This window comes from Macaca fascicularis, chromosome 11 (assembly GCF_037993035.2).
Source record: "Macaca fascicularis isolate 582-1 chromosome 11, T2T-MFA8v1.1".
NCBI lineage: Eukaryota > Metazoa > Chordata > Mammalia > Primates > Cercopithecidae > Macaca > Macaca fascicularis.
In genome coordinates, this window is record NC_088385.1 from 24,972,819 (window position 1) to 25,261,176 (window position 288,358).

The 288,358-nt window shown below is 37.7% G+C and overlaps 2 protein-coding genes and 1 long non-coding RNA gene across 44 annotated transcripts in view; all 3 read right to left on the reverse strand.

Moving 5' to 3' along the window:
• Positions 1–5,304: 5,304 nt before the first annotated feature.
• Positions 5,305–140,866, reverse strand: ST8SIA1 (ST8 alpha-N-acetyl-neuraminide alpha-2,8-sialyltransferase 1). Of its 5 annotated transcripts, none has more exons than XM_005570352.5 (5): positions 140,009–140,866; positions 92,902–93,046; positions 60,304–60,413; positions 54,380–54,472; positions 5,305–6,333 (listed from the first exon to the last, which is right to left on the reverse strand). In XM_005570352.5, the coding sequence occupies exons 1-5, from the start codon at positions 140,242–140,244 to the stop codon at positions 5,859–5,861; spliced, it is 1,059 nt and encodes a 352-aa protein (XP_005570409.2). In that variant the 5' UTR covers positions 140,245–140,866; the 3' UTR covers positions 5,305–5,858. The 5 variants fall into 5 exon arrangements, with proteins under 5 accessions (XP_005570409.2, XP_073862475.1, XP_073862478.1 ...); XM_074006374.1 differs by lacking the exon at positions 140,009–140,866 and adding an exon at positions 102,116–102,579; XM_074006377.1 differs by lacking the exon at positions 92,902–93,046.
• Positions 140,867–199,585: 58,719 nt separating this feature from the next.
• On the reverse strand, positions 199,586–225,674 carry LOC102119458 (uncharacterized). Its single transcript, XR_010579318.1, has 3 exons — positions 225,640–225,674; positions 212,461–212,535; positions 199,586–205,957 (listed from the first exon to the last, which is right to left on the reverse strand). It is a non-coding gene; the product is annotated as an uncharacterized lncRNA (long non-coding RNA).
• A 9,357-nt stretch (positions 225,675–235,031) lies between these two features.
• Positions 235,032–288,358, reverse strand: part of C2CD5 (C2 calcium dependent domain containing 5) — a 95,687-nt gene continuing 42,360 nt past the window's right edge. For 8 of the 38 annotated variants that reach the window (XM_015430481.3, XM_005570360.4, XM_005570355.4 and 5 more), the window contains 18 exons: positions 288,180–288,245; positions 278,712–278,826; positions 275,645–275,740; positions 271,840–272,031; positions 269,694–269,880; positions 265,504–265,668; positions 261,709–261,849; positions 259,692–259,755; positions 259,256–259,317; positions 258,933–259,031; positions 258,353–258,442; positions 257,777–257,864; positions 256,656–256,742; positions 245,936–245,986; positions 244,927–245,028; positions 243,389–243,579; positions 240,321–240,467; positions 235,032–236,332 (listed from right to left, as the gene is read on the reverse strand). In XM_015430481.3, the coding sequence (XP_015285967.1) occupies positions 236,201–236,332; positions 240,321–240,467; positions 243,389–243,579; positions 244,927–245,028; positions 245,936–245,986; positions 256,656–256,742; positions 257,777–257,864; positions 258,353–258,442; positions 258,933–259,031; positions 259,256–259,317; positions 259,692–259,755; positions 261,709–261,849; positions 265,504–265,668; positions 269,694–269,880; positions 271,840–272,031; positions 275,645–275,740; positions 278,712–278,826; positions 288,180–288,245 (2,075 nt within the window). In that variant the 3' untranslated portion in view covers positions 235,032–236,200. Of the gene's footprint in view, positions 236,333–240,320; positions 240,468–243,388; positions 243,580–244,926; positions 245,029–245,935; positions 245,987–256,655; positions 256,743–257,776; positions 257,865–258,352; positions 258,443–258,932; positions 259,032–259,255; positions 259,318–259,691; positions 259,756–261,708; positions 261,850–265,503; positions 265,669–269,693; positions 269,881–271,839; positions 272,032–275,644; positions 275,741–278,711; positions 278,827–279,263; positions 279,436–288,179; positions 288,246–288,358 lie in introns of those variants that run through there. The other 30 variants (XM_074006391.1, XM_005570363.4, XM_045364850.2 and 27 more) reach the window with 14 other exon arrangements.

Here is a 288,358-nt window from a genome sequence, read left to right on the forward strand (position 1 = left end):
CTCTTTCTTGCTTCCTGCTGAACTCTCTTCTGAGATCACTCTCAATCATCCTTTCAAATTAAAACAAGATCTTCTCTCTCTTTTTTTTTCAGTTTGGTTAAACCTTTTTTTATTACAATTTTCTGTTTTTCTTACTCTGCAGATAAAATAGACATTAACTGATTCTTAGTTTTCTCTGCCTTGGATTAAATCACATCTCTTAGATGTTTATCAGTATTGTGCGAAGCATATATTTTAAAAATAAACATTAAGAGAAAGTTTAATTACATAGAAGCAGAAAGAGGCAGGACCAATATATTTGGATATTATTCTATAAAATTCTCAGACAGCTTGGCATCATTGCTTATATCCCACAGCTTCAACAAGAAAAAAATTATGTGAAAGAATTTTAGCACAATATAGAGATCAATAGAAACACAGAAGAGTGACCATAAAATATAATTCCTCTTCTGTGCTTTAAAAAGTTATAGTCATGGGCTTTGACTGTCTGGCAAATGCTCACAGATATGTCAATTTATAATAAGGTAAGTCAATTTATAATATGGTAGTTATTCCTTACATTTTAGAGACAGAAGAAATCAGAAATGTTGGCACCAGAGAAAGCAAATTAGAGGGAAACAGAAACATGTATTTTCCCTTATTGAAATGGTGAGCAGAGGCTGTGTTATGCTTGAATAAGCTTTTCATTCATGCTCTTACTTCAATCTCTCACCCCTAAGATGTATGTAAAAAATTCAAAAGACAAGTCTGGGCTGAGGGTAAAGCAGATGGTATCCATTTTCTTATGATAGAAGGAAAAAAACCTACAACAATTATAGATTCAAGTCTCCTTCCACTTGCAAAATAGAAATTTTGTAGTGCTCAATCTAAATATTGTGGCCTCATATTTAGGAGTTTATAAACAGATGCTCTGGGCTTCAGACTTCCTGTGAGTTAGTCTCTAGGACTTTTAAAGAAGCTATGTAGAAACTGGTGGAATATTTGATATCTCCCTAGCTTCAAGGACCCAGACTATCCATATGAATGAGGGGGAAAAGCTCCACTTTAGAATTGCTGGCAGGCCTGGCAGGGCTATAACTAGGTCGGGGTGATCAGACTCTGCCACAAGACACCCAAATTTAGACAGCACGAGTTTAAGCAAAAACAAAACAGTTTAAGGCAGTGTAAAATTTTGAGGTCCTCAGCGAATTTCCACACTACCTCTCTAGTCACAATGCTACTAGCTCAACTTTGGAGCCAAGGCAGCTCTCCTGGGAAAGGACAGAGACTGATTATGCTAAAAAGCCAAGGTTAAGGGTAGAGACCACTCTGCCCTTTTACATCCTGAGAGCATGGGGCGAGGGTCATCTCCTCCTTTCAACTTGCCTTACCCTCCTCCTAGCACATAGTGGAATGAAGTTGCTAGTTATATGTACTGCTGACTTTATTAGAGGCTTTGACCTAGGTTGCAAGTACCTTGAAATTGTTAACCCACTTCTACCACTTCCAGCCCTGATGTGTGCCCAACAAAATTCATATAACCTGAGAGTCGACCTATATGATGGGAAGATAAAGAAAGAAAAAGCATAATATTAGTCTCAGTCCTTATTCCTCCACAAGCTTGTCCTCAAGTTCATATAAACATCCTTAACAGCTCTTGATCTTTGGAATTCTACAAATATAGAGCATATATTACCTGGTGCTGGTGGGAAAGTATTTACACAACACACTGAACATTTCCTAAAGTTTTCAGCGGACTGGTAACATTCCCCTCCCCCTTAGGTCCCTCCCGACAAGGATTTGTCAGTGAAAAAATTTCAAAGTCGATATTTCAAACAAAGAAATTAAAACTCTGGATGGCTGACTTTCTATTAATAAAGAAATCAAAAACTGTATATAATAAAGTTATAAAACTGGAATATATAACTGCTGACGAAAAGAAATGGTATCAATATTGTTTCCATTTTGAATCATCTATAACACTCTTGTAAAGCCCTTGACTAATCCAAGGATATTTTTGGCAAATTTAAAATCCCAGGATTTTTTCAGTTATTTTCCATTTCAAGCCATGTTATCCAGATTGCTTCAGGTACAAGTTATATATAGCCTAAGCAATTTTTTTAGCCAAGAGAAAGACATGAGACATCACAAAGCCAAACACAGTATTGTCTGAACATGTGCCATTTGGGATCATTTACTTCCTACCCTTGTGAAGACAGATAAAAGTGAATTGTACAGAAGCAAAATCCAGTGAGCACTTCCTTAACTTCTTACATGAGAATTATGCAGTTTAGATGCACAATTTTGTATAAACTTTTGGCAAAATACTCTACACAAAGCGTATGTGTCTGTGAGTCATTGTCCATATAAAAATCTTTCATATAAACATTACTTTTCTTAATTATGGAATGACTTAATCTTTCACCTATCTTAATTTTACTGAAGTGTGATTAAAATTAAAGAGGCCATCCTTAGTCATGATCTTTGGAATCAATGCAATTCTCAAATCAAGGCTAACAAAAACTAAAATCCTATCAGGATACTAGTTTTTAGCCTCTTCACCCTTCCTTTTGCCCCCATGGAGCAGCCAAATTTTTATGACCACACGACTATTTTTTAAATTAGTCTGATGGTACAAAGAGATGCCCCTTCTTGGCAGGTGCATCATCAAAAGTGATTAAAGATTTTCTCATTGAGTGTCTTCTGAGCTGAATTTTAAGGGTCAGTGATTTCAAAATGTAATTGATCAAATCTGGAAAAGTACCAGGCCCAATTCTGAAGGTCTTAATTTCAGATAAACAAAGAAAGATAGTGGGAGCTTAGAATTGAAGATCTTAATAATAATAGAGTATTCCAGAGCACTCTACAGGATGATTCTAGCAAGGTCCTTACTTAGGAACACATAACACAGTAAGGATAGAGATGCCTAACTTCATGACACAAGCACACACACACATACACACACACACACACACTTCTATCTAACCTATTATGGCCAAAAGGCATATGTATGGCATATCTAGTGAGTTGTAATCTACAGTAAGAAAATATTTCCATTAAATTGTAGTCATAGTTTGAATGCTGTGAGGGTGTATGTCTATCTTTAAGTGAAGACAAAGTGGAACAACCAAAATTTCATTTTGGTCTAATCCAGGGTGTCTCAACCTTGGTACTACTGACATCTCAGCCTGGATAATTATTTTGTTGTGAGAGGCTGACTTGTGCATTGTAAGATCTTTAGCAGAATCCTTAACTTCTACTAATTACATGCTATCAGCACCCTCGAGTCATGAAAACAAAAAATGTCTCTGGTCTCCAGACATTGCCAAATGTCACCAGAGAGGGATAAGGAATCATCCCAGCTGAGAAGAACTGGTCTAATCAAACATCACCAGCACTGGCCATTTCTGTTTTGCCCTTCAGAACCCACATGAAATAGTTTCACAAGTTTGTAAACTAAAAATTTTATATAAATCTACTGCATAAATCTATTCCAGGCATCATAACAAGATGAAAAATTTTCACATAATATTTTTTCTCTTCCTTCCTTCCTTCCTTCCTTCCTTCTCCTTTTTTTTTTTTTTTTTTTTTTTTTTTTTTTTTTTTTTGAGATGAGATCTTGCCCTGTCACCCAGGCTGGAGTGCAGTGGCATGATCTTGGCTCACTGCAACCTCCACTTCCCGAGTTTAAGATATTCTAGTCCAGATAATATTTTCAGTGGAACTGTGATGTATGGGCTTTATGGAGCTCATTAATTACATTTTAACAATTAAAGTACTAATCTGAGTAACACATACTTTATTAACTTTTATATGTGTTTTTGTTAAGGCTTTTACATTTTTAATGGTATACTAGTGAAAATGTGTTCTTTTTTAGGTAACTACTAAATAATAATAGCTCAAAAGAGGGAACATATTCAAAGTTTCACTCAAAGTGAATATTTAACACAGTTTCCTCATGGTACATTCTCACGTTTTTGTTGCTGTATAGCAAACCAGTTCTCCAATAGAATCAATACTCTCAAATTCTTAACTTTCTAAGTAACAATATAATCTGCACTATCAATAAGTCATATTTTAAATGCTAATTTTTATAATAACTTCAATATTTAATTGCATTTAGAAATGGTCTACTTCAATGATGTAGAATTTTGCCAAGGGCTTTCTTACATTGATGTCATGTTAAATTAACCCATCAAAAAATACCAGCCATTATTGTTTACATAGTAACATGGTATGCCAAGTTTTTACTGTTAAAATTAAACTAGAACTTTTTGGTACAATTTACCTAAATTTTGGTGACATTTAAAATAATAAAGAGATTGAGTTCCAGTGTCTCATTTTAGCTTAAGACATTCCAAAGTATGAAGACGAGAGGTTTCCTTTACCCTTCTCTGAAATGTAAACACTTTTGGATGCTTGTAATCTGTCAGTAGAGTTTTCTTGCTGTGTATCAAAGCTCGTGTAAAAAGCTAAGTAGTCCTACCTGCTACTAAGGAAATAAATAGCTACTAATTCACATATTTTTACTTGTACAAACTATACCTTGTGTGACCATGCTCAACACCAAGCCCATTCATGAGATTTTGGGTAAAATCAGGATGAGTAAGATAATTCTGCTCATTCCGGGTAAGCATTTGGGGGTAAGACTTGCATCTCGTGCTGCTGTGGGTATTATGTGCAGTAACCAGTGAGCTTGGTTGTCTTATATCAACATGTAATAGTGCATAACACATTTGTGATTCTCCAACACTGGTTACAAATTTTTGCCATAGCGGGTCATATGAGTTCAGCTTTCATAGTTGCACAGAAATGAGCTTTAACTTTGTGTGTATGTATGTGTGTGTCTACATGTTTGTATATATGCATTCTTGCATGTATGCACACATGTCCTTTATCTTGCAGTGAATATGCCACAGTAGATAGAAAAGGGATTTGTCTTCTGGTCTGTCTTCCACAGAGACTAAGCTTTCCATCATTGTGCTTTACTGTATTTCTGAATATTGAATTATGAAGACAATTATGCCAATTTACAAATAAATAATGCACTCATATTGGTAGTCTTTTGCACTAAAATAAAAATGACAATGCAAACAGGCTTACATAATGCAGACCTAAAATTGGGTTTATGTCCTAAATTCTGAGGAAGGAAAGTGGCTCCTGTTATCCAGACTATGAATCAACACAGTCTAAATTCAATAATGCTTCACATTGTCTCTGTAGAGTTGACAAAAGAGGAAGAAGCAATTCTTATGTAAAATTTTAAAAACAGAGGGGAGCTATAGTTAATATAGACGTGGCTCAACAAATCACAATTATCAGCAGTAACATTTTGTATCTTTATTACTCAGGAAGGGATTTTTTAAATCTACCCACCCACTTCCCCTAAAGAGGGCAAAAATAAATAATAATTTTTTTAAAAACCTACAGTTCTAAAGCCAGTCTTAATAAGACAGGTTCTTATTAATATTATTAAGCCAGTTTGTGTTGACAATCAGCAACACTTTTACCCCAACATTTTCTTTATTCTATATTGATTGGTTCCTCAGCCCTAACAACTCAAGTCTGTCTTGTTTTTGAACTGCATCTTCTAGATTTGAACCATGTGCTTTACCAACAGCATTTCACCAGCATTTTACTAGTTGCAAATCTGCCATGTGCTATAAAGTATTTCACAGGATGTTTCATTTCTTATTTGTCCTCCAAGCCAACACTGAAAGTAAGTTTTGCTTGGATCTTCATCGTTCCTTTCCTGTTTTTCCAAGGGCCCATGCAAACCCATGAAACAACTTAACCATTCCCTCTTGGAGTCATGTAGAAAACCTAACAAAAATACCCTGGTTCAGTCCTTTCTTCTTCCATTGTCCCTAGGAAGTGGGCTAGAGTGAGGTATCTTCACATGGGTCCAACTGCATTCTCAGTGCGCCGATTTTATGAAGATACCAGAGTTGGAGAAATTCCTCGGGCATGGCATGGAAGCCAGAAAAGGGTAAGACGTTATCATAGTAGTGGTGGCTGATGGGCTGCTCATGCATATTCACAGAGAAGGGCCAGAAGCCATAGATGGCCACCTCTTCACAGAGACCCAGAGCTGCGCTCACCAGAAAAAGTCCTGTGGACAGGCGCTTGGCATGGATTCCTCTACTTTTCCAGAACTTTCCAATGCTACGCAGAAAGTTGGGGTTGGCAAACAGCACTGTTTGATTGGCACCAACATCTGACAGTGTATAATAAACCCGCAAAGATGGCTCTGTTCCTGTCTTCATAGAAAAGGCAGGCATGTAGATGTAACTGTGGTTATAGATTTTCATGTTGTCCACAAATGTCTTTCTGGACCACAGAAGGTTCTGAAACCTATTAAAGAAAAAAAAATGGTTCAATTAAACCTAGAGAAAAAGAAACTCACTAAAACCCACTCTGCTGTCTTCTGGTGACCGTGATACCTCAAATCATCTCAATGAAACACATAAAAAACACTTTATTCGTATTTAAAATCCTCCTTGAACTTATCAATTATCTCTCATCAAATAGCCTGGCTTTTCCCCTGACCCCAACTTCTTAAACACAGTTAACATTCGTTAATGGGGCTCCCTCTGAACTCAAATGCATTACACATTTGTTCTCTTCCAGAATGTTTCTGCCTGAAATGTAAAATGGTTTAATTCTCATAAATTCCTAAAGGTTGTTGGCTGGAATTTTGATGAAAGGTACTTAGGTGGTCTAACATAAGCACAGGAGTGGTTTCTTCATCTGCATATCAAAGGAATCACTTCTAAGATGCCTCTTCCCACTGAAATTCTATGATTCTATAAATATTCAGATTCATCAATGCTACAACTATAGTATTACATGGAAAAAGAAAAGCTTGTTACTATTACAAAATAATGCAGGGAGTTGCCCATATTGCTTGCTCCAAAGAACTCTACTTTCCTATGTTCTTTCAGTTTGGATTACATGAAATTCTAATGCAGTTGTAGAAACAAAGATACAAATAAGTACAATATAATGTTCTAAATACAATGTTCATATTTGTATAAAGTATTATGGAATACAGATGAAAAAAATAACTCTGACTTGAAAGAGGGAGTGTGGCCCAAGAAAGCTACAGAGCCGGAATAACATTTAAATACACTTCTTATAAGGAAGCAATAGATAGAACAGCAACTGAACTCGAAGAGACACTTTGGTTATAGGCAAGAGTGCACAATATACTGAGGCAATGACAAGGATTCCCTGTCCCTAGAATGGGGGAGTTGCTAATGGCAGGGGCACTGGCTGAAGACAATGCACTCTTCGAAAAACCTCTTATGTCTGTTTTGTTTGCTTGAACGTCACATGTGGTGATGGGAAATCTTCACAGCAGTTACTGCTTACAGCACTTATGACAACTGTCAGTCTGTGTAAAAAAAAGGTACTCTAATAGACTAGAAGATTACCTTGGAAGGAAGTGGCTGGTAGCCTGGAGACCAGGTAAGAGGTTGCTAATATACTCAAGTTAAAAAAAAAGAAAGAAAGAAAGAGAGAGAGAGAAAGAGAGGGAGTGCGAAGGGTAGAGGGAGAGAAAAGCAACAAACTAGACTAGGGCCTTGCAACTTTTAATTCCTTTGACCACGGGAGCTGCCCATCTTGGGTTATGTGCAGGTGGAGCAGCAACATCAAAGAATGAACTGAGCCACAACTAGCAGAGGAAAGTCTGGCCTGACATGTTGGCAGGCTCATCATAATTAGGTGAAATTAAAGTTCTGAATACACAAATCCACAGGATTGTATGTAGAAATCAATGTTATTTACTCTGCCTGCCCAGAAAGGTATGGTTCTCAAGGCCAGAAGGAAGGGAAATCTCTCAAGTTGTCTTCATATCCTTGATCCAGTAGCCTGCTTTCTTGATCCAGTAGCCTGCTTTATCAATTTTCCCTGGGCCCTGATACAGAAGTAATAACAGGATCTTTAGTTAGATTCACTTTAACTTAGAAGGAGCCATGGAAGCACATTCAACCATATCTGGAGCTGGGCCAGCCTCTCTCCCAGGAATACAAATTCCTGCTTCCCAACTTCCAGATGGGCTCTGCTCAGCAATTCTTTTCTCCCTTCCATTGCCCACTAATGTCTTCCACTCTCTTCCTGAAATACCAGTGCTTTCCCAATCATGTAGACACACCATACAGATAACCTCCTACTCCTTTTGAGCCATTGGTTCTCACACTTTAGTTAGAATATCCCAGAGAGTTCACTAATATCACAGCTTCCTGGGTTCTGATGAGAGTGATCCAGGGGCTGAATTTTTGCCCAGTACTCCTGGGTAATCTGACACAGGTGGGACATACTTATTTAGAAGATCAAAGCATCAGTGTAAGCTGTCTGGCTTTCTGCATCCATCCGTCACCACCTTTTTCTTTATATCTTCTAATGACATCCTTACTGCCATTCTAAGAAGTGCTCCATCTTCCCCTCTGTATCTTGAGACAAGCTGTTTAACATATCCTGAAGAACTCATGTTCCAAAGTGGGTCTCTCCTCTTTAAAAAAAAATTCAATCTCTCCATCTCGACTGAATTATTTCCTCTGTCTTCTACATATGGTTAGAACTTTCCCCTTCAACTTTACTAAGGTATATTTTACAAATAAAAATCGTGTATATTTAAGGTGTGCAATGTGGTGTTTTGATATACACATACACTGTGAAATGATTACAAAAGCAGGTTAGAACTTAAAAACACTCTTCTTAATATGCTCACACTGTTCCCAGTGCTACATTCTCGTTCTGTCATTTCACCATCAACCTTCTAGAGCAGTTAGGATACCTCTATTGCTTTCCTTGCTTGCTTCCATTCCCTCCTTATTCCTGTACAGAACGGCTCCCATTTCACAGGGCCCTGCTGGCTGATGGAACTGATCCCCGTCTCTGTAGTGGACTACATACTAGTGGAGAATTACATGCTGCTTCAATAAAGTCAGGATGATTGATTTTCTGTTTCCTGTCTTAAAGCCAACTGATTAGTCTTGAAGGAAGGAGCTTTCCCTCTCTGAGTTTTCACTTTGAAAATGAACACACAGCTTGAATTTACTACAGTCCTAATTTTATTGACACTGTTATTATTTTTACCTCTCCCATTCTGTGACAAATGACATTATTATTTAAGAATTCAATTCAATTCAATAATTGTTATGGTACACTGAATATGTTTAATAATATCCTGATCAAGAGTTTAATGGGGCTGGTATTGAATTTTATTACATTATCGCAAAATTCAGCTGGAATAAGAAAAGAGGGGTGCTCCAGTTTGTCTCTCCAGCCTCATACTCAGCTACTCCTCATGTCCTCACCCTATGCCTCAGCCATCCCTGTGTGTGTACCTGTCCACAACTTTTATTGCATATATAGATTCATTTTTGCTGATCTAGTCACTGCCCTGGTGAAGCTGTGTCTATAAATCAAGACCCAACTTAAGATTTCCTTTATTAGGCTTATTCCTTCCTTCCAACTTAAGCTTTCAAAAGTCTTCTTTGAATTCCTGAATAATAATTGCTCATACTCTTTAAGACTATGTACTCCTTGAAAACAAAGGATGAGTCCTATTCATCCTTTAATTTTTATAACCTAGCTCAGAATATTTGTGTACTATATGAATAGAAAACTACTAAACAATAATTTTTAAACATAAAAAAGAAATCAGACCAGCCTATGAATTAAGAATAAAAATGAAGTAAGATCAGCCCATATATTATTAAAATAGAAATGATTAATTTATAATCAATATGAGCATAAAAGGAAAAACAAAAACAGAGTAGAAAGCACAAAAGTGTACCACATTTTACAAAGGAATTGAATATGTGATAATGGGGGAAAAACCAATAAGATTTTTCTAATTACTTAATAAACAATATTGAGATAGTTAGCTAACAATTTGGAAATCTGAGAGGGAACAGATTCATACTTCACAAGACAATTACTAAATAATTTTAAGATAAGTAAGATAGATATTTAAAATCTAGCCGGCAAAGCGACTCAGGTCTACAATCCTAGCACTTTAGGCAGCTGAGGTGGGAGGATCACTTGAGGCCAGGAATTCGAGACCAGCCTGGGCAACCATCTCAATAAATTATGAGTAAATATTCAGTAAAATCTATGCTACAAAAAAACTAAAAAAAAATCGAACTTATCAGACATTTGCAAAATATATTTCAACAAAGGAAAATATTGACAACATTGATTATGTCATGATGTGAAATTTCATTACCATGAAGAATAAGATAACTAAAGTAAAAAGGGAATTACTCCAAGAAATATTTACAGCAAATATGACAAACATAAATCGGTATCAATAAACTGTAGTGTCTGAATATATTGATACATTGATATGAAAATAGACAATTAATCTAGAAGGAATTTCAATTAAAAATGTTAAAGCATTTGGTTACAGTTACAAGATGCAAACTGAATACAAAAGGGAATATTAACAGAATAGAAAGAAACACAATAAAGAGTGAGGGTCCAGCTCTCACCTCCTATGACAAATCTCTAGAAATAGGGGAAAATCATTTTTGAAAAGTCCACCTCCATTCTGAAAATAAGAAAGAAAGCAAACCTCAGTGGATCCTGAATCTAGGTTACCTCAAAAAAACAGACAGCTTACCAAAGGAAACCAGAGCATGAAGTAACTTGTTGAGCATTCCTCTAAAAGGCAGCAGTAGCAGTGCCCTATGCCTGAAGGCAGGAGATACTAGCGAAAGTGGTGTCTAACAGCAATCAGCAAGGTTATTGTTCGGATTATGGGGTAGCAGAGACACCCAGGTGGGCTGAACTCTAAAATCCTGCACTGATCAATTATCACCGTGTATATGGAAGGAGGTGTCAGTTTCCAGGCAGGAAAAGTGGGTATGTGTCCAGAAAGCTGGCTCATCCCAGGGAAATGGAATTCTCAACTCATACAATATCAGCAGTCAGGCCTATAGTTCCCAAGTGGAATACTGACACTGAGTAGCCCAAGGAGAAGACCTACAAGCAGTAACATTTGGGAACCGCCCAAGAGAAAGCAACATTGCCACCTTCTCAACCCAGAGTAAAACCCACCTGTTGGTAGGTACAGTCTCTGCATAGAGCTTCCAGTCACCAAACAAGAACACACAGGCAAGCTCAGAAGACACTGATGGATAGTGTCCAACACAAGAGTCAGAGCAGAGGGACTCACATTCAAGGGGCAGAGGAAAACTCTTAAACATCTATAATTAGTTTGTTTACTCATGCTCATGGCTACCACATCTGGACTAGGATGATATAAAAAGAAAAAGCATTTAGGTAATAAGAAAGTGCTGCTGGCAATTTAAAAAATATAACAAAAGGTGGATTTGGGTAAAGGAAAGCTCCAGAAATATAGCTATACAGTAGGCCTAGAAAGCCATCAATCAGGTTCAAGTAAGAGAAAAATACAGCTCCAGATGAACGTCTCAACAGAAACAAACAGTGCCCCAGATAAACCAATGTGCAGCAGAGATGGAAGAGCTGCACTTTCAAAGGATTCTAGAGATGGATTCACGACCGCTGCATGGAAGGGCTTTATGTGCTCTGGGAGAAAATTTAAATGTGGACAGGCTGTCAATTCCTGCAATAAACTTTTTATCTCAGATGTGAACTACACTTAGGTAGACACTGACTATTGATTTGATTGTGATATATCTGGATTGAGAGGTCAAGAAAGTATAAGTGTATAAGGTAGTCAGCCGTGCTGTGAGGAGCACATGAAGAGAACTCAGTCTATTTTTCCATAAGAGATCAACAGACAAGCTGAAATTTTAAGAATTGTAATTAAACATGTTGTTTTCACATGTGACAAGAAAAAAAACAGCTGAAGAAGTTGAAAGGTATAGATTCTTGGAACATAACTTGGAGAAGTGGGGGGGGGGTCTGAGACAGGAGATTGCTGGTTTTCATTTTGAACTTTGTCATATGAGTTAATTTTTCCACGTATGTGTATTATTTTGGTAAAAACAGAAATTTAATGTTTAAAATTATAAAAAAGATAAGACAATTTTTGTTGACCAAGTTCACAAGACTACCAAAATAATAATAGTCAAGAAACTTTAAATACCTAGCATGATAGCTTTTAAAAATATATATAGTTAAACCAATAAAAACTACAGATAGAAATTCACAAGTCCACAATCATAGTGAGTTTTCAATTTTAAAATATATTATTTAAAACACATAAAATAGAAAATTTCTAGCCAGGCACAGTGCCTCATGCCTACAATCCCAGCACTTTGAGAGGCCAATGTGGGCAGATCATGAGGTCAGGAGTTCGAGACCAGCCTGGCCAATATGGTGAAATCCCATCTTTACTAAAAATACAAAAATTAGCCGGGTGTGGTGGCAGGTGCCTGTAGTCCCAGCTCAGGAGACTCTGAGGCAGAAGAATCGCTTGAACCCAGAAGGGGGAGGTTGCAGTGAGCCAAGATCGTGCCACTGCACTCCAGCTTTGGCGACAGACCAAGGCTCTGTCTCAAAAAAAAAAACAAAAACCAAACATCATGTTACAAAAGAAAAAGCAATAATAAAACAATTATCATCATATGGGTCACACTGATCAAAAATGTAAAAAAAAAATGAGAAGTCTGCTGGGCACAGTGGCTCACACCTGTAATCCCAGCACTTTGGGAGGCCGAGGTGGGCAGATCACAAGGTCAAGAGATCGAGACCACAGTGAAACCCTCTCTCTACTAAAAATACCAAAAAAAAAAAAAAAAAAAAATTGGCCGGGCATGCTGGTGGGTGCCTGTAGTCCCAGCTACTCGGGAGACTGAAGCAGGAGAATGGCGTGAACCCGGGAGGCGGAGTTTGCAGTGAGCCGAGATTGCTCCACTACACTCCAGCCTGGGCGACAGAGTGAGACTCCGTTTCAAAAAAAAAAAAAAAAAAACAGAAGTCAACGACATAAAAATACACACACACACTGCACTAGAAAAAATTTTTAAAAACATATTTCAATTATGTATATAAGGGGAAATCTGTCACTAGTTGAAGATGCTATAATTACCTATCTAGAATATACAAAAGAATCAACTGAAAAAAATATTTATTGGAATCAATAGAGTCTTAGCTTCCCTATACAGCAGGAATCATATATTAAAATAATACAACAAAACAAAAATTTCATTGTTAATAGCAACAAAGCCCCCAAACACTTTGAAACAAGGCTAAAAATAAATACAACATTTTTATGGGGACAATAATGAACATTGAAAGATGTCTCCCCGTATAAATTTGTAGGTTCAAACGCAATCTCTACAAAAATCCCAACATTATTTTGAAGTAAAATTTGATTTTACTTCAGATTTAACTTATCATTAAGATAATTCTAAACATCATATGGGAGGTATAAATTAGTATGTATACTGACAATAATTTTGGACAAAAGAATAACAGAAAACTTAACTTACCAATGTCAAAACTGATTATAAAACTATAATAATAAAAACACTATGGAACTCACGCAAAAATAAACCAGGTATGATGAAACAGGAGAATGAGTCTTAAAATGTACCTAAGCATTTTTGGAGATTTCCTTTATGCTAAAAGTAACATTTCAAACCAATTCATAAAAATCTACTATTCCATACATTGTACTGGGTCTACTGGCTAGCCAATAATAGAAAATAAGATAAATTCCTACCTCACACTGTCCCAAAAATTAAGCTCCAGATGGAATAATCATATACCATAAAATTAGAAGAAAATATAAGAAAATGTCTTTAAGACCTTTAGGACACAAAAGACAATGTAAACATGAGGCAATTCCTTAGCAAAAATCCATAAAAGATTGTTAAACATGACAGCTTTATAATGAAAGTCTTCCACAAACATATTTTTAAAGAGACAAGCAGCAGATTGGGTTGAAAATATTTACAACATACATGACAAGGGATTAGTATCCAGGATACAAATGATAAAAATCAGTAACAAATACGGCAAATAGCACCATATAACAAGACAGTAGTATCCAGAACACAAACCATAAAAAGTAATAACAAACTTGCAAATATCACAATGGATAAATGAACAACGATGTAGAACTGCCAAGTCCGAGATGAGGAAATTCAAAGGGCCAATATGCATATTAAAATAAGCACAACCTCACTAGCATTCAAGTTATGACAAAACTATATAGGAAATTAACAGTTTTCCACACATCTGACTGGTACAAATTAAGGAAATTGATAATAACAAAGAAACCTGTGAGACACAGTACACTTTTATGCTTCAAATGGGAGTATGAGTTGCTACTGACAGCTGGGAAAGTGATTTTGCATTTCAAATATGCACACCTACTGACCCTGCATTTCCAGTTCTCAGCTGGTGCCTTTCATATTTGCAGGGCACCATCCATCACTTCTTTCAGGTCTTGGCTCAAATGAAAGCTCTTCATAGAAGCCTTTACTGACACCTACTCTCTCATCTTTGTTTTCTTTCTCTATGTTTTTTACAACATCTTTATTGTATTTTTTGTATTTTCTTTCTAAGATGTATTTTACATATACAACTTCACCGTCTCTGTTGTATTTCTTTTATCATACATAATGTTTTATTACATATACATGTCTTCATTTATGTTTGTCTCCTCTTACATGTTCACAAGAAGGATTATTTTGTTTACTATTAAATCCTCTCAACCAAGAAAGGTGCCTGGCACATGGCACTAAGTAAATATCCATGAATGTTTGCTGGAGGATGAAGATTAGGAATCACCTAAATGCCATCACTAGTAGAATGCCAAATAAATTACATTATATCCATATTATGATACATGGCAATTTTTTTAAATGACACAACTCTAATTTACATTGAAATGGAAATATTTCCAAGACAAATGTTATATAGAAACATGAAGAAGTTGCAGAATTACTACTGCAATTTGTATAGTGGATTATCATATATACATATCATAAAAGATAAAGATAAAAATTTTCTATAGTTACATATACATATGTAAGTGCATGGGAGAATGTTGGAGATACACATAAAACTGAAAACAATGGTTACCTCCAGGGAGAGCAGTGGTATGGAGGTAGTGCTAAGGGTCTCTGTGTAGAAAAAACAAATTCAAAGTGATTTTTCTGTTCTATCACTCAACACCAATCAACACAGAAAACTTCTGTGACCTATGTGTGGGTTTCTTCCCCCACACATCGAACAAGCAATTTACAGCGGACACCAGCTGGGGGTCCTCCAATTCAATTCCAACATTATCTACCTAGAGATAGAGTCAGATCCCACAAGACACCCCTCAACCCCTTGGACGTCAGTTGCAAGTCTGGGCCTCCAGAACTTCTGACCAGCCGGCTTCACATTGAGGTTCCTTCAATCTCTTCTTTACTTTGGATTAATTTGCTAAAGTAACTCACAAATCTCAGGCAAACATTCACATTTACTGGTTTATTATAAAGAGTATTACTGCTAAATGAAGTTTAGTCTAAAGCTGCCTCTTTACATATTTTAGGTTCAGCCTAAAGATTTCTGTATACACAGTGAACTGTAACTTAACAGGATGTGTAAACAGACCATAACCTACTCTTGTACCAATCACCAAGTTTCAGCCAAAGGTGGCCAACCGTTCCAGCTGTGTTCGAGCAAGACAAACACCAAGCCGTAACCAATCATGCCGTTTCTGTACCTCAGCTCAACTTTCTGCATGTCACTTTCCTTTTTCTGACCATAAATTCTCTCAGAAAACACAGCAGCATGGAGTTGCTCTGAACCATTTCTGATTCTAGGGGCTGCCTGATTCATGAGTCTTTACTCAATTACACTCGGTTAAATTTAATTTGTCTAAAGTTTTCCTTTTAACATTACAAAGGATACAGAGGGAGAGAGATGCACAGGGCAATGTATCGAGGAAGGAGTGTGCAACCCCTCCAGGAACTTTCACATGTTCAGCTATCCAGAAGCTCTTCAAACCCTGTCCCATTAGGTTTTTATGGAGGCTTCATTACATAGCCACGATTGATTGAACCACTGGCCATTGGTGATCACCTCAACCTTCGGCCTCTCTCTCCTCCCTAGAGACTGGGGAATGGGCTAAAAGTCTCAATCCTCTAATCATACCTTGGTCTTTCCTGTGATCAGCTCCCAGCCTGAAGCTACCTAGGGGCTGTCAACCATGATTGCATGCTAATAATTGGCTAATCATTAGCATACAAAATACATCACCTTGTGGAGATTCTAAGGATTTTAGGGGTTGTATGTGATGAAATAGGTTGAAGATCAAATACGTATTTCACAGGGCCAAAGCCTTATCTGTAATGATTTTAATTTTTTAGAAGGTGAATATATGTATGTTACTTGTGTTATTAAATACGTCCTTTTAAAAGCTTAGGCTCTTTAGTAATCCTATAAATGCAAAGTAAACCAATTGTGATTTTCTAATTTACTTTTTTGTTTTTTTTGAGATGGTGTCTTGCTCGCTCTGTCACCCAGACTGGAGTGCAGTGGTGCGATCTTGGTTCACTGCAACCTCCACCTCCCGGGTCCAAGTGCTTCTCCTGCATCAGCCTCCCGAGTAGCTGGGACTTCAGGCGCCTGCCACCATGCCCAGCTAATTTTGTATTTTTAGTAGAGACGGGGTTTCGCCAAGTTGGCCAGGCTGATCTTGAACTCCTGACCGCAGGTGATCCACACACCTCGGCCTCCCAAAGTGCTGGGATTACAGGCATGAGCCACTGCACCTGGCCCTAATTTACTATTTTTAACACAATGATAAATGAGGATAATTGAGTACTTTTTTCTTTTGATTTTTAAATATTATTATAATGTCTGTGCAGTATAAAACACATTTATAAAAAATAAGTCACATAAATTTTCAAGTTAATTATCTACTAAGCATATTGCATTTTAAAAGTCCACTTTTTTTACACAGAATATTTATTCTACTTTTTTCTGTATAATAACTTTAATTTGAACACTTCCTTTATTTACTTCTAATTCAAATGCTTCAGCAATTTTCCAATGGGTTAATTCATTTCCTCATATTATTTACTTGCTTTTCTAATATTTGGGGACCATTTTCCATGTTCACGGCTGCTTACTGTCATTTTTCTGTCTCTTTGAGCAGCTGTTTGTTTACCCAGCTGTTACTTCCTTTCCTTCTGTCAATGAATGTTAATTTTATGTTGATTTACAATACTTTCCTCCTCCGTACCTTCTCATTTTATGGGTGTGTTTCTTCCACAGGAAAGTATTTTACCAGATTGCAATGAACATTCTATGTCAAGCTATTCCATTGATAGACAAGACACGAACTGCCTTTAAAAAAATTTGTAACAGTGAGAGAAATCTAACATAAACTGGCTCCATCTTGCTCTTCACCTCACAAGCTAACTGCCCTTGCTCATGCCTGAGCACAGGTTAAACTAACTATAGGAAGAATTTAGCTTATAGTTTAACTTTGAAGCAAGGATGATCATAGTCCCTTTCCCAAACTGATCCCTGGGGACTGACACCATCTTTGTAAGACTGTAGTGGGGCCTGATTCTGCTAAGAGGTAGGCATAGTTAAACAATAACCAGCCATTGTTCCCTAGATTGGTTTTCTATAACTGCTCAGTGCTCAGGAATCATATAGCCAGAAGGCAAAAGATTTGTAACTTTCCCAATTGCTCCTGTATATTCATCTCTATTGTAAAACCTAAGACTGGTCTTTGAGATCGTTTTCAGACTCTTACATTCTGGCAGACCAACTCTTGCCACCTGAATCCATGACCTACACCAAAGAACTGACTCGACAGGTCCACAGGTCCTGTTGCCCACCCCTGTCGGCCAGAAACTGACTCAGGACATGAAGATAGTCTCAACATCCCTATGAGTTCATTCCCAACCAATCAGCCATTCCCTAGTCCCCTGCCCACCAAATTATCCTTAAAAACCCTAGCCTCTGAGTTCTCAAGGAGGTGAATTTGAGAAATATCTCCCATCCTATTTGCTTGACACCCTATAATGATTACATTCTTTCTCTACTATAATACCTGATGTTTCTGTGTATTTGCTTTTTCTGTGCAGCAGGCAAGAATAATTTGTTGGGCTATAACAATAATAAAATATGACTTACAAATGCAAACTTTTAAAATACTTGCAGCATGGGGGTTCCAAACCTAGACTGGGGATGTTGGTTGCTAAGATAGAAGAAAGTTAGGGCAGGCCTTTCAGATATGCATATATCTGAAATGAATTTTGAAGAATGAGTAAAAGGTAGCTATGCAAACGGAGTTGAAGGAGAAGAGCACTCTGCTGAAAGACCAGCATGGGCAAGGGCATGTGGTAAGAGTAGGTAGTACCTGGGGAAATGCAAACAATTTAATATGGTAAAGTTTAGAGCCTTGGGAGCAGTTACAGATGTAGCTAGCTGGATGCACAGGACAGAATAAATGAAGGATCTCTGCCACTCAAGGTTGAGATTTTACCTACAAGGAAAATGAAAACACATTAGAATGGGAATAGTCCATGGTAAAATGATGTTACCACAGGGGCAGTAGGAGCTGGCTTTGGTAACTGAGTGTAGAGAGCTGATCTTTAGCTGGGAAGCAACAGTGAGGTATACAGGGCACTGTCCAGTCTTATTTAATGCCTGTACTGTGCCAGTTATTGAATATTTATTATTTTTAGATGTGAAAGTGGTTTCGGTTTGGGGGATTGAATGGCTTGGATTTCCAGTGACTGCTTTCATTGTGATATGTAACACAATAGAAGAAAATGGTTTGAAGAGAAAGACTATTATATAAATTTGGACATGTTGAGCCACAGACATGAGCCAACCAGAAGAACAGTGAGTTAAAATAAAAACACTGACAAATTATCGCATTGAAATGGTGGGCAAAGGAGGCAGAGCTGCTGCAAAGAGTAGACAAAAAAGGAAGGTGACAGGAAATAGAGGAAAAAAGGAGTTTCAAAAGTTTATCAACAGTGGCAAATGCTGAGAGACAGAAAATGGTCTGTGGGGATTTTGCAACACGAGAGTTATTAAAGGTATGAGATATTTTATAGTAGAAATCAATAGTAGAAATTACTATAAAATTCATTTCATAGTAGAAATCAGTCTAGATCATGGGTCATCTACAAGGGCCAAGCAGATTAGGAAAATATGTGAAGAGATGAGGCAAAAGACAAGAGGGAGTAGACTTGGAAATGGAATATTGCATGTCCCATTTAAGGATTTCAGGTTAAAAAGAAAAAAGAAAAGTTAGAGCCAAGTGAAATAATTCTGCAGGCCAGATTTGGCCTGTTGGCAACAAGTTTGATGTCAACCCTCAAAACTTATTCAGATTTCCAAAGGACATGAAACCATGAAATCCCAAATCCCTTCAGAGCAATTAAAACAAAAAAAACATATAATAGGGTCTCTTGTTTATTTATGACACCAGTGATAATTAAAAATCTGTAATTAAATTAGAGAAATAATCAACAAATTCCATCACAAGATTCTTGCTTAATGCATGTTATGTCATTTAAGCCTTACAGTAACTCTATGAGGAAAGCATTATCGCTTTTCTGCTGTTGAGAAAATTAAGGATCAGGGCAGTTAAGTATTCTAGCAAAATTTCATAACAAGAATGTAGTAGACTCTGGCTTCCAACTCGGATCAGCCTGACACTTGGTTCAATGCTCTGAATTATACTGTGTAGCTTTTCCCTGAGTAGAAGACACATCTCTCCTGTCCTATGAGTTCATTCCCCGGTAGTCTGGGTTCCTTCTCACCTTCTACAGGACCTGGTCCACATCGTTTTCTTTGCCTACTCCATGTCATTGGCCCCTTCCTCCATGTAGGCTCTTTCCCAAGTCTCCCCAGACTGAAAACTAACACAACAAACAAAAATGTGCTCAAAAGTACATCTTTCTCTAGTTACTTCCCAATCTCTTTCCTTCTTTCAATGACTGATTTCTTCTCTCGTGTCACCCATACTCTCTGGAAAGCCTCATTCCACCGACCATTTCCATATGGATTCATTCGCACTCTTCGCAATTATTTATTAAGTACCTATCATGTACAAGATGCTGTTCTATGCACTGAGGGATGTAGCAATGAACAATACTGACAAAGTCTCTGCTGTCATGGAGCTTTCATTCAAGTAAGAAGAGACAACCAGTAAACCAAAAAATGAAGAACGTGTGGGAAGTGCTATGAAGAGAATAAAGTGGGATAATAAGAAAAGAGAGAGCGAGAGTGTTGCTATTTTGTTTAGGCTGACATTTTAACACAGGTTCAAAGAAAGTTAGGGAGTCAGCCCTGTGGAGATCTGTGGGAAGCATCTCAAACTCACATCTTTCCCCCAGTATCCATTGGGACAACCATATTGCTTGCATGAAAAGATTGCACAACCATCCACCAGTGACTCAACCAAAGTAAAAACATATATTCTTCCCTTTTCTGCAACTTCTACATCCAGTTGGTCACTACGTTCCATTTTCATAGCATCTCTTAAGTTTACCTTTCTTTCTCTCTACCTATTACAGTGTTACAGACTGAGCCACATGAAATGGTCATTATGCAAGTCAAAGACAGTTGTTTCCTCTGTCAGCAACAACAGAATCCTTTCAGCAACAACAGGATCTATTCAAGGACTCTGTAGCCCTAAGGGAATGGTGGAACCAGAGATGGAAGAATTTGGGGTCCATAAATGACAGTGTAGAATAGAATCATTCTCCTTTTCTGTGCACCTTCAAATTGTATCTCGATGAGAAAGAATGCTTTACTGCATTAAGTCATGAAGGTTTGGGGTAGTTTATCATGGCAGTTGGCCAACCCCAACTAATGCATATCTTCAGTACCATGATTTAATTTCAGGTTCCTTCAAGCCTCCTTCATATTATTTTAACAGCTCAGTCTCCAACACATAATTCTCAATGCTCCCCAAGTAATTGTCCCAAGTCCCAATTTGACCATGTCACTTCCTGTCAAGGGGGCATTCTTCAAAGGCTTCTCCTCATCTTCAGATTAAGTCCAAGCAATCTGGATATTGAAAGGGCTTTGGTGATATAATCCCTGCCTACACCTTCAGCCTCTTTTCTTGCCGCTGCTCATCAGCACTCCCTACCCTTACCCTGCCCAATTACTTTGTGTTCATCAAAAGGGTCATGCTCACTGAAGCCTCTAAGCTGTTGCACATGCTACTCGTTCTGTTTAAAGTGAATGCCCCCTTTGCCCGGCTAATTCCTACTAATCTTTCAGGACTCAAATCATGGCAACTACTATAAAAAGTTTTCCATGACCCTGAGCCTGGATTAGGTATCTAACTTTGTGTTCTCTTAGCACTTTATTTTTATCAAGGTACTTGTCACCTTGCCATGTCTTAATTTTTAGATCTCCTTTACTGAATTCCTTCAGAAAAGACTAATGTCCTTTATCTTGGTGTCCCCTAAGGCCAATGCTATGTCTGACATGCAGCATCTAATAAATATTTGTTGAACAAATAAATGCATAACGAAATGAGTGAATTTCTAAGCACTTTTGTATCTTTGTCACAAAGTGCATTTAATTCTTACCAAAATATGCTATAGGAAAAGCAAAATATGCTATTTCTTTTTTAAGGAATACCAAGATAACATAAGAGATACTTTGATTGCCTTCACATTTGTCATGCAACATTTTCTATCACTGGCTTTTATGCAAGCTATTTTCCTGACTGAAGCCAGAAAATGGGTAATTAGCAACTGAATAGCACCCTTAAATACAAATCTCTCATTAGACACTAGTTCATTTTCTTGTAAACAGAATATGGTAATTTCTGAGAAACATTAAACTTTCCACAAATCACACCACTATTTTTAATATTAGAAATCATTTAGAAAAATCTCATTTTTTTCCAGGACAAATAAAATTGTACTTGCTGTTGTTTTGACCATAGGTGTTCATCTCTTATGGTCTCTCCCTTTTGAAGTTCTCAGAATAGCAATTTATTTGTTTAAGTTCCTTTATATGAAATTAAGGCCATACTAAACTTTAAAAACAGATATTAATGTATTTCAAGACATAAAATTAAGTGAAGTATATTCTAATCTATAGACTGTCCCCCTTTAAGTAAAAAAATGGAGATGATGGCATAAAGCAACACTTATATTTTAAAAATAGGCTGTATCTTGGAAAACCCATTGATTTTTGCCATGTTCGTATCTGTGTCTAATATAGATGATGGTTTCAAATGTGGTTTCAAATTTTAAGGAAGGTATTTTGACAAGCCTGTATGTTCTGCCTTTTCCACAGGCAAACTGCGCAACCTTAAGCTGGTTACTTCATTTCTTTATGCCTCAATTTTCTCATCTGAAAAAAAAAAATAATAGCATGTAGTTCACAGGGCTGTTGTGAGGACTACATGAGTTCATATGTATAACACACTTAGAATAGTGCCTGGCACATAAGTCTTACACTACTAGCTTTCATCATCATCATCACATCATCATTATCATCATCATTGTTAATCTCCTCTTTGCAAGAGCAAGATATGAAAATTTGAATCTTAAAAGAACTCTTCCAAAGAAATAATCATTATCTCCAGGGACACAAGTTATAAATAGGAAACCACTTCCTAGTCTTGGTATGGCTGTGCATTTGTTTATAAAGGCATTATCAGAATAGTGAGATGAATGTAAATAACTGTTCATTTCTCACTGTTTTGTGAAATAAAATTTAAACATGTGACTGACATTCCAAACTGTCAGTGAATACTTAGAAATAACAAGAAATAGGCCCAGTGACTCATGCCTATAATCCCAGGACTTTGGAAGTCTGAGGCAGGAGGATCACTTGAGGCCAGGAGGTTGAGACCAGCCTTACCAACATGGCAAAACCCCGTCTCTACAAAAAATATAAAAATTAGCCAGGCTTGGTGGCGAGCGCCCATAATCCCAGCTACTTGGGAGGCTGAGACACAAGAATCACTTGGACCTGGGAGGCAGAGGTTGCAGTGGGCTGAGATCATGCCATTGCACCCCAGTCTGGGCGACAGAGTGAGACTCTCTCAAAAAAATAAAATAGACTAGGCATGATGGCTTACGCCTGTAAACCCAGCACTTTGGGAGGCCAAGATGGGAGGATCCCTTGAGGTCAGGAGTTCCCGACCAGCCTGACCAACATGGCAAAACCCCATCTCTACAAAAAATACAAAAATTAGCCAGGTGTGGTGGCAGGCGCCCATAATCCCAGCTACTCGGGAGGCTGAGACACAAGAATCACTTGAACCTGGGAGGCAGAGGTTGCAGTAGGCTGAGATCATGCCATTGCACTCCAGTCTGGGCAACAGAGCAATACTCAGTTTCAAAAAAATGAATAAATAAATAAATACAAAAAGTAGCCAGGCGTGGTAGCAGATGCCTGTAATCCCAGCTAGGAGGCCGAGGCAGGAGAATCACTTGAACCTGGGAGGCAGAGGTTGCAGTGAGCTGAGATTGAGCCACTGCACTCTAGCCTGGGCAACAGAGTGAGACTCGGTCTCAAAAAAAAAAAAAAATAAGTAAAATAAAATAAAAAAGAAATAACAAGGAATAATAAGTGCAGGGATCAGTGAAAATGGTGAATTTCATGTTCTTTGTCAGAGACTCAGCACAGAAAGGGAATATCAAAGAATCTCTTTTCCATAATCCAAAAGAAACAAGCTAAATGTAAGCAAAGTTTTATAAGAGAATGGAATCCCACCAAAATATTATAAAATGTATCATCTTTATTTTATGACAAAGACCTTAGCTATGCCCTCTCTATACTCTAATTTAAAACAACTGACAGAACTATTTGCATTAGCATTGAAAGTTTTAATATATTGCACATTTATTATAGGTATCACATTTATTTAATTAATGATGAATTTCATTATTCAATTATTATTTTATTAAAAGTTCTTGCCAATAACATACCACAAATGTAAATTATATTGTGTTTTAATTTTATTATATTTCTATAGCTATATGGATAGGATATCGCTATGATCTCTTTGATTATCCTTCAATTGAAAAGTTCAGAAGTAATCTGGAATTTTTCTTTGTGCCATAAACTCAAATTGAAAATCTGGGAAGGGTGTGAAGATAGGGATCCTTCTCTTGGGATGCAGCAGTGGAAGGGAGCATCAGCTGCACTTCAGAGCCCAGACAGGGTGGAGGCAAGAGCACTGGAAACCATTTCCCAGGCCTCAGACTACATCTGAAGAAACAAGAGAGGACTTAATATTCCACTCACCTTGCCTTTGGTTAGGTGACCTGGCAGGTTGATTGTTGTCTACTGCAAGCCACAAGATAATTAATGTGGGGAACCCTGTTGTGGAGGATTTTTTTAAAATGAAATTATCATGAACTAATCATTTACAAGATCTTTATAGCTGGTAGAGAGTGTATTTGCTAGTTCTGGGAAAGCAAAAGGAAATTTCTCAGTGGTACGTGCCTGCCATCTATAGCTGGGATGACTACATTAGGAGGCTGCTATAAGACATCATGCCAGGGTGCCTATGACTCATCTGCAATGAATTTCCATTGTATTTGATGTGATAAAAATTTGACCCACATAGAGAAATCATTTTATTTGAAAAAGAAACAACTACCAGATTTGACTTTGACTTTCACGTGAACTTTTCTAATCTATTTTCAGTATGATCACTTGAGTACCAGAGTATCATAACACTCTACAAACATCCTCCACTACTGAAGATCAAAACAGAGTTCTAGTTTATATGTAACCACAACATAGCCTAAAATAGTGAATGAAAAGGCTTGCATGGGAATTAAGCTCTATATAAGCCCAGCAAAATGATTCCTGAAAACCTTGGAACTTATATTTAACTAACCTCAAAAACCTATACTGAGGAACAGAAGAGTCAACTCCAAGGCCTTGTTTTCAATTCACATCGTGAGACATGGTCACTCAAATACTACAGTGAGTGAATAGGATAGATTTATTTTTAAATAACAGTGAATTATGTCTTCCTCTTCACAAAAGTAAAACAGAAATATTTTATTTGTAGAGAAATTTAGAAATAAAGATAAGCACAAAGAAGTATGTTTGGCAGAGGGACAGTGTTTAATAAATGTATATTGAATAAGAGAGAGAGAGAGAAGGAAAAGTAAAACAATAACCAACTGACAGTTCTACCATTCAGAGTTGACCTCAATTAACATACCGATTTTTGTCTTTCATATACACACCCCAATAGCAGAATTGAAAATTTACACACAACTCGCATGTGCAAAAGTCTAACTTCTTCCCCCCTGCAATTGCCTTCATCTTACTCTGATGTTCCCATCTTCACCGATGGCAGAAGAAAAACCCTTAAATTTGCCAATTAAAAGCAATTAAGTATCTTTCAAAGTAAAAATAGTGTTGGGGGCAAACATTTCATTCATTTGAAATGCAAAACTCCTTCAGAGCTGGTTTTTCCCTCCCAGGTGGTCTCTCCGGGTCCTCTCCCTTCAGGATCCTCATGCTGTCTCCAGTGTGGTGAAGTTGATCTGAGCTTGTCCTTGGGACCTAGCACTGGTGGTGTCTGCATGGCTGGTACGTCTGGTTTTTCTGGACACCAAGTTGACAATCAGAACTCAAGTCTGTAACCTTCTCTGTCGTCCCAGTAATCCGTGCCTGCCTTTTCTCTGCCTTGGGCCCTTTTTGTTCTATCAGTACTTTTAGTGCTTTTCTACATATTGGAAGTGTGGAAATGTCATGATTCCCAAAATATCACATGCATGCTATGGAGAACTGGAGGTAGCATCTCAAATCCATCCCTGGGCATTCCCTTCAGCCATTTTTCATTCTCTCCTAGCACCAAGATGGCTCCCTCCTAGGCCGCCAGTCTCCTTGGAGAAGCATGTAGTTATTTCAGACACCCACAATGCCCCCCAAAAATACCACTACCCTAACTTTCCAATTTACACCATCACCTGGAAAGAAAAAAAATGATGAGTGAAGACAGATGGAGAAGAAAGGGAAAAAAAAGAGAACAGAAGAATGTGAAGCAAAAGGACAAGAGGAAGAGGAGGTAAATAAAAAGGTATTACCAAAAACAATAGCAAAGATAAAATAGGCAATCAAAAACTTGTATGATAAAGAGGCTGAAATGCAAAAAGAGAAAAAGAACAAAAATCATTTTCCTTCCTATCACTCATCCCATTATTTATCTGCCACAATGAACAAAGATGAAGAGAGAAATATCAAAGTGCAGAAAATAACAAAGAAGAGGAGGTGAGACGAAATGTCTCACTTGCTCTCTTCAATTTCAAGGCCTAAATTATACACTCATTTCACTTCACCTCCAATTCTTTAAATCACGTGCTGCAAACAGCCCCAAACAAACCACAGTAGGCTGCAAAACAGTTGATTCAGTGGCTAAGCAAAAACAGAGCCTGAGAGTTAATTATATTACAGTTGTTGAAAACAGAACATCTATTTTCATTTCACATTGTGATTGAAGTCGTAGTGGATGACATCAGCTTTTAAAGTAAACCTTTTCCTTGCTTATACCTATATTAGATGTGGGGCAAATAGTAATTTCCTCCATTTCTACATGTCCTCAGTTACTGTCTGCCTAGCCTAAGAAGTATTTTGAATACTGAATTTCATATGTTACATGTATATACAGCAATCATTCTCCTATCTCTCTAAAATATGGCTAATACCACCATTCTTCATCTATTTTCAAAAATGGAAAAGAAAGTTAAAAAAAACCCTGCACAATGCAGTGCACATTGGAATCTTCTTAATAGTATGTCCTATAATTGCAATAGGATAAGAAACGAAATATATTTACATTTTTCAATTTTTCAATTTGAAATTTGAATAAATTTCAAAAAAAGTTTATTAACATTTAACAAACGTAAGTAAACAAACTTATTTAACTTGTTTTATGATTGGGTTAATTTTAACACATTAGTTCACACCTTCACCCTGAAGGAATTTCTTGTAATGAGGTAGGGCAGTTGAATCATCCCTCAGAATCTCCAAGGGACTTGTTGTGCTACATCATATGCTAAGTTGGAAAGCTTGGTCCAAACATGTTCAGCGAGAGAAGCTGCCTCACGAGGGAAAAATTGTAGACAGTAACTTTTTGCTCTGCTTGAGTATTTTTATTTTGGTAATGGATTTACATTAGAAAATCTCTAATTTTCCAAAAAGAAAATCTCTAATACTTAAACAAGTGAGAGAAAAGACGTTGAAGAACTTATTTTTATCACTGTTAACAAGCAGTATAAAGTATTCATTCAAAATATCAATAATATTTTAATTAAAAGTAGCACTCTATGTGAAAGAAGTGTAAATAATCTTACTGACAGTTAACTAGAAAAAGATCATATATATATGTATACACATGTATATATACTGTATCTCTGGGTTTTTGTTTTCTTTGGAAGCAATCACTGTACTCATTGATTTATGATTGATAAATAAAATTAGTTTCTTTACATTTTAATATTAAATAAGATTCTAAATAGTCATATACTTTAACCCAAATATTAAATATACACACATATATATTATATATTACCCAAGAGAAACCCATACATATACAAATACCCCTAAATTGAAGTCTAAATGATTAGCCTGTGCTAACTCTAGTATTTCATCAGCAGCTACAACTCATGCCTGATGTGAAAAAGTCAGATTTTGAGGGAAATTAACAAGCCTTTTTGGGATCTCTTCAAACCCTAAAACAGCAAAAGAAACAGTCATGGATACATTTATTTTCTTTTCATTCATGTCCTCAATACTTCCTTCATTTATTTAACAAACATATGTTTGCTTGTTTTGATGGGAAATGAGAATTATAAAATTAATTTATGTTCATTTCAGGAAACAGAAAAGGTATAATTAAGAAAAAGAACAACTCCTATAGTTTCATGCAAGTGTTTAATGTACTGACATATTTCTCAGGTGTTTTGTCTTCTATATTTTACATAGATGAGATCATGCATTATATATGCTTCTATTTCATGCTTTTAAAAAAATGTTTAATCAAAAGTATTTCAGAGTCATTTAAAGCCATTGAATACATTTCTTATAATTTGAATGTTTAGAGTATGGTGCATATATGGACTAGATCACAAAATAATCATTTCAACCTCCTTCTGTATCTTCCTGTAGTCCAAAGTGGGAAAGCTAAGAACTGCCTTTCTCTTTTTTTTTTTTTTTTTTTTTTGAGACGGAGTCTCGCTCTGTCGCCCAGGCTGGAGTGCAGTGGCCAGATCTCGGCTCACTGCAAGCTCCGCCTCCCGGGTTCCCGCCATTCTCCTGCCTCAGCCTCCCGAGTAGCTGGGACCACAGGCGCCGCCACCTCGCCCGGCTAATTTTTTGTGTTTTTATTAGAGACAGGGTTTCGCCGTGTTAGCCAGGATGGTCTCGATCTCCTGACCTTGTGATCCGCCCATCTTGGCCTCCCAAAGTGCTGGGATTACAGGCTTGAGCCACCGCGCCCGGCCAGAACTGCCTTTCTCAGACTTCTTTATAGCTGGGATTCCAACTGTGATGCTGGCTCAGCCAATGTGATGTACCTGTGTGAGTCCTGACTTCTGAACTGGGTTAAATGAGGAGACAGGGACCCATTTTTCAAGCCAGATTCTGATTCAAGCAGCATGAGTTTGGAGTGAGCAGCTGAAGTTGTGGCTTCCCAGCATGGCAGGGATTCTGATTCTGACTGATTCTGCAGATTATTGATTGCTGGGGACGTTCTGTCGTTTGGCTTTTGGAGCTGTTTTCCATTTCCTTAATCAAGAATCTATTTCTTCACCCTCTCGACAGCTGTAAAATCCCTTTAAATAAATCCCTTTATGCTTAGGCTAGTTAGAATGAATTACATTCTCTGCAATATCCTTAACAATAGAATGTTTCTAATTGTGCAAAATAATACTTAATTCTGTTATATCTTCTTTTGCTTTGTACATCTTTATCCTTTATACATTGCTAGATTATTACTTTCTGACTTTTTTAGAAGTGTTATTATGAATTCAAAAGGTAGGAACATTTTCAAGATTCTTGATACATGTCAATTCTTTTGTTTTCCTAAAAGAAAGTTTGTATCCTCCTCTAGATCCTTTATACTCCCTTTAGCAGTGCATGAGAATATACAGCAGCTTTGTTATCATTTCTCTTTATTTTTGCCATTTTGGTAGTTAAAAATAGATAATTTGCTTCCAGTTCTAATGTGAGTATATTTAATTATTAATATGACTGAATACTTATTTTACAAGCCATCTGTATTTACTCCTTTGTGACTTTTCCCCCTCTACATCCAATTATCTCCTAAGACTACAATATTTTTCATACCTGTTTACATATCATCTTTATAAATATATAAAAATATATGTATAGTTTTTTTGAGATGCAGTCTTACTCTGTCACCCAGGCTGGATTGTGCAATGGCACAATCTCGGCTCACTGCAACTTCCTCCTCCTGGGTTCAAGCGATTCTCCTGCCTCAGCCTCCTGAGTAGCTGGGATTATAGATGCACACCACCACTCCTAGCTAATTTTTGTATTTTTTAGTAGAGACAGGGTTTCGCCCACCTTGGCCTCCCAAAGTGCTGGGATTACAAGCATGAGCCACCATGCCTGGCCTATTTATACTTTATCTTGGTATCTCTGATGCAATTTTTTCCCAAATAATTGTTGGCTTTTAGATTTCGTTGATGTTTTAGAGACAAGAACAAATTTTAAATTTTTGGAGTCAAATGTGTAAATCATTTTTCTTTGATTTCTGCCAGCAGAAAGTACTCTATCCTCGAGACAAGTATTCACACTAATGCTTTTAATTTTTGTAGTCTGTTCCTTACATTTAATGTGTGAATCCTTCTCCTGGGTCAAATGCTTGTACTGATCCCCACAAAGTTCACATCCACTCAGAACTTCAGAATGTGACTTTATTTAGAAACAGGATCTTTGTAGATGTAATAGTTAAGTCAAAATGAGGCCACAGCACATTAGGGTGAGCCCTGATCCAATGACTGGCAGCCTTATAAAAAGGAAAAACAGCGACACAGATCATACATAGGAAGAATGCTCTGTGAGGACAGAGGCAGAGATGGAGTGCTGAGTCTATCAGCCAGGAAAGCTATAGATTGTTAGACACCACCAGAAGCTAGGATGATGTAAGGAAGGATCCTCCTCTAGAGCCCTGGAAACTTCACAGAGAGCCTGACCTTGCTGACACCTTGATTTCAAAATTCTAGCCTCCAAAATTCTGAGAAAATAAATTTCCGTTGAGTCACACAGTTTGTGGTCACTTGTGGTAGCAGCCCTAAGAAACTAATAAAATGATTATACAGTTAATTTTGATATATGGCCTGAGATGAAGATTTAAGTTATTTTGTGCTCAAAGAGTGAACTAATAGGTCCAGATTCTAATTATTAGGATCTGGATCCTACTAATAGCTGGATCCTAGTAGGCATGTGAGGACCAATTGCTCACATTTCTCCTGTTAAATTAAAATGGAGACCAGGGCTGAGGAATTCCTGAGCAGACAAAGACAGTCAGAGCTCATAAGTGGCCTTAACCTTGCTTGATTTGCAAACATAAGTGAAACAAAACTTGAGTTATTAATATTTCTTGTAAACGCCTATTTGAAAAAAAATGAAACTGGCTTGATAACATAAATGAAACAAAACTTGAGCTATTAATATTCCTTGTAAACACCTACATTAAAGAAAAATGAAACTTTTAAGTTCAGTTTATCAGAAGCCACCAATTAACAAACTTATGGTTATGTAACTAAATACTTTTCTGCAGGACAGACCAAATAAGGCAACTCTATAACCGTTACCAATCAAATGTTTTCTTGCTTTCTTTCAGCGTTCACCCCATAAAAAAGTCTTCTCCTTGCATTCCCTCTGCAGAGCCTGAAACCACCTTTGGTTTGGTGCTTTGTGAAACAAGAACCACTGTTTGCTCAAATAAACTCTTTAAAATGTTAGTGTACCTCAGTTTACTTTTTATCACTCCCCAACTCCACATTACCATCACAACATAGCTTGAATTGGCCGTGGGGGCAGTACTTAAACCATGCATATCAGCAAACACTAAAAATGAAGGCTTTCCTCCCCACCCCAGAGCTGGTTTTGAAACATTTACCAGCACACTGTTTCAATCGGTATACTTTTAATTGCTTTTGAATTACTATCAGTATCTTATACTGCAAATTTCTTATTCTTGAATATTTGGCTCTCAGCTGTAGTGCGTATTCATAATACATATGCATATAGTACATATTTTATATTCAAAAAATTCAAGAAGAATATGCAAGAAATAACCTTTCTGAGTTCTTGTATTTTATATATATATGACAACTTGGCTAGACTTTTTGAAGAATCATACTTTTCACATCTTGGTACTTACCATGACATCTATCCTGAAATTTAGTGATAGGGAAAAGTCTGAAGCTACCTTGATCCTTACTCCATTGTAGGTAAATCACGTTTTTCTGATTGGATGCTTGTAGAGTTTTTCTCTTTATCTTTGAAGTGTAAAAATTCATCACAATATGTCTAAATGTGAATCTTTTTGCATTAATTTTATCTGGAATGTAACTAAGTACTTCCGTCTGTGGACCCAGTCCTGTCTCAGCTCTGGAAAGCCTTTAGGCTATTAAAACTTTTTTTTTTTTTCTTATTGGGACTAATGATTACTTTTTAAAATTCTTTCTTGATTCTTCTTCAGAAAACTTGTCATCTTTAGGATGAATCTCCTTTCCTTTTCCTTCATCTGTTTTTTCTCATTATATTCATCTCTCTGAGTTTTTTTCCTCAACATTCTTAAAATGGAAATATTATGAAGTTTACTTTCTGCACTATAGCTCTGCTCTTTGCAACACCCAACATGAACTTTATTGCTTTCTTTGCAATTCTGCCTGCTCTCAGCCATCTCTCTTTTCATCTCAACTTTCAGCTCATCCTTTGTTCTCCTAACCACTCTGTGCACCTAAGGGGTCAATTCTTATTACGTCATCAAGCGAAGGCTTTGAAATTTTTTCTATTCCCTCTGCAAAAGCATGTTTATATGCGTGTTTTTCCTCTGTGTCTTTTTTGTTTGTTTGTTTGTTTGTTTGTTTTTGTTTTTTGAGATGGAGTCTCGCTTTGTTTCCAGGCTGGAATGCAGTGGCGTGATCTTGGCTCACTGCAACCTCCACCTCCCAGGTTCAATGATTCTCCTGCCTCAGCCTCCCGAGTTGCTGGGATTACAGGCACCCACCACCACAGCTGGCTAATTTTTGTATTTTTAGTAGAGAGGGGGTTTCACCATGTTGGCCAGAATGGTCTCGATCTCTTGACCTCATGATGCACCCACCTCAGCCTCTCAGAGTGCTGGGATTACTGGTGTGAGCCACTGCACCTGACCTTTCCTCTAAGTCTTTAAGTCACTTTTTCTGTATCACAAAATGTTTTGAGGCCAGGCGCAGTGGCTCACACCTGTAATCCCAGCACTATTGGGAGGCCAAGGCAGGCAGATCACAAGGTCAGCAGTTCGAGACCAGCCTGGCCAACATGGTGAAATCCCGTCTCTACTAAAAATATAAAAATCAGCCAGGCATGGTGGTGGGTGCCTGCAATCCCAGCTACTCGGGAGGCTGAGGCAGCAGAATCACTGAACCTGGGAGGCAGAGGTTGCAGTGAGCCGAGATTGTGTCACTGCACTCCAGCCTTGGCGACAGAGCAAGACTCCATCTCAAAAAAACAAAAACAAAAACAAAAAAAAATGTTTTAAGGTGTTCTATACCAAATATTTTTTTCTATTATTTATCTTAAATAGTAGAAAAACAAACATAAAGCAAGAAACTTGTTCCAGAACCATATTTGGCTTCAAAAAGGTGTATATAGTATCCTTTTATCTTCAGGCACTAATCATTTGAGTATTCGTGCATTTTCTTTCTTAGACCTAGACTTACAAAGAATGCCACAGTGCAAAGACCTGAGCCTGGTTTCTCATGTCTAGCAAACGGTCATCTAAAATTTTTGCTCAACTGAGGGAAGATCTTCTACTCCAACTGACAGGTTGTCTGATGATGGTGAGGGAGTCACACGCAGAATTTAATTCTTCCTTTAGTGATAGAGATAAAAATTGCACCTCCAGCTGCACTGTTCTAAGGGCTCTTCTTCTCATCTTCCCTCCTTGAATGGTTTCCTAAAATCTTTACACAGCTCAGCCTGCAAAGTGATACTGCCTCTACTCTTCACTCTCTACCCATGGCAGTTTTGTGTATCGTGAAGTATGGCTGTCAAGTGGATGACGAAAGAGAAGAACTGATTAAGAGAAGAAAGGGCATGGCCCTAGCCAGCTAAGAAAAGAATTCACACAGCTTTGGGATTTTCTGTGTTTCTTTGCCAGTGGATAGAGTGGGGTTGAGTCACAGTCTTTTCCCATCTTCTTCCCAGATTTCTGTGCTATTCTGGTTCAGCAGGCTTAGTTTAGGATTATGACTCTCAACCCAACCCCCTCCTTGCTGCAGTTAGTGGAAATTCCCTGCAGAGTCTAGCATTTTATTTTTCTCTTGTCCCTATTTTTCAGTTCTCTTGTAGATTTTTTTTTTTGTCTATGTGTTTATTTATGATAATTTAATTTAAAAGTTGGAATATAACATTTCACCAGAATGGCACATACTAACCCAGATACTTGCTAATGACTCACTGTGTTAAACACTCTGCTAGATACTGAGAATAAAAAGATAAAAAGAGACAGAGCATTGCCATTGGAGAGCTAATCCTTCTAAGGGACAATACAAAGAAAGACTGTCTAGGCAGAGGACATTGCATGTGTGCAGAGCTACTGGTGAGTGTGGTCCCTGGAGAGTGACAAGCAATACCGGTATCTGAGGAAAGCAGGAGACAGTGGTGGGGATGATGACCTGAGATTCCATTTAAAAAGTAATGGGGACTGGGCGCGGTGGCTCACGCCTGTAATCCTGGCACTTTGGGAGGCCAAGGCAGGTGGATAATGAGGTCAGGAGTTCAAGACCAGCCTGGCCAACATGGTGAAACGCTGTCTTATCTAAAAATACAAAAATTAGCTGGGCACAGTGGTGGGCGTTTGTAATTCCAGCTACTGGAGAGGCTGCGGCAGCTTGAACCCAGGAGGCGGAGGTTGCAGTAAGCTAAGATCACACCACTACACTCCAGCCTGGGCCACAGAGCAAGACTCCATCTCCAAAAAAAAAAGTAATGGGGAGCCAGTGAAGAATATTGACTCTGGATTTTAAAAGACAAATCTATACTGTGAAAAAAACGGGGAGGGGTGTTGAAGGAAGATCTTAGGACACTATTTTCAGCAAGGGATTAGAATTGCCTGAACAAAGACAATGGCAGTGGAAATACTGAGACAGTAACAGAGTTCATGGATGATGTAAAAGTGATATTAACAGTGTTTTGTAGATTAATATAGGGATGATGACAGCGAGGATGTACAAGAATGACTTCAAGGGCTCAGCATGGTGGCTCATGCCTGTAATCCCAATACTTTGGGAGGCTGAGGTGGGAGGATTGCTCCAGGCCAGGGATTTGAGACCACAATGGGCAACATAGGGAGAACTTGTCTCTAGAAAAATTAAAAAATCAGCTGGACATGGTGGCATGCTCCTGTTTTCTCAGCTACTTGAGAGGCTGAAGTGGGAGGATTGCTTGAGTCCAGGCAGTCAAGTCTACAGTGAGCTGTGATGGCACCACTGCACTCCAGTCTGAGAGACAGAGCAAGACAGGGTCTCAAAAAAAAAAAAAAAAAAAAAAGAATAACTTCAAAGTTATTCACCATGGTGGCTTGGCTTGACAGATGGTGCCAATAACTGTGATGAGGACTACAGGAGCAAGGACAGTTAGATGGGAGAAAAATTATTCACCTTAAGGACATATGAAACATGAGGTACCTGAGGATTTCTAAGTGGAGTTGGCCAGTAGACACATAGCTGTCTGAAGCACAGAAGAGAATCAGGGCCTGGGACAGGTCTGAACTAGTGGTAGTTTAACACTAGGGAACACCAACATTAAGGTAGCAGATGAAGGGAAAACCAACAAAGGAAGCTAACAAGAAACAGTAAAGAGAGCCGTATTGGGACATAGGGTGAAAAGAATATCAAGAATGCAGAAACATGTGTTAAGTGCGGCAGAGATGAAGTAATGTAAGTACCGGTAACCACTAGTTTCACTCGTCCAGGACTTTAAATCTCTGTTTCAAAATATTTATTTAACAACTGTTCAAACAAATAATGTCAAGCTCTTACAAAATAATGCTCTTACACAAAAATCAGAAAACTTTTCCGTCTAATGAGAATCTGTGTTATGAAACCGTTGCCTTCTGGGGTTTTAGCGACATCAGGCACATGTTATGATCTAGCATATATTTGAGAAATGAAATCTCTTTTTTCACAGAATTTGTTGCTGTGAGATGTAAACCATGAAAAAGGCAACCTTCTAAGAGCCTCTAGTCTTAGAGGACAGCTATAAACTCTCTGAATCCTGCCCTCTCTGGGGCTTTGCAATACAAAAGAGTAGAGTCTGTTTCCCATTAGTTCTCCAAAAGCCATCATTAATCTTGCAGTAGCGAGGTCAGCCCTAGGAATAACTAGCTGTATAAATGGAATGATGTAAAGAACATGAAGGATTGCTTTCCAATCCCCCGCCTAAAATCCCCTGCCCAGCCCCCACTCCCAAGACAGTCAAAGTGTCTGCAGTTTCTCCAGTTAAAGAATTATTCCATTTTTTAAAAGCATTCTGTTTCCTTGAGGTGGCTCCAGTTAAAATGTAAAACCACAGAGAGAAGTAAAACATTACCCTTTATAAACTACTAACAGTTCAACAAAGATATGTTTATCAAATGACTCACTATCATGTTGAATAGAGTAGAGACTAGACACTGAGTTTAGAAGATCTGAACCACAGGGCCTTGCTAGGGGACAGGGCTCTTGGAACCAAGGAACACCACGTCACTGGGACTGGGAGCAAGGATACCACAACTGGGGAGGGGGTAATGGAAAGCAGCATTCCCCAGACTGTTGTTTTTAACACATATTTGTCTTTAATAAACGTTAAGATCTCTTGGGCCACGCTTCTGCCGATTCTGATCCACTTCCCAGGGAAGGTATGGCCTCTTCTAAGAATCACATCTCCGCATATTCCAAACAATTAAAAATATGTTGGTGAACTTGATGTTTTGTAAGTTGAGTTGTGAAAATAGGTGAGTATGGGTATTTAAATATATAATTATATACTTTGTAGATATAATTATACTTAATTATATATAAATATGTAATAGACATAATAATATGTACATAAGATTATATATTTAAATACTAATATTTGGAAAATTTAATGAATTTCCAAATGAATTAAACGAATAATGTTGCATGTGATTTTCCAAAGACCCGTGCCCTGCTGGAAATCCTGACGTGACATTCCAGTTGTTCCACGATCACCACCCTATCACTAACATCTTCACTCCAAAACAAGTAAGAGACGAATAATTTTGTCAAATTAATTAGAATAAGCTTTTTTTCCTGAGCTGAAGAGTACCACATGAGACAACTGTAAGATGAAATGATCATTTAAAGCAGAAAAACCAGCCCATGTGGGAAGAAAATACTTGGCTAGAATAAAGAAGCATAAGAGTTTGGGATGGCCAAGGATAAACTAAATCTTCTACTTTGCGCTAATGCAATAAGCTTTATTCTATTTTTTTTTTTTTTTTTTTTTTTTGAGATGGAGTCTTGCTCTGTCACCCAGGCTAGAGTGCAGTTGTAGGATCTCAGCTCACTGCAAGCTCCGCCTCCCAGGTTCATGCCATTCTCCTGCCTCAGTCTCTCGAGTAGCTGGGACTACAGGCATCTGCCACCACGCCCGTCGAATTTTTTGTATATTTTATTAGAGGTGGGGTTTCACCATGTTAGCCAGGATGGTCTCAATCTCCTGGCCTCATGATCCGCCTGCCTCGACCTCCCAAAGTATTAGGTTTATTCTTAGACTGGGTTGTTGTGGTTTTACAAATGTCAAAGTTTGAAAGACAAGAATAAGAATCTCTTACATGTGTGTTGACTAGGTTTAAAGTGCTGAGAAATACTGCCAATTGAATTTAGCTACTGCTATGGAAAGGAATGGTTGCTAGGGTTATTCTCATAGGAACCACAAGGAGACAGGAGACCCACAGGACACCAGCAGGAAGGAATAAATCCCTTTCCCCTTTCAGCCTCCCATAGTGTCCCTCTAGTGCCCCCAGTTGGAAACTAGCTGGCAAGGGGGAAACATGATTTGTAAAATCATGGTTTCAGCAACACAAACCAGGGTACATGGAAGTGGTTTTGCAGCTGAGAGGCAATAAGCTACTAAATAGCACAGTGGTAAGGCTGGAAGCATAAAAACTTGTTGGAGGATGACTGCAATTATTCAGGAGACACATGGACCAAGGTGACCAGTGGAGGAGGTGAATAATGCTCATAAAACATGAAAGTAGAACCACCATAATTTAGCAGTGGATTTAATAAAATCAGCCAAGGGGGACTCCAATTCAAGGTTTTTGAGCTGAGCAAATGAAAAATGGAGTTTCCACTTCTTTGAGATGGGGGAAATGACAGAATACACAGGTTCACAGAAAAGGGGGAATTAGGAGTTCTGTACTGGGTATTTTAAGTTTGATATTCGTATTATATATCCAAGTAGATGAGCCAAGCTGGGAGTTAGGTATATGAGTCTGGAGATAAAAGATAGGTCTCAGAGTACAAATTTAAGAGTCATCAGAGGATATACATATAGTATTTAAGCCCTGAGACTGGATAAAATCCTGTAGAAAGTGAATAAAATAGGCCGGGCGTGGTGGTGCATGCCTGGAATCCCAGCCGCTCAGGAGGCTGAGGCAGGAGAATGGTTTGAACCTGGGAGGTGGCGGTTGCGGTGAGCCAAGATCGCGCCACTGCACTCCAGCCACGTGACAGAGAGAAACTCTGCCTCAAAAATAAAATACTAAAATAAAAATAAATAAAAAATAAAATAACAAGAGAATCTAAAGAGCATTGACTTGGAAACTAAGTGAAGTAAGTGGTTTAAGGAGAGAAAAATCAATGTGTCACATGTTCCGGGTAGGTCAAATCAGAGAACTGAAAACTGACTACTCCAATCAGCAAAGCAGAATTAAGGAAATAACTCAAGAAAAATTTCCAAAATGAAAGGACATAACTTTGCAGATTTGAAAAGCTCCACTGCATGCCAGCACAATGAATGAAATTAAGCCAATCACTGGGCGTATCACTGTGAAATTTCAAAATATGAGGCGAGGAAGAAGACCAGATTAGAATGCAGGAGTAAGCAGACATACAGGTCACACACAAAAGATCAGGAATCACAATGACATCAGTTTTCTCAGAAGCAACACTGACTCTAGGAAGAAACATTGGAGGAACATCTTCAAAATGCTAAAAGGATTTCCAAAGTAGAAATAAAATCCCAGCAAAAATATCAATCAAGTGTAAGAGTAGAGTACTGTGGTGGTGTTTTTTTTTTTTTTTTTTTTTTTTTTTTTTTTAACATTTACTGAGCATGCATTCTTTCACCCTTTCATATATTCTGTTACTGTCAGAATCTTTGAAATACAGAGCACAGAGTCATAAATCACCCTTTTTTGTCTCCCCAGGAGTTTCACTTAAGTATCTCAAGTCAATAAATCCTCCCTTTCTCTTTTAAATGGTAAACTCATTATTGAGCTCTTGGAATTCTCTTGTTTTCTCTTCTCTCCCAGTAAAACACGACTAAGCTGTGATCCCAACCATAAACCCCTCCACAATATCTCTGGAACTACTTCTCAAAAAAAAACAAAGGGTCCAAAGACCTAGGTTCAAGTGCCTAATCTGCCACTTAATAGCTGATTGAAGCAATTCACCTCACTTGTCCGTCACAAAAGTTTTCACTGAAAAATCAGGATAATGCTAATACATACATTACTCACCTCTCAACATATCAGTTCTATGTGCCTCATGGTTGTGCAGTGCTTAGTATTTTCTTTTATATGCCATGCTTCCTCCAAATATTCCCTGTTTTATTTTCTATCTAATCATTTGTATTTCAGAGGAATTGGCAGATATTGTTTATTTAAAACAAATTATATTTTATCAAATATAATATATTATTTGGCTGGGTGCAGTGGCTCACACCTGTAATCTTAACACTTTGAGAGGCCAAGGTGGGCGGATCACTTGAGGTCAGGAGTTTGAGACCAGCCTGGCCAACATGGTGAAACCCCGTCTCTACTAAAAATACAAAAATTAGCTGGGTGTGGTGGTGGGTGCCTGTAATTCCAGCTACTTGGGAGGCTGAGGCAGGAGAATCACTTGAACTCGGGAGGCGGAGGTTACAGTGAGCTGGGATCGCACCACTGTACTCCAACCTGAGCAATAGATCAAGACTCTGTCTAAAAAAAAAAAAAAAAAAAAAAGATATTATTTACTAACTATAAAGAAAAAAGCACTGCCAATAAAACCATGCCTCAGTGTTTTTATAATAGTATTGTGAATAGTCTTGTACTGGTCTCTTCTTGTTTTGGCATTTTTCATCCATTCTAAGGAACACAACAATTTTTCCTACTTTCATCTGCATTGTCTAGACAATCATTTTGCACAGAACTTAGTAACTACTTAACATAAACCATCATTTGCTGGTGGTTATTTTCTTCTTCCTTTTTTATGTTGCTTTGCAAGAAAATATAAAATTGCTTCCATTATTTCTCTGAAGTAATTTGCTTACAAATCAAATTTACATCCTAGGCTTTGTTTCTATCTTTATACACAATAGATATTCTATGTTTTTGGAGATATTTTAAATGCCAGTCAAACTCAACATGCGCAGTACCAACAGTGTGCATAATTTAATCAGGAGGACAGCACAGGAGCAGCTATGAGCAAGGTGACAACTATGTACTCCCAGTGCCAACTATGCCTCAGCTTCCAACTGGACATCACAGGTTGTACGCAGCAGCTGTTTCACAGATGTTAAAATATTAAAAACTGTGCAGCTCACAATCAATAAAATGTGTCAATTTAATCATGCGGGTAGCGCTTCCTTTTTCTGCCTTTCCTTTCATTTGTATTTGCAATAATATTTATCAAATATGATATCTGTTCCACTAATTTATATTCTGCCCTTGTCAATAATTTGCATGGTGATTCTGATTCTCTTTGTCTCATTACCGGGTGTATGTGCATGTGTGTGAGCACGTGTATTGTGTGTGTGTCCACAGAGATTCAGATATAAAAGCTACAGTAGAAACTTCGGTTAAAAATGCGTATCATGATTTATAAATCCAATAACACCAAAGTTCTAAAGCTCTGATTTTTAAAATTCTATTAAATGAATTAAAGCAACTTAGGAACAGAAACTTACAGAGATATGTTCTTATAATTCCAGTTGGAAAGAAAACTTTTTTAAAAGAAAAATATTGTTTTAAACAATATATAATCCAATGCAATACAATTAGTAATCATTGAGACTATATTCTATTTAATCTACATGGTTTCTAGTCTCCAGTAAAATGAATTACAAATATAAATTTAGCAATAAAGTCATTTTAATTTTAATAAAGTAATAGAAATATTCACCTACTAATAAATATTACTGTCTTATCCGTTTTCATGAGGATAATGAAGAAAGTTCATAGCTGAACAATCTGAAATCACTGAATACGAAATCAACTCTGTGCAATGAATTGTTCACAGATGGACCCCTACCATTTTGCTCAAAGAGGCTCTTGGCATATATGGAGATAAGATAATTAGCCAGTTCACACTTCACACTTAAGTTTGCCTCCCACAGTTCAGCAGGGGCACAAATGCCTTGGCTGTAACGAAATAGCTACAAAGCTATTTTGTAAATCAAAAGGTTGACTCTACATTCCAAAAGGGGCATGCAGTCAACTACTAAAGTGGCGTTTCCCAGGATTTGCATCTGAACATCCCTAGGAGGGTTACATTTTCCAGGTCCTCTCTGTCTCCTCAGTGCCATTATCCAGGAGAACAAACCATGTTGATGCCAGACGAATGAAGCACATTCCCTTCACCACACACACACACACACACACACACACACACACACACACACACACACATATACACATGCTAATATCATATACAAAACTGACAAAAATGCATAGCTACATTAGAAATCTGAAGAGTCATAGCAGTTAAGAGAGAATTAAGGGAAAATCATCTCAGGACACACACTTTCTGAAAAACAACTTACAATTGATTTCAGACATTTCAGTTTGTTTCTAGTCAACATGCCTAAGTTTCCCAAAGATTTCTCTCCTGCTCCTTCACCACGTCTCCCTTCTCTAGACCTTCTTTCTTCCCCAACCCCTCTCTTTTGCTCATCCCAACAATTCCACACTCACCTATTACTCAGATTCAACTCCCGAACCAACACAGGCCCTTGAGTTTCTCCCTGATCCCTAGAAGTCAGCAAGAAATAGTTCCATATACAGACAGCACACCTTCAAAACAAAATTCTGGTGCTGACTGTTAAACGTTTTCTGCCTCATTCCGTGCAGAGAGTGGTTGAACAACTCATCTTTGATCACACAGGCAAGGCTGTCCCATTAGCTGACAGAAACCCCTCCGCACATTTTCTTTCACTGAAATTGCAACTCACTGACATTTTACTGATTCAAAAAAAGATTCAACTGAAGCACACATTAAAAAGAGGGCTGAGGAGGGGTGGATGAGAGAAAGCGGGTACAAACTGTTGGCCCAGTGGCATATCAATATAAATCCTGGGTAAAGATTCTCCACCTGGTACCCTTGCTGGGTCCTCCCCTAATGTTTTTCCACGGGGTACAACCCACTCTCAGTGGGCCTGCATGAAAGCGCCACGAGAACTTGGGCTATTCTAATATTTATTTACTAATTCTGTACTAATTTTGCTTTTAGAGTAATGTTTGATCTTATCTGCTATTTAACACTGAAGACTAGAGCTTCACAGAGGGAAAGAAAGGAAGAAGATAAACGGACATTTACGCAGTAACTCCTGTGTGTCAGGTCCTGGGTTCTTGGTTCTATGCTCACCTCTGCTGCTCTCAGGACAAGGTTACTGGAAAGATGTGGAGAATGTTCTGACTCTGAATTAAGTGCATAAAATTTGGAGTTCAAGTTAATCTCATTTAAATCTGGAAGGGCAGGAACCCACACACAAAATCAGGGCTTTATTCAAACTGTTTGCCCCTCCAACTCACAGGGCTGTGGTATTGTCAAAATGAGTTAATATTAGGAGAAATTATAAAATAACAAGGCCCTTTTTTAGAGAGATGGGGCCTCACTCTGTCTTCCAGGCTGCAGTACAGTGGCATGATCACAGCTCACTGCAGCCTTGAACTCCTAGGTTCAAGTAATCCTCCTATCTCAGCTTTCTAAGCAACTAGGACTATAGGCACCATGTCTGGCTAATTTTTTATTTTTTATTTTTGTAGTGATAAGGTCTCACTGTATGGCCCAGGCTGTTCTCAAAGCCCTGGCCTCAAGCAATCCTCCCACCTCAGCCTCCTACCTCCCAAAGAGTTGGGATTACAGGTGTGAGCCACTGCGCCCAGCCAAGGTCTGCTTTTTAAATATTTTTTTTCCCCATTATAAAGTTTTGCAACTTTGGAAAATGTTGATCTTTTTTTCCTTAGAGATTTTCTCTTAATATAACTACATAAATATAATTTTATATATTTACACATTTATATATTTATTTTTTCACTTAATATTAGAACATGAGCATTTCACCATTTATTAAAACCACTTATGTACATTAATCCATAATATATTTGCATAATATACCATCAATATGGATATATCATAAGTTACAAAATCACTGGTTTTTTTTTAGGTTTGGAGATACTATTTTGTTCTCATTAGCCATTTATGATGTACATAATACGTTTGTGTACAGTAGAGTTTTTTCTTGTTTTTTAGGATGGATTTGTAGAAAAATCATGAAAAGTCTATTTTAAAATAATAATTATTTATTTATCTGTCAACTTTACTAAACGTTTGTTAATTGTGGTAGACTTTTCAAAGTATCAACTTTGGCTTTTTGGACCCACTCTGTTGTATTTTTGTTTTCAGTTTATTCTTTTCTGGTTTTTGTTGTTGTTGCTGTCTGTTCCTCTTTCAACCTTTTGGAGATCCTGGATTTTAAACTGATGCTGTAATGGAATAGGTCTTGAGGGTCTTCAGGAAGGCAATGAGTTTATTTTGAATATGTGAGGGATATACATTGTTGTCACTCAAGGGCAGACTGTGGCAGATTATAGTTTCCAGAGATGGACACAAAAAATCTCCTACCATGCATACTCTTCTAATAATGTTACTTGAAAACTTCCCCCAACAAGAGGTGGATCTGTGCTAGAACTCTTCTCTCTTGTACCTGGGTGGGACTTTGTGATTGCTTCAACCAATAGAGTATGATGAAAGTGATGCTAGCGCACTTCCCATGTAAGGCTATTGAAACGTCATGCACTTCAAATTGTTCTGTATGGACACTAGCTTTGGGGGAAGCCGGCTGCCATGTAAACAGTCTAACTTCCTGTATTCGATCATGCTGAGGGTGCCCACACTAATTCACAAGGAGAAACCACACGGAAAGCCCTGAGACTACAGGAAGGGAGATGCTTGACCAGCCCCGGCTACTCCAAGCCTTTGCCATTTCAACTCCAGCCACCATGTGAGAGATCATGAGACAGATCTGTTCAGCCTAGTTCTTCCTGAATTCCTGACCCACAGAAACAGTGAAAGATACTAAAATTATTGCTGTTGCTGCTTAGGACAAAAGGATGACTTGTCACTAAGAAGTAAAAAACTGAAAGAAGAGCTAATAACATTTCGATCTCCCCCTCCCAACTTATGCAATGTCATTTTCCAGTATTTTAGTTGTCTTTTGTTTTGATCACACAAATCTGCAAAAATAATGTCTGAAAATAATTATTATTTTATACAGATAAAATGGTTTGGATTTATTGATATGCTTAGCAACTCATTTGCATCCCAGATTTTTTTCTGGAGTAACATACTGTTTTTCTGAGATATATTCTTCAGATTTCCTCTCAGTGAAGGATCTTTGGAGGTAAAAAATCTGTGTCTGTTTTTCAGAAAACATTTTCTATTGAAACAACTATTGAAGAAATAGATTGCTGAATATGCATTTCGATGTTGGTAGTTTCTCTCTCAGCACTTTGAAGATACTCTTCCACTGTTTCCTGATGTCCATTTTTACTGTTAGAAGTTTGTTTTTAGTATAATTATTCTTTTGCAGGTGATCTGTCTTTTTTTTCTGGCTGCTTTTATAAGCTTCTTATTATCTTTAGTTCTGTTTCACTAAAGTTGTCTGTTTGCATTTAAAAAAATTTTAATTGATCTGCTTGATACTTTGTGTTTTCTTTACTTATGGATCACATTAATCATGAATTCTGAAAAAGAATTCTTATCTCTATTTTATAGTTCCACAATTCCACTTTAGCATATTCTTTCTCATTCTATCCTCCATGTTTCTTTGTCTTGCCTTTATATTTTCCATAGCCTCATTATCTGGAAAATTATTTGCTTTATCTTCCAGTTCACCAATTCTCTCTTCAGTTATGTCTAATTTGATGTCTTTCCATTTCAACAATTATAGTTTTCATTTCTAAAAGTTCAATTTAGTTCTTTTTCAAGTCTACCTACTTAATTTGGATATTCTCTTAATGACTTCTCATTCTTTTTATTTTCTATAAAGATTACATATTTAGTAATCTACTGCATCTGAAAATTCCAATATGTTCTCAGGCATTAAATTCATCTGTTACTTTTTGTTTGATTTTTGTCTCTGAGAATTTACACTATTGATGGCTTGTGTGCATTTTGAGTGTTTGCTTATGAGCTATCATTTGTTTGAACATAGCATATAAGAATTCCATGAGCTTTCTTCCAGAAGAAATTTGTTTGCTTCTGTTGGAAGCCAAGGGCTGCTACTGACCTGGAACCACAATAGGCTCCTTCTCAGGGCTTAATATGGGACACCCATTAACATGGTGAGTCCAGAGATTGGTCTCTTTTCTAAGTTTTGATATCTGACTTTTATAATTCTCAGCATTTGGTCTGGTTTTTGTTCCCTCGTTTTCTGTTTTTGTTTTTTTTTGGTGGGAAGGTGGGCATGCAGATATGGTTGGAGATTTCTCTAAATCTGATGAGTACAAAAATGTATTGAATAATATGTTTTATCCAAGAACAAAATGTATTGCAACAGGAGAGTCCTCTTGAGTAGCTAATTTGGATATCAGTCAGAATAGCTTCTACTAGATGCAGTTACATTATCTTGTTTATATCTCTCAGCGGTCCCCAAGGTAAATAATTTTATACTCAATTGACATATGATACATTAAGTAACTAAGGTTACATAGCTAGTAGGTAGGAGCACTTACTAGCACTAGCAGTAGAATTTGAAAACAAATCCGTTCTAATCAAAACTTGTGTTCTTCACCGCTATGTAATATTGCCTCTCAGACACCACCTCCATGTATTCATATTTTTAGGGGCTTTTTCTTTTCTATCTCCTACTTGCTATCTCTAGTCTCAGTTTTATTATCTGCCTTCTAATTCCCTTATTTCAGAACAGATGTTAGAATAAATAGCTATCAATGACTCCGAAGCCTTGATACAAACACTGATAAGCTGCTCTGAGTTTGAAGAAAAAAAAAAAAAAAGAAGTCAAACAGCAAAACAGATATGGAAGTTTTAGGAAGGCAGTTTGAAACATGCATGTATATTATGTGTACATTGGGTTGTACGCAATTTTAAAGATAAATTGCTATAACCTTCTTGGACCCAAGTTATTTTCCTCAAAGCTCAAGTTATTATTTAAAAAGCACATAAATAACATAAGCAATTGTTCCCCCTGTGATTATCTCTATGTTCTCAATTCCCTTTATTCAACTTAGAGGCACTAACCATTGGATAAAATCTCTTCCACTTGTATGCAGATTATACCTCAAAATAAATATTGAGGTCTCATATCAAGTCCCCTTATTGAATTAAAAGTAATGCATTTACAAATTTTAAAAGTTTAACTCCACCATGATTTTTACTACGTTTGTTCTAAACACTTTTCTGTTTCCTAGTTCATGCCAACTCTTTTTTTTTTGAGACAGGGTCTTGTTCTGCTGCCCAGGCTAGAGTGCAATTATGGCTAACCTAACCCTAACCCTAACCCAGCTTTCTGGACTCAAGCAATCCTCTCACCTCAGCCTCCTGAGTAGCTGGCACTACAAGAACATGCCTCCCTACCCAGCCAGGTTTTTATTATTTTTTGTAGAGAACATTTTTTTATAATTTCAGAAGGTAATATGTTTTGTATCTGTGTCCACACCCACATCTCATATTGAATTGTAATCCCCAGTGTTGGAGGTGGGGCCTGATGGTAGGTGATTGGATTATGGCGACAATTTCTCATCAATGGCTTAGTACTATCCCCTTGGTGCTGTCCTTGCAATAGTAAGTGACTTATCATAAGACCTGACTGTTTAAAAGTGTGGCAGCTCGCTCACTCCCTCTTGCTCCTGCTCCGGCCATGTGACATGCCTGATCCCCCTTTGCCTTCTGCCATGATTGTGAGTTTACGAGGCCTCCCCAGATGCTGAGCAGATGCCAACATCATGCTTCCTGTAAAGTCTGCCGAACCATGAGCCAACTGAACCTCTTTTCTTTACGAATTACCCAGTCTCCGGCATTTCTTTTTTGAGACGGAGTCTCGCTCTGCCACCCAGGCTGGAGTGCAGCGGCGTGATCTCTGCTCACTGCAAGCAATGTGGGAATGGACTAATACAGAAGGGTCCCCTCAAATTTATAAAATCCCTTCAGTGGACACTACAACCATGGGCATATCTGCTTCCGTGAGCAACTTCAGGGTTTGAGGTCATCTCATTCAACTTTGTATGTCACGTCCCAGAGTAGATTTCAAGAAATATTTGTTGGCTCTCCTTTTACTCCTCCATCTCCCCGTAAATTTCCAGACCTTCAAATTCCATATGTACACTTTTCTAAAATATATTTGCTCAAGACCAATCTGACAGTCTAAAGAACTCTCTTTTCCAAATTCTATTTCCATAATTTTTCTTTTCCTACTTCATAAAAGAAAGTCATGCCTCCTATTATCCCAAATACTATAATGATGCATTGCCCCAAAGGATAAAAGCCACTAGGCCACCAAACAAAGAAACATTTCCAAAATACACAGCTTCTGAAAGAATATCCCCTGAACAAAAGCAAACATTTATTTAGAAGAAATAGAGAGGAGCTGTGCCTTATTTTGTCCAAGGGACAAACTCTTGATAGTTCCCTGTACTGTATATGTTGAATAATTAAACCTCAGAAGTGAGATGATTATAGTGGGTAACATTATAGTGTAACACTTATTTGAATTAAAAAGGTAGTCCATCTTTTCTGACAAAAAGTTAACTTAATAAATTAATTTGACAAAGAGACTGACTTTGCCATGAGGACATGTAACATCGGAAGAACTGGATCCGCACTTCTGAAATTCTGACAATACATATTTAAAGCATATGTATGTAATGCCCTCAAAAGTCCATACTTGGCAACAATTTAACCTATGCCACAAAAATTAGGTTAATTAAAATAATCAAGGGAATCATGGATTTTAAAAATATTTTAAAGGATATTTGGACACTAACTTGATCACTACACAATATAACCACGTAACAAAATGGCAGTATATCCTTGAAATTCATACAAATAAAATAAAGAGTATTTGAACAAAAATGTTTTAAGACGAAAGGCTACAGACGGTGCATTGATGAAGGGTAATGATAGGTATGAATCCTCTGCCTTCCACCTGTAAGGGCCAGCAAAGGAAGAAAAAGGATAATAGTAAGGAGTTTAAAGATCTAGCTGCCAGATTAAAACCACCTCTCTCCTCTCTTCGCCCATAGAAATTCAATCAGAGGATGAATGTGACTGCAAAGCCCTTCCTAATCTTATGTCTCAGGCACCCTAACTAATCTTTTTGTTCTGGGTACTGTCAAGAAGAATGCACTCCAAACAAGATATCCTAACAAAGGCTGTAGCAAAGCTCCTTCTTACTGTAGCAAATCTCCTTCTTACCGAGAATTTCTTTCAGATACAGCAATAAGTATTACCTTCTCTAACTTTCTTTTTGTCACTATAATTCTGTGTGCCTCTCATATATGTGTATTTAATTTTTCTAAAACCTGTTTTATCTTGTTACTGATATTTTCTAACAGAATTTTGTAGTGAAAACTCTTAATGCTTATAACTTCTGATAGAATATTTTTTAGCAGAATCAAGGTTTTGGAGACAGCTGTGAAAATTAGCATTTCCACTGCACATCTCTGCCCAATGAGTTTAATTTTTCATCACATGAAAGTACAAGGTAACCACTGATGTCTTGGATTTGCACAGCTTTGAGGGAAGACTACGAGATAGGAATAAAATATCTAATATAAATAGGATAATCTAATATAGAAATAGATACTGCCTTTCTCACTTTAATATCATTTCTTCCATTTTACTGGGCCATGATAGTATAGCATCATCTATATTTTAATCCCTACATACAAGTGTTTGCACTTTGTATACCGCCCTGTTTGCATATACTGCTGGCCACGTGAAGAAGATGCTATGAATGCAGTCTCAGACGTATTTAACCAAAAGTTTCCAGCACTTGCTACCTGTTTGATCCCTTCTAGACAATGAAAAGTTGATAAGTGATGACTTAAAACATTGTATTCCAATTTGAGCACAGAGCTTCACAACACTGACAGTGGTGCTGATTAGGCTTTAACTATATTTCTATTCACATATTTTTATTGGCCAGGTGCGGTGGCTCATGCCTGGAATGCCAGTACTTCAGGAGAAAAGGCAGGTGGATCACCTGATGTCAGGAGTTCAAGACCAGCCTGGCCAACATGGTGAAACCCTGTCTCTACAAAAAATACAAAATTAGCTGGGCATGGTGGCGCATGACTGTAATCCCAGCTACTTGGGAGGTTGAAGCAGAAGAATCTTTTGAACCGGGGAGGCAGAGGTTGCAATGAGCCAAGATCGCTCCACTGCCCTCCAGCCTGGGCAACAAGAGTGAAAAACTGTCTCAAAAAAAAAAAAAATGTTTTTATCAATCCTTATGTTCAAGACACTGAGATCCCTTTTATATAGAACTTACACTCTAGTATACTTCTCTGGAACTCAATTTTGTCAAAAAAGCAAACCGAGAACCTTTAAAATTAACTATAAGTTGTATAGTCCTCCATCACCTAGCATACCTTTTTCTTACGTTTTTAGTAAAGTATATGTACTGAAGAGTGCATCTAACATACACGTGCAGCCTAAGGAATCATTATGAAGTTTATATCCATGTTACACCAGCCTGGCCAAGAAAAAGAACACTTCTAGCAATCCAGAAGTCCCATTATTCCACACCTGAACCCAATACTCTTCCTACCCTGATAAGTGATTACTTACTATTCCTTATAGTTTTACTTGCTACATCTTTGTTCCTAGCTGTATTGTTAGTTGCTTTTATTTTTATTTTAAATTTTCTTCTACTTCTTCTTCTTCTTCTTCTTCTTCTTCTTCTTCTTCTTCTTCTTATTATTATTATTATTATTATTATTATTATTTTAGAGACAAGGTCTCACTCGACAGACTTTGGTGCAGTGGCACAAACTTGGCTCACTGCAGCCTTGACCTCCTGGACTCAAGCAATTCTGCTGCCTCAGCCTCCCAAGTAGCTAGGACTACAGCTGCATGCCACCATACCCGGCTAACTTTTGTATTTTTTGGTAGAGATGAGGTTTTGCCATGTTGCCCAGACTGGTCTCAACTCCTCAGCCAGTCCACCAGCCTCGGCCTCCCAAAGTGCTAAGATTACAGGCGTGAGCCACTGGGCCCAGCAGCTTTATTTTTAAGTCTTAACCACTTGAAAATAATTTTTGGTATAAGTTATGATGAGGTAGAGGTTTAATTTACTTTATTTTTTTCCCATATGTAATCTAATTATCCCAACATCATTTTGAAAAATTTATACTTCTTCGCTATTCTCGACTCTTCATATTTATATCACTGATATAATCAGTGATATATCAGTGATATAAATATGACATCTGTCATATATATGGTTTATATCTATGTGGAAATATTTGGGAGTATCCTATTCTGTTTCACTGCTCAGTTGGTTTATCCCTGCAACAGAGCCACATTGTCTTAATTATAATAGCTTTTTAACAAGTCTTAACATCTTATAAAGTAACGCTGCCAATCATTTTTTCTTCAAGAGCTTCTTTGTTATTCTCGGCTCTTCATATTTCTACATAACTTTTGAAGTTTAGCACACATATACACATGCATGCATCATGAAGATTTCCATTGGAATTTCAATGAATCTGTAGATAGATTTGGGTAGACCTGGTGCCTTTACAATACTGAGTCTTTCAATCATGCACATGGTATTATCAGTACATCTAATCAGGTTGTCTAAAGTGTCTCTCAATAAAATTTCATATTTTTTCCAAAGAGGACTTGCTTTCTTGTTTAATTAAATGTATCATATTATTTGATGCTATTGTAAATGCAATTTTTTCTTATGTTACAAAATGGAATTGGTGTATGCATGTTGATTTGAACAGAAATGTTGTTACATTGAATACTTTTTTTTTTTTTTTTTTTGAGACAGAGTCTCGCTCTGTCGCCCAGGCTGTAGTGCAGTGGCCGCATCTCAGCTCACTGCAAGCTCTGCCTCCCAGGTTCATGCCATTCTCCTGCCTCAGCCTCCCGAGTAGCTGGGACTACAGGCGCCTGCCACTACGCCTGGCTAGTTTTTTGTATTTTTTAGTAGAGACGGGGTTTCACCGTGTTAGCCAGGATGGTCTCGATCTCCTGACCTCGTGATCCACCCGTCTCGGCCTCCCAAAGTGCTGGGATTACAGGCTTGGGCCACCGCGCCCGGCCTGAATACATTTTTTAAAGTAAAGAAACTTTCACTTTTACAAAATTATGTATAACCTGTGAAAATGCTACTGTCCCCTTGTGCAACACATGAATCACAGAGAAAGATCAGAGGGTGTGATGGTGTAATGTTATGAAATATATATTTGATCTTTGACCTTGTAACTCCTAAAATCTTTAGCAACTCCACATTGATACCTCTTTGCATCTTAATGAGTTGACTGACAGCTGACCAGCCCTTCCAGGTGGGGGCTGTTCACTGGAAAGAATCAAGGCAGGATTCTAGGGTTGGGATTTTCAGGCCCACTCCGTGACCTCTGGGGAGGAGAAAAGGGTTACAGGTTAAGTTGATCACCAGTGGCTAATGGTTTCATCATGCCTGCTAATGAAGCCTCCATAAAACTCCAAAAGGACAGGGCTTGGAGAGCTTCCAGATAAGAAGGTGGGGGTTTCTGGAGGGTGATGTGCCCACGGAGGGCACAGAAGCTCCGCGTCCCTTCCCCCATACCTCATCCTATGCACTCCTTCATCTGAATCCTTTGTAACATAATAAACCAGTAAACGTAAGTAAGTGTTTCCTTGAGTTCTGTGAGCTGCCCTAGCAAATTAATCAAACTCAAAAAGAGAGTTGGGGGAACCCCAACTTGAAGCCAGTCAGTCAAAAGTTCCAGAGGCCTAGATTTGTGACTGGTAGGGGTTGGGGGAAGTCTTGTAGGACTGAGCCCTCAGTCTGTGGGATCTGACACTATCTGTAGATAGTGCTGGAATTGAATTGGAGATACCCCGCTGGTGTCTGCTGCAGAACTGCTTGCTTGCTTGGTGTGTGGGGGAAAAACACAAACACATTTGGTGGCAGAAGTTTTCTATGTTGATTATTCTGGGAAAACTCTATTGTCTCCTTGGGCAACATATGGATTTCGGAAAAAGATGAGAGGGTGTGATGGTGTAATATTCTGAAATATATATTTGAGATCTTTGATCTCATTTCGTGGCATACAACACCTAAAATCTTTAGAAACCACGGTGTTATCTTTTTGCATGTTAATGAGTTGACTGAGGCCCTATGCAGCTTCAGGGTGGGGGCTGGTCCCTGGAAACAGCCAGACACCCCCCAACCTTGGTTCTTTTCACAGTCTTCTGTGTTGTAGTGTGAGAACAGAGAAAAAGCAGTTGGTCAGCAGTGACCAGAGATGGTCCCTGGTTGAGAGCATGGGCTTTGGAATAAGAGAGGCCTGGGTGAAGTCCCAGGCGATTATTAGCAGCTGTGTGTATGAACAGATTCCTAGATTCACCACATCACAGGATTCTTCTGTCAAATGCATAAATTAAAATAGCTCCTGTCTATTAGGATTGTTTTAAGGATGAAGTGAGGCACTACCTATAAAGAGCACAGAACCTGGCACACAGAAATGTGAACTAAATACTTACCAACGTTAGTGATAATGATTCTTGCTTGTCCATGCATGTTTTCTTCACAGTAAGCTTAAGTCTTAAAAAACAGTTCTACTTTCCTCTTCAAAATTTAATTTTTGACTGTCCTTCCTCCATTTGTATTTATATTTTTCCCCAAAAAACAATCTCTCCCTCTCCCTCCCTCCCTCGTTTCCTCCCTTCCTCTCTCCCTCAGCTTGTTCTAAATCTTGCTCTGAACATTCTTTTTCACATTCCTTTTTAAATCTTACAACAACTCCACATATTCAGGTAGAAAAACAGAATCTTCTGGTCTTGGATACAATATATTAAATGTTTCATTTCCCTCCAAAGGAACATGTGTTCCTGCTTAAAAGTTATTTTATTCCCAAATCAAAATAATAGTCAAAGATGTCACCTTTGGGGGAAACTGGGTAAAGACTATGTAGAACCTTCTTGTAAATTGTTTTTTGCAATTTTCTGTGAATCTATAGGTATATAAAAATAAATTGTTTTAATAAAAAAATTTCTTGTAAGTGTTCTCATTTCTTCTTTGTACTTTTCTGTTTGATTTCTTATAATGAATATATATTTGCATTGAAAAACAATAAAATTACTCTTACAAGAATAAAAATAAATACATTTATATGGATTACATTTCTAAATATAAACTATAAATGCATTAGAAAAATTCAGGATTTTTTTTCGTGGCAGGGAGGAGCATCAGAGTAAGAAAGATCATCCAAAGAAAGATTGTTTTTTTAAAAGAAACCATAAAGGAAAATACTAAAAAGTCTCATTGCATAAAAATTTTTAAATTGCAATAGAATATAAATTAAAATATATGTAACAGGCTAGAATAAAATATTTGATACAAAGACTTAATATACATAATATAGAGTTCCTATAAATCAATAGAAAAATATTTTTAAAAGCAAGTCGAAAGTAGGCAAAAAATACAAAGAAACAGAAGAAAAAATACTAATAGTCAATACCCACTCAGCTCTTCTTATATTCAGAAAAATGCAAATTAAGTCAAATATAATGTATCCTTTTTTTCCACAAATAGTATTGTTTTTCCATATGGGTAACAATCAGTCTTATCCATTATTGAAGATAAATGGTACATTTTGGGGAGGGTAATTTAACAATATCTCCCAAAATTAAAAGCTGATTGCATTTCTAGATACGTATTTTATGGGAATACTTATGAACCAAAACAAGTAGTGCCACACTGTGAAAAAGTGAACACACATGCCGTTCACTTGGATGGGACTTATTTAGATGACAAGCGCCTGGGCCCAGAACATCTGGATATTTCACTCCTAATTGCTAGGGACACAGAAGGACCTAAAGCAATGCTTGATTCCTCCTTCTCTACAATGAACAGTCCTTGGAGAAACGGCTGATAGCTCGCTGATGCACTTCATCAATTAGAGACTGACCCCGCCCCCGCCGAAGCTCCCACAGCAGCTTCCCAGATTGCAGGGAATTTCAAGATTTCTGGAATTGATACTAGAACAAGAATTTTACAACTGCTCTCCCAAATATGATTGAATATAATATAATGTAATGTGATATAGTATACTATAACCACATATTCTTGTACATTCTGACAATATTGCTATTTTAAAGCATGCATGGATTGGCCAAAGCAATGTAATGGATTAGCCATTGCTTTGTTTTTATTCTTGATATTAATTCAGTTCACAGTTGCCAATCAATAAATTGGGACCGAAGTCAACAAATTGAAAAGTAGCAGTAATGAGTAAGCAGAATATTGTGCTGTTCTTTGAGCAAAACAATTGATCTTCTTGTTATTTCTACCATCTCTAAAGGCAAGAAACAGAATCCCAGAGGAAGCATAAAATACTGTTTGGATTCCCATAATCCTGCTTTCCTTATTTACAATTCCCTTCATCCTTGCCTGCCTGTCCAGATGGTTTTCCTCTTGATTTCCCAAACTGAACTATGCTCACTGCCTTTGAGATGCTAAGTACTTGAGAAGACTTCATCTTCATTCGTCACAAACAGAAGTCATAAACTCTTACCTTTGCCGAATTATGCTGGGGTTAGCTGTCACTAAATGACTTTTGGATCCAACATCTTTAGTGTATTCACTTGACAAAGGAGGGAGATTGCATCTAGAGAAACAAGAACAAACATTTTGGAATGATTCGCATATTTTAAATCATCAGTGAGAATAATACAAATAGAAATTTTATTAATTCTAGCTCAATTCACAAGTAACTGTTTCTTTTTTTAACCACCTCTCCCTTTTAATAGACATTAGATGAATAATTAACTATCAGCATCTTCCAAATGCTGTCATAAAAACCACTCCTGTTTAGGAAGAAAGATAATGTCAGTCAAAGGGGTAAATGATCTACAAAAAGAAAGAGACAGTAACTAGGAGGTATTTATTCCATTCAAAATATTTTTGAGAGGGTAGGACAGACATTCTTAGACCTGAATTAGAGCTCAGGACAGTATGGTACACTAGAGGACATGGGACCTACAGTACCTCTGCACACCCATAAACCTCAAAAGACAGGGAAGAATTAATATATTTTCTGGTGTTTTTCTTTCTTTTTCCAAAATCTAAATTATAAGAGTGCATTCAGGGCCATGTGCTATTCACTTAAATCACAGCATGTCTGACTTGTGTGTGTGTGGCCAATGCACAGGCTGATTACTGGTGAAGGCATAATGGCTCATCATCCAAATAAATGCAGTGATCCACCATCCCAGTTCAGCCAAAGGAAAGAGTACAGGTGATGTTTCCCTGGTGATGGGAATAGCCACTCCACTCCCATTCCCAAAACACCACCCTGCCCTAGTTGCTTTCCTTGGCCGCCATGTCTTATAAATGCTTACAATAGGAAATATGACCACCCCAAATTCAAATCCCATGGCTTTCTGCCTGTGGAACATTAGGCAAGTTAGTTTATTTGCCTGACTTCAGTTTTGCCATTACACAAAATGAGGATGATGATTTTTCCTCTTTTATTGAATTGTTGTAAGGATTAAAAATGGTATGTAATAAAAAAATTCCCTAACCTTGATGTGTACACTTAGTAAATATTAAAAAACATCACAAATCAGATATAGCATACAAAAATAATTAAATATACATTTATTATCTATGAAAATGCCAATTGGGCCTATAGTTTCCATTAAGCTTTCTTTTATTACCGAGTCCTCATTTCTCCTCTCCAACCATATGTCTAACTTGATTCCTACCACATTAGGGCATCTGTAACTTTTTATCACTTCAGTAAACCAAAGCATCACTTACTTGTAGGTAAAGATATCTTACAAATATTGCAGTCTCTGCTAGTTCCCCAACAACTAAATTTTCCCTACAAATTACCCCCAGTATCCAGGCACCCACTCAGCTGATCAGCTCAGGTTCTCTGATTTTGTCTCTTATTTACCCTGTGAGCGTCACCACATCAAAGCATCCTAGGCAGAAACTTGTCTCAGTTGATTTAGAAGCTTCTTTTTATCTGCTCTTTGGTGATAAGATACTGGTTTTTCTGGTAGCTGCCAACAGGTCAGTTAACCAGTCAGTGGCTTTTGCTGAGTGCCCACTGAAAGCACACAGTGCTTGGGGCTGGAGCCCAAGTCAGAGAACCTACTCTTGAGGTATGTACAAGAGTAGATAGAGTGGTTGCCCCATATCCCATGTGGTGTTTCCTGAGGATTCTCATGAGGGAGTGAGTTTATGCATCAACAGCCAGGCTCATCCGGTTGTGGTAACGGATTGTGGTCTTGTGATTTAATTGATCTTTGCAAAGAGGAAGATGACTTCCAGGATAAAACACAGACTAAAATTTGGATACTTGTCTCTTAAAGCAGCTTTGATCTTAATTGCCCTTGAAAGCATGTGAGAATCAGCTATGTTATGCTAAAACTGTAAATTCTGAGTATTGCTGGAGAGTGCTGTCAACGTGTTTTGTCATTATTAAACAAACTGGTTTTCATGAGTAAACACTTTGTTTTCCTGTGTGTTCCATGGCTCATGTGTCTGGGTCTTTTCATATCTACTGCCACAGAGTAATAGCTCAAGAAAAACTTGCAGTTATTTATTATCATCTAGAACAGAGGGATTCATGCTTAAAATCATAAAGATAACATTTTATATGAATTTTGATGTATTTCCAGAAAATAACGACAATACATTTTGGTGTAAGTTCTGGGTAAACTTTTTCTTTAAGTGCAAATATCTGTGACACTTTCCTGTCTGTCTTCTCTCAGGAAAAGCACACCATAATTTTCGTTCCTCAACTCAGAAATTGATAATTACAAAGATGTACACAAAAGGCACATTTAATAAAGTCAAATTGTTTTAATAAGGCATATTTGTGGTGTAAAATGTTTCAAAGTTTGCATTATCGCTGTTGGCACAATTAACAAATATTAATGACTGAAGTGTCTTAGCAACTGTACTCATGATCTTAAAAGAGATCTGATCAGAGAATTAACAAGAAATGAATATTCTTTGAATTGGGATGTGGAAGTAAGTGGGAAATGGGCTTGATAGAAAGAAATCTTAAGGTAGAAAAATCACAAAATCCCTTTACATTTTTTATATATATGTGAGTATACAAAACATACATTTGGGCATAATTCAAAAGGCACCAAAATTATGTTCTCTCATTCATGTCCCCAAGTTAACCAGTTCCTTTTGAGGATGCAATCCCTGTTAACTTTTGTCTGGTAAACCTTCCCAATAAATTGAATTCAACAATATTATTTTTTAAAGTATTGCTTTTGGCTACAGAGCAAATGCTTACTTTGAGAAATGGGAAATTGATTTTCAGCACTAGAAGATGTGTTTGAAAACATTTAAGCAGAGAAAATTATGAAATTGTTGTATCCTACTCCTAGAAGACACTTTGAACTGTAATCTGGTACATCACTGTGTACAGGCAGCACTACTTTTTGATGTTGTCTCTCGGTACATCTGTCCATCACACACCCTACAGTCTAGGACCAGACATACGACATGCTTTCTAATCTACATTTATTCATTAAATGTTACATTTTGAATATATAATATCTCGATATATTAAGCATGCCCCAAAATGCATATTAAGCAATGATTTATTAATAGATCTGCAAATGGTCAAATAATTTTAAAATAATTTATCAACTTTTATTACTCCTATAATTTAAACTATACATAAGGCTTTTAAAAATTAAAATGTGTCATAAAACAGCACTATTCTTGAAATTAAATCAAAGGCATATGCATACATAGTTCTTGTTATGGTGCTACCTTCTTTGAATTCTTTCAACCCTCATCTCCTCATATTTTAGAAATATTATGCTCAATATTGTGCCAGGCACTCTAATCAGAAGCACCCTTTAATTCTGAACTTGAATATATCAACATCAGATTGCATATAAAGCCAACAAAGTCTTGTTTACTTGTGATAAATATGGCCCACTGGAAATAATAGATAACACTCTATGGTGCCTAAGCCTAGTCTTCTACATGTTAGTACATGTCCATCTTCACAAATGTATGACACACACACATACACACTCATGAATAATACAAAAATACATTTATTATACTGCACGAAGTGTATTTACACTTCCACGTGTATCAAGGCCACTTGAAATCACTTAACTTCTTTGAATCCGTGAGTTGAATACTATGTATTCCTTCTTTCTTACATAATTTTTGGAAAGAGCACATAAACTAATAATACTCAAGAGCAATTTGAAAATATAAACTAAACTACATAAACGGTGTTACAATTATACGGTATTCATACAGTCATAGATAGAGTAAGAGTTGCCATAGTGGGAAGGGCCTGAGGAACTGACTACTCTGCTTCCTCCTACAAATTAGAAAGCCGGGCCCCAGCAAGGGTAAAATAATGCACTGTAGGTCACAGACCTAGTTAACAACAGCAAGGACTTGTCTCCTACCTCTCTGTGTTCTTTGCTGGCTCCTCAGCCTCACCTAATGCCAAAATACTGAAGAGGGTGCCTGAAGGTGGCTCAGGGCTCTGCTCTCACCTATTCATGCTCTCTAGGTGATTTTCTCCACTCCAATACCTTAAATACCTCTCTGGCTCCATCTCAAGCCACTCTCCCCACTGTTCATGACACTGCAACAGCACTTGCTGTCGTTCCCACCTTGGACCCTTGGGTTGTTTCTCTGCTTAGGGTGAAATGAAGAGAAGACTTAGCTCAGACACCACTTCTCTTGAGAAGCTCCTGTGTGTCTGAACTCCCCCACGGTAGCAAGCACATCTCTAGGACATAAATTCATTACAGGATTGTTCAGCACACCATTCCCAGAGCCAGCTCAAGGCCCATAGGTTATGGGTGCTCAGTGAGCAGGTGTTGCATTGACTGGAACTAAAAGAACTACATTTGTACTTTTTCCATTTTTCTATTATTTGTATATATTGAAAAGAAAAACTGCAATATAGAGGAAAAACTATGCTGGGGGTACCTGTACGAAGGAAAGGTGGGTAGACAAGGATCTAGACTCTCCTGCAGGCTTCAACAAGTGAGAAAAAATGTCTTTCAAGGAGACTAACTCCGAGAGAGAACTTAGCCCCCACAAGTACACGGCTTCTCTTAAAAACCCTCTCAAATAAAGTCTTTGCTCTTCCCTCTCCCACTTAGCTCAGGGCTCAGAGGTGGCTTAGCATTCTCTCGGCTACCTTTTTTCCACTCCTAGACTGTTATTCGTTTATACTTAAACATAAACAGGAATACAAAATCTCGCTCAGCTTTCTGTCCTTGATGTTGCTGCGGTCTTCATCCTTCCTGGCCACAGAGTCTGCTGGCACTTGGTTCATAGTCATTTCTACCTCAATGAGACTTGAGGGTCCACCTGAAAGGCCTCTCAGAGTCTATCCTCAAGGTTCCTTTATTTTCTCAATAACAAATGTTTTCTTTTTCTACAACATGTCCACTCATCCCCCAGATACCCTGAGCTCTGAAATCTTGCCCTCCAGAAAGCCATTCTTTGACTTTAGCTGCTGCTTCTTATTCCACGTCTCCTTCATTCACAGCCAGGAGCCACAACTTACCTCACCCCTGCTCTGAATGACCCCATCATTTTTCCCTTTCCTTTCTCTTTCACTCATCTCAGAGCTCTCTTCCTGCCCAGCCCAGATTTCAAGGTGTGTTACTTTACACTCTCTCTAGCCAGAGCCCTCCAAGTTGTCACTCCCTGTCCTTCTTCCCTCTCACCCAGATAATCCCAAACCTGTCTTTATCGAATCACTTGCTGTCTTTCCTTCTATGCCTGGCTGGTAAGCATGTCTGGGCAGAATCACCCAGCAGTGCAGGCTGCTGCCACTACAGTTTGGCAGTCTCTGCCCCTGGCTGAATATGTCTCAGCAATTCCTTTTCATCTCCTGCAGGGGCCTCCTGTTTTTCCTGGAACAGATGTGCACATCACCAATCTGCTCAGTCCCTTTACCAAGCATCCTCCTTGTTTGAAATTTACCCCTGTTTCTTTGTTCCAGTTTTCCCACTCACTCAAAGATTTAATCTGTCTTCAAATCCCACTTGCTACTTACACATGCTTTGGTGACAAACTAAGAATATGGTATAGAATAAAATGAATCCATTAAAACATTTATTCACAGAGAGTTGCCCTTAAGGAAAAGAACAATTTAAAAAGTCAGAATCACCTGGCTGTACAATCTAAAATGAGATGTGAGATTTTCCACTTTCCCCTGTTCCCTTTATTCACAGCAGAGTGGGTATCTCTGTTCCGCCTGAGCCTTCTCGGCTTTGTACTTTCTCGGGGCATGTTCCCTCATTCCCCTTACCTCTCTCCTAAACTCACTTGTCTATGAGTTGGAAGTGAAGCTAAGGAGCGTGCTACAACTGATTAATCACAAGTGACTAGTTTTGAAAAGCCCCAGGGCTTATGGGAGGGGTGGGGAAAAGGAGAGAAGGCAGAGGCCGCGCTGTGGGTGCTCTCTCTTACCGCATGACAAAATTTGCTTCATCTATTTGACGGCCACAGCCACTCTTCTTCAGAATCCCACCATTTCCCACCACCGCGCATTTCTTCAATGGCAGCTGGAATGGGGTTGCCTAGCAACAGAAAACAAGGCGGGTTTTCACTGCAAAGAACACACAACTGCTCACAAAATCATTGTTTACAGCAGACCCTTTGGAGGAATTTGACTGAAGACTGGGTCGAGCAAAAAAGAGCATGTGAAAAGAAAGATGCCAAGAAGTTTGTAAGGAACAAACTCGTCTGTTGCCTTGGAATTTAAAAAGCAAAATTTTAAAAAGCCTCCCTGAAGTGTATTTAAATATAACAACATTTTTTTTTCATCTCCCATTGGCCATGCACATAGTAGAACGTGTTTGCTAGGGAAAATTTAAAAAAAAAAAAAAATACAAACTAAACACAGGATTATTTTTAAAGCCATTAAGCTGGAATCAAATGAGCTCCTTTCTCCTCTGTGATTGCAAACTCATTCATTCATACAATCGGCCATTCACTCAACAAATGTTTCTGAATATTTCCTTTGCTAACTGTTGGGGAGAGATACATGCGACAGAAGTCACAGGCCTGAGGGTTCACAGTTCGGGATGTGAGGAGAGAAAGGGATGATGAGAGTGTGAAAATATATACCTAGGTAACAAACTCTATTATAATGCTGAAGTTGCTGCCAAAGAGATACCGACCGAATGTTATGGGGCAATCCACAAGGAAGAAGAAGGTGTTTCTGCTGAGCCAACTCAGGGAAAGCTTTTTCACCTGAGCTGAACCTTAAAGAATATGTAGGATGATGGTTTCCAGCTGCATCCATGTCCCTACAAAGGAAATGAACTCATCCTTTTTTATGGCTGCATAGTATTCCATGGTGTATATGTGCCACATTTTCTTAATCCAGTCTGTCACTGATGGACATTTGGGTTGATTCCAAGTCTTTGCTATTGTGAATAGTGCTGCAATAAACATACGTGTGGCTGTGTCTTTATAGCAGCATGATTTACCTGGACACAGGAAGGGGAACATCACACACTGGGGCCTATTGGGGGGAGGGGGAAGTAGGGAGGAATAGCATTAGGAGATATACCTAACGTAAATGACGAGTTAATGGGTGCAGCACACCAACATGGCACATGTATACATATGTAACAAACCTGCACATTGTGCATATGTACCCTAGAACTTAAAGTATCATAATAATAATAATAAGGAATACGTAGGATTCCTCCAGGCACGGAACGCAGCACAAACAATGGCACAGAAGTATTTGCTGAGAGTAATGCTGTGTTTATGAGCTAATGAACACTCTGGGTGGGTCTGTCTAGAACTTAGGATCCACTAAGGGGCAAGTGGCTTGTGCAGAACCAGATAGCATGTGACCTTCCTTCTGCCAGCACTGAACTGGACTGCAAAGAAAATGTTCAGTGTATCTGAGTGTTCCCTGAAGTGCTATTTATAGAATGAATATGAAAACCCAGCAATAGCCCCTGAAAGTGAAATGCGTCATTCGGTCACTTCTAGCTGGGTCAGCAAGAACTGCCAGGTACAGAATTTCCTGCTTGCTGAAACAACGCAGAGCAGCTGGAGTTCTTTAGGGAAAGACCTTACATATATACAGCTGGCATCAAAAATAACCACCCTAGATGAATCTCAGGCAAATAATATGGGTTATTCCAAAAGAATAAATTCCATAAGTATATGAATATACACTGTAAGGGCCTCATATAGGCAGGAAGTAGTTAAACCAAAAATAAAATTCCAGGTGTTTCTGTATTCATTGGTAGCTGAGGTGGCAACTTAATGCAGCACAAGAAGAGGATTTTAATCCTCTGATTTCTAGTTGTCAAAGGAACAGCCAGAGCTATGGAAATATTGTTGATAAAAATACAGTACTTAAAGTGTAATGTCTAAGCATTTGCCAGCAGAGTTAAGAATTTCCTGCATTACTACACCAGAGACCAGCCCAACAAACATCAGAGCAGATCCAGAGTGGAGGGACGGGCAAGAAATAGAGGAGGGCTTGGAATCAACACTAGAAAAACATCAGTTAAAGCTATAATTTGTTAGGTGAAGATTTAAATGCTTATATTCAAAGTAGCTGTTTGTTTATTCCACAGGTATTTACAAAGTGCCTACTATGCATCAGGCACTGCCCTGGGTGACAGAGACATAAGTAAAAATTCCTGTTCCCACAGAGGTTATATTCTACTGTGGAAAACAGACGATAAGTAAAGATAAATGAGTAAAGTGAACAGTGGGTCAGATGGTGACATAAGCTTTGGAAAGGAAGAAAGCATTGCCATGAAAGGATTAGGAGATGCTTTCGGAGAGCAACTGCAATTATTATTATTATTATTATTATTATTATTATTATTTTCTTTTGAGACAGACTGTCACCCAGGCTGGAGTACAGTGGCACGATCTCGGCTCATTACAACCCACACCTCCGGGGTTCAAGTGATTCTCCTGCCTCGGCCTCTTGAGTAGCTAGGATTACGGGCACACGTCACCATGCCCAGCTAATTTTTGTATTTTTTATTTTTATTTTTTAGTAGAAATGGGGTTTCACCAGGTTGGCCAGGCTAATCTCAAATTCCTGACCTCAGGTGATCGGCTCACCTCTTCCTCCCAAAGTGCTGGGATTACAGGAGTGAGCCACCACACCTGGCCCCAGGAACGACAATTTTAATAGGGTGATCAGTGAGCAAATTCCTGTAGGAGATGAGGTAGGTGAGCCTCACAGATCTCTGTGGGAACCCCTGGGGCAGAAACCCTAAGGAGAAAACATTCCTGGGATGGGACAGGGGGAGCAAAGAGCCTGTTGTGTCTGGAGATGAAGAAGCGAGGGAGGGAGAAGTAGGAAGGATATCGGAGAGTAGACTAGTAGAGAGGTTGGGGAATACATTCTGAAGGGCCTTGTAGGGTATTGTAAAGACGTAGGTTTTTATTCTAAGATGAGAATCAAGTCAACGTTGGGTGTGCAAAGGAGTGACATTATGACATATTTTGGAGCAATCACTATACTGCTATGCGAACAGGCTGTAGAATGTCATGGGCAGAAAGAGAGAGACCAGATAGGATTCTTTTGTAAGAGATTTTGGTAACTGTTGAACCAGAATATGTCCAGAATCTGGCTGCTTCTCACACTACCCTATCACTGTCACTAGGAATAGTGAGAAGTAGCTAGGTTCTGGACATATTCTGGAGACAGCTAACTGGATTTGCTGATACAATGGAAACAGGGCAAGAGAAAAAGAGAGAAATCAAGGATGATGCCAAGAGTTCTGGCTTGAACAACTGTAAAGATAGACTTGCAATTTACCAACATATGGAAGATTACAGGAGGATCAGGTTTCTGGGGAATGATTTGGAGTTCAGTCTTAAATATGTCAAGTGCATGATGTCCTTTAGATACCCAGGTGGCAATGTCAAGTAGGCAAGTGAATATATGACTATGCAGTCAGGGAGTTGGTCTTTCCTGGAGATAGAAAATAGAGAGTGATCAGCATGGGTATTTAAAGTCAGGAGACTGGATGGCGAATGAGTGCAGATGGAAAAGAGAAGAGGTCTAAGAATTGTCCAAGTTAAAAAAAAAGTGTCTCAAGAAGAAAGGAAAAAAAAAATACATCAAATGCTACTGATAGATTAAGTAAGACAAGAGCTGAAAATTGCCACTGGACTTAGCAACAGGAAGGTCACTGGTGACCTTGAAAAATGTAAATTTAGTTCAGTGATAAGAACAAAAACCTGATCTGAGTAAGCTATACATGTACATTTGCATATTTATTTTCATATAGCTTATTTGAAAAATCTGGGTTCACTCATCCTTAACTAATATTTAGTTTGCTTTAGAAAAGCCAACTAAAAATCCCTTTAATTGTTAAAGAGTGGTTCTTGCCTGAACCTATTAGACCGGGAATTCCAGGTTTTCTGTCAGGAATCTGGCCCCAAAACAAACGGGCTTGAAAGCAGCAACATAGTCCTAGATATAAACATTACCTCCTAACTTCCATACTGTGGAACTATGGAATTGGAAGATAGGCTGTCAAACCCCTCTGTATTCTGCTTCCTGTCCTAGAAGGGATCTAACCTCACACAGGTTTTCATGAAATTATATGAGTTTGTGGATGTCAAGCATCTAACCAAGCCAGTGGCATGGAAGTCCACTCATCTTCCTTCCCTTTTTCATTTCTTTCCTCCTTCTAGCAGATTCTCCCTGGCTTGCTCAAGCCATGAAGTGCCTAGATTTCATGGTTTCTGTAGAACATGGTAAAATAGTAATTTATCACACTACCTTAAAAATTAGTAATAATTTTATTAACAGAAAACTTAGCTATTATATCCATGCACTAGTAAAATACCATCCCCCTAAAGCCCTCAAACAGAAGTCCAGGGGTTTAAAAACAAAGCCATTTTGACTTTTTATTGACAAGCAATTTCATTTCATTTCAATAAATATTTCTTGAGTGCCTGAGTGCACTCTCTGGGCACTTACAATACATCAGTGAACAATAACAGCACACCAAAGCCCATTTACAGACAAAAAACTTAACTGAGAAAATACTACGGATTTTTTAAAAGTAATTGAGATAATACTCTCATTAACACTCACAGAATACCTCCTTAATTTCTCAGCTTAGCAATGGTCCATGTTTTCCAGAACGATGTATGAACAAGACGTTTTCCTTTTTGAGTCTACTTATATAGAAAGAAGTTTGGTCATCCATTGCCACATGAATATTATTATTTTAACAGAGAATATTTTTATTAAGGCATTGCATGCTGTCTTTTCAAATGTGTCTCCTTGTACCTATGCAAGAAAATAATCTACTGGATTTGAGAATATAATATACTATAACACTCTTGCTAACTTTAAAAAATCTATTCTAAATGCAAGGATAAATTAGACAGATTAACTATAGTAATGAGCTCAAGCGTTTTTTTTCTTTTTTCTTTTCTTTCTTTTTTCTTCCTTTTTTTTTTTATTTTTTAGACACCGGATCTAGTTCTGTGTCACCCATGCTAGAATACAACGGTGCCATCACTGCTCACTGAAGCCTTGATCTCCCAGGCCCAAGTAATCCTCCTGCCTCAGCCTCCCAAGTAGCTGGAACTATAGGTGCGTGCCACCACACACGGCTATTTTTGTATTTTTTGTAGAGACAAGATTTCACCATGCTGCCCAGGCTGGTCTCGAACTCAGGTTGAAGCAATCTGCTCGTCTCAGTCTCTCTAAGTATTGAGATAAGGCATGAGCAACTGTGCCCAGCCTCAAAGATTTCCTATTCTTTCTCAGCCACTAACCATCCTATGGATCTTTGTCCAAAGTTTTTTTTATCTGTAACGGTTCCATCTGTTAATGGCCATCTTATTAGTGACCATATTATATTAATCATCTGGATTGAGATTCAGATTTGTCAGGCCCCTCAACCCCTCAGTGCCTCATTGGAAACAAGGCATGATAAAAAACCATCTGTTCCATCTTCCAGGACTATTATGAGACTTAAAATAAGGTGAGGCATTGACCATTACCAGGAACCTTTGAAGTCCCATATAAATATATTATATTAATTCATTATTATATACTAACAAAATTGCATTCCTTAGGGGAAAGTTAGTATTTCGGTAGAGCACTGTGATATTTAGTCTATATTTGTGTGAGATATTTTCAATTTCAAATTTATTTTCAATTTTATATAGTTGTTGTCTGTTTTGTTTGTTTGTTTGTTTGTTTGTTGTTTGTTTTGAGACAGGGTTTCACTCTGTCCCCAAGGCTGGAGTGCAGTGGTCCAATCACGGCTCACAGCAGCTTCAGCCTCCTGGGTTCAAGCAATCCTCCTGCCTCAGCCACCAGAATAGCTGGGGCTATAGGCGCATACCACCATGCCTGGCTAATTTTTATTTTTTGTTTTTTGGTGTTTTTTTGGTAGACACGAGGTTTCACCACGTTACCCAAGCTAATTTATATAGATTTTGAACAAATCAATCTTTTTGGTCATTGGTCCTTTGAGGGTGTATTTGTTTGTTTGTTTATTTGTTTGTTTTGAGACAGAGTCTCATTCTGTCACCCAGGCTGGAGTGCAGTGGTGCAATCTTGGCTCACGGCAACCTCGGCCTCCTGGGTTCAAGCAATTCTCCTGCCTCAGCCTCCTTAGTAGCTGGGATTGCAGGTGCACACCACCACACTCGGGTCTTTATTTTTGTATTTTTAGTAAAGATGGGGTTTCACCATGTTGGCCAGACCTCAGGTGATCTGCCTGCCTCAGCCTCCCAAAGTGCTGAGACTACAGGCGTGAGCTACCGTGCTCAGCCAAGGGTATATTTATTAATACAACTTATTTTCTTTTTTTTTGTTTTTGTTTTTTTTTTTGGTTTTTTTTGAGACGGAGTCTCGCTCTGTCGCCCAGGCTGGAGTGCAGTGGCGGGATCTCAGCTCACTGCAAGCTCCGCCTCCCGGGTTTACGCCATTCTCCTGCCTCAGCCTCCCGAGTAGCTGGGACTACAGGCGCCCGCCACCTCGCCCGGCTAGTTTTTCGTATTTTTTAGTAGAGACGGTGTTTCACCGTGTTAGCCAGGATGGTCTCGATCTCCTGACCTCGTGATCCGCCCGTCTTGGCCTCCCAAAGTGCTGGGATTACAGGCTTGAGCCACCGCGCCCGGCCTATTAATACAACTTCTATCAAGTCATGACTTTTAATGACATATATGTTTGTAGAAATCATTGCAGGTATCATACCTTTTTTCAACACGTCATATCTGGGCTAAGTACAGATGAGATGATCAACAAATTGAATTGTTCAATAATTAGTTATTTAATCACAAAATTTTCCTGGAGCATCTAATCCATTCTCAGCAGTTTCTGGACCTAAAGTGGCATTTCCTTATGTTGTAATGAATATATAAATAAATCTCCAAATTTGAAGAACAAGTGTGAGCCCCATCACTCTAAATATGAACCCATCAGTAAGGCCATTCAGTGCGTTGCTTCTGAGATATGCCTTATCCTCATTTTCCACAGTCTGCATCACTCGTGCCTCTTCTCAAATAGCCCTAATACCTAACTTCCCTGTTCATTCATCACCTTTTCATTGAGCACCTAGTATGGGCCAGGAGCTGTTATGGATGCTGAAAATGTGATGGTGAACAAAATAGACACATACCCCGCTCATGCAGCTTACACGCTAAATAGAAAAACAGAATTTAACAAACATGACAGCAAAGTGCAGAGTGCTATAAGATTAGGAAAAATTTCTCTGAGGAATTAACATTTAAGCTGAGATCTATAGCTTTAGGCATATGAAAGTAGTTGAGATTTCTGGTCTATTAGATAATATTAGGAAGGTGAAAAAAAAGACAAACAAAAATTAGGATCTTTGGTGTTTTGTAGTATGCATGAGAGTGAAAAGACTTGTTAACTGCCAGCTGCAAACATATTCCTGGCTCACAATATCAATTCTGGAAAAATGCTATTCAAATCTGAAGAATTTAAACCCTGTTTTTTGTGCCTTATGTAAATAGTACTGGAGCATCTCAGAATGGTTTTTATAATTAAGTAAACAAAGCATCATTTACCAGAATCATTTCCAAAGCCCGAATCCCACCTCTTCCTCCTCTCCTTGTGCAATCCACACAAAGCAACAAAGAGCTGGCGAGCTGGGACTCCACCCCCAACCCCAAACAGCAGAGCCAGCACTGACCTCGTCCACTGGCACAAGGAGACTTTACACCTACTCATCTTCCAACCCACAGACATAACTAGATGTCTTGAAAGATAATTGTGTGACCTCTCGAAGCACATGAGTTAACCACCATAAATCATTAATTGTTGCAGAGTCTGAGCTGGTCTGGGAGGCAGGGCAAAAAGTAGCAAGTGCATGGAGAAAAAGAAAATGTAAACCACTTAGTGGATAGAGAATTGGATGCAACAGTAATTTTCACAGGAATGCACAACATTTTACTAAGAGCACTTCCCATTACAAATTAAGTAACAAGAGCCTTTGCGAGAGGCTGCTTTTGAGGCATGTCTGTAATTTTAAAAATCAGCATCATGCATTGATGTGAAATCAACATCTAAGAATTAAAAAGAAGTTCTTTAAAATCACTAAAGGGCAGAACAAGAGATGGCGGGCAGGCTGCAATGCCCTTACATCCACGTTATAAAAAATAACTAACCTTAAATATAGATTTCTTGAATCCTTTTTGGAGTCTTTTTGAATCTAAAAACTTCAGAATCCCTGAAACAACCAGCTCACCAGTATTCTACCAATAGTGGTGTTCTGTCAGAACTGACCTAAGGCCTGAGCAGATATGAGGAGGCTCCGAGGCTCTGCGGTTTATGAAAATTGAGTGTTAGATTGAATCAGTTTAAGCAGACTAGTGGTCAATTAAATATCTTTAATTTCCTTTTTTTTTTGAGACGGAATCTCGCTCTGTTGCCCAGGCTGGAGTGCAGGGGCGGGATCTCAGCTCACTGCAAGCTCCACCTCCCGGGTTTACACCATTCTCCTGCCTCAGCCTCCCGAGTAGCTGGGAATACAGACGCCCGTCACCACGCCCGGCTAGTTTTTTTTTTTTTTTTTTTGTATTTTTTAGTAGAGACGGAATTTCACCGTGTTAGCCAGGATGGTCTCGATCTCCTGACCTCGTGATCCGCCCGTCTCGGCCTCCCAAAGTGCTGGGATTACAGGCTTGAGCCACTGCGCCCGGCCAAATATCTTTAATTTCAACAATTATCTAAGCAACGAACAAATACTCGAAATGTTCTCTAGCTTTTAAAGATGACAACAGGAGTCTCCATGTTTTAAGTTTAATATAGGATATATCAGATTATTATGATCACTCTTACCATACTCCACTGCTTCAATGTAAGTTTCTGAGATGCCCTGAGTAATTTTTCACCTATTTCCTTGTGATCATTCTTCCCCTGGCTTCCTTCTGCCACTCCCTAGTTCCTCTTTTATCTGCAGCCTACATTTGTTGCTTTGTTGCTTTTATATGTTGGGAGGATGCTAAAATTATTGACGAAAACATATTGTTTTAGAAATTTAAAATAATGATACTACCATAACTAAGTTTTGTTGATTTTGTTACACATTTATGTTTATGTGATACCCTTTTAGCTAAAAGAGTGATGCTTACTTTCACATTTGGCAATATAAAGAAAAATCGGTTTTTTGGTTGTTGGTGGTAAGAGAGTTTTGTTGTTCTTGTTTGTGTGTTTATTTGCCATAGTAATCCCCGCCAAACTTTTCTCTTTGACAGGAAGGGGGAGCAGGTATTCCTTGTCATGTAATTGTGTTTTAAAGCTAGAAAAATTATCCAGCCACTCAGTATTTAGAATTGTGGCACCGAGTGCCACAATTAAGAAGAATCAACAGCAGTGTTACCTGCAGGTCTCAAACCGTATTGGAAAAGCACAGAGTTTGCTTTGCAAGCCTTCAGAGTGGTCTGAAAGGCTGTCACTACATGCCACCTGCTATCAATCATGATGTCAAAACATATGTTTGCCCTTCTTAATGAAAATCTCAAGTTTTCGACCATAAGAACATCAACTCACACATCTAGTTGCACTCCGACCCATTTCTTTCTATATACCCTCACCCACGTATCCTCCTGAACTCCCACACATAATTATTCTTCACCCACACACATAATTTAATTTCTTGCCCATATGTTAATTATATCCTCAACTTAGGCATCTAAATACACACCCCTGCCTCACATTTAATTATAGCCCCCCTCTTATAAATGTAATTACATCATTCGGCCTCCCACCTAATTATCCCTCCTTAACATATTTAATTGCACTGCCCTGCTTCAGGACCTAATTGCATTCTAACCAGTGCACCAGTCAAGTCCCCAACTCTCCAACAATATTCCTCATACGAACATCTCTTTATTCCTGTACCCCAGTCACTTTATTACCTCAACTAAGGACTGGCAACTTCCCACAAGCGAATTCCTAGTGAGCATGGTGCCCAGCTAAACAAACAAAATAATAACAAGATGCAGCCGAATCAAAAGCAGCTTTGGTTCTTTCCAGCAAGTAAATGAACACATATTGGCTTTTTCAGTCATTTAACTAGCCCCTTGGAAGTCCAAATTAAAATTTCAGCTGTTTTCTTACTTTGCATACGTAAGCATTTTATGATGAAAATATCTGGAAATTATTTCACTTATTTCAGAGAAAAAAAAATACGTCTCATTATAGATATTTAATTATTAAACCCTTTAAAAAATTACACAAAATTTTCCCTGAAGGTATATATTTGTACATGCTAGTTATAGAATATTTGCAGTTGCCCTACCACTCAAGGACTTTTAACAGTTCTATGAAAACAAATTTCCAGAAAGCTGCTGCTAAGATTTGTATTCCCCATTCTATTAATAAAGTTTTGATTTTGTTTATTTTTTTTGAGACGGAGTCTCGCTCTGTCGCCCAGGCTGGAGTGCAATGGCCAGATCTCAGCTCATTGCAAGCTCCGCCTCCCGGGTTCATGCCATTCTCCTGCCTCAGCCTCCCGAGTAGCCTCCCGAGTAGCTGCGACTACAGGTGCCCGCCTCCGCGCCCGGCTAGTTTTTCGTATTTTTTAGTAGAGACGGGGTTTCACCATGTTAGCCAGGATGGTCTCGATCTCCTGACCTCGGGATCCGCCCGTCTCGGCCTCCCAAAGTGCTGGGATTACAGGCTTGAGCCACCGCGCCCGGCCAAAATTGTGATTTCAAAAGGATAACTTCAGTGTTATGCTCTCTACACAGGATGCGTCTTTGGAAATTGAATGATGTGAATATTTATGTAGTGGGTGTTATTTGCCTATTCAAATTTCTTACTCAATCCGTTATAAAAAAATAACATGAAAGCATTCCAAAAAGTGTTTTGTATGTTTCACATATGATCTGTTATTCTGGATACAACTCGTATGGCATCAGTTCATGTGCCCATGCAGCAGATTTATTAAACATTTCATAGTCAAGTCCCAATGAATTGAAATTTCTTACTGATGTTGTTTCTGGAACCATAAGGTGATAAAGACTGTGCCTACACTTTAGGGCAGAGGTTGACCACATTTTGAAAGTCCTCAAAACTGTTTTCTTTTCATGATGGAAAGGGAAGGAAATAACGAAGGGCATGCCCAACATTTCAAAGGTAGTGCCAATCATCTTAGTAGTGGAGCAGAAAATGGAAGCAGCAGCAGCAGGAAGAACAGCCTCATGCCATTGCTAGACGTCATATTTGCAATCCCCTCATTGGAAATACCACAGAAAGATTCATTTTCTCCAAATACAGAAAGCACATCTTCATGTTGATGAACATCATCTTGTAGCCTGCCTGCCTGCATCCAGTCCCTGGCTTTAATGTTCCTCTATGACCACTGGCAAGTTATTTAAACGTAGTGCCTTCGTTGTCTCACTTGTAATAATTGTACTGACTTCTTACAGTTGTTGTGAGGATTAAATGACTTATGTCTGGCACAAGGTAAATGATCAATAATTGTTATTTTTATCTTTAAGAGATCAACATTTTCTCAGCAACACAGGCTAGAAATCTCAGAGGCATTTTTGCTCACCTCTCTCTTGATATCTACCTAACACCTCCCTCCGCAGAGGCCCTTCTGTTCTTCTCTTTCCACCCTCATTGTAACTATTGTTTAAAATGGCTTAATGCTATCAATCGGCCTCTAATTCTTGCCTATCATCAGTCCTTCATTCTCATATCCTAATTCTTCTAAAACAAAAGCTAGTGCAAATCACTTTTCTAATTAAAAAAAAAAAATGTACGTTTTCCCTTGCTCACAGACAAAAACATTTGGGATCTTCATTGAAGCAACCATCCAGGACCTCTCAACACCCTAAACTTCCTGTTCATTCTTTTCTACCACCTCGTTATCTATGCATACACCCAGTATTCCCTCCACACCATTTTACGCACCTGTGTTTCCTCAGACACAGCCTGAATTTCCTGTCTCCCTACCTCTCTTAAAGCTGCTTCAATGGCTCGCCCTCACCCCTTCTCCTTACTTTCTCTACTCTATTACTTGCCTTCCAAATTATTTTTCAACCTTAAGACCTATGAAGGGACTGCAAGTATAGGGTCCAATAAAATTCCCTGCAAGTGCAAGGAATGCTAAATAAACTCAAGCAGACAAGAGGCACACTGGAATTCATTTATGCGCCGTGAGTCATGAGATTATGTATTAAAGCTGTGCACGGTGGCCGGCAAATACACATGGAATTGAAACAAATCATTTATTCAATACTTCAGAGACTTCCAAACTTATTACTGTTGCTACGGTTATTTTCTTTGCTTCAAAATGGAAGCCTTTATTGTTTCTCAGACAAGGTTATACCAGAAAACCCCTATTAAAAAAAAAAAAAAAAGAACAAAATATAGGCTAGGCACGGCGGCTCACATCTGTAATTCCAGAACTTCAGAAGGCTGAGGCATGAGGATTGCTTGAGCCAGGAGTTTGAGACCAGCCTGGGCAACATAGTGAGACTCTGTCTCTACTAAAAAATAATATATTTTTTAATTAGCCCAGCATCGTGGCATGGACATGTAGTCCCAGCTACTTGGGAGGCTGAGGCGGGAGGATCTCTTGAACCTGGGAGTTGAAGGCTGCAGTGAGCTATGATTGTGTCACTGCATTCCAGCCTGAGTGACAGAGTCAGACCCTGTCTCTTGAAAAAATGTGTGCACACATATGCACACCCACACACACACAAAAGTGTATATATATACACACACACACACTCACACACACACACATATACACAAAAGAGAAGATGAGGTAAAGTGGGCACTCTTCTCTAATTTCTTGGTCTCTCTATTTCTGGAAGTGACACTTAGACACCCCAAGGAATTTGATGGTGTAGAAAACCATGAGTACAATCCAACTCCATTTTTTCAGAAATGAAGAACTACAAATACCAAGCAAGTTTCAGTTAAGAACCTTTGGCAAGTATTTATTGAGTGCCAGCTAACCATATACCAGTCACTGTGTGAGATGCTGGGTCAGCAACTGTGAGCTTCAGTTCAGTATTTGCTACACTAAAAGGTGGTATAAATTAGGGCATCCATGTTGTTTTCAACTATAAATAGTGTGCAGTTACTCAGTAATGCAGCCGACTGCTAAACTGTTAATCCAATTTAACTGATTAGGCACCTGAACTAGCAGGACCAGGATCAATTTGCCTGCTAATTAACTATTATTTGCATTTTTTGAAAAAAGCATGTCCATGATTGATTGTCTCATATATAACTATTTTATTCCATTAAAAGATAAATAAACCAAGCAGAGAATATTCTTTTTGGGAATAACTGGCTGCTGCTGATGTTTTATTTCCCCAATTTAATAAAATGTATCTGCCATCCTTTCTTACTGGTAAAAAGGAAAAGAAGTGATTTCCAGACCATCCCTCTCTTCCCAGTATTCCTCCCTTAATTATCTCGCAGGACTGTGCATACAAGCATCCAATCAGCTGAGTTGTGCAGCCTCTAAATTGCCTTCCCACATTCCTACCTTTTCTTATTTCTCCTGACTTGCTTGGCTTATCTTCCACCCCTTTTTCTCAGTGTAATTCGCATATTTCAGAGTCACATGGAATTCATATTATAGATGCATGTTCTCGGTCCACTTCAGCCCTCTAGAAATAGGATCTCTGGGTACAGCTTAGGAATCTGAAGTTGCCCTACACGATACAATTCACATGCATAGTGATGTTTGTGACCCACCGGATCTGCCAACTCTCAGATATGACCTGAGGTCTTCCTTCCCTAAAACCTTCCCTGACCTATGTCATCTTCTAGGATTGGCATGCACATCCTGCCCACTCCCATAGAAACACCTACTGCACTTACCGTCAGTCTCACTAAGCAGACATTCTAGGCCCTTGGCACTGGGTAACACTTGACTAGCTACCGTTGTGTACAACCATCTTCCACAACAGAGAATAAGCCCCTCAAGGACATAAACCACAACTTTGTAACTCTTAGTGTCTGCAGAGCCTACCACATAAGTATACAGATGTTATCATTGATTAATTGATTTAATCCAGCCCCAGACTTTCTGGAGAAATGCCAAGAATCTAAGCAAATTGAGCAAATTTGTTCCCCTTTTCAGACCACTGACAGAAAGGTTAAGGAAATTGCTAAATGATACACAGATGAGATTTTTAGATTATTTTAAAGTCTAGCACACCAGAGATGCAAAATGAAATGCCTACACAATTCAAGCAGGTGACATAAACGAGTGGAAAGAAGGCAGTAGGAAGTGCTAGAGACTGTGGCAAACAAAGGGCACATGGCCAAATGTATTAGTCTGTTTTCACACTACCAATAAAGACATACCTGAGAGTGGGTAATTTATAAAGAAAGAGGTTTAATTGACTAACTGTTCAGCATGGCCGGGGAAGCCTTAGGAAATAATCGTGGCAGAAGGGGAAGCAAACACATCCTTTCTCATGTGGCAGCAGCAAGGAGAAGTGCAGAGCGAAGTCAAGGGGAGGGGGGAAGCCCGTCATAAACTCATCAAATCTCGTGAGAACTCACTATGATGAGAACAGCATGAGGGTAACCACCCCCATGATTAAATTACATCCCACCTGCTCCCTCCCTTACATGTGGGGATTATGGGAACTACAGTTGAAGATGGGAGTTGGGTGGGGACACAGCCGACCCAAAACCACATCACCAAAGCAACAGGATAAGGAGCTGCTCATTCCCTACTCATGGACTTGGGAGCCAGGACTGCCAGATATTCTGATTTTTTTCCAAGTGATACTAAAAATCCAGGTGTTAATGTAAAAGCTCCTAGTTTTTAAAAGTTGGCATATAGTTCAAATGAGTTTTTTTAAAGTAAAGCCAAAATTTGAAGGCCAGATTTGTCTTAACTGGTAGCCAATTTTCATATCCTACTATAGACCCAGGCAGGGCCCTAGCATACTTAATAAATATATTTATTCCAAGAGTAGGCAGTTAGAGAAGAGTGCATATCTTAAATTATTTCAAAAGATGCAGTAGGAAAATACATGCTTTAGGGAAATTTAGCCAAAGATTGGGAAAGACTCCTTTCTCCGTGCCAGATTTAAATGAAACACAGGGTTTTTTTTTTTTTTTTATAAGGCAGTTACTGAAAAATTCAGGATTCTAACTGACAAAGAGAAGTCCAAAAGTTTCTAAAAGTCTCCCTTGCTTCTTTTCAAAATAACATTAAGTAATATTTTTATATTACCTGCAGTGATTTCTCAGCTCTCTGTTGCTTGGATTTCCCATCCTTTTTTTTTTTTTTTTTTTTTTTTAAATGGAGTCTCGCTCTGTTGCCCAGGCTGGAGTGCAGTGGCGCGATCTTGGCTCACTGCAAGCTCCGCCTCCTGGGTTCACGCCATTCTCCTGCCTCAGCCTCCCGAGTAGCTGGGACTACAGGCGCCCGCCACCATGCCCCGCTAATTTTTTGTATTTTTATAGAGACGGGTCACCATGTTAGCCAGGATGGTCTCGATCTCCTGACCTCGTGATCTGCCCGTCTCGGCCTCCCAAAGTGCTGGGATTACAGGCATGAGCCATCACGCCCAGCCTGGACTTCCCATCCTAAATGGCTTATTTTCTAACCAAAAGGGGATCAGATGATCCCATATGAATACTATTGTAATGTGTATGTTTATTTAACAAGATATTATGGATAACTTTCCATCATGATTTTAATATCAACAGGGTATTTAACTGTAGAGGTGGTCCATACTTTAACTGATTCCTTAATGTTGAAAATTTAGGTCTTTCCCAATTTTTCACTGTGGTAAACAATACTGTTATAAACATCTTTGAATTGTGGCAGAGCTAAGAAGCTAGCTGAGAAAGGGGAGTATCAGCCCACTGTATTCTCTTCTTTCATATGGACAATAAAGTTTGCTTAATTGTATGTAAAACACCTCACATGGAGTCTTGAAGAGACAGAACCCCCTTTCAACATGTTCACCATCACTAACCCATTCCACACAGAGGTCCTCCTGCTGTTACTTATCTGATATGTACAGCCTGGAGCAGTTATACAGTTAATTCTTTAAGATAAATGCTTAAATATGGAATTGCTAGGTTTAAACAATTTGGACTGCATTACAGAAATTAGCAACTGAGTAAGTGTCCATCTGTTTCCATAAGAAAAACAAAATGGGAATCTCCTTATACACTATTATAGGTATTTCAGACGTATCAGGAGAGAGACTTCATTAGGTTGTAATCATTTTGTAGCATATTACTTAACTTGAAAGGAAATGCGGTGCAATTTAAACAGCTAAATTTGCAGATGTTAGCTTAACTTCAACAGGCCTCAGTTTGAATCTTGACTTGAAATCACAGCATGGAACCAGTGTCTAGCTGGGAAATCCCAGGCAGGACACTTTTGGCTCAGCCTCAATTTCTGCATGTAAAATGGAGACAATAATATCAGCATCATATGTTGGGATTATCAGATAATGCGTGGAAAACATTTAGCAAAGAGACTAGCACATAGTTAATCTTCAACAAACTACAGTTGTAGAGTGTATCCACAAAATTGAATCAAATTGTGAAACTATAACCAACCTACTCTTAGGTAGGTTTTCTCTAATACATTTGAGTTTTATTAATGTTTCCTATGCACTTTCCTTAAGGTGTCACATTTTGGGGAATTGAGTTAATTTGTTTAAATTAACTTACTTATTATTTCCAATTTAAAATTAAATACTGAATTAAAACAAAAATATGTTCAATATAATTTTTTCCTCTAAATAGATATAATCTATTTCAAATAAGCAACTTTTACGTGGACCTAGAGTGTGGAATGATAGACAATGGAGACTCAGAAAGGTAAAGGGGTGAGAGGGGCCTGGATAATGAGAAATTATTTAATGAAGACCCTGTATGTGATTCTGGTGATGGATACACTAAAAGCTCTGACTTCACCGCTACGCAATATATCCATGAAACAAAATCATACTTGTACCCCTAAATGTACACAAATTTTAAAAATAGGAACAAAAAGAAAATTGAAATTTGAAAAGAAGAATTTTTGTAGGAGTCGTAAACAGTTGACATTAATTGCTTTATTTGTACAGGTGGTCACAGATTCATAATTAGTAAATGCAAATATACTAAAAGTTCATCAAAATATGCCTTTTTTCCCCTATGTATTTGGCCATGCTTGCATCTACCGTGTCACTTTCAATCGTGGCAGCCTTTTACATGAGGTAGGTAGTTTATGTCTACAGTTCCCACAGGCACACAGATTTCCTTTTTCTTTCCAATAGGAGCCTCAAGAAAATGAAGCTTTGGTTGTTTCATCAGCAGTGGCTTTGATGAAACTTTTGGCTCACATATCCATTAACTGACTCAGTAAGAAAACATCTGCATTAACAGGATGATTTTCAAGGCTGGAATGACTTTCTTGTAAGTGTACTAAACAGAATGCCAAGCCCACAGGAAGCACTGGCAATAAAAAGTTCGGGGTTGGCCAATTTAATCCTCGATGCTTCTCAAGCACAACTTAATTGAGGAAAACTTCACAGACAGATGGAACAACAGCATATATAAACTCTATATGAATATACATAACATATCTAAATCATTCCTCAGTCATCTTCTAACTGTCCAGGTCATGGAGAATAAAATGGTTATATACACAATTACAGCATCAGAGGATTCTTCCACTTCCAATGTACTTTGTGATGGGTACTGAACCTTTCTTAGCCTCAGCTTCCTCATCTATAAAATGGGGTGAAGGGAATCGTAAGAAATTACCTCTTTATTGAAAGAATTAAATAAAATGATAATTATAAAAAGTGCCAGGTCTGGAACTTAGAAATCATTCAGTCAACATGCGCTATTAACAGCTGTAAAATATGAGAGCGCCAATCATTACATTGCTCTGTGGCTTCCCTGCTCCACGTAATTATTCTGATGTTCTGTGCCCTACACCAGCCCTTCCTGTCCCCTTGTTCTCTGCATCTCTCCACTGTTCTTAGATCTCTCAATCATGTGCAAAAGTGAAAGGAAATTTCTATATATCAAGATCCCCATGGTATGACATAACCTAAAATATGAAATTTATATTTCCTTCAAGTATTCTCTTTTTAAAGACATGACATAATCTATGACATTTTATTACCATTATTTTTATTCATATGATAACACTTTGCCTTTTCCCCCAAAGGTTTCCTGGACCTTACTTCATCTATCTTACATCTTATAAATCCTTACCACTGAATGCTTATTTTCCTAAGCCCAAATCTTTATCTTCTAAGTCCTTTCTTGCCCCTATTTGTTCATGATGCAATAAAAGGTCAGCAATGAAATTATAAAATGCCTTAAGTGAATGTTTTAAGTGAATGACTATAATTTACTTTTTAATTTTTGACCTGTTATGGTCTCACTTTCGAATATTGCAGAGAGCACTTTGCTGCTTGTTTTACAGGGCCATTTCCTTGAAATGTGATTACAAGCTGAAAGAGAAGTCCTAGGGGATTACTTAATGTATGTCCTTTACTAATTCCAAGGACAGTCAAAAAGTTTTCAACTCAAAGGATGATTGTTCAAACTGCCCACACCAACCAAGGTTTAGTGTTCATAATCTGGATGAAACCATTTTCTTGTTTAGAGTTCAAGGGATTAAAAAATTATTACTGTCTCTGGCAAGAGGTTGTTTGGGAGCTATATCGACTGGCTTGTTTCCTAAACATATTGGCTCCACAGTGCTACCAAGACTAAAAAGTGTTTTCCTCCAGCAGCTGGGCCAAGAAAAATTGAAAACCAACAGGGAGACAGTATGTCAGTTTCAAAGATACAGGTATTATAATAGCTGTGGTTTTAAAACACAACTCCCACTCATTCGCTTTGTGGGAAAATTGGTACAAGCATATTTGATGGCTAAAAGACTGAAGAGCACCAAGGCCCCAACATAGGAGCCGAGAGTCTGGAGATGCCAGCTCCTGGCAGGGAAGAGACCTTGGAGCCAGTTCAGCTTTTAGCTCTGTCACTGCACTCTGCCATTTAGTTCTGGTTGGGGAGAAGGCAGAGACTGGCTGAGCTGACATCTCTCACTGTGATTTTCACATCTTCAAAAAGAACAGCAATTTCTCCATTATGGTGTCCTTTAAGATTGATGTCATTGCAACACCTGAGACTTGTATTATCTAATGACACAAGGGTGACATGGTAACAAAAGGGCTCGCAGACACGCTGTTTAACTATCTTCACAGTTAGCCCTAAAGGCTTCAGTCTGGGACAGTTATTCTGAGTTTCTTACTGATAGTGACAGGAGGCAGACAAATGCCTAGATAGATAGTGGCAGGTCCTGGCGAAACCCCACCTCCAAGTTGCAGACAGTTTAAACCCTGAAAGCCAAGCCTCAAGTTAAATCTTCAGACTGGATTGAGACCCCACCTGCCCGTTTGGCACATTTGCCTCTGATTGGTCCCCACCCTTCACCTATTTTTCATATACCTGCCTTTTCCTAAATGGCTTTCTACACTGCCATGTCCACCTTTGAGTGGCATCTTTGCTTTGACCTTTTTGCATACTCACAAACCAATCAACACAAACTACCTCTTCTGAGCCCACAAAGAGCCCCAGACTCAGCCATATTGAGAACTTTACTGCCTTTGAGTAGAGGGATAACCCCTGCTAAAAGCTGTTTCATCATTCAGTGAAACTCCCCACCTTGCTCACTCTTCGAATGTCTGTGTGCCTACTTCTTCCTGGTCCTGAGACAAGAACCCAGACCTAGTTGACCTAACAAGCAAAAAATCCCTCATCATTATGCTGACTGCTTCCGATGTGAGGATTTTCCCCTCCACTCTCTATTAATGAACTCCAAGTCTATTTATATTTATACCAAAGCATAGGCTCTAGGTACACCAGGATATACTTGGTGATTGTATCCACCAAAACCAAGCAGCTGAACTCATTCATTCATTCATTCATTCCACTAAAATTTATTGAATCTCTACCATGTCCCAAGCACTATGCTACAAACTGAGATGCACAACTCCCTGTGGTCCAGAGTTAAACACTCTCTGTGGAGAGGTTCCCAGCTGGTGAGAGAAGGCAACTTGAATCAAATACTTATACAACTGAATATGAAGCTGCAAATGAAAGGTACCAGGTGCTCTGGGAACCAGCCCCGTTCTCCCCAGGAAATGGTTCTCAAACAAGATGTAAGGGATCAATGTAAGTTAATTAGGTAAGAGGAGGCAACAGTCTTCCAGGAAAATGGATAGTGTGTTGAAAACCTCTACAGAAGAAGAAAGCACAGTGTTTGTGAGGATATGAAAGAAGGCCAGTAAAGCAAGGTATGAGGGTGAGAGGGAACATTGTGGAAATTGATGCTGGAGTCACAGGCAGAGATCAAGCCTTAAGGAGTTTATCTTTATCCTAAAAAATCAATGGGAAGACAATCAAGGGTTTTAAGCAAAATGATGGCATGATCTGATTTGCATTTTAAAAAGCTAACTCAGACTACAGTTTGGTAATGGACAGGAGAAGAGGTCAGATTAGATACAAAAATCCCAAAGATAACTTTTGTAGAATTCTAGGCAAGAGGCCATTATCATTTGAAATAAGATGGTAAAGACAATGGGAGAAAATAACAGGTGAATGTGAGAAAAAGAAATTATCTTCACAAGTATCAAAATATCCTTCAGCTCCATCCAATAACAATTTCTTAACAATAATGTATGTTAATAATGAGGAGCTGGAGGAAGCAGATGGATGTCAATTGGTAAGCCTATATTCGCTGACATTCTCAGAGAAGACCTTGGGTGCCACTCTAAGGGGTTTGAACTTTATCATACAGGTTGTAACCAGGAAGGATGAACCTGCTCAAGACTGATCCACTGTCGACAGGAAAAAGAAGTGGCCTCCTATAGAGCTGCTTGGAAACCAGATGGGGCTCAGCACCCAAGGCCCTCAATCCTGGTCAGTAGCAAGGCTTGGATTCTCACTATTCTCAGCAAGCCATGGAAGAGACTAGCTCTTCTGCAACCATAAGCTGATGAAATAATTCCCGTTTGTGTTCCCCACCCCTCACCGGCTGCCTGAGCTCTTCTGTAGCTGGGGTGAGGTGCTGGCAGTGCTCTGGGAACTGGCCTGCAGCCTTCCTCTTCCAGTACTGCTGTGAGTCAGGGAAATGATATGGAGGGAGGATCTGGTGCAGCAGCCTCCAGGCAGGATTCAGCACAACACTGGGGAGTGATCCTAGCCTCGGGCCTCGGGCCTCTGCCTACCAACAACTGGGCTTGTTACTGGGAAAACACAAAACATCGCACAACCCAGCAACAACAATAAAACTGGTCCTCTTAGAATTTCATGCGCTTTGATTTTTTTAGGGCTTGTGCCCTGTTTCTCTTGTAGAGTCTAGAGTGCTTGTGTTGAGTAAAAAGGAGATGCTCCAATACTCAAAGCAGCTAAATGTCCTCTTTGCCATAAAGACTCCATGTAACTGTGTGAATACTCGGGATTTTTCTCCTTTGTCCCAAGGTAGTTGTCTGCTTTCTTTTTTGGGTTTCTTTCTAGAAGATGGAGAAGTGCATGTGACAGGGGCTGAGAGCACCCACCAGACACACAAGCTCTCAGCCACGAGCAGCGTCTCCACAGCCCCAGCTGAGCGCAAGCTCCTGGAGGGCTGCCTGGGGGAGGCAGTCGTGGAAGTGCCAAGGTGACCAGATGGTTCCAGGATCACAATGTCTTTATTTTTAACTGTTTGCCACCGCTGTCCCCACCCCTGCCCAGCTCTGGAGTACTGTCTGCCCCAGACAAGCAGGAGAGAAGTGGAGGGGGGCAAGCACTGATTTCCAGTTGGGGTGTTCCTAACTGAGCAGTAGGGATAGAAGGTGTGAGCCTGGGAGTGCTTTTATAAGTTATTTTCCTTGTAGATTTTATTTTTAATTTATGTCTGTGACCTGCCAGGGAGAGGGGAGAGAGAGAGAAAGAGAGATGCTGTTGAGCTCATGACAAAATAAAATAAAATGAAAAAAAAAAAAAAAGCAAAACCCACCGTTTCTGGCCATCTATGTTGTTCAACTGTATCTGCAAGACTTGTACCTGAGTCACCCATCATAGCTACACTGGCTTTCCATTCCCTATAAACACTAAGTTGATAAAGCAGGCCAAAGCCACAGTTCTGCCCTATCTTAGTAAGTCTGTGATATCTCAGTCTCTGAATCGCCCCCGGGGAAGGATTGGTGCATCCCTAATTACAGAACTACAAAGCCCAGTGTAGTTTCAGGTTCCCTTTCTTAGAGGGTAGAATTTCCTTATTTTTAATAATAAAATGCAACAGCATATCTACTAGCTGCTCCTTGTCCTTCAGGAGTTGTCTCTGTGAATGCTGCTCCAGCCGACTTGGCGACTGTGCCATTTAGCCACTTGCTCATCTGCATGGCAAGTAGTGAAGAGTGACTTAAGAAATGTCACACACACCAGTTTATACTTTATAACCACAAAATTGGCAGAGGGTGGAGGATGTCATAGGAAGGCAAATTCATAATAGTGACCTTTTTTTTTTTTTTTTTTTTTTTTTTGAGACGGAGCCTCACTCTATTGCCCAGGCTGGAGTGCAGTGGTGTGATTTTGGCTCACTGCAACCTCTGCCTCCTGGGTTCAAGCAATTCTCCTGCTCCAGCCTCCTGAATAGCAGGGATTACAGGTGCCTGCCACCACGCCCAGCTAATTTTTGTATTTTTAGTAGAGACATGGTTTCATCCTGTTGGCCAGGCTAGTCTCAGACTCCTGACATCAAACGATCTGCCCGCCTCAGTCTCCTAAAGTGCTGGGATTACAGGCATGAGCCACCATGCCAGTCTGTGAGACATTTTTGAAAGTTCTTGAATTAGTCTAGATAACAGATGATAAACCTTGACCTAACCTAGTGGCAGTGAGGTAAGAAAAGAGGGGATTGATTCAGGAGATATTTAAGAAATAAACTTGGATTTGGACAGTGAAATTCAAACATAAGACCCTAGCGTCCAGCTCAAGTGACTGAGTAGACAATAGTGTCATTACCTGAGATCAGGAATAGAGGAAAAGAAGCAGGAGAGAGGGACAGAACTGTGGGCATGTAAAAGGTAAGGTGCCTATGGAACACTGAGGACAGTATTCAATAGGTACAGCATCAGATCTATTTTTACTCACTATTATTTCCCCAGGAACTAGCACAGTCCCTACCACACAGTAGTAGTTGCTCAATAAGTACTTCTTGAATGAGTGGTTGAACACTTATTTTACTTACATAGAATCATGAAAATTTCAGGAAAGTATAGTTGTGCCGGTAGCAGGGCATATTTATTTAGGTGACAAGTCCAATCAATGTGTAAAGCAATTTTCAATGCATCAAATCCTTGCTTTCAATTTAATTCTAACCCTGATTTTATTTTGTAGATTTTTGATTTACACTAAATTTTATAGTTCATCTAGAAATATTGTGTTTTTTCTTGAGTCCAGAAATATTACTGAACTTTGGATTTTAAAATATCCTCAAACAATCTCCATGTCAGGCATCTCGAAGCACCTACAAACTGTAGCAATTTCAGTTCTTACTGACGTTGGGTGTTATAGTCAAAGACTATGTAAGACTATAACAAGAAAAGGCAATTGGAAATTTATAAATTATGGCTCCAGAACTAACCAGACTTTGTGAATACACTATCCTCTGAATAGTATATTAGACCCAAGACATATATAAAATCAGAGTGGATTGAACTCTAGAAACAGAAAAATGTAAGCAAAATAATCAGATGATACATATTATATATGGGGCTGTTAGCCAGTGCTTCATTAACTGCAGACTACCCCAGGTGAAGTGATTATCAAATTAATTTAATTTATAATCGCATTTCTCTCAGCACTTATTTTCTTTTTCTTTGTATAGAGTTAAAATTCTGAAATCTCAGGAATAGAGTCTGAATAGACAGGAAAAATAAAACTTAGCAAGAAAAAAACCTATGCATAATAATTTTCAGAGTATAAAATGTTGTCTTACCCTCAGAAAGCACTTTTGTTTCCTTTACAATCAGCAGATGTTGACCCACGCCCATCTATCCTAAATTTTCTCACCACACTTATCCACTTACCTATTTTTCTGACAAGTTGCTAGTGTAATTTCTTAGTTAACTAACAATTTTCCCAAATCCTCTGCTTACACTTAGTTTTTGCTCTCTCTGTACTGTCAGCCTCCACAGAGCTACACATTGAAGACAGTAAGAATCTAACGTCTTTGTCTGAAAAATTCTACTCATTTATCCAGAATACTTCTCAACCTCTATATACACCTGAACCTACAGCTGAGGTCACTACAGATTCAGACTGAGCCCTGAGCAACGTGGGTGAATCCTGGCCTTTAGGGGAATGAATGGGGATGGTCACCTGAAGCTATGGGAATCACTATCAAGTTACACTTGTGTTCTGGCCCTGGCTTTGAGGTATGGCTCTAGTAACTTGATTTATGACTTAATTTCAAAACATAACCCAGGTCCCTGCCTCCCAGCTCATACCAAGTTCCAGTAACTGAGCTTCAGCCTTGCTTACAAAAACAGTCCCTAATTTTGGCCCCAATGCTGGGACCCTCACCTTGTTCACTTGTGTTTCTGCTGTGATAAATGGCCAGTTCCCAAACCTCTAGAAGTCAGAGGCTCTGCCTTCTTCTGACCAGTACCCTTGGAAGCTGCCAGTTGCCAAAACCTCCAGCGTAGAGACTGGGAACTTGAAGTCAATTGCTTTAACCGGATCTCTGGATATAGCTCCATCCACACCCATTTTCATCTCTGCATCCCACATACTAGCAGCACATCATGTTACTCCTTATTATCTTCTGGTTATTGCCAACAGTGTCCCACATTAAGAACTGCAATACCCCTTTCTGGCTACTGGCTGGACTTCCTTTTAGCCCCCAAAGCTATGTTCACTCCCTATCCTATCCCTAGCTAACCCCTTTCCCCATTGTGTTGGGCAAGTCTAGCTTTAGGGTCAGTCTCTTCAATGTACTCAGAAGTTCTGAACCCTGAAGATAACACAGTAGAGCTAGTCAGGCCATGAGTGATTAAAAAAATGTTCTGCTAGCTCACCTGTGATCTAAGAATTTTTAACCATCAATGGAAGGAAGACAATGAATTAGAAGGAAGATAGTGAATTGATCTGAACATAGACAAACACTCTGAAAACGTTCTCTGTACCTATTCATACATCTTGAATATTTGACTGAATTAATTAAGCCAGACATGGAGATTGTTTGAGGATATTTTAAAATCCAAAGTTCAGAGAAAATTCAGGGTTGAAATGATACCTCTCTGTAAGTTAATCAAATATGTTTATGCATTTAAGCGACTCCTAATAGAGTTTAAAAGTACAAGTGAGCATATTAATAGAAATGAAACAGAGGCTTCCTAGTATCCAAACAAATGCTCAAAACTAAATTAAAATAGGATGCAAATTCCTTTCTACACTTGGACCTTTGTCTGTAAGAGCAACCAAGATTAAGCAACTAATCAAATAAAAAAAAATAAAGGTATACTAGGTTTTTCTGCAGGGAAACACCCTGTCATGTCAGCAAACCTAACAAGAAAATGTTACGTGGAACAGTAACACCTCCTAAGAAAAGCTATCACTCCCATCAGGCCTACAGGATGAGATGTGACTCAGTGGTAATTGATGTCACGAATTCTTTTCAATTATTCCCAGGAAGCTAGAATCCTGAGCCATAATCAGCCTTTGTACGAAATTTTACACACTGTCAAGTAATTTAGAAAGATCTACACCATGGCAAGATAGAGCATTCCTTTATTTTCCATTTTGTTCTCAACCACAGACAACCTGCAAATTTTCATTAAAGAAATGTCTTAATTTTTAATTATTTCTAAATTTGAAAAACAAGACATCTTAAAGTTCCTGTCAGCTATTCTTCTGAGCAACTCCATTGCACACCTCACTTCTAATCAATTGTTTTCCTTTCCCTGTGAAGATAACAGATATTTGGACATCCAGTGATGATCCATTTTCCTGCTCTTCTCAGTTACAGAGTCATTTGAAGAACAGTGGATATCAATTCATTGTTCAGATCACAATCTTAATTCACTGGAAGTTAATGACTTATTTCACCTTGCTCTTTTACTTTACTGCAATTATTATCCAAATATAATGAAACAAAGACTATAGCATTCTCCATTACTACTTTATGTTTTCCAAAATCCCAGCTTCAACATCTTTATTTCTTTTCACTGTCCTGGAAAATGGATTTCACCCCTTTTTTAGTGGTGTTCTAGTTTTCGTTTTGCTCCATGGGTTCCTGGCATCACCCAAATGCCAAAGCAATGCTAAAGTCCATAAACACTTTAAGAGAAAATAACAGTACCACATTTTCTTAATCCAGTCTGTCATTGACGGACATTTGGGTTGGTTCCAAGTCTTTGCTATTGTGAATAGTGCCGCAATAAACATACGTGTGCGTGTGTCTTTATAGCAGCATGATTGTACCCTATAACATACAGTATAATAATTAAAAAAATAAAATAAAAAGCAAAAAGAAAACTAGACTTGGAATCAGAAAAAAAATAACAGTAATAATATTATCATATGTTTTTACAGTGCATTCATTACGAAGCACTTTTAAACCCATTATCTCATTTTAACTTTGTTACTCATGATAATAATACTGAAATATAAAGGCCAGGTATTGTTTGTCCCAATGTGCAAATTATAAAATTCAGGCTGAGAATGGTTCCACAACTTGTCTAGGATCATAAGCGTCATCATAGAAAGGCCAGGCTTAGGATCCAGATTTTAAGACTGCAAGCCCTAAATAGTACTCTAGTGTTAGCATTAGGCCAAGAGAATGGCAGGGTGAATTACCTTAATTATTCAGTAGTAGTGGAACCATGTTCTAGATTCCTTTAACAAAGCAGCAATGCAAGATTTCCCCTTTATAAAACTCAAAATAATGTAAATGCTCTTATTTCTCCTTTCAACAGGGGATACTGGGGAGCTCAAAGCCAAACAGAGACGATTGTATGGGAAACTATGTTATTGTATAGGATTCCACATCCTGTATATCTACACTCTATTTTTTTCTCCCAAAAAGCTGCAAAAGAAATTTCTTGGCCAGGTGTAGTGGTTCACGCCTGCAATTCCAGCATTTGGGGAGGCCAAGATGGGTGGATTACTTGAACCCAGCAGTCCTAGACCAGCCTGGTCAACGTAACAAAACCTTGTCTCTACAAAAAAAAAAAAAATACAAAAATACAAAAATCAGCCAGGTGTGGTAGCACATGCCTGTTATCCCAGCTACCTGGGAGATGGAGGTGGGAGGATCACTTGAGCCCAGGAGGTGGAGGCTTGCAGTGAGCCATGATCATGCCACTGTGCTTTTAGTTTATCAAACAGAGCAAAACCCTGTCTCAAAATAAAATAAAATAAAAATAAATTTAAAAAATGAAACTTCTCCATTTCTTATAAGGATATTCTTATAAAAGAAGTGAAAAACCTTAAAATGGTTTCAAGATGACTGAGTGATAAGAATGAACTAATCCACTAGAACCCACATCTTCTAAGGAAATAAACCAGAGAGTAAACACTAAAACCTTTGAAATCAGACAGGCCAGGTTTCACATCCCAGCCCTTCCACCTACCAGCTCCGGGACCCTAAATAAGGTATTTAACCCCTCTCAGTCTTAACTTCATCCATGAAATGGAGACAATAATAACAGCCACACAGAGTCACTGTAAGGGCTGAGAGAACATGTGAAGAAACTGACGCAGCCCGTACAGTTGACAAATGCAAGGCATTTGCCTAAAACTGGAACACTGAACTTCCCAGGCTTTCTTGCAGTTAGACACGTCCATGTGACTCAGTCCTGATTAATGATATGTGAGCAGGAATCTGTCCAACTTTCCTCTTCTGCTTACTCCTTCTTTTTGCTGGGATCCTGAACCAAAACTGTGAAGTTCCTTGGCCATCAGCTAAGGAGGTTTGAATAGCAAGACAGGGATCTGGGAGCTTGATGGCACACTATGTAGCCATCACTGAGCCTTAAACTACCCACCCTCTAATTCCTTATTGCTTGAGATAAATAAGCGCCTATTTGGTTCTGCCCCCAATCAGGTTTCTGTTATAAAGCAGCCAGATGCAAGCCTAACAACAGAGCCTAACAAAAGTCCAGCAAAGATCAATCCTCACCAGACATTAGATCCCTTAGTTTCCTTCCAGCCAAAAAGATATATATCAGGGGAAATGATTACAATAATACGAATAAGTCGAAAAAAAAAACTACCAAATTCTGTAGATTATATAGTATGATCCAAATTTTATCAAAAGAAAAAAAATTGCTGTGAGACTCAGGGATATCCAGGAGCTCAGAGAATTCTATTAAGCACATTACTGTGAAGGAAAAAAAAAAAAGTATATTTTCATTTTAACAAGGCTATTTTGACAAAGTACTCCAAAATGTCCTGCTGGGTTTCCCACAGGCCAAGGACGCTGCAGGTCCAGGCTCAGTGGAACATGACAGGAGCCTACGGTCAATCTAGGAAGCTGGAAATGAGGGGTGCATTAATGATGTTTTGTGATGCTTTACATATGGCCTTGGGTGAACATGCTGATGAGAAATGAATAGTCGTTTGTAATTTATATCACAATGTAAGAGAATGGAGAGCCAACCGTGTTTTTATAACACCAAAAGGAAATATTTTTCAGATGGTATCAGCACAGTTGTGGTTTCTAACATTCCTGCTACTCCCTCACTCATTTCCATGGAAATTTGTGTTCTTCCTGGGCAATATATCTTAGGCCAAAATAAGGTTCATTCAATAATTCCTGCAAACACTGGACCATGCAGGCTTAAAAGGGGCAGTTCCTGGCTAAGCAGAAAAGAGCTGGTCTCAACACAGGGGACTGGGAGCAGCTATTCTCAAAGTGGGAATGCTAATACCATCGCACTGTCCTCCCCAAATACAAACACACACACATACATCACGTGTTTTAAAAATCCTCTGTGAAGGTTAAAAATTCTGCCCTTCATGCCTAATAATCTTCAACAAATATCTCACCAAAATACACTTACAGAGCCCTTTGGAAACAGCTACCTCTGAATGCCCTGCTTAGTTTCCTACAGTTCAAGCAAGGGCACTGCAGGGGTCCAGCCCAAGTGAGACACAGACAGGAAAGCCCTTGACAGACATGAGTGGTTGGAAATGAATATTTATACTGAGTGGGAAGCAATGCAGTGGGCACAAAAGGGAAAACCCTCTTGTTCTCAAGAGCTCACAAGATGCTACTGAGATAGCAGATAAAGACTTTTAGAACACAAAACACTGTCATATGGAGGTATGAACTTATATACGCAGCATTATGTGGCAGAATTGAACAAATCTGAACACAAAGTTACAGAAAGTTGTGGAAGGTTCAAATAACAAAGAACTAACTAACTAAAAGGAGTTTGATGTGGAATCTCAATGTACAGACATTTCAATAGTTACCTCCTGCGGATTCACTGCCCCAGCCCCTACAGGACCTGTTGATATTCCCTAATGTACCAGAGCATCTCCCTTCTTACATTGCATCTTGGTACCAACAACAAAAAAACAATAGTTAAAAGTAGGCAAACAAATAACATTGATAATGATGGCTAACATATACAGAGCATTTAAGGGCAAGTGTAAAGGTACAGATGTAGAATCGAGGTTAGAAATGAGTGACTTAGCATTATTTCACTGAAACTCAGGGAAAGGAGTGAAGCTTTGTTCATGCTGAAAACACTGAGTCTGGCCCACTCACCTGCATTTCTACCTCATCTGCACACACTATTATCTTCCTACCGGGAACATGAATGAAGCATATCAATTAACTGGCAACCTTGTTGGCTAATAACAAACTAGAAACATTTTGCTAGGAAATAATGGGTGAGAGCAGAGGGAAAATACCATTTTTCCAGTGATACAAACTGGTTTACCAAGATTTCTATGAATTAATTAGTCATTTCAGATTCTTAGCAGGAAAATACATACATATGCAATTAAAAAAAAAATCTACTCATTGAATTGGTTCTGCCTTTTGCGATGGTTGTGCCCATACACAATGATGTAATGACTTCCAATTCCCAAGAAAAGAGCATTCTTCCTTTATTACTCAAGGATGTTTCCTTGGTCTTGCAACTGGCACAAAGAGGCACAGAATTCATTTGCACACACTTTACAAAGTAAATGTTTCTTACAACCCTATTACTGCAACCGACAGCTAACATAGGAAGCTAGTTTATATTTTTTAATCGTCCTTTTAAATGTATTTTCTAATACAAAGTTAGAATTCAGTTGGTATAACTAAAAGTCCTCATCTATAAAAAAAGCTACTTTGGATTTCATTTAAAATGTTTCTGCCTGAGGAACTGTTAAAGGAGATTGCTTCCTTATCTTTTCCTCATGCCACAACTAGTTGGTAGCAGTTTTCGTACATAGAATATCCTGTGGATTGGCTTGCTTAACCTCTATACCACTCTCTTTCCAGTTTCCTGATGAAGCGTGATAGTTAAAAATTGCCTTTCCTGGACTTCTTCATAACTAGTATTCTGGATGCAAATCATTTCTCCATTAGAAGCATTTGAAGAAGATTTGAAACGATGAGGAGAGTTGAAACTCATCTTCTTTCCCTATTTCTAATGGAAGCAGTTGTGGCCATGCTAACAGCAATGCAAGTTAGGGCTTCCCAGTCCCTAGACCACAGTTATAGCAGTAGGCTCTTGAACTCAGTAATTCTAGGAACCACCTTTGGCTCCCATTTCTCCAATCTTTCAATGATTTTTTTAAATGGCATATTCCCTATATGAAATATCTTTCTGCTGAAATATCTTTCTGCTAAAAGTACCTACAGAGATTGCTGTACCTTACCAAAACCCTCACCAATACAATTCTATTCTTCATGACTCAGCCTCAAGATACTAAGTATGAATCAGCACATTAACACCAAACATATAATGCTTTGTAGTTTATAAAGTATATTTATTATGCATTACAGTCGGGCGCGATGGCTCACGCCTGTAATCCTACCACTTTGGGAGGCCAAGATGGGCAGGTCACTTGAGGTCAGGAGTTCGAGACCAGCTTGGCCAGCATGGCGAAACATGGTCTCTACTAAAAATACAAAACTTCGCTGGGTTTGGTGGTACATGTCTGTGATCCCAGCTACTCAGGAGGCTGAGGCAGGAGGATTGCTTGAACCTGAAAGGTGGAGGTTGCAGTGAGCCGAGATCATGCTACTGCACTCAAGCCCAGGCAACACAGTGAGTGGGACTCTGTCAAAAAAAAAAAAAAAAAAAAAAGAGGATATTTCCACGCATTATCTAAGTTGATCTTTTCCACAGCTCTGTAAGGTAAATAGGACAAGTGCTGCTCTAGCCATCATAGAGACAAGACAGCTGAATCTCAGACGACTTAGGTAATTACCCAAGGAATTTAGTTAGTGAGAGATGGAGACAAAATTCAGTTCCGTATATTATGACTCTTAGTTATTTCCTTTGACACTTCGAAGCCTCCCAAGGGCAGATGAAGAAGAGAGAGAAAACACGTAGATACTGGCAATAAACTAAAGCTTCTATTTCCTATTTCAAAAATTAAAAGAAAAACCTTATCACTACATTTTAAAACCATTAAACTAGACTAAAATAGCTAAGGATGAGCTAGTCAGCATGGCTATTTCATAGAGAGTGTGACTTTGGATCTGGCAGAACCTGTGTCTCAACTTTGTGGGATTCCTCCTTTAAAGTCTCATGGACTATTAACAGAGATGCATGAAAGGTTCAGTCCCACCTTCCAAGGCTCAAAATTTTCTTTCTGTACAATCATCTGAGCAAACCAAGGGAGGCTAAAAGAGGTCTTGGGGAGGCCACAATTCATTTCTGAATTTTTCCCTAATTGCAATTTTGCCTAAGATCTCCCCTCCCCACAGCTAGAGTTCCCTAAAATAAAATTTCCCTTTTCCCCCCACTTGCTGCCTACATGTATGTTATAAAAACATTTTATTTCAATGCTCAGAAAACCAAGAAGAGATATTAAGTAAGCAAAGCTTGATTTAGACCACTTCAAAAGTGGTCAAGTTGAATTATTCCTCTCCGTATCCACCACTCCTCCATTTCACAGCAGTAATCTAACCACATTCAAGAGCTCTAAGAAGCAAACTTCTCATCATATGGTCCCCACTCCTTGAGCAACATCAGTCCTGAGAAAACATTCCAGTATCACACAAATTCTTACGGGCATTCCACAGCCAACCTCAGAACACTAGAATTCCACAAGTCCCTGATCATTCATTTCTTGCTACCTTCAGTCTCAGGGCTCAAATCAGAAAGGCTAGGAAAACTGTAACTCTATAATATCCTGCTTCCACCCTTGCATCAAAAGACTATGTGATTTATTCACACACACAAATGACAGATATAAAGAAAAGCATTTAAAGTTAAGAGAGAAGAAAGAAAACAAAAAGTCTATCTGATGAGTTAGGCAAACTCACTTATCCCTTTTCTATGATACCAAGAAATTTAAGAAACTATATTGAAGGCAACCAACTCTATACTAACCTGAGGGAAGAGAGAATAAGTTGAATTGTCAATGGTGAAAGAGTATAAAAACTCCCCATCATACCACATGCTCTTCCCCATAGGGGAATTCATTTTAGTCATAGCAAAGAGATGGGCAGGGTCGCAGCAGTCTTCCATTTGTTTCCTAGGAGAGAAAACAGAGAGAGAGAAAAGAACAGCCAGTTAAATGAGGGGCAGATTCATTCACTTGTCATTTCCACAGAGATGTGCCGCCTTACCTCAGTGCCAGCTCACAGAAGCATAGCATCTCCAGGGTGATTAGACTACTATTAATTCACTCTTCTAGCCACCAAAGTGCGTGACTAGAGTATTTCACAGTAAAAGAAAAAAAATGTTTAAGAACAATACATCAGCTCTCAGATTCAGGTGAGATATGTCAAAAGACAAAAATAATCATTACAGTTGCAGATGTACTGATCAATTCCAACATCCAGGTCCAGAAAAGACTTGGATAGCTAACTTTGGAGACTGTTGGGCTATTCAGCTACAGCAGAGCTATTCAGCTACCAGCATCACTGGGATAAACTCACCCTTCTGGACTGGCTTGCAGGCTACTCCCCAGGTAGCCCCTCAAGTCTAAGCCATGTTTGTTCTATGGGGAAATCTTTATATGACCCTCCACTTAATAATCTACCAGAAATAAATTCCACTTAGTCATGAGTAAAAGAGCTTATTCACCACTTCCACCTCTAGGAAGATGAATAAAATTGCTGGCATAAACCATTTCTGAATGACCTCACGCAGAAATGCTCGCTCGACCTCCTTAGCTGAAAGGGGACGGTGGAGTGGGGGACCTGACTTCAAGTCCTGCCTCTGCAGCTTACTAACTCCATGACTGGGCAAAGAGACAGGGCTGCAGAATTGCCCTATGAGACTTTCATTGAGAGTCCACTGAGAAGGTACTGGTAGAGCACACAGTGAAAGTTCAATACGTGGCAGGTGTTCTCCTTCTTATTGTTACACTGTCCCAGCCTCATTGTTGCCAGGAATCAGCCTAGTCAGTAAGGTTGCCCCTGCAGCGGGCCCTGCGGTGTGGGCAGGCTTCCTCAGCCTGCCGGGGAGGTGCTCTTCCCGCCACACTTTGTCTCCCCTTGCACTCTCGAGATCTTCGTTGGCTTTGCCTTCACGAAGGTTTCAATGGAAAGAAGGACAGGAGAGAAGGGCTCAAGGCAGACAAGGGGAGAAGAGCTCAGGAAGAAAGCTTTCATCTTATCAAAGTTGCTAGACCGAGTGTCTCTTCTTGCTCCTACACTAGCCCTCCGTTTCTCATCAGCTGCCTCTCTCTTTCCTCTTCTTCTCCACCTTCATTCATTTTTATTGGTGTTTTGCCACTCAAAAGGTGGCTTCCAGAGATGGTAAAGGTTTTTTGTTGTTGTTCTTTGTTGTTGTTGTCGTCCTCGTTTTTTGAAACAGGGTCTCACTCTGTTGCGCAGGCTGGAGTGCCGTCACTGCAACCTCAAACTCCTGGGCTCAAGCGATCCTCCTGCCTCAGTCTCCCAAATGACTGGCACAACAGGCACGTGCCACCACGCCTGGCTAAGGTAAAGTTTTATACTGGACTGCAAACATTTTGTCAAAAGTGCATCCTAGGCTCTTCTTGAATCAACAGAAAACACCTGGACATGGTTTAAGACTATCTTTAAAAATAAGGAGAATTATCATGAGCATGATGCTAAACTTTGGGGGAGGATAGGCTAAATGTTTAGTTCCTATCCCAGGTCTGCTGATATCTTATATTTTTTAGTCCTCAGAGCAACCCTAAGAGATAATTAAGGAAATGCTTTTTTATTATTATTATCATCATTATTCCTCCCAATTCTCATCTGAGGAAACAGGCTTAGAGCGGTTCTAGGACTTGCTCAGGTCATACAGGGCAGAGTAGGAAGCCAGGTCTGCAGCGTCCAAGCTTTCTCCTCTTTGCAGGTTACCTACTCCAAACCATTTTGATTCATTTGTATCTTTCTCTGCCCTAAAAGAAATGCTGTGTAAACACTGGCCAACTGCCTGCAGTACACCGGGTGCCTGCACAGATATTTTTCTACTTAATTCTCACAGTAACCCACGAGCGGGATGACTTTAAGATTCTTTTCTCAAGTAATTTATCTCAGGTCACATAACTAGTGAAACGGTGGGGCAGAGCTTTGCTCCCAGGTCTTTGTACCTCATATCAGGTACTTATTTCCAACAAGACCATGGCTCTGGCCTCCAACCAGCTGAACGTGCCATTCAGTACAAAGTGCTACAGGAGGTTCAGAAGGAAAATTTGTCACAGCCATGTAACACCTTACATTGCCTAGTACCTGGCAGCTTGCAAATCACTTTCATATTTGTTTCCTCTTTGCATCCTCAAAATAGCCTGAGAAGACAGGTTACATTATTCTGAATTTATGGACAGTGAAACTGACGCTGAGACTCAGAGACTTGTTTAAGTTCATTAGGTTAGCAAATGTTTTCTTAATTATTGATAAAATATGTATTAGATGATGTTGAATCAAATTCTCATCTCCTTCTACAGCATCACCATGCTAGGGCAATCATACCTTTTGTAGGAAACCAAATACGCTATAGAAAATACAAAATTTCACAAATGATAGAAATATTGTAAAATCCAAGAGGTATAGCAAATTCACAGTGATCATATCACTCTTTGCAATATGAGTGGTTTTTCTATCATAAACTCTTAAACTTTTCCCTTCATCCAGAATGCCTCCACATCTTCCCTCTGCCATGACCATCTCTGGGGGGTGACTGAAAAGAACCCCAATGTGGAAATGTGTATGCATATCCCATGTGCCTGAGTGGGGTCCTCATTAGCTCACCAGCTACACTGGATATGGTAGCAGCAGCAAAATCAGGAATAGTACTAGCACTCCAGTACTACCAGCAGCAGTACTGATAGTAGTAGTCATTTTAGAAGTCGTAGTAGTGATTTTTACTGAGTTCTTACCTAAAACTGTGCTAGGTTCTTGGGATATAAAATTGAATTTAAAATCAGATCTTCCTTCTGAAAACATAATCAAGAAAAGGGGCAACCCACAAGCAAGTGACTTCCTGTGTATGCAGGGAGATGTGACCAAAGTCACAGCAGAGGTGTGCACAGATGTCTGTGGTTGTTTGGAAAAAAGAGGACATTAGATCACATCCAGGGTTCCAGGAAGCATTTCCTGATCTGAGATTTGCGGCCTGTTGTTTGTGATGTCTAGGAAATTGTCGGATTAAATAATGGACTTCACCGCCATCCAACCTTCAGGTAATTCTGGAGCAGAGCTATAGACCAGCTTTTAGAATTTTTAGCGAATGTGGCTCCTACCCCCTTTTCCATGCTTTGCACTGATGCTGTGTATTATTTGCTTTTCTTTTGTGGCAGACAATAAAATCAGAGGATCAAAAAAGCTAAAGCAATTCCTTTTTCATATTCAAGTTCAAATTGCCAGATCATTAAGTTTCAGTTGCAGGTGAGTTGAGTACTGGAATTAACATCTAATTGCTTTTTATTTGAATTCAAGCTTCAGCAACAGTCGTAGCTAATGACGCTATAACTGCAGTGTAAGGGTAAATACTTATGAAGCCTGGGAACCACTTGCTAGAACCTAACTCAGGTTCTCATCCCTCCTAATGGAATTCATAAGATCAGTTAAGCTAAGAAGCCCTCATCTGTTGACTGCGCCTACTGACTAGGAAGTCAGATTCTGAGGAAACTTAACAGGCAAATAACGGTGAAAATCCAACCACTCAATTAACAATGCCTAGGATCAGAATGAACTTTGTTAGGACCCTTTGAGATGCCATGTTCCACGCTTTGGTCACCAGACAGGAACAAGGTTGGGAGACTGCCACTCCAATGACTGATACTTTTGTGCCCCTTCCAAGGGATAATTGAATTTGAGACAGGAGGGGTGGGCAAGAATTCTACCTCAGTCTCAGCATCTGGCCAGAATCTACTGTTACACTGTAGCTATTTAGACTTAGCTTTTGGAAGGTTAAATAGTCAGATAGACAAACATCCAAATCAATGCCAGTGCTGGCATCCCTGAACATGCATGTGACAAATGATCAAGTGATCATGTATGTCCCCTTGATACCTAATCAGGGCATCAATGTGAGCAGCACAAACAGGGAGTGTCATCAGAGTTTATTGTTTGTAAGCGAATATGCAATCTACAATTCTTATATGCAATATAGGGGTAAACAGTGACAATCTCTTTATGTGCTTTCTATGTTGAAATTCTATCAGTCAAGTGAAGTGTAAGTGAATATTTAATATTGCAAGAAGAAAATGCTGCAATAATAAATGTATTATGAAAGCTGTTAGTTTTATATACAAAAAAATTCTGAGGAATTATTTACTACCTAGGAGAGTAAATTGTCAGTTAAAGGAAATATTAAGTCAGAGCATGTCTGGCATATAACCTTAGGAAAAACGCCACATCATTATTCTGCCAACTAATATTTATAAAATTTTAAATAATACAAAGCAGAATAACAGAGTTGACATTAAATAAGTCAGGTCTTCATAGAGTTATTTTACATACTGACACTCAAAACATTAGACAAAATAACCTTGAAGAACTATATTTAATTTTACATTATTTAATTCCATTAAGACAATGAGATTTTCAAGGAAAAAAAAGTCCTACATTGGAACTCTTTACATCTTGTTATGAAGAACTGAACGTTAAATATTAAATCTGCCCTCAAAAAGTTCCATGAGGAATAAATACTCCAAAAACAATATCATGAGAAATCATCTTTGATCCAATCACAATACAGAATTCCTCATATCCCTCTTCCCTGCTTTATTCTTCTCTCTAGCACTTAAAACTATTTATATGCTATATATTTAATTTATAGTCTTGTTTATTTTCCATATCCCTAAGGCCCAGAATATAGAATCCATGAAGGCAGAGACTTCTGTCTTCTGTTCACCGTTGTATCCCCGTTTCCTGAAATGCTGCCTGAGACATTAAAAAAGTGCTTAATATTTATTGACAACCTAGATGCTCATCAACAGTGGATTGGATCAATAAAATGTGACATATATATGGATGAAATATTATGCAGCCATACAAAGAAGGAAATCATGTCCTTTGCAACATGGATGCAGCTGGAGGCCATTATCCCACGTGAGTTAATGGAGGAACAGAAAACCAAATACTACATGTTCTCACTTATAAGTGGAAGCTAAACACTGAGTACACAAGGACATAAAGATGAGAACAATACACATTGGGGAGTACTAGAAGGGGGAGAGAGAAGGGGAGAAAAGAACTGGAAAATGACCTATTGGGTACTATGGTCACTATCTGAATAATGGAATCATTTGTACCCCAAACCTCAGCATCGCACAATATATCCAAACCTGCACATGTACCCTCTGAATCTAAAAGTTGTAATTATAATAAATAAATAAATACTGATTGAATGAATAAATAACAAATAGGAAGAAAAAAGACAGTGTTAGAGAAAGCAGAGAATTGCAATGTGCATTTTGCTTCCACAGTCAAAATTCAAATTTAAGAAGTCAATTCCTTATAGTTTTCTTCTGTGTTGTCTGTTTTGGGACTAAGAAACAAACACTTGTCAAAATAATTGCTTTAGACTGGCAAACATTTTCAGTAGTAGAAGATCCAGGATTTGGGGCATTTGCTGAGCAGTGAATCCCAGTTCCTGCCACTATGTGCTAAATGTTAGTCTTGTTAAAGTAGGCATGTCTGTAGGACTGCAGACACACAGACAGAGACCACAGGAATAATCCACCAGTGGATGGTGCTGAGAAATTACTTTTCCTTCACTATATTGTCAAACTTCCAAATGTTGACATTGAAAATGTTTGGTAAGGTTTCAAATGTAATCTTGTCTCCCCAAAGTTCTTCCTATTCTAGTGATATCTGACTTGTCAATTATTGATTTTAACATTTGGCTTTCAGCCAAAATGTGTATCTAATGCATTTCCTCCAGACAGCTAAATCAATAGTCCTGATGGTAAAGTGTCCTGAGCTGAGTTCCTAAAATTCCTTTTAGACTACGACATGTTGACTCTTTGGGTTAATGTCACAGAGCCTCAGATTCATGACTGAAAATGTTCCCAAGCCTCAATATCAGAGGATGGTTTTGAAATTGAGGTAATAGATATAAATCACTTAGCACATTACGTGACCTTAGTAAGTAATTTCATTCTCCTTCTTAATAGTTAGAGACAATACAACTTTGTTTGCTTCACACAATATCAGTTTGTAACTTTTTCTGGCCATAATTTTTAATAGTTACCCCTTCTATTCTCAAACTTGTCCCTATTTGAATAATAAGTTGTATGTTCACCATATAAAGAGTGGAAGCTGAAAAGTTAAGCATCTCACAAAAGGGGGCTTCTCTTTAAGTGAAGAATCTGGTAGCCTAGATAGGAATCAGAGAAGTTTCTTATTCTAAAAACTAAGTGGCAGATTTCACATGAAAAAGTAGAGTCTGGGCCAGTATATGTTTATTTTTTCCCCTGACTTAAAGAAATCTGTCTGAAATAATCAATTTCAAAGCAGGTGTTTTTTTTTTCCAAGGGTCACTGTTGGCTGAGGGCCCAGACATATTTTCTATATGATCTAGAACAAGAAGTGGCAGAAGCTGCTCTGAAGAATTTCAGTGAATATTTATTTTCAGTCTCCCTGTTTATATCTACTGGTCTATGTAGCTAGAAAGATTCTAATATTGTGTTTTCAGAATCAAGCAGTTTTCAGAATCAACCTCCACCTCACGGAGGAGGAATGGAGGCAAGTGGTGATAAAACTGCCTCTGGGGCAGACAATACTTTTGCCCCAGGTATTGGGGCAACCGTACTGGTTCCCTGCAGTAGCTTACATCATTGATCGAACAGGGCGAAATACACACTCCATGTAGAGATTTGTATTCATGTTATTTTTCAATCAAATCTCTTAAATTGTATGAAGGAGAAGTACTTTCATTAGATTATTGCTTTAAAATAATGTTTTCTACAGAAATAATAAAAAAGTCTTTTCAAAGGTTAATCTTTTGGATAATCTGCCAGAACTACAAACACAGAGAAAAACAACTCTTATCCACGGTTTAAGCCAGCAAGTAGTCTTGTGTTTAGCAGTATTTTATTTTTCACATTTGAAATGACTGCATGATAAAGGAAATGTGTTCCAAAGAAAGGCAGATTAGTGCCATGTGTAATTTGTGTTTCTCTAGTACAGGCAGAGAAAATTGAAAGAAGGAACTTTTGAAACATAAATATTTCAAGGAGGATCTGTTTTTTCTAATACACATTTGTTTTATAATTTATTGAACAAGTACACAGAATTATTTGGATTAAAGAATATCAGTGTTTCCAGGAAGGATTTCAATGAATGCTTATTTTTTGTCTTCCTACTCAGGCTTACTGGTCTATACAGCTAGAAAGATTCTAGTATTATCTTTTGAGAACCACTTATTTGTTATTTTAGTAGCTGGAAGTGACTGGGCCTATTCAGGCTGCACTCATTCAGTCAATCGACAAACATTTGCTGAGCAACGTCTATGTGCCTAGTGCTGTTCTAGACACTGAGGATAAGGCCGTGAATAAACCAGGAGCAGAGGTACAGGGGACACCTTGCCCTCCTAATTCTAATGGAGGAATCAGAAAAACAAAATAAATAATTTACTTGGGTGAGCTGGGAAAGATGCAATTTTTAACAGGGTGACTAAGTCAGTCCTCACCAGGTGACATTTGAGTAAGGACCTGAAGGAGGTGAAGAAGAAAGCCATGTGAATATCTGAAAGAAGAGTATAGTGGAGTCAAAACTCTATCTGTCCCCTCATAGGGTCCTGGCTGGGTCTGAAAATTAAATTGACACATGAGAGATTAACAGGAGAAAAGTTTTAAAATGTATTTAATGTAAGTTTTACAGGATATGGGAGCCCTCATAAGAAAAGTAGGACTCAAAGATGTGGCAAAACATACGTGTAGGCCAGGCACTACGGCTCACACCTGTAATCCCAGCACTTTAGGAGGCCAAGGCTGGAAGACAGCTTGAGCCCAGGAGTTTGAGACCAGCCTGGGCAACATGGTGAGACCTTGTTTCTGCAAAAAATATATTTTTAATTAGCCTGATGTGGCGGTGCATGCCTGTGGTCCCAGCTACTTGAGACGCTGCCTGGAGGATTGCTTGAGCCCAGGAGTTCAAGGCTGCAGTAAGTCATGATCACACTACTGTACTCCAGCCTGGGCAACAAAGTGAGACCCTGTTTCAGAACAAACCAACAAAAAGAACTTACTTGATTTTGTATAGGTTGAACGAAGAGACGCAATTGTGGAAAAGTAACTAAACTATGGCGAGGCTAAAGGAAGACAAGATTTATTTTAACTAAGTCTGCTTGTACGGAATTCTCTTGGCTATGCCTCCCCATCAAAGAATGTTTCTTTCTTCCTAGCATATGGAGGGCAGCTTTCACCTGGGAGTTTTTAATCTCCTGCCTTCAGTTAGAAAAAGGGAAGATAAGAATGTCCTTCTTGCATCTGCTGTTCTTCAAGAGTCTTTAGCTTGAAGTAATCCCCGTGTGGTAGTGGTATGTTTTGGGGGTCATAATCTACTGTCCTTCAAAAGCATTCCAGGTATAGCAAACACCAAGTGCAGAGGTCTTAAGGAGGAGCATGCCTCGTATGCTGAAAGGCCATCAAGGAAACCAGTGAAGCTAGAATAAAGTGAGCATGGGACAGACTGGTGTGTTGGGGGAGAGGCTCACACAGGGTTGGGTGCGTGCAGCACTTACTCTGAGTGAAAAGGAGAAGAATCTGCCCTCCCTTACAGATCCTAAAGAATAAATCCAACTCCAAAAGCACAGCAAGACGTTTGAATTTGACTAGAAGTTGCAATGGAGGATGTGGGGCCACTGCACAGCAGAAACTTCATAAAATCTTCCAGTGGATGCCTGTTTCTCTCCTAGACATATTTCTAACATTTTCTCTAACCAGCCCCATCAAGCCCACCCTCTCTCGCTCTTATCTCTGTCCTATCCACAGCAAGGTATCCCTCCATTAGACTCTCCAATTTTGATTCCCCTCATAATCATTTAATACCATGCTTAGATATGAGAAAACCCACCCAAGAAAATATTCCTGTTTTACATGAATTCATATCTTTATGAATAAAATTCTGTTCATCTGTTAATGGCATTACAGAAAAACAGGGAAATGGATATCTACCACATCTGAAGAGTGTATTTCGGTGGTCTGAAGTTTAAAACACATGTTTGGAGAGATGCAATGAATTCACTTCTGGAGGCTTGAGCAGGAGCATAGGGGTGGGCAGGTCCATCCACTCAGAGAGATGCAGTAGTTGGGCAGTCATTGTGAGAACAGCTGAAAATACGGTCCATATCAGGAGCACCAGTCCCCACATGAGCCCGTATACTCCACTGGGCTTTTAGACATGTATGCAAGTAGCAGATGCTCCAAACTGCATGCAGTGACTTATAATTGAGCCGCTTCTCGAATATACATGTTTACACAGCAGGGTGGGATGCAGCAAGGATGTCTTTATCCAATCATGGCCCATGGTGCTCCTGAATAGCACTGGGGAGGCCAGACATTATATAATAGATATAAGAACTCCATTCAGAAACACTTTTTCTTTCTTGTTGTAATGACACCTAGATCTGAGATTATGTCTGTGAAAGATAGGGAGAAGTTTGTGAAAGGCAAAGCAAATGAAAGGAAGAGAAAAAAGATACAGAAACAGCATTATGAATTTCTAAATTACACAGATTTTTTAAGTCAGGGAACTAAACCAGCAAACATTAAGATGATCAGGGAAGTGACATATTTCAGAGGGTAAGATCCTGGCATCAGCTCTGTGGACTCATCCCAGCTGCACTGCCTACTAGATACAGTACTGGACAGTAGCATCTGTCCTGAAATTTTTGCAGATCTTAATTGTCTCTTTCATGATTCATGGCATACACTTCTGGTATTTCTGTGAGTAAGATTCAAAATTATTTTCTGAGAAAAAATTTGGCTTTGTGCTATGAACCATTTTCACAGAATGGAATTCTGTGTAAACACAAGTCAAAGATTCTCAATTTTCTTTACAGAATATTAACTGTGCCACCTGCTTGTCTAAAACATATGGGTCTCTCTACTCAGCACAGAATATCAGCATTTCAGGTTGTCAACAACCTTTAACTGACTGTCATCTAGTTTCCATTAAGGAATGTGCTAGCTGAATCTTATTCTGGGAGCTGGAGTCTTTATATTTGTGAAATTATGAAACATAAATTTGCTCTTTGACCCCGTTTCCTGGCATACAAGTCTTAAAATCCTTAGAAACTCCAAAATGATGTCTTTTTGTATGCTAATTAGTAGACTGGTGGCTAGAGACCCCTAGGTAGATTCAGGATGGGGGCTGATCATTTAAAAGGCCAAAGCATGATTACAGGATTAGAACTTTAAGCCACATCCCCCAAACTCTGAGGAGGAAAGGGTGGCTGAAACCAGTGACCAATGGTTTAATCAAACTGAAATTGACAGGATTTGAATAGCTTTTGTATAGCTGAACACCTGGAGGTTTCTGGAGGGTGATGTGCCTCGTGAGGGCATGGAAGTTCAGCACCCCTTCCTCCATATCTCATTGCATGCATCTCTTCATCTGCATCCTTCGTAATATCCTGTATAATAAACAGTAAATGTGTTTCCCTGAGTTCTGTGAACTGCTCTAGCAAATTAATTGAACCCAAGGAGGAGGTTGTGGAATCCCCAATTTATAGCAAGTCAGTCAGAAGCACTGGTAAAACAACCTGGGGCTTGCCACTGGCATCTAAAATCGAGGGCAGTCTCAGGGACTAAACCCTCATCCTGTGGGATATGATTCTATATCTAGGTAGACAGTGTTGAAACTGAATTGGAAGACACCCAGCTGGGTCCACCACAGAATTGATTGCTTGCTTGTTGGTAGGGAGAAATCCCCATGCATTTGATCACAGAAGTCTGTGTTGATTGTGTTGAGTGAAAGAATAGAAAAAGCACTTTGAGTTTGTGCATGGTTTTTTCCTACTCTCAATATTCTTTCTCTATATCAAGTCAAATCATAAGGAAGTAAGCTATTTATATCACATAAAGGTAACTCTTTTTAAACATCCACCCTATACATGATCATAGACATAAACAAAGCTATTTTCTAGTTCCAGTAGGTCAACTCAGCTCCTCACCAACATATTGTGAAAACAGTCAGGCAGGCACTGCCACCTCATCCACCCATCATCCCTCACCTGTTCACTGTGTTCACTGCATTTGTACTTAATATTGTTTTGTGAATATCACTGGCCATCTTGATAGAAAAGTGAAGAGGTATTGAGAGAGTTGAAAGCAACAGTTAAGGAGAAGCATAGGCTTAGTAATGAAAACAAAAGTAGAGATTTTTTTTTAAACTTGGAAGCATTGAGAAAATAAAGGATATTACAAATGTAGATGGAACGAATCATTTGACAAGGAGTGAATAAAGAAGCAACAACTGGCAAAAGGGAAGGAAAATGAGAAATGAAATGGAGTTTGGTTTTTTTTAGTTTGCTGAGAAGATAATTAGGTAAATGTAATGGGATAAATACTTGTAGACAAACTTGTCATAATTTAGAATCTAAAGGTATATTAAATTAAATAATGTGCATTTCATTATTTGGGTATTTTCCAATAAAAATATGTTGTAGGAAAATATTCTTTCTAAAAAAAGTGTCCTTTTTAAAGAGGTGAACAATTTTTGTCTAATCCAAAGCTTATTTACCTTTTATATATAAAACAAGGTGAAAAGAACCAGGAAATAAGACAGATGTAAAGAAAGTTATAGAAATAAGGAGGTATTTTTTGGTAAGAAAGCTTAAAGAGAAATCGTTTTGTATGACAAGGAATCTTATATAGTAAATTTAGTCCTAGAATAAAATTACTGGTTGTTTATGAAAGAGGGATGTTCAGGACAAACCAGAAAGTCCAAGCATGTTATGAAGAGTCTGTGTAAGTCCAATAAGAGGCTGTATTTAAAAATGTATAGAGTATAAATCCAATAAGGTGATTTATTAATAAAAACTTTTATATGATCCAGTTGTCTATAATTAAAGGGAAATTATAATGGTCTTTCTAGAGATTGGGTTTGATGTAAAAGAACACTAATACACTAAAAAATTGATTAGAACAATACAATTTTCTTTAGGGATTGATTTACTCTTAATAAATTATAAGAGATTTTAATTTTTTAACCCAAAGTTCAACTTTTATTGCATCTCACCATTATCAGTTTTCTCTCCCCTTTTAAAAGCCACAAAATAGTAACACCCTCCTTCAACTCATTTTCAGCTCATAGAAGGTTTTTTCCCCTCAAGTTCTGTTTGTTGTGGCCTGATGCTAACAATGTTTTCTTTTTTTTCTTTGAGACAGAGTCTCGCTCTATCGCCCAGGCTGGAGTGCAGTGGCCGGATCTCAGCTCACTGCAAGCTCCGACTCCTGGGTTTACGCCATTCTCCTGCCTCAGCCTCCGGAGTAGCTGGGACTACAGGTGCCCGCCACCTCACCCGGCTAGTTTTTTGTATTTTTTAGTAGAGACGGGGTTTCACTGGGTTAGCCAGGATGGTCTGAAGCTCCTGACCTCATGATCTGCCTGTCTCAGCCTCCCAAAGTGCTGGGATTACAGGCTTGAGCCACCGCGCCTGGCCACAATGTTTTCTTAAAGGTCTAAAGGAAATGATTTCTTCCAACATAATATATTCTGTGCACTACAGAAAGTCTTTTCTTTTGCCTTTTGGTAACAGGCCTAACAGATTTTACATTTTATCAAAATTATTCCTATGCCATTATTTTTAAGTTTTGGTTTGCTTAGAAAAAAAAACTAAGATTTAAAATAATTATTTTTTAATTAAGGTTATTACATCTGTATATCCTACTTTATGTGCTTTTAAAGTCCTCGTGATATTGAGTTACAGGGCTTTGGCTCCTGGATCTAAAAAGGACACCAAGTCCTGCTAAATCTTAAAAACTGAAAGCAATTAAAGCCTCATCTCCAGTCCCACTATAAAATGGCAATCAAAATCAACTGCATTCCGACACAGGGCCAGAACTTAAAGCTATTCAACTCCTCAAGGTCCAGGGAGTATTGCAGAAGAGGTAGGTATGTGTGATTGTAAGGGCTGATGTTGAGAGATGAAATAAGTTCAATTCCTCAATAAATTAACCATTAACGTCAAAGGCACACTAATGCAAGACCAACATATAGGCCCCTGTATCAGATTAGCAAGGTTTTCTTGAAGCATTAACTGACTCTTTAATAAAGCTTATAAAGGTTATAAAAGGTTTATGGAAGTTATATCTTACAGTCAAGATTACAATTTTATAGATCATTTATAAAATTTTGAAAAACAAGTTTAATTGGCTTTGTGCTGTTTTTATTAGGGCTTCTAAGTCTCCTCTCTCAAACACTGAAGGTTTTTGCCTTTTTTTGAAATCCTTGAGTTACCATTTTGTTTAAGTAACTTGTTTTACAATGACTTGTGATCCGATTTTGTGATATCAAACTTCTCAAAATTAAATCATAAATTATGTCTTTTTCTGACTTCATTAATCCTTTAAGATATTAGGCTTCCTAAAGTTCAAAGTTGATATATTTGACTTATTTGGTATAAAAATTATATAGGAAGCATTGTCAAATCTGAAATGGTGTTTGGTTTTCTTTGGGTTGTATTTGCATAAATATGTTATTGGTATATGCTCCAAAATTATGAGAAACTCCTATCATTCTGATATGACTTAGTGTACATTTTCAGTAATAATTATAATTGTTATAATAAATTATTGTGTGCCACAGAGGTAACAAATTTCCTTGTCAATTGTGTCTTTGACTATGGCTGCCCTAGAACTTTTTGTCATCCATGGACAATTATTGTCTTGTTTTGATCCTCTTTTGAAGGTGGTTTTATAATCAGCTATAAAACTCTAACAGGTGCTCTTGAATGAAGGTGTCTGGTAACTCCAGAGATTGTGACATCAGAATAGTGGTAAAATTTTCAGGACTAATGGAGAGGTTAAATGTTTATGAATATCAAGTTGAATAGGTATTAACTGCACAGACTAAACTAATAGAAGACTGGAATAATCTTGTTGACTTTTTGCTTAAAATGTTGCTGATCCTTTGTTTTGTTTTTCAGAGTAAAGGAAACTTTTCTTTTGAGCTATTGACAGCTTTTAACAATTGAGCATACTCCTATAAACAAAATTTGAAGCATATTTATTTTTCTCTACCTGATTTCTCCAGAATTCAGAAACTATTTGTGAATATTCTTAACTTATGGCAATATAGTTATTTGCATAAATTCAATAAGAATCTGTTTTCATTTGTAACAGGACACAATTAGAGAAACTGGTTATTTTACTAAGGCTTTGACTGCCATGGTGTGCTTTCCTTTAAGGAATCAAAGTTGGCTTAGAAAGCCAATAAAAGCCTCTTGGGAAAACTGGCCTCATGCCTTGTCTACGTGGTTCCTGTACAGGGTTCCTGACCTGTAGCAAGTAAAGAATGTCACTTTCTGATAGGCCCAGAGCCCCAACCTATTAATACCTTGGAACCTCAAGAGGAGAGTAATTCATCCAACTCATAGGTATTTGATGGTACAAATCCATGGCTGGGCTCAGCTTTTAAAAAAATCTTATCTGAGATTCCTTTTATGGAACAAAGTTCCATCAAAGCCAATATAAAAAGCCTATGTGAAAGATAATTATTCTTGCTATACTTTATACAAATGATCTGGCTAACTATAATAAAGCAAATCAGTCCTACCATGATTTGTCCTTAGTAAAAAATAGGAAACTGGAGACAGAAAAATTATGTTTCAAAAACCAGGCCAGGCACGGTGGCTCAAGTCTGTAATCCCAGCACTTTGGGAGGCTGAGGTGGGTGGCTCACAGGGTCAGGAGATCAAGACCATCCTGGCTAAAATGGTGAAACCCCATCTCTACTAAAAATACAAAAAATTAGCTGGGCATGGTAGTGGGTGCCTGTAGTCCCAGCTACTCAGGAGGCTGAGGCAGGAGAATGGCATGAACCCAGGAGGCAGAGCTTGCAGTGAGCCGAGACCATGCCACTGCACTCCAGCCTGGGCAACAGAGCAAGACTCCATCTCAAACAAAAACAAAAAACCAAAACCAAAAACAAACAAACAAACAAAAAAAACTATAGTGCACCTGATGTTAGATTCCAGTCTTGCTTAAAGTTTTTTAACTTTTATTATTTTCTACAGTTTAGATTGAATTCTAATTTTTCCTGGCTGCAAGTATCCAAAAATAATGTTTTCATTTTTTTTCTTCTCTCTTTTCCTTCCCCCCCCAATTTTTCTAATTTGAAATCACTAAAAACTAACCTTTGCTTTCTTAAAGCCCTGCTAACTGAATTTAGACAACTTAAATAAACATCAGAAGAAAATAACAGCAACCTATTTACACACATAAGCCACTTTCATACCTGCCTACTGATGTATGGACTTCAGAGAAATGTGGCCTATACCAATTTTCCAGGATTGCGCTTTTGTTTGTTATTTTTTTCTCCCTTCCTCCCCCTATTTTCTCTTCATAGAACTTGAGACTTCTCAACCTGCTAAAAATGAGCTTTCCTAATAATTCGGGACCTACCTATACAGGAATAAACCATCCCAGACATGAGAGATCAGATAAAACCTGAGACCAAAGGCTCGTTTTCTTGTAAAATGCTTTCTCCATAAACTTTAGGAAAGAAAAGGTGGGAAATGTCAAAGGAAAATAAATCTTGGGGCCCCAAAAATTACTAAGCTAAAGGGAAAAGTCAGGCTGGGAACTGCTTAGGGCAAAGCTGCTTCCCATTCTATTCAAAGTCATCCCTCCTCTCACTGAGATAAATGCATGTCTGATTGACACTCTTGGAAAGGCTTATCAGAACTCAAAAGAGTGCAACCATTTGTCTCTCACCTACCTATGACTTGAAGCCCCCTCCCTGCTTGAGCTGTCCTACCTTTCTTGATGGAACCAATGTGCATCTTACATATATCAATTGATGTCTCATGTCTCCCTAAAATGTGTATAAAACCAAGCTGTGCCCAGACCACCTTGGGCACATGTTGTCAGGACTTCCTGAGGCTGTGTCATGGGTATGCATCCTCAACCTTGACAAAATAAACTTTCTAAATTAAATGAAACCTGTCTCAGATATTCAGGGTTCACATTTTGATAACTGCAAAGAGATTCTGAGTGGAGGTGCCCCTGACCTTTGACAAATCTCCTGTTGGTGCTTGGTACCAGCTTGAGATATCTTTATGGCTCAGACCATTAGGACAATTTGCTGAAGCCTGAAAGCATCCTCTACAGAGAATCCATGATCTCCCAAAATTTGGTCAAGATCTAAAGTTTATATTGCCATACAGTTCCTTGCTTTGGAATTTTTCTTGCTTCCCACACAAGGAATGAATGTTTTTCCTGCTTCCACGACAGTGGAAGGCAGGTAACTATTTTATGAAGTCTGAACTCTCTTCCAACAGGGAAGATGAATTTGAGATTTGTCCTGCTTCTAGGATGGTAGACAGCAGTCTTCAACCTGAGACCCATTCCTAGGTAAGTAACTCAATTAGGGTTTGTTTTTGGCTAAAGTTAAGATTAACAACCAGCTGGTTTTAATTGCTCCTTATCATTAGAACGCTCAGTAATTGGATAGGTTGTTTTGCTTAACTGTTTTTTTGTTTTGTTTGTTTTGCTTAACTGTTTTTGTTTGTTTTGCTTAACTTTCTGTTGTTGTTGTTGTTGTTTCTGTTTTTGTGGTTGTTTTGGTCTTTTTCCTGTTGGGTTTGATCAACTCTATCTGACTTAATCAAATTAGAAGGAAAGTTCCAAATTATGGGGAAAAAGGCCTCTGAAGTGGCTAAATCCCACTACCACTACCACCCCACCACACATACACACACACACACACACACACACACACACACACACACACGGTGGTGTGGTACAGGGAGAAAAATGAACAGCAAAAAAACAGGAAAGATTTTCATTTCTGACTACTTAAAAGGCTTTATTTACATAACAAGGCCACCTTTTTGCTAGTCAGGCCAACCAAAAGAGCAATGGCTGTCACCTCACGCTGCTTTAGCTAAGGGTTCTGCCATCTTTTTTTCCACCGCAACAGCCTGGGTTTGTTTCCTAAATCAAGCCCTTTCTGGTTTGACACTTGGTACTTCTAAAATAGCAGCAATTTGTTCCAGCTGAACTATGGTCATAAGATTTAAAAAGATTTTTTCTAAGGAGCTCGATGGTTAAAAGTCAGCTTAATTAAAAGCTAACATCCAAAATGCATGTGTGTGTCTATGTGTTTGTATTTAAAAGGCCTTCATGTTGGCTTTTTTTTTTTTATCCTAGGACCTTGTCTTTTTCTTTCCTTTTTTTTTTTTCTCTTCTTCTCAGTTGACTGAATTCTGTTTTCTCCATTTACTTCTTCTGCCTCTCCTTTCTCTTGCACCCTCTGCTGAATGAGGAACCTAAAATAGTTTATAACAGCCTTAAAGAAAACAGAGAAAGTGCCAGACTCCCTTTGGGGGAGAAATCTGCTTTTCCTTATGGAACCCCAAGAGCATAAACAGACCAGTTCATCTCAACTCTTAAACTACTTGCTTTTGTATTGTTATTTGATTTATTGACTAAAATGGTTATTGCAACAGAGGCTACTCTTGGGTTTTTAGGGAGAGTGTAGTTTAGACACTCAGAAAAGTCTTTGTTTAAAAAAAACTTTTTTTAAAGTGCACTGTAAAAGCATCAATGGTCTAGCCTCATAATAATTCTCCCTTTTTGGAGACCCAGGATTCAATGTAGGCTCTGCCCAGAGCTCAGATCCAGTTAAAAGACAAGTAGTCCCTATCTAAATAAAATTGGTCTCCTCTTAAAATCGTATGGTAGATTTGTATAATTTTGTGTTTGACATCCATCTTTAATCTCCCTCCAGCACTACCAGACTTTTTCTTTCAGTACCTTGAGATGTAAATTTTGCTATCTGATTTTTCACTGAGAGTTGTTTCCTTCAATATGCAGATTTAGGGCTATTTAGCTGACAGCTACCAGGGTGATGAAACAGGTTATCAAGAGTTTGCAAGTCTAAGATAGGAAAAACAAAAAAGGAGGTCTTAGGAATCTATAAATGTACTTCTATCAGTATGCCTAATACATCTATTTATTTATGTGTTGTGTACACAATGTTTCACCGCTAAAAATATATAAAAGAGCTCTAATGAATGGGCTTAAAGAAAAATAAAAATGCTTAAATCAAATACTTTATCAGAAAAAAGGAACGACTAGTCAAATGCTTTTTCAAGTGTATGTGACTTAAGTTGAATCTTTAATAAATAAGTTAGCTTTAATATTACTGGTAAAGTAATATTAGAAATGTCTTAAGAATTTCCAGTATACTTTTTTTTTTTTTTTTTTTTTTTTTTTGGAGATGGAGTCTTGCTCTGTTGCCCAGGCTGGAATGCAATGGCGCAATCTTGGCTCACTGCAACCTCCACCTCCCGGCTTCAAGCTATTCTCCTTCCTCAGCCTCCCAAGTAGCTGGGTTCACAGGTGCCCGCTACTATGCCCAGATAATTTTTGTATTTTTTGTAGAGATGGGGTTTCACCATGTTGGTCAGGCTGGCCTCGAGCTCCTGACCTCAGGTGACCCACCTGCCTCGGCCTCCCAAAGTGCTGGGATTACAGGCGTGAGCCACCACACCCAGCTCAGCATACATTTTTGTTTGCATTTATTGACCAAGCAATCTCATACTTATCCCTGGCAAATACTATAAAGTGTCAAAATTTGGCATTGGGGTCACATTACTCTAAACCCAGCCCAAAACAGAATGATCTTTGCTTGTGTAATTTTTAATAAATAAGACATTGATATTGGTTTACTGAAAACAGCTACACCTTGAATTATTTATTAAAATTATCATAACTTCTAATCTTGTGGTTTTGGGCAGTCTAGTCCACAGGCAGTAAGAAGGTTTGTTTTGGGAAAGGACTGTCATCATCTTTGTTTCAGAGCTAAGCTATAAACTAAGTTCCTCCCAAAGTCCGGGAATGAACAAAGACAGCTTGGAGGTTAGAAGCAAGATGGAATCAGTTAGGTCGTATCTTTTTCACTGTCTTTCACCTACCTGTGACCTGGAAGTCCCTTCCATGCTTGAGTTCTCCTGCCTTTCTGGGTGGAACCAATGTACATCTTACATATATTGATTGATGTCTTATGTCTCCCTAAAATGTATAAAACCAACTTGTGCTCTGGCCACCTTGGGCACATGTCGTGAGGACCTCCTGAGGCTGTGTCATGGGCGCGCCCCCAACCTTGGCAAAATAAACTTTCTAAGTTAACTGAAACCTGTCTTATATATTCAGGGTTCACACCTTATTCTTTCTTTCTTTTTTTTAGTACGCCCTCATTTTGGAATAGCATACAATCTATTTCTTTCTTGAGAAAGGGTACAAGCAAAGTACACTTTTTGAGGCTTTGCATGTTGAAAACACTTCCTAGTTTGGCTGGGTAACAAAATTCCAGAACATTTAGAAATAATTTCCCTTAGATTTTTGAAGGCATTATTCATTGTTTTCTGACTTTCAGTGTTTCTATTGAGTAATCTGACATCATTCTTAGAAGTAATTATTTTATTACAATGATTTTTCTTTAAATGTTTGTAAGATGTTAATTTAGGGATTCCGAAATGTCACTAATATGCCTTGGATATGTCTTTTTATATTCATTGTGCTGGACACTTGGTGTTCCCTCGCAACCAGAAAACAGGTCCTTCAGCTCTGGAAACAGTTTTTTATTGTTTGTTTAATAACTTCTGCCCTCTCTTTTATATCTCTCTTCCTGGAACTCCTATTATCCATACTTCTAACCTTTTTATCTCTTTTTTCCTTTCTGTCTTTTCAGGAGTGATTTCCTAAACATTATTTTGCTAATCCATTTATTGACATTTTAATTTCTACTATCACATTTTTTAAGAACAAAAAGTCTTTCTTAGCTTCAAAAGGTTCTATTTGCATAGATTCCTACCCTTGGTGAATGCAGTATATTTTCTTTGAAATGATCATAACTATATCATTTGTTATATATTCTTCTGCCTCCTGCTTGTCTGTTTTCTGTTTTTTCTATTGCTTTGTTTGGTCTCTCTTTTTTTGCGTGAGAAGCTTTCTAGAAATATTTACTGATCCATAGCTGTCATTTACATTTGAGAATGAGGCACAGCTGACTGAAAGCTCTTTATGCTTGGGTGGTAATTGCCAAGCGCTGGGCTTCATCAGAGGTTGATCCACGGGGACTCAGTCATTTCACAAATGTCAGTCTCCACATAACAGCAGTCTTTTCTCTTGGCCTAGTCAGTCTCCCCAGAAAGAAACCCTCCAGTCTCTTGGTATGGTCTAAGCCTAGTTGCTAACATTCTGCCAGCCAGGTGATAAGATGGGCTGAGGTCTCTCTCTTCAGGATACGACCTTTCCTGTCTTCAGCTAATGTCCCAAGTCCAGTGCCTCCCTGTTTCATCTCCAGTCTTCTAACAGATGGGAAAGGGCAACTCCTTGCACCTGTGGGTAGGGGGAGAGCAGACACACTTCCAGCCAATCTTCCAGGTTTTAGTGACATCAGCACTCTCATCTCTAATTCCTGAGTCTTTCAGGAATTTGTAACAGAACTGACTACCTTTTACTGCTTCCCATGTTGTGAGCACTGAAGTTGTAGACTTCTGTGCTCTCCTAGCCAGATATCACTAGCCCATCTGTTTTTCATCTCCTAATATTTCGTTGAGGTCTTTTGTCTGCTATTTTCTTCTCTTCCATTATCTTCGTTCTTACAGGTTTATGACTATTTACATTCTTCTCTTCTCATGTTATTAGTCTTTCAAGAGGGATCAGAAAATCATAAGTCAGGTGGTATTATCCTTTTCAAGCTTAACTTCTTTACTAATGAGTTTTCAATACTGTTTTCTGATTTTAAAACATATGTGTATAAAAAATTACTGAAGAGCTACCAAGAAAAAATTTTATTTTGAGATGAGAGGTCGCAGTATGTTGCCCAGGCTTGTCTCAAACTCCTGAACTCAAGCGATCCTCCCGCCTCAACCTCCTAAGTAACTGGGACTACAGGCACGTGCCACCACACCCAGCTTACCAAGTAAGTTTTTGATGGTGGTTGCTTTAAAGAAATGGAAATAAAATATTAGGGCATGTGGGAAGTTATAATTTTCATCTTACATGTTTCTATAGTTTCTTAGTGTCATGAACATGTTTTATCATTTTAAATCTGCTTAACTTTTAAGAGCTATTAAAAATTTAAAAGTTATAGATGCTTGTTATAGAAAATCTAGAAAATGTAAAAGAGAACAAAGAAGAAATTAAAAGTTAAAAAAGAACACAATCATACAAAGAAAAACACTATTAACAATTTTCTCAGCGTGATCTTGACATTAGATTCTCAGGCTTTCTTCAAAATCGGCACACACTTACCTATCAATTATCTCTGCTCTCTGACATCTTCAAAATCTCCTTCTTAACTAGATCTTTAATTTTTGCCCATAAAAACTCTTACTTCTGAACTAAAAGAAAAATTCTTTCAAATATGACATCTCTTCAAGATATGATAAAATCTCTCTGATTTTTACAAACCAAATATCTCAGAATAATTATTGCCTCTATTTCCTCACCATCCTTATTACTTTCCTCCAGCCCACTGCCTCTACTGAAACTGCCCTCTTCAAGGTCTTTAAAGATATCTGAATGATCAAATCAAATCAAATGGCCCTTCCTCATTACTCATCCTGATCCCTCTAGCATTTGACACAGTTGACCAAATTTCTCCTTCTTGTAAGTCTGCCTTCTCTGATATCCATGGTAGTCTCACATCCTAGATATCAACTCTTCTCTAACGGCTTTTTCTCTCTTCCCTGATAAAACAGCGCTTTTTCCTCCCATCACCTAAATAGTATTGTCCTAAGGCTTACACCTTGATCCTCAGCATTTATTATTCTATTCATAATGAAGGATTGAATCACAGCCACATTCCTTATATGAATCCCAAGAAAACGAATATCTCTAAAAGAGATACAAAAGAGAAAAGACCTAGGATGGACCATCAGGAGATGTCTAACGTATTGTGAACTAAAAATGAAATTCTAAGCCCCCCAAGCAACTGAATGGACACCCTCCTGGCCAAGGGGACCCCAAGATAATCTTGAAAATTAAGTTCTTGGCCATGACGTGGGATAGAAGTCAGACACGCCTTGCTATGCCTCCTCCCTCGCTAATTACCATTAGCTTTTCTTCCCTAAAGACTAAAGACAAACCGGCCCTTTCAAAGAACTCCTCCACTGATGTCCACCATACATCTGACACTGCCCCTCCTTTTTGCCTGATAAGACACCACCGACTACAGAGTGGTTTTGGCCAGTCTGTGGAGAATGCACAGTAAGGGTCTTTGTGTCCTCTGCTTCACCTTTTGACATCAGAGGGCCAAACACTCCACCCTCAGATCATGCTAACACCACTACCTTTTGCACACGATACCCAAGAAGGGGCATGAAGCTCAATTGCACATGTACACGTTTCTCCTTTCATTAATATTCATGAGTCTTTCTATAGCTTATTGAATGTGTAGATTTGGCCACTCTGCTCAGTATAAATTCTTGTTCCCTTTGTCCCTCTCTCAAAGTATCTGTTTCTGGCTTCTGGTGGGAGGCTATGCTTCTAAGCCTAGCAGAATGGTCACTTGCAGGCTGCAACACTTTATGAGAAATAAAGCTCTCCTTTCCAAATTTTTGAACCTCATCATCCTTTAGTTGGCAGTAGAAAGGTAGGGCTGGATCAGTGAAGAAAGGAGGGCCTATAGGAAAAAGAAGAAGAAATTTTAAAAATATATTTGGTTCTCACTATGCACAGATGCTATGCCATGTCCTTTCATATATATTACCTTCATTTCATTCTCAAAACAATCCTGTGAGTTAGGTACCTTTTTTTCTCTTTACAAGAGTTAAGCAGCCACACAAAACGACACAGCTATGTTCCAGGTTATAAAAAAAGGAAACCAGACTCATGTGATGGAAGAAACAGAGGCTTGGAGATTACACAGCTTTGATGCTACTACTTACTGCTCTATGGCGTTGGTCAAATACAACTTTCTGGTCTTCGGTTTTCTCATTTATAAAATAAGGACAAAATTAGTTGATTACAAATGAAAGGCTTATAAATAAGTTGTATAAAGTACCTAGTACACAGGAAGTGCCCATCAATAATTGTTATTCCGACTCTATGAATATGGGTTATTGTCATTAACAAAAGAATATAACACTAGGAGAAGGAAGGCGAGAGAGTTTCAGAAAGAAGATCGAATGTTTCTTTCAAGGCACAGATCCAAGCCCAGCTGAAGCCCAGGTCTCTAGTGGCTGCACAACCTTGCATCTATAAGGGGCTTGTCTGTGAGAAAGACAAAGGGGCAGGTCCCCCCCGTGACTGAGCAAGAGTCAGTGCAATAACTCGTCACAGTCATCTTGTGAGCTGGGAAAATGCTCAACCCAGTAACTCGATTGCCTAGAGACCATATGTCCCCAAATGAGACAGCTCAGATCACCACTGAATCTTAAGAGAAGCTGCATCTATGCTTTCTGGATATGTTGTTTTGATTTCAAAAAAATGTTTAACGCAAATACAAGTGTGTTTTTTAAAAAAGAAACAATAACAACATAACAGCAAAGCATATACGCCTCGGTGGATTTAGAAAAATCAGTCTACAAAAAATGCTGACTTTTCTCTACACTCACTAGATAGCGTGTCTTACAATGTTGTACATTCCTTTTCCTATAAAAATAAATAAAAATATGATAATCAACATGGCAACCCAAAATGAATTGACTAAAGAAAAACACAAGCTGGCCAGAAGAGCTGAGAGACGCATTATAGCCCCTGTGTTTCAGACAGCAGCTGCAGACTGTTCCCAGACACTCTGATAATGGAGAACATAATTAGTTTTCTTCAGCAAAGCAAAATAGAAGAACTGATGAGGTCAAAACCCATAAATTAATTCAATTTAATGAATATTAGTGTTTGTTTGAATAAATCCCATGTGCTCAAAACTGCAGGTCACAGAAGACGTGCAAAACACAAAGAACAGGCAGGGCATCCAGGTAATCACTCATTCATTCATTCACCTACTACTTATTATGCACTGAGTGTGTGTCAAAGACTACGTGCTAAACTTTGGGAATGAAGGTGAATAAGATGCAGCCTCCGTCCACAAGAATCTCATGGTCTTGTGGCAAGAGATAGCAGCAAATTACCCCAGCACATCTTATCAGTACTTGGAAGAGGACGCACAGACTGCCACCAAGAGAGATAATTGGAAGGGTGGGTGGGGTGCAAGACAGCAGGTGGAGGGGGATAGAAGAATTTCTAAGGTCAAGGTGTAAACTGAGAATCGAAAGACTAGGAGGATTTATTCAGACAGGCAAAAGGGTAAGCAACATCATTCCCAAACATCACAGGCCAGCGCCAGTCCACAACTATTTCTTCAAATGTCTCTGGCAAAATGAGGAAAATATAGGCAATGTGTGAGGTTTTCATAGTTTATTTTAATTAGTGATCTTTATTCTGAGATGATGTCCTTTCTCCTTTTTAAAATGTCAACATATAAAGGCTTTAGTGAAATGGTGGTATTTTACAATGTCCTTACTTGCTGTAATACGAAATCATCAACACTATTCATGTTTTTATTTATTTGGCAATTCTCTAGCCCATTAAATCCTAAATTTGGGAAACTCTGTGCATGATGCATCAACAGAACCACCAGTACTTGGCATGATCAATCAGCAGAGTACACACAGCAAGCAAATAAACAATAATAGTTTATGTAAGAGATTAAATGCATAGAGTAGGCAGGACCTCCATTACAAAGGACTTTAAATGGCTGGCTAGGAAATTTAGGCTTCATCCCATAGTCACAAAAGATAAGGGTGACTGTCAAAATTGAGGAATTAGTCAGTACAATGCTGGGCAAGTCCCCCACTCTTTTTCTCTGGTACTCCTTTCTAAACTGTTGATGCTGATAAGCACCCAACCTACCAAGCTTCGTGGGTGCATAAACCACAATTGAGATGAGCTGATGATGTTCCCCATAAATTCTAGTATGTTGCCCCAAAGGTATAAGGTTAACATCAATCAGACCCTCCCTCTCTGCTAAATAAATGTATAAACTAACCAGCTGTTAAAATCTCCCCTCCTAGCTCTTTCTCCTGGATCACCTTCGGCCGGGATACTGCCTACCAGGGTTCTAGAATAGGACATGAAGTGAAGAAAACCAAAAGACACTTCTTGGGTTCTAATAAATGAATGGCACATCTTTCCCCAGACTTGGATTTTTATCTGTGATGGAGGACAACCTACTAACAATCTACTAAGTTAATTTTAAGAGTTATTAAAATTCAGTATTCAAACACTAGAATTGCCACATGTGAGAGTTTACCAAGGATTCTCATTCAACATTCTCCAAAGAAGCCTGGCTGCCGAGCAGCAGTTGGCAATAGAACAATGCTTCCTTTGTGCACAGACACATGCACGGTTTGGAAATTCCCACAATTGTCGGAAAAGACATGTTTTATCAGTGCATCATTAGTGTTATGGGGACTTGGCTACGATTTTCAATTGCTATTGCTCTTGTTGGTAAATATAAATTACTTTAGTCATTGCTGGATTAACCAAAAGCAGACTGTTTGTATTTGGTGTGCCAACCAAATAGGGGCATCACGGAAATGGAAAAAAAAAATTGTAAAAAGAATTTGGTATGTAAATTCCTAAAGGCATTAAAGTGGTCCTGATGGACACAAGCAAAACTTTACTAAACTGAGTATACCATATGCTTTTCAATGCTGAAGCCCTCTAAAAGTTTTAATCAGAACTTTTAGTTAGCTTAGCAAAAAACGTGCATTTCTTGTGAATTACTGGTCTAAGTCTTTGGTATACAGAGATGAGAATTTACATTGATACTTTATGCTATAATTTTGGAATAACTTTTAAATTTGAGACATATCTGTATAATTTACTGTTTAAATATGAATCATCTATAAAGGCGCTGGTAGAGTCTGAGCTCATGGAGGCAGGCCATACCGAATCTAAATTCTGGCCCTGTCTCCTACTACATATGAGACCTTGAGTATGTTCCATAGCCTCTCTAAGCCTTAGTTTTCTCAACTGGACAGCAGAAATTAAATAGTACTTCCCTCATACATTAGAAGAGAGAACTAATAAAGCCCATACATATAAACCCCTTTGCATGGAAACTGTCACATTTCTCAACCAGTTAGGCATTAGCAGCAGTAGTATTATTTAAGTTCATTTTTTTCAACAACAGTAAAAATAGATAAGATAAAAGGGCAAGAAAGCTCAGCGCCGTCAAGCTACCAAATAAACACACTTGAGTTTTGCCAATGAAGAAAATAGGAAAGGAACAGAACAAATGTTGGAGGAGTTACTTCCACACAGAAACCATGAGGCATAGAAAATGGGATAATGGCCAAATACACTGAAAATGAGAAGCAAGAGGATTCTAGCCTATGCCAAAGGGCCTGGGTAAACATTTGTCCACAAATGTCACCTATTTCAGTGAATCTAGACAACTAAGCTGGATACCCTCAATGTTCGTCATCAAAAAGGAATCACTGGAATGTACATTTAGTTGCACTCATATTGATGAATTTATGCATAAAGCCAATTTACCGATTTTTACGCTAATGATTTTTAACTTTCACATAGGTACTGCTGTATCTGGAACGTGCCAGGAATGTCTATGGAGCCAAGAGCATGTGTTGCCAGCAGGAAGGTGCCCCAGGCCATATGGACTGACCAATCAGTGGCCAGATACCTGACACTAGCAGATATGCTCAACTTATGCCCTGGCATTTGCTCATAATGCAAATTTAGAAATTTTCATTCTTTAAAATGTCTATCTCTTTAAAAAATATTTTGGTTGCATTTGTTCCACGTATGTGTGTGTCTACGTTTGGGTTTGTTGTAGTAAGGGGTGCATTTGGAATAAGCGTTTTGTGGTCCTTAAAGCCATGAGTTGGTTTGTCTGAGGAGGGATAAAGGAGGCAAATAAGGATGTCAGGAGGCTGTTTCCCCCATCCATCCAGACTCCTGCTAGCTTAGTCCCACCACGTGTACAAAGAGCTGCTGCAAAATGGGACAGGACAGAGAAAATGACAACATGGCTACATGAAACCCTGCACTCTCCCCCTCCTTCCTCCATGCTCACTAGTACTACCCTTCATGGCACATCTTTAGCCATCAAAGAACTCTCAAACATGATTATCCCACAAGGCCAAAATATGTTAACCCAGAGAGAAGGCCAGCCGGTAAGCCTCTTAACACAGTGTTTAACCTCCTGCTCAATTTATGCCATCATAGTGACAGCTTTAACTTTTCAGTCACCAGAGCATCTACTGGGAGGTTCACCTGAAGACAATTCAGCGTAACTGTAAAACCTATGGGAACACATCAAGAATGCTATCTAACAATTTAAAGAAAAATTTAAAGAAAAAAATGCAGTAACTGGCTCAATTAGCAGAAGAAAACTCAATTCCAGTCCAGATTCCATGATATAGAGCAAGAGTACCCAGGTAGTGTCAAACCTGTCCGGTTTTGAATTGTGTATCTTCCTTCTCTTCCATGAACTTTACAAAATCATTTCCTTATTCTGGAGGATTTTCTGTTGTGTCTGTTAGATCTGCCCATTCTATGCCATTCCCATTGTTTGCACTCTAGACTGGGCTCTTGGCATGACTGTTTCTTAACTCACATCCCTGGCTCCAGGCCTGCCTCTCCCAGATTCATGCTCCTAATTACAGTTACCATGTTACTTGCATACTCCAGAGCTGACAATAGCTCTCAAACTCCAAGTGAAGCTCATCCTAACTGCCCAAGGTTTTCTTTCATTTCTCCCACTCACATAATGCTGCTCAAACCAACCATTCAGCTAACTCTCAACCAAAAACCATTTCTCAGATTTTTCTCAGGCTCAGAATATGCATGACTGTTTCTCTGCCAATTCAAATCCCACTCACCCTCAAGATTAAGTTCAGCACTCCTCTCTGCTACCGAGTACCAGCATTTAATTGTCTGATCCACTAGTTACAATTACCTGGAGATCAGAGACTATGCCTTATGCTTTCTTTATATTCTCCCTTGAAGCTGTCCTCATAGTAGAAACTCAATAATGACTCGTTGAATTAAAAAAAAAAAAAAAGTGCTAAGCAGAGTTGTAAATTCTATCACTTGCAAATAAGAAGCATCTATTTCTGTCATTTTTCCTACTCCTTATTCATCCCCATCCCAACCATCCATCACAGACCTGTGCTTTACTGACAGAGGACTTGGTTTAGAGCAACCACTCTTTCTACCAGTAAGATTCATGCAATAATCCCACTGCTAGAGAAAATATAGCAAAATTAACACATACTGATTTTTAAAACCTAGAGAAACTTCCTTTCTGAACAGAACATCTATTTTGCCTCTTGCTTTCCATTTCCCCACAAGAATCTAAACTATTTTCCTTCTCTACCTCCCGTGCTCCCTCCCAAAATAATGACATTTCCAGAAACCGGATTCTTTTGATTTAAGCATCTCACAGTGAGCTTTGTTTCCTTTCAAACCAAGGGCCTATACTGAAGGGCAAGAGGAGAATATGCAGCAGCAAACCTTGGAGTAATGAGGGAACTAAACACCTCTGAACAATCCAGAAGAGATAAGAGTAGTTAGGGCAAGCAAATAAATACATTCACAAACCCCTTAATGTAAAAAAAAAGAAAAAAAAAAAAACCCTCACAGAGAGGCAATGCTGTGTGGTGAAAAAATTGTTCTTGGAGTCAAAAGTCCACCAGGATAAATAGCTAATGCCTGTGGGGCTTCAAACCTAGGTGATGGGTTCATAGGTACAGCAAACCACTATGGCACACGTTTACCTATGTAACAAACCGGCATATCCTGCAATGTAGCCCAGAACTTAAAATAAAATTAAATTAAATATTTTAAAAAGATAGAATTTTTAAAAAACTAAATACTCTGTTTAGGAAAATAAAATAAGAATTAAATATACAAGTAAATATTCATAAACAAGAAGTTTCAGTTCTTAATAATCATTTATAAATGAGTGAAATTCAAATAAAAAATCTCAGCAGGAATCATTTGAACTTGTAAAACAATCTTAATTGTATCTGAGAGAAAAATATGACACAATAGCAAAGAAAATTCTGACAAAGAAACAGTGATTGGCCCAGCATATATTAAAATGTACTATAAAGCTATGGTATGACTCTAGAAAAGAACAAGTGAGACACAACTATGGAAGAAAAGTGGGACTTCTGAAATAGACCCACACATATCGGATTATCTAGAATGGATGAACTTGGCATTACAAATTAGTGGGGAGAGGTGAATTTTTGTTTTTGTTTTTGTTTCAGTAATGATGCTAGAACATCTGGTGGAAAAAGTTGGATCTCTACCTCACTATACTAAAACAAATCACAGATAGATCTCAAATTTAGATGCAAAAAGTTAAATCATAAAAATACCAGATGAAAATGTTTTGGGCTGCACGATTCATGACATGAAGGCTCAAAAGCTATAAAAGAAAAAACTGATGAGGTTGATTGCCTGATAATTTTTAAAGTCGTTATGGAAAAAAAATTCAAACATGAACGTAAGCAGTCATAAGACAAACTGAGAAAAATATTTGCAACAGATGTGACAAAAACGTCTGCTACAGTCCCTTAAGAAATAAGGAACACTTAGTATCAAAAAAGAAAAGATGAGACACCCAAGAAGAAAGTGTCTAAGAGACATGAATGTGCCCCTCACAGAAGACAAAATCCACAGAGATAATAATGCATAGGTAAAAGAGAGCTCAGTCTCACTCATCAATACAATTATACTTTTTCACCTATATACTGGCAAAATTGTTTAAAGTTGATAACATTCAGTATTGGAAAAACAAACGGGCTTTCTCATACACTCTTGGCCACAAAACAGATGACTTCAATTGGAACATAATTCATAAATATCAGTGTAAATCTAAATGTGCTGTCTCATGACCCGGAAATCTTAAATGTGCTGTCTCATGACCCGGAAATCTTTCCTTTAAGAAGCTACCCTGTGGCGATAATTGCAGGAGCACAAAACACATTTCCAAGGATTTTAAAGGCATTTTTTAAATTTAATGAAAAGGAAAGGAGAAACATTATGGTCAACCCTAAAATAATTTTACATTTTATCTATTTTAAAAAATAAAATAGTATTGCTCTGTACTACACATACTAAGTGAGGTATCTACTGATAGACGTTGTGGGTGGAAAGGAGGATATTGTTAAAAACAATTTATTATGTGATTTGATTTTTTATTTAATAAATGTGGATGAGTTATCTGTTATGATATAACAAATTACCACAAACGTAGCAGCTTAAAACAGCCAAGACTTACTTTCTCACACAGTTTATGAGGGCCAGGAGTATCTCAGCTGGAGGGCTCTAGCTCAAGGTCTCTCATGAAGTTGCAGTCAAGCTGTCTGCTGGGGTTGCAGTCATCAGAAGCTAAAGGACCTGCTTCCTAGTTCACTTATGTGGTTGTCGGTGGCCTCAGTTCCTCACTAGCTATCAACCAGAACCACAGTTTTTTGGCACAAGGGTCTCTCCACAGACTGCCTGAGTGGCCTCATAGCATGGCAGCTGGCTTCCCCCAGAGCGAGTGATCCAATAGGGAGAGAACGAGGGCACTCAACATGGAAGCCATGGTCTTTTCATAACCTAATCTCTGAAGTGCCATGCCATCTCTTCCATAGTATCCTATTCTATTCCAGTAGTGAGTCACTAAATGCAGCCTCCACTCGGAAGCAGAGGGTGACACAAGGGCATGAATACCAGGAGTGGAGATCACTGGGAGCCATCTTAGAGGTTGTGCATCACCACATATAACACATGTTGAGTGTATCTAGATATTTCTGTAGATATAGCTGTAAAAATTCATGCACAGTAAGGAGATTATATACCTCAGTTTGTTGAAAATAGTCTTAGTTTGTGCCTGTTGTCCTGGCATAATTATAGCATTTTATCTCAGGTATCCCAGTTTAAATAATGAATTATACTTTAAATAGGAAAACATCTGGAAGAATAGACATCAAAATAATCACATTGTTTATCTCTAGGAAATAAGCCCGATAAGACTTTTATGTTTGATTAATACACTTGCATAATACAAGTACATTATTTTAATTAAAAAATACACATTGGATTCTCTTTCTGAATAACTCAAAACACTATCCCATAGATTCCACTTCAGAGACAGTGAGTGTAGCCAAAAGGAAAGTCCATGGAGATTTGAGCAATGGAGAGAAATGAAAGAATCACTGCCCTTTTTGGGTGCGCAGAATAAGTCTCCACAAGATTCATTGCTCCTCTCCTGTTTCTCAGTTGTACAGGCCATAGTTTCCCTGACTGTAGTATGGCTGGCATCTTTTCTAGGCTTCCACCTTACAGATAAAAGGGGGAATTAAGCAAGTGGGCTGTGAGAGCTAGATAGTTAAGAGAGCAAACAATCCTAAAGCTAAGCCACTAGGATGAATCAGAGATGTTAGGCAGAAAGGGGAAAAAAACACACATCCTCCTTCCCCCTCTTTTCCCCACCTCCTTCCCAAGCTAAGCCACTGGGATGAATCAGAGATGTCAGGCAGAGAGAGGAAAAAAAGACATCCTCCTTCCTCACTGCTTTATTTGTAGGGCTCTTGAGGAATGGGTGATATAAACAGCCTTTGATTCTAACAATAGCAAAATAGAATAAAGTGTTAATTCAGGTATATGGAATGAAGTTTTATCATTTGCGATTCATTCCCTTGCGGGAAGACACTGCAATATAAGGAGCTATCAGGCTTTGACTTGAACCCCTGAATGTGAATGTGGATCTTACTGCAAAGGTTCAGCACAGTCAGGAAGTTTGCAAGTCCTGGAGCCAGACAGACCATTTTCTAACTGTGTAACCCTAACCAAGGTCCTTCAGCTCTTTGTGGCTCAGTTTCTCCATCAAGAAAAGGATGATCTTAACAACCACAAACATCCTTAAAAGAGGAGTTGACGCATAGTAAGTATTCATTAAATGCTAGCCCTGCGCACCACTGACTGTCTAACTGCCCTTAGGTAAATCATTGTTCACAGCCTGTTTCTTTGTAAAATAAGTATAATAATATCTTCTTCATTTTGCATTTGCAAGTGTTAAATAACACTGTGTAGGGTGCTGAAAATAGTGCCTGGCATATGGCAGACACAAAATAAATAAATAGCAACTCTATTACTGAAAATATCATCATTATTGCCTAAAAAATGGAGCTGATCTAGGGTTAAATTGACTGATAAAATCTGCATTAAAGCATCTAGCACAGTGCTTGCACACAGTTGGTACTCAATAAATGTTCATTAAATCTGAACTTAATTTTCCATATTGCATCTCTATTTTAAAAGTCCAAAGAGAATTTTTTGGACTACTTATAAGTTATAAACCTTGACATCTGATACACAAGGAGCAATCTTCTGGCTTCTTTATTGGTTCTTTCCTTTTGTAACAGAATGCTCAGTGGGATTTTACGCTGGAATTATGGTTGAAGTCCAAGGCTGGAGACACAGCTGCTGAGTATCCTGCATGAGTTGGGAGAGCCCCTGGACATATGTCCATCAGCAGGGCTGGAGGAAGAGTCTGATTGGCAGTCCAGCACCACCACTATAATTGCCCCTCACCTTGGCGTTCGGGAGAAAATTGGGAGCAAGAAGAATCTGTTGAGAATGGGGATTCTTCCCTCCCCTGAAGAAGAGGGAGGCCCCAAGAGAATCAAGGTTGGGGGCTACCTGGCCGAAGAGGCATCATTCATCATTCCCCATTTGGAAGACTCCTAGCTTAGCTAGAAGGTATGTTGATCTGACCATGACCTTCCTAAGCAAGAAGAAAAGGAAATTTTTAAAAAGGCAGTCAAGAGTGATTCTAAATGGTGAAGAGACAGTTCAAGACATTCATGGTAAGCCCCCTAAAGAGGAGGTGAGGGGCTTAGGAATCTCATTTGTAATGGGAAACCTTGATTTCTTGCTCAAGATGAAACAGAATGGACTCAGTTGAGCATTTCCGTACCACATAGACCCTTCAGAGATCCTTTAAGAAACAGTATACAACAGATTGAATCTTTACAAATTATATGAATGTATTAAATTACCACATGTACTCCAAAGCTATGTACATCTATAATGCATCTATTTAAAGAAAGAAAAGGAACTTAGTCAGTGTACAACAACTTAGCTTCACGAAGGTTCAAAGACTTATCCAGGGGATAAGTATAACAAAATGTGAGGATTTTTCCCTGTTATCTGGGAATGACAGTCAAGGCCCCACCTTGAGGCCAAAATAGGCTAAGTACCCGATCTTTTATGTTTACCACTCCACAGGTTTTCTAAGAGGACCAGTCCTGGTACGACCCTGCTGATTCATACTGGGGAAGGAGCTACCTTGGGAGCATACATTTGCGGTGAGGCCACAGCCTTTCCACCCCCACGGAGAGGGGAGACAAGGGCTTTCCAACACAGAGGATAGAGTTTCCTCTATCCCTCTTCTGCCAACACAGAAGAGGGATAGAGGAAACTCCAAACAAATCACCTGTAAAGAAGCGGGGCCGAGTGCGGTGGCTCATGCCTGTAATCCCAGCACTTTGTGAGGCTGAGGCCGGAGGATAGCTTGAACCCAGGAATTCGAGATCAGCCCGGGCAACATAGGGAGATCCCTTCTCTACAAAGATAAAAATTAAAAATTTGCCAGGCCTACAGTCCCAGGTACTTGGGAGGCTGAGGCAGGAGGATTGCTTGAACCTTGCAGGGCTGCAGTGAGCTATGATTGCACCACTGCACTCCAGCCTGGGTGCAAAGAAAGACCCGAAAAGAAAGAAAAGACAAGAAAAGAAGACAGAGAGAAAGAGAAAGAAAGAGAGAGAGAGAGAGAGAGAGAGGGAGGGAGGGAGGGAGGGAGGGAGGGAGGGAGGGAGGGAGGAAGGAAGGAAGGAAGGAAGGAAGGAAGGAAGGAAGGAAGGAAGGAAGGAAGGAAGGAAGGAAGGAAGGAAGTCAGCAGAACCAACCAGACACCAGACACACCAGGCACTGCACTCCTGGATCTTTTCTAGGGCTGTCCCTGAGCCATGGAGAAAGCGGAAACGGAAATGGAAAGCCAAATGGTGAGGCTGAGAGGGGTGGGCAAGAAAGAGCCCTTTGGCGTGGCAAGGATAGGGGATCTCCCTGTGGATGGAGTGTTTATCAGGACCACACCTAAGAAGGCTGCCCGCCAGGGGAAAGAACCAGAACACTTTGCCATTAGAAGACTGGGCAGCTAGGCAGGGTTCATGTGGAAGCAGCCACCCCCACAGAGAAAGGGACTATGAATATTCCCCTCCTCCCTGCCCAAATTGAAGAAGCAGCCCCTAGAGGAGGGTGGAGTGGGCGCCACCTCAGAGAATGCTCTTCTTGCCTTCCACCGTAAGCACCTAGAGGTTCTAGAGCCTGAGCAGGCGGAGGTGGTAGACGCCAGAATATTCATTGTGCTTTAAAATAAACAAAACTGAGCTAAATACCAGAGTGAGACTGTCCCAAGAATCAAAGTGGATAAAAAATCAGTAAAACCTGGCCAAGTTGTTCAGAGACCCATTAGAGCCATCTAATTGGGGTATGGCGTGGGGGTCGGGGGTAGATTTGACATGCCATAGTTGGAGCAGTTATTAGGAAACAATAAAGCGACTGTGTTTTTACCCCAAATCGAGACTCAGCTCACTGCCTACCGACTCAGCTCACCAGAGAGCCTTTCTGCCGGCCCCTCCACTTCCTCCTCTTGGCTATTGCAGGGTGGCAGGTTGAGTTGAGAACAGCTGCTTACAAAGTGAGCAATGCCCATCCAAGCCAGCCTGCCTCTGTCTCTTTGATTCTACCAGTAATTGAGCTTTGTGTTCCCCCATGAGCTCATGTATCTTTCAGCAAGGTTTTAAAGTGCCTTTCCTCTCCAGCATTTCACATGTTGCATAGGTTAGCAAGAGTCCAAAGAGATCATACCACTGAACTAGATGGAAACCTCTGGCATCGCAGCCATGATTCAGGCACCACACTGAATGGACCAGAGTGGCGATTTGGGCCCTTTCTGGACTGAATCAAACACAGACAGACACAGCTAAGTTCTGAAAAGTTAAGGCAAACCTGTGTTTGTTTTTCCTTCCATATAAAGAAGTGGAGAGACTGGAGAATGTTGCTGCTTCTTTCCCAATGTGTGCCGCGTGCTTGTTTGCTGTATGGGGGAAGGCCCGCATCCTCTTGGTTTATCACTCTGTTCTCAGTACCTAGCACTGTGCATGGCACATAGAAGGCATCGAATACGTATTTGTTGAATAAAGGAATGAAGGAGTGAATAAATGAATTAGTAGTGACTATTTAGAGCCTAGAGTCTTAATAATAGACAATAAATGAAACTGCCCCTAAAAGGTATTCAGACAGCTGTCTACCAGTCTTTCAGACAATCTGATGTTTTTATTCATCCAATACTCATTAGACATTTAGTAAGGCTGTGACCAGGGACTTGAGACAGACAAATATCAACAAGACTTCATTTCTAGCCCCAAAGCACCAAAGCAACGGTATGTAGAGCCATTTCACACAGGTGCAAGGGAGCAGAAGGACACAATACAGATGATATCTGGCAATGTCATTGCAATCACCAACACCTGACCTCCAAAATATTGACCCAACAAAATATTATCATGGAATTTTTGTGCCTTTTTACGACACCTCCACCCTTCACCAGGTGGGTACGATCTGCTCCAGATTCATGCTGAGGACGTTTTATTTTAGTAAATAGGAAAATCTTAAAATTAGAGTTGTTAAACATAATATTTCCATTTTATCTAGGACACTTTTCTTTTACCTTGAAATCTCTACCTTATTATGAAGTAAAAGTTCATTTTCCTTTTAAAATCACAGTTTTATTTAATTGCTTAAGTCCTAGAAGAAAGAAATCTACGGCTTTTTAAATGGAGATAAAACACCATGCTAATTATCAACTGTACTGTAATGGAGAGGATAATCATGAAAAATAAAAGCACATATACCACTGTGCTACATAAATTCCTCATAGCTGGGTCTCTGCAATCCCGAATGAAGGGTTTACCTGCCACTGTACATATCCAGTTGTATGGGGATCTTTTTTTGTTGCCTGACCTATTGTAAATCCACCTAAGGGAAATTTTATCATTTAATTTAACAGTCACAGTATGTCTGCTATTTATGCAATCACTATGCACACTGAAAGAGGGAAAAACCCCAAATCTGCACTTAGCCAAAGCCAAAGATTCTCTATGAACAACCAAAGATGCCAAATGTAAGAATTGGTGTTTACTGATGGTGGGAGTGTAAATTAGTTCAACCATTGTGGAAGACAGTGTGACAGTTCCTCAAAGACCTAGAGGCCGAAATACCACTTGACCCAGTAATCCCATTACTGGGTATAAACCCAAAGAAATATAAATCATTTCATTATAAAGATACATGCATGCATACGTTCACTGCAGCACTATTCACAATAGCAAAGACATGGAATCAACCCAAAAGCCCATCAATGATAGACTGGATAAAGAAAATGTGGCACATATACACCATGGAATACTATGCAGCCATAAAAAGGAATGAGATCATATCCTTTGCAGGGACATGGATGGAGTTGGAAGCCATTATTCTCAGCAAACTAACCCAGGAACAGAAAACCAAACACCGCATGTTCTCACTTATAAGTGAGAGCTGATCGATAAGAACACATGGACACATGGGCAGGAACAACACCACACCTGTCGGGGGTGGGGTGAGGGAAGGAGGAGCATCAGGAAGAATAGCTAATGAATGCTGGGCTTAATACCTGGGTAATGGGATGATATGTGGAGTAAACCACTATGGCACATGTTTACCTATGAAACAAATCTGCATATCCTGCACATGTACCCCTGAACTTAAAATAAAAGTTGAAAAAAAAAAAGGAAAGAAAAAAACCAACATAGAATTAAGTCAACTTAAAGTCATGAAATGACAGTGTTATTCATGATCATAAAATAGTAAATAAACTAGATTTCGGACAAAGATCATTGGTTAAATACATTTAATGATATTCATATGACAGAAAATTATGCAAACTTTGAAATGTATGTCTGGGCTAATGTTTAATGGTACGGAAGAAATGCTTGTAGTAGCATTCATTTTAAGCGAATAAACTCAAGGACCAAAAATTTTAAAAAGATTTAAAAAAAAAAGAATTGGCACTTCAAATTAAAATGTGAAAACATTAATTCTAGAAAGCTATAAGCACGTGTTTAAGATGTACACAAAAGGATGGTCACCACATAATTATTCATAAAAGTGAGAAATTGCAACATAAATATCCAATAACAGTAGATTAATTAAATAAATTTGTATCTATCCTAACAATAGAAAATCTTAGAGTCTTTAGAAGAGATAATGTAGACTGCATATACTACTACTAGAAAAATATTTGCAATGTACCGTCAAATTCATTATATTTTTGTTTCATTTATACACACATTGGCATTGAATGATCCAGAAGAACATAAACCAAAATATTAGCGATGTTTGTTAAATGTCAATTAATTTTACAAATGAAAATAGTGTTGCTTTTATCCTTTAAATGTCAACCTTGAGAAAGTACAGATCTTTAAAGAGGCTTTTTAATTTCCTATGCTCAGCTATACAACAAATACATATGAAGAAATCATTAAAGAAAAAAAGTCTAATGTAAATTTGTCAGCAGCATAAACAATCTTTTTAAAAGTATTTTTATGGTAATACTTGGAAAATAAATAATTATTTTTCCAAAATAAAAAATTATAAAGCTATTTTTTCATAAGTTTGTAAATTAAAAATTAATTATATGAGAAAATACTAAAGGTATAATTTTGAGTGAATAAAAGAGGATATAAAATTAAATATACAAAATACATACAATTTAGAAATACACACATACAAACAAACATACATAAAAGAGACTGTTTACAATGAGTACTTCTGAGTGAGGGAATTTGAGCAGGCTTTTTCTTCTTTTTATTATATTTAAAAATTTTCTATAGTAAATATGTATTCTTTCCAAAATCAGACAAATAATAAACACTATGAATTATTTAAATGAACATGGGGAACATAAAATCATAAAATCACTATATATGTTTATTTTATCAATAATGGAAACAAACTAAAGATTTCACATCCTAGGCAAGACATAGTGGGACAAAAGGCCCTTTTCTCATTGTGGTCACCTGGAAATCTCTGGTAGTGTCTTCTGTGTTTAAGATCTGAAAAATGGAGAATGTGTGGTTCTGAATTCATTTCCACTTCCTCCTGGCACCTAATTGGAGTGACACAGCTCTTACGGTCTTGGCTGCTTCCTTCTCATGCAATGCCATAGCTAGAACACAGTTCAACAGAAAGAGGAAAAAATCGATTCCTTCAAAGCTCATTATCATTATCCAAAACAGTCAAACTGTAAGACTTGGAACCCCATGTTACTCAGTTCCTTACTGATTTAAAGAATGAAACTAGGAATCTCCTCTTATCTGTGGAGGACACATTCCAAGACCCCCAGTGGATGTCTGAAACTTCAGATGGTACCAAGCCCTGTATACCGTGTTTTCCTATTTTTCCTATACATACATGCCTATGATAAAATTTGATTTATAAATTAGGCACAGTAAGAGATTAACAATAATAGCAATAATAAAATAGAACAATTATAACAATATACCTGCATCATCACTCTTGCATTTTGGGGCCATTGGTAAAGTAAAATAGGTGTTCCTTGAACACAAGCATGGTGATCCCACAACCAAGATGGATATTAAATGACTCATGGGCAGCAAGTATCAACAGTGTGGAGACGCTGACCAAAGGGAAGATTCACATCCCAGGCAAGATGCAGTGGGACAAAGCGAGATCTCATCACACTACTCAAAACAGAGCACAACTTAAGACTTATGAATTATTTCTGGAATTTCCATTTAATATTGTTGGACCAAATTAACCATGGACAACTGAAACCACGGAAAACAAACCCACAGATATGGAAGAACTGCTGTTAATTAGATTATAAATTTTATCAAATCTAGGACCACATTCTTGTATTCATCACTGTATTGCCGCACCTAACTGGTACATGGTAGACATTCAGGAAACGTGGTTGAATAAATGATTGAAATCAGTTGATTGATTGCTGGGCTCTGCTGTCTTCCATAAAATTTTTCAGGCCACAGTACAGCACCCTCAGCACTAATTCTGTGAAAAAAGAGGGTGTGTCACAAGGTCACATTTCATTGTCAGATATTCTTTTACAGGAAGTGCAATTAATAGGCACAGAATGTGTCCAAAGGCATGGACTTTCTCCTCATTATGGACTAATAATTAGCAATTATCCAACAACTAATCCTCTCAAGGTAACTATTGCCACCTGCAGCTAAGGCTCAGCAAGACCGAGTAAATTTTTCAATGTCACAAGGTTGATAAATGACAGAACCAAGATAAGATCCTGATCTCTGGGACTCCAAAGTCCAGACATTTTCCAGGTGAGAACAAGCTTCCTGTCATCCCACCCAGCCAGGTGAGGATGGCTATGGATTCTACATTTGTTATCTGATTTAATTATCATCACAAACCTATGAAGTAGATTAGCCCATGATACTCATCTTTCAGATGATGCAACAAAGGTACAGAGAGGTTAGTAACTTGCCCAAGGTCACACCGCTCCTGATAGAGCCAGGTCAGAATGAGAAGCTAAAATAGATTATTTTACCAGAAGTCTATCAAATCCATCATGAGAGAGTGCATTAATGATGTGTAGTATCATTATTTCCAAGATGACTCACAACTTTGTCAAAAGACTAACTGACCACACTCTATACTGACTTACATAATTATTCAATTGATCCAACTAGTTTCCTAAAACACTCTGCTCTCAGATGAAGACTGATAGACTCCCAAGTTACAAAAAACCCAGTATAATTTTTCACTTGAGTATTGATTATACAGTACAGACCAAAACTCTCCAGCCACCTCCATTTGCAAGGCAGAGAACAAAAGTACAACTGTATCTAATATTGAGAAGTTATCATCAAACCAACAAACCGATAAAACATGTTCTGTTCTCCTCCCTGGAAAAATAAACCTGCAAAACAATCGGGAATGCCAGATTCACATTTAGACTCCTGAAATCCAGGAAGTTTGGTCCTGCAACCTGGGGACACAGGGCAAGCCTATACTACGTGCGTATGTCGGCTCCACAGCCCCATATCAAAGTTCCTTCCACAACGTCTCCCTCAAAGAGCTGTCCCTTAGCCGTCCCTTGTCCTCTCTGATGTGTGGCCTAGGATTGTACACACCAGGGGGCAAGCCACTCTCAGGAAGAAGATTGGGGAAAATGCCCCACGCAGGCAGGCAGGCTGTGGAAGTAGACTGGGGTCATTTGGGCAGGAAATTTCAGGGTCTAGAAAGGTCCCATTAACACCCTGCCTCATTGAGAAAGGGTGAAACCAGAGAAAAAGAAGGATGTGGCCCCTTAAAGTATAGCGCACAGAGCATGGACCCCTCTCACCAGGGATTAAGGGGAACATTCATGAAAATCTTAAACAGCTCTTATATATACTTTGAACAGAGACGGTTGCTTATATAAATACCCTAAAACGCCTCCCCTCTCCTGACCTTTCCCTAACCAAGACCTATCTGTCAAGTACAGTTCACTCAGTCCTCTTCCAGGAGGCCTTCTCCAACAACTTGAGCCCGCAGAGACAGCTCCTTTCTCTAAACAGTCAAAGCATTTATACTGTAGTTTCCAATTTTAGTTCTTAATTACGCATACTTTCAAGGTTTCTTAAATCCTGTCGATTGGGCAGATTTTGTTCCTGCATATCAGTGGTTCTCAGTCAGGGGCACTTTTCCCCCCAGGGGGTATTTTGCCAACTCTGGAGACATAGTTAGTTGTCTCATTTAGTGGACAGACGCCAGGGATGCTGCTAAACATTCTACAATGTGCCCGGACGGCACTCCACAACAAAGCAGTATGCAGCCTAAAATGTCAGGAGGGTTGAAACTAAGAACCTCTGCTCTAGAGTAAGAGCTCTTTGAGAATATAAAGGATGCTTACTCCTCTGATCTGCTACACTGCCGAACAGCGTGCTGGACACACAGTAGGTCTCATTAAATATCTGTTGACCGATTGGGTGGCTATCTGGTTCCACACCTTCCTAAACATTCATTCACATAATATCTAAGCAAAATGTAGTGTACCAGGGACCATGCTGGGCTCTGGGAATGCAACTATGAATGAGGCACAGTTCCTGTCTGTGAGAAACTTAAAATTTAGCAGGGAAGGCAGGCAAGTGCACTCATATTTTTAATACATCATGATTAATGCACCTGTCACTACCAGTCATTTGTATATTTCTCTGTTTATTTTCTGTCTGTCATCATTATCCTATAAATTCCAAGAAAGTAAAAATTTTGTTCAGTTCACAGCTACAGACCCAGCATCTCCTATCCTATAGTAATAGTGGTAGACACAGAGTAGTAGGTATTTAGAATAATTGAAAGGATTATAATCATATGTGCATGGTATAAAGACAACAGAGAGGAGAAGCTTCTAAGCACAGCCTGGGAAGGGAGGAAGGAGTAAGGGAAGCCACCTTGAGGAGAACTAATAAGTCTGAGCATTAATTATATGCTGGAAATAGTTCTAAGCATTTTAAACACATTATCTATTCTAATTCTTAGAACAATCCTTTAAGAAGCCTCATTTTACGGATAGAGAAATGAGCAATGAAGGCTGATTTGCTCAACAACACAGCAAGTGATGGAATCAGGATTTGAACACAGCTGACTTCAGAACCTTTGCTCTTAAGCACTGTAATGCACTGTCAATAGATGAGAAGGAACTGGCCAGGTGAAAGGCAGGAAGATGTGGCCTAAAGTCAAGTCATTCCAGGTGGAGGAGATGGCTCGAGCAAACCCAATATAGCCTGGCCTATTTCAGGAACCGTAATTATTCCAATATTAGCAAAGAATAAAAAGAAAAACTGATGAAAGATGACATTGGAGAAGTAATCAGAGCCAAATCATGAGAGAAATGTATACAGCATTGCTTCATTTATCCAAAATTAGCAGGGAACAAGCATGAGGTTTAGAATTAAATAGCTCCAGGTTGGAAATCAAACTCCATCATTTTGTTCATGGATCTCTCTAAACCTCCATATCCTCATCTGTAAAACCAGGAACATACACAAACCTACTTTATAAGGTTGCTTTGGGGGAAAACACATATATAAGTGCTAAGACCTGGGCCTGGTATATCTTATGTATCCAATAAATGTTAGTGATTGATTTTTGCTATTGCGATGATTGCTGATGAGATTTTTTTCCACATTTGTAAATTTACAACATAACTGTAGCCTATTTTCTTGAGCACCAAAACTTATTAAACCCTCTTTTTCCTAAACTACCTTTTCAAAGTGAATTCCATAAATCTCCAACTTTCAAACACCAAACTTACATTTTATCCGTACAGATGGCTGCACCTACGTTCATCCCCTCCACTCCCAATGCCCTTCTCCTGCCACCAGGACAATTATGGAAATTTCAGAGCTTTTAACATCCCTATTCAAAAATAGGGAAATAAAAGAGGCCACATAAAGGTGGAACTGCTGAAAGTAGTCGTTTGTTCAGAATTTTGAAAAAGAAAGAACTTGACTGCTTAGAGTAATGGTTACCACCCAATGAGTCGATAGAATTTTCAAAACAACCACTTCACTGTATTAACCTCTATTCTATTCCCCAAACCCACTGGTAACAGTGATGTGCCATCTCTGCTGATAGCTAACACGCAGCCAGTACCATTAGATCCTTGATGTTTGTCCATTTCTAATGAGCCACACCTTAAATACATTCAAAAAATCCTGGCTTCGTCTTACCATCCAGCCTACTTTTCTATGGTGGTCTCCATGGGTGACTTAATAACTTTCCATACAGTAAACACACCAGGCACTCCTAAATCTCTCCGCCTTGATCTTTGCTGTTCTCTCTGCCTGGCATATACTTCTATCCTCACCTCTTACCACGATGCCACCCTACCATCCTTGGAGGCTTACTCCAAGCACCACCTCCTCTCTGAAACCCGATTTCCCTCCCTTCAGTAGAATTAAATGTCATGTTGTGGGAACGTCCCCAGCATTCACTGGTGTTTCTGTTGTTACAACAATCACGTATTAAACAGAGATAGGTGGCAAGCATCATTCCAGGTGCTGTCTATATGCTATCATGTAGTTTTCACCGGAAACTTGTAAGACATTCTTACAAGCCCCAATTTACAAATCGAGGAACTAAAGCTCTGAGTGTTGGACTTACCAATGATTGCACAACTGGAAAGGGATACAGCCAGAATTCCAACCATGTTCTGACAGCTCCCAAATCCATAACGTTTTCACTCTGCTATGTTTCCTCTCTTTGATGGCCCTGTTTCCAGTTAGTTAATTATATACATTATCTGTCTCTTCCATGGGATTATAGCAACTCCCTTGAAGACCAGGGCATGTTCATTTTCATAAAAGTGGATAATGATATATCCATTTATACAAGATTCTTATGAGGATTAAATGAGACAATACATACTAGCATAGTGTCAGGCAGATAATAAGCACCTACTAACTTGCTAGTTTAATTGTTACTATTATTGTTACCATGTCAGGTGCCAAGAATAAAGCCGTGCACATAAATTCTGAGTTCAGGTTCATTTCTGAGGAGCAAATGAAATGGGTGAGGATCTGAAGGAAGAAACAAACACTACTTTGGTTTGGCACTTCCCACAATATCACTTAATCAAAAGCAACAAGAATTAAGAAAGTTTCTATAATAAGTTCTATTGATTCCTTTATCTTTCTATCACCACATAAACATTAGGAAAACTTCCTGTTCTGTTCAAAACTCTTACAGCTTTCTTACTTTCTTCCTGCCATCTCCTATGCAATTTGACAAGGTTCTCCTCCGAGAATTCAGTACATATCAAGTACTGAGCTAGAAGAAGAAGAAAATTACGAAAGTAAATGGAAGCACAGAGGGCAAAATAAAATCCTAAATTTTGGTGTTTATAAACATAGGGAAACACTCTCTTTTCTCTTCATACAATTTAACCGTATGTTGTCATTGTATTTATTTAATTGTGTGTCAATCATCCTCTACTAGGAGGCAAGTTGTTAGAGGAGGCAATCTATCCATTCTATTCACTGCAATCCCCTAAGGCCTAACACGTATCTGATGCAGAGTAGTCACTCATGAAATATCGGTCAATTGACTGATTGCAAATGTTTGTATTTACATATGTATATACATATATATTTTTACACATATATGACACCATTCCATGATTTGTGAATAAATTCACATAAAACTCTACATATAAGTGCACCTTGTGCATTTGTGTGCATATATTCGTATTTATGCAGAAGATGTTTCAGACTAGAGAAAAACAGATGCTTGTTTGTCAAAGTTGTATCTCCTTAACATGATCATGGCTTCTGACTGACCGGTCTAATATTTAACAAATAAACACTACTGCCATATACTAACAATCCAAATGTGAAAGAACATTAAATGCACATGTAAAAAAATAATTAACTCAAGCTATGAAACTTCTCCTACCTTTCAAAATGTCTTGTCCCTGTTCATTAGCATAAGTGTATGTGGTTGGGGAGAGGGGTAAGGACCAATAATGTTTACCTGTAAATCTGGCAGGAGAAACATTCCAAATTCTCATGGGCTGACCAGATTTCCTTATTTATGTTGTAACATATACTAGAAATTATAATTTATAACAATTATAAAGCAACCATTTTCTGGGTACACAATGTACCAGATCCTTGGCATCAGTTTTTATTAAAAATTTAAGCCTTCTAACAACTCTGCAATATAGATAAACAAGAAAGCCAGGACTCGAAAAATATAGTAACTTGCCAAAGATTCTCTGCTGTTTATCTAGTCACAGCATACTCAGTGTACAAATTCAGAATTCTACTCTGAAGCTCAAACTTATTTCAATAAGCAATGGTGCCTTTTACATGGTTTTACAGCCACTAACTTTGAGGGATATGTGTTTAGGTCGTTTTTATAGTGTATGGATTTTAATAAGTAATTCCCTGCACATAAAGACCAGACCAAATAACATCCAAACACACTGAAGATTACTCCAGGCTACAGAAAGCAAGGAACAAATGTGTCTCAGAAACTATCAGCCTGTGTTTCTCAGAATATGAAGCATTTTCCACTTGATTGTGTCCTCTAACAAGAAATCTATCCTCTAACAGGGCTTCATTATTCCTCCTCCTATATTAAAAAAATAGACTCTTTCACTGCAAACCAATGGGAAGTTCTTAACTCATTTCCTTAGATCACTTGAAATGAAAGTGCTTTCTGTCTTTAGGGAAAATAATTGCTGGATGTGATGCCTGTGCCTGCTTTTGAGTCCCACAATCAATACTGTGAAGGAAAGAAAAAATTAACCCTTATATACTTTTAGAAAGAGTGGAGTTATTTTTAAATTCAATGATGGTAGAGTTCTAAAAAAACAGAAGGAAAATCCTGCCTTCCAAGGAGAATGCAGTTGCCTTCCTCTAAACAAATTGGCTCTGTTATCTTTTTAACCCTCTTTCCAGGAGGAGGCCTCAGAAGGAGAAGGAAACCATATGTTTAAAAAGTTTTTAAAAATGTATAGATGCTCCTGAATATTTGTAAATAACTGTAGTGAAAAAATGTTTACATGAGAACTCACCTGCCCCTGCACTGATTAGAAAGATTCTCTGCAGAGCAGAGGGGAGCATTTCCAACCACCCAGACCACTACAATCACAGGAAGAAGCCAACGGCAGCATCTTCAGCCCCAGGGACTAAAGGTGAAAGGGGCACCTCGCAGTGGTGGAAGCACCCGTATGTTCCCTCAACATGCCCGGGGAGGTGGAGAGGAAGGGGAAGCAGCTCTGCCTTCCCTCAATCTAACTACACAACCCCTGCTGCCGTAACTTATTTTTAGACATTCAATCTAAAATTCCCGGAAAGGAAGCGGATCTACAACCTCTGAGTGATCCTCAGAGTTCTGATTTCCAACCTGGCTTGGGGATTTCGTTTGTTTTCTGACTTCAGGTGCCTACTTAAAGTACATCTCCCATCTTCCAGAGGCATCCACAGTCTAAGCCAATAAAAAGAGCTGGGAGCTTTGAAGCTTTAAGTGATGAAAAATCCAGCACCCACAGGTCAAAAGTAATGACCTTGGGGGAAGTTACTCATCCTTCTGAAGAATCAATTTGTGGTCAACAAGATGAGATAATAATACTAGAAAGTTGTTTGACGTTTCAACACAAAAATTGCACAGTATCATCTCTTAGTAGGACGTCAGTCAGTACTATGCATTTGCTGTGGGCACACTGCGCAAAGCTGCGGGATCCGTCCGTGTGTCCACTGCCATGTGTCCGACGTTGGGGATTTATGTTACCAACTGTGCACCTCACCTCGGGGAGATGCCTTTTACCTGCTTCTTGTTCCCTACAGCTTCAAATGTCTGCAGAGCCCAAGAGATAGATTCTCATTAAGTGCAAGAGACTAAGTTATCCTGGGTTCTCCTTCCCTCTGTTTTTCCTTAAATTGTTAAATAAAACTCCGCTTTCTGAAGAAATGCGTCGAGTCTTTACCTGCGCAAAGCAAGTGTCTGCACATCTCTGGGGGTCAGGGGTGGGGAAGGGACCCTAACTAAAGTCTCCAGGTTGGGAATGGCACAAATGGAGGGAAAGGACACGGAAGAGCGGATGAAAGGGATGCCTCTGCGAGGCGGTGCAAGGCGGTCCTCGCCGGTGACCCTATCCTCTGCACTAGGGGAGGAAAGGACGCTAGAGGGGATGAGCCGCGAGGGCAGGAGTACCTGAACGCTCTGGCCGCGGTCTGGTTCCTCCTCCACGCCGTGCCCTGTTGCAGCACACCCTGCACGATCTCCTTCTCGTTGGGCAGCCGGTAGACTGGAAAGATGTAGAGCCAACAGAGGACCACGACACAGAGGGCACTGGCTCCCATGGGCAGCCGGGTCCGCGGGAACTTCCACGCCAGTACAGCCATGGCCCCTCTGGACGTTTGTCGCCGGGCCCGCCCGCAGGGGCTCATCGCAGCCCCGGCGTCCCAGGGGCGGGGGCCGGGGCCTCAGCACAAAGCTAGGCGAAGTGGCAGCGGAGGGTCTCCCACCGCCGGCCCCCCATGCACACACACCTTTCGTTCTCTTGCTTGCAAACGCACGCACGCTTCTTCTGCCCCGTCGGCCCCAAAGGTCAGCGCAAGGATTTTTTTAAATGCAACTTTTCCAAGGATTTCTTTCTAGGGGAAGTGGCTGGGGGGCAAGTCACGATCTATGGCCATGGTCGCTTCCCCTGCAGAAGGCGGGCGCTGGGGTCTCCGAGAGCGCAGACAGCGGTGGCGGCGAGTCGCTCCGGCCGGTTCTGCCGCATCACGGTCGCCCTCGGCGAGGGTCCGGGAAAAGGCTCGGCTCTCTCCCAGACATTTGGCCCGTGGCGTCCCCTTGTCCCCTTCCAAGCGATGCTCCTGCGCCCTTCGCCGCCTCCCGCGCTACTGCGCCGCCAGGCAACCCCCCCAGACGCGCTCTCTGCGCCGCGCCAAGTCCTTGGAAATTTCCACGGCGGCCCGGGACCGCTATCCTGCCCCAGGCTCCTCCGCCTCGCCCGCCAGGACCCTCGCTCTCCACCCCTCCCGGAGAAGAAAAGAACTCGCTCTCATCAGTTAATTCAGCGGCGCGCCGCAGCCTTCCGCTGCGCCCTGGACTTTGCAGACAAACGCCCGGGGATTGGTGGAAATCAAGGTCTCCCCCTCCCTCCCCCACCCGCAAAATTGCCTCTTTCGACCCGATCCGAGCCGCGACACTCGCCCAGAGCGCGCACCCCTCACTCGTGCCCTGGAGATAACGGCAGACAATAAAAAACAACAGCCCCCGCCAGTAGAAATATATCAGTCCTTGAGTGCGGCGGAGACTGGCTAATATCCTGACCCTTCGACACGCGGCCGGTGTGCCCGGGCTGTCACCCTGCTGCCGTCACCCTTGTCTTTCTCTAACTGGTTGGATATTAACCCGCAGCCAGGCGCGAGGAGGCTGGCGGAGATTTATTCCTTCCTGGGCCCCCACCCCCATTAGCCGGTCCCGTACCCGCGGCCCGTGTGCGCGCGCGCGTACACACACACACACACACACACACACACACACACACACACACACGTTCACGGGCGCAAGCGAGCGCGCTCACGAGGAGGTGCGTGCACTCCGGGGTCCTCCGCCTCGCCTCCTCCCTGCAAGGAAAGGCACTGCTGCATCCAGATGTGCAGGCAGCTGGTGCCCAAACGCCAGACCTCAAGATGTCAAATTGCCTTGGAGGCGCGCAGCCTTTCGGATTAAAGGATCATTGGTTCTTAGACGTCCTTCTTGCTCTTCTTGCTTGTGATAAGCGATAAGCTTATCGCAACCCCGACCTTGGAAAAGCGCCACCCGCCTGGACCCACCGAGCTGAGGGAGTCGCTGTTAGCCATTTCTGCTCTCCTCGGGGCCGACGCATAGCTTGGGTACCTCCTAGCGGTCGCCTATTCTATTTGCTTAAGCATCCCGTCAAGCATAAAGTGTGCAAGGACAAAGAAGGAACCTGGTCAGCTTAGTCATCACGAAAACAAAATCTAAGGCTATAACTCCGTTTGTTCAGCCGACTAGGCTGCGATGCCTGGTATCTTTCTCTAGCATCCTTCTCCACTGAGAGGTAGAACTTGAGAAGTTGATGCAAAGTTATTTACCAAAAGCGAAGTAGCATCCCAGATGACCACTTTGGTGTCATTTTCTCAACAATACTGCGCTCTCTTAGTTGAGTGACCTACTGCCCTCCACCGGCAGGCGCGCCCCAGAAATCTCTGTCCTACTTAGGTAAATCAGTAGAGACAGGGGAAACCTTGAAATCCCAGTCACATCTTACCACAGTGGAGGCTAATACAGATTCTTTAAAATGAAGATCATCTTAAGTCCTGCAAAGTTAACCAGTCAACTCTCTTCTATTCTGGAAAAGGGGAAGGGAGGAAGGAGCTTTTCCTACTTGCCTGGGCTTTGGATAAATCATCTGCCATCTCTGATCTTATAATTTAAGTAAAACACAAACCATTCCCATTTCTCTTTTCTTCCTCAAGTTCAAGGGATATTTGTAGAGTAAATAACAAAGAAATAAACTGGCAAACAAAACTAAGGCATATTACAGTTATGAAGGGGCTATGTAAATGTTTCTCCATTTAATATCATAATAATGCATTAAAGTCATGCTTTATATCAAAAGATCTGTGTAACACAATGTGCTGTTTTTCTTTCTTCTGCAAACTAAGAATTCTCTTACCCTGGTGGGCTTTTGCCCACCCAACAATCCAAACTTATTCCCTGCTTTTTCTTAACGTGAGCCCCAAATCTAATCAGGCCATCGCTCTCACCCTTCCAAGTCATACTACACTGGTCTGTTCTCCCATTACTATAAAGAATACCACTGAGACTGGGTAATTTGTAAAGGAAAGAGGTTTAATTGTTCCACATGGCTGGGGAGGCCTCAGGAAACTTACAATCATGGTGGAAGGCAAAGCAGGCATGTCTTACATGGTGGTAGGCAAGAGAGAGAATGCATGTATAGGATGAACTGTCAAACACTTATAAAACCATCAGATCTCGTGAGAACTCACTATCATGAGAACAGCCTGGGGGAAACAGCCCCCATGATCCAATCACCTCCCACCAGGTCCCACCCTGGACATGGGGGGATTATTGGGAAAACAATTCAAGATAAGATTTGGGTGAGGACACGGAGTCAAACCATATCACACACAGGTCTCAGTTCTGTCACAGTGTTGTGATCCACGCATGGGATGTGTGTTTGGTTTTTTTTTTTCTCCCCATGTATAAATCCAGTGCATTATTCAAGACCAAGCCAAGTAGCTAGAAAGTTCTCATTCAATAATGTATTCCCAGGCCACCTAAAACACAGACTTTATGGGAACTCAATAAATATTTGTGGTTTCTGCTTCTATTCTCTTTGACCTCCTGCTCTGATTTCATAGTATTTGCTGGCTCTGACAGATGATTAAACACTTAGTTGTGCTGTGTTGTGTTGTGTTGTACTGCTAGCATTTTTCATATATAACTATGTCTCACCAACTAGGCAGGAAGGGTATTTAGTCTTATGTATCAAATGACAAGCCTGTGCTTTTGATCAAATTAGGACTCCACATGGCATGGCTAAGTGTCTAGGAGAAGAGAAAGAACAATATTTCCCATTTTCTTCATGTTCCTCTAGGTACCAACTCAGGCACTTCAACAAATAATTGTTGCTTGGTTTTACAGTGAGATCCTCAAACTTATTCAGTCTATTGCCAAGGCATCACTGTTTAAGGAAAAGTATGAACCCCCAAGTTTTAATGTTTTAAATAAAATATTTTGACTGATATTTAGCCATCTTGTTTGTATGACTTATAGTAAGTAGCTTAGGTATTCTTTTATACTTCTGCATCTAAGTATGCTTAGTGGACACAAACAGGATTTCCTCAGGGACTAAACAACTTTTAAAACTCTATAAATGTGGAGTAGAAAAACGTAAAGGCAAGAGTCCAGATTAAGCAGAATTATCAGTGATTTGAAGTAAAAATTTTAAAAGGCCATTCTTCAGTCTCTGCTCAAGTTCTTCTTGTCAGAATGGCTTGGAATGGCCAGTCAAAAGCATAAAATGATGCCTGTTTCACAACCAATTACAATACCAAGGTAAATAAGGTTGTAGATTGAGAAAGGTTATAAACATAGTTTATCTGAATAAATGCATTTATTTATCTCCACTCCCTATTGTGACCTCACTAAAAGAACAGTAAAGGACTAAAAGAGAAAAAAGATTCAGAAGAACAGGAGAAAAAGAAGGAATACAAAAGCAGACAAAGGATGTCAAAAAGTTCACAAGGAGGAATGCAATTAAACAGGTGTTAACTGCCTTATCAGGAGAGAAAAAGGTCTGGGCCTTCAAGTAACTCTGTGTGTGTATGTGTGTGTGTGTGTGTGTGCGCGCGCGGAGCATAGAGAGAAGCCAACAAGAATCAAGCTAATTTGTACTACAGGGTTCTTGAAAGGCTCAGAAATAAAAGCACCTAGGACCTCTGGAGATGGAGGTAATGAATTAAACGAAGTAAGAGGTTTGTTGGAAATCTTTAAAAAGGAGCAGTTGAAACATCTAGATCTTACTCCCCAACCTGGCTTAAAACAGGAAGTTAACTCTCTAGAGATTGACCAGCACAAAAGGGAAGACCTACAGATTCTGATATGTGCAAGAAATCTCCAATCATATGGCCAAATCCCTGTCTAACACCCTCTAGTGAGACCCACCAGTGGATAAGCTCTGCCTACACAGAGTTTTGTGGCCTCTTTTTAAGGCCTCCTTCTTAAATATGAGGGGAGAGTCAAGGATCCCTAGACATTTAAAGAGAGTCTCCAACATGAAAGCAGAGACAGGCCAGGCGTGGTGGCTCAAGCCTGTAATCCCAGCACTTTGGGAGGCCGACACGGGCGGATCACGAGGTCAGGAGTTCGAGACCATCCTGGCTAACACGGTGACACCCCGTCTCTACTAAAAAATACAAAAAACTAGCCGGGCGAGGTGGTGGGCGCCTGTAGTCCCGGCTACTCGGGAGGCTGAGGCAGGAGAATGGCGTAAAAACCCGGGAGGCGGAGCTTGCAGTGAGCTGAGATCCGGCCACTGCACGCCACCCTGGGCGACACAGCGAGACTCCGTCTCAAAAAAAAAAGAAAAAGAAAGCAGAGACAAAACAAGCAAATAATCACACACAGAAATCAACCCTAAGAAAAAAATGCTAACACAGGAAACATAAGAAATCTTCAATAAAAGCCATAATTAATATTCTCACATGGGCTAAGACACAATCCAATGAAGCAAGAACAAGAGGAATGTTCAGACAACAAAAAATAAAGTCCTTTGAAACTGAAAATATGGTAACAAAATATATAACAGAATTCATAGAAAAGTTGAATTACAAAGTTGAAGAAATATCTCAGAAAGCCGGCCAAAAATATAAAAGAGGGTAAACAAGATAATAAGTTATAGACTCAAACAAAAAATCAATATCTAAACAATAAGAAACAAAAAGGAGAAGATTTTCAAAGACATACTAAAAAGAAATCCTAAAATTTAAGGGTTCATTAAGGACTCAATATAATGCATTTTTTAAACCCACACCAAAGGTATATAACAGTGAAATTTTACAAAATAAGAAAGAGAAAACCATGAAAGATTAAAAAAGAAAAATGCATTCAAAAGATTGGAAATTATGTTGGAATTAGATTTATTTAAAGCAAAAAAGCTGAAAATCAACTTTACTTGGGCTCATCAAAGAACTAAAGTTACAAGTCTATTCCCCCCTCCTCCAAATGGAGAGATGAACAAATCCAGAGCCAGAGTTGAGGTATGTTTATCTGGAGCATAAGATGTTGAAGCCATAAACTGGTAGGAAAGCTTAAGTGGTCATTTGGAATTGGCATAGTGGAATTGCTGGAGGCTGAGTGTGGACTAGAGTGAAAGGGAGAAACTCCTGGGGATCACAATCAGGAACTCCTGGAGATCATGGTCAAGTGGGCATCCACACTTTTAGGAGTTTTATCTCCAAGAATCTCACTGATACAGGATGGGGGCCAGGGAAGTATTGGGTAAAGAAGGGCAGTGTCCCTGGAGAGGGCTCCACCCTCAGGCCTGTGCCCACAGACCTAAGTGAGAACAGGCACTCCTGTTGTTGTGCCCAGATGTTGCATTTTCCAAGACCACTCTGGCCCACCACGCCCCCCATCCTGTTTTCATATAAACCCACGGCCTTAGCAGGCACAGATGCAAGCAGCTGAATGTCCAGCAGAGCAGAGGAACACACCAGCAGACTGGCAGACCAGTGATGGTGGAACAACATGGCAGAGAAAGAGAGAAGGGGAGGGACATGTGGATGCCAAGAGGAGTTCGGCTGGGGGCGGTTAGAGAAGAGTCTGGCTGCTGGGCGGCCCAACTCCTGGGGAAGACCACATTTCCACTCCATCCCCTCATCCAGCTCCCCATCCATCGGATGAAAGCCACCCCCACCACTCAATAAAACTTTGCACTGAGCCTTCCAGCCCACATGTGATCCGATTTTTCCGATATACTGGGCAAGAGCTCAGGATACAGAAAGTTGTCACACTGGCTCTCTGCTCTTGCAGTAAGGCAGAGGGTCTATTGAGCTGATTAACACAAGCCATCTGCAGACAGCAAAGCTGAAAAAGCACACTGTAACACATGCCCACTTGGGCTTCAGGAGTCACAGATACCCATCCCTAGATGCTGCCATGGGGTCAAAGCTCAAAAGCGCTCCCCACAGCCTCTGTGCCTGCCCATCTGCATGCTCCCCCTAGGAGTTTGAGTAGCAGGGCCATCAAAAGAGCAAGCCACACCCCTGTTGCATGTTCTGTGAGGAGAATAAGGGAACTCTCCTGTTTCATCACCAGGTTTGCAGGAAGAGAAAATAAGAAAGGTCATCTTAGGGTTCTTACATGGGTAGGGAAGAGTAACCACTGTGAAATATACCCAGAAGATTATCCACAACAAAGCCCTACTCTTCGGAGCAGAAAACCTTACCATATCATTATCTCATCTTGGGGAAGGGCATTTCTTCCACTCCAATCCCCTCTAGGCTTTCTGTCTCTCCTAAGCTGGGAAAATAAAGCTAAGAAACACTTGCCAAGTTCATTGTCCAAGGACACAGGGCCACTAAACACTGAAATGTAATAATAAGATTATAGAACATTTCTCCTCCCCTATACCTTATCACCACACCAGTATGGCTCTGATATAATATCAACGGATTACAGCTGAAAAAGATACAAGACACAGATTCTCTCTGAGGAGAAGTACTTAGACAAGCCCAGATAGGAGAAACGAAAACTAGAACATTGGAGAAATTTGAAGACTCTGATACTCACAGCTATAGCAAACATTAAACACAGCCCAAATCTTAGCCACATTAACATAAAACTTCACACTTGAGGGCCTGTTTACCTTTGCTTGTATTACCCAATACATCATATCTGGCTAACAAATAATTATAAGGCAAGAAAAAAATTCTGAAGAGATAAAACAAGCATCAGAACCAGTCACAGCACAAAACATAAGGCATACATGTTGGAATTATTGGACAGAGAATTTAAAATCACTATGATTAAGATGTTAAAGGCTTTAGTAAAAAAGTAGACAACATGCAAGAATGGATGGCTGATGTAAGCAGAGACATGGAAACTCTAAGAAAGAATCAAACAAAAACGCTAGAAATCAAACACAAATGAAGAATGCCTTTAACGGGCCCATCAGTGATTGGATCTGGCTGCGGAGAGAATCAGTAAGCCTGAAGACAGTTCAATAAAAATTTGCCAATATGAACCACAGGACAATTTCAAAGGGTGTAACATAAAAGTAATTGGAATACCAGGGGGAAAAAAAGAAAGAAAAAGGAACAGAAGAAATATCCAAAGCGGTAATAGCTGAGAAATTTCCAAAAGTAATGACAGACACCAAACCACAAATTCAGGAACCTCAGAGAACACCAAGCATGATAAATCACTCACACACACACACACACAAAATACATGGGTATATCCTATTCAAACCACATAAAACCAAATACAAAGAAAAAAATCTTGAAAGAAGCCAGAGTGGAAAAAAACACCTTACCCATAGACGAAAAAGTTAAGATTACAACTGACTTTTCATCAAAAACCATACAAATAAGCAGATAATGGAGTGAAATACTTGAACTGTTGAGGGGAAAAATCACAACCAATAAGATTCTAAATTGAGTGAGACTATCTTTCAAAAGTGAAAGATAAATAAATACTTTCTTCAACAAAAACTGAACTGATTCATCACCAACAGATTGACCCTGAAAAAAATATTGAAAGAAGTTCTTCAGAAAGAAAGAAATGATACAGGTGAGAAACTCAGAGCCACATAAAAAAAGAAAGAGCATTAGAGAAGTAATACATTGAGGTATAAGCCAGGTTCAGTGGCTCATGCCTGCAATCCCAGCACTTTAGGAGGCCAATGTGAGAGGATTGCTTGAGCTCAGGAGTTCGAGACCAGCCTGAGCAACATAGTGAGACCTCATCTCTACTAAAAAAGTTTTTAAAAATTGGCTGGGCCTTGTGGCATGTGCCTGTAGTCCCAGCCACTCAGGAGACTAAGGCAGGAGAATTGCTTGAGCCCAGGAGGTCAAGGCTGCAGTAAGCCATCATCATGCCATTGAACTCTAGCCTGGGTGACAGAGCAAGAGCCTGTCTCAAAAGAATTAAATTAAATTACATTAAATTAATTATGGCATAATAAAATATTTTATTTTTCTTATTTTTAATTCAACTAAAAATAATTGTAAGAGTGATAGTAATAACAATGTATAGAATGATCATAGCATACAGATAAGCGAAGTGAATGATAGCAGTATCATAAGAATCAGGAGAGAGGAATTGGAAATACTTTGTTATAAGATACCTGTACTACACTTGAAGATGTATAGTGTTATTTGAAGATAGACTTAGAAGAGTTAACAACATATGTTGAAAATAAGAGTTTAGAAAAACTCAAAAAATAAATATTGCAATCTCATATCATACAACTGATAAGGCTGAGGGTCTATTGAGCTGATTAACACAAGCCATCTGCAGACAGCAAAGCTGAAAAAGCACACTGTAACACATGCCCACTTGGGCTTCGGGAGTCACAGATACCCATCCCTATATGCTGCCATGGGGCCAAAGCCCAAAAGCACTCCCCAGAGCCTCTGCACCTGCCCATCTGCATGCTCCCCCTAAGAGTTTGAGTAGCAGGGCCATCAAAGGAGCGAGCCACACCCCTGTTGCATGTCCTGTGAGGAGAATAAGGGAACTCTGTTGTTTCATCAGCAGGTTTTCAGGAAGAGAAACTAAGACAAAAGATTAAATGGAGTCATATAGAATGTTCAGTTAAAACCAGAGAGGGTTGAAAAAGAAGAAGAGGAAAAGTAGGGGAAAAAGAGCAAGCAAACTTTATTGAAGTGGAAAAATAGAGACCCTGAAAAAGAAGTTCTCCCAGAAGAAAAAATTAAGCTGAGAGACCACCTGGTAAGTTTGAGTGTGTTTAGAATGAACATTGTGTTAGCTAGTTTTCTATATACTAACTAAGCCAATGTAAAAACAAGGCAATAATTAACTCCAGATAAAATGAAAAGTTGTAAAAGAAAAGAAATATTTCAATATATTTAATCCCTAATCTTAATAACATAAACAATAAATACTAATTTAACAAAAAATGTGATATAATAATATTGGGTGAGAGTAGGGTAATATGAGGGTATAACACAACAAAATTCTATCTTCCTTAGAAGGAATATAATAGATCACATTTTTAAAAAAGATCTAGGAAAGGCAATGTAAGAACATTATTTCAAAATTTGAACTAACTGCCTAAGAAATAACTAAAACAGCTAAAAAGGATAGCCTCTGTGGAATAGTGAATTAGGGATGGGACAGGTAGTACTATTTGTTTGTTTGTTTGTGTATTTGTCTATTTATTTACTATTCTAAGCCTAGTAGTTCTGGTATTACTATATGGCTTCTTAAAACATGTGCTTTTATTCATTCCATAAAATAAAAAATATAAATTTTAAATAGAAAAAAAAAAAAACAAGCAGGAAGAGAGCCAAAGGATATTCAGGGAGATTATTTAGAGTCTTGAGATGTTTGCAGTAAAGATGAAGAAAAGAGGGTGGATTAGAGAATCATTTAGGAAATAAAATTGATGGGAGTTGAAGATAAATTTGAAAACAGACATGAGGGAAACGTAGGTGTTGAGAGTAATTCATAGATTTCTGGCGAAATAATAAAATATGCTATTCTTAAAGACAGCAAACACCAGAAGGGGAGCAAGTTGGGTTTCAGGACTTGAATTTGGTTTTGGACAAGTGAATGTGAGGTGCCTTTGAGACATCCAGGTAGAAATATCTTCTGGGCAGGGAAGTATTTGTACCTGGAACTCAGAGAAGAGATTTGGGTATGATATATATTTGGAAATTACATATCTGTAGATAATGACATCGATAAAATTGTTGAATTAGTGGAGGAAAACACAGGGCAGAAAGAAGACTACCTAAGATTGAGCTATAAATACCCAACATAAAGGTGGACCCATGGAAAAGAATAAGTGTGTAAAAGAGTTAGAAAAGGACTGGCCCAAGAGGGAAAGAAAACCCAGAGAGTATGGTGTCATAGAAAGCAAGGGAGTATTGAGTGGCAGAAGACATGATAAATGGTGTATAAAGAAAGAATATATTTCCTTTCATATGGTCTATTTTTTTTAGGTGATCCAAGGTCAGAGTCTGGTTGGAATATCAAAGGACAATTTTGTGTACTGATATTTAATCATTTCAAAAGTAGTTTTAGCAAACTATAGTTTGAGGAGAAAAACAACCATTTTAGTGTACAACAACTGTTCTAGTATTTCAAAAAAGGCTATTTCAGATGCATTAAAAATAAGAAAAGAGGAAGAAGAGCTACCACTGAGACACTAAGTTGACACTTCACATGTATAAACTCATTCAATCCTCACAAAGTCCTGGGATGTACTATTTATTGTTATTCCTATTTTTGAAAGGAGCAATTGAGGCATATAGAAGTCAAACAATTTACATCATTTTATTCTTTTTTAAGGTCTACCTAGAAATATCTTGAGAAAACTTTTTATAAATGGGTAGCTTCCTTATGGAGTAACCTTAAGCAACAGAACTGAAAGGGCTTCAGGGTTCCCCAACCCCCAGGTTGTGAACCAGTACCAGTTCATGCATGGCCTGTTAGCAACCGGGCAGCACAGCAGAAGGTGAGCGCCAGGCAGTGAGCATTACTGCCTGAGCTCTGACCCCTGTCAGATGAGCTGTGGCATTAGATTCTCACAGGAGGACGAACCCTGTTGTTAACTGCAGATGTGAGAGATCTAGGTTGCGTGTTTCTTTTGAGAATCCAATGCCTGATGATCTGAGGTAGAACAATGTCACCCTGAAACCATCCATCCTAAAATCGTTGGCTTAGGGTATTATTCTTCCCACAGACATTCAGAGATTACTTAATGAAAGTGTGTTGACCTTTTTGCATGGAAAAGAATATATTATTAACTTTATGTATGATAAATATTTGTCTTAACCTTAAGAAAATCCTAAGTCCGTAGGTTATGGGTAGAAAGAGGAAAGCAATGGTGAATGTCCCCCAGCTGATCAGTGCTAAGTTCTTCCAATTCTTTCTTTGTTATGTTTTTAGAAGACAATCTTCCCTTTTTAGTCCATTTGCTACCATCCCAATTCTGCTTCTGGTTTTTCTTTTATCTCCTAACATTATCTTTTCCAGCAGTTCTTCAACTCATCCATCTTGTGTACCACTGACATATTTATCTTTCTAAGACACCTTTAGTCACTCCGTCCTGCACTTAAACAAGAACCACCAGTTGCCTACAAATACGTGTCAAAATCCATAGCCTAGCAGGCAGGATAAACCACAATCTCAACAACCCTTATTCTCATCCTTATATCCTCATACACCCAATTGCCTGCATCTGAGTCATTCTATACTTTGTCTCAGCTTTCTTGGACTTACTTCATGCATGTAAGTTCCTTCATTTGAAATTCTGTTTCACTTTCTCTGCTTATTCAGATCTTAACCATTTTCAATATCCCATTCTTTTCATGAATGTTTATTTTCTCCTGCAACATTCCAGGTCCTGATCATCTCTCCCCTTGTGATTTTATGCCAATTGTTTGTAAACTTCTTTCAGCAGTGCATCAAAAACTATTGCAACATGATTTGAATTTTAATTTTATTTTCTTACCAGCATATTGGAATTACATGATTTGATTTCTCAATTTTATTTTGAGCTACTTGAGAGTAGACACCAATCGCATACAACTAAAAAGCCACTATTTTAATCCAAGTCACTACCATGGGGGTAAAGATACAGCTATGAACAAGTCAGACAGAGTCCCAGTTCACACAAAGCGTATTTTCTCCATCCTTTCTAGCACCTGCCAGTCTTTTCTGTGTTAATGGAGCTAAAACTGTATTCAGTGACTATGCTTCCCCATAACTCCTGCTAGCATATCATAAATCAGACTTTTTATGTTACACAAAATGTCCATGGAACATGAAAAAATTATCAAAAGAAGTCTATCTTCCCAACAAAGCAAATAAATTCCCTCCTTCTCCATACTCAAATATCTTTTCTCCTATCAGTAAAAATATTCATAAGAAAATTTGTATTCACTCTTGTTCCAGTTGCTGTCTTAGTCCATTTTCCTATAACAGAATACCAGAAACGGAGCAATTTATATAGTAAATAAATTTATTTCTTACAGTTGTAAGGGCTGAGAAGTCTAAGGTTGAGGTGCTACCTTGGTGAAGGACTTCTTGTTGGTGGAGACTCTTCCCAACGTGGATCAGGGTATCACATGGTGAGGGACTGAGCATGCTAGCTTAGGTTTCTCTTCTTCTTATAAAGCCACCAGTCCCACTCCCATGATAACCCATTAAACCAGTAACCCATTAATCCATTAATGAATTAACCCATTCAGGAGGGCAGGTTCCTCATGACCCAGTCACCTCTTAAAGGCTCCACATCTTAATACTGCCACATGGGGGATTAAATTTCAACATGAACTTTAGAGTAGACAAACATTCAAATCCTAACAGTGATTTGGGCTGGTTTTATTATGGGGACCATGTTCAGGTAAATTCTTTGTATACTTTGTAAGGTCATCTGTTTCATGAGACCCAGTGGAGACTAAATGCCCACTCCCTCTGGCATGAGATATTCCCTTTTTTTCTAAATGTCAGTATATACACTATATCAAATTCTAGGTGGATTACAAAGCCACCTAATCTTTCTGTGCTACATTTTCTCTCTTCTAAAATCAGACAATTATAGTTGATAGTCTTGAAGATTCCTCCAGTTATAGAATTCTATTATTATATATACGTATATGTATAATAATAATATATAAGTATGCATATATCTATATAATTACATATAATATATCTATATTACATATAATTATATCTATATAATTACATATTGTATATAATTATACATATACATAATTCTATTTTTATACACATATACCCACATATATATGGGTAATATTCTCGAGCCAATATTCATTGTCTGGAGAACTGATTGTTAAAAGAGCATGACCTCCTCCTCCTTCTTCTTCTCTCTCTCTCTGTCACTCCTCTCTCTCACCATGTGATCTCCACGCAATTGGCTTCCCTTCACCTTCCACCTTGAGTAGAAGCAGCCTCTAGCCCTCACAAGAATCATCTGCTGGTGCTGTGCCTCTTGTACAGTCTGTCAGTCATGAACCAACATCTTTTCTTTATAAATCCCCCAGCCTCAGGTATTCTTTCATAACAACACGAATGGACTAAGACAGTTGGCTTTTGGAAAATCTCTTTTATACAATATAGTATATTTGACAATATCAAAACCAGATAAAATCCCTAATAATTCCTTCAGCTCTACTGACAGAAATAGAGGCAATCCTGCATTGTGAGAAGGACAGATAAAGCCTATTCTAGTGTTTCTCAAACTTTGATGTGCATATGATTCACCTGGGGAATATGGTTAAAATTCAGATTCTGATTCAGAAAGTTTGGAGTGAGGGCCTGTCATTCTGAACAATAAGTCACGATCCTTAATTTGTCAAAAGTCAACCAATTTGTACCACACAGAATATAAATGCCTTTTTAATTTGTGGCACTGTGCGTGTGATGAAACTGATAGAAGGCATCTAATGACTAGTGACATCTCATCATAGTTTAGGCTTGCCACAGTTCCCCACCCCCGAATGTATCCTTCCAGCCTGGTGCTTCATTATACCTGGGCACTTCCCTGCGAGTACATCACATTCTATTGTAAGCAACATGCCAAGGTTCATGTCATTCAAAGATGTTAGCAAGCCTAATTCTCAATCAGTTTGGTAATGGGCAATATCCATTTGCATATTTCTTTATCATCTTTCCAGACCAACTGTCAAGCCCATGGCTGTCCTTCTAGTTGTACTTATCTGACTTAACAGGTCTATCACAATTGTGAAGCTTCAAAAGGACTGTCATCTCCACTTGTCTCCACATACCAAGCCCAATTACTAAGACCCAAAAGCCCCTTTTAGCACATTGCAGCCACTACTTGTTAAGGGACAACAAATGTTGCCACTGTGTATTTGTGGTATGGGTGAAATTCAAGAATTGTGCTATTTGAGCCTATGCAACTCTTAGATACAGTTCTGAGTAAGTCATAAAATTTCCATAATTATCCTTTTTGAAGTTCCAGGGATGAATTATCTGTGATATATGATAAGCATGTCAAGCCAATATTCACTGTCTGGAGCACAATCCCAACCCTATCAAGATGAGCTTGTCTAGCACTGTCTGTATTCACATCTGGTATTGTCAAATAAGCAAAGTAGACCTTGATGTACAAGGCAGGCAGCGATGTGGCAAGTCATCTCTCATCACGCACAGTTGCCTTAACAGGCTGTCATCTTGGTTCACGGCAATGCAGAGTATCAGCTACAGATGCCAAAATCACAATGTATCCTCCAGTTCAAAGAAAAGTTTTCTCTAAAAGCTACAAAAGAATAAATACAATAAATACAACCAACATAACACAACCCAAATGGCAACTGCAACCTGCTCATATTCAAGAATCATCAAGGGATGCTAATTAATGTATTTTCTCAAAACTTCCCAAGTACATTCTTTGAGTGAATTTTATAGCATGGATTCAATCCAATCTTTTTTTTCAGGGAAAAACAAATCTGGGGGCTTTGCCTAGCATTGGCCATGGTTCCACACCACATCTGAGACAGCTAAAAATATTATTTTCCTGCTGTGAGATGTTGTCTCAAGAAAAGAATGATGGTTCCCTTTCCTAGCATTGTTACCAGTTAAATATCCCATTCCCATCTCCTACAATTTCCACTTGTTTGCATTTATTACCTAGTTTCAGCTTCCATGGGTGGGAATTTCTGCCCAATCACAAGGCAGGTAGCAGACATAGCCTTGTAAGAGGTTCCTTTTTTGCCCCTGTCCAAGAAAGTAGTGTTTAAAAAAAAAAAAAAGTTAGGGATAATGGGACTTCTACTACTAAACAATAAAGTAGCACATATGGTCAGGCCTCAGTTAGCCATATGACAGAAAGTCACTATCCATCTCACTCTATGCTAAGAATACACTGAGTCAAATTAGGAGTAATTTAAAGAATGTCCTGAATACTGTCTCTCTCTTCCATACACACAAGGGCAATCCAGACCCGAGACATTTGGACACAGGAAAACCAAAAAATTTTGTGGCAAAGGAGGAATACAGAATCACTGTGATGGCATCGAACCCTATTCCTTTTTTCCCCAATGCCATATTCCAAAAACTTGTCCAAAAGATGTTCCTCCCCTTTGCTGCCTATATACTTGGATGAAACATGTTCACCCAAGTGAGTCAGCAATCTTTTCATGCCTCATCACCCCTTAGGTTTATTAATAGGTATTCTAATTGCTCATCCCAGTTCTCATCCAAACTGTTACTCTGCGTGTGATCAGGGATACTGGTCCATGCATTATTATTTTTTTAGTTCAGTTTTTTACATTGCCAGCAGCTAAATGCATACCTTAGTCCAATGAAATGTGATTTGCGGGACCAGACTTGGTGCTACATACCTTAAATGACATTCTTAACCATTGCTTGGGTGACTAAGTAAGAAAAGACCAAAGCAGATTACATGTCTACTTCAGGCAGGACCCATGTCAAGCCAGCTGGGACTACTAGTGAGGGTCCCAGGTATCCATTTGCTAGCTAAATGCCAGCTCCTAAACTCAGGGAATCTTACCTAAAGCCATCTTTAGATGATTCTTTTATTCTTGACATTTACCTTATTACCAGCTTCAATGAGAGACAAAGAAATATATCATTTTTCCATCCAACATTTCATAACTTGAAATGCTGCTCGGGTTATGTACCTAAGTAGCTATTTCTAGAGGCTGGACAAGACAGCCTCTACATCTCAGTCCTCCTCTGAGCCACCAACTGCATTTTTCTGGTTGGCATATACATAGGCCATTTTAATTCATCCTTGGAGTTCCTACAGGGATTTCATAATTACAATCTAGGAAGGAAAGAAGAAGGGAGGGAGGGAAGGCAGGGAGGGAGGGAGGGAAGGAGGGAGGGAGAATGTGTTGCCTGACTATGCCTTAAGGCCTTGGCAAGTCCAAGCTCTTACTGTTCTATGGGTATACTGCCCTCAATTTTGAGCATTACTCGTTACCCTTGCTTCTTCAGCCAAGGTTTTATGACCTACTGATCAAATGGGCTCAAACATCTAGACTGCAGCGCATCCTTGATTTGAGGGCTTCTATAAGTAAACCAGGAAACTCACTTTACTTTAACAAGGAGAGAAACCTATGATTAAAACCATCCAGCACCAAGAGCTGGCAGTTTTGGGGGCTCCTGTTGTTGGTCCTAAGAGCAAAGTAGCAATATATTTATGGATACAGTGTCTTCAGGGCCATAGCAAGTGGAGCATTCCTATAAATATACCATTTCTATTTTAACACTGAACCCTGTTGAGGTGATCCTTCCTTATCAGAATGAATCTGACATTACCTAGGACATCAAGGTACTTTAGGTCTCAGAATTATTTGAAATCCCTGAGTGGTGGGAACAATCACCACTAAAGCCCAGTAAAAGGGCAGTAATTGTCTTCTGAAGGGGCCATATTTTGTCTTGACATCAGGTATCTTCAAATTCAATTTTCTTCCAGCAGTCACTGCTTAGGGCAAGGAGAACAGTGTTAACAACTTTGGCAAGAGACTACAGTCTGCACATATCTATCTAGATAGTAAAACACTCCAAAATAATTTGTACAGTAGGCCAACCCAAATAGTGCTGTTTTGGGTTACAGCTCTCTGTAAGTCTTCAAAGCTTGTTTTTATTTTGGATATCTTTCAAATTCATATTTTTCTTTCTTGTCACTCGATATATTTTAGCTAGCAAGATGCCCAGGAACAGCGTATGGTGTCCCCCAAGTCCAGAATGCCCCACAGATTTTTGTGTCTCCTTTCTTACTAGCAGAGTCTAGCAAACACATTCGTTTATTCTCTGCCTTCTGTGGACTGTCTCTCGTGGCCTCCAATCCAAGTCACTCTCAAGTGTTTAACTGATTGAGCTGTATTTTAACCACACAGATTAGCCATCTTCATCTAGTCATAGATGCCAGTACTGTTCTCAGATCCTCCTGGGCTTTCCCCTCTGACAGGGAAACTCCTGTTATCATTAATGCATATACCAACTTGCATTTGACTAAACCTTACGTCACCAACTCGTCAAAATATACCGGAGAATTCAACTACCTGTGGTAGAGAATGGTGAGTGTACATCAATCATTCCCCTGAAAAGGGACATTTTGCCAGATTTCTTCTAAGACTAGGACAGAGAAGAAAAAAAATCACCAAGACTCTCACAGCATCCCAGTCATATTACGCTATTGGATTTCCTGAATAGGTTCACCCATGTCTGACACGATGAGGGTTACCGATGGAGCTACTTGGTTTAAGCCACAGTAAACAAGTTACTTTACAGGAGTCACCCATTTTTCTTCCCACAAGCGAGAGAGGAACAATTGTCAAGCAAGCTGTTGGAAATTAGTGTCGTTCTACTATATTTTAATATTTATTTTTATTATTTTTTAAATAAATGTTATTGTGTATATTTGGGGTTTACAATATGATGTTATTGGATACATTTAAACAGTAAAATGATTACTGTAGTGAAGCAGATTAACATATCTATCATCTCACATGGTCACTTTCTTTTTGTCGCAAGAGCAGCTAAAATGTGCTTATTTAATGAAATCCCTAATAAAATCTAATTTCATTAACTGTAGTCCTCATGTACATTAGATCTCTAGACTTGTTCATCCTACATATCTGCTACTTTGTATCCTTTGACCTATATCACCCCATTTCCTTCACATGCCCCCACCCCAGTAACCACTGTGTTATTCTCTGTCTCTATGTATTTGACATTTTTAAAAAGATTCCATATGTAAGTGAGATCATTAAATACATTTCTTTCTGTGTCTGGCTTATTTCACTTAGCATAATGTCCTCCAGCTCCATCCATGCTGTGACAAATTGGCAGGATCTCCTTTTTTAAGGCGAAATAGTATAGTATACTGTCATATATAGTATAGTATCATATATCCATTTGCCCATCAGCAGACACTTTATCCATTTGCCCATCAGCAGACACTTACACTGTTTCCCTATCATGGGCATTGTGACTAATGCTGTAATAAACATGAGAATGCATATATCTTTATGAGTTAGTGATTTCGTCTCTTTTGGGTATGTGCCCAGAAGAGGGATTGCTGAGTCATATGGTTGTTTTATTTTTAATTTCTTTAGGAATATCTACTATAGTGTTTATCCACTATCCTCTATAGAGATTATAGTGTTTATCCATAAAGGTGTATCCATATATCCATAAAGGCTACACCAATCTACATTCATACTATAGGATTAAATGACTCTGTTATATATTTAAATTAAAGCTGAAATTTCTTTTTATCCTTCTGGGATTTGGGTATTGCTTAATATTCACTATGGAGGAGGGTTTGGACAATTCTAAGATTTCTTAATTAACATACTCAATTAAAATCAGGCAAAGGGTAGAAGAAATCCCAGCAACAGCAAAGCCTTCCATTCACAATTACACTTCTTCCCACGATGCACTCAGGTGCACGTTATGTGTGTTGGGTTTTTGTTATTGTCTTGTTTCTTTTTCACTTTTTTTGTTTGTTTTGTTTTCTTTTTTGAGACCGAGTCTCGCTCTGTCGTCCAGGCTGGAGTGCAGTGGCGTGATCTCGGCTCACTGCAAGCTCCTCCTCCCGGGTTCACGCCATTCTCCTGCCTCAGCCTCCCAAGTAGCTGGGACTACAGGCGCCCGCCACCATGCCCAGCTAATTTTTTGTATATTTAGTAGAGACGGGGTTACACCGTGTTTGCCAGGATGGTCTCGATCTCCTGACCTCGTGCTCCGCCCGTCTCAGCCTCCCAAAGTGTTGTATTTCTTTAATACTATTTTTTTTCCATTTGTTTCAAGCATGCTTGTAATTGATTATTGAAACCTTTTTATGATGACTGCTTTAAATTTCCTGTTGGATAGTTCCAACGTTTCTATCAAGTCAGCGTTGGCACTGGTGAATTTTCTCTTCTCATTCATGTTAAGATTTTTCTGATTTTTACAATAAGTTATTTTTATTGTATTCCGGGCATTTCAGGTATTCCTATGAGACTCTAGGACTTATTTAAATCTTCTGTCAAACAGTTTTTTTTTCTGACACCAGGCCAGTGTGGGAGAGGAGAAAGGAGGAACCTTTTCATTACTGCCAGATGGGGATGGAAGTCCAAGCTCCCACTGTGGTCTCTGCTGACAGCACAGGGGAAGGAAAGGGCTCATTATAGCCAGGTGAGGGTGGAAGTCCAGTTTCCTCACTCAGCCTTTGCTGAAGGGGAAGTAGCCCATTTACTCTGGGTTGTAATGGTTGCATTAGGGTAGTTAGTATCTAAAATATTTCATTCTTTCTAGACTGCCATTGTCATGGTCCCTTAGCTAGAGAAAATTGCTTTTCTTTGGGATTTTTTTTGTCTATGCCCATTGGTATTTCCAGACTGCCCCATTCTTCAGCGCCCAGTCCAGGGTATGTAAATCAACAGCAACAATAACAAAACAGAAACAAGAAACTCTGCTAAAGTTTCTACAAGTCCCAGGTCTCTAGCTTGTCATCTCTCTACCTTCAAAAGTCTTCTGTGTTTGCTTCATAAATAATGTTTAGGATTTTTAAGTGTAATTGATGGGAGAACTAGGAAAAATTTTGTCTAATTCATCTTATCATATAACCAGAGAAAGCGGAATTGTCTTTTAAAACAGAATAATCAACTTCCTCCAGAAAATTTTAACAGGACTCGGTGTTTTATGACATAATATTCAAAATGTTCAGTATGCAATCTAAAATTACTCAAAATATCAAAATCTAGGAAAATGTGCGCAATTACCAAGGGAAAAGACAATCAAGAGATGACAACCCTGAGATGACTTAGATATTGGAATTATCAGAAAAATACATTAGAGCAGCCATTATTAACTATCCTGTGAGGCAAAGGTGAAAATTCTTAAAACGAATAAAAACAAGCTTTCAGCTAGAAACTAAAAACAAATGATATCAAAACCTTACAATTGAAAAATACAATATTGGGAATAAAAATAGGGTATGGGTTCAATAGCAGAATGGAGGTGAAAAGGGAAGAGACACTTAGAAGATAGGTTAAGACAGGGGTCCCCAACCCCGGCCAGAGACTGGTGGCCTGTTAGGAACCAGGCTCACAGCAGGAGGTGAGCTGAGCGAGCATTACAGCCTGAGCTCTGCCTCCTGTCAGGCCGGCAGGGGCATTAGATTCTCATAGGAACACAAACCTTATTGTGAACTGCCCATGTGAGGGATCTAGGCTTCACATTCCTTATAAGAATCTAATGCCTGATGATGTGTCACTGTCTCCTAGCACCTCCAGATGAGGCCATTTAGTTTCAGGAAAACAAGTTCAGGGTTCCCACTAATTTTACATTATGGTGAATTGTATGATTTTATCATTATGTATTACAACATAGTAATAATAGAAATAAAGTGCACAATAAATGTAATGCCCTTGAATCATCCCTCACCCACCCCTTGCACAGAAAAATTGGCTTCCACGAAACTGGTCCCTGGTGCCAAAAAGGTTGGGGACCACTGGTTAAGGGATTATCCAATCTGAAAAACAAAGCGAAAAAGAGATTAAAAATAAAATTAAAAGAGCTTTAGGAAAATGTGAGACAATATTAAATGGTCTAATATTCATACCATTAGCATCATGGAGGAAGAGGAGAAACAATTAGTAAAGGGAAATATATCTGAAGAAATAATACTGAAACTTCCCAGATTTGAGGAAAGGCATAAATCTACAGATTTAAGTAGTTTGGCACACTCCACAGAGGAAAACCCAAGGAAAACCAAAACCAGACATGTAAGAATAAAACTGCTGAAAACCAGAGGTTAAGAAAAGCCATGAAAGAAGCCACTTAAAATGCCACTTTATATATAAGGGAAGAACAACATGAATGATTGTGGATTTCTCATCAGAAACTAGGGAGGCCGGAAAACTGTGGGACGACATCTTCAAAGTACTATAAATAAATAAATAAATAAATAAATAAATAAATAAATAAATAACTGTCAACTCTCAATTCTATGTCCAGTGAAAATATCCTTCAGGAGTAATGACAAAATAAATATATTCTCAAATGAAGGGATCCTAAGAGAATTTGTTGTCAGTAGACTTGCTCTAAAACAAATGGTAAAAGACGTTTTCCCAGCTTAAGAAAAATGATACCAGAGAGATATCTGGAACTTCAGGAATGAAGGAAGAACAATGTAAGTAGGTACATATCCAGGTAAATATTTTAAAAATTGTTTTTCTCTTCCTAAGTTCTTTATACATAGCCATCAAAAAGAAAAATGGTAATATTTCTTGATGCAGGTTTTCAGTTTACATAGATGTAAAATGTGACAACCATAACAGGAAAGGAAAGGTTAAAGGGGAGATTTCTACACTTTGCTTGAAATGGCAAAATATTAACTCAAAGACTGTTAAGTAGGTATATTGCAATCCTTAGAACACACGCACAGGTACACATGCTAGATAGTCAAAAAGCCAATAATGATATAAAATACAACATTTTAAAAATAAAACCATCCAAAAGAAAAGTTAATAAAAGGCTATCAATTACTCAATGCCCATAAATATAAAAATATAGATAAAATAGAATAATTGCATGACAGAAACTGCCAAGATTCACTGATAAATTTGATAAAGAAATAGATAAAATAAATAATCATATGTCCATTAAAGAAATACTAAGTTTGTACATACAAACGTTTCCACAAGAAAAGTCTATTCCCAGAGCATGTGACTGAAAAATTATGGTGTACATTCAAAGAAATGATACAAACTCTATACAATGCCTTTCCAGAACATTCCTCAATTCATTTTATGAGACCAGCATAACCCAATACCCAAACCAGATATAGATATAGCAAGAAGTAAAAACTATAGAAAAACATGAATATGGACAGCAAGATTTTCAACAAAATATTAATAGAATCTTACAGCATGTGCAATATGTCAGAAAGATAATATATCATGACCAACTGGGATTTTCCCAGTAGTTCAAAGCTGATTCAACATTAAAATATCAATCAATATGGTTTACAATATCAATTTACATAATCATCTCAATAGATGCAAAAAAGCACGTTATAAAATTTAATAGCGGTTGATATGGACTAGGAATATAAACTTCATTAGCCTAATCAAGGACATCTAAAAAATCTCTACATTCTACATCAGACTTAATAATGAAAGAATAAATGCCTTGGCTCTGATAATGGGCAGCTACAAAGAAACAAAAAACAAACAAACAAAATAACCTATAAACTACATTGTATTTACCAATTAAAGATCTAAGCCTTTCCCCTAAGATAATTGATGAGGGCAAGGATGTCTGTTTTCACCTCTCCTATTTAATATCCTATTGATAGTCCTAGCCACTGCAATAAAGCAAGAAAAGAATAAATGGCCTACAGATTGGAAAGGAGCAAATAAAATTATCTCTATTTACAGATTAATGACCATATACATAGAAAGTCTAAAGTAATCCAGTAAGAATCTCCTAAAACTAATAAATGAATTTAGCAAGGTTCCAAGATACAAGGTCAATATATAAAAATTAGTTATATTTCTATATTCTAGTAACAAAAAAGTGGAAATCAAAATTTGGAGATGGGGAGTACCATTTAAAATAGCATCAGAAATACAAATAAATGAAATATGTACATATTTAACAAGGTAAGTGCAAGATAAGTATGCTGAAAAATATTAGACACTGATGAAAAAAGCCAGAGACCAAAACAAATGAAGAGAGATAATGTGTCCACAGATTGTGTTAATCAATATTGTTGAGTGCCACTTGTCTTAAAATTTATCTATAGATTTAAGGCAGTTCTAAACAAAATCCCAGCAGGACTTTGTAGAGATATTAGCAAACTTATTCTAAAATTTATATGGAAAGGAAAAGGACCTAGAATAGCCAAAACAATTTTGAAAAAGAAGAACAAAGTTGGAGGATTCATATTACAATTACATAATTTCAAGACCAAAAATAAAGCTACATGGTGAAAACTGTGTGGTGTTGGTGAAAGGACAAATATAATAATGATGCAGAATAGAGAACCCATAAATAGATTCACAAAAATATAGGCAATGTTTTTTTTACAAAAACACAATGGAAGTTTAATGGAGCAAAAATAGTCATTTCAACAAATGGTGCTAAAACATCGACATAAAAAAAAATCCTCAACACATATCTCATACCTGATTTAAAAAGATTAACTCAAACGGATCATAAGACTAAATGTAAAATATACAACTCTAAGAGGAAAACAAAGGAGAAAATTTTTGTGACCTTGAGTTAGGCAAAGATTCCTTAGATAAGACACCAAAAGCACAAGGCATTTTTTTAAAAAGCTGATGAAATCAGTATCAGCAAAATTAAATTATTTCCGCCTCTAAAAAACACTTTTAAAATGAACTGAAAGCCACAAACTGGGAAAAAATGTTTACAACAAATTTTATTACTGACAAAGGACTTGTATAAAGAGTAAAGAAGGGTCACAGGCAAGACGGCCGAATAGGAACATCTTCGTTCTGCATCTCCCAGTGAGATCAATGCAGAAGGTGGGTGATTTCTGCATTTCCAACTGAGGTACCCAGCTTATCTCACTGGGACTGGTTAGACAGCGGGTGCAGCCCATGGAGGGCAGGCCGAAGAAGTGTGAGGCATTGCCTTACCCAGGAAGCACAAGGGGTTGGGGAACTCCCTCCCCTAGCCAAGGGAAGCCATGAGGGACTGTGCCATGAGGAATGGTGCATTCGGGCCCAGATACCACACTTTTCCCATGGTCTTCACAACCCGCAGACCAGGAGATTCCCTCGGGTGCCTATGCCACCAGGGCCCTGGGTTTCAAGCACAAAACTGGGTGGCCATTTGGGCAGACATTGAGCTAGCTGCAGGAGTTTTTTTCTCATACCCCAGAGGCACCTGGAATGCCAGCAAGACAAAATCACTCACTCCCCTGGAAAGGGAGCTGAAGCCAGAGAGTCAAGTGGTCTAACACAGTGGATCCCATGCCCACAGAGCACAGCAAGCCAAGATCCACGGACCTGAAATTCTCACTGCCAGTACAGCAGTCTGAAGTTGACCTGGGACACTCAAGCTTGGTGGGGGAAGTGGCATCTACCATTACTGAGGCTTGAGTAGGTGGTTTTCCCCTCACGGTGTAAACAAAGCCACCAAGAAGTTCAAACTGGGTGGAGCCCACCGAAGTTCCACAGAGCCACTGTAGCCAAACTGCCTCTCTAGATTTCTCCTCTCTGGGCGAGGCATCTCTGAAAGTAAGGCAGCAGCCCCAGTCAGGGGCTTATAGATAAAACTACCATCTCCCCAGGACAGAGAATGTGGGGGAAAGGGCAGCTGTGGGCACAGCTTCAGAAGACTTAAACGTTCCTACCTTCCCGGCTCTGAAGAGAGCAGTATGTCTCTCCCAGCACAGTGCTCAAGCTCTGCTAAGGGACAGATTGCTTCCTCAAATGGGTCCCTGACCCCCATGCCTCCTGACTGGGAGACACCTCCCAGCAGGGGTCAACAGACACCGCATACTAGAGAGCTCCAGCTGGCATCTGGTGGGTGTCCCTCTGGACAAAGCTTCCAGAGGAAGGAACAGGCAGCAATCGTTGCTGTTCTGCAGCCTCTGCTGGTGATACCCAGGCAAACAGGGTCTGGAGTGGACCTCCAGCAAACTCCAGCAGACCTGCAGCTGAGGGGCCTCACTGTTAGAAGGAAAACTAACAAACAGAAAGGAATAGCATCAACATCAACAAAAAGGATGTCCACACAGAAACCCCATCAGAAGGCCACCAACATCAAAGACCAAAGGTAGATAAATCCACGAAGATGAGGAGAAACCAGTGCAAAAAGGCTGAAAATTCCAAAAAGCAGAACGCCTCTTCTCCTCCAAAAGATCACAAGTCCTCACCAGCAAGGGAACAAAACTGGACAGAGGATAAGTTTGACGAATTGTCAGCGGTAGGCTTCAGAAGGTGGGTAACAACAAACTCCTTTGAGCTAAAGGAGCATGTTCTAACCCAATCCAAGGAAACTAAGAATCTTGAAGTAAAAGGCTAGAGGAATTGCCAACTAGAATAACCAGTTTAAGGAAGAACATAATGACCTGATGGAGCTGAAAAACACAGCATAAGAACTTCGTGAAGCATACACAAGTATCAATAGCTGAATCAATCAAGCAGAAGAAAGGATACCAGAGAGTGAAGATCAGCTTAATGAAATAAAGCATGAAGACAAGATTAGAGAAAAAAGAATGAAAAGGAACAAACAAAGCCTCCAAGAAATATGGGACTATGTGAAAAGACCAAACCTACATTTCACTGGTGTACCTGAAAGTGACTGGCAGAATGGAACTAAGTTGGAAAACACTCTTCAGGATATCCTCCAGGAAAACTTGCCCAGCCTAGCAAGACAGGCCAACATTCAAATTCAGGAAATACAAAGAATACTACAAAAGTGCTCCTCAAGAAGAGCCACCCCAAGACACATAATTATCAGACTCACCAAGGTTGAAATGAAGAAAAAAATGTTAAGGGCAGCCAGAGAGAAAGGTCAGGTTACCCACAGAAGGAAGCCCATCAAACTAACACTGGATCTCTCTGCAGAAACCCTACAAGCCAGATGAGAGTGGGGGCCAATATTCAACATTTTTAAAGGAAAGAATTTTCAACCCAGAATTTCATATCCAGCCAAGCTAAGCTTCATAGGCGAAGGAGAAATAAAATCCTTTACAGAGAAGCAAATGCTGAGAGATTTTGTCACCATCAGGCCTGCCTTACAAGAGCTCCTGAAGGAAACACTAAATATGGAAAGGAAAAACTGGTATCAGCCACTGCAAAAAGATACCAAATTATAAAGACCATTGACACTATGAAGAAACTGAATCAACTAATGGGCAAAATAAGCAGCTGGCATCATAATGACAAGATCAAATTCACTCATAACAACATTAACTTTTAATGTAAATGAGTTAAATTCCCCAGTTAAAAGACATAGGCTGGCAAACTGGATAAAGTCAAGACTCATCGGTGTGCTGCATTCAGGAGACCCATCTCACATACAAGGACACACATAGGCTCAAAATAAAGGGGTGAAGGAATATTTACCAAGGAAATGGAAAGCAAAAAAAAAAAAAAAAAAAAAAAAAGCAAGGGTTGCAATCCTAGTTTCTGATAAAACAGACTTTAAACCAACAAAGATCAAAAAAGACAAAAAAGGACATTACATAATGGTAAAGGGATCAATGCAACAAGAAGAGCTAACTATCCTAAATATATATCCACCCAATACAGGAGCACCCAGATTCATATAGCAAGTCTTAGATACCTACAAAGAAACTTAGACTCCCACACCATAATAGTGAAAGACTTTAACACCCCACTGTCCACATTAGACAGATCAACAAGACAGAAATTATTTAGGACTTGAACTTAGCTCTGGACCAAGCAGACCTAATAGACATCTTCAGAACTCTTCACCCCAAATCAGCAGAATATACATTCTTCTCAACACCAAATTGCACTAATTATACAATTGACCACATAGTTGGAAGTAAAACACTCCTCAGCAAATGCAAAAGAACAGAAATCATAACAAACAGTCTCTCAGACCACCGTACAATCAAATTAAAACTCAGGATTAAGAAACTCACTCAAAACCACACAACTACATGGAAACTGAACAACCTGATCCTGAATGACTACTGGGTACATAACGAAATGAAGGCAATAATGAAGAAGGTATTTGAAACCAGTGAGTACAAAGACACAACATACCAGAATCTCTGGGACACAGCTAAAGCAGTGTTTAGAGGGAAATTTATAGCGCTGAATACACATAGGAGAAAGTGGGAAAGATCTAAAATCAACTCTCTAACATCACAATTAAAACAACTAGAGAAGCAAGAGAAAACACATTCAAAAGCTAGCAGAATACAAGAAATAATTAAGATCAGAGCAGAACTGAAGTAGATATGAGACACGAAAAACCCTTCAAAAAATCAATGAATCCAAGAGCTGGATTTTTGAAAAGATTAACAAAAGAGACCATTAGCGAGACTAACAAAGAAAAGAGAGAAGAATCAAATAGATGCAATAAAAACTGATAAAAGGGATATCACCACTGATCCCACAGAAATGCAAAATACCATCAGAGAATATTTTAAACACTTCTACGCAAATAAACTAGAAAATCTAGAAGAAATGGATAAATTCCTAGACACATACACCCTCCCAAGACTAACCCAGGAAAAAGTTGAATCCCTGAATAGACCAATAACAAGTTCTGAAATTGAGGCAGTAATTAATAGCCTACCACCCAAAAAAAGCTCAGGACCAGACGGATTCACAGCCGAATTCTACCAGAGGCATAAAGAGGAGCTGGTACTATTCCTTCTGAAACTATTCCAGACAATAGAAAAAAAGGAACTCCTCCATAACTCATTTTATGAGACCAGCATCATCCTGATACCAAAACCTGGCAAAGACACAACAAAAAAAGAAAATTTCAGTCCAATATCCCAGATGAATATCAAGGCAAAAAGCCACTGTAAAATAGTGGCAAACCAAATCCAGCAGCACATCAAAAAGCTTATCTACCATGATCAAGTTAGCTTCATCCCTGGGATGTAAGGCTCGTTCAACATATGCAAATCAATAATCGTAATCCATCACATAAACAGAAACAATGACAAAAACCACATGGTTATCTCAATAGATACAGAAAAGGACTTAGACAAAATTCAACACACTTTCATGCTAAAACCTCTCAATAAACTAGGTATTGATGGAACATATCTCAAAATAATAAGAGTTATTCATGACAAACCCATAACCAATATCATACGGAATGGGCAAAAGCTGGAAACATTCCCTTTGAAAACTGGCACATGACAAGGATGCCCTCTCTCACCACTCCTATTCAACATAGTATTGGAAGTTCTGGCCAGGGCAATCAGGCAAGAGAATGAAATAAAGGGTATTCATATAGGAACAGAGGAATTCAAATGGTCTCTGTTTGCAAATGACATGATTGTATATTGAGAAAACCCCATCATCTTAGCCCAAAATCTCCTTAAGCTGATAAGCAACTTCAGCGAAGTCTCAGGATACAAAAATCAATGTGTAAAAATCACAAGCATTCCTATACACCAATAATAGACAAACAGAGAGCCAAATCATGAGTGAATTCCCATTCATAATTGCTACAAAGAGAATTAAATACCTAGGAATCCAACTTACAAGGGATGTGAAAGACCTCTTCAAGGAGAGCTACAAACCACTGCTCAACAAAATAAAAGAGGACACAAGCCAATGAAAAAATATTCCATGCTCATGGATGGGAAGAATCAATGTGGTGAAAAGGCCATACTGCCTAAAGTAATTTATAGATTCAATGCTATCCTCATCAAGCTACCATTGACTTTCTTCACATAATTAGAAAAAAACTACTTTAAATTTCATATGAAACCAAAAAAGAGCCCGTATAGCCAAGGCAATCCTAAGCAAAAAGAACAAAGCTGGAGGCATCATGCTACCTGACTTCAAACTATGCAACAAGGCTACAGTAGCCAAAACAGCATGGTACTGGTACCAAAACAGATATATACATATATATATACACACACACACACCAATGGAACACAACAGAGGCCTCAGAAATAATGCCACACATTTACAACCATCTGATCTTTGATAAACCTGACAAAAACAAGAAATGGGGAAAGGATTCCTATTTAATAAATGGTGCTGGGAAAACTGGATAGCCATATGTAGAAAGCTGAAACTGGATCCCTTCCTTACACCTTATACAAAAATTAATTCAAGATGGATTAAAGACTTAAATATTAGACGTAAAACCTTAAAACCCTAGAAGAAAACCTAGGCAATACCTTTCAGGACATAGGCATGGGCAAAGACTTCATGACTAAAACACCAAAAGCATTGGCAACAAAAGCTAAAATTAATAAATGGGATCTAATTAAATGAAAGAGTTTCTTCACAGCAAAAGAAACTATCATCAGAGTTAACAGACAACCTACAGAATGGGAAAAGTTTTGCAATCTATCCATCTGACAAAGGGCTAATATCCAGAATCTATAAAGAACTTAAACAAACTTACAAGAAAAAAACCCCATCAAAAAGTGTGCAAAGGATATGTACAGACACTTCTCAAAAGAAGACATTTACACGGCCAACAAACTTATGAAACAAAGCTCATCATCACTGGTCATTAAAGAAATGCAAATCACAACCACAATGAGATACCATCTCATGCCAGTTTTAATGGTGATCATTAAAAAGTCAGGAAACAACAGATGCTGAAGAGGATGTGGAGAAATAGGAACGCTTTTACACTGTTGCTGGGAGTGTAAATTAGTTCAATCATTGTGGAAGACTATGACGATTCCTCAAGGATCTAGATCCAGAAATACCATTTGATCCAGCAATTCCATTTCTGGGCATATACCCAAAGTATTATAAGTCATTCTACTATAAAGAAAGACACATGCACACACATATGTTTACTGCAGCACTGTTCACAATAGCAAAGACTTGGAACCAACCCAAATGCCCATCAATGATAGACTGGATAAAGAAAATGTGGCACATACACACAGTGGAATACTATGCAGCATAAAAAAGATGAGTTCATGTTCTTTGCAGGGACATGGGTCAAACTGGAAACCATCATTATCAACAAACTAACACAGAGGCAGAAAACCAAACACCACATGTTCTCACTCATAAGTGGGAATTGCACAATGAGAACACATGGACACAGAGAAGGGAACATCACATACCAGGGCCTGTCGGGGGGTGGGGGGGCTAGGGGAGGGATAGCTTTAGTAGAAGTACCTAATGTAGATGACAGGTTGATGGGTGCAGCAAACCACCATGGCATGTGTTATACCTATGTAACAAACCTGCACGTTCTGCATATGTACCCCAGAAGTTAAAGTATAATTTTTAAAATGTTAAAAAAAAGAGTAAAGAAGTCTCAAAATTCAGCAATAAGAAAATTGAAAACAGTTTAAAAAATTCGCAAAAGATTTTAAGACAGTTTAGTAAAATAATTATACAAATGGAAAATAAGTACATGAACAAATGCACATTATCATTATTCATTATGAATAATTATTTAAAACTACAGGGAGTTATCATTAAACACCTACTAGAATAGCTTTATTTATTCATTTATTTACTTACGCATTTATTAAAAGTCATTAACAATACCGAATGCTGATAACGATGCAAAACAACTAAAACTCTCATACATGACTGATGGAAATGCAAACTGGCACAGCTGTTTAAGACAACAGTTTGACAGTTTCTCATATAGCTACACATTAATTACTATATGACTCAGCAATTCCATTCCCAGTTATTTATCCAAGACAAATCCAAATTTATATTCACACAAAAACCTGTATGTAGATGTTTATAGCAGCTTAATTTATAACTGCCAAAAACTGGAAACAGCACAAATGCTCTTTAGCTTGTGGATGATAAACAAACTCTGCTCCATCCATAAAAAGGAATATGATTCAGCAATTGTTTTAAATACCCAACTTGATACCAAACAAAAATAAATCTCAAATACATCATGTTAGGTGAAAAAAGCCACAGTCTACATACTGTATGATTCCAATTATACAACATTGTGGAAAAGGCAGAACTACAGGCAGAGAGGACAGATCAGTGGTTGTCAGGGGTTGGGACTGGAGAGTGATTGATGACAAAGGGATATGGAGAAATGTTCTTTTGATGATGAAACTGTTATGTATCTTGATTGGGTGGTGGTGATCCTATGACTCTATGCATGTTTCACAATTCAAAGAACTGTAAACTAAATCGTAAATTTTACTACATGTAAAATTAAAATATAATCAGACATACATTTTTAAATCAATTAAATTTCAATCTTCTTAGAATGTCTCTCCATGTAGTTTTTACCAACCCAGTGTGCTTTTACTTCATATCTAGTCACAATTCTATGACTATAGTTCAAGTGGAAAACAGACTTTTATGGATAATCAGTAGCATCCACCATATAAAGTTTAATTCTGCATGGAATTACTCTCTAGTGCAAACCTTTTCCATATAGATCCACAAGTAAAACGATGTGAAGATTAAAAATTTGCATGTTGCAGAACAAAAACACTGAATCAATTCTGTCCTCTTTGTAGAAACTTGGTAAGACCATTGCAGGCTGTTTGATAAATTGTAAAGAGATGAGAAAACCAACTGCAAGGGAATAGACAGAGGAAAAAATGAAACTACAAGGCAGGGTAAAAGAGAAGAATACAGTGTAAACAGAGAGGAGAGATAGGATTAGAAAGGGGAGACAAGATAAATGGGAAATAAAAATATGAAAAAATAGGGAGTGTATGAAATTTTTATATCTTTCTTATAAGGAATAATTTTTCATAGTTGTAGCTATAAAGCAAAAATGAAGTCAGTGGGGAACTATGTGTTACTTTGTTTTGGTACCTTAACTTAAGTTTCTCATACAATGAAACAAATTACTAAAAGTCTCCCTCATTGCAAAAATATTGCCCATTATTTCCCCTTAGTTCTAGCTTATAAAATATCACTGTCTATCTCAGAAAATGAAATTGTCTAAATGTCCTTTTAAGAGTATCTCTGATGCTGGCTCTTGCGTCCTTTAAATGTAGAAAAACTACTTTCTCCATAAATATTAAGTTGCAAACAACATTGAAATCAATTTGTAAGGTAGATAAAGACTACCATAAAGTTCCCACAAAAGTGCACTCACCTCATACTGCTGCTGAAGACATTTAACATAAAAGGTTTATATAGGCAATTCTCTGGAACCTCTCTCTAAAAGTTAGCAATCCCTATCCATCCCGAACAACCAGAGAACAACCTGTGTGCAAATTGGAGTTCAGTCTGCTTTTCTGCTTTCTACTACACTTGGTGCCACTTTGGTCTCTCTCATGGCCTTCAGCTTTGTGGTGAGAAGCAGGACCCCTCTTCTCCCTCTCCATCAACAATATCAAGGTCAGGGAAGTATTTTTAAATGTTTCTACTTGGGTTTCATTCTCCATACCACAGCATATATTTGAATTACGACATGTGTATCGGTGATTTTCAACCAAGGAGATGTTGTTCTCAAGGTTTGGCAATGTCCAAAGACATTTTTGGCCATGATTACTGGGGGAGGGATGCTACTGGCATCTAATAGGCGGAGGCCAGGAATGCTGCTAAATTCTATAACACACGGGACAATCTTCCACAACAAAGAATTAATCTATTCAAAGTATCAGTAGTGCCAAGGTTGGGAAACACTGATCTATAGATATATTTCAACATCTACCTCCTTATTTGTATCTATTTTTAAGCCAAGCAGTCTTTTGAGGTTTCTGGTAGTTTTTGTAATTAGGGATATTTGGAGTTTTCAGGTAAGCATGTTTGGTTGGTTAAGAGATCACCCAGATTTATTAGCAGACTCACTGGAGACCTCGAATAATGTCTTCAGTAATACTGAGCACTGGGAGTTTGTTTCTGACTCAAGCTGCAGAACCCTGGTTTATGTAGCCACATAAACTCTGAAAAGGAACAGACTGTCTCTTTCGGAGTAGAAACTTCCACAATTCTGACGTTTGCACTCCCTGCCTTCACAAGGGGAATAATAATAATATTCTTGTGAAACTTATTAAAAAATAATACCAAAAAGCGAGAGAAAAAAATGAAGCAAGCTTTAAGCATGAAATACCAGCAGAATTATACTTGCAAATACTGGGATAATTACTACTTCTTTACCTGGCATTATAGTACATTAATAACATAATAGTAAACTGAATTTACCCTTAAATGGATCCTTAGGCTCAAGTAATATTGTTCGTCTCTAAAAGGCACTGGAAGTACAAAACAAGTTCACCCTGGTAAGTGAATAGATAACTTATAATATAAAATAAATCCAATAAAGTGGACATATTTAAGAGTCTTTACAACACAAGAAAATTCACTCTATTGGACTTATAGAAATATTAAGATTAAAATCTATGTTTAAATATTTCAAAATTTTAATTGGCTCATTATAAGGTTTTATTTATAGTTGCGTAAAGAGTTTGGGAATATTTGGAAATACCTAGATTAAAGGTTAAACAGACATTACTTGACATACAAATAAAAGTAAGGGGATAAAGTCCTCCATAAAACTATAAGTTTTACAAAATCCTGAGACAGCCAAGTAAAAAGGGGTTCTGGAAGAATCTCCCACCGACCTGCACAGTGGGAGGACGGGGCGGGGCCTCGGGAAGTTCGCGCCGTTTGCAGCGGAGAGGATCCGGCCTATCCTGTCCCTGGGGTTCTGTCTGTGAGATGAGGGCCTGTTAACAGGAACGCCTCTCACTTTGCTGATTTTTTTTTTTCCTTTTCACCCAACAAACTCCACTCCTAGCCCTTCTGTGTGTCCATGAGCTTCACCTTTCCTGGTGGTGTAACAAGAACCCGGTTTTTTCCTACAACAATATCACTTGGTGTCTGCCCCTGATTTAGGTCGCTCTAATTATAATGTCATAAGAAAAAAGCAAGCCCACAGAGAGAAAGCCTTGGTCAGAGAAGACCACATTGCTCCATCATAAAATCCTTCTCCACCTGCATCAAAGCTCATGTTTAAGAGTCAATATTTGAGAACCAGACTTCCTGGGTTTAATTTCTGTGGCTCTACCACTTAATAGTGGTATCATCTTAGGCAAGTTATTTAATCTGTTGAACCATTCTCTGACTCAGTTTATTCATTTATAAATGATAATAGCAATAGAACCTGCCCTGTAGGGTTGCTATGAGGATTGAATGAGGTAACATTTTTAAAGAACTTGGCCTAATGAATGGAAGATGGGTAGCGTTATTATCTGTTACTCTCTTAGCACTGAAACCATTCTCCCTATTCCCTGTGATAGGCAGGGCTGCTACTTTTTTAACTTGTTAGATATCCAATCCTGAAAGTCAGAATGGAAACTAGCGACAAGCTTTCAAAATTTATCCTTGACTTCGACAAACTGTGACAGAAATATAAAGTTACTTTTACTAAAGCATTCTGTTCACTCATGTCACGAATACAAAAAAAAAAAAAAAGTACAGGGTTAAAAATAAAACCTAAGATATATCATTGAGTTCCGTTTAATGCTCAACAAATCAGACTGAGATAACATTTAAAATAAAGGAGACATACAGACCTTCACGGGGATAGTGACAAAGGTGTGGGGATAGTTGACATTTGCTGGGATGCTTGCTGTACACCACACGCTCCTCCAAGTACCTGACATACGATGATGGCTCAAATTGGTCCTCTGAGCATCCTCGCGAGTGGGCACTACTGTGATATCCATTTTTGTGAATAAAGAAGGTGACACACTGAGGTTGAGTAGCTTTTATAGGTCTGAATGGGTGATGACTGATGAATCATTACAACAAAATGGTTAAGACCTGTGATTCTGGGAACACAACTTATTTTTTTAAATTATTTTATTACGGTAATAATAACTTGCTTATACAAAACAAAAAGGTTAATAAAATACTATTTATGTTAATATTAACTGGTAACTCTTAGGGCTTATGATGTGCCAGGAGCTCTTTTAAATGCTTTACATCTATTGACTCTCTTAATATCACAACAACTCTATGACTTGAATTATTGTTATTAAACCCAATTTGTAGCTGAGGAAACCAAAGCACAGGAAGTAAATTGCCCAAGGTGTCTACATGCTGGAGGGGTAGGAAAATGGATCAAGTCACACCAGACAATCTGGATCAAAAAGGCATACTTCCTCTTACGATGGAAAAATAGTCTCTCCACTTTAAAATATTAAATGAAAACTACATATCGTATATGTGAAAATTGTAGAAAAGGGTTAATTATGAAAAAATAGTTTCGTGCCAATAAATAATTTAGTGCCAATACTGGTTCATAAATTCTTATTTTTAACTAATGTTGTTAAAATGCATACCAAAATCCTTCTCCTTAGTGACAATCCTGGCCTGAATCACTAAAATTTATACAAACAAATTACACTCAAAGAAAAATCTGTGTTTAAAGACAGGACCTTAAAAATGTTTCTCTAGCTGAACTAGATATTCAATAGATTCATAAAACTTTCATTGCTAAAGCATTCAAATCATTTATTTTTAAAAGCTCTGCCTCTATATTATCTATGCCAAGTAAAATAGAATTTTATTTGGATTAAATGTCTTTGAGACATTTATAAGGCTCACTATTTGCAGGGAGGTCTATTTTACTAAATTAAAAAATGTCACTGAGACAAAGCAACTAAGTGTTAAATAACTTACTTTCCTATTTCAGACATAAATCTGTTTAGGTATAGATGGTCTTCCTAGATGTCACCAACATTTTAAGCAATGGGAAAAAAATAACATGGCTTAGGATAGTTTGAGACCTTGGCTGGAGCCCACAGCTTCTGTGGCTTCTGAATTGTTTAAGAAAGAAGCTGAGGTTTGGTTGTTCCTTTATTACATTCTTTCATAAAAGGAGAGAGATGTCCAAGGGATGAAATTAATAAAATAAAAAAAAATCTGTTATCAGATTTGGTCAGCAGGCATCACAAGCTCGGATTCCAGGAGCCCGGAAAAACAAGTGAGAGGCGAGAGGCTGGTTCTCAAGCTAAGAGCTGATGTGAGGTCCCTGACCTTCAGCAAGCCGATAGAATTTCCCCATACCTACCCTGCACATGCAGAGCCTGAGCACAGCCAAGCAGACAAAGCCAATTTAAAAACAGAATGTCAGAGAAAAACCGGAGAAGCAAAGCAATGCCCAAGAGTGGGAGAGGCAGAAACAGGCTTGAATGAGTAATCGTGATTAGCTTCATGGAAAAGTAGATAATCTCTGCCCCAGATCGATAAAGGGTAAAGCCACAGACATTGCCCTCTCACCTAGAAAGACAAAGTGGCCCTTCTGGAAACTGATGGTATGAAACCTAGATGTGAGATCACTTAAACCTTATGTAGTGTTATCTTATGTAGTGTTATATAGTGCATATATGTGCTGTTTAGACTTGCAAAATAAGAATCTATTACCTACCAGCTCCAAACAAATAGTTAAGCTATTTAGGGGAGTTAAGCTCCAGGGAATCATATGCATAGTGATAGCCCTACAAAGCCCAGGTAACAGAATTTTTTTTTTTTTTTTTTTTTTTTTTTTTTTTTTTTTTTTTTTTTTTAGACAGAGTATCACTCTGTCACCAGACTGGAGTGCAGTGGCATGATCCCAGCTCACTACAACCTCGCCCTCCCGGATTCAAGTGATTCTCCTGCCTCAGCCTCCCAAGTAGCTGGGACTACAGGCACCCACCACCACGCCCAGCTAATTTTTGTATTTTTAGTAGAGACGGGGTTTCACCATGTTGGCCAGGATAGTCTCAATCTCTTGACCTCATGATCCACCTGACTCAGCCTCCCAAAGTGCTGGGATTACAGGGGTGAGCCGCCACGCCCAGCCGGAAAAATTTTTTTGGATTTTCATTTCTGGAACTTAGTCTGGCTGCATTTGGACCATCACTCCAGCTGAGAACAACCATAAATGCTGAACACATTTAAATGTTGTTGTATCATTTTAAAGCCTTGAAGAGAAGAGATGACAAGCAATTGCCAGGCATAAATCTAGGAGAAGGCAGAAACCCAGAGAGGAAAACAAAGCTCTGAAGCTAATTTTGCTCTGAGAGTGTTTGCTGAACCCTGAGGACTTGTGATTTTGTTTTCACTGCTCAAGGGCTGTGGGACCACCACAGACAGGTAAGACAGAGACTGGCTCTGTGCTCGCAGATACTGTTTCTTTATTTTGGGCCCACAGGAAGATTGTATTTCCTATTGCTTCTTATAGTTCTGTTGGGGACACATGTCTAGCTTAGTCAGTAGAATAAGTACAGAACTTATGAATGTCACTTCCACACCCAGCCCTTAAAGTCATCCTCAAGAGCGCAGTTTCCTTTGCCAAATATTAACAACTTCTTGACAGATGCCTTGGAGGGGACAAACCTAAGAGAGCCAACTGACTTATGTCTGACTATGCCATGAATGAAATAATACATTTTTATTCTTTTCAGCCACCAAGATTTTGGCTCAGCTGGTGAGGATTATGCTGACAAGTTCAGGAGACTGCAAAGAGGCCCTCAGCCTCACAAATGTAAAAAATAATATCAACCCACTCTAGAGACCCAACCACAGACCACAACGAATGTTATCTTAGTTGAACAGAAAAGGGAAGAAGCGGAGAGACACTTGAAAAACCATAAACAGAAGTAAGTGAACGCATGGATGACTAAATCATGATCACATTTGCTGGAATGTGTAAAAAAAAAAAATTCAAATTGAGAATTCAGTTTAAAATTGTTTCTGATTATAGTATAGCCTAGAGTCCAGCAAATGCAAACACAAATCGTTTTTGTAGGGATTCATCTTTAACCCAGGCATCAAAGAACTTTCACAAATAATTTTAAAGGAAAAATGCATGGATCACAACCCTAAACCACTGAAAACAGCAGGAAACAAAGCAGCATGAGCAAAAACAGCAGAAATAGCAGGCAGCAGGAACAGACATGAAAAGAGATGATACATTGGAATTGACAGAAATATAATTCTATACTTGCTATGCCTAAAAAATAAAAGACTAATTTGGAAGTATCTATAGGAATCAGAAAACTATAAAGAATGACCAGCAGATTTGAAAAGGGTGCAAATAAAACGTATCCTATTAAAGAATGTAATACCAAATTTCATAAATATAAGATGCATTTATTTTCTGACTATTACTTCCTTTCAGTTGAAAGGCTTACAATCTATGGCAATAGTGATTCAAAGAAACATGGTCATTGAAATAAAAAGTCATTGGAAAGTTTTAATAGCACATGAGACAAAGTTAAAGGGACAATTGGTGAGATGTAAAATGAGTCAGAGGGAACCATCCAGAAAGATGCACAATGAGAAAAATAAATGAAAAATGTGTTTTTAAAAATGTTTGAAACATGGAGGAGAAAGCACTTCCAAAATTATGGAATAAAGATCTATAAAAACTAGCTCCTCCATAAGAACAAATATTGTCAAAGTCGACTTTTCAAGAATGCTGGAAATTGATGGCTTGCAACAACCCACGAGCATTTATTCAAGAAAAACAGCTGAATTTTAGTAATAATATTATAGTGAGGCCTGTGGTGTTTTAACTTGCTCTCGTCTCATTTGCCTTCTCTAGTTCTCCAGTAGCCTCAAAAGCCAACAGCCTCACAAATGTCATAGCTGTGAAAACCACAACCTAGCATCACTGGAGGGGACAGAACAGGTTTGGGCCACCCCAAAAACTTCATACTCAGAGAATTGTCAGTATTTGACCAGTCTGTAAGCTCCCTAAAAAGTTTCTTTCCCAGAGCTTGGTCTGTGTAACTATCTTAGGCTGTTGTCTTAAAAACAATCAACACTAGTTATTTAACACTACAGTTGCATAAATCTGTGATAAAAGTTGGGGATAATACCAAGAAGCTGACCAAGAAATTCAAAAGGAACAGTGGGGAATGAGATGTCCATAGGGGCCACTGAAAAGCTCTGACAAATTTCTAGAAATCTAGAAGACAACATGCATGTTCCAAGGAAGACCTGACAAGGCCCTGATCTCTTAACCTCTGGCAGATCTTAAGGCTCTGTGCAAGCAGGAAGAGAAGGTTAAGGCAGAGTTGTGAACTACTTGCCGAGGATTGAAAACAGGTTCCAACACACTCTGAGAGATTCTTAGCAAAGACTGGTGTACTTACTGGTTTAAGGCATTTAAGGAAATACTGTTGAATTATTACCTGATTGGTAAATTAACAGAAAAGAGATTTTAGTGACTACACACTACAAAGAATACAGAGTTCACAAAACTGATCCAGGAAAGTCACTATATGACCAAACAAACAATAGCAATAACAGTATCAACAAACAGCTACAACAACTGACCCTGGGGTGGTACAAAGGGGAGATGCAATTTCCAGGGTTGTAACATGGCATTATTTTAAATATCCAGTTTTATACAAAAAACTATGAGACATGCAACAAAACAGAAAATTAAGGCCCATATATGGCGGCGGGGGGAGTGCTGGAGGGAAGGCAATAGAAATATTCCCTCAGTATGCCCAGACATTAAACTAGAGAAAGACTTTCAATCAACTATTATAAATATTATCAAAGAAATCGCAGTAACCATGTCTAAAGAATTAAAGAGAATTATGATAAAATGTACCACCAAGTACAGAATATCATTTAAGAGACAGAAATTATTTTTTAAAAAATCACAGGGAAATTTTAGAGTTAAAAAAATTAATTGAAATGACAATTCACTGGAGGAACACAACAGCTGATTTGAAATGACAGAAGAGCCACCAAAACTTAAACCTAGGTTGACTGCAAGTCTCTAATCTTAGAAACCAAAAGAAAAAATAATAAAGAAAAATGAACAAAACCTCAGAGAACTGTGGGAAACCATCAGGCACAGCAACATACACATAATGGAGATATCAGAAGGAAAGAAAAGGGGGAAGAAAGAATTTTTTAAATAATGTTCTACAAATTCACACATCTGATGGTGTCTCATCAGAAATCATGAAGCCAGGAGGCAGTGAGACAATTTATTCAAAGTGCTGAACAAATAGACTTTCGACTAAGAATTCTATATTTTCCAAAGCTATCTATCAAAACAAATAAGAAATTAAGATATTCACAGATAAACAAAAATGGAGACAATCCATTACTGGCAAACCCACCCTGCAAGAAATACAAAAAGTAGGGGCCAGGCACATGGTTCAGGCCTGTAATCTCAGCACTTTGGGAGGCCGAGGCAGGCGGATCACAAAGTCGGGAGATCGAGACCATCCTGGCTAACATGGTGAAACCCCGTCTCTACTAAAAATACAAAAAATTAGCCAGGCGTGGTGGTGGGTGCCTGTTGTCTCAGCTGCTGGGGAGGCTGAGATAGGAGAATGGCATAAACCCAGGAGGCGGAGCTTGTAGTGAGCCGAGATCGCACCACTGCACTCCAGCCTGGGCAACAGAGTGAGATTCAGTTGGAAAAAAAAAAAAAAAAAAGAAGAAAAATCTTAAATCAATAGCTTAACCGCAGACCTTCAGACTAGAAAAAGAAGGGCTAACTAAACTGAAAACAAGCATATGGAAGAAAATAATAAAGATTAAAGCAGAAATAAATGAAATAGAAAACAGAAAAAAAAATCAAGAAAACCAAAAGTTGGGATTTTTTTAAAAGCTTAACAAAATGGACACATCTTTAGGTAAACTGACACAAAGAAAGAAAGAAAGAAAGAAAGAAAGAAAGAAAGAAAGAAAGAAAGAAAGAAAGAAAGAAAGAAGGAAGGAAGGAAGGAAGGAAGGAAGGAAGGAAGGAAGGAAGGAAGGAGAGAGAGAGAAAGAGAGAGAGAAAGAAAGAAAGAGAGAGAGAGAGAAAGAAAGAAAGAAAGAAAGAAAGAGAAATAAAGAAAGAAAGGTTGATTTAACTTAATAAAATTAGGAAAGGAAACAAAGACATCATTACCGATCTCACAGAAATAAAAATGATTCCAAAAAGGATACTGTAAATAATTATATGCCAACAAATTAGATATCCTTGATGAAACAGACAAATTCCTAGAAAGACACAAACTACTAAAACAGATTCAAGGAGCAAAAACCACCTGATAAGCATATCCCATGTAAAAAGATTTTATTAGTGATAAAAAATCTCCCCACCCGCAACATATACACACAAATCAAGTACCAAATAGATTCAGTGATGAATTCTACCAAACAACTAAAGAAGAATTAACACCAATTCTTCACAAACTCATTCAAAAAAATAGAACAGGAAAGAACACTTCCCAACTCCTTCTATGAGGCCAAGATTACCATATTAACACAACCAGACAAATACATCACAAGAAAACTACAGAACAATATATCTTTATAGGCCAGGCCCAGGGGCTCATGCCTGTAATCCTAGCATTTTCGGAGGCCGAGGCAGGCCAATCACTTGAAGCTAGGAGTTCAAGAGCAGGCTGGCAAACATGGTGAAACCCTGTCTCTACTAAAAATATAAAAATTAGCTGGGTGTGGTGGCACATGCCTGCAGTCCCAGCTACTTGGGAGGCTGAGGCACAAGAATTGCTTCAACCTGGGAGGCGGAGGTTGCAATGAGCCAAGATAGTGCCATTGCACTCCAGCCTGGGCAACAGAATGAGACCCTGTCTCCAAAAAACAAAAGTCATTATGAATACAGATGCAAAAATCCTCAATAAAATACTACCAAATTGAATCGAGCAACATATAAAAAGCATTATATACAATGCAAATCAAAACTACAATGAGTTATCACTTCACACCTGTTAGGATGGTTATTACTTGCAAAAAAAAGGTATTGGCAAAGTTGTGCAGAAACTGGAATGTAAGTGTTGGTTGGAATATAAATGAGTATGGCAGCTATGGAAAACAGTATGAAGATTCCTCAAAAAACTAAAAATAGAACTACCATATGATCCAATAATCTCACTTCTGGGAATATATACAAAAGAATGAAATCAGAATCTCAAAGAGATGTCTTCACTTCTCATGTTCATTTCAGCACAATTCATAATAACCAAGACATGGAAACAGCCTAGGTATCCATCAACAGATGAATGAAGAAAATGTGGCATATACATACAATGGAATATTAGTCAGCCTTAAAAAGTAAGGAAATTCTGCCATTTGCAACAACATAATGAACCTGGAGGAGACTATGCTAAATAGAACAGGACAAATACTGCATGAGTTCACTTGCATTAAGTACCTAAACTAGTCAAACTTATAGAAGCAGAGAATACAATGGTGGTTGCCAGAGGCTGGAGACAGGAGAAATTTGGAGTTGTTATTCAAAGGACATAGTTTCAGTCATGTTAGATGAATAAATTCTAGAGATCTGCTTGTAACACAGTGCCCATAATTAATAAAATGATATGGTGCACCCCTCCTCAGAAAAAAACAAAGGAATACAAGAAACTCTAGGAAGTGTTAAAGATGTCTATAACCTTGATTGTGGTGAGGATATTATGGGTGTGCATATGTTCAAACTCATCAAATTGTATACATTAAATATGTGCAGTTCTTTATATATAACTGTACCTCAATAAAGCTGATTTTTAAAAAGATTTTACAACATGACCAAGTGGCATTTATCTGAGAAATAATGCAAGATGGTTAACATCTGAAAATCAATCAATCTATAATATCCTATTACAAAAACCAGATAATCATTTCAATAGACACAGAAAAATCATTTGAAAAAAATCTAACACTCTTCCTAATAAAAACACTCAGTAAACCAGGAATATTAAAAAAAGTTATCAGCCTGATAAAGGCCATGTATAAAAATTGCATAGTTAATATCATAATTAATGTTGAAAGACTAAATGCCTTCCCCCTAAGATCATGAACAAGAAAAGAATGTCCATTCTCACCACTTCTGTACAATTTTCTGCTGAAAGACCTAGAGAAAAAAAATGGGCAAATGTCTCTATAAAAATAAAAAATAAAAAATGTGTGTGGTCTGGTGGAATGTCCCTGTAGTTCCAGCACTCAGGAGGCTGAGTCAGGAGGATCGCTTAAGCCCAGGACTTAGAGGCTCCAGTAAGCTAAGATCACACAACTACACTCAGCCTGGGTGACACTGTGAGACCCCCAACTCTTAAAAAAAAAAAGGTAAAAAAAAAAAAAAAGTTTAATATATCAGAAAATATAACAATTTTACGTGTATTTATTCCTATTTACATTAACACAAAATATGTAAAGCAAAATTTTACGTAACTATAAGAGAAAGTTAACATATTCACAATAAGAATGAAACATTTTTTAACAAAGCTACCTCAGTACCTAATAAAATAAAGCAAAAAAAGATGACTATAAGATATTTAAGCAGCATACCCTACAAACTTCAAATCACATTCTTTGAAATACACATAAACCAATCACAAAAAGTGATCGTGACTTAGCCTCAAAACAGCTCTCAGATAATTTCAGAGATTTAAGGTCATACAGATGACATATTGTGACTATAATTCAATTAAGCCAGAAGTCAGTAACAAAAATATAACAGAAGATATTTCATGTTTCTAACTGAATTATGGTCCAATAAATAAATCATAATAGAAATAAATTATAAGAAAGTAAAACACTCTACTGAAAATGGAGAGGAGGGAGTATATGATAACATAATAAAAGAGGAAGAAGGACAGTAAATGATCACTTGAAATTATAAAAAAGACTTAGGAAAAGAAGATGCTACAAAGGGGAAATTGGGAATATATTTAGAAACAACAGAAGTAAGCACAAAATAAGAACTGAGAAATTTTAGAAAGCAAAGTAGAGTGTATAACATTTACTATCTTGGTTTTTAAAACTCGGTAAAGTAGTAATACATGGACATTCACAAACACACACATAAACAACACACAGATTTGAAACAGTCTGACTTACTATCAGAACAGAAACAGAAGAAAAATAAAAACAAAATAAAGGAAAAACAGGTTTTGATTGAAGGAAAAAATATATTTTCTTAAGAAGAAAGTTATGCTGGGTGCGGTGGCTCATGCCTGTAATCCCAGCACTTCGGGAGGCCGAGATGGGTGGATCACTTGAGGTCAAGAGTTCAAGACCAGCCTGACCAATATTGTGAAACCCATCTGTACGAAAAATACAAAAATTAACCAGGAGTGGTGGCTTGTGCCTGTAGTCCCAGCTACTCAGGAGGCTGAGGCAGGAGAATCGCTTGAAACTGGGAGGTGGAGGTTGCAGTGAGCCAAGATCGCACCACTGCACTCCAGCCTGGGTACAGAGCGAGACTCTGTCTCAAAAAAAAAAAAAAAAAAAAAACAGATAGAGGACAAACTGGAGAGAAAATGTGATCCCCTTAACAACAACCATAAAACTATAAAATTTCTAGGAACTAACCTAACAAAGAATATGTAGACTTTTATGAAGAACTATTTTAAACTCTATTGAGGACCTAAATAAAACTTAATAATGCCGATTTAACCATGTACCTGGTTGAAAAACGTAAGACTGTAAAAATATTTTCCCTCATACACAGATACATACAAATAGCCTATAGATTCTTCATTATTTCAGTGGACTATAAAAGAGAATGATAAAGATATTCTCAAATTTAGATGAAGAAAATAAATGAAGGCTAACTGAGATGATTTTGAAAAAGAAGATTAAAAACATAACTAACACAGGTAGTTGCCTACACAACCACCATATTCCCATTCTTTATTATTAGCAGAGGTCTTATTTTGTTCCTCTCCTCCCATGCAACTGAAGGAATGTCCTCCCTAGCGCCAGGTCCTCCCTAGCGTACATCCTAAGTGGTCTTAGGTAATTATTGTGGGCCTGATGATCTCTTTGCCTCTTAGTTGGGTTAGATATGGGCATGTGTGTGATCTGGCCAATGGTGTGTGAAGGGAAGCCTATTGGAGGCCTTCTGCAAAGGTTTCGTCAACTCTTAAAGAGACGAGTAAAGACAGCCCCTCTTTTAATATTGTGCTTTGGCCTGTCAGAATATGATCCCTGCTATCCTGCAGCCATTTTTTTTTTTCTGCAAGCTCCGCCTCCTGGGTTCACGCCATTCTCCTGCCTCAGCCTCCTGAGTAGCTGGGACTACAGGCGCCCGCCACCTCGCCCGGCTAGTTTTTTGTATTTTTTTAGTAGAGACGGGGTTTCACCGTGTTTGCCAGGATGGTCTCCATCTCCTGACCTCGTGATCCGCCCGTCTGGGCCTCCCAAAGTGCTGGGATTACAGGCGTGAGCCACCGCTCCCAGGCCCCTGCAGCCATTTTGTAACCAGAAGGAGAAAGCTAATATGTTGATGACAGCCATACTCAGTGGGAAAGAGTGTGATATTTGATGATATTGTTGCACCTTTGAGTTAACCTGCTCTGGACTTCTTGTTCACAGCATAATAAATGGTCCTTCGTTGTTGTATATAAAAAAAATGAAGTGACAACCATAAAAAGGAAGAAAATAATGGCATTTGCAGCAACCTGGATGGACTTGGGGACCATTATTCTAAGTGAAGTGACTCAGGAACGGAAAACCAAACATCATATGTTCTCACACATAAGTGAGAGCTAAGCTATGAGGACGCAAAGGCATAAGAACGATACAATGGATTTTGGGGCCTTGAGAGAAAGTGCGGGGGAGGGGGAGGAATAAAAGACTACACATTGGGTATAGTGTACACTGCTTGGGTGATGGGTGCACCAAAATATCAGAAATCCCACTAAAAAACTTATTCATGTAACCAAACACCACCTGTTCCCCAAAAACCTATTAAAATAATTGTTTTAATGGAGGGAGATTGTATATACTGCTATGGAAATATGTTGAAACACATTTTAAGTAGGAAAAATATCCAAAATAGTATGTAGAATATGATTTCATTTGTGTAAAACAAAGATTTATATGTATTATTTACACTTGTAATATGCGTAGAACATGTGTATCCAAGAAAACAAAAGAACCTATTAACAGTTTTTACTTTTGTTGTATAATTTCAAACTTTTGCTTTATATACTTTATAATTTTTAAATGTTTAAATGTGTTTTATCCTAACCGTGTGTTACATTAAACTGGTAAAAAAAAAAAAGAAAAGAAAAGAAAATGGTGATTTGTCAAATGCCAGGGAGAGATAAAAGGGAGAACAGAGTTACTGAGAAAAACAAGTATGAATAAAAAACAAGGAAACAAAAATTCTGGCAAATTAAGAATGAAGTCTGAAGTCAATATCTGGAAGTTGACATAGTTTTAGGCTGGGTCAATACTGTTGCTAACTGATGCTTCAGTTTCAGTTGTAGCCAATGCCAGCTGTTGCCCTATGTTCTGGGACAATGAGTGAGTGGGGAAGGAGAATCAAGTACAGATGGCAGGGGCTCTTCACTTACCTGCTCTCAGCTAGCTGAAGATGCCTTTATGTTCAGAATCTTGGCTCATACCATGGATTGCTCATCTTCATTATTTGCCATCAAATGAATTTTGTGCTGCAAGAGGCATGTTTTGCCATTCTTAATTATACCAGATGGTGATGGAAGACTTATTAGACAATAAGTCTGTTTGGAAAACACCAACAAATGAATTTAGGAAATAACATCTATCCATGTATCATGGATAGTCATTAGTTTTGCCACAGCAGGTATCAGTCTTTGAAGCTGGTTGCATAGTCGTGAATTAAATTATCCAGAAATCCAAATAGGAAATTCCTATTTTTAGAAAACACAGAATCCTGGAATGCTAAATTCTAGGAGAAAGAGAATAAATTAAGCCTTTTTATTTGAACAGAAATACAACTCAGTGTGATGGAGTTAGAATGCACCCCTTACAGAAACCACGAAGGCAGAAAATTGATTAAGAACATACTTATGGTGACAGGGACCTAGAATCTGTAACAACATTTCACTTTTGAGTAAAGAATGGTGCTAATGGACCACTAATGAGGTCAAAGTTGTGTGTTCGGCTACATTATGCAATTTGTTCTTAAACAAGATTTATTTTAATTAAAAAAAAAAAGGTATTTGGTTTTCTGTTTCTGCATTAATTTTCTTAGGATAATGGCCTCCGGCTGCATCTATGTTGCTGCAAAGGACATGATTTCCTTCTTTTAAATGGTTGTAGAGTATTCCATAGTGTATATGTACCACATTTTCCTTATCCAGTCCACCATCAACAGGCACTAAGGTTGATTCCACGTCTTTGCTAACAGCACTGCGATGAACATACAGGTGCATGTGTCTTTTGGGTAAAACAATTTATTTTACTTTGTATATATACCCAGTAATGACATTGCTGGGTCAAATGGTGGTTCTATTTTAATTTTTTTGACAAATCTCCAAACCGTTTTTTATAGTGGCTGAACTACTGTACATTACCATTAACAGTTACAAGCATTCCCTTTTCTCTGCAGCCTCACCAACATCTGTTTTCCTTTACTTTTTAATAATAGCCATTCTGACTGGTGTAAGATGGTATCTCATTATGGTTTTGATTTGTATTTCTCTGATGATTAGTGATGTTGAACTTTTTTTCATATGTTTGTCGACTGCTTGTATGTCTTCTTTTGAGAAGTGTCTGTTCATGTCCTTTGCCTGCTTTTTGATGGGGTTGCTTGTTTTTTGCTTGTTGAATTGTTTAAGTTCCTTATAGAGTCTTAATGTGAAACCTTTGTCACATGTATAGTTTGTGAGTATCTTCCGTTCTGTAGATTGTCTTTTGGCTCTGTTGATAGTTTCTTTTGCTGTGAAGAATCTTTAGTTTAATTAGGTCCCACCTATTAATTTTTGCTTTTCTTGCAATTGCTTTTACACTTCTCCCATACAACTAAATCATATTTTGACTTTTTTATTGTGATGCTGACTTTTTAAAAAATTGTGATTAAATATGCATAATATAAAGTTTAACATCTTAACCATTTTACAGTCCAGTAGTGTAAACTGTATTCACAATATTGCGTAACCAATCTCCACAACTTTGTTTTTGTTGAGTTGCAGAATTTTACATATTCTAGATATTAACTCCCTATCACACATATGATTTGCAGATGTTCTTTCCCATTCTGTAGGTTGCTTTTTCACTCTGCTGCTTGTGTCCTTTGCATTTCCAATAGTTTTTAACACCTTATCCTCAAGGCTCAACCTGAAATGAAGTGGAAAGAAGTCACAGATCTGACCATGTCTTTTTTCTTTCCTTTTTATTCCCCCATGATCTATTCTTCTTCCCTAATAAACAGGAGACTCGCTATGTAACAGCCTGTATTCTCCTTCTTCCTGTGATCTCTAGAATAACTGAAGTTCAGACCTTCAATCTTGTAGGAGCTTGAAAATGTACAAACCTTTTCTCTCTCAAAAAACCTTGCCTCTCAAAAGTCCACTTTGACAAGAGTCCTAAATGCATTTGTGCAGTACATAGCTTGTTCTGAGATCTCTTTGAATACTGAAACTCTTTAGTTCATTAGGTTGAAAATCCCAAGACATCATGATTTAAAGAAAGGGAAGACATATCACTTTACTATTTTACATGCATATTTTTTACACATTCCACCTTGAAGAAAAACTGCTAAATATATTAAGTTTCCTTCTCACATACATTCTTTGAATGCTACTTGTGTCAAATATTACCTTGTGCTTTGAGAGACTATAATGACTTTCCTTCTAGGCAAGTGCTAACACTTTGGATGACATTCAAATCCAATATTATGCAATCAACTTCCAGTCATTACTTCTCTGGCACTTTTTTCACAGGTAAGTGTTGAATAGTATCCATTGTCTTATAGCCACCCTGCGATCTTCAATGAAGCTATTTTATGGTTTCAAAAAAAAATCTTTTCTCTTCTTAGAATTTTAACTTGCTTTTTCTACTATTAAAATAACAGTGACACATTTTCTTGTTTAGCAGTACAATTTTACCATGGGATTTCTGGAAGAAGCCTACTCTGTACTAGAAGTCTGGCTCTGAAGATCAGAAATACTAACAGTGTCAAATAGAAAATTATGACATACAATTATAGAGGTTTGCTATTCTAAACATTCTACATGAAGAATTTCTTTATGCAGTGACTTGGTAGTGTAGTTTCCCTGTGTACATGACTCATTAAAGTACATCCCTAGAATTCAGGTCCAGTCTTAGTTGGGCATGGAGAAGGAGCAGTTAGTGAGTCAGCAACCACCAGGGCTAGCCATAAGAGTAGGGAGAGAGGAAGGAAATGAGGACTTCTTTAAACTCAGAGTTTAATATCAACTTAAAGATCTGAAATAACATCCTGCCTATATCTCTATCAGATGAAGGTTTTAAACCATCATGATACTTAGAGTTGCAGTTTTTAAAAGAGGATAAGCTGCCTTGTGAGTATGAAGTTTCTTGTCACAGGAAGTATTCACATAGAGGCTGTTAAGGCATATTATTGAAACATGAAAATGGATTCCTTTTTAATTTACATTTTCTGAGATCTACTGTCCTGTGGAAAGTCAACCCAAAAAAGCAAAAGACAAAAGAAATCCCTTGGAATTTGGGAAGAAAAGTCATATCATTAAAAAAAAAAAAAAAGTGTTGCTTTTAAGAATGGAAATATTTTCGATAGTCAGGAAGTTACTTTGTTTCACTTATATTTTTTCACTTCCTCATTTTTATAACTTCAAAAATGTGTATATCAAAGTACATCAGCTTCCACAAGGAATAGCAGTAAGACATTACTTTGTATTTAGCCAGTAAAAGGCAGTCAGAAGATTTTTTCCCACATCTGCTGAACAGTTACAGTAATTTCTATTTTAGCAGTTTCTAATGATGTAAAGGAAGGTAGAAACCCATGTGCATCTTCCTTTTAAAAGAATTACAGATGTCTTAAATGCTATTGACTCAAGGGAATTTCAGGTGCTCTTGGACCCTCCAGCCTCATCCATGTGCCTCCCTCAGCTCTCAGGCAGCCACCTGTCTTGCATGCCCCTGGAGTGGCATCATTAATATCTAGCTCTTACTGTTTTTTGGGATATATAGTAGTGTCAAAAAATTAAAAACAGATCGAGTTAGGAAAAAGGTGTTGTGTTTTGTTTCATTTTGTTTTGTTTTGTGATGGAGTGTAGTGGTGCAATCTCAGCTCACTGCAACCTCCACCTCCCGGGTCCAAGAGAATCTCCTGTCTCAGCCTCCCAAATAGCTGGGACTAAAGACGCATGCCACCATGCCTGGCTAATTTTTTAATTTTTAGTAGAGACGAGGATTCACCATGTTGGCCAGGCTGGTCTCAAACTCCTGGCCTCAAGTGAACTGCCCACCTCAACCTCCCAAAGTGCTGGGGCAATCCACTAGGTGTGAGTCACCACGCCCAGACAAGTTAGGAAAAAGTTGAAAGCATATTGTCATACAATAAGAGAAAGTACAGAATGCAATCGGGACACATCAAACTGAAAGTGGTATGAAGCCCCCTCCCACACACAATTATAGTGCAGCTTATGAAGCACAGATGAGAGAGTATTTTGATCTTTTTCATGATTGGCTGTTATATACTAACATTCTGTTTTTCAGACAAGCAGAGCTATTTAAGCTGATTTGTCTGTAGCTGGTTGGCTTAATTTTATTGAATCATGCTGACAAAGACAAAAGTGTACACTTTGTGTTTTCCTTATGATTAGAGCTGGCATTTCAGTGAAAACTTAGGTCATTTCAGAATGGATCAAGTTTTGGATATGTGGTTATGGTTGACCTTGAAGTGTATCAAAACCATGGTCTCCATTTTTACTTTTCTTTCGCAATTCTTCCTTTTGGTCATTCTCTCAGTTGAATTGAGTGTGACCAATTATCCTCAGTCTCTACATGTTTTCTTTCTGTAGACATCTGTTGGTTACAAACTAGAATCTTGATAGGTTCTTTTGATGATTCTTGTTCTTGTAGTGTTTTCGTTCAGTCTTCATGGAGATAATCTGCTGAGTCACTGGCTGCTGACAATCACTTAAAACTCTTGAAAGATTACAGCACAGAGGGATATTATGACTATAAGTCATAGGAGGATAATGGCAAGCCTTTAAAAATGTCCCAAATCCAAGGCCCCCAATAGCCAAGATTTAACAAATTAAATAGATCAGTTGATTGTCCTTCCCCAATCTGGTGAATATCTGGATCTGATCTTTCAGATCTCTAAGATTTGGGGCTACAATTCCTGGCTTATTAATGTGTAAACAGCATATTTTTTTCTAATATGGCAGTTTCAATATAATAGATTTTCCTGGTTTGCAGTTTGAATGTCTCCGGTGATGCTTTTGAGTATTCTGGTTAACTTTCTGAATGGCCCACACAGCAGGCAGGAAAGTTGTCCACATTTGAGCTGCTGTGGTGATTTCTCTCAAGCGCATATCAAGTCAGCCAGCCCCAGCTTGTGGACCTGCAAGGCTAGGAACAACCCTAGTAGTATGATTTTAAAGCTATCAGAAACCTGTCAGAATTTTTCCCATAAATCCCTTGCAATTTTGTAACACAGCTACTTGCAAAAACTTCTAGAAAAAGCATCAGAGAAATAAAATAACTATCTTTGAATGAAAAAAGACTTAAAATGACCACAGTTAAAGATGATGATAAGTGTTTATGTAAATGAAATTGATGAGGAAGTATAGTTATTTCTGTGACAGATAGCATTTTACGGTAATAACCAGGATTATAACTGGTTAATAAGAAAAATAAAAAATTTCTAACAACTCTATATAATTTCTGGAATATCTACATCCACATAAATGTAATCTACAGAAGGTTTATCATCGTTTCTTATTTAACAATGCTTCCCACACAATTTAACATACCAAATAAACCTAATTATTTTAACATCTCTTTTTGATAAGATTAAATATGAATCCTTTGTGTTTCTCCAGCAGCCCTCTGGAAAATCTCCAAGTTAGGTTGAGGTCAAGCACATTTTATTTAAGATTTGGTTTGGGGAAGGTGAAATTGTCAAAAATGTCAAAAGGTTTTAAACACTTAATTAAATAGGATCATAGGACACTTGAAGCAATACTTAGCTATCCATGTAACCAAAATAAGAATTAATGATTTCAAAGACAAATACAGAAAGTTATAGAGTTGACAAAAACTTCAACTTTTTTAACAGAGAAGTCTGTTTTCTTAAGTTATCAGACATGATCAAGACAACATGAAGCAAAGGAAATTATTTTGATAAGACCAAAAACCTTTTGTTTTTAGGCAAATCACTTAGGAGGTAAAGAGAAATCTTTCATGGTCACTTATCATGAATACACCAATAACCTATGAAATCTTTGTTCTTTTAACAAAAATAAGACCAAAATCTAATTTTGTCTCAACATACTTTTGATATTAAGCCTTATTTTTAAATTCTTATAATAAATTCATTCCATTTTAGTCAGCTTAACTACATAAGATTATCTCTCTTCATATTATCTGTCTCTCTTCCTCTCTCCCCGCCCACACCAATTTCTATGTCCATTTAGTTTTTGTCCTTCATTTCCCTCTTTTTCATTTGAAACAACCTTTAACCTCTAAAATAGAACAAAATAATTTTCTTTTGCTCAGCAAAAAACACATCCTTGTACTTTATAACTTATCTTACCAAAAATAAATCTTACTTTCCTTGTCTACTCTATATAAATTTGATTTTCTTATTATTTCTAGTGGCCTTAATTACATATATTAATTAATTCTTAGCTGTTAGTAACCTTAATCTTCAGCTAAAATGAGGAAGTATGCCATTTCATAACTATGAGAAAGCACAGTACAATTTTTAAATGTGGCACATGTTTACTTACAAATTCAAATATCTTTAGTGTCTCTGTAATAAGAAGCTGCAGAGGAAGCAAAATTTTATTTCTATCCTCTTAGAGTTTTCAACTGAGCCTGAGAATCAAACTGTTGTTTGTACAGATTTTCCTTTGCCCCAACTTTGCATCCTTGACACGAATGTCACTTCCCTTCTTATAAGGGGAGAACATCTTTCATGTGGGAATTTTATCTTCTGCTTTTAAGAAATGGAAGATGGAGGTTCCAAGATGGCCAAATAGGAACAGCTCCAGTCTACAGCTCTCAGTGTGAGTGACGCAGAAGAAGGGTGATTTCTACATTTCCAACTGAGGTACTGGGTTCATCTCAATGGGGCTTGTCAGACTGTGGGTGCAGCCCACAGAGCATGAGCCGAAGCAGGGCAGTGTATCGCCTCACTCGGGAAGTGCAAGGGGTCGGGGAATTCCCCTTCCTAGCCACGGGAAGCTGTGACAGATGGTACCTGAAAAATCAGGACACTCCCACCTTAATACTGCACTTTTCCAATCGTCTTAGCAAACAGCACACCAGGAGATTATATCCTGTGCCTGACTCAGAGGGTCCCACATCCACAGAGCCTCATTCACTGCTAGCACAGCAGTCTGAGATCAAACTGCGAGGCTGGGGGATGGGGGTCCACCATTGCTGAGGCTTGAGTAGGTAAACAAAGCGGCCAGGAAGCTCAAATGGGGTGGAGTCCACTGCAGCTCAAGAAGGCCTGCCTGCCTCTGTAGACTCCACCTTTGGGGGCAGGGCATAGCTGAACAAAAGGCAGCAGAAACTTCTGCAGACTTAAATGTCCCTATCTGACAGCTTTGAAGACAGTAGTGGTTCTCCTAGCACAGAGTTTGAGATCTGAAAACAAACAGACTGCCTCCTCAAGTGGGTCCCTGACCCCCAAGCAGCCTAACTGGGAGACACCCCCCAGTAGGGGCCGACTAACACCTCATACAGCTAGGTGCCCCTCTGAGACAAAGTTTCCAGAGGATGAATCAGGCAGCAACATTTGCTGTTCTGCAATATTTGCTGTTCTGCAGCCTCTGCTGGTGATACCCAGGCAAACAGGGTCTGGAGTGGGCCTCCAGCAAACTCCAACAGACCTGCAGCTGAGGGTCCTGATTGTTAGAAGGAAAACTAACAAACAGAAAGGACATCCACACCAAAACCCCATCTGTACGTCACCATCATGAAAGACCAAAGGTAGATAAAACCACAAGATGGGGAGAAACCAGAGCAGAAAAGCTGAAAATTCTAAAAATCAGAGTGCCTCTTCTTCAAATGAATGCAGCTCCTCACCAGCAATGGAACAAAGCTGGATGGAGAATGACTTTGACGAGTTAAGAGAAGAAGGCGTCAGATGATCAGTAATAACAAACATTTCCATGCTAAAGGAGGATGTTCGAATCCATCACAAAGAAGCTAAAAACCTTGAAAAACGATTAGATGAATGGCTAACTAGAATAAACAGTGTAGAGAAGACCTTAAATGACATGATGGAGCTGAAAACCATGACATGAGAACTCATGACGCATGCACAAACTTCAGTAACCGATTCGATCAAGTGGAAGAAAGGGTATCAGTGATTGAACATCAAATGAATGAAATGAAGTGAGAAGAGAAATTTAGAGAAAAAAGAGTAAAAAGAAACAAACAAAGCCTTCAAGAAATATGGGACTATGTGAATAGACCAAATCTACATCTGATTGGTGTACCTGAAAGTGACGGGGAGAATGGAACCAAGTTGGGAAACACTTTTCAGGGTATCATCCAGGAGAATTTCCTCAACCTAGTAAAGCAGGCCAACATTCAAAATCAGGAAACGTAGAGAAAGCCACAAAGATACTCCTCGAGAAGAGCACCTCCAAGACACATAATTGCCACATTCACCAAAGTTGAAATGAAGGAAAAAATGTTAAGGGCAGCCAGAGAGAAAGGTCGGGTTACCCACAAAGGGAAGCCCATCAGACTAACAGTGGATCTCTCAGCAGAAACTCTACAAGCCAGAAGAGAGTGGGGGCCAATATTCAACAGTCTTAAAGAAAAGAATTTTCAACCCAGAATTTCATATCAAGCCAAATTAAACTTCATAAGTGAAGGAGAAATAAAATCCTTTACAGACAAGCAAATGCTGAGAGATTTTGTCACCACCAAGCATGCCTTAGAAGAGCTCCTGAAGGAAGCACTAAACATGGAAAAGAACAAACAGTACCAGCCACTGCAAAAAAAAAAAAAAAGCCAAATTGTAAAGACCATTGATGCTAGGAAGAAACTGCATCAACTAATGAACAAAATAACCAGCTAACATCATAATGACGGGATCAAATTCACACATAACAATATTAACCTTAAATGTAAATGGGCTAAATTCTCCAATTAAAAGACACAGACTGGCAAATTGGATAAAGAGTCAAGATCCATCAGTGTGCTGTATTCAGGAGACCCATCTCACGTACAGAGACATATATAGGCTCAAAATAAAGGAATGGAAGAAGATTTACCAAGCAAACGGAAAACAAAAAAAAAAGCAGAAGTTTCACTCCCAGTATCTGATAAAACAGACTTTAAACCAACAAAGATCAAAAGAGACAAAGAAGGCCATTACATAATGGTAAAGGGATCAATTCAACAAGAAGAGCTAACTATCCTAAATATATATGCACCCAATACAGGAGCACTCAGATTCATAAAGTAAGTCTATAGAGATCTATGAACAGACTTAGACTCCCACACAATAATAATGGAAGACTTTAACACCCCACTGTAAACATTAGACAGATTAACAACACAGAAAGTTAACAAGGACATCCAGGAATTGAACTCAGCTCTGCACCAAGCAGACCTAAGAGATATCCACAGAACTCTCCACCCCAAATCAACAGAATATACATTCTTCTCAGTACTACATCACACTTATTCCAAAATTGACCACATAGTTGGAAGTAAAGTACTCCTCCGCAAATGTAAAAGAACAGAAATAATAACAAACTGTCTCTCAGACCACAGTGCAATCAAACTAGAACTCAGAATAAAGAAACCCACTCAGAACCTCTCAATTACATGGAAACTGAACAACCTGCTCTTGAATGACTACTGGGTACATAACGAAATGAACGCAGAAATAAAGATGTTCTTTGAAACCAGTAAGAACAAAGACACAACATACCAGAATCTCTGGGACACATTTAAAGCAGTGTGTAGAGGGAAATTTATAGCACTAAATGCCCACAAGAGAAAGCAGGAAAGATCTAAAATTGACACCCTAACATCACAATTAAAACAACTAGAGAAGCGAGAGCAAACACATTCAAAAGCTAGCAGAAGGCAAGAAATAACTAAGATCAGAGCAGAACTGAAGGAGATAGAGACATAAAAATCCCTTCAAAAAACCAATAATCCAGGAGCTGGTTTTTTGAAAAGATTAACAAAATTGATAGACCACTAGCAAGACTAATAAAGAAGACAAGAGAGAAGAATAAAATAGACACAATAAAAAATGATAAAGGGGATATCACCTCCGATCCCACAGAAATACAAACTATCATCAGAGAATACGATAAACACCTCTATGCAAATAAACTAGAAAACCTAGAAGAAATGGATAAATTCCTGGACACATACACCCTCCCAAGACTAAACCAGGAAGAAGCTGAATCCCTGAATAGATCAATAACAGGCTCAGAAATTGAGGCAATAATTAATAGCCTACCAACCAAAAATGTCCAGGACCAGATGAATTGACAGCCGAATTCTACCAGAGGTACAAAGAGGAGCTGGTACCATTCTTTCTGAAACTATTCCAATCAATAGAAAAAGAATCCTCCCTAACTCATTTTATGAGGCCAGCATCATCCTGATACCAAAGCCTGGCAGAGACAAAACAAAAAAAGAGAATTTTAGACCAATATCCCTGATGAACATCGATGCAAAAATCCTCAATAAAATACTGGCAAAGAGAATCCAGCAGCACATCAAAAAGCTTATCCACCATGATCAAGTTGGCTTCATCCCTAGGATGCAAGGCTGGTTCAACATACGCAAATTAATAAATGTAATCCATCTTATAAACAGAACCAAAGACAAAAACCACATGATTATCTCAGTAGATGCAGAAAAGGCCTTTGACAAAATTCAACAGCACTTCATGCTAAAAATTCTCAATAAACTAGGTATTGATGGGACGTATCTCAAAATAATAAGAGCTTTTATGACAAACCCACAACCAATATCATACTGAATGGGCAAAAAATGGAAGCATTCCCTTTGAAAACTGGCACAAGACAGGGATGCCCTCTCACTCCACTCCTTTTCAACAGAGTGTTGGAAGTTCTGGCCAGGGCAATCAGGCAGGAGAAAGAAATAAAAGGTATTCAATTAGGAAAAGAGGAAGTCGAATTGTCCCTGCTTGCAGATGACATGATTGTATATTTAGAAAACCCCATTGTCTCAGCCCAAAATCTCCTTAAGCTGATAAGCAACTTCAGCAAAGTCTCAGAATATAAAAATCAATGTGCAAATATCACAAGCATTCCTATACGCTAATAACAGACAAACAGAGAGCCAAATCATGAATGAACTTCCATTCACAATTGCTACAAAGAGAATAAAATACCTAGGAATCCAACTTGCAAGATATGTGAAGGACCTCTTCAAGGAGAACTACAAACCACTGCTCAATAAAATAAAAGAGAACACAAACAAATGGAAGAATATTCCATGCTCATGGATAGGAAGAATCAATATTGTGAAAATGGCCATACTGCCCAAGGTAATTTATAGATTCAATGCCATCCCTATCAAGCTACCAATGACTTTCTTCACAGAATTGGAAAAAACTACTTTAAAGTTCATATGGAACCAAAAAAGAGCCCACATTGCCAAGACAATCCTAAGCCAAAAGAACAAAGCTGAAGGCATCATGCTACCTGACTTCAAACTATACTACAAGGCTACAGTAACCAAAATAACATGGTACTGGTACCAAAACAGAGATATACCCCAATGGAACAGAACAGAGCCCTCAGAAATAATACCACACATCTACAACCATCTGATCTTTGACAAACCTGAGAAAAACAAGAAATGGGGAAAGGATTCCCTATTTAATAAATGGTGCTGGGAAAACTGGATAGCCATATGTAGAAAGCTGAAACTAGATCCCTTCCTTACACTTTATACAAAAATTAATTCAAGATGGATTAAAGACTTAAATGTTAGACCTAAAACCATACAAACCCCAGAAGAAAACCTAGGCAATACCATTCAGGACATAGGCATGGGCAAGGACTTCATGTCTAAAACACCAAAAGCAATGGCAACAAAAGCCAAAATTGACAAATGGGATCTAATTAAACTAAAGAGCTTCTGCACAGCAAAAGAAACTACCATCAGAGTGAACAGGCAACCTACAGAATGGGAGAAAATTTTTATAATCTACACATCTGATAAAGGGCTAATATCCAGAAACTACAAAGAACTTAAACAAATTTACAAGAAAAAATCAAACAACCCCATCAAAAAGTGGGCAAAGGATATGAACAGACACTTCTCAAGAGAAGACATTTATGCAGCCAACAGACACATGAAAAAAAAAATGCTCAACATCACTGGCCATCAGAGAAATGCAAATCACAACCACAATGAGATACCATCTCACACCAGTTAGAATGACTATCATTAAAAAGTCAGGAAACAACAGGTGCTGGAGAGGATGTGGAAAAATAGGAACACTTTCAGTGGGACCGTAAACTAGTTCAACCATTGTGGAAGACAGTGTGGCGATTCATCAAGGATCTAGGACTAGAAATACCATTTGACCCAGTCATCCCATTACTGGGTACATACCCAAAGGATTATAAATCTTGCTGCTATAAAGACACATGCACACGTATATTTATTGTGGCACTATTCACAACAGCAAAGACTTGGAACCAACCCAAATGCCCATCAGTGATAGACTGGATAAGGAAAATGTGGCACATATACGCTATGGGATACTATACAGCCATAAAAAAGGATGAGTTCATGCCCTTTGTATGGACATGCATGAAGCTGGAAACCATCATTCTCAGCAAACTATCACAAGGACAGAAAACCAAACACTGCATGTTCTCACTCACAAGTGGGAACTGAACAATGAGAACACTTGGACACAGGGTGGGGAACATCACACACTGGGGCCTGTCATGGGGTGGGAGGAAGGGGGAGGGATAGCATTAGGAGATATACCTAATGTAAATGACGAGTTAATAGGTGCAGCACACCAACATGGCACATGTGTACATATGTAACAAACCTGCACATTGTGCACATGTACCCTAGAACTTAAAGTATAAAAAAAAAAGAAAGAGAAGACGAATCAGAGTGTTTTTGTTTTTGTTTTTACCTATGCTATTTTTCATGTGCCTTTAATTCAAAATAGTTAATATGCCAGTTCAACATATTTTGGGGATGGTGTATTCTGAACTCCTTCAAAGCCAAAAGCAAATAAACTATGTTTAGCAATTAATGTTTTTATATTTTATCTTATTTGGAAATGATCTAGACCGTGAATGAATATCCATCATTTCACTTAATATAACTTTAGAGGTATAAGTTACGAAAATATTCGAGTAACTATTTTTAAGTGGATAGAATTACTGTTGAAAATGTTATTTATATACTTTTATTTTACTTACATCTATTTAATTTATTTGTTTTTGACAATTATCCTTGCTTAATATTTATGAGACGTTAAACAGCTAGCCATCATATTAAGTTATTTTTCTTACTGGCAAATTTTTAACAGGAACAGTATGAGCTTATTTTACTCGTAAACACAGGTAGAAAAAGTTGCATGTCTGTATTATATTTAATACAGAAGCACTGAAGACATATCTGGTGTTTTTTTCATTTTTTGCTTTTGGTTTCATCATTGAAGATGATCCAGTAAACAGTAATATACCATGAGGCTCCAGTTAAGATGTCAACAGTGGTGTGAGTACAGAACAGAGAATGTGGTGTGGTAAACTCAATAAAGGATTCATTTCAGTGTGTACCACAATGAGGAAGTTCTTATTTCTGCCGACAGTTGGGCTATAAGCCTTCATCTCATTCTTGCATCTAAGGAGACAGTAGCTGCTGGGAAGAACAGAAACATAAGACAAATGGCCCCAGTGCCAGAGAGAAGCACTAAACTACAGTATTGACATCATGCTGCCATCTCGGCTTCTCTGGAAAGCAAGAAGCCTAGATTTATTAGCACAAGTTGGGGTGAAGCAAAGTCTTCCATAGAAATCAACTGACAAAGACTTAGTGTTTGTATTTGTACTTAAATATTTACATTAATAAAGATTAGGGCTTGGTAATAAGGCTTTTGGATTCAAGAGGGAGCCATCTCAATATTCTGTGGGACCCCTGAGAGGAAACCTAAAATTGGAAGAAAAATCTAGACCAGAGCAGAACCAGTTTCCTTGCTCATTGATCAAGGGTTACGAACAGCTCCTTAACGAGGAGTGGCTAGAAACATACATCTCTTTATATCCTTTATGGCTAATCCTCTTATTATGGCAATGCAGGTTCAGCTGCTCTCAAGAAGTCTTTCTGTAAAAAGTTCTTGTAAACATATGTCATAAAAGAAAAATGTGTTATGACTTTTGGAAACCAGGGTTGGGTTAATTCTATACACTCGTCTGTCAAGATTCTTACAGCAAAACAGAAGTAGCATTCTTTAAAGAAATAGTACTATAAGACTTAATCAGGAAAACTGCAAGTATTTTAGCATACTAACTATTCATACAAAGAAGTAATAGTAATAACCAACACTTACATAGCACTTAATATGTGGCAGTCACTGTCATATATGGCTAGGACACTTTATGAAGTGTTATAGGTTGAGCATTCCTAATCTGAAAATCCAAAATCTGAAATGCTCTAAAATCTGAAACTTTCTGAAAACTGACATGACACCACAAGTGAAAAATTCTACACCTGACTTCATGTGATGGGTCAAAACAAAACTGTGTTTTGACCGGGCATGGTAGTTCATACCTGTAATCCCAGCACTTTGGGAGGCTGAGGTGGGTGGACTGCTCGAGCTCAGGAGCTTGAGACCAGTCTGGACAACATGGCAAAATCCTGTCTCTACCAAAAACAGAATAAAATTGGTGAGGCATGGTGGCGCATGCCTGTAGTCCCAAACTCAGGAGACTGAGGTGAGAGGATTGCTGGAGCTAGGGAAGTTGAGGCTGCAGTGAGCCATGATCGCACCACTGCAACTCCAGCCTGGATGGCACACTGAGACCCTGTCTGAAAAACAAAGAATAAAAATTAAAAAATAAAAATAAAACTTTGTTTTTGTGCACAAAATTATTTTTAAATATTGCATAAAATTATCTTCAGCCTGTACCTATAAGGTGTATATGAAACATACATGAATTTCATGTTTAGACTTGGGTTCCATCCCCAAAATATCTCATAATGTGTATGTAAATATCTCAAAATCCAAAAATAATCCAAAATCTGAAACACATCTGGTCCCAAGCATTTCAGGTAAGGGATAGTCACCCTGTACTATAATTGTCCCATTTTACAAATGAAGAAATTTAGTCACAGAGATACTGTGATGGACTTTTATGAGTTTTATGAGTCAGCTAAGCTAGGCTATAGTACCCAGCTATTCAATCAAATGCTAGTCTAGGTGTTGCTAAGAAGGTATTTTGTAGATGTGCTTAAACATCTGTAATCAGTTGATGTTAAAAAATTATTCTCCGTAATGTGAGTAGACTTTATCCAATCAGTTGAGATTTTCCTGAGGAAGAAGACATTCTGCCTGTGGGTTGCATTACAGGCCTGTCAGGCTGTCCTGCAGATTTTGGACTACACATACATATCCTACCTTTCTGTTTCTCTGATAGAACCCTGACCCCTAGAGACATGAAGTATCTTCGAAGTAGCTTGTTTCCAGGCATGCTGCCAGTAAAGTGGTAGAACCAGTACAAGGACCTGAGCAGGCTGGGCCTTGAACCAAATACTTACCCCACAACCTCCACACTACCCCTCCTATAAATTCCAGTCATTAGCAGTCTAATTAAAAATTTAAGACGTGGCCCTGTGGGAGAAAGCAAAGAGAAAGAAAAACAAAACACACATGAATGCAAATAAGTCCAATATAAAAGAGTTCACTGTGTGTAGGGATATGCAGAATATAGAGAACAGCACCAGTCCTTACAGAAGAGATTTGCGAGTTCTGTTAAGAAGTAAAAATGAAGAATTTGTATTTGCTTAGAAGAAAAGGAAAAGAGCATCTCCAGCGGAGTGCATGACACAGGCAAAAGCCCAAAGCAAAGTCTGTAGAATTTGGCTATGGCAACCTGCCAGAATGAAAGTTAATGAGCAAAAAGCATGAAATCTGTATTAGTTCCCAATAGCTGCATAGCCGACTGAGGGCTGGATTCAGCTGAATTCACTCTCTCATGTCTGGCAGCAAGGCTGCTGTGTGCTGAGACTGTGGCTGGAGCTGACGGCTGCTTTGTGTGTTCTCTTCACACAAGCCAGCTTGAGCTTCTTGAAAACATGATGGATAGCTTTCCAAGGTGAATGTGGAGAGAGAGAGAGAGAGAGAGAGAGAGAGAGAGAGAGAGAGAGAAACTGACTCTATCATCTTCTAGGACCTAGCCTCAGAAGTTGTGCAACATTTCTTTCCTTTATTTTCCGTTCTATTTTCAGTTTCAAGTGGAAGAGCCCTAGTCCATTTCTTGGTAGGCAAAGGTGAGATTCTTGAAAACTATGTGGGGCTGAAAATATCGTATTGTCAATTTTGGAGAAAACGGTCTGCTGCACAATAAATCATGGGAGGTTAGTCCGTTGTGAGCTAGGCCAGTATCTCCTTTAAATGCTTGCTGATAGAAATTTGGTGGGGAGAAGGATGTATCACCCTCCAGCTGCTCACAGTTCCGTCACACTCTGCAAACAGTCATCTGGGCTTTGAAACCAAACCGTTGCATTTCACACCTAAACCTCAGAGATATGTAAAATGCGTATAGACACTCTCTGTGTTTTGTTATATCACAAGTTGGGGAGAGAATGCTCAGAGCTGAGTGAGTGAGCTCAGCCTGGGTGGAGAATACTCGGCTTGTGGCATTTGCTGGAATCAGAGCTAGGACGAGTCAGGTAAGGTCGTTTTCACTCAACCTAGAAAATGACTTTGGTCCAAAGCAGAAGCGTGAACAGAATTTGAATGCACATGTTGACTATCCTTCCTGTCCATGGCACATTAGCCCAGAGTTTCTGCTCTCCTTAGGTGGTGCCATGATGGAAAGTGCTATCACTACCTTGGCTCAAATGAGGCTTAAAAAGACAAGAAACTGGCCCTGTGTGGTGGCTCATGTCTGTAATCCCAGCACTTTGGGAGGCCGAGGCGGGCAGATCACGAGGTCAGGAGATCGAGACCATCCTGGCGAACACGGTGAAACCCTGTCTCTAATAAAAATACAAAAAAATTAGCCGGGTGTGGTGGCGGACGCCTGTAGTCCCAGCTACTCGGGAGGCTGAGGCAGGAGAATGGCGTGAACCCGGGAGGCAACGGAGCTTGCAGTGAGCGGAGATGGCACCACTGCACTCCAGCCTGAGAGACAGAGCAAGACTCCGTCTCAAAAAAAAAAAAAAAAAAAAAAGACAAGAAACTTTTCAGTCTAAGGACATATCATTTTGCTCTGATTTGGAGCTGGTGTCTGTCATTCACAGTTTCCCCTAAATGCCGCTTCTATGCCTTAGGCTGATTGAATCTTGGTTGCTGAGTCATTCCATTTTGCATCTGTATGCTTGTATTACCTTGCTTCCAGAAAGACTGTGCTGAAATACTCACTTGGAGTCTGACTTCTCTGACTGGAGAAACTGATATTTCCAGGTATTTTCTGACAGCAATAAACACATTCTTCCCTTCTATTGCTGTGTCAATCTATTTTTTCAGTGCCAGTACCAAGCCACATTGAGTGATTCATCTATTTTGTCAATGACTTCTATCCGCTGCTAGTGTTCTAGTAATCTAATATCAAGAATGTGGGAGTTTCAAGAAACTAGGAAACAAGATAGAACTGAAAGGGGAAAAAAACATATAAAGGAACTTTGAAGCACATAAAACATCACTATTACAATAATTATATACATATATATCCACTCAAATATATATATAACTTTTTAATCTTTTGTAAATTTGTAGAAATATTTATCAAACAGTTAAAACATGAGGTATATCCAATCAAATACCAGTGTAGGTGTTGCTGTGAAGATATTTTGTAGATGTGCAGTGATGAACAAGAGATACATTATTGCTACCGCACAGTATTTGAAACAGAGGAAACTGGGACCCTGGGAGAAAGTGGAAGACTCTGATGTCAGAGGAGTCAGGCGCTAATTCATACAGGATCTTGCAGGATTTTAATTTCAGTCTAAACATAATGAGAAAACACGGGGTGGTGGGGTTAACAGAGGGGGCTTGATCTGGGGAGCTCTATGATCTAGATGTTTCTATACAATTGTATCTACTTTGTTGTGGACTTTTTAAAAACTTTTCTCTATATTCATTGTGTGACAAAATTTTAAGATTTCTCATGGTCTTTGGGCACGTAAACGTCAGACCGGTTTTGGAATATCCTTCCCTAAAAATTGTAACAAAGGACGACTGATCTGGGTGACCTCCTGAACCCCCTCCCAACATGTCATTCTGTATGTTGTCTTCTGGAAAGCTTCCATTTGTGCAATGCCTAGCATCTAATCTCAAAAGTATTCCCTGCAGTTGATGAGTGGTGTTTTTCATGTTTTTAATTGGGAAATAGACCTCCCTTTGGGGCCTAGCATCTATACAGAAGCATAAGCCATAAAGACCTGCATTTTAACAGTTGATGCACTAAATAAATCTCTTATTCATCTTCCATTTTACTTGTCATTCATCTTATAATGAATTGTGTTAAATGCTTTGTCAGTTAAACTTCCCTAACTTGTTGTTTTTCTTATTTCTTAAGTTTTTTCCAAAATGTTCAGTGCCTATATCATTATTATTATTATTATTGTTACTATTATTATTTTGAGATGGAGTCTCACTCTGTCACCCTGGCTGGAGTGCAGTGGGGCAATCTCGGCTCGCTGCAGCCTCCACCTCCCAGGTTCAAGCGACTCTCATGCCTCTGCCTCCCGAGTAGCTGGGATTACAGGCGTGTGCCACCACACCCAGCTCATTTTTGTATTTTTAGTAGAGATGGGGTTTTGCCATATTGGCCAGGCTGGTCTCGAACTACTGACCTCAGTTGATCCACCCTCCTTGGCCTCCCAAAGTGCTGGGATAATAGGCGTGACCCTCCATGCCCGGCCGCCTTTATTATTAAAAAAATAAAAATAAAAAGTTGACCAGGAGCAAAAAGATTGTTTGAAATGCTCATTATATACATTAACATACACGTGGTTTAAAATATAGAAGATACTTAGTTCTCCATAATCTAGGATTCTAGAAAGCTAGTTTACAATGAATAATGTATCTGTAAGAGGGTGGCTATTAGAACCTCTGGGGCTTTGCCATTTCAAATGAGAAAACATATTCTGTTTATAATTGCATGGCATTTTCAGTGGTTGCGGAGACACCAATAACTAAGTACATTTGATTATAATATTAACAAAAAATTTGGCAGGGTACTTAGCCGTTTTTAATAAATTTAATACATTCAGAACAGGTAGGATAGAATAAGTATTTCTGAAGTGGTCTATACATTTTGAAATGGACTCCTTTCTAATCCTTCCTTGATTCTGATCTGAAAGTAGAAATTGAAATTATGCTTGCAAGATTCCCACAACTGTGTGACTCTTTAGCACAAAGCCAAGTATAGGAAGGATCCAAGGGAAGTTTAAGCCAGCTTCTCTCTGTGTCACTTAAGCAGAATGAAATCTTTCCCGAGGCAACAAACTACAATACATTATCTGTTCTAGGATAGTTAAAAAAAGAAACAAATAAATAATAAAGCAAGATGTGATCATTTTAGTTAATAAAGTATACCATTGTTCTTACTCAGTTCTCTGTGGACCATCTCATAACCTAGGGAAAGAAACAGACAAGAAGCAATGAATTACAATGGAGTCAGATACTTGAGGTAACAGAGTAACATGTGGGAAACAAAGTAGACATGGATCCCAATTTTCCTTCTTCAAGTTTCAGTCCTTTCACTGATGTGCAGAAGGTCACTGTATCCAAGATAGAGCCTTCTGAAACACAGTACAGGTCCATGGATAGCAAATTGAAGGCCATGAAGATTAACTGGCTTAAAAATGTGTATTTTTAGTTAGATGGTATGCATTTATACGGGTTATCTGGTGAATCATGGAATCGCCCCCCCCCCCCCCCAAGTTTTTTGACATTTACTCAAGGCTTTATAAAGGAGCAATTCTGGCCAGGGGTGGTTACTTGTGCCTGTAATCCTAGCTCTCTGGGAGGCCAAGGCAGGCAGATCACTTGAGGTCAGCAGTTTGAGACTAACCTGGCCAACATGGTGAAACCGCATCTCTACTAAAAATACAAAAATTAGCCAAGCATGATGATAGGCGTCTGTAGTCCCAGCTACTCTGGAGGCAGAGGTGGGAGGCTTGTTTGAGCCTGGCAGGTGGAGGTTGCAGTGAGCTGAGATCACGCCACTGCATTCTAGCCTGGGCTACAGGGCGAGAGTCCATCTCAAAAAATAAAGAAATAAAAATAAAGGAGCAATTCTATGAATAGTCACTTAGAAAGTGACCATTCAGTCACTTTTGCAGATATAGGACCCTGTGGCTGAGCACAGATAGATGGTAGTTGGCAAACAAGGTTTCTCAACATCTGCCCATTGGGTCACCTGCTGCCAGGCCAGCTCTTCCTCGGTTGGCCTGAGAGTCCACCATGGCTGCAACCAGAGGCCTGCTCTCTGACTGGAGCCTCACCTTGGCAAAGAGTCCAGAGGTTATCTTTTCCCCACATCCTGGGAACTGGGCCATATTGAGGCTAAGAATACCTTTTTTCCCATGTGTAAAGCCTCTCATTGTTTTTCTCTCTCTCTAAGGGCAGTGCTCTGCGCACTGTATACTAACCAGCTGCAGCCAGGGAAAGAGAAAGGGGTCAGCTAAGTGTGGCAAGAATCCTCACCCTTCAATTGTCACCTCATCAACTGTCTAATAGAACAGCTGGGTGGTATTCTCATTTGTTTGACCAGGAAATTTAAATCCTTGAAGACCAGACTGGACAGAATACTTTTAATAGTTCACTAAAATTATACATCCTCACATTTATGAACTCCAGCCATTTACAAAGCATGTACTTTTTTTTTCTTTTTTAGCCAAAAGGGCTCTTAGAGGACTTCTAGGCCAACATCTTACTTTTCTGAATGGGAAAAATATAGCTTAAGGAATAAACTGGCTTGCCCAAGGACACATAGATTTGACAAAAGTCATATATTCAAGTATTTGAAAATTACTTATTTATTGAGTACCTGTATTAGTCCATTCTCACATTGCTGTAAAGAACTACCTGAGGCCAGGTGCAGTAGCTCACACCAGTAATCCCAGCACTTTGGGAGGCTGAAGAGGGTGGATTACCTGAGGTCAGGAGTTCGAGACCAGCCTGGCCAACATAGTGAAATCCCGTATCTACTAAAAATACAAAATTAGCCAGGCATGGTGGCAGGTGCCTGTAATCCCAGCTACTTAGGAGGCTGAGGCAGGAGAATAGCTTGAATCTGCCAGGCAGAGGTTGCACTGAGCCGAGATCACGCCATTGTACTCCAGCCTGGTCGACAAGGTGAAACTCCATCTCAAAAAAAAAAAAAAAAAAAAAAAAAAGAACTACCTGAGACTGGGTAATTTATAAAGAAAAGAGGTTTACTTGGCTCCGGGTTCCACAGGTTGTACAGGAAGCATGGCTGGGGGAGGCCTCAGGAAACTTACAATCATGACAGAAGGCAAAGGGGAAGCTGGCACATCCTACATGGGTGGAACAGGAGCAAGAGAGGGAAGGGGGAGGTGCTACCCACTTTCAAACAACCAGGTCTCCTGAGAACTTACTATCACGAGAATAGCAAGGGGAAAGTCTGCCTCCATGATTCAATCACTTCCCACCAGGCCCCTCGTTCAATATGTGGGGATTACAATTGGACATGAGGTTTAAGTGGGGACATGGAGCCAAACCATATCAGTACCTATAACCCTTATTTTTTCAATTTTGAGATGTTCAATTTTTCACAATTCCACATCTCAAATTAGGGTGAGTCTTACAGTTGCTGTCTGCCAGACATTGATGGCCCATAAGCATCAAAACTTAAAAGAAGGAATGTCACCATCTGGGAAGAAAATGTCAAAGACAATAATGGAGTAATATTTTCAGAAATTCAGCTTCACCAATACTCTTGATGCCACAAACAATGATATCATGTCGAAAATACCATATATTGGCAACTTTTCATTGAAAATGCTAAAGAGGCTGGGCATAGTGTTTCATGCCTATAATCCTGGCACTTTGGTAAACCAAGGTGAGCAGATCGCTTGAGCATAAGAGTTCAAGACCAGCCTGGGCTACATGGCCAAACCTCATCTCTACAAAAATACAAAATTTAGCTGGGTGCAGGTGTTGTAGTGTGCACCTGTAGTCCCAGCTACTCAGGAGGCTAAGGAGGAAGGATTGCTTGAGCTTGGGATAACAAGGCTGCAATGAGCTGTGACTGCAGTCTTACATCCCCAACATAATGATGCATCTCACCATTGATGTCACCTTAGATTCAATGAGACATAGTATATTCCTTTGTAAAGTCCCTGAAGTTTAGATTCTATGAAGATAATCAAAAGAAACAAACAAGAAAAATACCCAGTAATGAGCAATAAGGGCTATGTAGAGAATTAAAATTAGGAGATGTGAAAGAGAGTGACTGGGTGGCTACTTGCATTGTCAAGGTTCTCATTTTCTGGAAAAGGTGACTTTAAACTGAAGAAGTCATAATACCAGATGAGTGGAAGAGCCAGAACTACAAGAGTCTCCTGCTTACCAGAATTCTTGCCAACAAAACTTGGCGCCTGAGAGTACAATCGTTGTGCCAAAGCCTATTTACAGTTTCTTATTTCACTCGTGGTATAATTCCCATTCCAAAATGACTGTGGGCTTTGAAGGAAACTACTCTTTCATCTGGTCATCTGAAATGGAAATGTAACTGTCGTACGTGGGTAGTATTTTATGCAACAAAACACGTCCAACTTCTGATCTGATAAATGACAGGGAGAACGAATCAAAAATTCTTGTGAAATGCAAACAAAAAAACCCATAAATGCTTAATGTCAACTTTCTTACTCTTCAAAACTTTTGCCAAAGTATTAAATGATTAGACAAAGCCTACATTAGAATTGAAGAATGTATCAATTTGGGATTTGGGCCAAGGGATAATTGACCTCATTGGAATTTTTTTTCTGGTTGATTGCTGTTTAAATAGCAGGTATTTAAAACTAGAAAGTTTGTGAAGGGATTAGTTAAAAGATTCATGGCCAGTGACCTTAGTTTCAAAATATCAGGTTGTAATTCTAAAAAACAAGATTCCAGAAGAAATAATATTTAAAAAAGAAATGATATAATTTTAAAAGATTCTAAAACATAGGGAGCAAAGAATAATAAAATGTCAAAACACCCTCCCCAACACATACACACAAACAATGTAATGCAAACTCAAATAGGATGATCTTAAAATGGTAACAGGCCATCAGAGACAAACAAACATTAAGAGAATTAACTGATTTTTAGCTTAAAAGGCTTTATGCTTAAAAGTCTATCTTGAACCCTAAATAAAGAATTTTAATTTTTTTAGAAAAGAAAAACTTTTATTTATTTATAACATGTTATAAATATTTACAGCACCCTTATTACATACCAATCTCCGTGCTGGTAGCGGTTGAATTCTTCTTAATACACCAAGGTCAACTGAGACAATATATAAAACCAACTATGAACTGGTTATTAATTGTTGACTAACTAAAATCTGAGGGTAAAGTGGTGCCTGTGTCCATTCCAGTGAGTCTCTAGTCAAGGAAAATTGGTCTGTACTTGGAACCCATTAAGCAGAGATCCTTTATTTGTGCCTCTGGAACATGGTAAGGATAAATACGAAAAGGTTTTCTGAAAAACGCCCAAGGGGACAAATAGCAATCAATCTACTGAGCCCAGTCCCTCCTCATCTTCTTCCACCCATTACAAATTGAAGCTTCAGCTGTTATTTCCCTCATTCTAACCACTTCAGTAAATGAGGTATTTGTGCCCATGTGTGGAGTAAAATCTCATAGACCACTAAGTATTTCTAATATCTATGCTGGGAGTCAATAATGACTGAGTACTTTATTTCAAAGTGGAGAATTAAGACACTGACCAGTTTAAATTCTGAGGAGGTCCATCCAGCATAACTGAGTGTGAAGAGGTAAAAGTAGAAATTTTTTTTTCCTCAATTTCAGACAGTGGTAAGAAGATAGGAACAACATCTGTAAATAGGGCAGTTTCTCTAAATAAGCCTAGAAAATGATCACCTAAGGCAGACAAGAATAACTAAATGAGGCTACTCTGCTGTCAAAACATATGTGTGTGCGCTTATTTCTCATAGAATATGGAATAGTTACCTGCAGCCTTATGCCAAAAAGAATTTATCCTGTTCCCTCAACCTGACTTCTAGCAGTTTCTTTGAAAATCTTATCCATGAGAATAAAATATTGCTTGTGACTGACTGCAATACAAAAGGAAGAGAAAAACTTTTCTAATCATTATAGATGCTGGGACATTATTCATTCTGAACTTCACATGTCATCTTCTCTAGGGATTTCATCAATTCCCTTGAACAATCTCAAATAAATAATTTCCTGTCAAGAAAATGTCACTACTGGAAATATCAAGTTTTCCAGTTAACCATTTATACTTGAATCTACTTCAAAAAGCCATCACTATAAAAGCACTGTATTGGTACTGTAGGCAAGTCTTCAAATATACAGTATCTATTTTTGCTGTGACAGTACACTTTTTTTAGTACACTTTTTTTTAATTTCTCTAATTAAATTCCCCAGATAAGAGTTGATGAAACATAATAAAATGATTCCAGTGTTTAGCAAAGAGAAACACATAGCCAACCTTATCAAATATTCTGAATCATTTGACAAACACATTATCAAATTCAAGAAGTGGATATAGATTTAAATTAGGATTGTGGAAATGTTTCTTAATTGATAGTAGTTATTTTGTATTCACTTAATATTAAGGGTTTGTCTATTGGGAAGACAGAGACAGTCTAAGTTGTTAGAGAGACAAAACTTGTTAGACAAAATATTAAAAATAAATGGGAAGATGTGGGTCAAAAGGAACAAAATTGTAGTTATGTAGGATGAATAAGGCTAGAGATCTAATACACAACATGAGAACTATAGTTAGTAATAATGTATTGTATACCAGTAATTTGCCAAAAGAGTGGAGTTTAGATACGTTTACCACAGGAGGAAAAAAGATACTTATATGAGATGATGGGTATGTTTGTCTGCTTGACTGTTGTTATCATTTCACCATGTATGGATATATCAAGATATGTATACGGAAGTATCATGCTGCACACCTTAAAAATGTACAATTTTATATGCAAGATAAACTGAATAATGACCCCCCCCCCCGAGATATCTATGTTCTAATCTCCAGAAACTGTGAATTTTACATTTATATGGCAAAGGATTTTGCAGCTGTGATTAAATTAAGGATCTTGAGATGGAGGGATTACCCTAGATTATCTAGGTGGACCCTAAACGTAATAACAAGTATCCATATGAGAGGGAGGAAGAAGGAGATTTGATTACAGTAAAGACGGGTGATGTGATTACGCATCTGAGGCAAGATGCTAAGCTTCTGGTTTTGAAGATGGAGGGAAGGACAGCGAGCCAAGGCATGCAAGGAATGATGCTCTAGAGACTGGAAAGGAAATAGATTTACACCCCCTAGAGCATCTGGAAAGACCACAAACCTGCTGACATCCAATCTTGGTCCAGTGAAATTGCTTTCAGATTTCTGGCATCTAGAATATAAAAGCATAAATGTGCTTTGATTAAAAGGACCAAATTTGTAGTCATTTGTTACAGCAACCACAGGAACCTAATACAATATATTTAAAATGTGGAGTAATCACTGAAAGAATAGATATAGAATACATGACATATTTTCATGGAACACTTATGCCCCCACTAGGTGGGATTTTTATTAAAGTAGTACTTCTGGGCTCTCAGGCCACCCCTTCTCACTCTTCCCTGAGGGAGACAAAATGGCTTCTCTACATGGCAGTTTGGGAGAAGCGGCTGAACACTTAGCCCACACTCTTCTGATCTCCTTTCTCTTCTTGGCATCTGCTTCCCAACAGAGAATGTAGATTCTGCTCTGCTCTGCTCCTCCCTAAGGAGTCCTGCAATTTCTCACCACTGCTAGTGACTAAGTAAGTCTGCCAAACTCAGGGATAATAGACTTAAAGTCAAATTCTCCAAGTCTTTGTTAATAATAAAGGTGGCATTTGATATTTTTATCTGCCTTACCCTCTTATTCATCTCTCAGTTGCTTCAGAACACGCAGGTGGAAAAGCATGATATTACATATTCTTTTCTTGAAACCTAAATTGTCAAATGATAAAAGAGAAAAACAAAGGTAGAACTTGATCAGTTCAACAGAAAACAGAGAAAGAAAAAAAAGACAAAAAGAAATGGTGGACAAAATATAAGAGGCACAATTGGAACAAAAAACCACAGAGAATTTAAATACAATTGGTTGGAGAAAAAGTGTACCAGGCAAAAAATTATTCCAAAGGAAACTGGTATATTAATGCTTATAATAGAACTGCTCAAAATAAAAATGTGATTTTTTTTGGCCAGGCGTGGTGGCTCACGCCTGTAATCCCAGCACTTTGGGAGGCCGAGGCGGGTAGATCATGAGGTCAGGAGATCGAGACCATCCTGGCGTACACGGTGAAACCCCGCCTCTACTAAAAATACAAAAAAGATTAGCCGGGCGTGGTGGCGGGTGCCTGTAGTCCCAGCTACTCAGGAGGCTGAGGCAGGAGTATGGCGTGAACCCGGGAGGCGGAGCTTGCTTTGAGCTGAGATTGCGCCACTGCACTCCAACCTGAGAGACAGAGCGAGACTCTGTCTCAAAAAAAAAAAAAGAAAAGAAAAAAGAAAAAAAGGTGATCTTTTAAATGCATTAACGGGAACACATTTAACATTAGTGAAATACACATTTACATTGCTAAAGGATATAAACAACAAAGATGATATCAAAATTATAAAGTTACATGCATCTAAAGTCATGGTCTCAAAATATAAAAAGTAAACATGCCAGAATTATAAAGACAAATTGACAACTGCATAACTAGAGTGGAAAATCTTTATGCAATATATCAGTTAGTTATTGCTTCATTGAAAAAAAATCACCCCCAAACTCACTGTCTTAAGATAATTATCATTTATTCTTGTTCATAGCACCTATTCATCAGTTGGCTAATTCAAATGTAAGATAGGCACAACTGAGATGTCTTATCTCTGCTCGACAAAGTTTCTTCCCTTCGAGCAGACCAGATAAGGCTGATTGGCATGAGATAATAGATGTTCCAGAGAGAAAGCAAAAGCACCCACAATACCTCTGTGATCCAGGCTCAGAGTGGGCATATCATCACTTCTCTGTATTCTATCGTTTAATGCAAGATAGAAGGCCAGCCCAAACTCAACGCGCGGGGAAACTGATGTCACATCTTGACAGCAGGAGCTGCAATGTAACATTGCTAAACACGTGGTTTTACAGAGGCATTTAATTGGGGCCACTGAAGAGAATTAGAATATGCCACCCCAAAATATGCCACTTCGGTATAAGGAATATTTTGGGTTGGAGGCAAATGAGAACCAACAGATACAGATAGAAACCCTTTCAAGGCTTTTCTTATCTGACTAAAGCAGCAACTTTGAGAAACCAGGACTACCATATATCTCCTCTCTTGAGACAGTTTTACAGTCATGAAGAAGGTAAAAAGTCAACACCAAGATCAGGCTGAAACAAATCTCACTAAAATGACCTTTGTCTTCCACTACTTTCCCCATGTATTTCCAAATCACTTTCCCACAGTTTACCTCTCCTAGCACAAACTTCCTTTTCCTTTCTCTTGTCACATTTCCACAATTTATCATCCTTTGTTAAAAAAAAGTATATAAGCCCTCAGTCCTATCACTTCTTTGGTGTCTTTAATTTTCTATAATGGCCTCTATATGCATATACAATAACAAACTTTTTCTGCTTTTAATGCATTTAACAACAGAACATTATACTGGTTTGCCAGTCTAATTTGGAGGGCCCCAGCCACCGAACCCAAAGAAAAAAGTTTTTTCCCCTTCCCCACACCATCAATGTAATTAATATACTACATTCACATTTCTCAGAAATCGATAGAGCATGTTGACAAAAATATTGATAAAATATAGAAGATTTAATTATAGTTAACAAGCTTGATTATATAGATACATGATGATAGATGATAGATGATAAAGATATATAACTTTGCATGCAACAAATAATGCATTTTCTTTTCAAATATACATGAAATTACAAAGTAAAAAGGCAAACCACCAGTAAATTTTCAACAATTTTCAAAAAAATTGTTATTTAGATAACAATATCTATCATTATGCAAATTAATTAGAAAAACAACTAAGTGGAAAAAATAAACTATACATTTGGAGACTGAAAATACACTTCTAAACAATTCATAGGTTAATCAAGAAATCATAGTGATAGTTATAAGTATTCAGAGTAAAAAAATAAAAGCACTGCATAAAACTTTTGGAATGCTATTCCTCTACACCAACAACAGTCAAGCGGAGAACAAAATCACGAATGAACTCTCATAAACAATTGTCACACACAAAAAAATGAAATACCTAAGAATACGCTAACTAGGGAGGTGAAAGATCTCTACAAGGAGAACTACAAAACACTGCTCAAAGAAATCAGAGAGGACACAAACAAATGGAAAAACATTCCATGCTCATGGATAGGAAGAATCAACATCATTAAAATGGCCATACTGGGCCGGGTGCGGTGGCTCAAGCCTGTAATCCCAGCACTTTGGGAAGCCGAGACGGGCGGATCACGAAGTCAGGAGATCGAGACCATCCTGGCTAACATGGTGAAACCCCCGTCTCTACTAAAAAATCCAAAAAAAAAAACTAGCCAGGCGTGGTGGTGGGCTCCTATAGTCCCAGCTACTCCGGAGGCTGAGGCAGGAGAATGGCCTAAACCCGGGAGGCGGAGCTTGCAGTGAGCTGAGATCCAGCCACTGCAATCCAGCCTGGGCGACAGAGCGAGACTCCATCTCAAAAAAAAAAAAAAAAAAAGGCCATACTGCCCAAAGAAATTTATAGATTCAATGCTATTTCCATTAAACTACCATTGACATTGACATTCTTCACAGAAATAGAAAAAACTGTTTTAAAATTCATATGGAACCAAAAAAGAGCCCGAATAGCCAAGTCAATCCTAAGCAAGAAGAATAAAGCTAGAAGTGTCATGCCACATGACTTCAAACTACACTACAGGGCTACAGTAACCAAAACAGCATAGTACTGGTACAAGAACAGACACATAGACCAATGGAACAGAATGGAGAACCCAGAAATAAAACTGCACACTACAACTATCTGATATTTGGCAAGTCTGACAAAAACAAGCAATGAGGAAAGGACTTCCTATCCAATAAGTGGTGCTGGGATAACTGGCTAGCCATATGCAAGAGATTGAAACTGGACCCCTTTCACACCATATACAAAAATTAATCCAAGATGGATTAAAGGCTTAAATGTAAAACCCAAAACTACAAAAACCCTGAAAGACAACATAGGCAATATCATTCAGGACATAGGCATAGGCAAAGATGTCATGACAAAGATGCCAAAAGCAATTTCAACAAAAGCAAAAATTGACAAATGGGATCTAATTAAACTAAAGAGCTTCTGCACAGCAAAAGAAACTATCAACAGAGCCAAAAGACAGCCTACAGAATGGGAGAAAAATTTTGCAAACTATGCATCCAACAAAGATCTAATATCCAGCATCTATAAGAAACTTAAACAAATTTATAAGAAAAAAACCCATTAAAAAGTCAGCAAAGGACATGAACAGACGTTTTTCAAAAGAAGTTATACATGTGGCCAACAATCATATTTAAAAAAGCTCAACATCACTGATCATTAGAGAAATGGAAATTAAAACCACAGTGAAATACCATCTCATACCAGTCAGAATGGCTACTATTAAAAAGTCAAAAAATAACAGATGCTGACGAGGTTGTGGAGAAAAAGGAACAATTATACACTGTTGGTGGGAGTGTAAATTAGCTCAGTCATTGTGGAAGACAGTGTGGTAATTCCCCAGTCACCTAAAGACAGAAATATCATTTGACCCAGCAATCCCATTACTTGGTATATGCCCAAAGGAATATAAATTATTCTGTTATAAAGACACATGCACACATATGTTTATTTCAGCACTATTCACAATAGGAAAGACATGAAATAAATCTAAATGCCCATCAATAATAGACTGAATAAAGAAAATGTGGTACATATACACCATGGAATACAATGCAGCCACAGAAAAGAACAAGATTATGTCCTTTGCAGGGACATGGATGAAACTGTAGGTCATTATCCTCAGCAAACTAACACAGGAACAGAAAACCAAATACTGCATGTTCTCACTTACAAGTAGAACCTAAATGATGAGAACAGCATGGACACATAGAGGGGAACAACACACACTGGGGCCTTTCAGAGGATGGAGAAGGGGAGGAGAGAGAGGATCAGGAAAAACAATGAATGGGTACTAGGCTTAATACCTCGGTGGTGAAATAATCTGTACAGCAACACCCATGACACAAGTTTACCTATGTAACAAACCTTCACTTGTACCCCTGAACTTAAAATAAAAGTTTTAAAAAAACCTTTTGGAATGCTAGTAGGGAAATTGTAGGTGAATTTATAACTTCAAATATACTTATTAGAAACTAAGACTGACAATAAATACACTAAGCATTCATCCCATGAAGCTAGAATCAAAAACACTGATAAAATCTAAAGGAAGAAGAATGTAAAAAGTAAATAATAAAGTTGATTGAAATCGTTCAGAGAATATTCTACAAACACAAACTAATTCTGCTAGCTTAAGTACAAAGTACTGTAATATTATGTTAAGGTAGACTGTGATAAATTAAAAGCATATGTTGAAAAGCTTAGAACAACCGTTAAAACTTACTTAAGAAGAGACACAACTTATAAGCCAATAGTGGAGATAAAATAAAATCAGAAAAAAAATATGCAATTGATTTGAAAGCAGACAGAAAGAATGGATAAAAAGAAACCAAGAACATATGGAACAAATAGCAAATAACTAGCAAGATGGTAGGTTTTAATATAATCCTATTAATAACATTAAAATAAATGGTTTAAATTACATTAAAATATAGGTTTAATATAATTCTATCAATAATTACACTAAAATAAATATTTTTCTAATCTTAAAATCTTTGTTTTAGGTTACTTAAAACCTTTGTTTTAGGTTATTTCTAAAACAAAGATTGTCAGATTAGAAAAAACAAAAGAAACCAACCATACACAGTCTATAAGAAATCCAAGTTTAAATATAAAAATACAGATTGGCTTAAAAAAAAGAAACATTAAAAAAAAAAAAAGATAAATTGTTTTTTCTAAAAAAAAGCTAAAGTGGCTCTTCTAATTTCACAAAAAGTAGACCTCTATAAAATGAACATTAACAGGGATAAAGAGGGACACAGCATAATAATAGAAGGTTCAATTCCCCAAGAAGATATCATAATTCTAAATGTATATGCATCTAACAACAGAGCTTCTAAATAAATGAAGCAAAAAATTAATAGAACAGAAAAGTGAAATAGGATAAACTACCACTATTCTCCAGACTTCTATACTCTTCTCTCAGTGTCAAGAGAACAAGTAGAAACAAAATTAGTAAGACTGGGCAGGCGCGGTGGCTCACTCCTGTAATCTCAGCACTTTGGGAGGCCAAGGCGGGCAGATGGCTTGAGCCCAGGAGTTTGAGGCCAACCTGGGCAATGTGGCAAAACCCTGCTCTACTAAAAATACAAAAATTAGCCAATTGTGGTTGCCCATACCTGCAGTCTCAGCTACTCGGGAGGCTGAGGCATGAGAATCACTTGAACTCAGGAGGCAGAGTTTGCAGTGAGCCAAGATCATACCACTGCACTCCAGCCTGGGTGACAGAGCAAGACTGCATCTCAACAACAAAAAAAATTAGTAAGACTATGGAAGACTTAAACAACACTATCAACTAATTTAACCTAATTGCCACTTACAGAAAACACCATCCAACAAAAGGAGTATAAACATTTTTCTAAAATATGGAAAATCCAATAAGATAGGTTATATTCCAGGCCATAAAGTAAGTCTTAATACATTTAAAAGAGTTGAAGTCATAAAACGTATGTCCTTTGAACAAAAATGAAATGAAAAATCAACAACAGAAATATATCTGGAAAGTACCTAAATATTTGGAAATTAAACATCACCCTTTTAAATATCCATGTGTCAAAGCAAAAGTTAAAAGGGAAAATATAAAATATTTGAATTCATTATAAAAGAAAACACAGTATCAAAATGTGTGGCTCTAGTTAAGGTAGTATATAAAGGGGAATGTATTACATTAAATGCTTACATTAGAGAAGAAGAAAAGCCTTAAATAAATGCTCTAGGCTTCCACTTTAAGAAACTTTTTAAAAAGAGCAAATTAAACTAAAGGCATTTAGAAAATGGAATTAATAAAGATAAGAGTAGGCATACTCTGGAAAACTTAATGGAAATGGGTAAATCCCTGAAAATACACAACCTCCTGAGATTTTACCATGAAGAAATGAAACTCCTAAACAGACCAATAATGAGTAGCAAAATTGAATCAGTAAAACAAAACAAAACAAAACAAAAAAACTCCCAACCAAATAAATCCCAGGACCAGAGGGATTCACAGCTAAATTCCACAAAACATACAAAGAAGAACTAATACCAACCTTCCTGAAACTATTCCAAAAAATTGAGAAGGGAATTCTCCCTAATTCATGCTATAAGGCCGATATTACTCAGCCAACAAACATATGAAACTGCTCAACCTCACTAATCATCAGAGAAATACAAATTAAAAGCACAATGAGATATCATCTTACACCACTCAGAATGTCTACTATAAAAAGTCTAAAAACAACAGATGTTGGTGAGGATGTGGAGAAAAAAAGAATGCTTGTACACTGTTGGTGGTAATGTAAATTAGTACAACCTTTTTGGAAAGTAGAATGGAGATTTCTCAAATAATTTAAAATAGAACTACCATTCAATCCAGCAATCCCACTACTGGGTATATACCCAAAGGGAAATAAATCATTATTCAAAAAGACACCACACTCATGTTTATCACAGCAGTTATTCACAATACCAAAGATATGGAATCAACCTTAGTGTCCATCAGTGGAGGACTGGATAAAGTAAATGTGATATATATGGATATATATTATATATATACATCTTTTTTATTGCTGAGTAGTATTCCATGGTGTGTGTGTGTGTGTGTGTGTCTGTGTTTGTGTGTGTATATATGTATCTCCAGGGTGTGTGTGTGTGTGTATATGTGTGTATATATATGTGTATGTGTGTGTGTGTATGTGTGTGTGTATATGTGTATATGTGTATATGTATATATATACATATACACACACATACACATATACACACACACATACACACACACACACATACACACACACACACACCATGGAATACTACTCAGCAATAAAAAAGAATGAAATCATGTCTTTTGCAGCAACATGGATGCAACTGGAGGCCATTGTCCTAAGTGAAATAATTCAGAAACAGAAAGTCAAATATTGAATACTCTCACTTATAAATAGGAGCTAGACGATGGGTGTACATGGACATAGAAAGTGGAATAATAGACATTGGGAACTACAAAATGTGGGAGGTAGGAAGAGGAGTGGGGGTGAAAAATTACCTGTCGGGTACAATGTTCACTGGTTGGGTAATTGGTACACTAAAAGCCCAGACTTCACTACTATGCAATAGACACATGTAAGAAGTCTGCACTTGTACCTCCTAAATATATTTTTAATTTTAAAAAAAGAGCAGAAACAAAACCAAAACAGAGAAAAATAGGGAAAAAATCAATGACATCAAAAGTCAGTACTTTGAAAAGATCAATAGATGAAAAGAACTTCTATCCAAACTGACCTGATTGAGGAAAAAAACAAAGGAAGACACAAATTACCAATATCTGGAATAATAGCAGACATATCACTACAGATTCTACAGATATTTTAAAAAATAAGAAGATAATATTATGAATAACTTTATGCCAATAAATTCAACAATTTAGGAAAAAAGGGACAAATTTCTTGGACGACACAAACTGCCAAAGCCTATACAAAAACAAAAGGATAACCTAAATAGCCCTATATATATTAATAGATTTAATTCATAAAGACCTGCCAACAAAGATAACTCAAGTGTTGGATGCCTTTACCGGCAAATTCTATCACACATTTATGGATCAAACAGCGTCAATTGTAGATAAACTCCTCTGTAAAGTAGAAGATGAGGGAACATTTTGTTTAGTTTTTAAAAATCAATAAGTGTAATTCATGATATCAACAAACTAAAGAAGAAAACTAAAGAAGAAAATCCATGTAATCACATTGATAGATGCAGAATAAACATTTCACAAAATGTTTATTCTTGGAAACCCCACAGATAACATCACAGTTAATGGTGAAATACTAAATGCCTTCCCCCTAAGAGCTGGAACAAGGCTAGGATGTCCACTCTTACCACTATACATTGTACTTAATAATTTACTAAAATAATTATTAATATGGCCAATTTAATAAGAAACAAGAAAAAGTAGCAAAAATCATCCAGATTGAAAAGAAAGAAATAAAACTGTTACCATTTGTAATCATGACAATGGGTAATTCCACTGATAGACACTCAGAAATGATTCTACAAAAAGATACTAAAATTAATAAATGGCTGCAGGATATAAGATGGATGTAAAAATCAATTATATTAGTATATACTAAAAATAAATAATTTCTGGAAATTAAAATTAAAACTAAAACAGTACCATTTATAAGAAAACCAAAATAGATTTGAAATAGGTATAATGCCCCCAAAGATGAATAAGATTTGTGTGCTAAAAACTCTAAAACATTGATGATAGAATCAAATAAACAGAGGGTAACACAATGATTATGAATTGGAAGACTCAATATTGTTAAGTTGTCAATGCTCTCTCAACTGGTCTATAGATTCAACACAATTTCAATCAAAAATATCAGCTTGGGGCTTTTTTAAAATAAAAATTGTAAGGCCTGCTCTAATTTTATGGAGAAAAAAAAAAAACACACACAAAAAAGTTAGAATAGCCAAAAAATTTATTTGAAAAATGTGAACAAAGTCGGAGGATTTACATTCCTTTATTTGCAGAGTAACTCTAAGTTTCAGGAATCAAGACAGTGCAGTATTGGAAAAGGGGTAGACATGTAGATCAGCAGAACACATGACAGACTCCAGAAATAAATTCATATCTATGTGACCAAACAATTTTCAACAAAGATGTCAAATCAGTTCAACGAAGAAAAGCTGCTCATTTCAACAAATAGTGCTGGAGCAACTGAACATTATATGCAGAAACAAACAAATCAACCTTGACCAAACCTGACACCATATACAAATATAATTTGAAATGATCACACACCTAAATGTAGAGCTAAAAACTCTGAAACTTCCAGATAATCTTTGTGATCTGCATTAGGCAAACATTTCTTAGGTGGAACACAAAAAGCATGAACCACAAAATTAAAAAATGATAAATTGGACTTCATCACTTCATCAAAATTAAAAACTTCTGTTCCTTAAAAGATAATGTTAAAAGAATGCAAAGACAAGTCACAGATTGAAAGAAAATGTCCACAAAACACATATCTTATTTAAAAAAGGAACCACTGATATACAGAATATACAAGGAACTCAATCAAAACTCAAACCAATTTAAAATACAAAAATAATCAAAAGACTTGAACAGACATATCACCAAGGAAGAAATGTGGATAGCAAATGAGCATGTGAAAAATTACTCATAATATTATTAGTCATTAGGAAAATGCAAATTTAAACCACAGTGAGATACACCTACTAGAATAGCTAAAACCAAACTGAGAATATCAAGCACTGGTGAGGATGCAAAGCAAAAAGAACCCTCATACATTGTGAGTGGGAATGTAAAATGGTACAGCTACTTTGGAAAGCAGTTTGGCAATTTCATATCATTAAACATATACTTATCATATGACACATACGATAAGCAATCCTTCCCTTAGGTATTGATCCAAAAGAAATGGAAACGTATGCTCACAAAAAGACCTGTACATGAAAGTTTGTAGGGTTTTATCAATAATCTCCAAATACTAGAAACAACCCAGTGTACACCAGTTGGTGAGTGGATAAACATATTGTGCTGCATCCATATGATAGAACACTACTCAGAAATAAAGGGAGGAATGAAGTGCTAATACATGCAACAATACAGACGAATCTCAAATATATCATGCTAAGTGAGCGAAGCTGGACTCAAAAGGAAACATTCCGTATTTTTCCATTTATATAACATTCTTGAAAAGGTAAACTTGGGAACAAAAAACAGATCACCAGTTTCAGGGGCTGGGTGCTGGTAGAGGGGATTCATTACTTAGGGGCAGGAAGAAACTTTCTTGGGTGATGGAAATGTTCTAGATCTTGATTACAATGATGGTTACACAACTACAAGTACTTTTCAAAATTTATGGAATTCCACATACAAAACAGGTAAAATTTTTCTCATATAACTAGACCTCAATATACTCCAATAAATTTTGACTTTGTAGCAAGGAAGAATTTGTTAAAACAGAAGCCAACAGACATACAAAATTAAATACTTAAAAGATTAATAAATTTTAGCATGTAGGGATCATGGCAGATGGGAGGATGGACTGGATTGCAGCTCTGGAGAGAGCAGCGTACAGAGACTTGCATTGTGAATTTTAGCTCCAGATCAGCTGCAAGAACAAACCAGCAATCCTGAGAGGACCCACAGACCCTCTGAAGGAAGCAGATTGCTCCTGCAGGACCCGGGAGACACCCTAAATACTGTGAGTGCCCCAACTGTGGAAGTTGGAAAGGGAGACCCTCCTCTCCTGAACACACACCCCCACTGAAGAAGCTGAAGGTCTGTTTGTGGGAGAAGTTTCCAACTTTACCTGGAGCTGAGTCAAGTTAGAGAGCGGAGCCAAGCAAAATACAGGGGTAGAGAAAGCAGCTGAAAGGCCCTGGGAGCTCACTGGGTCCCCAAGCAGCCCATTCCTGCCTGGCACCACAGGGATCCATCAGGAGGGTGGCCAGAAGAGCAGAGGGTAAAACTCCACAGGGAGAAGGAATTCTCTGGCTGAACTTTGTAACAATTTGAATGGGGTGAGAAACCTCCTGGCCAGAACTTGGGGGAGGGTGCAAATCTGGCTTGTAGACTTCACAGGCAGGGGAAGAACTAAAGCCAACTTTCACAGCTAGGAGACAGAAAGCCTTGGGCAAGTTTTCAAGCCCATCTCACCCTCCGCCTGGAAACAGACTCAGGACTGTTGCGGTAGGCACAGCGGGAGTGAGACTGGCCCTTTGGTTTCTGTGAGAGCTGGGTGAGGTCTGTGACTGCTGGCTTTCCCCCACTTCCCTGACAAGCTGCATGACTCAACAGAGGCAGCCATAATCCTCCTATGTACGCAACTCCAGTGATCTGGGAATCTCACCCCCATGCCCCACAGCAGCCACAGCAAGACCCATCCAAGGAGAGTCTGAGCTCAGACACACCTAGCCCCGCCCCCACCTGATGGTCCTTCCCTACCCACCCTGGTAGTGGAAGACAAAGGGCATATAATCTTGGGAATTCTAGGTCCCCGCCCATCACCAGTACCTCTCCACACTACTACAGTTGATGCTTTCTGGAAAGTGCCAATTCCTGGCAGGAGGCTAACCAGCACAAAAATAGAGCATTAAACCACCAAAGCTAAGGACACTCACAGAGTACATTGCACCCTCTGCCATCTCCACTGGAACAGGCACTGGTATCCATGGCTGAGAGACCCGTAGATGGTTCACATCACAGGACTCTGTGCAGACAACCCCTAGTACCAGCCTAGAGCTGGGTAGACTCTCTGGGTGCCTAGACCCAGAAGAGAGACAACAATCACTGCAGTTCACCTCACAGGGAGCCACAACCACAGGAAAAGCGGAAGAGTACTACATCAACGGAACACTCCATGGGACAAAAAATCCAAACAACATCTTTCAGCCCTAGACTCTGACAGAACCTACCCATATGAGAAGGAGCCAGAAAACCAATCCTGGTAATGTGACAAAACAAGGCTCACCAATGCCACCCCCCCCCCCCCCAAATCACACTAGTTCACCAAAATCACAATAGTTCACCAGCAGTAGATCCAAACCAAGAAGAAATCCCTTATTTATCTGAAAAACAATTCAGGATGTTAGTTATTGAGGTAATCAGGGAGGGGCCAGAGAAAGGTGAAGGCCAATGCAATGAAATCCAAAAAATAACACAAGAAGTGGAGGGAGAAATATTCAAGGAGATAGGTAACTTAAAGAAAAAATCAAAAATTCAGGAAACTTTGGACACACTTTAGGAATGCAAAATGCTCTGGAAAGTCTTGGCAATAGAATTGAACATGTGGGAAAAAAATTCAGAGCTCGAAGACAAGGTCTTCAAATTAACCCACTTCAACAAAGACAAAGAAAAAAGAATTAGAAAATACGAACAAAGCCTCCAAGAAATCTGGGATTGTGTTAAATGACAAAACCTAAGAATAATCCGTGTTCCTCAGGAAGAAGACAATTCTAAAAGCTTGGAAAACAGTATTTGGGGGAATCATTAAGGAAAACTTCCCCAGCCTTGCTAAAAACCTAGACATGCAAATACAAGAAGCACAAAGAACACCTGGGAAATTCACCGCAAAAAGATCTTCACCTAGGCACATTGTCATCAGGTTATACAAAGTTAAGATGAAGGAAAGAATCTTAAGAGCTGTAAGACAGAAGCACTAGGTAACCTATGGAGGAAAACTTATCAGATTAACAGCAGATTTCTCATCAGAAACCCTACAAGCTAGAAGGGATTGAGGCCCTATCTTCAGCCTACTCAAAAGAAACAATTATCAGCCAAAAACTTTAAATCCAGTGAAACTAAGCATGATATGAAGGAAAGATACAGTCATTTTCAGATAAACAAATGCTGAATTTGCCATTACCAAGCAAACACTGTAAGAGCTGCTAAAAGGAGCTCTAAATCCCGAAACAAATCCTAGAAAAACATCAAAACAGAACCTCTTTAAAGCATAAATCACACAGGACCTATAAAACAAAAGTATAAGTTAAAAAAGCAAAAACAGCAAACAAAACAAAGTACATAGGCAACAAAGAGCACGATCAATGCAATGGTAAATAACATTTCAATATTAACATTGAATGTAAATGCCTAAGTGCTCCACTTAAAAGATACAGAACCAATGGAAAAGAACTCACCAACCAACCATGTGCTGCCTTCAAAAAACTCACCTAACAGATAAGGACTCACATAAACTTAAAGTAAAGGGGTGGGAAAAGGCATTTCATGCAAATAGACACCAAAAGGAAGCAGGGGTAGCTATTCTTATATCAGATAAAACAAACTTTAAAGCAACAGCGGTTAAAGGAGACAAAGAGGAACACTATATATTGATAAAAGGCCTTGTCCAACAGGAAAATATCACAATACTAAACATATATGCATCGAACACCTGAGATCCCAAATTTATGAAACAATTACTAATAGACCTAAGAAATGAGATAAATAGCAACAAAATAATAGTGGGGGACTTCAATACTTCATTGACAGCACTAGACAGGTCATCAAGACAGACAGTTCACAAAGAAACAAAGGATTTAAACTATACCATGGAACAAATGGACTTAACAGGTATATACAGAACATTTCATCCAACAACCTCAGAACACACATTTTATTCAACAGCACATGGAACTTTCTCCAAGATAGACCACATGATAGGCCATAAAATGAGCCTCAATAAATTTCAGAAAATTGAATTATATCAAGTACTCTCTTAGACTACAGTGGAATAAAACTGGAAATCAAGTCCAAAAGGAACCTTCAAAACCACACAAATACATGGAAATTAAATAACCTGCTCCTGAATGAGCATTGGGTCAAAAACGAAATCAAGATGGAAATTAAAAAATGCTTCAAACTGAATGACAAAAATGACGCAACCTATCAAAACCTCTGGGATACAGTTAAGGCAGTGATAAGAGGTTCCTAGCCCTAAATGCCTACCTCAAAATGTCTGAAAGAGCACAAACAGACAGTCTAAGGTCACGCCTCAAGGAACTAGAGAAACAAGAACAAACCAAACCCAAACCCAGCAGAATAAAGGAAATAACCAAGATCAGAGCAGAACCAAGTGAAACTGAAACAAACAAAAAATACAAACAATAAATGAAACAAAAAGCTGGTTCTTTGAAAAGATAAATAAAATTGATAGACCATTAGCAAGATTAACCAAAAAAAGAAGAGAGAAAATTCAAATAACCTCACTAAGAAACGAAACAGGAGACATTACAACTGACACCACTGACGCCACTGAAATACAAAAGATCATTCAAGGCTACTATGAACAACTTTACACACATAAACTAGAAAACCTAGAAGAGATGGATAAATTCCTGAAAAATACAACTCTCCTAGCTTAAAGCAGGAAGAATTAGATACCCTGAGCAGACCAATAACAAGCAATGAGATTGAAACGGTAATTTAAAAATTACCAACAAAAAAATCCAGGACCAGATGGATTCACAGCAGAATTCTATCAGACATTCAAAGGAGAATTTGTACCAATCCTTTTGACACTATTCCACAAGATAAAGAAGGAACCCTCCCTAATTCATTCTATGAAGCCAGCACCACCCTAATACCAAAACCAGGAAAGGATACAACTACAAAATAAAACTACAGACCGTTATCCTTGATGAAGTTAGATGCTAAAATCCTTAATAAAATACGACCTAACAAAATCCAACAACATATCAAAAAAGATAATCCACCATGATCAATTGGGTTTCATACCAGGGATGCAGGGATGGTTTAACATACACAAGTCAATAAATATGATACACCACCTAAAGAGAAGTAAAAACAAAAATCACATGATCATCTCAATAGATGCAGAAAAAGCATTAGATAAAATTCAGCATCCCTTTATGATTAAAATTCTCAGCAAAATCAACATACAAGGGACATGCCTTAATGTAATAAAATCCATCTATGACAAACCCACAATCAACATAATACTGAATGGGGAAAAATTGCAAGCATTCCCTCTGAGAACAGGAATGAGACAAGGATGCCCACTCTCACCACTCCTCTTCAACATAGTATTGGAAGTCCTAGCCAGAGAAATCAGACAAATAAATAAAGGGCATCCAAATCAGTAAAGAGGAAAGTCAAACTGTCCCCGTTTGCTGATGATATGATCGTTTACCTTGAAAACCCCAAGGACTCTTCCAGAAAGCTCCTAGAACTGATAAAGGCATTCAATAAAGTTCCCAGATACAAGATTAATGTATGCAAATCAATAGCTCTTCTACACAACAACAGCAACCAAGCAGAGAATCAAATCAAGAACTCAACTCCTTTTACAGTAGCCACAAATAAAATAGGAATATACTTAAAAGAGGAGTCGAAAGACCTCTACAAGAAAAACTACAAAATATCGCTGAAAGAAATTACAGCTGACATAAACAAATGGAAATGCATCCCATGCTCATGGATGGGTAGAATCAATATTGTAAAAATGACCATTCTGCCAAAGCAATCCACAAATTAAATGCAATCCCCATCAAAATACCACCACCATTCTTCACAGAGTTAGAAAAAATAATTCTAAAATCCATATGGAACCAAAAAAGAGCCTGCATAGCCAAAGCAAGACTAATCAGAAAGAACAAGTCTGGAGGCATCACACTACCTGATTTCAAACCATACTATGAGACCACAGTCACTAAAAGAGTGTGGCGCTGGTATAAAAATAGGCAGATAGACCAATGGAACTGAGTAGAGAACCCAGAAATAAACCCAAATACTTACAGCCAACTGATCTTCGACAAAGCAAACAAAACTATAAAGTGGGGACAGGACACCCTTTTCAACAAATGGTGCTGGAATAATTGGCTAGCCACATGTAGGAGAATGAAACTGGATCCTCATCTCTCACCTCATACAAAAATCAACTTAAGATGGATTAAGGACTTAAACCTAAGACCTGAAACTGTAAAAATTCTAGAAGATAACACTGGAAAAACTCTTCTAGCTATTGGCTTAGGCAAGGATTTCATGACCAAAAACCCAAAAGCAAATGCAATAAAAACAAAGATAAATAGCTGGGACCTAATTAAAGAGCTTTTACCTGGCAAAAGGAACAGTCAGCAGAGTAAACAGACAATCCACTGAGTGGGAGAAAATCTTCACAATCTATACATCTGACAAAGGACTAATATCCAAAATCTACAACAAACTCAAACAAATCAGTAAGAAAAAAACAAACAATCCCATCAAAAAGTGGGCTAAGGACATGAATAGACAATTCTCAAAAGAAGATATACAAATGGCCAATAAACATATGAAAAAATGCTCAACATCACTCATGATCAGGGAATTGCAAATCAAAATCACAATGCGATATCACTTTACTCTCAGGGGAATGGCCATAATAAAAAAATCAAGAAACAGTAGATGTTGGCATGGATGTGGCTATCAGGGAACATTGCTACACTGCTGGTGGGAATGTAAACTAGTACAGCCACTATGGAAAACAGTGTGGAGATCCCTTAATGAACTAAAAGTAGAACTACCATTTGATCCAGCAATCCCACTACTGGGTATCTACCCAGAGGAAAAGAGGTCATTATTTGAAAAATATACTTGCACACACATGCTTATAGCAGCACAATTCACAATTGCAAAATCGTAGAACCAACCCAAATGTCCATCAGTCGAGTGGATAAACTGTTATATATATATATACACACACACACATATATACACACACACATATATACACACACACACATATACACACACACACACACACATATATATATATATGATGGAATACTACTCAGCCTTAAAAAGGAATGAATTAACAACACTTGCAGTGACCTGGATGAGATTGGAGACTATTATTCTAAGTGAAGTAACTGAGGATTGGAAACCCAAACATCATATGTTCTCACTGATATGTGGGAGCTAAGCTATGAGAACACAAAGGCATAAAAATGATACAACGGACTTTGGAGACTCAAGGGGAAGAGTGGGAGGGGGCCGAGGGATAAAAGACAACAAATATGGTGCAGTGTATACTGCTCAGGTGATGGATGCACCAAAATCTCACAAATCACCACTAAAGAACTTACTCATGTAACCAAATAGCACCTGTACCCCAATAACTTATGGAAAAATAAACTAACAAAAATAAAAATAAATAAACATGACAAAATTATCAATTTTACCATATAAAGATCATTTTAAAAGTTGAATTATGCTCTAAAAGATTAACTGTAATGAGAGGTATCAGCAAGTCCTCTATTACCAGAAAATCATCCTGACATTGCTAAACTCCCTTTAGAAGGATGTGTAGGAATACTTTGGAATTTCCTGACATGATTCCCTTTGGGGAATAAGGGAAAGGTCCCTGGAAGCACTTCAGGATATCGCTATGAAGTGACAAACCCCAGAACCAGTTATGATAAGGAGCCCCTGGGGCTTCCTGGTCCATTGAGAGGCAGCTGTGAATGAGAATTAGAGGGGTGAGCACTGGGAACTGAACCTGGGCGGACTTTCTTGGCTAGATTAGGCATGGCCTAAAGACCCCTGGGAAGCCCGTGCAGGAGTCTTGGTTAGTATTGCATCATCACCTGAAGCGCTACTGCCCTGTTCTGTGTGGAACTCATTCCAACAGCGCCACCGTGTGATTGCAAGAAGCAGACGCAAGAGTGAACCGAGAAGGTTCCTGCGCTATGGCCGCTTGGATGTGGAAGCCGTTAACCCTTTGGGGACTGCATTGAACCTTAAAGTTGTTGGACGATTCCAGAAGTAGGGAAGAGCTTACAGGCAGGAGATTCTGGACTTCTGCTAATTATTCATATGGGTATACACAAAATTGTTAGGAAAAATAAGAGAGATAACAGTGCGTGTACCTTGAATTTGTGAAGCATTTTCTATTGGATGTTATTATCACAAATAGCACAGCTGTACGGTAATTTTACACTTTATATATCTCTATAGTTGAACTTATATGGGAATTTGTATTCGTTTTCTGTTGCTACCGCAACCTTAGTGGTTTCAACAACACAAACTTATTACCTTACAGTTCGGTACGTCAGAACTGACATGGGTCTCACCAGGCTAAAATCAAGTCATTGGCGGGACTGTTCCTTTCTGGAAACCCTAGTGGAGAACACACTTCCTTGTTCATTTGAATTTCTGATATAATTCAGTTTCTTGTATTGTGGAACTGAGATGGTTTCTGGCCGTCGGCTGAGAGTTTGGGGGAGTCTAGAGGTCACACACATTTTTATATTTTTTATTTTATTTTTGAGACTGAGTCTCCTCTATCGCCCAGGCTAGAGTGCAGTGGCACAATCTCGGTTCACTGCAACCTCCGCCTCAGCAATTCTCGTGCCTCAGCCTCCCAAATTACAGGCGCCTACCACCATGCCCGGCTAATTTTTGTATTTTTAGTGGAGACAAGGTTTCACCATGTTGGCCAGGCTGGTCTAGAACTCCTGACCTCAAGTGATCCGCCCGCCTCGGCCTCCCAAAGTTCTGGGATCACAGGAGTTAGCTACGGCACCCGGCCCACATTTCTTCCTCTGCCTCAAAGTCGCAGTGTTGCGTCCAGTCCTACTCACATAGAATCTCTCTTACCTCTTATACCCTGTTTCCACTTTTAAGGATTCATGTGATTAGATTCTAGGACCCTCCCAGATAAACCAGGATAATGTCTCCATCTCAAGGTCCTTAACCTTGATCATATTTGCAAAGTTTTTGACATGTTAGGTAATATATTCACAGGGGATTAAGTTGGGGACATCTTTGGGAGTCCATTATTCTCCTTATTTTGAGGTTTTTTTAATATTTAAAAATGTAGTCTTTAAAAAAAAACTCCAGTGAACAAATGTTTATTTAGAAGGATTTTTACAGACAAGAGTCTTACTTTCAAAAAGCAGAGGAACCACTTTTATATTTTTATTTTTTATATGTAAAAATATAGTCTTTGTTGGAGAGTACATGGAGAAAAGGGAAACTTGCACGCTGTTGATAAGAATATAAATTAGTACAGCCATTATGGAAAAGAGTCTGGAGGCTTCCCAAAAAATTGAAAATAGAACTACCATATGATCCAGCAATCCCACTACTCTGCATGCTTCCAAGGGATATGAAATCAGTATGTCAAAGAGGTATCTGCACTCCAATGTTCATTAACAGCGTTTTTCACAATAGCCAAGTTATGAAATCAACCTAAGTGTCCATAAACAGATAAGTGGATAGAGAAAATATAGTATCTATACACAATGGGACACTATTCGGTCTTTAAAAATAAGGAAATTCAGCCATTTTCAACAACATGAATGAACCTGGAAAACACAATGTTAAGTAAAATAAGCCAGGAAAGAATGACAAATACCACATGATCTTACATAGTATATGTGAAATTTTAAAAAGTTGAACTCATAGAAGTAGATAGTAGAATGGTGGTTGCCAGAGGTGGGGTATTAGGAGATGTTGGTCAAAGGATACAAAATTCCAATTAAATAGGAGGAATAAGTTCAAGAGATCTATCGTACACATAGTGACTACAGTTAATAATGTATTGCGTTCTTGAAAATTGCTAAGAGAAGTAGATTCTCAGTGGTCCCACCACAAAAGAAAAAAGTGTGAATTAGCTCAATTTAATTAAAAAAAAAGCTAGTTAACTCAATTTAATCATTCCACAATGTATACATAATTTAAAACAACTGTTGTAGATTAATATCTGCAATCTTTTCTATTAAAAAACCTCAAAAAATTATATAATTATATATCCAATTTATATAAATTCAGATATCAATATAGGTATGTTACTATATAATTTATATATATAATTATGTTATATATAAATATTAAATATATATATTAGTTATATATTAGTAATTAACAATCTGTTAACTAAATATATATATTTATAAACATAAATGTTGATTTATATTATATAAATATAACTATGTTTTTATATTAATTATATAAATATATTTATATTTAATTATATATATATATATAAAAAGAGAGAGAGAGTGATTGAGTCTTTATAGCGCCTTGACTTTTCTATTAGAAAGAAACCAAACTTTTTAGGATAATATTTATCCAACCATTCCTAACATTTTCTTCAGCGTGGTTCCTTATTCATCCTGGGGTCAAAGAAGTGGTTTCAATAAACCTCCTGAAGTAGTATGCAAAAGTTCATGTGTATGCTTATTTTGGGGGACAAAAAAGGTCCAGAGCTTAGATCAGATTATCAAAAGTACTCTGAAAAAGACCCTCCTCTGAAGGAAAAAGGAAAAAAAGACAGTTTGTAAATAGATGTGTTGCTTCCACACAACACACATTTTTATGCTTCCACGTCTTTATGCACCTGGTGCCATGAGATTCGGTGGCGTATTGGAAAGAGGATAGGTTTTGATCTTCCAGACTTCTGACTCACGCTAAACTGGCTAAGTAGTAATGACATTTATGGAAATAAGACATAGTAAATTTTTACTGATAGAGACATACTGACATAGGAGCAATTCAAGATGTATGAAAATTGATGAAGCTTAAGGACAGCCCCCATAGAGGTCAATTTCATTAAGAAGCTGAAAGAAGGAAAGATGGTCACACTGTCCATAATAAAAAGTATAGATATTGTAAAAAGTTACTGTAAAGATAGACAACAAAATAGGGGGGGAATTGTCTCACACAGCAGATTAAGTATTAACAAGAAAAAGTCAACTCCATATGACAGAAATTTCGATTTTCACAAAAAAAGTGCAAACTCAAATGCAAAACAGCTCGATTATTCCCACTGGCCAAAAACGTTGTCCATGCATAGATGCATCTCAAAAGCATTATGCCAAACGAAAGTTGCCGAGCACAAGATCCCATTGACATGGAAGAGGGAGTAGACTGACTGCGGAGGGACACCAGGGAACTTTATTGGTGATGGAAACGTTCCATACTTGGTTACATGATGTATATTTGCCAAGCTCAAACTACACACTTAAAATAGATGAATTTTGTTGAATTTAAATTATATCTAACAGATTTTTCAAAATATGTAAGGATACACACTCGGTTATTAACATGGATTGGAAGGGATGTGATAGGGAAGAAGAGAAAACCAGGCAAAAAGGTAAAAAATAAAACTACTCTAAACATTGTTTATATAATCCCATTTATGCACTTATGAAAAAGCTGTATACATAAAAAAAAACTTTTGCCAAATACTTAATACTGCAATCCAATACTTCTATCTTTGGCATGTTCAAATTCAGGGGCGGAACAGGTGATAAAAGCCAGATGATAATGGATCATGGGAGAGGAGGTGGAGGAAGTGGGACAATGAGTTCCTTTAAATTGAGTCATTTCCCCTTGGAGCAGCGATGAAAGATGAAGGGCATGTTAGACCTGCTGTAAATGCTGTAAACTGGCCTATTTCCAAAAGAGTAAGTCCTAGCATGTCCATTACACATGCTCATGTTTCAGGGATAATCTACACATAGTGAAAGAGCAGCAGCTCTTGGGGTGTTGGGTAACATTAGCCTTTCTGGAAGGAACCAATCTTGGTCCAGATGATTGTGCTTCAAAGGTGGCCCACAGGAGCAAACAGGCCCATGTGAGCAAATACGCAGCAAGTCTGGGTGGTTAAGGAAACTCCAGCTTTGACAGAAATCAGTCTGGGTCTCACCATGAGTATACAATTGTTCATACTAAAATAGAGATAATCCCACCTGGCTTGTTTTATGAATTATCGTACACAGGACATGGCACAAAACAGCCAATTAGCAATGGCTATATTATTCCTTTGCCTAGAAAAGACTCTGGAGCACACTATGCAATCACTGAACAGCTGCTCGACGGACAAATGGCTGGACGAATGGATGGATGGATGAATAAACTGGGAATACCAAATTCCAGTGAGCTACTTTTCCTGACTTGAGCTAAAATACTGTCTCCTTTGGGAAGTACCTCTATTTCAAGCTACACTCACATTTTCTCACTTACTAGTGTAGGTTTTAGAGCCAAGTTGCCTGTGCTTGAATCTTGGCTGCTATTTACTGTCTTTGGGGCAACTCACATAAACTCTCAATTCTGCTTCCTCAACTATAAACTGGTGCTTAACAATAAGGTTTCCATAAGGATTAAAAGAGTTAATATGAAAACATCTTTATTAGACTGGCTGCCCACAGTAAGCATTCAATAAATATTAGCAATTATTAAAATACTGCACTACCACATCTTACAAATTACTTACCTGTGTAAACACTGACTTTAAGCTCTATGAGAGGAAGAACTTTTGTGTTTCATTCACTGCCTAAAACTGTGCCCTACCATCTAGCAGGCATTTAATAGTTGTTGAATGAATACCTACCTAACCTGAAACAATAAAAGAGCCAAAATTGCAAACACACACCCCTTCCAAAATTAAGGCCAGGGCCTTGCATTTAATAGGTGCTCAATAGATGTTTGTTGACTGAAGAAATGAATGGAGATGATCAGATAGAAAGTGATTCAGAAAACTGACAGTGGTATATGATGGAAGTAAAAAAGAGATTTAGGAATATTCCAGTTTATTTTTATAAACTTTTTATTTAAAAAATAAAATTATAAACAAAATACAGAAAAATATTGACACCTGTGATAACAAAGAAATGACTCTTAAGGGCCGTTTGTTGTCCTGGGAGGAAAAATCGTTAAGTGTTATAAAGAAATATTACTGTGCAAAGGAGGAATGTAATATTTAAGGTTCATTTACAACAGGTATTTGGCATCGACAGAAGAAGTCTTTCTATGTATACATTCAACATTTTGCAGCCTATTTACATTCAAGTTACATTTCCAAATTCTATGCCAAATACAGTCTAACTCACCATCAAAAATCCCTCAGATATTACTAAAATCCTGTTTATTTGGTAGGAGTGCAATATTATCTTATTAGAAAATAATTTTATGTTCCTACTAAGTCACCTGTATTTTTACTACTTCAACAAAATTCACTGACATTTTCATCCCAGTTGAAGTCAAGTCTCTTTTAGCCGAATACTAACTCAAATATTGCCAGTTATAAAATTATATAATAATCTTTTCCTCTCTCCTTAGAGACAGTATTAAAACTTTCAGTGAAAGGACACCAGCTATGACAGATTATTTTCTTTTATAGGAGTTAGGATGTATTACAGATACAAGTTCCAGAATTTTAACTTGTTTTCAAAAGATGGCTGAAGCACTTTTCCCTTTCAGTTGTTACCAAATTCCTCATCAAAATAAAACACATTCAGAAATCTACATAGTAGTTTTTTGAAAACTTTTCTCCGTTGTCCCCACACATTTCTCAAATCAGACTGCTTACTCACTAACAATTGGAGAATCTCTTGCTTAGTTTTTCTAAATTACACTACAGTAGCTATCCTAATTTCCTGACAATCTTCCCATTTCATTTTTTAAATTATGATTTTATTAAAATCAACATAAATTACAAAGGTTCCATCTTTGCTACAGTTCTTTTAAAAATTTATCTTAACTTACTGAAGGGTCAAGATCCCACAGGGCCTGTCTAGAACAGGCAAACAAAATGTCAAGATTAGAAAATTCTCATGCCTCCAAAAGACTCCAGGCAAATAAAATCTACTCAATTCTTCCTTATTTATCTCAAGTTCAATTTTAAGTCTAAGAAGATAATGACAAAATAACAGAGATTGATGAATTTCATTTAGTTGAACTCTTTTTTCCTAATTTTCCTCAGGTTGTAACTTCGCCTTCAGTACATGATGACTGGCAGTTGGTAGTAGGTTGCTGAGATGACACCACTTCTAAGTCAGATTCACGAACAAAAACCACTGCATCACCACTTACATTTATAAGACACTGTGCCTATAAGAACAATAAACAGGACAGGTTCAGTTATACTCAACACATTCATACTCTTCTGTTACACAAGGGGCAGTGCTGTACAGCCAAAAAAGCACAGGCTTCTAAATTTTAGGATAAAGATAGACAATCCAACAGAAAAATGAGAAAAGGGCAAGAGGGCAATTCACAGGAAAGAAAACTCAAGGAGCTCCTGTGAACATATGAAAACATATTCAAGCCCTCTATTAGAGATACATAATTAAAATGACGACGAGACACCACTTCATATATATTGGCAAAAAATGTAAAAGTTGGATGTTACCAAGTGTTAACAAAGACACGGGACAACAGCAACATACTTAACACTGCAGTGGGAAGTGCAACCATCCTGAAAAGAACCATCTCCTAAAGCAGAAAAAGAACACACTGCATGATCCATTAAATCCATGTATATGTGTTCCCTAGAGGAATCTTGGACATGTATGCAACAAAGATTAATAAGTGACTTTTCACTGCATCATGTTTAGCAAAACACTAGAAACAAACTAAATGCCCATCAAAAGGGAAATGAAAATAAACTGTGGAATATTCATATCTGAAATACTATATGGAAGTGAAAAATGACCTAAAGCTCAATCAATATGGGTAAATATTATGATGAATTAACAAAAGCAATTTGCAAAATGACATATACAATATAAAATCATTTACATAACTATATATATCCTTATATATTTATATAAAGTGCAAAATATCTCAATGAAGGGGAACTTTGGAAATCTCCATGAAAATTACAAAGGTACTACTTTTGACCTAGCAATTCTGTTTTAAGAAATTTTCCCTACAGAGATGCTCACACTTGTGCTAATCACTTATGTATCACATTGTTTTTGTAGCACTGTATGTATTAGCACAACATTTACTGAAAACAACCTAAATGTTTATCAGTAGGGGACTAATTAAAGAAATTCCGATCGACATATACCATGGAGTGTTATGTGGTTGTAACAAACATAAAGGTAATCTTTATGTCCTGAAATGAAAACCTTGCCAAGAAAAATCAGCTGAAAGAGCAAGCTGAGAAGCAGTATGTACTGTAAAGCTATCACTTATATTAAACCGGAAAATAAAAGAATATATATTTGCTTGTATGTATAAAATCTCTCTGGTTACATAGTTTGGAGTGTTACATCTCTAGAAGTTACCAAAAAGAAAAATTTGGTTGCATGTGGGGAGGAAAACTGACTGGCTGGAATAGCAGACAAGGAGAGACTCTTCCATTCATACCTTTTTGAATTTTTAATCATGTACTATCTATTCAAAAATATATTAAAACATTTTAGATACAAAATAAGACTACAATTAATTGTTTTAAGATATAAAAGCATGCATAGGAATGACAAAATTAAGATAGCTCATTCAGTATGAAGAGGAAATAGGCCCACTGAGGCTTCAACCATATTTTTAATACTTTATTTCTTAAGCTGCGGGTTGTAAGAATGCCTGTGTGCAGTTCTCTACATTTTTTGTGTACATGCAAGATCTCACATAAAAGTGGGGGGAGAAGCTAATGACATAAATCATGGCACCTGATATGATGTGTGCACCTCAGTGGTAATCAGCTGTTGATAGTTATCATTTAGGTACAGAGGAAGAGGGCTGGTGGTGGAAAATCTGGGTATATTCTAGCTTTTCTATTTATAGCCTCAAACCAAACTTAAGTTTTTTAACCCTCAGTTTTTTCACCTACAAAATGGAGTTAATATCGACACTACAAAGTACCAGAAATGGGAGAGAAAAAAAAAAAAAAAAAAAAAGCACAGTTCATTTGGAAAACCAAACAATTCAATCTACGTCTTGGGTATGTTAGGAGAGGTGAGGGGGGCAACAGATGAGTCTGAAAAGGTAGAAGACCTGAGAACGTGGAAGACCTTGTAGGACATATTAAGAAGCATGACTTTGTCTTGTGAGAAATCATTGAAGACAAACATTTAAAAGATAATAGTAACAACCTTTACAGTGCTTACTATCCACCAGGCACAAAGCACATTACATATATTAACTCATGATTTCCCCAATTTTTATCCCAATGTCATAGATGAGAAAACTGAGGCACAGATAGAAGTTTTGTTCTGGATAAGCTGATTTTGAGGCATTTGTTAAGGTGCTAATTAAGTCAGTGAACAAGTTGTATAAATTTAACACTGGGAAAAACCCAAAACTACAAATCTCATTCTCAAATACAAAGTAATGAAGCAAAAAAGGATTCTTAAACTAGGGAAAATCCTCTTATATCAAATAAATTATTACAAAGAAGTACCCAGTTGAATATAATTTCAAGATCTAATAGATGCTTTCTTTATGACCAGATAATACCAAATTGTATCAAACACTCCTGCTCAGGATGTGCCTGGTTTCCATTCTACTTCCACTTTCAAATGATCTGTGTATAGGTAGTTCTCAGCGCTCCTGGTTTTCCTTCTGCCTTTCTCACTGTTCCTTTCTCAATCTTTCTTCTCCCCATGTACCCCTTTTGACCACTCCACACAATCTCCTTCACTCCAGATCTTATCAATAAGCTGCTTGCAAATCCAGAACTGCAGTAGCCTCACTGAGCTTTAGATATGCCCCAATTATCTACCAAAAATCCTCCTAGGATGTTTCATAACTTCCCTTCTCCCTCTAACGTGCCTTAGCCATTGCCAAAATTTATCAGAAGGTTGTCTCATAGTTTTGTTTATCACGATTTTTCTTCAACATCTTCTTAATGAAGTTTAACATACCATGAGTTATGAAAATGTGTAAACTATCAAGAAAACCTGAAAAGAACTTAGTAAATGAAGTACCCTTCTGAAGAAATTGATTAAACTTCATGACTTCAAAATAAAACTAAAACCAGTCAGGTGTGGTGCCATGTGCCAGTAGTCCCAGCCACTAGGGAAGCTGAGATGGGAAGATCGCTTGAGCTCAGGAGTTCGAGTTTAGCCTGGGTAATATGGCAAAACCCTATCTCTTAAATAAAGCTAAAACAATTTTGCATTTCCATAATGTCTTATCAAACTGCTTTTATATTTATGACAACAACTCACTTTCACTGTAAGATAATTTTATTAATGAAAAAAACAATGATACTAAGAATTTAAATGATTTGTCTTTGGTTACAATTATCCAGATGTACAGGTAGGGCAAAAAATATATATATACACACACATCTATTCATTTTTACTCCTGCTTAGATGATAAGTAATTAGTCTATATTAGAGCTTCTTAAGCTCTGTGTCTGCCAAGATATTGATCCCCTCTGCTCTCAGGGGAGTAACCTGGGTCAGAAACCCAGGGCCAATTACCAGCAGCCACATACAGCTTCATGCATTTACCACAGTATACCAGTGGACCACAGAAATAGGATTTTTGATGTGTGCCAAGAGAAGCAGGTTGGGAAGAACTGCGTTTAAGGTATTTCACACTATTTAGTATAGTTAATTAATTTTTTAAAAATTTTAACAATTTTAAGTGAGTTATTATCTTAACACAAAATTTAGAAATTTATTTTAAGATTTAAACTAACTGCTTTCATCCCCATTAACAGAATACACTACTTATTAGAAATAAGCAAGCACTTTGGTCTCACTATGATATACTCTTCATTAGTAAGGCAGCTAAAACTGGACAGCATCATAGTCCAAACTAAAGGACATCTTTAGCTCTCCTCAGTTAGCTATCACTGTATTCCAAACACTTACCAAAAAGAGGGTGGAGACAGTAACTCAGGAGGACAAATTCCAGACGTGATTAATAATAATACCTAGTTACCTGAAATGCCGAAATAGCATGTATTGACTTGTGACTATGTATGACCATGGTTATTAAGAAATTCATTAAAATGTCTTACACATCTAGACTCAAAGGGTTCTAAAGAGCAATTCTCTTTTGGAGGGGGTTAGGGGTAGGAAGCCATGGAAGAAATTCTCAGGTTCCCACCAATCAGGAATTTTTAACTGCATCTTACCTGGTTTTTATTTGGATTCTCCATGAAGACACACTGCTTCATTATGTAGGAGACAACAGCATTCCCTCCTAACGCAGCAACATGAGCTCTCACCATTGCAAACACTTCAGCAATAAAAGCATGGAGAAAACCACTGACTCCTCCTTCCTAAATAATAACACACAGGAAAATCATACCATAGATACATGTGTATGGATATAGGAATATATGCAAAATGTCAAAGAATATATATTAAAACATCCTAAATTATCTTAATATACCAAATAACTTAAACTTCCCTCACAATGGGGATTTACTGAATGAACAAACTTGACTGAACACATGTCCAGGCAAGGATTTACTACATTTACTTTACAGATGATAAAACTGAAGCCCGGAGAATTTGTAACTTGCCCATGACTAGCTATGATCAAACAGCTAGTAAGTAAATGGCAGGGCAAGAATTCAAATTGTGCCTCCACCTTCAACATCTCCATTAAATCATGCTCATCATCATTAAAACAAATTGATGATAAGCCTAAACAATAAAACTTACCTGCTATCCATATCTCTCATTCTGAACCTGAACCATGTTCAATCAAACTTGCCTTTTTTTCAGTTTCTCAAATGCACAAGCACTTTTCCTACCTCAGGCTCACTGGCACATGTTGCTCCTGAAGACTTTTCACTCAGGTTTTTTTTGTTTTTTCCACAGAACAACTCATTCACTCCTTGGTCCCAATTTACCTATAATGTCTTCAGAGATACCTTCTCTGACTGTGAACTATAAGTTGAATTCCTCTGTTACATTCTCTGATAGCCTCTGTTCAATTTCTTTATATTACTTACTCTCCCTAGTAATTAGATACTAATTCTATGATTATTTGTTTTTGTCTACCATGCTCCAGTTCTACTAGATTGTAAGTTCCATTAGGTCAGGGACTGTATCTGTTTTGCATACAACTATATGCTAACATCTAGTTCAACAGGTGCATATAATAAGAATTCTATACATAACTGTTAGGAAATAAAATCCAGTAGTTCAGGGTACTTTTTGCATATTCAAAAACAAGGAAAACAGAAATCAAAGGCTAGTCAATAGCTTAAAATGCTTTTCAACCTAGGTTTCCACAAATTCTATTGTACTTATTTACAGTCTAGGAGGAAATTTCCGACTTTAAACTGGAAGGGGAAAACTCCATCTTTCTGAAAAGCCTGAGGATACTACACATAGTTTTGTAAAGATATCTCTTGTTGTAGTTAAGGAATTAAGGGAGTTGCTTCAGCCTGCCTCCAACTCAATCACAGTTCAGTATATTTTTCTTTGACTTTTATCAATTTCCTCCTGTTTATTAAATCAAAACATTCTGATGACACAGTAGCTCTGTAGAGGATTAATTTAAAAAATATTAATTAACTGTAAGGAAACAACTCAGGCAATTAACACATTTGGAATATTGTGCTACACAGTTAATATTATAAGTTTCTGTTGATGGAAAATCCACCAAGAAGCAACATTTTGAGGTATGGGAGCTTAAGTATCAAGAAGGCTTAGGAAATAAAATTTTATGGATTCAAAATAGTGTAATATCCATGTGCTACCAAGAGCAAGTAGAAAGGTTAATTCATAATACATGCCAGCTTTTCGCACCAAATCTTTGTCAAATGTAAACGGATGTAGAGAAGTATCATCTATTTTAATTCTCTATCAAAAGGTTTTTGAGAATATCTTGATAGTTTATTTTTCATCTTAACATAATTAAGAGTGATATAAAAACTAATTTATCTTTTTTTGGGGGAGGAGAGAGTCTCACTCTGTCACCTAGGCTGGAGTGCAATGGTGCAATCTCAGCTCACTGCAACCTCCACCTCTCATGTTCAAGCAATTCTTGTACCTCAGCCTCCCGAGCAGCTGGGATTACAGGCATGTGACACCACGCCTGGCTAATTTTTCTATTTTTAGTAGAGAAGGGGTTTTGTCATGTTGGCCAGGCTGGTCTCGAACTGCTGGCCTCAAGCAATCTACCCGCCTCGGCCTCCCAAAGTGGTGAGATTACAGGCGTGAGCCACCACGCCTGGCCTAATTTACCTCAAAGAAAACATCCATCTAAGTAATTAAATACTCTGTCAGAAGCTATTCATTCATTTACACAAAAACATATTGTGTTTACTCTGTGCCAGCTACTGTGCTAGGCGCAGGATGGTATGTTATTAAAGATAGCGTGCAGGCTGTTATTCCTAAGAAAGTATAGAAACACTGCTGGTGAAAAAGGGCACAGCTAAGTGTGCCTTATTCGTCTTTATAATGAATATACTTTTTAAAAATACAAACTGCAGCTAAAGTAAAATTTGAAAAGATTATTGGACGTCACACTTCAGTAATTAAAAAATTTCCCTATTCACAATATTAATTTGCTTGGTAGCCCCTGTTCCTTAACATATGACATTATATAATTTTTTTAAGTTTAAATTCCTGTGTTATAAAAGATATAACAGGCTGACTCTGATTCTGAACTTTTTCCACATCAAGTAAAATATTACAACTTGTTATTTAAAAACCAAATTAAAGTTTAATGATACTCAGTGTGAGATAAGATTGAAGAAATGTCATCCTCATACACTAATGGAGAGAGTAAAAGATGAGCAGCTTCATTCCTTTCTCAGTAGGAAGAAACAGCAGAGCTAAATTACATAAAGTATCTCTTTAGACATATATCCATAATAGAGTCCTCTATTATTTCTAAATGTGATCTGTCAAAAGTTGCTAAATTACTGAGAAAATGAAGCTGTTCTTTCAGGGCTATTTTAAACCTCTATTTGAACACAGATATTTGTTTTATTTACTATATGATAAGGTTCTAAGATTTTTAACAATAAATAGGTTTAAAACTAACACAATTCTTGTGATAATTCTAGCTGCTAAATGAAATAAACTCTAGACTCAATCCAGATAAATTATTAAAATATAAATAAATATTTGTAAGTTATTTTTGGCAAAACATAACAATTTGAAACTTGTTTGGTTTTGTTACTAAATCTTCAATCAGAGAAAACTCAAAAAAACAATGAAATAACTTCTATAAAATTACCTCCCGAAGAGAAGTAGTCTCTCGAATAAAAAACATGTTAATTATCCCAAGATACTTAGTTATTTTTGCTCCAGGAATAAAAGAAAGAGGTGTCATCTTAACAACCCCAACTGTGGAATTTGCACAAGGTGGAGCAGAACGATTCCGGAAATTTCCATCACCCACTGGACTTGCTTTTTCAACTGTCACGGCTAAAATTGGAGAAAGAGGAGAAAACATTCAGAACAGACGCTGGTAACACAATTATTCCCTGAGGTTTCCAAATAAGTGGTGACAACATTCAGCTGTCTGTGAGGCTAAGCCATGTCATGAAAGAAAAGAAATTATCATGCACTGCATGCAATTAAAAAAGAGAGACAGAAAAACATGAGAGGAAATGCTGGAATGGAATTCTTTTGGAAGAAAAATGGCATTCCTGCAAAAGAAAATGTTGATGCAGTATAGCTACACACACAATGATTGGTTATAAAGTGAAGAAAAAGAAAAAGCGGCAGAGCATTAAAATTATCTGCTGTAGGAACAAATTATTACAAGGAGAGTGTGAAAGTTGTTATATTTCCCAGCGCAATTTTTCCATCTTTTTCAGACGACTTCATCATTGTCAACTTGTAGATAAACCTTATGTTATCTAATTGTAAGATATTTGCTTTTTCCAAACCTTTTTGAAAACCAACTCATAGTTTTAAAAGCTTAACACAATGACCTCTGCTAGCTAAAAGCTGGTTGTTTATAAAGTAAAAAAAAAAAAAAAAAAAAAAAAAAAAAACCAATAGCTACCACTTATTAAATAACTGCCATAAGACAGACATATATATATCTAATCCTTACAACAACCCAGAAACATAGGCTATCATCATCATCCCCATTTCATGCATGAGGAAATGGAAGCTTAGAGAAGTTAAGTAACTTGCCCAAGGTCTGATAGCTATTAAAATGGCACTTCTAGGATTCAGAACCAGATCTGGCTGGTTTCACATCCTATGTTATTTCCTGTGAAATGTAGTTTTTTCCCCTTCTAATATACAGTAAGCTCTTTCACTCAAATACATTTACCTCAAAATTTACCAAAACACATGGGGTAAAGATAACATATAAGTAATGATTCTGATTCTAGCAGTAAGGTAATAACTACTTTCTCTCCAGAAATTCTTTATTCGTTTAGCCCTCTGCATATCACACTTAATAAACCAACAGATGCCACATACTAAATAGTACCTTGGGTCCTGGAAGAATGTCTCTTCAATAAGAGAGTTGGTAATTTATTTTCAACTAGAACAATATAATATCTATTTATATACTTTTAAAAATGCCTGCACAAAAAGGAAAATTTTAAAAACACAATTCTATAGGTAAAACTAATAAATCTAAAGGCCTTTCAAAAGCTTTTCCTAAATGACCCTTAGAGTCTGCAGCTTTCACACTCTAATACATGATGGATTGGCAATGTTATTACTGGGTAGTAAGGTCTAGCTTTTACCACTGGGAAATCAGGGATATGTTTCTCAGATTATCATAATGTGGTAGAAACATCCGCCTACTTGTCTTAATTGATCCACGCCTTATGGTCTGAGCTTTCAGTTTAATGAGCTCTATCCAGCTGCTGCATCTGTCTGCAAAGGAACTGTAATCAACTGACGTTGCTGAAAACACAGACAGAAAACAAAAGAAAAAACAAAGAAAAAAATATGGATGATGTCTCTTACTCGTCTTAACACTCCTTTCGATGATGTAATTTAACTGTAACTCAGAAAAAGAACGGTCCTTTTCAAGTCAGATAAGAGAGATAGTAAAGAGTCAAGCTTTAGACACTGATTTGTCCAAAACCAAGTTCTCAGTTAGCAGGCTGAGCATTTTTGGTGATGTCATAGTTGTGTGGTCTCTTAGGGAGAGCCTGATTGGGGTCTAACATAAATATCAGTGAAAGGACCACATACTGCATTTTAACTAACTTTATTTCCTACTCTTCTTAATTTATAATATTTCAGTTGTTCCTATTTTATAATCAAAACTTTGTGAATAATTCATTTCCCTAGTTTTACCCTAAAATTTAAAAAAAGAGAGAATCAAATGTTGAAGAACACATTTAAAAAAGTTACTAGTTGACTTATCTGTTATTAAAATATCTTCTACAGTTAGTAAGAGGAAAACCAAAGGGCCATTTTTGTTAATGTTTTGTTTCCATGTCTGATTTTGGGCAATGAAGCCTCTGATAATACGGGGTTGGGGCAGGTGTGAGCCTCACAAGTTCCCCCTTTTTAAAAGAATAACTTTTACTACTGCTAAGCTGGGAAGAAATTTTAAGGAGCTAAAATTTTATGCTTAGAAACTGGGAAACCATTAACATACTAAAAAATTTAAATATTAGTTTAATTGATGTTTTTTAAAAGAACATATTCTACCTACAAAAAAAAAAAAAAAAAAAGAAAGCCAGATTTTGGTGTCTATGCCATATTGTCCAGTGCATTTCTTTGATGTCTATAATTTCATGCACCACCAAACTAGAATTTTACACCTTTGGTGACTATTTGCTTAATTAGACAAACTCACCTCTCTGTGCAGCTGGTATACCTGAGTTAGAACTTGCACTCTCCAGGTGTTCTAATAAGACAATATGAACAACATTAGCTCGGATGCTAAGTACAAGCCAGTACCTCTTCTTTGTTATTTGTTAATACCTCTATAAGCCAGAAGAATAGGAGGAAATCTTTATGGCTTCATTGCAAAAGCAAACCAAATAAAAGCATTTAGGTTTAAAATGCAGTTTCTATTGACACATGAAAACTAGCTCAGTTCATAAATACCATGCCAAAGGAGACTACTTGCTTACTATAACACAAAAAAAGTTTCAGAAACTTCATAGTCACAAGAAAATATAAACATAGTAACAAATGTGAGTATGATGAAAGCAGGATGTGAGACCAGGCAGAGAAAAGGGCCAATGTGTTGGGAAGAATAGCTGAAATGAAACATAGAGGGGAAATGTTTGCTGTGGGGGAGAGCCTGTAAGATTAAAAATTACAGACAAGATAATGATTATGCTTCATAGATCAGCATAAGCTGCTCCCTAGTCTTAACTCTCCTCACCACCACCTTCTTCATTCAAGGACTTCGATATCAACAGCTCCCTCTGGTGGTATCAAGACTTTGCAAAACTAAAAAATGAGTTATCACAGAGATAACTAGGAATCCCAGGCAGTATCACTCCCTTTCCAGTAACCTCATAACAGTAGCATCCAGAATTTTCCCTGATATTTTTTATTACAGGTATTTAAGGTATTGTACAAATTTAAATAGCACTATAAAAAAACTTCATAATTTTTAATGCTCATGTTCTACCCACATTAGAATATTTAAAGTTTTGTTTGAAAGAATTTTACAACTAAAAGAATAGTGTTGCCAATTGAGAAATAACTCATGAAAAGCACTGAGAATAATTTCGGTTGGCCAGTTTAAGTATAGATAAATTGATAGATACAATTTTTTAATTTCTACTTAATGTGTTGATTTGATAACATGCTGAAATTTAAAAAACTTTTCAAAACATTATTTGTACAGAATGTTTCTACCATAGAATATTGCTGCTAATTGAAAATCCAATGCAAGTATCTCACCACGACCCACCAACACAATTTTTTTTTTTTTTTGAGACGGACTTTTAGTCTTGTTGCCCAGGTGGGAGGGTAGTGGCACGGTCTCAGCTCACTGCAACCTCCACCTCCCAGATTCAAGTGATTCTCCGGCCTCAGCCTCCCAAGTAGCTGGGATTACAGGCGCCCACCACCACACCTGGCTAATTTTTTTATATTTTTAGTAGAGATGGGTTTTACCATGTTGGCCAGGCTGGTCTCGAACTCCTGACCTCAGGTAATCCGCCTGCCTCGGCCTCCCAAAGTGGTGGGATTATAGGTGTGAGCCACCACACCTGGCCCACAGTTTTTATAAAGCAATTGACCACTAGCTAATACTGCAGCATATACAGAACTGATAAATAAAAGGGATCACCAGGTGGAGTTCACGAAAGGCCTGTGAGGATACCACGCTGTGGACATGCCCTGACCATCATGCTCGCTGACTGGAGATCTAGATAGGAAAAGTCCTCCTGATTCAGGATCTTGAGGGACTTTGGAAGTCTAGGAGATGAGACCTACAGAAAGACCAGCACAGAGCTGACACTCAGAGGCTTACCTGATCTGCAGGGACACTCAGCACAGAAATAGACTCAATGGAGAGACTGGGACACCAACTGTCCTACCCCTAACTTACATATCCCGAGAGGGTCCTGAGGCTCTCATATGTCTTGTGCAGTATAGATTTGGTTGGTGTAGAATTACAGAACATATAGCTGGTATTAGGAATTCCGTGCATTTTTTTAAACTGCAGGGGAAAGAGGAATGGCTTAAAAATTTCTGAAAAATCACTAAAACTAAAATCTTTTGTATACCTTGATATTATCTGAGTAATATCGAATTCCCTAGTAGGAACTGCGTATATTTTAATGGCAAATGTACAAAGAAAGAGCTTACCTGAGTATGTATTAAGTATCTGTTCCCATCTCTAATATCAAGTGGAAAAAACAAGGTACACAATGATATGTAAAATACTTGTGTTTTTTAAAAAGGATGAATAGAGTATCTTTGAAAGACAGACAGCAAACTGTTAAAAGTAGTTGCCTCTTGGGGAAGAAAATGGAGAAGGGAGCTTTATTCTGGACTATATGATTTTTGTAGTATTTGAATTTTTCACGATATACATGTATTACTTTTACCCCACAAAATTTATAAAGGGTGAAGAGGGAAAAAAGGGAGGGAAAATGTTTATTCCCTGCCCTCAAATATGAATGTATCTGAATAAAAATCTGAAAACCAAAGTTTTTAAGGGAGAAGATTTTGATTTCACTTAGGGAGAGCAGGTTCATCTTTTAACATGCTTGCTATCTTAATTTTTCTCCCAGAAAAAAAAGGCCCAAGAGGCCCAAGGCCAGCTGGTCCCAGCAGCAGATAGACATCAGCACCTTGGACTGGTTTGAATACCTCAAATGTCTGATGACCTCAAACTCCCAGGCCCTCTGCTCCTCCTGATCAGAGTTTGGCTTCTCAGGTGACAGGCTTTTCAAAAGAGAAGGTACTGCAGATACATGCAGTCTGGCTCACTGACAAACTGGGAGTTCTGATTTAAAAGAAATAAAACAATATGCAATCTCTAGGCTAATACTAATTTAAAAACAACATATTTCATTATTCAAGGGTAGAAATCTCCTCAAGTCTTTCAGACTTTGTTGAGTTGTGCTCACTTGTGTGCCATTTGTAGATCTATATGGAAGAGTCTGAAACAAATGCTTTTCATGTCAGATCTCCCTTCTAGCTGCAGAGTCTCAAGCCACACAACAGTCCACTTCTCTTATAATTTGGTTTCCCATTTAATACAAGAAGAAGATTATTTTGCATTTTTTTTAAAGTCACCATTAAGTGATAACCCTGCAAGCCCCAAATAAATGACCCTAGAAACTTAGCAAAGCAAAAAAGGGCTATGGTTTATTATTCCCCTAGTGCACTCTAGCAATATTTAACAAGCCCTGTGTCTAGTGGTGTGAGAGGGAAACTAACCCAGGTTGAAAGCAATTTAGTGGAAATGAGCATATTATTGACAAAAATGATTCTTCCTCCCTCAAACAGACAATCTCCAGTGCATCTAAAGTCTGAGACTTTTCCATTCTTCTAAATAACTTGTCGTAATCAATGGCAAAGGTATTTGTTAGCTGCAGTAATTATTTGAATGTATGTGCCCTCCAAAACTCGTTGAAATTTAACTGTCATTGTAACAGTACTAAGAAGTAGAACATTCTGGCCAGGGGCAGTGTACCTGTAATCCCAGCAATTTGGGAAACTGAAGTGGGCAGGTACGTTGAGCTCAGGAGCTCAAGGCCAGCCTGGGCAACATGTTGAAACCCCATCACTACGATAAAATATAAACATTAGAAAGGCGAGGGGGTGCTAGTGGTCCCAGCTACTCAGGAGGCTGAGGTGGGAGGATCGCTTGAGCCCAGGAGGTAAAGGCTGCAGTGAGCCAAGATCGCAGCACTGCACTCCAGCGTGGGGGACAGAGTGACACCCTGTCTCAAAAAAAAAAAAGGCCGGACGGTGGCTCATGCCTGTAATCCCAGCACTTTGGGAGGCCAAGGCAGGTGGATCACTTGAGGTCAGGAGTTCGAGACCAGCCTGGTCAATATGGTGAAACCCTGTCTCTACTAAAAATACAAAAAAAAAAAAAAAAAATTAGCCAGGCATGGTGGCAGGCACCTATAATCCCAGCTACTTGGGAGGCTGAGGCAGGAGAATCACTTGAACCCGGGAGGCAAAGGTTGCAGTGAACTGAGATTGTGCCTCTGCACTCCAACCTTCGCAACAGAGGGAGACTCCATCTCAAAAAAAAAAAAAAAAAAGAAAGAAAAAAAAAAAGTAGGACATTTAAGGCCTGATTAGGCCAGATCTCCACCCTCGTGGATGGGATTAGTGCCATTATAAAAAGGGAGGTGTGACCTCCTCGTGCTCTTTTTGCCCTTCTGCCCTGTGATAACGCAGCAAGAAGGCCCCAGCCAGATGCTGGTACCTTGATATTGGACTTCCAACCTCCAAAACTGAGAGCCAATAAATGCCTGTTCTTTATAAATTACACAGTCTCAAGTGTTTTGTCACAGTAGTACCAAACAAAGATAAATACAGTAATAAATTTCTATACTGATCAGTACCTTTTTTGACTACTCACTTTATATCATTAGAATTTACAGATCATCTTTGCTCTAAATAATTAAAAAATATTTGAGAAAATCTTATCTGAATGTCTTTTAAAAATTATTAAAACTAAAAAAGTTACTATAAATGATTAACTAGTTACTACAAAAGTTAACTACAGTTACTACAAATGATTCTCTGGCAGATTAAAATTGAGAGTCATTATAATTTATGTTTTATTTTCCTATTTAAACATTCTCAGTTTTATTATGATCAAACCTGGGTTTTATGTTTCTTTAGGAATTTCCATCAATCGATACTGCATTGATTAGTTATGCTTTATAAGTATAAAATCTAACTTCATGACTGGGGTAGACAAATGATATACCTAAACATTCAGTATCAACCTGATCTATAACAATACTCAAATATTGATGAATTGATAAGGAAACTGCCATATTACAGTTACAAATTACTAAGGCATACCTAAAGATAAAACTAGCTTCAATTTGGACAGTTTACAAGGGAAAAATTCAACTGTGATACCTCGGTAGTACATATATTAGATAACAAAGACAATTAACTTCCCTATTTGGGTCATTTAAGTTTCTAATTAAAGGTGTACGACATCCTAAACCACTTGTCTTTCTTCTTCAATCTGCTTCTTACATTTTCCTGCTTCCATTTCCAAGCATGCAATCCCCCTCTCACTCCTATCTTTTATAGCTTCTCTTCCACATAATCCGTTTTCTGTCAGTAACTCAATGCAATTTTTCTTTGCTTTTTACTCCCTCTTCCTCTAACCATGGATTTCACTGTCCTCAAGCTGCCTTGAAGAAGCTACTGAGATAAAGATTCTTTATTCCTACTTCTCCATCAATTTTTTTCCTTCCTTCCTTACCTTTCCTTTCCTTTCTCCTCTCCCTCCCCTCCCCTCCCTTCCCTTCCCTTCCTTTCCATCCTTCCTTTCCTTCCTTCCTTCCCATTTCTTGGATGAGTTTTTCACACATTTTCCTCTAGTTAGTTTCTGGTTTCTGCATTTTCTTCCCCCGAGCATCTCTTTCCTTTTAAAACTTGCCATTGATTATTTGGCCATCCAATAACATCAAGAATTTTAGCAGCTTTTTACTGTTGCTGACACTTGGTCATAGTGACAAAATGTATTTTTTTTTAAAATAGTAACAACAGACATGCAACGGACTATTAATATATAAAAATGCTTTTAATTAGTATAAGGAATTATATATAGTCATAAGAATTCAAACTATTAGTTGGTAGGAAAAGTAAAAGATAACTTCTGTATTTTTTACAAATGTACACTTCTAATTGCTAGTTTAAAATAATGTGAGCAAGACATTAAATTCAAACAGTTAAACTATTTTAAAATCAAATCTGTGAGAGAGACTGTCTCTAAAAAGAAAAAAATCTAATTTGGTTTAACAAAGAAAAAGTAACTCTTCTAGCCTACAATAAAAAACTTCTGATGTAGACACCTAATTTTGAAGTACAATGTATTGTGGGTATAAGCCAACTTGTTTTCTTTTATATTGAAATCCAAATTCTAACCTATGCTTGCCACAGCAGTCAGCAGCTAATGTAATGAATAGAGTATTCCTGCTAGCCTATAGCTTATGCCACTGAACATGAGGAAAGTACTCTAGTAAAAGCAAAAGGAAAGCAGGAAACAAGATGGGTATTTAAAAATATATACATATCGGCCGGGCGCGGTGGCTCAAGCCTGTAATCCCAGCACTTTGGGAGGCCGAGACGGGCGGATCACAAGGTCAGGAGATCAAGACCATCTGGCTAACATGGTGAAACCCCGTCTCTACTAAAAATACAAAAAAACTAGCCGGGCGAGGTGGCAGGCGCCTGTAGTCCCAGCTACTCGGGAGGCTGAGGCAGGAGAATGGCATAAACCCGGGGGGCGGAGCTTGCAGTGAGCTGAGATCCGGCCACTGCACTCCAGCCTGGGCGACAGAGCGAGACTCCGTCTCAAAAAAAAAAAATAAATAAATAAATAAAATAAAAAAAAAAAATAAAAATAAAAAAAATATATATACATATCTTCTATACAGTTTCACTCAACGGTATTTAAAACTAAAATTGACTTAATTTAACCTTTTTAATTTTTAAACGATCAGTGTTTTATGAAAACTATTATCCTATCTTAGGTAATATTTTTTTAAGAACTTGAAATATATTTAAAGTGGTATATGATTTATACACACTTGTCTAATCTAAGTTCTTAAGCCTTACAATACAGCAACTAATAGCTCAAGATATAAGCCTTTAGATATTTCTCTGAAGTAATATGCTAACCTTTTATAAAAATTACATGTATAAAATTCTTGAGATAAACTGAAATCTATGAGACAAATCTTGCCGATTTTTTTTACTCTTCTCCCAGATTACCTCAACCCAGACTCCCCCCATTTTGCTCATTCTTTTTTTCTTTCTATCTATCTATCCATCCATCCATACATACATTATTTTTAAAGTCTCTTGAAAATCATTTCAGAGAAAAACTCAGGTTTGGATATCAATGATGAGAAAAAAACATGAAAATTGTATTAAAAGTTTGCTATAGCTATCATTTTTCTCATATCACACTCTTGTATAAACATAAATAATTTATGTTGATATCATATCATCTATCCTTTAATAAATTATTTAAGCTCAGCACCAGTTAATATATCAAATCAGAAAAATCAAGATAACCAGCAAGGTAACACCAAATCAACCATAAATTTGAGACATACATCAAACTACTTTGTTACCTTTAAAAACAAAACCAAATATAATAAATGATGGAAAGAAAAAATTGAACATGGATGGACAATTCAGGCCGAGGCTTACTCTACACAGTGAAATAAGATACACATTATTGAACATTTCTTTACATGACATTCACCCATTTTCAATAACACAAAAAGACAATGAAAGGTTTATCTACAAGTAAAAAGATGGAAGTATTAATAAACACACTATGCTTAGACTAATCCCCTAGCCAATATAAAAGGAAATAAAAAATTTTAACAATCATCCTATTTGTGATTAAAAACATGAAATATAAACTGGAATTCAAAGTTACTGAAAGTAAAAAAAAAAAAGCTATCAGCTTATTCAACTTAACAAAACAATTTAAAAACTATACTTTTATTTATCAGCATTAGTAATTGACTTTTAAGCCTCTTATGGATGCATATTTTATAAAGCAGACAAATCTTCTGAGCATTTATCCTTAACACTCTTACCTTCCTCTCTTCCTGCCTATTTCCACTAAATGGCAATGCTTAAATTTTTCCAGACATTGCCTTCTGTCATGTTACAACACTCGATTACTCCATTTTTAAGACTCTATTATATTTTTCAGGCCTTTTCAAAACCTATCTTACTCTCAAATTTTCCAAAACATTTTGAGATAACTTTAAAAACTATATTTAGCCCATGTCCTCCTGAAAAGACTTGAGGAAGCACAAGACAATAAATAAGCATGGAACATAAACCACAATTCACAAAACTACAGAAATATTGACAGAAAGGTACAGATATACTTTTAAGTGTTTACTGATGATTTTACAATGCAATATTCAAGGAAAAGCACATAGGTTTTACAGTTAAGCGCTTAGTATAAAAAGTTTTACATATATTAGTATTAGATGTGATGGTCTGATGATGATGACAATAAAGGGTGGCATGATCAATCAATGGTTTTCAAACTTTTTGAGACCCTTTCTTCAAGTGAAATCACATATGGAAGATGGATATAAAAACACATGGAATCAAAGCTGCTGTTTCAGAAAAGTAGGGGATCCAGACACCTACCCTCAATCCCATCCTTCTCTGCTCCCTTTCACCCTGCCTCCTGGAAGGCCATGAGGTACCTCTGACAAACCTCTATGGTTCAGAGGAGCAGAATTTAAAATTAAAATTATTGGTTTAATTGATTAAAAGTTATTTGAAATCATTATTTATTTTATTTTATTTTTTTTTCTTGAGACAGGGTCACTCTGTCGCCCAGGCTGGAGTGCAGTGGCACAATCACAGCTTACTGTAGCCTCAACCTCCCTGGGTTCAGGTGATTCTACCACCCAGCTTCCTCGGTAGCTAGGACCACAGGCACATCACCATGCATGACTAATTTTTGTATTTTTTGTAGAGAAGAGACTCCTAGGCTCAAGCAATCCGCCTGCTTCGGCCTCCCAAAGTGCTGGGATTACAGGTATGAGTCACTGCACCCAGCTGAACACATGTAAATTACAGAAGCTCAGTGTGACCTTGAGGACTAATTTAGCTTTTGATTTACTTTTCAAAAATGGGAATATGTTAATAATTGAAGAACCATAAACTACAGAAACCCAAGGAATTTTAAAGGTTAGAGAGAATCTTAATCTTTTCACATTTTACACATGAGGAGCTGAGGCTCAAAGAGGTTAAGCAATTGGTCCAAGTTCTCACACCTAATCCACAGCAGAACTGAGAGAAAAACACAGGTCGGTTGCTTTTCCAACCTACCTCATGGTCCCTCTCCATTCTCCCTAAAATGAGTTGCAAATATTTTAGGTACTGTTCAAATAGGACTTACTATACTCAAATTCTTATTTTCTTGTTTTTTAGTTCACAAAGTATCATTTTGCATACCACATACTAACGATCACATAAGCACCAGTTATAATTCCTTTGAAAACATTTTGAAAGCTACTGCAGAAGTGGAAAGTTGTCTTTATAGATAAGTCAAACTTAGAAAGCTTAAATCTAATCTTCTGCAAAATTCAGTAGGTATTAACAATATAGTAAAACAGAGTTAACAGGGACCCCAAGTCCACAAATACCTTTTCCTACAGAATAACAATCAATCAAACCTTTGTTGATTAGGTTTCAGGTTTTTTTGTTTTTGGGGGGTTTTTCTGGCCCCTATTGCAGGGTAAGGATGTAAGGATAAATGAAATTATACCTAGAAGTGATATGGAACTAACCATGAACAAAAACAAATTTCTGTATAAAGTAGATGTTAAAGAAAAAAAAAAAACTTGCTGTATAGTGAGTTCAAGAAAGACTTTTCTTCTTTTTGAGAGAGGGTCTCCCCCTATCTCCCAGGCTGGAGTACTGTGGCACAATCACAGCTCACTGTAGCCTTAACCTCCTGGGATCAAGCAATCCTCCCACCTCATCCTCCTTCGTAGCTAGGATCACAGGTGTACACCACACATGCAGCTAATTATTTATTTTTTGTAGAGTTGGGGTCTCACTATGTTGCCCAGGCTGGTCTTAAACTCCTGGATTCAAGCAATGTTCTCGCCTCAGCCTCTCAAAGTGCTGGGATTACAGGTATGAGCCAACAGGCCTGGCCCAAGGAAGACTCTTGACAGTTCTGCTTTCTGCCTGGAGGCTGTATTTAATTCATAAATCTGAACTCACATTCCCTTTGAATTTGATTTTTCCTCTCTATTCTTTCAAGGATATTGAGATATGCTACAATTCTCTATGGAGTTCTAAATCAGAATTTTAGGTGATGACAGAAAGGAAAAAGGATCACAGTTACCACGTTACAAAGTTCAGAATCTGGAAGCAGCTTATTTTTCATCTTCGAAATATAAGACAAGTTCTATTTATCTACTAAACAGACTTTGTACTGATTTAATAAAGATTCTGTTGGCATATACGTAAAGTGAATATAAAACTATTCTGTATTATACATAATTTGGTATCAAATAACGAGTAGGAATCATAAAATAATATCCATTGTATTATAAGACATAAAAGTTGAATAGCTGATTTCAAATATCTATATCATTTCTCAAAACAAACTTAGTGAAAAACACATACTATATTTATCTAATACATAATACTACAAAATAAGGTATAGTAATTTTAATTTTTTTGTAATAAAAATTATACTAAAATCAGATGAGAAAGGAAAACAATACCTCCCACTTTTCTCCAAAGATTATGCAGATCAAAATAGATTTATTGCTATTAAAGTAAGGAGCTATCAATTTGCACCGGAAAAAAAAAATTGCAGTGTCTTATATAAGTACATAACAATGTTCTTCAATTATCGCCACAGCAAAGACCGGAAGCTCATCCCTTTCTCACTTGTACTACTCCCATTCAAAACCTCTTCATATATCCTCTGAAAAAAAAAGCATTCTGTTGTCCAGGAAAATCCAAAACTTTTTGTGAAGGTTTAATTGTTGCTGGAAAAAACTTACCAAATATAATATAAATATCAAGTATTCTATGTGTGAATAGTTACAGTGGGAAATCCAAACCTTTGAAAATAAAGCTTTAACACATTAAGGTATGAGAATGGAATATCACAGGAAAAATTACCTTAATACCTTATAATGAAATTACTTGAGAAATTAAAATAAGAGGAACATTAATTTATCCCCTTTATGAATATGAAGAAACATATAATGAGGGAATGAAGGATACATTTTCACCTCAAGGTAGTAAGACTGTCTATAATGAAGAAGCAGTGAAAGGAACTAGAAACTAGGATTTGTGTTTGCTTTTTCCCTTACTTAACCAACCTTTAACTGGTGGAAAAGGATGAGAATGAAGTGAATCTGAACACAGTTCCAGTGGAAACTGTAAAAGTTCTTCATTATCTGTAGAGGCTAGAAAGGCAAGAAAAATACCAGTTATTTAGTAATGATCTATTATTAATTTTTTTAAATTAAGAATCTGTGACAACATACATATACATATTCTCAGCTCCACCTTCCCGCCCCAATTTATTCTGGTCATTTTCTCCCTGATTTCTCCCATGGAAATCCTTCATCTACATGATGCTGAGACTGGTGCTATCTTCCCTGGTATGACTGTTGTGAGGCTTTAAGAAATTAATATCTGTAAGTAATTTAGCACAGTGCTTTGCAAATAATAAATGCTAGATAATAATAATTAATATCCTACACTTTGTCCATTACTAGTTTTTATGCCACTTAAACTGGTTACATGTCTTCTTTGACAAATATCGGAACACATAATCATTTAATACATCTACCTGACATTGACTCACTGCTCAAATCTTATCAATGCTATATATGTAGAATGTAATCAACTTTTAAAAGTTTAGGACTAATCATGAATATTTCATTTAGCCAGTAAGTCATTCGAACTATACAAGAAAGTATAGTATCCCTCATTATGTGTTTTTCAGAACACATAGTTTCCAGTAATTTGGATTTCTTCAGAATATATTACGAATACTACTTTCTAAATTTTACTGGATTAAGGCCACCTCTGTGAATCTGTTGAACACTATGGAACTTGTCCTGAAAATAATACACAGGCACACAATTGTGCTTACTACGTCAGTAGGTCCTCAGATGCCTTGAAGACCTTGCCAGAGATCGTAGTACAGAAACCCTTATATTACTGCAGAATTAGTATGCTATAATTTAAGTCTAAAAAACCCAGCAGCATTCCCTATGTAAATATCAGTCAAATACCACCTAGTCATGTATGAAAAATATCAAGTCAGCCATATGCTTATCCACACAGTTATCTTCACAAAGATGAACAGAAAAAGCAGCAAATATTCTTCAAGGAACAAGTAATTTACTGAATCCACCTGTCCTGTATATTTTATCACTGAACCATAACACAGACAAACACAAACTGAACTTCCTATCCAGTAAAGATTTACCTCTTTGCAACGACTTTTCAACAGGGGTTTTTGTGGTTTGTAAAGCCTGATTTTTGTCAAAAGTTATTGCAACTGCCGTGACTGTAACCTAGAATTATAGAAACAATATGGTTAGCAAAATAATCACTGCCAAAACTAAGTTTCTTACATATTTTTTTCAGTACCATGGTACAACCTATACCAAATACATTTCCTGGTTAAAATCCTCAACCAGAATTATATATAAATTCAGATACACAAACTACAACTATGCCAAACAGTTACACCTAAATCTCGATATTCCAGAAAGAGCTGAAGAACCTTCTCTAAAAAACAGGAACTGGTAAAATCCCACATGATGGGTACAGATCCTACTGTACACATGCTGGAGCATACGTGCACTTACTCCCTCAGATAACTAAAGTTCAGAAAAAGAAACACACATGGCCTAATGCATACTAACATATATTTTGTAATACTCTGAGGTAAACTAGTATAAGTTACTTAATTATGGCAAAATTATGATAATGAAATAGATAATAAAAATAATAGATCAGATAAAGACTATTCTTTAATAATGGACTAAATCTTAATTACCTGAATTAATTCATCTTCAGGCAGAGATACTGTAAAATTTACATGGCAAAGGCAGCAGGGGATCATAGATCGTAGTTTAAAGTACAGGCTCTACACAATAGAAAATATTAGTAATGTCACCTTTTTTATTTAAAAATTTATAAAAGCTGATTTTCTTAATGTACATTATATTATAGTAAATGGAGAGTTAAAAAAAATTACAACAAAACTGGTCCACTTTTTTTTGTGTATTTTTACACTAAGGATATACTTTTTAATATTTAAGTAGACAATAAGATTTAATCATTTGTCAGTAAGTCACAAAAAACAATATAGTAAGTTTTTTTTAATGTACACATATACACTAGATTTTTATGGAAGTTAAAGCTATTAACTAACAAACTATTTCTTTTATAGTATGATAGAGTAAGGGGGACAGGACAACTTTAGTATCTCACCTGCTGACAGAGGTAAGATAAGGAGGTAGGAGTGATTCAGCCCACAACTTTGTAAAGTATTACAGGTAATACAGCAATATAGACACTTTTAAAGTTTCATTATCTTAGACGCATGAAATAAAATTTAGTCAGAAGGTTCCTACCTTGAGCAAATTTTCACAGAGATCATTAAAGTTCTTATTGAGAGCTTGATTAGTCAGGTTGAGGCTGCTTAATCTGATTACTCTTACTGAAGTGAACATCTAAATGTGGGGTGACAGAACATGTCATTTTATTATTTTTAACTAAATATTTTAACAGTTGATAAATTGCCAAATAATGAACAATATTAACTAACGTAGTAGAATAAGGATAGTATTTTAATTGCAATAAGGAGGTTAAAAAAAAAAACAAAACAAATATTTAGATGGAACTTATTAAGATAACTTATGTGTTATTTGCTTAAAATTAAGAAAAAAAGGTTTACCTGTATTTCAGATGTCCAATTATTTATACCGGGCATAATTTCTGTATTACAACTATAAAAGCCTGTCAAAATAAATTATAATCAAAATATATGATAATATTTCATTGATTTTTGTGTTAAATGACATTTTTCAATTATTACATGAAGTTCTAACTATAAAACCCTTCATTTTTTTTCTTCTAAAATTATACCTGCAGGAGACTTTAAACCATCCTAATAAATTATCATAGGTTTTTTTTTCCATGTATAAATATAAAAGGACTAAAAATCACTTCCACCTAAGTTATGTTTTCTACCTTGGAGTAGCAAAGTACATGACAAGCTGTGACACTGTGGTAAGTCCTTCCTTTAAAGTAAAATTAGTACTGTAACAATTATGAGCTAAAACATTTATATATAAAACTAGTTTCATCTCAAAGGTAATTTTTTTGTTCACCTGAAGGAGGAGGAACATCAGTAAGTAGAGAATGGACATCTTCCATGGCATCTGTGTCATCAATCTTAAAATAGAGAATAAAACTATTATATATGTAGTAAATGCATAATTATTTCACATTAAAAAGACTATTTATTAATAGAGTCAAGAAAAAGCAGAGTCATTTTTCCCTAAGGAAAAATATGTAACAAGAAAATTCTAATATCAGTAAATTCCTCCACAGTAATAACCACAAATACTTCTAAGTGAAATATTTTACATACAAAGTACACTAAGTTAAAAAAGAAAACTAGCTCTTTCTCAAACCTTTATGAGAATATGTTTCTAAAGACTTACAAAGATGTCATAAGCAATCATTATTCCAATTTGTTTAAATTAATAAAGTGTAATCAAATCCTTTGACTAAATGCAGAACTGCTTTACAATGGAATTAGGCAGAGATAAATTTAAAGACATATTTAATAATAGGTCTAAATTCTATTTTTCTAATAAAATAAATAGGTCTAAATTCTATTTTTCTTATATCACCGTATTCCACTGTGAATAATAAACAGGGAAACTACCCAGCTGGACAGGTGCTGACATTCATCTGCATCTCAGTTTCTAAGTCCTAATCTGCAGACTTGCTAAGCTTCTTCTTCCCACATCACCCTCAAGACTTCAAGAACCACTTTCACTTCCACTTCACGTGGCTACCCACAGTCACAGTCATACCTCAACCCACTATTCCCCAAAATGCTCCACACCCAGGATCTCGAGCATTCTCCAACTACAGTCCTGTCTCTTTGTCCTCTCTTACTGGATCTTCTACTTGCCCTCTGTCCTCTGCCCATGTTTGAAGCACTTTGTTCTCATGTGCCTCTCTACTTAGCCAGGATCCCAAGATCAGACATATCAATAATGCCCTAGATCAAACTTCAGGTAATGTTTGACATCACCTGGAAAGTTTGTTAAACAGATTCCTGGGCTCCACGTTTAAATTCTCATCTACTAGGTCTGAGGTAGGGGCCCAAGAATTTGCATTTCTTACAAGCTCCCAGGTAGAGCTGACGCCACAAGTAGTTACATCACACTTTGAGCAGCATTGTTCTAAATAGTACCCTGGAACTTTTAGCCTCCTTGACCTGGCATATTTTCCATAACATATTTTCCATTCTCAGACTGTAGAGAAATGTGGGGAAAAAGTGGGGGACAAATAACCATATATGTTGGGTTTTCTACAAATTGACACTCTCACCTTAGTTAGGCCTGTGCGTCTCTCATAGATCCTTGTTACAGCCACTGGCACTGTTCCTGACTCTTTAAACCTCCAATCCCATCCCAACACTATTCTACCACCAGCTTCCTGCTACACTGAGATCAAAGCATCTGATTTTTTTTTTCTCTCAATTTACATCTTACTCATTTATTTTTCCTGTCCTTCGATATGAAAAAGAAAAATCTCTCTCTTTGGGAGCCAACCATTCTACAGGGGAGTGCAGAGGAGGCAGATCTAGGAGGAAGGAGTCTCCATCAACTTTTCGTGTGATATTTACTCTCTGGGAAAGTTCCTAAAGTGTTCTGAGTATCTTTTCATAAAGATGGGTCAATTATACCTTTTGAATTCGGTAAGAAAATACTACACTCAGAATTCACAGTGTTTATATTAAAAAATGTTCTAACTACAGTAACATACAAAAAAAGTAATAATTATAGTAAGTTAAAGAATGACACTTTCATTTATTTAAATTCATTCAAGTTTATGAAAATAACTTCAAAGGTTTAATACTATTGTATCATTATTTCAACCCATACATTAACTTTTTCAGAACCATCTGCATTATTGTATCAGTCACCTGGTATTGAACAAACATATGTTACCAAGTTCTGTTATTTTCAAGTTTGTTGTAATTTATATACTAATTTTTAAAATATTTATAACAGTTGCAATGATATAAAAGTATATTAATTTAGCATCTGAAAAAATGTGTATCTTAGCTTCCAAAACCTTTAAGAAATTAGTCCAATGTGACATTACCTCCAAAACAAAAGCATCTTTTTTCCCATGTGAAAGGTCTAATTCTGTAACTTCATCCGAGCTTTCTGATTGAGATCTCAGAAGTCTTGAGCGTTGCCTAGGTTCTGGGATGGGTGATCCTATAATCTCTTCAGATATCTCCTAAAAGAAATATAATTGTTTCATATTAAATGAGATTGTCTTTTCCAGTTTAAATTTTATATCTTTATATTAGTAGACACCTAGCTGTGGAGAAAAAGCCTGTAAACTATACTCAGTGAAGTCTGTACTTAAGTATAACCTTTATAACTAAACTTTTATAGAGGATATGGCAGCCTTAATGATACGAGGATATGGCAGCCTTAATGATACACGAATCAGAAAAGTATATGTAACTGTCACAGACATAACAAGACAAAACTGACATCCAGTGTACACACAGGACACTACAATGTGTATGGAATTGGCAGTCCTTACAGCCCAGAAATCCAGTACTCCTGGGTGTGCATATTTTCTATTCAGCATTATGAAAGTCCTAATAGGCCATAAAAATTTAAAGACTTACGTTCCTAGAAAGATTTCTAATCTTTTATATCTTTTCTTATCCACTGGTAATTTTTCAAAGCTCCACATAGCAAAACGTGGAATATGATCAATGTATGAGTATGAATATATATATACATATACTATGCACGTATTTGTTATTTATTAAGCTAAATAAACTTTGGTAGTTACAATAATGATCCTTTTAAGGTCAATGTATGGTGCAATACTGTATGGCTTAGTGAGCTTTTTGCTGTTACATAGCCAAAGATCGCTAGAGGTTCTAAGCACCTGTTGGCCACAATGAATGCTGGAAGAATGTGAATATGTGAAAACAAAAGCAAAAGGCATAGCCTATTGCTGATGCAACAGAGTTGTCTTTTTAATAAACAAGGAAATTGTACATAAAGTTCTTCAAAAATATATAGTTTTAAATGTTCATTGCTAGTACATACCTTAGATAAAAGGCTACCACTGCACAATTTCACAATGTAATGATCTATGGAGCGCTTTCACATCCATTTATCTTATTTGTACTCCAAATTAATCTGCCCTCTATAAAGTTAACATTATAATGACTACAAAATGGAAAAGAGCTGTAATTCAGAAGTAAATTAGTAGTCTGCCTAGATCTGAAAACTAGAAAGTGTAGAGCCAGTCTAGATCAGTCTTTTGATACACAGTGCAACGTTATTCCCATTAGATACCACACAACTTTTTATAATTTTACAGTAGTTTTAAATTCTGTTATGCCTTTGTTCACAATGCCACAGACTTAATAAATATAACTGTCTGGTATTTAATACATTCTACACTCATACTGAAATTTCATCACTAGTACTGTTATTCCAAGAGATATGCATCTTATTTTGATACCTTTGATTATCTACAGAAAGCTTAAGTGGTACTACACCTCTGTATTAGAAACATTTTTTAATGTATTGAGAAAAAATTCAAACAGCAGCATTTATTTCATTGAGGGCTATCATCCCAAGAGAAGGAACACCCTGATCCACATATTCAGGGTGGACATAACACAACACTGTAATGTATATAGTGGCCTGGTAATCAACCCTGTATACTGACTGTCAAACAAATGCTGAGAGATTATGCTAAAAGACTATAATGTAGTCAGTATCTACAATAAGGAAAGACATATTAGAAGATTCATAAACTGATGAGTACTGTTGTGAAAATACAGTCATCCTCAACACATGAAATTCATATATACTAAAATTTTTTAAATCATAATAGATTCACTCCCTCCTTCTAAATGTAAACTGTGTGACACACAGTAGCAGCTCAGTAAGTACTGAATGGATGAAGTAACTTAATTCATATTCTTATTAAAATACATCCCTGTCTCCAAAGACCTTACATTACAGTAAAGGAAGACAGATATATAAAAACTAAGTATAATAATATGTAACAGTTTCTATACAAGTACATACAGGTACAACAAGTACACAATGGAAGAAGAGTCCACTCTCCCTGTGGGAGGTCAGGATGGATTTACAGAGGTAAGAAACACTATTAAGTAAAAGAGTTCAGCTCATATCATTAGAAATAATAAATGAAGAATATATGAAACCCTAACACAAAGTTTTACAAATCACTTTTCCCAAGTGGCAGACTATAAACAGATGTTCAAATATCAAAATATAACTATCAAATAAAAATAATGTACTATAAAAATAAGCAGTCAGTAAAGTGGTGCACAAAGAACTTTTACAGTCTATTTTTCAAATATAAATATGTTAACACATCAACATTTGTATTCATTTTAAAGAAGCCCTAAGTCAGTACTGTTCAATACAAATATAAAGCAAGCCACATACATAATAAAGTAAAAAGAAATAGATAAAATCAATTTTAATAAAACATTTTATTTCATTCAGTATATCCAAAATATTAAATTTTTGACACATAATCAATACAAAAATATTCATATTTTACACAGTTTTTTCACACTAAATCTTTAAAATCCAGTGTATATTTTATACTTACTACACATTTCAATTCAGACTAGTCACAAGTGCTCAAAAGTCACATGTGGCCAGTGGCTCCCACAGTGAATAATGAACAGTGCAGCTTTAGGTCATATCCTTAAAATTCCTCCCAAATTAACAACTATACTAGAATAATACGATGAAAGCTATACTTGTGATGCAACAATCCAGACACACTGTTCCGGAAGATCAGCCAGTTAGGTAAGACATTTAAAATAAAAACAACAACGATGTTATAATTCCCTTTTGTGAAAGTATTTTATTATCAGAGACTCATAAAAACAAAAAGTTTCATTCTAACTCCAACACATTTTTCTTTCAATTCAGACTACTGCCATTAGGCATCCACAGAGGAGGAAGCATTGTGATATTTATTGCAAAGTTGGTAAAAAGACTGATTAAAGGAAATGACTGGGAGCAAAATTGTAAAAAAAGAAACTGTAACTGAAAAACTGTATTCTTTCACATTTTTACCACCGATAAGAATCTCTTTTTACTAACAAAGAACATTTTAAACCATTTATTTCATCACTCAACAAATACTAAGAGACTAATACCAAGAGAAACTTTTTTTTTTTTTTTTTTTTTTTTTGAGACGGAGTCTCGCTCTGTCGCCCAGGCTGGAGTGCAGTGGCCAGATCTCAGCTCACTGCAAGCTCCGCCTCCCGGGTTCACGCCATTCTCCTGCCTCAGCCTCCCGAGTAGTTGGGACTACAGGCGCCCGCCACCGCGCCCAGCTAGTTTTCTGTATTTTTTAGTAGAGACGGGGTTTCACCGTGTTAGCCAGGATGGTCTCGATCTCCTGACCTCGTGATCCGCCCGTCTCGGCCTCCCAAAGTGCTGGGATTACAGGCTTGAGCCACCGCGCCCGGCCTACCAAGAGAAACTTTTCTAGGCAATAGAAATAAAGCCCTCATGGAGCTTCATTCTACTGGTACTAACAGGCAATAGACCAATAAAACACACACACACACACAAACACAAACACACTCACAAAGATAAGAGCTACAGAAAACAATAAAAGAGGGAAAGGTGATAGGAAGTGCCAAAAATGAAGTCATAATTTTTAAATAGAATGGTTAGAGTAGGCTTACCCGAAAAGGAGACAGTTGAGCAAAGACATAAAGGGAGGTGAAAGAATGAGTAATAAGGAAAGCTAATCTAAACAGTGAAAAAAAAAATCTTATGTCCTCAATAAGATAACCTAAAAATATACTAATAAATAATAACTAATATATTCACAATGTAGGTTTGTTTTACTTACTGGAGGATTGATTTCATATAACTCTTTGTTTTTAGCAATTGTGTCATTTATCTTCTTCTGCATATGAGAGATGTGTTGTTCATATGAGCCATCATTAGGAGTCTTCCCGGCAATCTGAATACCACCAGGAGTTGGTAAAGCTGCTAAATATACACCTGTGGCAGACTTGTAAAAAATAATGGCGAAATAATCAGAAAAAATATCTACAGAATAACAGTCCTTACGTTTTCATATTTAAGAATGTGGTCAACAGCTGGGTGCAGTGGCTAACACCTGTAATCCCAGTACTTTGGGAGGCTGAGGCAGGCAGATTACTTGAGGTCAGGAGTTCAAGACCAGCCTGGCCAACATGGTGAAACCCCATCTCTACTGAAAATACAAAAATTAGCTGGGTGTAGTGGTGTGCACCCATAATCCCTGCTACTCAGGAGGCTGAGGCAGGAGAATCACTTGAACCCGGAAGGCAGAGGTTGCAGTGAATCAAGATCATGCCTCTGCACTCCAGCTCGGGCAACAGAGCAAGACTGTCTCAAAACAAGAAAAAACAAACAAACAAACAAAAACCAAGAATGTGGTATAAGGAAGAATATAATCAGCATCAGGGTATATATAGGACATCTCTGGAAAGGCACACAAAAACAACTGGTAACAAGGGTTGGTTTCTTTTGGGGAGGCCCCTGGGTAGGTGGGAGACAGTCATGAAATGGGGATTTACTTTTCACTACATACCCAATTATATTTTTTATGTTTCTACTTCACAATCTTTTTTTTTTTTTTTTTTTTTTTTTTTTTTGAGACCAAGTCCCACTCTTACGCCCAGGCTGGAGTGTAGTGGCACGATCCTGGCTCACTGCAACCTCCACCTCCCGGGTTCAAGCGACTCTTCTGCCTCAGCCTCCTGAGTGGCTAGGATTACAGGCGCCCACCATCACACTCAACTAATTTTTGTATTTTTAGTAGAGATGGGTTTTCACCATGTTGGCCAGGCTGGTCTCCAACTCCTGACCTCAACTGATCCACCTGCCTCAGCCTCCTAAAGTGCTAGGATTACAGGTGTGAGCCACTGGGCCCTGACCTACCTCATCATTTTTAAAAATACAATTAGAATTAAAAATAGCAAAAAAATATTAAAGGTTGCTAAAAAACAAATTTTTCATGAATGAGCAGACGCTCTATCTTTAAAGGTGGCAAAAGTAAAGAGGAAACTTTTGCAAGGCAAGAGACTGAAATTCAGAAAGGACAGGGAACTTACTCAAGTCAAGTCAGTAAATGTGGACAAACGATTTAAATTGAGTGTTTCTCACTTCAAAACCCAAACTTATTTCACTATATTGCCCTACCTTCCTAATTAGCAGAGAAAATTTTTTACTTGATACAGATTTATTTTAAATATCATCTAATTAAATTACTATTTAATATCTGACTCTGAAACAGTACTACATATCATTACTACTGGAAAACTATTATGAGAAATACAAAACAAGGTAACATTTATATATATCCTTATGTGCACTTATGTGTAAATATGCTAATACAAGCAAAGCAAAAAAATAGAAGTATAAACATCAAATTGTTAACGTCAACAGGGTGGAATGGGAAAGAGAAAAGACAACTCTTTTAACTCAACACCAATCCTAAAAAGGGATTGATGAAGAAGTCTGCATAGTAGATGAAATTGTTCCTCAAGAGTGCTTACTCCTGGTTTGTTCATTAGTGTCCATCACTGTATACATGACCAAGTCTCTAATACTCAACCAGGGAACGCCCCTTCGCCATGCCATATGAAGCCTTAGTCCACCACTTCTAATGCGTTTTAACTCCTCATTAATGAAGCAACAGCCCTGAACGGCTGAGAACACAGACTCTGGCATCAGATAGGCCTGGATTTGAAATCCAGTTCTAACACATGCAACCACATCACTTTATAGTCTCAACCTATCACAGCACACATTTTCTCCTCCTGTAAAGTGAAGATAATATCACATTCCTTCTGGAATAGCACAGTGCCGAACATCTAGTCGGCACTCATCAGAGATCACCCCATAAAGAAGCTACTCTTGAGACTTCACGATTTAAGTGCACAAACTATAACAAAGCACAAAGATGAAATGTCAAACCGTGGTGGTGAATAGCACCAGTGATCAAGAAGGAAAAGATTAGTATGAATCAGAAAAGCAATACTGGAGGCAAGTCTTGAATTACATCAGTGTCATAAACTAGTTTCCTGGGACTCAATCATCAAAAATGTTTGCTATAGCTAGCAAAATGTTTTTTAAACCCCTCAATCTGAATCCAGCTCTTAATTGACATGCATAGGCACCCACCAATCATTACAGTCTTGCATCAAGCACAAATTATACATTTATGTAATGTCCTCACTAAGCATACAAATTTTTAGACCACTGAATTAAAATAACTACTTTTCCCCAAGTTACTCTAAATATAAAAGAGAATTTTTTTTTTTTAGACAGGGTCTCGCTCTGTCCCCAGACTGGAGGGCAGTGGCACGATCACGGCTCACTGCAGCCTCAAGCTCCCAGGCTCAGCTGATTCTCCCACCTCAGCCTCCCAAGTCGCTGGAACTATAGGCACAAGCTGCCACGCCTGGGTAATTTTTGTATTTTTAGTAGAGATAGGGTTTCGCCATGTTACCCAGGCTGGTCTCAGACTTCTGGGCTTGAGCGACCTACTCACCTCAGCCTCTCAAAGTGCTGGGATTACAGACATGAGTCACCATGCCCAGCCTAAATATCAAATATTTTAACATGAACCAAGTTACTTATTACAAATTTCTGTTGTTAGAAAACTGTTAATACCTAATTAGTTTATCGTCATCATACAATTATCCTCTACGTACAAAAATTTACATATTTGCTCTTAGAGAAAGATGAAACGGAACAAATGTGCATTCGACCTGCAAATGTATAGGGACAAAAAAGCCAAATTCCATAAATTTCTTAAAATTAAATGTCTATGTGTTCTCAAAAAGATGGCAAGAGAATTTAAATTTGAAAACTGCCAGTAACAGACAAAATGCTGGTTAGCAAAGTACCTAGAAAATGAGAGAATTTCCATAAACATAGTTCATCAGATTCCATATGATCAATACACATTTTGCAGGCACCTGGTTCTCTGAGTCCTACACTACTTATAGAAGCAGCACTGGCTTTCCTCATTATCATCTTTCCAGTCTGAATTTATTTGCTAACAAGCCAAAATGAACCTTAAGCTAAGACACAGCTGTTTCTTCTTCTCTTGTATTTCATCAGCACTTAAGAAACACACCTTTTTTTGTTTGTTTTTTGTTTTTGTTTTAGACAGAGTCTCACTCTATCGCCTCGGTTGGAGCGCAGTGAAATGATCAGGGCTCACTACAGCCTCAACCTCCCAGGACTCAAGTGATCCTCCCACCTGAGCTTCCTGCCAGCACACCTGGTTAATTTTTAGTATTTTTTATAGAGAAAGTAGTCTCACCCAGGCTGGTCTAACTTCTGGGCTCAAGTGATCCTCCCACCACAGCCGCCCAACGTGTTGGAATTATGGGTGTGAGCCAACACACCTGGCCAGAAACACCTGTATTTTATTACACAGTCTACCACTGGCCACAGGTGCACATTTATGATAAAGCTTAATTGTCTGTCTAATAGTGTCTCACATGTTTTGCTTTATCTTCTCCATCAAAACTAAAGATTAATCCACATCCTGGGGTAATTTTGCTCTGCCCACTAAGGGACATTTGGCAATTTCTGAAGACATTCTTGATTGTCACAACTGGGGAGATGCTACTGTCTTATAGTGGGGAGTTGCCATGGATGCTGCTAAGCATCCTACAAAGCACAACTCAGTTCCCGGCAACAAAGAGGTATTCTGCCCTGGTACCAAGATGGGGGAACCCTGTTTTAGCAATATGTAAACAATAATAAAGTCCAGAAAAACTGTGGACAACTTATTAAGCAAGTGACAAATGGTAACTTTTAGAAATAGAATTATTAAAGTTATGATCACAGTCCCTTTAAAATATGTGAAAACCTATCACCAGATATTTCACTTCTTAAAATGTCCTCATCCCATAAAGGTCTTAATGTCAAAGTCTTTAGATAAGTCTTTGAAAAGACTCTTTGAATCACATAAAATAGAATCTACTATAATTAAAGAAATCATAAAACAAAACCAAAAACATCTAAACTTACCGCTAAGCCCATCAACATATTTTCACCCACTGTGATCTGAATTCTTAGTCCAAACAAAGCATTCATTCCTTTGAGTTTTAGTTTATTCATTAGCTGAGTATGCACTTCATATTCCATAAATGGCAACAGATTACTGATAGCTGTAGCATTTGCTTCTGCCTGTGCTTTCTTTTTTAAGCGACATAACCTGTAAATGAAAATAAGTCAGTGAACAGTATTCTTGGTACCATCTTTAAAAATGTCAATTTTTAAAACTTTCTAAAAGTGTGCTGAATAAAACATTTACTTGTTTTTAATGGACTTACTGAGTTATATCAATAAACTTTTCTTTTTTTTGTTATTGTATAAATTTGCACTAAAAATCCTATTTCATAATGGGTACAAAAAAAAACAGAATGAATAAGACCTAGTATTTGATAGCACAACAGGGTGTCTACAGTCAACAATAATTTAATTGTACAAGTTAAAATAACTAAGAGTATAACAGGATTATTTCTAACACAAAGGATAAATGCTTGAGGGGATGGATACCCCATTTTACACGTTGCGATTATTATGCATTGCATGCCTGTATCAAAGTATCTCAGGTATCTCATTAAATATATAGACCTGTTTACCCACAAAAATTAAATATTTTAAAGAACCATATTTCAGTAAACAAAAATAAAAAATCTCAAAATCTCTAAAAATGAAATAATGACCAAAATCAGTAGAGAATATCATTTAAAATCTTAGGTTTTATAACTGCATGTGTTCAATATAAATGGACAGCAGAAGAAAATGTTACTCATTAAAAAAATACAAAAGTCATTTGAGCATCTACTTTGTGCCACATAGGCTATATTCAAAGACTAATAGATTATTTCTCAACAGTAGCAATGAAAGCCAGAAGACAGTGGTGAAAGAGTATCTTCAATGTGTTGTAAAGAAACAGCTGCCAGCCCAAAATATTTTTTAAAGATAAAAGTAAAATAATCACATTTTTCAGACAGACCAAAAAAAAAAAATAGTTCACTACCAGCAGATCCATCAGAAGAAATACTAAAGCGCACACTTAAGGCAAAAGGAAAACAATCCCAAATGGAAGGTCTAAGATGCAAGAGGGAAAAAAATAAATGGATTAGAAATACATTTTAGAAGAAAAATCAATGGGCTTTGTAATAAATTTGATGTAGGGAGGTTGAAAAAGAGGATAGTGTCAAAGAATACCAAATTTGGCATGAAGAACTGGATAAAGGTACCATTAAAACAAAAAAGGCTAATAAGAAAAGTGGAGAAAATCAGCAGTTCAACGTGGAACAAGTATGAGATGCCTATGGCTTATCAAAATGGGATAGAAGTAGACAGGTATATAAGTCTAAAGCTCAAAAGAAAGTTCTGGACTAGAGTTATAAATTTGGCAGTCACAGATACATAGATAGCATATAGATCTACATAAGTTGATGAGTTCAACTAGGGAGAGAGCTTTGAGCAAAGGGTCCAAACCCATGGCTCTCAAAGATCAAGAAATGAGAAGTCAACAAGGAGGCTGAAGATTACACATAAAGGTAGGAAAACATAGAAGGTGTGGCATCATGAAATCAAAGGAATTTCAAGGTGAAAATAATGCTGTCACTATTGCTGAGATGTCAGAACTAAGATGAGGACAGAAGTACCTGATGGATTTGGTAACCTGGCAGCTGTTGTCATGAGTGTCCCAATTAGGATTTTCTACTCCAGTGCATTTTAAAAGGAACTCTTACCAGCTAATTAAAGCAGTAAAAGAAACACTTCATGGCACTATTCTTTAAAAGAAAAAAAGAGAGTCAATTTCTAAAATGTGTTACATATTGAATGTCATTGAAGCAGTCTATACTTAGTCACATCCCTAGCCTTTGGCAGGTTAATAATTCCCAGAATGATAAATATTTGTATAGAATTTAAAAGTTAAAAACTGCTTTTGTATAAAAACTTATTTGAGTTTTACACAGAGGATTTTTTTTTTTTTTTTTTTACATGCAATAAAAATACAAAGTTCCAGCAGAATTGCCCAGTTTGTGCAGGATCAAACAGGTTGGAAACTGTAGAGCTGACACTTGAAAATAGGTTTATCGCTCCATATATCATACTTTTTCAGGGACACCAAATGCTGTTTTCACAAACATACCTTGCTTGAATAAGACAACCTTTTCCAATAACTGTTGCATCTGTTGGGAGGTCTATAGTTGTAAACAGAACATCAGGAACTTTTTGTTTCCTGCAGTTATAGCAATATGTGAGATGAGCTGGAAATGGCATATTCAGTTCATCATATGGTATATGGCAAAACCCACAACGTGTAGACAAATTTTCTTCAAGCCTATATAAATAGATTAAGAAAAAAAAGACATTCTTTAAAAACATACAAATTTTTTCAAAAATAATTATGTAAGTGATATTACATACACAGTACTTGTATACGAACTATCCAACTTCTACCACTGTAGGCTACAAGAGTACCACTATGACTGATAAGAATTAAAAACGACCATGAAATCAGAACCATGCATTTCTCCTATGAGAGAAAAGACTTACCAACTGCAAAGTTACTTTGCACCAATTTATTTGTGTGATGACTTATCACCTGACAAACACCCCTATCACCTCAAAGTTTTTTCTCTGGGATACAACATTTAAAAAAAAAATGGTTAGATGATGATGATGACATTTTCCCACTGGTTGACAAATATAACCACAAAAAAATTCCCAAAGAAAAAAAATATTTTGGTTACCAGAGGCTGGGAAAGGTAGTGGCAGGCTGGAGGGAAGGTGGGGATGGCTAATGGGTACAAAAAAAATAGAAAGAATGAATAAGACCTAGCGTTTGATAGCACAACAGGGTGACTATAATCAATAATTTAATTGTATATTTTCATGTACCCTATAAATATATACCAGCTACTAGGTACCCCCAAAAATTGAAAAATAAAATCCAAGCATAATAGTTTTTAATTTAATGTAAAAAGTATTAAAAAAGAAAAATAGTAAGTCAAAAATAGGCATACTCTAAGATTTCTAATTTCCTGTGATAGTTTTAACTTTTTTGAAAAACCAAAACATCTATTTCATAAATGATATATCATACATAAACCACAAATGAACCATCCACAACCTCCCCACTCATTATAAAATGCTTGTCGTATTATGCTGTTTGTGAATTCATTCTAAAATGATTAAGCATTTTTTTCATTCATTAAATTTGAGCATGTCGGCACAATAAGGATGGAAACAGAGAGAAGCTCCACAAAAAGACTCCACACTTTCACACAACCAGATCCTCCAGAGCTCTGGAAAGATGTGGGTCTCAATGCTCCCTAACTTAAAGGAACCCATTAGAAGCTGAAACTTGGCAACCAGACAGATTTAAAAAGTAAAGGAAAATTCATATTATATATACCAGGAAACAAGACTTTTGCAGATTTTTTACATACTTTTTTTTTTGGATACAGGGTGTTGCTGTCACCCAGGCTGGAGTGTGGTGGTGGTACAATCATAGTTCACTGTAGCCTTCACCTCCTGGGCTCAAGTGATCCTCCTACTTCGGCCTCCCAAGTAACTAGGACTACAGAATTTTTAACTGAATCTTCATAACTCTGTAACTCACATTAAATTACTCCCAGATATTATTCTTTTACTGTGAAGATGCCATTCTGGTATATTACAACTAACAGAGAAGTCAGACATCTGAACCGAACTGTGTGATTCTGAACAAGAAAATTACTTAACCTCTCAGAAACTCCTTTATAAAACTAGAATATGTACCTAGAGAAGTTTGTGGGTTTCTTTAGAGATTAAATAAGAAAACTATAGCTAAACACAGTATAATGTTCACCATATAGCAGCAAATAGTAGTTCCACTTAGCCTGAAACCAACCTGAGATAACTTGCTAAGTCACACTAAGCACTAAGTAGCAGGCCTCATGTTTGAATTTGTTTGTTTGAATCCAAAGCCGTGTTATAAGGGGGTATAAAAGGATGAAAACTGAAGCAATTTTTAACTAAACGGCTCACACAAATGTCAACATTAGTGGTATATATAAGGCATAAAAATAAAAGTATTAAAATTTATGAAAGCATTCAAAATATGAAATGTACACAGGGACTGTCCCTGAATAGTGAGATCATAAGGAATCTTTTTTTCCTTCTACTCTCCTACATTCTCTACATTTTTTCTAATAAGCAACAATAATTTCATAGCAGAAAGAAAAGACATTTTCCTTTTTTTTTTTTTTTTTTTTTTTTTACAACTAGGGGTGGCACCTATTGTACTGAACTACCATATAAGAGAATGTACTGTATCCATCCAAGCCACAATACAGAAAAAAAAACAAGCTACATGAAAAAGGTTATTTGTTAAATTAGGCTTCCTATCAACTTAAGAATGAAATCTACAGACGTGTAAGAACTATATCGTACCACTGGTACAACTCACTGACAAAGAGAGTTTCTCAACACAACATTCTAATTATTTAGTGTGCTTCAAAATGCCCCACCTTCACTTTCCTATTTACAATGACCTTTAAGGCTCTGGAATTTATAATAGTCAATATCCATTTTAATACGGACCAAAGAAACTGACCAAGTTCCTCTAGTGAATACCAGAACTAGAATATCTTAAATGCTTGCAAGTTTATACTAAATTTGACAAGGTACAGAATTTTTTTGCCTTTTTTTTTTTTTCTTTTTAAGATGGGGTCTCGCTCTGCTGCCCAGGTTAGAGAACAGGGGTGCCATCTTGGCTCACTGCAACCTCCGCCTCCCAGGCTCAAGCAATCAATTCTCCTGCCTCAGCCTCCGGAGTATCTGGGATTACAGGCGCCCGCCATCATGCCAGGCTAATTTTTGTATTTTTAGTGAAGATGAGGTTTCACCATGTTGGCCAGGCTGGTCTCAAACTCCTGACCTCAAGTGATCCAACCACCTCAGCCTCCCAAAGTGCTGGGAATACAAGCGTCAGCCACCACACACTTGACCTTTGCTTCCTTTCTTAATATATGCTTAATATATTAATACTGGGCGGGGGGGGGAAGTAAATAGGCACACTGTGGCATAAGGGGTAATTAAAATCTGTATTATCCAGGTAGACTCTGGTAACAAACTAATAGTGTGTGTGTCTATATATATATATATATATGTATATATATTTAAATATACAGTCACCCTTCCGTATCCATGGGTTTGGCATGTATGGATTCAACCAACCACAGGTTGAAATATTCAGGAAAAAAATTAAAAATCCCACAAAATTCCAAAAAGCAAAAAATGAATTTGCCACGTGCTGAGCATTACACTGAATCCATGAAAATGAAATGATGAACAGGTATTGTATCAGGTATTACAAATAATCTAGAGATTATTTAAAGTATAGGGGAGAATGTGCATAGGTTACATGCAAATACTATACCATTTTATATAAGGGATTTGAGCATCTGCAGGTTTTGATATCTGCAAGGGGTCCTGTAACCAATTCCCTATGGACAGGGAAGGACCATATATATTATATCTATAGATAATCTTGATAAAATACAGTACTTTTATTATTTTGTAAATTAAGAACTGTTTTTATAAAAATTGTTTCATAACCTCTATTTTTGGAGGTGAGACACAGGGAAATGAAAGGAAGACAAAAATCAAAAGATTAGTTCTATATCATGACGAAGCAAAAAAAAATGTACACTTGAAATTCTTCAACTGGCAATCATACATGTCACTTATCAAGATACTAGAAACAATAATGTTTGCCATATAGTACAGAATCCAATACTCCTCTGTTACTACGGGTTAGTTAAAAATTAGTGAAGTGCTTGGTCCTGATTTCTACACTGTACCACTGTAAGCCACCCTACAGAGAAGAATTATACCAACTCTGAGAAAAAAAGTCAACCTCTCCCTTCTCTGCCCTTATGGAAAATAAGCCAGGCTGCCATGACAACCTCTGTTCCAAACAGCCTTCCACGGTGCCATCCTGCAGAAATCTAGGATTCAGTACAGCCGCTGTACCAGATGCAGATAAAATGCAGACCTCTTCACTATAAAGGAAAAAACACAAATAAGTCAACATTTTTCAGACAGTGTAACTTTGGAAAATGCTAACTATCAAAATAATTATAACAGTGACAATTTAAGTTCAAGTTAGACTCTACTAAATATTAATTAATATTTATGAGGTTTAACTCCTAAACCTAGCCTAGAAAACAGAGGTAACTTTATTTGAATGGAGGACAAGAATTCTTCATAAATTAAAAATTGAAATAAAGTATTAATATTAAAGACAGTAACTTCATTTAAAATATGGCAAGGCTGAAAGAATGAAATGTTTCAAAATATATAAGCAGTAATAAATTATATTGCTGAATCTAGAATGAATCAAATTATATTAAAATATTCTTTAAATGTATATGAAGTTTTATTAAAATTATTCTAAAAGCACAACTATTTAAATATCTCTATATAGGTGATTTATATAGCTTAATCTAAATTTAAATCATTATAAACGTTTCTGAAACAATACATAAAATATACTAAATGAAGCTTAAACTATATCACCATATAACAGAAAACTGATATTCAAAATAATTTTTAAATTATTTATATGTCACCCAATTTGAAAGCTAAAAAATTAAACAATCAACATAATTATTGAATGAGATAACCTAAACAAATGAGAAAAGTAGCAACCTAGGGATGAACTGCTGAAAACCAGGTATAAATAAAACAGAAGCCTAAGAGAACAGGGAAGGAGCAGTCACTTGAACTGTAAATAAACAAAGGGAGACCAGGCTTAAAGCGTAGGTAGGAATTAAGGATGTCAGAAGGAATAACATGAAACCACTGATGCCTTCAAATCAAGAAGTTGTAAGAGCAGAAGTGCATTTCAGAGAGTTTAATCCAGTAATAGAAAGTAGCATGGGCTGGAACAGAAAAGATTAGTAAAAATTTAAATACATAGATGTTTTTGAGGTCTAGAAAGGAAAAAAAGCTTCTGTCAGATGTACTCAAACTTCTAAGTAAATTAACTGAACTCATTTGCAGACTCCTCCAACTGTGACCTATCTTCAGCCATCCTGAGTCTACATTCTGTGGCCTTCTTTTTTTGCTACTCTTTTAAGCGTCGAATGCATCTTGTAAGCTTTGAAACCTCTCCCTATGCCTTTTCTTTTTATTTATATAATTCAATTCATATTCATCCCCCAAAATCCAACTCAAGCATCAGTTACTTCATTGACACTTTCTTCCAATTCTACTTCAAGCTTTCAGCCCTCTAGGATCCCAAAGCATCTATATCTCAATTTTAAATTTATTTTACATCATAATTATCCAGTAGAATGTAAATCTGATACCAAGAACTATGTCTTCTTTATAAAACCATATTTCTGGTTGGGTACGGTGGCTTACGCCTGTAATCTCAGCACTGTGGGAGGCCGCAGCGGGCAGATCATGAGGTCAGGAGTTTGAGACCAGCCTGGCCAACATGGTGAAACCCCATCTGTACTAAAAATACAAAAATTAGCCAGACATGGTGGCAGGCAGCTGTAATCCCAGCTACTAAGGAAGCTGAGGTGGGAGAATCACTTGAACCGGGGAGGCGGAGGTTGCAGTGAGCCGAAATCACACCATTGCACTCCAGCCTGAGTGAAAGAGTGAAACTCTGTCTCAAAAACAAACAAACAAAAAAATCATTTATCTGAGGCTTGAAAGTTTATGACATTAAATCCATCAATGCGGCAAGACAACCAGGGAGTAAGGCAAGATGAGCATGACAAAGTTAGTAGTTAACAAGAGTAGAACAGCTACTATGGGAATAAATAGTCCAGGAGTATAACACACGATCTGCAAAGGAAAAGAAAAGGCCACAGAAGATTAAATAATATGGCTCTGTAATGCCCACATTTACTACAGTTTAATCATTTTTCCCTAACAATAAGGATCACCACAAGAGCAGAGGATCTGACAGTAAGAATTATCTAAGAATAGATGGTAGAAAAATAAGATAGCAGAAGGTTAAACAATTTCTAGATGATATCAATTGTAAACTTTTGAGGGGGCTGAAAGTAGGGTTCAAGGATGGCAAAAGAACAAGAAAAGCCAGAACCTAAGTAAGGGGCTGAGAAAACAATTGGTTAAGGTACGGTTCAAAACAAACTAGATATAAAAGAGCAAATGATACTGGTATAAAAACGTTAAGTTGTGATCTGAGAGTAAAATTTTATAGTTTCAAAATTTTAAGGAGGAACAGTATCAAGTGATACTGAGGTCCAAAATATGGTTGAAAGTTAAGTGGGGTCAGAGGACTTGAGAATAAGAAACTATAATGCCAGCTGCTAGAATGAACATAATCATGTGTAACTGGAAGAGAGAACAGAGAAGTAACTAAGATAGGCAAAAGAATGCTTTGGAAGTAGATAATGGAACAGTAGAGTGGCATGTACTTTAAAGAAGGAGATTGTCCAAATGAAGGGAAGGAGAAAAAGGAATTGAGAACCAAGAGTATGAAAGCCCCTCCCTAATTTGTCAGTATTAGGAAGAATGATTTGTTAGCAGGAGAAAGTTACATTACAGTAGGTAAAAGAAGGCAGAATGAGTTTGTGGACAAACTTTAAAGGCACATGGCAATTCATTTACAGTAGATTAAGGGTTCCAAAGGTTCCAGTGAAAGAAGTTAATACAGTTACACAGTAGAATAAAGGAAGCCTAGAGTTAATATTTGCTATGTGCCAGTATTATATTCTCATTTAATATTGATTTAAACAATTAATTGATGCGTGGTATTATCTCCATTTTAATGTACAAACTGAGGCTCAGAAGAGTTAAATAACTTTCTCATAATTACACAGTCATTAACTGGCAAAGACGGCACACGAACCTTAATCTAATGTACTCCAAGGCCCATGCTCCTGACCACTTCGCTATTCTCTTTTCTTTTATTTGCATAAAGCTTTTCCCCTTTCAGATGGCAGTCTAAATTAGTGTCTAGAAAATCAAGTTGTTATTATCATTTACCAGATGCTAGTTGATTCACTGTAGCCCACTACAGCATGACAGCCTAATGCTTTAGCATGTGATTTTATTTCTTGTCTGATTTCTGCCCACCATGCATCTCGAGTTTCTGGTTCATCTGAAAAATAAATTTTAAATCAGTTTATTACTCAACAGCACATTATCTATATGAACATGAAATGTTTAAAATAAACATACTATGGGAAGTAAAGAAGTATTATTCTATAATGGATTTTTAAACTTCCCATCTTTAAAATGTTACTTCTCAAAAGGCATAAAATTTAACATTTTAAACTTGATTGCTGGAAAACAAACCACCTATCTGCATTTGCTTTATTACTTTAAGAGATAACTAAAGGAATATATGATTAGATATAATTTTAAATGTAGACCCAGAGTTTCCAAATTCTTATCTTAGCTATGGTTAGAATTTTAGAATTAGACTAAGAGGATATCCTACATCTCACCTCACTGAGTGAACACCTTATGTGTTATATCCATAAATTTAACTTAAATTCTGATTTCATTTCTTGGTACCTATTTTTTATAACTCACTATATTGTGGATTCTTTCCAAGGCAAAGATTTGTCAATGTTAAAAGAGAGAAAGCCATCTGTAAGCCATCCTTCTATAGAGATGTGGGTCTTCAGGCAAAATACAAGAAATTAGAGACTAATTAAAAAAAAAAAAAAAAGAAAGCAAACACACTTAAAAAATTAATTCAAATACTTTGGTAATGTATATAAGGAAAAATTTCAGATATAACACTCCATGTATTGGTCTGTAATTTTTAAAAATGATTTAGAATCACAGAATTGTATTTTATTACCAAAGAGAAGTCCAATATTGCTTGTAATGGAGCACTGTAAGTGGAGCATCTGTCATACATATTTCCTAATCACTTGCATTTAGCTGCGAACTACTGGTGACAGCAGCTGCAAATTATAGTAGCTTTTCATGTATAACGTGTTAAAAACAGAAAGTCTATAATTAGTATATCATAATTTACTTCTTTTTGTGGCCAATTCTCATTTGGGAACAACTTGAGATAGAAAAAAAAAATCAACTCTAAATAGAATGCTAAGCTCTCATCGTAAATTTTCCATTTGAAGACACTAATAAATCTAAAAACCAAAAAATCCAAAGTTTCTATTTTTGAATTGCAGTATATATCTGATTTTCAAAATATGTTTTTCAAAATTAGTAGAATAAGTAGAATTATACTCACTAGTAAAATAGTGAAGACAGCAAAGTAAAGAAAGGTTAAGAGGCGTGTTATAGCTCACATTCCTATGATGAAATTTTTGTTTCCTCCACAGGGAGGAGGATCAGCAAAAGGGAGAATTAAGGAGATAAAAGCCAGAACTACAAATGATGCCAGCCAGTTCTTGAATTAAAGTTTTGGTTCCAAGACAAAGCTACCTTAAAACTTTCTTTCAGAAGAAAGAAATGCAGAATTCAGGAAACTGAGAAAAACATCAAAGTACAAGATAAAATAAGGACGAGAAATAGAAAAGACTACAATATGGTATTAGCAATCAATGTTATAAATTAAGAAATGTGTGAACAATTAAGTGAACCTATTTTACACAAATACTACTTGTGTTAAAGAATTTCTTCATATTCCCAAATGAAGTATATATATTAACAGCAAAAATACACTTTCAAATCCATACTCTCTTTTTCTTCTAAGACATACACACTTACGGACCAATCTGAACATCCATTTAATATCATCCTTTCCTAAAAGAGAATTTTTGTATCATAAGATGAACTATTATTCAAGTGGTTGCTCTAATCTATTAAATTACCTATGATTCTGAGAAAATACTTATCACAAATAACTACAGAAATGTATCTCAGTTTAGAAAATACCTATTTCCCCAAAAAATTGCATGAAATAAAAAGTCTAACTTTTCATAAGCTCACTAATAAAACCTACTTACTTTTTAAACCATTCTAGAAGTTTACAACATTATTTTCTAAAGCAAATAATTATGTACTATGTTTTTATAAGAATAGATTTTTCTCACATTAGGTTTGCCTACATCTGTACCACAAGTAATACATGGTAGCTTTACTGTTTTAAAAATGAACTTTACAGAAAGTAATCCACAAACAGTGTTTTAAAAATTAATAAAAAATGGAGAAATCTACTTAAGTTCTACATATATTTATTTTTAAAAGGCCAGCATGTCTAAGTGGGAAAGTATATTATAACAATTCCTACGAGATATCACATAGAATACAAAGTTCATTTACATTAAACTTACCTTAGTATAACACATAAAATAATCAAATAATTAAACCAAACACTATGAAAGAATAAATGGCTGATTCAAAAAACAAACAAACAAACAAAAAGCTGAATGCAGCACAAGTGGAGCATTCATATTCTTCTGACAAATTCACAAGCAGCCTTTATTTTAACACATGAGCCACACAATTGCACATGGGGATGCCATTATTGTATTTAATAAAGTATTTACAAGTTTAATACAAAGCTAAAGAGTTACATAACATGGGAGCTAAGGAAGCAAATGGCATATGTCCACACTCCAGAAAACTTGTTAAATTTGGTTTTTGGCTAAAGCAAAAGCTCAAAGAACGAAGGGTTTGCAAAGCAGATTCAGCATACAGGAGCCAGAAACAGTGGATATTTTGGCGCATGCTTGGATCAGGTGACAGTACAGACTGAAAACTATGGCAGCTCACTGAAATGGTTACAGAAAGTAATGGCCCTAAATTCTAGGTGAAAGCAAGGCAAGCATACAGTAGGGAGCACTTAATCACAAACTGGTAATTATACTAACAATTATCTACAACTGTAAGCAAGAGACTAAAGGAAAAATTTTTGGCTACTAAATTTAGGGGGTGTTTAATTAAAACAAAATTAAGATTAATTTGTTTAACAGTAAAGTTAAATTTATCATCAAAGCTTATTTTATACTCATGCCACATGAGCTAGAGAATCTTCAAGTAGTAATTATGATTCCGCCTATTCTATTACCAATAAGAATTCAGAGATATCACAGCATTTAATCCCTACAATAGAATGTTTAAGGTTTAAAAACTGGTAGCTACAGTCTTACAGGAATATATTGTGTTTTCCTATAAGAAATACACTAATGAATTTGAATTATCTTATTCACCCTACAAAAGTACAAAATTGAGGATACTATACTAACATAAAAGCAAACATGTTTGAATCTGGCTTAAAATTTTGTGGCAACTATATATGCCACACATGAAATGATACTATTTAGTTATTTGAAGGATATACAGCTGAGATGTGAGGTCACATTTAATAAACATTTCAAAGAAGTTAAGAAACAAACCTCTTCACCTTAAACACCATGTTTCTTCTGCTAATCTACAGAATTATTTATAATTATAAAAGTTATTTTAGGAGAATTTAAAATTTAATTATATACAAATTAATATTTTTTAACATATTTTTATACTCAAATTATATATTTTATACATATAAGTTTAATATACAAATTATATTTTATACTATTTTATGTTTTTCTTCTATGGGTCAAAACTCTTTGTAGATAATATCACAAATCTTTTAATATATCCTTTTAATTGCAGGCATGAACTGAGCCCTAAATCAGTCCTCACTGATGTCTCTTTTAGGGGTAATGTCAGCACACTTAGGTTGATATCAGAATTCATTCATTTTTACTATGTTACATTCCTAGAGCATGGCCACAGCTCGATATCTTGCCATCTTTTTAACACTTTGTTTCTGAAGTACAGGTGAAACTGGTAAAATTCTAAAATGGCAGTTTATATCTCAGAAAATAACAATGTGAACAACTCAACATGATATGCCCTTATTAAACTCAACCTCTTTGAGATTTTAGGCAATCACACAATTGGCAACTAAGAAACACCAACTACCTGAAATGTTAAGTTCAGTCCATTTTTATATAGCTCTGGAAGAGAATAACTCTGCCTTGCAGATTCTTTTAATATGGTTAAAAGAAAAAAGAAATTATTCTAATGTTTTAAAGCAGATTCACTATAGTTAACAACACTGTACTGTACATTTCAAAACAGCTATAAGAGAGAACTTGAAATGTTCCCAACACTTAGAAATGATAAATACTCAAGGTGATGGATACTCCACATACCCTGATTTGATCATTACTTATTCTATGCATGTAACAAAATAAAACATGTACCCCATAAATAAAACAAATATTATGTATCAATAAAAAATTATTTTTAAAATGGACAGTTATTCAATCTAATTTATAAATCAACAAAAGGAGATAAAATGTTAGGTTGGATCAAATAAAGGTTAACACAATGATAATCTATCATGTTAACGGACAGTATAAAAAGCTGTATTCCCAAATACCTGAAAGTAACATTCCAACTGCTAACCTCTTGAAGAAGATAAATTTCCCCTAATGAAAAAAAAATTAGAGAGTTCAGGTTCAAAGGAGTATATAACCTCAAACTGGGTGGGGATCAGTAGACTAGGAAGAAGATTCTCATTATAGAGGAAGTCATGTGCAAATACAGAGCAAACATCAAGATGTAGTCACTTGGGATGTTAGGAGGAAACTAAGATATAATCCATGTTGGACCAAACTGGAGTCTTTACTATCTGTAAATTTAGAAAGTCAAATGTGTAGTCTACTCCATAATTGTGAAATTTCACTACACACACGCATGCACACACACACACACACAATGTAACTGGATTTTCATTATTCTAAAGTTACTGGTAATATAGAAAAGCTCACATGTCACACATACTGTATTTATGCCATCTTGCATCTTGAACTTATTTATCTACTTCCTGAAAACCTTATTAAAATACTGAAAACCAAAAGCTGTATAACTACTTTAGGTATACTTTGTACATCTGCTTATAAGTATCTCTCAGAGAAAATGATAATTGCTGAGATTATCAGTAGAATTAAAGTTCCAAGACAGCCTACCACCTATCTCCTTTAACCAATACACACATATGCACACACCAAATAGTGTAAGAATTACCCTAGACTGGGTGTGGACAGGATGCCTGCCTGGCTTAACAATTTTGTTCCCAGTACCCAACACAGTGTTCAACACATGGTAGGCACTCCACAAACATCCACCGAAGAAAATCTTAACTGAATTGAAACAAAAAAAAAAATTTCATTCAGATGAGCTGATTGATATCTACATTCTGTAAATATATCCTTATATAATCAGCTGACTCACACTTTGTTACCATTAAATATTTTGTAAAGTAATTATCATACTTATTTTTATAGGACATAACTACTCACTTTTGCTCCTAAAATAAATTTTCTAAACAACTATAATTCTGATGGCTAACAAAAAAGACTAATATGTTCTAATTTTGAACCATTAATCCAAAGCTTGCCTTATCACTAGTAGAAGTTTATGAATGAGAAAAACTTAAGTATAATATGTCCTAAGATCTATAATCTGTCTAAAATAAAATCTGTTTAAAACCCTTTTAAAAATATTCTCAAAAACAAACAAAAGGCTATCTAGTGTTAAACAACTTGTTTTACTAACTCAGGACTTAAAATATCAACTCACAAATTTTGTCTACATCCGGAAACCATCTCCAACTAATATATAATTACATTTTGATACCACACTGTATAACTACTTTACTTCTTCTTGACACTTCTTGAAAGAAAAAATCTAAGCTGACATGCAATCTCCACAGAGGAAGAAATAGCAAATTATCCACAACTATCAAGATTATCACTGATTTAAAAATTATGTATGTTAGCTACTCAAAAATACTTCTAGTGGTAACTCAAGGGAAAAAAATAAAAGATCATACTCATTTGAAAACTGAGTTAGGACTATTAAAACTTGCTCTGTAAACATTTTCCCATCTCAACGCTCAAATAAACTTGAGTTTCCAAAGGGTAGCACCCAATTGCTATGTATAATTTTAGAGCTGTAGTTATGTGGGATAATTCCCCTTTCTTTCTCTTGTATTGAAAGCAGACAAGAGCCTGCTTCATTTGCCACATTTCACTAGTTACTAGGTCCTGCTATTATTATACTCAAAATATCTCATTAATCTATAGTTAAGAGTATAGGTTCTGAAGCCAGAGTACGCAAGTACAAACTGTGACTCAACCACTTTCTAACTATTCACCTTTGGAAAACTACTATTTCACTTTGCTGACCTACAAAACAGGATTAGTGCCGACCTCAGAGATCTGTTTTGAGGATTAAATGGCCTACTATTACAAAACACTTAAAAGACTACATGGCACATAATAAGTTATCGATCAATGTAGCTCTCCTATCACCACCAAAACCTAGGTTACCTATTTAGCCAAGGTTACCACACAGTCTACTAATTGGTCTCCCTGTCTATAGTCTTATTGCCTTTAAGCCCATTCTCCACCCTATAGTCAATGATCGAATGCAAATGTGAGCATAGGCTACCCTTATTCTTACACACTTCCAATCCTAGAATGTCACACATAAGATCTGTAATGTAAATGCTGCATTCTGCTTCCTAGCAGCAACACTCACCTGCCTGGCCTTTCTCAAAGTCTGTTACCAAGCCAGAAACATAAGCAGCACGATAAGTAAAGGTAACATATTTTTAAAATAAATTCTAATATTGAGTTCCCTTCTTCCTGCTCTATAAAAACATTTCTAGGGCTGGGTGTGGTGGCTCATGCCTGTAATCCCCACACTGGGAGGCTGAGGCAGACGGATCACTTGAGGTCAGAAGTTCGAGATCAGCCTGGCCAACACGGTGAAACCCCGTGTCTACCAAAAAATAATTAGCTGGGCATGGTGGCACACACCTGTAATTCCAGCTACTTGGGAGGCTGAGGCACGAAAATCACTTGAACTTGGGAGGCGGAGGTTGCAGTGAGCTGAGATCACGCCACTGAACTCCAGGCGATAGAGCAAGACTTCATCTCCAAAAAAAAAAAAAATTCTAACACTGTAGTTAACACAAACTATGGTAGCAAAGCAGGAGAAAAGGAGACAGAAAAAAAAAGCTAAACTAACCAAGATATTTTGTACTCTGTGGTAAGCAACCTAGTAAGCATGAACTAACTATGTAAACATCATCAAATGAGTACTGGCTAGGACATTGTTTTGCAAATGCTAGAAGTTTCAGAACCACACTCAAAGTATATATAAACATGGGTACCGAAATATAAATCTATGTGATTCTTCCATCTATCCTTCAAATCTGAGCTCAAGAATTACAACTTCTGTAAGTTTCCCTCATACAGAGTTAATCAAGCCTTCTTCTTTAACCTTTATATTGTATCACACCATACTACACAGTAAATTATTTAATGTTTTTCTATCCTCCAAGAATATGAGCTTCATGAAGGCAGAGGGACTGGCAATCTTTCCACCCTAACACCTAGCAAATTGCATGGCACAAAATAAATTCTGATATAAGCTTGCATGACCTGTCATATTTTATACAACATTACTGTATAATAATCTTCCCGTATCTTTCCATATTTTAATGTTTCTGAAATAAGAATGTCTAATAATTAATTATATTTAATATGGTGGTGTATATTTTCTCTTGGAAGGCTGTTATTAAAATGATGATGCTTCATGTAATACATGGTACAAAGAAGCCAGGAAATACAGTGTGAATGAGCAATTCTAGCCCTAATAAAAATGGTATCAACAATTCTTTCCCTACCACGGTTAGTTCTTGATTTTCTACATAGGAGAGCAATGGCTAAATATTCTCAAATTACAGAGAAGAATACATAAATGATTTGCATATATTTACCTATATCAAATTTTTCTTCAGAATTATCAAGTTATTTTTCCTAAACGAGTATGAAAATCAGTTGTTTCTGAATATATACTAGGTCTTACCAGAAAGATTCTAATTAATCAGAAGCATACTACGAGGTGTCATCATTTATGTTAACATTCTATAACTTATATCCACCTTTTTTCTTCATACACTTTCTACCTGATATTATTTTGAAGTGATGGCAAGATATACTGCTTCCTCAACCATGTTTCTCTTTGCCAAACCAAAATTCTGCTTTTGTGGGACAATATCCTTACTATGTCTATAAGATTTAATTATTGCCATTTCCATTTCCAAGATTGTTCTATGATTTGACCAACACACATCTCATCCTAAACATCTTTGCCCTGACAAGATTTCAGTTCCCTACATTATTAATGATGAATATGCTCTCAATGTCCTTTTTCTATATATCTTTACACTATACTAATCTGCCTATGTTTTAAAAGTTCTTATTTTTAAGAAATTAACCTAGCAAGGTATTTTTCAATTTCTCACTAAAAACCAATTATAAAATATTACACTAACAAATGATCATTTTAATTCTAATCAGTGACAGCATGCTGGTAAAAACTTGGATAGGAAATTTCCCTACGGATTATCGATTGATATCAATCTGCATCTGTAAATGTTGGACTTATCATATGGTTTACCAGACTGAATTTAGGTAAATCTACATGATGAATATGATTTACTTTATAGTCAAACGTGCATTACTTACATCAAAACATATCTTGAACTCCTAAGAACAAAAAAAGTTTACAATATTGAAAAGATTCTGAGATATTATCTAAAATTCTGAGCCCCTTGGTGCTTTGCTTTTCTGTAAGATATACTTTCTGAGACAAATAACTGAAAAGTTTCTTTAGGCAACATACCAGCTTCTGACTGAATCAAAATGGTTGTATTATTTCATTCTAAAAAATATAAACAATTAGAAATGTACATTATTATGTTTTTATCAAAAAGAAAAATTGCTTTTAACTCTAAAACACATCATCAGCTGTAAAACTTGCTATCTTAGTCTGGTTTATTTAAAAGCTACAAACTACATTCATATGTAAAATTACTTTTTAAAAATTATATTCACATGTGGAAAGGGAAGGAGGAAAGTTTAAGAAAGCTGTTAATCCCCCAAGTCTGTTCTTAGTTATCTATTTTGGAACACTTCTAGAATTATAAATAAAAATGCTAACAGTTACACTTTTACAGTATCCTACAGAACACTAAACATATTCTATTCAAATCTAAATGTGCATTTAAATATACTTTATTTTTAATTTATGAAACATTAAATACTTATATTTAACAAACACTTGCTTAATCTTAAAGCTAAAGCCTACATCATTTACCTGATATAGAAAACCATCCAAAACGTAATAAATATAATTTTAAATGATCATTCTGAAGTTAATTACCTAAGAAAAGTCATTGATAATTTATAGTATTTCTATGGCTTTCATTAATTCATTTTAGTTAACACATTTTTATATTTGCATTTCCACTGAAATTACAAGAGTTATTACATACGTAGCACAGAATATATCTGTATAACTGAATTGACCTTAAACTTACTTCATCTAGAACATTTCTAAAAACTTCACTGAGCTGCCATAATTTTTGTCAGCATATGTAGTACTGAATGACCATTAAAATACCTGAATTGAAACTATTCCAGTCTAGCAGTTTGTAAGATCTTGTGTTACCCATAATTCCGACAAAGGCTGAGTTCAAAACAGCAAATTAGTAGATCAGTTTTAGGTGCAGAATAGTAGGAATAAAACAAAAAATACTACAAACAAGAACGCAATTGACAACACCACTCGACAGGAACTGG

Excerpts from the sequence above, each read along its gene's own strand:
- ST8SIA1 (XM_005570352.5), bottom strand. The coding sequence starts at position 140,244 with ATGAGCCCCTGCGGGCGGGCCCGGCGACAAACGTCCAGAGGGGCCATG. Across the intron at positions 60,414-92,901 it reads CTTATTCTCTCTTCCCTCAG|GCAACCCCATTCCAGCTGCC; the intron begins GTTAGTATAGAG and ends TTCTGTTGCTAG. Across the intron at positions 54,473-60,303 it reads GAAGCAAATTTTGTCATGCG|ATGCAATCTCCCTCCTTTGT; the intron begins GTAAGAGAGAGC and ends TTGTTTCTCTAG.